At 43.8% G+C, this 288,358-nt stretch overlaps 9 protein-coding genes across 11 annotated transcripts; 6 read left to right on the top strand and 3 right to left on the bottom strand.

The window, feature by feature from the left end:
• Positions 1-15,120: 15,120 nt before the first annotated feature.
• On the top strand, positions 15,121-20,764 carry LOC308662949 (olfactory receptor 2T29-like; the record flags this gene model as incomplete). The annotated part of the gene is made up of 3 exons (XM_081319095.1): positions 15,121-15,132; positions 17,541-18,162; positions 20,721-20,764. 3 exons carry the CDS (start codon positions 15,121-15,123, stop codon positions 20,762-20,764), a joined length of 678 nt encoding a protein of 225 aa, XP_081175221.1.
• Positions 20,765-28,632: 7,868 nt separating this feature from the next.
• Positions 28,633-29,394, bottom strand: LOC308662948 (olfactory receptor 2AK2-like; the record flags this gene model as incomplete). Its single annotated transcript, XM_081319094.1, has 1 exon — positions 28,633-29,394. One exon carries the CDS (start codon positions 29,392-29,394, stop codon positions 28,633-28,635), a length of 762 nt encoding a protein of 253 aa, XP_081175220.1.
• A 12,561-nt stretch (positions 29,395-41,955) lies between these two features.
• LOC308662947 (olfactory receptor 2M4-like) lies at positions 41,956-42,720 on the top strand (the record flags this gene model as incomplete). The annotated part of the gene is made up of 1 exon (XM_081319093.1): positions 41,956-42,720. The coding sequence occupies one exon, from the start codon at positions 41,956-41,958 to the stop codon at positions 42,718-42,720; it is 765 nt and encodes a 254-aa protein (XP_081175219.1).
• Positions 42,721-78,514: 35,794 nt separating this feature from the next.
• Positions 78,515-182,389, top strand: LOC308663565 (uncharacterized protein). 3 transcript variants are annotated; one of them, XM_081320092.1, is made up of 6 exons: positions 78,515-78,600; positions 173,085-173,916; positions 174,601-174,727; positions 175,328-175,465; positions 178,093-178,218; positions 179,698-182,389. In XM_081320092.1, exons 2-6 carry the CDS (start codon positions 173,260-173,262, stop codon positions 180,756-180,758), a joined length of 2,109 nt encoding a protein of 702 aa, XP_081176218.1. In that variant the 5' UTR covers positions 78,515-78,600; positions 173,085-173,259; the 3' UTR covers positions 180,759-182,389. The 3 variants fall into 3 exon arrangements, with proteins under 3 accessions (XP_081176218.1, XP_081176219.1, XP_081176220.1); XM_081320094.1 differs by lacking the exon at positions 78,515-78,600 and adding an exon at positions 171,212-171,327 and having other exon boundaries at positions 173,427-173,916; XM_081320093.1 differs by lacking the exon at positions 178,093-178,218.
• LOC308662945 (olfactory receptor 2AK2-like) lies at positions 100,043-100,762 on the bottom strand (the record flags this gene model as incomplete). Its single annotated transcript, XM_081319091.1, has 1 exon — positions 100,043-100,762. The coding sequence occupies one exon, from the start codon at positions 100,760-100,762 to the stop codon at positions 100,043-100,045; it is 720 nt and encodes a 239-aa protein (XP_081175217.1).
• On the top strand, positions 182,079-202,514 carry LOC308663568 (uncharacterized protein). Its single transcript, XM_081320105.1, has 6 exons — positions 182,079-182,096; positions 188,562-189,051; positions 189,675-189,801; positions 195,690-195,827; positions 196,662-196,787; positions 199,956-202,514. The coding sequence occupies exons 2-6, from the start codon at positions 188,581-188,583 to the stop codon at positions 201,014-201,016; spliced, it is 1,923 nt and encodes a 640-aa protein (XP_081176231.1). The 5' UTR covers positions 182,079-182,096; positions 188,562-188,580; the 3' UTR covers positions 201,017-202,514.
• Positions 202,515-206,145: 3,631 nt separating this feature from the next.
• Positions 206,146-213,748, top strand: LOC308663643 (uncharacterized protein). Its single transcript, XM_081320225.1, has 5 exons — positions 206,146-206,960; positions 208,059-208,185; positions 210,020-210,157; positions 210,720-210,845; positions 211,321-213,748. Exons 1-5 carry the CDS (start codon positions 206,544-206,546, stop codon positions 212,871-212,873), a joined length of 2,361 nt encoding a protein of 786 aa, XP_081176351.1. The 5' UTR covers positions 206,146-206,543; the 3' UTR covers positions 212,874-213,748.
• A 31,692-nt stretch (positions 213,749-245,440) lies between these two features.
• On the top strand, positions 245,441-272,719 carry LOC308663578 (L-amino-acid oxidase-like; the record flags this gene model as incomplete). The annotated part of the gene is made up of 7 exons (XM_081320124.1): positions 245,441-245,529; positions 258,392-258,606; positions 260,729-260,841; positions 261,730-261,931; positions 269,387-269,455; positions 270,802-270,938; positions 271,918-272,719. The coding sequence occupies exons 1-7, from the start codon at positions 245,517-245,519 to the stop codon at positions 272,717-272,719; spliced, it is 1,551 nt and encodes a 516-aa protein (XP_081176250.1). The 5' UTR covers positions 245,441-245,516.
• A 2,792-nt stretch (positions 272,720-275,511) lies between these two features.
• Positions 275,512-276,341, bottom strand: LOC308661682 (uncharacterized protein; the record flags this gene model as incomplete). The annotated part of the gene is made up of 1 exon (XM_081316803.1): positions 275,512-276,341. One exon carries the CDS (start codon positions 276,339-276,341, stop codon positions 275,892-275,894), a length of 450 nt encoding a protein of 149 aa, XP_081172929.1. The 3' UTR covers positions 275,512-275,891.
• Between the last annotated feature and the right edge of the window lie 12,017 nt (positions 276,342-288,358).

Genomic DNA, 288,358 nt, shown 5'->3' with positions numbered 1-288,358 from the left:
GGAGCATTCCCTCCGCGCTCCATCACTGGAAATTTTTAAGAAGAGACTAGATATTCATCTGTCTGACATGGTATAGGTTCTCCTGCTTGGGGGGTGGGTTGGCTGGACTAGAAGACCTCCAAGGTCCCTTCCAGCTCTATTCTATTCTTCTTATTCTTAACTTTACACACACACACACACACACACACACACACACACACACACACCAACACATATAGATAACAACAGAGATATAGCATGGGCAAACCTAGGGCCTATCATTGCTGTCCATCCTGCTGTATCCTGGACCACTTGAAGTTTCCAAGTGTTCTTCAAGAGCTTCCTGGTGCAGAGTGCACTGCAGTAATCCAAACATATTCATAATCCACATAATGGTTTTAGTTGATTTCCTCTTTTCCCAGAATATCCTGTTTTGCAAAAATTGAGCTAATACAATTCTTATTGTTTTGATAAATAACAATTAAATATAATTTTTCCCAATATTCCTAAAAATAATAATCACATCAATATAATATTTCTTTTCTATCCAATCATTCTGGTGGCCTTATCATAGATCCTGTTACAGTCCTTATTTTAGTTTGTTTCTCCCACCAAATTCTAGGTATTCTTACTGGTTAAGATTTTCTCAAAAATTAATTACATTTAAAAATTTAACTCTGTTTTTCCATATGAACCATCTCACACTTTTACATTTCTTAAAGAATAGATAAAACAATGAAAAAGAAAAGAGAGCAAGAGGAAAGAAACATAAAAAATAACATACTACTTAAAATATATATCCCTCCTAAGCTAATACTGTATATATTTATTTCCTAAATTTCTTATTCTTTTTAACCATAATTAAAAATATGTTTAATCTTTAAACATTCCATTTAATACATCTAGTCATCTAGTCCTTTAACTCTTATTCAAAACATTTTTAATCCATTATAATTTTCTTAAATTCAATCACATTTAAGTATTTAAAACATTTCCTTTATCTAAGTCATTTCAACTTTTTTATATTACTCATATCAAGAAAGAGAACAAAAAAGGGAAAAAAGCATACTATATTATTCAGGGAATTCATCCCTCTTAGAATTATATATTCGGAAAAACCCGAATAACCAAAGATCCATATATATATATATATATATATATATATATATATATATATATATATATATATGTGTGTGTGTGTGTGTGTGTGTGTGTGTGTGTGTGTGTGTGTGTGTGTGTGTTTTCTGAGGTTTTCGCGGGTGTTCGTATGTGGATCTTTGGTTATTCGGGGTTTTCCCCGCGTAGAACTAAAGGTGTAGGGGCGACGTTTCGACGGAATCCCATCCGTCATCATCAGGCTGGTGGCTTCTGCTTCCTTCTTCTGGGAGAAGCATGTGGCTGTTTGTTCCTCTTTTTTAAACTGCCAGAGGGGGTGTGTTCTGTGGGTGGAGGTGTGCTCTGATTGGGTGGGGGAGTAAGTGTGTTCTGATTGGGTGGGAGTGTGTTTTGAATGGTGGGTGTGTTCTGATTGGGTGGGGGTGTGTTTTGAGTGGATGGGCTGGTCTCAGCTGCCAGCCTTAGACCTGAGCTGGTGAATTGTGCTGCTTTTGTTCGGCTTCGTGTTTGTGGTGGTGCCATGTTTTTATAGTGGGTGTCAGTTTGCTTATTGTGTGGTTTGGAGGGGTTTAAAGTGGCTGATGTTGCAGCTGTAGTTAGGTTTCTGTTTTGTGGTTGTGCCTCGTTATCATTGTGGGTTCGGATTTGCTTTTTGAATGGTTGTGTGGTGGTGATGTCATGTGGTGTTATCATGAGTTTGGGTCTGGTATCATTCTTGGTAGTTGGGACTCGTCTGTCAATCAAGGCAGGTTTCCAAATGGTTGGTAGGCGAGAGGTATCATCTCGTTTGTTCATGCTGTGGGGGCGTTTTTCTATCTCAATGGCTTCTCTGATTATTCTGTTGTTAAAATGTTCAATTTTGGCGATAGTTTTGGTTTTTTTAAAATCAATTTCATGTCCCGTGGCTTCAAAGTGTTGGACCAGGGATGAAGTTTGTTCTCCCTTTCTGAGTGAGTTTTTGTGCTCTTCAATGCGTGCACTCAGAAAGGGAGAACAAACTTCATCCCTGGTCCAACACTTTGAAGCCACGGGACATGAAATTGATTTTAAAAAAACCAAAACTATCGCCAAAATGGCCTATTCTGTATTCAAAACTTTTCATGACCTATCTATCCTTCAACAATTGTCTCAATTTCATCATCTAAATGTTATATTCACTCTTTTGCCTTCTGTAGAAATCAATAGATATCTGTTTAAACCACATATTCAAAATGGAGAGATCCTCTGACTAAGCAAATACTGACTAATTACCATTTTCTTTCATTTTGGGTGTCCAAATGTCCCAAAATGACATTCTTCCCAACCATCCCTTCATGCCAACAAACAGAATAATCTTCCCCCTGAATCAACTGTGGCAGAATGTTGCCTTCTAAACTCATGGATTAACATGGAGGTGTCACCAATCTATGGGTTCCTCCAACCAAATAATTTGTTGTGGATGATATGAGTTGGTTGTACACCATATTGGCAATTGGGCATTTTCCAAGACTTGTTTTTCACCTTTAGCAGTTTTTCCCCTAATTCTCCAATTTGGATATTTATGTGCATTGGTAAAGTTGGGGAAAGAAAGTGGAGCTAATGAAAAGTTTTGGAGACTCCACTTTTATTGATAATTGAAAATTGAAAATATATGGATAATTTATATAATAAGGTGATTCTAAATAACCAATTAGATTATGTTTTGAGGAATGTGTCTTATTAACTGAAATGCAATAGCATGGATAATTATCCTATAGTTAATATTTTCTAGCAATGCAGCCCAATTAAACGTATATATTTAAATCTTTTGGGAGTCTGCAGCTGAGACTTCAAAATATCTCAAGAGATTCCTAGACTTTTTTCAGAAAGTAACCATTTCCCAGAAGCAAAGAATCTCATTATCTGAAGTCTTTTCTCTTGAGATTACCTTATTTTAAAATAGTTCTTAAACATAAGCTATGAATTGAAACCTGTTAATAAGTACCGATGGGTCTAATTGAAGTTGATTATTTTAACTATATCATTAAAGAGCTTTTAATAAGAAAAAGTTTGGCAAGTCAACTTTTCAAAACAAACAAATGCAAACATTGTAAACAAAGAATTTGATTGCTTCATTAAGGTAGAAACTGCTCAATTTTTTTATTGAAATTGAAAGAATGGTACTATTAGTTTATTTTATTTTTATTTTTATTACATTTATATCCCGCCCTTCTCCAAAGACTCAGGGCGGCTTACCAGCTTAGCAGTAGCCTTCATTCTAAGTATATGCCTGCTTGTTATTCTTTTTATAATTAAATGTCTTCCATCGAATCATATTGGTGTAGAGGACGCTTTCATGCTTCCATGTTTCCCATTCCAAACATGGATTAACTGTGGATGGATTTTAGGAAAAATCTATGTCAGAAACAGTAAGGAAAAGTAATATTTAAGGTGCAAATTTTCAAAAAACACATAAACACATACATCAATGTATTTCAATAGGCCCGATTTTTTGTGTGTGCATAATGGCTGGAAAAATATATTTTTATGTCTGAGTCTAAATTCAGTACATTAACCAATGTTAAATGCAACAAAAGTTAAAATAATTACTTTAGAGCAGAGGTGTCAAACTGGGGCCTGCAGTCTGGATACGAGCAGGCCACACCCACCCCAGCTCCACAAAGGCAAAAAATGTCGTGATACCTCACGATACATCACTTGACGCAATCGAGTTTGACACCCATGCTTTAGAGTTAAGCAGTTCAGGGGTGTTGGGGAATGGCTCCAAATTTGCAATATGGCAAGCATAATATCCAACCCTCACCCCTCTCTGTAAGGCAATGAACCTCAGTGTAACCCAAAGAAGTGCTATAAGTTGAGGAGTACCTGTAGCAATCACGATCAATCAGTCAGGAAGCCAGAAATGGTTGCCGCTTCCACTACTTTTTTGCTTTCATTCTGTTTTTTTCTGTTTAGGTAATGAAATATTTCTGAAACAATGACATAATGTGTCATAGATTGTCTAGCTCTGTTATATAATAAAACAGTGATGTACATAGGTTTATTTGCCTACATGATGTCTTCTGTTGAATTGGTTTGATCACTACATTAATATCTGCTAAACAGAACTTTTACTTTCAAACCAATTTCAATTATCTATCTATCTATCTATCTATCTATCTATCTATCTATCTATCTATCTATCTATCTATCTATCTATCTATCTATCTATCTATCTATCTGGTACTGTTCTTCTAATTGCACAATTATTTAATTATCATTCTTGGTAAAGTTAAATTTCATTCAGTCATGTTTTCTGTCACATTTTTCAGTTCACCAAATTCCATGTGACATTTATTTACTATCTTCTCAATCAATCAGAATAGAGCTGGAAGGGACCTCGGAGGTCTTCTAGTCCAACCCCCTGCTCAAGCAGGAGACCCTATATAACTTGAGACAAATGGCTGTCCAGTTTCTTCTTAAAAACCTTCAGTGATGAAGTACCTACAACTTCTGAAGGCAAAGCTGTTCCATTGGTTAATTATTCTCACTGTAAGGAAGTTTCTCCTTAATTCCAGGTTGATTTTCTCCTAGATTAGTTTCCGTCCATTGTTCTTGGTCTTGCCTTCTGCTGCTTTAGAAAGTAAATTGACCCCCTCTTCTTTGTGGCAGCCCCTCAAATACTGGAATACTGCTGTCATGTCACCCCTAATCCTTCCTTTCCCTAGGCTGGCCATACTCAATTCCTGCAACTGTTCTTCATATGTTTTACTCTCCAGGCCTTTAATCATCCTAGCTGTTCTTCTCTGCACTTTTTCCAAAGTCTCAACATCTTTTTGTAATGTGGTGACCAAAACTGGATGGTCAAATGCTTCTAGTTCTGAATCTGCTTTTAAAGATGAAACAACATTAGTCTTTATTCAATAATAGTTCAATCTAAGAATCTCTGCTTTCAAATTTTGAACATTTGTCTGGGAATGATTTTGGAGGTGGAATAGACTGACAAAAATACGAATTTTTCACTTCTTTTGCCATCCAGTCATATTGCAGTCCCATGACCTGCTGACCTAACAAAGAGGGCTGGGCCTTGTAATTTACTTCACTGGTTGCCAGGAGCCACAGCTCTCAATGTAGGCCTTATTGATCTGGGCATTAGCCAATCCAGTATGGAATTCCAACTTTGTCTTCACACTTGTTAATGATGGCTTCTCTGTGGAGGCTTGTCTGGCTTGCTTGAAGCTTCTGGTTGGCAACTCATGGTCATTAACACCTATTTAAAAAAACAATAGATTTGGGTATTATCAGTATAAAATTCACAAGGAAAACCTTGACAATGTACCAAGAAGTCAAAGGAAAGAGTATGAAGGATAAACAAAATAAGATATAGGATTGGTCCCTAACATGAAGGTCCTTTCCACATTCTTGTAGCCTGAGCTGACCAAAGAAATAAAATAAAATGCCTAGAAAGTTTGTAATGTTACCGTTAATTGCTTGGTTCTTCATGGATTCTTTATGAATAGCAACATTTAATGAGTCAAATCTGGAAACCAAATTCTCCAAAGGGTGCAGCCCTTCAGCAGCATCTCCATACATATTGCAATGCCTGAGTAGGCTGAATGATGCAAGCACCATTCTGTGTTCAAACCAAACAGAATAAGAAACAGTATCCTTTTGGGATTTCCCCATGGAGTCAGCTAAACTTAGAAACAGTACGTATTATCTAGCCATTTCCTCTTCCCTATAGACAGGCGACTCAAATTAGAACACATGGAACTGAGTTCAAATGCAGTACTGAGAATTCATTGTTTTTAAGAGATGGATCATTCTGATAAACCAGAATGACTTATACTATATAGATCTGGATTCTGGCAATCTGATACCAGTCTTTTTCTATGAATCAACATACTCCACGGTGGAAAAGCTATGACTGATGAGTAACAACATCAATTGTTTATTAGCATAAATCTTAAAATAACTGAGATCTTAACTCACTTAAGATCCAAACAATTCTCTTCCTCTTATGTACGAAGGTACGAGGTGTGTGTATATGTGTGTTTTGTTTTTTAAGCCAAGCTTTTTGTTTTTATGAGAGATGTAAAATTTAGAAATGAAATCCTAAGTACGATGGCTAAAAATGCTAAGTATATACATCTTGTGGCAAAATAAAATAAAATAAGGCTTTCCTAAATATCTAAAGGGCTCCCAAACAGAACAGACTATTCTCAGTGCTGCAGATGGAAGAAATAGTGAGTAGAATGGCAGAGAACCAGATTTTAGCTAAAACGTGGGGGTTGGGGGAGGGGGTTATAATTGATACTGTGCTGGTTATAACTGAGGTAAAAGATGGTGTATGGGGGACCCAGGATTCAGGGGAAAAAATTAGGAGGTTAGTGATTGTTTGGGAATCTCATACTATGTTCTTGTATAACTGTGGGTTATCTCGTTGTATAATGATATAATGTATAATGTACAAATTATACATGTACAGTATGTACACTATTCATAATTCATATATTTGAAAGAATCTGGAAAAGTGGAGAGGGCAACATAGTTCTGCCTGTATTTCCCATTAGGAAGCTTTATTACTATCCTATAACGTGCTAGTTTTTAAAACAATAGTGTTTATAAAAAAAAGAATCCTATTCTGGTTCAGCCACTGAAAATTATTTTGCTAAGAGAAGTCACAATCTAGCCAACTTTCGACAGTTACAATGCTTTCTAATTCTATTGCGTTAAGCAATATTTTACTGTTAATTTTATTGAAATTAAGTATATGGGATATAGATTTAATGTTGTCCTTACTGTACTGGTTCTTATTTCTACCTTTAAATGAACAAAGCAAACCTTGATCCAGACATCTTTCATAAGCAAATTTTATCGGTTGCATTTCTATTGATGATTTCATGTATATGCTACCTATCCATTAAGATATTACATATTATGCTTTGAATAAAAATCCTGGTTGATAGTTGGGACTGAAAGTTTGAGTCTGGTCTAATATTACTCAGTGAGTCTAAAGCTGAAAAAGGTTTGAACAGAGCACTTCTAAAACAAGGAATCCGTGGTGCTCTCTGAGCTTGGTTGCTTTCTTGAAGACATTTCATCACCCAAACTAAGTAACATCATTGGGGCAAGTAAAGGACCCCTCAAGCTAGGCAAGTGTGGTAGAAAGTAGATCATCCTAGATGTTTCTAAATTATCCAATTAAGATATTTTTGCAATGGCTCATTTAAGTGAAAGTACCTTTGAACATCAGGATCCCTTCCACTGAAATGATTTTTTTTTAAAAAGATTATTATCAGAACCATTTATAGGGGTTAATATAAGAGATATACTAGAAAACACATCTCTATTAGCACAAAAGACCCTGAAATATGTGTGATATTTCTGATTATATTTTAACTTATTAATTTTTACTGGTATTTCAATGGCTTATACCCTTGTAAACTTTGTCTTTCAGTCTTGAGCACAAATCCAGCCATACAAAGGCAACATGGGAAATGGGAATGTAACTTCATGGACAGAATTTCATCTTATTGGACTTAGTCACCTGAAAGCTCCCACTGTTTTCTTTGTGGTTGTTCTGTTGATGAGTCTTATTTGCTCTGACAGGAAACTCCTGTTGTGATTCAGGGTCAGCCTGTGGGTTCGGCAGTTGGGTCGGACGACTCAGAGGAGGAGGGGGGTGTTGAAGAGCTTGCTGAGGGGGTTGGAGAGCTTGCTGAGGGGGTTGGAGAGCTTGCTGATGAGAGCTCTCAGCCAGGCCCCTCCCACCTGGTCACGACGGAGACCCAGCTGTATGAGCCTGACAGCGTGGATGAAGATGACCCACAGCTGGCCCTGTTTAAGGACGCCCGACGCAGGAGGCAGTCAATCAGGAGTAAACAGAGGAAGGCAATGGGGCACCTCGGAAGGAGGCAGAGAGAAGCCATGCCCTGAACTGTATAAAAGGGGAATGCGTGGGAGGGCTGGTTTGCTGAAGGCAACCGCTTGAATAGTTCCTGTTTCATAGCTCCTGTTTCATGGTTCGTGTCTTGTTTTGCTCTGTTTTATGTTAATAAATTTGGCAGGCTTAATTCCAGCCTCTTGCCGTTTGTAAAGGGGTTGTCCCTGCCTTTTCTGCAGGGCTGGTAGCAGGCTGGTACAGAACAACTCCCTTCTCCTTTTTCTAATCCAGATGGACTCCTCACTTCATACCCCCATGTACCTCTTCCTGAGCCAACTGTCCTGTGTGGATATGGGCCAAATCCTCATTGTGATCCCTAAAATGTCAGTCATTTTTTTAACTCAAAGAACCACTATTTCACTGGGAGGCTGCGTAGCACAGATTTTTCTAACTCTGACCATGGGAACCTCTGAATGTTTCCTTTTGACTGTCATGTCATACAACAGGTACGTGGCCATCTGCAGACCTTTGCAGTACCCAGTTCTCATGAGGAGAACCATCTGCCTGATCATGAGTGTAGGAATCTGGTCCTCTTCATCGCTTACCATTATGGTCATAGCAATTTATGTACAATCTCTACCTTACTGTAGGTCAAATGTAATTGATCATTTTGTCTGTGAATTCCCAGCTTTGTTGAAACTAACATGTGCTGATACATCTGGATTTGAAAAAGTAATATACCTTGACAATGTGTTGATAATTCTCTTGCCCATTGCAGTGATTATCTTCTCATATATAGCCAATCTTGTGCAGATTTTGCACATGCACTCAACTGAGGGAAGGCAAAAAGCATTGGGCACCTGCATGTCCCATTTATGTGTAGTGAGCATCTTCTATGGGGCATCCATCCTGACATACAGTTCTCCTGTATCTTCTTATTCAGCCCGTAAGTCCATGATTTATTCAGTCTGCATCACAGTTGTGCCTCCAATGCTGAACCCTTTTATCTATAGCTTACGAAACAGAGATGTTATAGCAGCTCTACGAAAACTCCTTGTAAGACATCCATCCTATTAATAAAAGAGCTGAGGGGAAATTTTACAGAAGTCTATTTTTGTTAATATCCTTATTTTAATTACAGCAATGAATTAAAAAGAGGTCTGTCAGTTTTATTCACAATAGTGGAAATCAAAAACTTTTTGCTAACAATGGGGGTGATTGAGAAAAAAAGGAGGTGCCTGGCATTAAAATCACAGAGTCATTTGATCACACGCCCACATATAGCACGGGATACCATGGACTCTCCTCCATTTGCCGTTACCACACCAAAATAATTCCATAACTTGATATTTTTCTCCATGGAACCTGAAATTTGCTAGTTTGCTTGCTTGCTTACTAGTTTCCTTCCTTCCTTCCTTCCTTCCTTCCTTCCTTCCTTCCTTCCTTCCTTCCTTCCTTCCTCCCTCCCTCCCTCCCTCCATCCCTCCCTTCCTAACTGATGAAGTTAATAATGTGCAGCTGAGAGAAGATTTCTTGAAATTCTGTGAGTTGGTGGACTGAAGAAGTTCCAGTTAGAGTTAGGAGAAAGTATTTTAGAAGAAACAGAGAACTGATTGGTGTGTGATAAAGAGGTGTGAAGAGTGAAACAGTTGGATAATAAGAAACAGGTCATCTACAAGAGACACTCTGGAGGCTGTTCATCTTCAACTGAAATGGTCTTGTAGAGTGAAGCTGTCTTGACACATAAGCTATGTTTAGAGTTGAAATGAAAATGGTAAAGACAGAGCAGCATAACTTCATGGCTGCCATTACTGAGAGATTGGCAGTCACAGGGGAAGGCTACACATCAGTGCTGGTGTGTAGACTGAGGTAGGGTTCTATAAAAGATCAATGGGGTTGGGAGGCCATTGGCTGAGGATGATGGAGTTGGTGCTTTCTGAGAGCATTATATTGTTGGGCTCTATGAGCCAGAAGTTATGCAGCACTCAGGGATTCTACCGTATATCTGGAGAGGAATTATGAGTTGAAGGTATACAGGAGATAATGATAACAGAAGGTAGGTATGAGAGGTTTGCTAGATTGCTAGTTTCCTGAGCCATGACTGAGTAGGAGAAGTATATGAAAGGTTGTGAGAAGAATCTGATGGATGTTCATGATGGGGAAATTGAGCCAGTCCTATAGTAGCACCTCATGTTGCTGCCTTCATCTCAACCTGCCCATGAATGAATCAGCCTTATAAAAGCCTTATTTTCTCCTGCATATGGAAGGACTCCTGCTCTTAAGCTATGCAATACATTCCCTCCCATTCTGGGGTGAAATCAACTCTTCTGATCCAGGCTCCCTTTTACATTTTATTATAGACTAAGAGCTGTTGTTATTGCTATGGCTGTACACTCTTAAAGAGCAGCCCATATAACGTGCATTGCAGTATCAAAGCATAGCAAGGTATGGCTTGATGTTTCCAACTCCAATCAATTCAGGAAAGAATGCTGCGACTATGTTCAAAATTGTGTTCTAGACCACAGTTGCTCCCTTTGGATCTAATGACAGCTGAAGATCAAGATCAACTCCAGACTACGGGGCAGCATTTTCAGGAAGACAGAGCCTCATGCAGAATAGGTTGAAATTATGTCCTTGAGTTCAGTTTGCTGCAGATTCAATAGCATTTTATTTTCTCTGGATTTAATTTCAAATTACTTTATAACTATTATCATAATAATCCAATGATAATAAACATTATCAAATCTAGGTAAAGGTAAAGGTAAAGGTTCCCCTGCACATGCGTGCTAGTCGTTTCCGACTCTAGGGGCCGGTGCTCATCTCCGTTTCAAAGCCGAAGAGCCAGCGCTTGTCCGAGGACGTCTCCGTGGTCATGTGGCCAGGATGACTAGATGCCAAAGGCACACGGAATGCTGTTACCTCCCCACCGTAGTGGTCCCTATTTTTCTACTTGCATTTTTTACGTGCTTTCAAACTGCTAGGTTGGCAGAAGCTGGGATGGGTAACAGGCGCTCACTCTGTTATGCGACACTTGGGATTCGACCTGCCAAACTGCCGACCTTCTGATCGACAAGCTCAGCATCCTAACCCACTGAGCCACTGCGTCAAATCTAAGAGATATTAAAAATATTATTGTTTCCTGGAATTTAGATGGCATTGAGCACACTGTTAAAATGGTGGGAGGTATTCAACTCCACAACTCTAAATGTGTTTTCCCAGAGATTTCATGCACATATTTGACAGCTAGAGGGACAAGATGGAATCCTGTGGGGTACTGCACATCAAAGACCAAGTTTCAAAAAATATTTTCCATCATCATCTTCTGGACCCAACATAACAGGGAAGTCTGGAATCCAATAGAAGAGAAGCATTTAAAACCACGGGGCTTGCCAAGAAAACATAGACATTCATGCCACAGACCAGAAGAACACAGAATCAGAACCAACTCAAAGAAGAGGACAGAGAGCAATGCTTAAAAATCTAAAGAAGGACCAAATGCTTATTGAAAGCTAGGTAGCAGCAGTTGGTTTTAATGTTTCTTTTGCCCTTCAGAATGTAGACTTTAGGTCACCACTTAGAATAGGGGAGCATCTAGGGTGCCCCGTGATCTCTAGAGCAGAGGTCCCCAACCTTTTGGGCACCAGGGACTGGTTCCGTGGAAAAAGGTTTTTCCATGGACCGGAGAGTGTGTGGTTTTGTGCGCTGCCTGCATCCACGGATGGGGCTTTGCTTGTTTGTACGGACCAGTTGCTGGCATGCCATGGCCCAGTACCGGTCAACGGACCGGGGGTTGGGGACCCCTGCTCTAGAGGGTCCAAATGGGCTGCCACAAAGCTGCCACAAAACTAAGTGCAGGTTTGGTGTCTCACATTCAGAGAGCTACCTGCTTCTACAGAAATACATTACACTTTCCAAACTGTACATACATACTACTGCTCATTGTGACTTTTTGCCACAGCAAGTAGAAATTGAGACTTACAAGTTTCATAAGAGGCTAATCTACAAACATTTTAGAGAAACATTCTCATTTTTCTCATGTCTCTTCTGCTTTAGTAGAATGTCCATGATCGTTCCTGAGTTCCTGTTCCATAATTGCCTTGGGATATTTAATTAAATGGACTTAAAATTTTTTAGAATTGTTTAGAATTGTAAGGTATACAAATAAGTAATGGGCATATTCGAACTACAGGTAGTCCTGGACTTATGACCACAATTGACCCCAACATTTCTGTTGCTAAGTGAGACATTTGTTTTGCCCCATTTTACGACATTTCTTACCACAATTGTTAAGTGAATCACTACAGTAGTTAAGTTAGACATGTAGTTGTTAAGTGAATCTGGCTTCCCCATTGACTTTGCTTGTCAGAAGGCCACAGAAGGGGATCATACGACCCCAGGACACACTGCAACCATCACAAATATGCACCCATTGCCAAGCGTCTGAATTTTGATCATGTGACCATGGGGATGCTGGAATGGTTGTAAATATGAAAAACGGTCATGACTCTCTTTTTTCAGTGCCACTGTAACTTTGAATGGCCACTAAATGAATTTTGTAAGTCAAGGATTACCTGTACTGTATTGCAATGCATTCTACATGGAGCTACCTTGGAAAAGTATCCGGAAGTTTCAGCTGGTACAGAATGAGGTCACACAAGCAATTTTGGGTGCCCCAAGGATGGCACATGTAACACCTCTGCTGTGCAAGCTACAGTGAGTGCTAATCTGGTTCCATTTCTCAGAGATGAGGAGGACCCCAATTCTCCTGGCCTTCCAGAAGTGTCCAGAAGACCTGGTTATGCCAATTCACTTGGGACTCACAGAGGAGAATGTAACCCTATGGCTGGTTTGCGCCCCGAAGGCTCTCCCCTTACCTTTTTAATTTGAAAACTTTACTAATCATTTGTTCTAGCTGCATACTATTGGAATATAATATGGTTTATGTTTTCATTATGAAACCACCACACACACACACACACACACACACACAAATGGCTTTACAAAGAGCCTTGGTGGAGCAGTGGGCTAATGCCTCCTTAAGTAACACCAGCTGCCTGCAATTAGTGCAGGTTCGCGTCCCACCAGGCTCAAGGTTGACTCAGCCTTCCATCCTTCTGAGGTAGGTAAAATGAGGACCCAGATTGTTGGGGGCAATAAGCTGACTTTGTAATAATGCCGCTTGGGGTGTGTGTGAAAGCCCTAATAAGCAGGCATATACATAGAATGAAGGCTACTGCTAAGCTTGTAAGCCGCCCTGAGTCTTCGGAGAAGGGCGGGATATAAATGGAATTAAAATAAATAAATAAATAAATTGCTTTGTGAGTGAGATGAGAGGTTTCCAGATTTGATATATAAATAAAAAATGAAAATGAACTGGATAAAATCCAGAAGGATCAAAAAACAGAACTGACAAAATATTATAATATTAAAAGTTAACTTAATGAAACAAGCAGGCAGCATTTTTCCCTCCCCGCTTTCTGTCTTAACCTTGAGAATAATATTTGTGTAAAATTTTCTTTGGCATCTAATGTCTAAGTGAACTACAACAATTTCTTTTTCAAAATAAAGAGAAAATATCCTTGAATTTTCTAAGTGTGTGTGTGTGTGTGTGTGTGTGTAGGAAAAGGGGAAAATGGCAGGAATTGACTGAAAGAAATTGTAGGGAACATGACAATTTGTTCAAACAAAATAATTTTCAGCTTTCCATTTCTGAAACTTCTCAATAATTGAGATTGGAAGTCTCAAAGGTAAAGTTGTACTAATTTATCCTTGGAGATTTAAAAAAGATGTTGAGACTCTAGAAAGAATGCAGAGAAGAGCAACAAAGATGATTAGCAAATTGAAGGCTAAAACATGTGAAGAAAGGTTATTGGAATTGTGTATGTCTTGTTTACTGAAAAGAAGCGTTAGGGGTGACATGATAGCAGTGTTCCAATATCTAAAGAGCTGCCACAAAGAAGAAGGGGTCAACTTATTGTCCAAAGCACCTGAAGGTAGAATAAGAAGGAATGAATGGAAACTAATCAGGGAGAGTGCCAACCTACAACTAAGGAGAAAATTCCTGACAGTTAGAACAATTAATCAGTGGAACAACTTGCCTCCAGAAGTTGTGGTTGCTCCATCTCTGCAGGTTTTTAAGAAGAAGACTGGACAGACATTTGTCTGAAATGGTACAGGGTTTCCTGCTTGAGCAGGGGGTTGGACTAGATGACCTCCAAGGTCCCTTCCAACTCTTGTTATTCTGTTAAAAACAGGAAAATCATATGTTATGAAAATGATATTTCTGGATTAGACTTATCCAAGTTGCAAGGCATTTTTTTTTAAAAAAAACTGGCAGTTAATATGTTTGGAGACTTAAATGAAGATTTTGCTGTGATTATAGCATATCTGTAGATTAGGAAATTTTTCAAGGCAAGATATGTTATTATAGCTTTTGAATTATATTTGCATCTGATCAGTGATGGTGTGTTAATACAAGTTATTGTGGACCTGTGAATATTGATTATTATATATTAAAACAGATTTCAAAATGTGTATTAAATAATTTCAAAACGCGAAGTCCTTTTTAAATGTAAAGGGACTATGCTATGCATTAGGTGAATTTATAACCTTTTTTAGATAAATCACAGTGAGGAGGGCAAGAGAGAATCCATGAAGAAAAGCTGCAAGAACGTTTCAGCATCTTCAGAATGTATATATTGGTTCCCCTTAAAATCATGTTTCTTTCCTACTTGCTTTTGCAAACATAAATGCAGTAGATACAGGTATGTGACTCTTGTACCCCCATTATATTTTCATTTTTATTGTGCGTTGATAAAAATATTAATATATTATAGCTATACAGATCTGCAAACAGTATAATCTCTCTGTCTGATTGCCAGTCTATCTACTATAATGGGGTGGGATCTTCTATCTATAGGGAAGGGGGCAGTGGTGGGATTCAAATAGGTGAACAACTGGTTCTCTGTGTGGATTCTGCTTTCGGAAGTCCATTCTGGGCCTGGGCAACAAAAAATTAGCTACCGGTTCTGCTGAAGTGGTGAGAACCTGCTGAATCCCACCACTGGAAGGGGGTCCTTCCACTTGTAAGGAACATCTGATCCAGAAGAGGAATTGTGTTAGAAGAATGGAGGTGATATCCCCTCTTCCAGAATGGAGAAGTGGATATCCCCATTTCCAGAATGGTCGAGAAGGTGAGGCTCAAAGCTACAGAGTGAGATCTCCACTTTCTAGGTATATGAATACATAGAGCAAGAGAGACACATTCACATAATCTACCTAACCCTGTGCATGACATTAATGTCCACATTTTTATCTCTTTAGGCTTATTTGTTATGTTAGATCCTTTTTGTTACATAGCATTAAGTGTTTTACAGAGATATGCAATTTTAATTTATTAAATTTCTACACTGCCCATTTCACCTAAGTGACTCTGAGTGATTTACAACAGAGATCCCCAACCTTTTGGGCACCAGGGACCAGTTTGGTGGAGAGAGGTTTTTTCCATGGACCGGAGTGTGCATGGTTTTGTGTGCTGCCTGCATCCTGTGGATGGGGCTTTGCTTGTTTGTGCAGACTGGTTGCTGGCATGCTATGGCCCGATACTGGTCCATGGACTGGGGGCTGGGGACCCCTGGTTTACAACATAAATAGGATGCATATTATTTGTAACTCAAATTTGTAACCCAAATATTTTGTTTACATACATTACAGGCTCTGAGCTAAAGCTGCCTTTAACGTTCAGTTATGAGAATCATACATTGGCTTGAATAAAAGGTGGTGTTTCCCTTTGAATGCGGATGCTGTCCTGTGAGCTTATATAGATAATTTCCCCATTAGTGACTGAGAGCATCTTTTAGGGTCTTCTGTCCATCCTTATGCTCAAATAGCAGTCTTTGTGTTACTTGAACAGTTGTTGGGTGGTATTATTAAGAGGCACATGCTTTTATGAGAGAGCTTGCAAAGTCACTTCATCTGACGCATACAGCAGCTAGATAGATATAGGATTATACATCTATAATATATAATATACATTATAATATATAACATGCACATAAACACACACTCACTCGGACATTTCATGCATTTAATGAAATGAATTGAAACTCATGAAGGCTTATGACTTTAAATGAAATTAGTCAGAAAAGATGTGATCAGAGCCCTACATATATTTTATTACCATAGATCAACATGGCTGTCCTACAATGGGTCATTGCAGTGGTGGGTATGGAGAAATGACCGAAGTGCACCCATAAAGCCTTTGAATATTGTCTCTTTTTCTTCTTCATTTGAGCTTCTTCCAATGAGCCAAGGGGAATATTGGGGTTCGTCCCTCCAGAAGGAGTGCTTAAGGTCAGAAATGCCATAAGTAATATGTAGCCTCTTCTTTTTCACTTAATGCCTGTTTCTCTCTCCCCCCCCCACTGTTTTTGCATAATTCAGAAAATCTCCAGTGTTATTAATAGGCCTGTGCTCCAAGTTATTAACTCACTGACATGTCTAAAGATAATACCTAAAAGTGTCACCAGCATATACTATATTTTCATTGCTAACCCTATTTTTTCTTCTTCAGAACATTGGCATCACCAGCCCTCATTGTTATTCTTCATCTGGAAATTTTCTGTAGGAATTATAAAAATTAACCCATGGATGTACTTAGGACCACCTTTTTATTACACACTTCTACTTAGTGGATATCTGTTTCTACTTGGGAATGTTTATCTCTGCATCCATGAAGAGATATTGAGTACTGAAAAAGAGTAAATAGGAATTACAAAAAGCATGAGTGCTGCAGCCCCAAACATCTGGAAACCTGAATTGGCAACAGTGTAGAGCAGAATAAGAGTCTGAGTGTGTGAATGAAGGTGTAGATGGTCTACCTTTCTGCAGCAGAAATTTGCAAGAGAGGAAAAAATATCCTTCTTCTGAAACTGAGTTTGTCCTTTGACTCTAATAGTCAGCTTTAACAGTTTGACCATGGTCTGCATTCATATAAACTAGGCTCCCCAAAAAGGGTGCCTTCCATAATTCCAGGTTGTTGGGAATTTTGTAAATAGAAGTCCAGAGACATGTGGAAGATGTGACTATAACAAGACATTGATGTCAAACAGTATGTTTGATGTTCTAATGCTGTGCTCAACCATACAGGGGATCCCACCACAATGGAAAAACATATTACAGCGTTACAAAAAGAAACCATTCTGAATGTTATTTTGGCATTTTATTTTTCCCATTCATAATATTGGTGAGCTAACTATATTTTCTTCTTGAGCCTTTACATAAAACCCAGACAAACAAAGGAGGAATGAAGAAGGACAACACAACCTCTTGGGTGGAATTCGTTCTTGTTGGACTTCAGCATCAAAGGTCACCCACCATTTTTCTTGGTTTCATCCTCCTCATGTTTGTAATTGCCCTTGCTGGAAATAGTCTTCTTCTGCTTGTGGTTAAAATGAGCTCCAGTCTTCAGACACCAATGTATTATTTCCTCAGTCAGTTGGCTTTTATGGACCTTTGTCAAATCCTCTCAATTGTTCCTCAAATGACAGTCCATTTTGTAAGCCAAAGATACACTATTTCACTATACCGATGTGTGTTTCAGATTTTCGTCACGCTGTTTATGGGAGGATCAGAGTGCCTGATCCTTGCAGCCATGTCCTATGATAGGTATGTGGCTGTTTGCAGGCCTTTACAGTATCCAACTCTTATGAGGAGCAAAATCTGTCACATCATATCAATAGCTGCCTGGTTTTGGTCTTCAGTGCAGGCTTTGAACTGCTCCCTTTATGTCCTGCCTCTTCCCTATTGCAAGTCCAATGTGATTAGCCATATCGCTTGTGAGTATACAGCCCTCATACAGTTGTCTTGTTCTGACAATGCTGCATTCGAAAGATCAGTATACCTCGGAACGTTCCTGGTCTTTCTTATCCCTGTCTCAGTCATCCTTGCTTCCTACCTGGCCATTCTCCTGCAAGTCCTGAGGTCACGTTCCTCTGAAAGGAGCCACAAAGCCTTAGGCACTTGCTTGTCCCACTTGTGCGTGGTGGGCCTCTTCTACGGAGCAGCCATTTTGACCTACATGACACCCATTTCATCCTATTCAGCACAGAAGGCCATGATCAATTCTCTTTTTACTACCATAATTCCTGCCACAATGAATCCTTTCATCTACAGCTTGAGGAACCGGGATGTCTTGGCAGCCCTGAGGAAACTCTTTGCATACTGTACTTCAATCCCTTTAAATAACTTTTGTAGATAAAATGTAACTCAAGATTTAAATCATAACATTTATTCAAGCCTTTGTGGACCCCCTATGATGACATCACGCCTCCCCCCCGGGGGGGTGTCAGTGGACCACAGATGGAGAACCATTGTTCCAGAGGTGTCAGACTCAATTATGTCACATGATGTATTGTGACATTTTTTGCTTTTGCAGAGCTGGGGTGGGCGTGGCCAACACATGATGAATCCAGCCCATGGGCCGCCAGTTTGACACCCCTGTTCTAGACAACCCTCTGTTAAGATGACTTTTAGAATTTAGAATAGAATAGAATAGAGTTGAAAGGGACCTTGCAGGTCTTCTAGTCCAGCCCCCCCACTGTCATTTCAGTGACAGTCTAGTCTCTTCTTAAAAACCTCCTGTGATGGAGTGCCCACGATTTCTGAAGGCAAGCTGTTCTATTGTTTAATTGTCTTCACTGTTAGGAAGTTTCTCCTTAATTCTAGGTTGCTTCTTGCTTTGATCAGTTTCCAACCATTGTTTCTTGTCCTTCCCTCTGGTGCTTTGGAGAATAATTTGATCTCTTCTTTGTGGCAGCCCCTCAAATACTGGAATACTGCTATCATGTCTCCCCTATTTCTTCTTTTCTTTAGATTAGCGAAACCCAAGTCCTGCAGCTGTTCTTTGTATGTTTTAATCTCCAGGCCTTTGATCATTTTAGTTGCTGTTCTCTGACCTTTTTCCAAACTCTCAACATCTTTTTTGTGATATGGTGACCAAAATTGGCTGCAGTATTCCAGTCTTAGTAGGGTTTTATAAAGAGGTACTAATACTCCACATGATTTTGATTCTATGCCTCTGTTTATACAACCCAGGATTGTATTAGCTTTTTTGGCTGCTGCTGCACACTGCTGGCTCATGGTCAAGTGATTGTCCACTGGGACTCCAAGGTCCCTGTCACAGTTACTGTTTTTAAGCCAGGTTTTGCCCAATCTATACTTGTACCTTTGATTTTTCCTGCCTAAATGTAAAACTTTGCTCTTGTCCACACTGAAACTCATTTTGTTGGATAGGGCCCATTGTTCAAGTTTGTCAAGCTCCTTTTGGATCCTTAGTTGGTCTTCTGGGGTGTTGACTACTCCTGCCAGTTTGGTGTCATCTGCAAATTTGTCAGACAAATCCCCTTCAATTCCCTCATCTAAGTCATTTATGAAGATGTTGAAAAGTACTGGGCCTAGGATGGAACCTTGTGGTACCCCACTGCTTACTTCTCTCCATGTGGATGTAGTGCCGTTGAGGACTACTCATTGAGTTCAGTTTGCCAGCCAGCTACTGATCCATGTGGTGGTGATGTTGTCTATTCCACCTTTTTCTAGCTTACCAAGGAGTAGGTTGTGGCCAGTGGTGGGATTCAGCTGGTTTGCACCGGTTCAGTAGAACCGGTAGCTATTTTTTTTTAGTTTGGAGAACTGGTTGAACCCATGCTGCTTCTGGAAGTCCGCTTTAGGCCTTGGAGACCTGGAGGAGGCCTCCCAGACCTAAAACGGCCAACCGGAAGTGCGTTGATGTCACTTCCAGAAGTCCGTTCTAGGCCTTGGAGGTCTGGAGGAGGCCTCCCAGGCCTAGAACAGCATGTAGGAAGTGCATGGATGTCACTTCTGGAAGTCCATTCTGGGCCTCAGAGGCCCAGGCCTGCATCCAAGCAAAGAACTGGATGTTCAAGTATTTGAATCCCACCATTGGTTATGGCTTACTTTATCAAATGTCTTACTGAAGTCTAAGTATATTACATCTACAGTATTTCGCTGGTCTACTAGTTTAGTTACTTTGTTGAAAAATGAAATAAGATTGGTTTGGCATAATTTGTTTTTAACAAACCCGTGCTGGCTACTAGTTATAACTTTGTTTGCTTCTAGTTGTTCACAGATCTGTTTTTTGATTAGCTTTTCTAGGATCTTCCCAGGTATTGATATTAAACTGGTCTGTAGTTTCCTGAGTCTGTTTTCCCCCTCTTTCTTGAAGATGGGAACCACATCAGCCCTTTTCCAATCCTCAGGTACTTCCCCTGTGCTCCAGGAGTTTTGAAAGATGTGGTGCAGTGGTTCTGAGATAACATCTGCCAGCTCCTTCAGAACTCTGAGATATAATCTGTCAGGCCCCGGTGATTTATATTCGTCAAGGTTGTATAGGTGTTCTTTTACCATTTTCTTGCTTATTTTAATTTTTGTTTTTCATTTGTCTTTTGCAGTGGGTTTTTTTGGTATGTTGGGCTACAGTTTCTTTTTGTGAGAAGACAGATGTAAAGTATGAGTTAAGCAGCTCTGCTTTCTTCCTGTTGCCTGTTATTTCCTTGCCATCTTCTCTCTTTAGTGGACCTACAATTTCCTTGACTTTTTTTCTTGTTGTTAATATGTTGGAATTTTTTTTTAATTATCCTTGATTTCTGTTGCAAGTCTTTACTTTCCTGACTTCATCTTTACATGTTCTGGCTGTCTGCTGATCATCAGCCTTAGTTATGTGCCCCTCTTTCCATTTTTTGTATTTGTCCTTTTTGTCTTTCAGACTGTCAAAGAGATCTTTGTGCGGCCATGATAATTTCTTCTTGAATTTCTTGTTTTTATTTTTCAGTGGTATTGTGTTAGTCTGGGCTTTTATGATCGCATTTTTGACAGTTTCCAGTGCTTCTTGGGTTGTTTTCTGCTTTAGTATTTTCATCCATAGGTTCTCTCTGAGTTTGTTAACGTCAGCTCTTTTGAAGTTCAAAACACTGATTGTATTCTGCTTCTAATGTTTGTGTTATATTAAATTCCAATATGACATAGTCATGAAGGGTTCTGGAACAAAGGGAAATTGTTTAGTCTAACTGTTGCTTTCTTGTATTTTTTGTAATTAGCTTTTGCACCAGGGAAATCTCATGCAGGCTTGAGAATCATGTACATGGATGGGATATACTGAAGGAGGGAATAAGGGAGTGTACATGAATGATTGATGCCTTCTTTATGATGTAATGGCTCTGTTGACTGATTTTCATTGGCTAATGAAGTGTATAAACTAATGCTGCCAACTTTCTAAGGTGTGGCACTTCTGGATGTAACTCTGCCAGCGTTCCAGTTTGTTGGCCACCAGCTGCTTAATTTGATCAAATAAAGTGCTGCTTGATCAAGAAGTCTCCACTTAGATTATCTGATTAGATTGATATGGTATCTCAAATTTAAGTAAAGGACTGGGACCTTACATTTCTGGCACCCGAACAGATGTTTTTGCTTCAAGGTTGTTGTTTTTTAATTAAAACTCCCTTTGAATGAGTTCCATTGTAACTCACAACTTTCAGGCATGACATCCAGGAAAACTGGTGTGGCCAAAAGATAAAGTCAAGAGCCCTCCCAGACCCTTTGTGTCTGGTGACTTTTAAATTGGCCAGCCCAGCAGACCTCAGTTTGTCTGAACCCTGATTGTTTAAGGAGACTTCCATCTCGTCCCAGTGAAGGTAGGAGGAGACAAGAACACAGGAGAAACTTGGTAAGTAGAAACAAACATTCTGGAATTAGAGGGAGGTGGGGAGTCCTGTTTGCATGAATGAAAGAATGAGATGGAGAAATTCCTGTTAGAGGTCTGCTCCGGAGTGACAGGGAGAGTGCTTGTTGAGTTTCAGGCTGTTATCAGGCAAGGTCTGTCTGAGATAAAAAGGGGGGCTAGCTAGTCTCGATCTTGATAAAAAGTGAGAAACCCTTTAGGGCAAGACAAGAGAAAACAGGTTAAACAATGGGGAAACAGGCAAGGCAAAGAAAGAGGAGAAGCCGTGATTCCAGTAGGCTGCACATTAGCCCATTGGAAAATTATTATAAGAAGAGAAGAATGTTACTCAGTATTTGCATAATCTGGCGCAGGTTTTATCTTCTATTCCAGTACAGGTCCAAGCTGCCCTACCACCTGTCTCTGACCATTGCTCCTGGAGAATGGGTTCAGGGGAAAAGAACTGTCACCTATAAGTACCAGTCCTGAGAGGTCCCAACCATGCCAAGTCCTCATGACCTCAACTGCAATGAGAGTGAATCAAGGCGTGAGTCCATGGAAAGTCCCATCATTCCCTTTCCAGTGACAAGCTCTGCCTGTCACAGTCTGAAAGTGAAATTTCTACCTGCCTCACCTGTTGAACTATTTCCATCTAACTAGGAGAGAAACTTCAATGAACTGGACTCCCCTGGAACTTGGGTTCGTAATATCTAGACTGGGTATTGCTACTTTTTTGTTGCTGCTGTTTTCCCCACACCTTCTTCAGACCATGGGTCCAATACTTAAAGGAACACAAGGGAGTTGTGTTTATAACAAGACTATGTATTCTATTTGCGAAGTGGGGATAGGGTCATTTGTTATGCTTCTGTCAATACAGTAAAGCCCTACCAACAACTTCAAACCTGGATATGGTAATGACCTATAAAGCCCTAAATGGCTTGGGTCCGGATTATCTAAGGGAACACTTGCTGCCGGCATCAACTTCCCATCGTCCTGTGCGCTCCCACAGGGAGGGCCTTCTCAGGGTTGTTGTTGTTAGCTGCGAAGTCGTGTCCGACCCATCGCGACCCTATGGACAACATTCCTCCAGGCCTTCCTGTCTTCTACCATCTTCTGGAGTCCATTTAAGCTCACGCCTACTGCTTCAGTGACTCCATCCAGCCACCTCATTCTCTGTCGTCCCCTTCTTCTATTGCCCTCGATCTTTAACCAGCATTAGGCTCTTCTCCAGTGAGTCCTTCCTTCTCATTAGGTGGCCAAAGTATTTGAGTTTTAGCTTCAGGATCTGGCCTTCTAAAGAGCAGTCAGGATTGATCTCCTCTAGGACTGACCGGTTTGATCGCCTTGCAGTCCAAGGGACTCGCAGGAGTCTTCTCCAGCACCATAGTTCAAAGGCCTCAATTCTTTGGCGCTCAGCCTTTCTTATGGTCCAACTTTCACTGCCATACATTGCAACTGGGAAGACCATAGCCTTGACTATAAGCACTTTTGTTGACAGGGTGATGTCTCTGCTTTTTAGTGTGCTGTCTAGATTTGCCATGGCTTTCCTTCCCAGGAGCAAGCGTCTTTTAATTTCTTGGCTACAGTCCCCATCTGCAGTGATCTTGGAGCCCAGGAAAACAAAATCTGTCACTACCTCCATTTCTTCCCCATCTATTTGCCAGGAATTGAGAGGGCCAGATGCCATGATCTTGGTTTTCTTAATGTTAAGTTTCAACCCAAGTTTTGCACTCTCCTTCTTCACCCGCAACAAGAGGCTCTTTAGTTCTTCTTCACTTTCTGCCATTAGAGTGGTATCATCTGCGTATCTTAGGTTGTTGATATTTCTTCCAGCAATCTTAATTCCAACTTTTGATTCATCTAGCCCTGCCTTTCTCATGATGTGCTCTGCATATAAGTTAAATAGGCAGGGCGACAGTATACAGCCTTGCCGGACTCCTTTCCCAATTTTGAACCAATCAGTGGTTCCGTGTCCAGTTCTCACTGTTGCTTCTTGACCCGCATATAGGTTTCTCAAGAGACAAATAAGATGGTCTGGTACTCCCATCTCTTTAAGAACTTGCCACAGTTTGTTATGATCCACACAATCAAAGGCTTTAGCATAGTCAATGAAGCAGAAGTAGATGTTTTTCTGGAACTCCCTAGCTTTCTCCATGATCCAGCGTATGTTGGCTATTTGATCTCTAGTTCCTCTGCCTCTTCGAAATCCTGCCTGTACTTCTGGTAGTTCTCGATCCACATACTGCTGAAGTCTAGCTTGTAGGATTTTAAGCATGACTTTACTAGCATGAGAAATGAGTGCAATGGTGCGATAGTTTGAACATTCTTTGGCACTGCCTTTCTTTGGAATTGGAATGTAAACTGATCTTTTCCAATCCTGTGGCCACTGTTGAGTTTTCCAAATTTGCTGGCAAATTGAGTGTAGCACTTTTACTGCACTGTCTTTTAAGATTTTGAATAGCTCAGCTGGAATACTGTCACCTCCACTAGCTTTGTTGTTGCTCAGCTTTTCTAAGGCCCACTTCACTTCACATTCTAGGATGTCTGGCTCGAGGTCAGTGACCACCTCATTGTGATTATATGGGACGTTAAGCTCATTCTTGTATAGTTCTTCTGTGTAATTTTGCCACCTCTTCTTAATCTCTTCTGCCTCTGTTAGGTCCCTGCCATTTTGGTCCTTTATCATGCCCATTTTTGCATGGAATGTTCCCTTCATCTCTCCAATTTTCTTGAAAAGATCTCTGGTCCTCCCTATTCTATTGTTTTCTTCTATTTCTTTGCACTGTTCATTTAAGAAGGCATTCTTATCTCTTCTAGCTATTCTCTGGAATTCTGCATTCAATTGGGCATATCTATGTTTTTCTCCCTTGCCTTTCGCTTCCCTCCTTTCCTCAGCTATTTGCAAAGCTTCCTCAGACAGCCATTTTGCTTTCTTGCATTTCTTTTTCTTTGGGATGGTTTTGGTTGCTACCTGTTGTACAATGTCGCGAACCTCTGTCCATAGTTCTTCAGGCACTCTGTCTATCAGATCTAATTCCTTAAATCTATTTGTCACCTCTACTGTATATTCAACAGGGATATGATTTAATTCATACCTGAGTGGCCTAGTGCTTTTCCCTACTTTCTTCAGTTTAAGCCTAAATTTTGCAAGGAGAAGCTCATGGTCTGAGCCACAGTCAGCTCCTGGTCTTGTTTTTACCGACTGTATAGAGCTTCTCCATCTTTGGCTGCAGAGCATATAGTCAATCTGATTTCTGTGTTGACCGTCTGGTGATGTCCATGTGTAGAGCCGTCTCTTGGGTTGTTGGAAAAGAGTGTTTGCTATGACCATCGTATTCTCTTGACAAAATTCTATCAGTCTGTGCCCTGCTTCATTTTGTGCTCCAAGGCCAAACTTGCCTGTTATTCCAGTTATCTTTTGGCTTCCTACTTTAGCATTCCAATCCCCCATGATGATAAGGACATCATTTTTTGGTGTTACTTCTATAAGGTGCTGTAGGGCTTCATAGAACCTGTCAATTTCATCCTCTTCAGCACTGGTGGTTGGGGCATAGACTTGGACTACTGTGATATTGAATGGTTTCCCTTGGATTCGAACTGAGATCATTCTGTCATTTTGAGGATTGTATCCCAGTATTGATTTTCCTACTCTTTTATTGACTATGAAGGCTACTCCATTTCTTCTGAGGGATTCTTGCCCGCAGTAGTATACCTGATGATCATCTGAATTAAATTCACCCATTCCTGTCCATTTTAGTTCGCTGATACCTAAGATGTCGATGTTCAGTCTTGTCATCTCTTGTTTGACCACGTCCAGCTTTCCTTGATTCATGGATCTTACATTCCAGGTTCCTATGGAGAAAAAATCTTTACAGCATCGGACTTTCCTTTCACCACCAGACACATCCACAGCTGAGCGTCCTTTCGGCTTTGGCCCAGTCGCTTCATTCTTTCTGGCGCTACTAGTACTAGCCCTCTGCTCTTCCCCAGTAGCATATTGGATGCCTTCCGACCTGAGGGGCTCATCTTCCAGCGTCATATCGTTTTGCCTTTTGGTACTGTCCATAGGGTTTTCATGGCAAAGATACTGGAGTGGGTTGCCATTTCCTTCTCCAGTGGATCACGTTTTGTCAGAACTCTCAGCTATGACCTGTCCGTCTTGGGTGGCCCTGCACGGCATAGCTCATAGCTTCATTGAATTACGCAAGCCCCTTCGCCACGACAAGGCAGTAATCCATGAAGGGGCTTCTCAGGGTACTGCCGGTTAAGGAATGCCGGCAGGTTATTCCCTCTATGGGTGCACTGTCCCAAACGAAATTTGTCAGCTTAGTCATAAAAAGATTCAGAAGGCCAAGGAGTGTTTGGAAAAGATCCTAGAAAGAAGCAGGATTCAGGGAGTGTGGTGGTTCACATGGTTAGGATGCTGGGCTGATGATCAAGATGGTTCGTGTTCAAGACTTGGTTGATGCCGTGGGATGGGGGGAGATTCCATCACATGCTCCAGCTCCTGCCAACCCACCAGTGCAAAAGCGGGTGACCATACCCATCTATCTATTTTGTGGGCAACTTAACAGGGGTATGAAAGGAGTCCCAGCTAGGCATTCCCCATGCAATGGTGATGTTACCATTCAATCCTTTCAATCCAAAAGCGCTTCAGTGGTCCCGACATGAATATAGTGGTAGGAGGATTCTAGGAAAGCAAAAGTAATCAATTCCCTAGAAAGAAACCATGTTCAAGGAATCCTATCTCTTTGCCTTTCAAATGTACACCGTGTTTGTAGTCCTGCCCATCACCCCATAGTTACACCTTAATGGCCCAAGGACCTCACTTGACACCAGAGTGGGTGGCTGCATTAAATCTAATAAATAACAACAATGGGCTATATTCAATGAAATATCTAGCTGCTATATCCAATCACATGTATATTCTATTTAGGCTGTCATGATTGCATTGTGTCTAGCATGTGATTTCTTTGAAACTGTATGCCATATGCTAAATAAATAAATGTATATTCTAATGTGTGATGAAGGATTGTAATCACATCCCTCTTTAGGCTTGTCTTTGCCTCCAGCGCTATCAATAAACCAACTGGTGCAATGAGTCTGTAAAGTGGGAAAGATCAGGGCCACATATCACATTACAATTAAACTGATTTATTGCTTATGCCTATGCACAGGAATCTAGTCAATTAATGTCAGCATTAGTTTGGCACTAATGGAATCAGTGCCAAAATCTTAATGGAATTCCAGAGGGGTTGGATTTAGACAGCTTGTGGGAACATAATGACTCCAGTGTGATTCCTCTTTTGACTCCACCCTCCAGGCTCTGACATTTCTTCTCCTATAGTGTCCTGGACATTGAACGAAACCTATTCCTTAAAAATTCTACAACAGCAGACACTGGAACCCTCAGTGTACCAGAATCTTTGATCAACCATCCTTCAGAGAGTAGTCATAGCTATTAGACATGGCAATTATTGCATTCCACATATATTGTATATCCAATTGCTGCCAACCAGATGCCCTCCAGATACTGGGACAACTCCCAGAACTTCTAGAAGGATAGAATATAATCTGGTCAATCTTTAGTATTCTAATAAATAGGGCCTTAAGTGATACCAATGAATGAGCATTAAGATGCTGTCTGGGAAGTCACTTGCTCCTCTCCATAATAATTCTGCTTGTATAGGTGGAAAGTGGAGACCCTTTTCTGGAAATGTAAGACCTTAAGAATTGTGTCAGGTATATGACTATGGCCTAACTGGTTGGGTTGGCAATATATATAAACTATGATTGTATTGTATTGTATCACTTTAAATGTGTGATGATTGGCCAACACTGTTTTTCCAACAGCCATAAGACGGAGCTAGAGTCATAGCTTCTTTCTCTCTGTTATTCTCTCTGTTATTCTCTATGTTACGTTTGCAGTTACTTGCTGATTATTGTGGTTTGTGGGTTTGCTACTGTTTGCTAAACCTGAAGAACTGTGTTTTGACTTACGGACTGGTAAGAAGACTCTGTATTGGATAATCCTTGGACTATTGTTATTTGCTATCATCTCTTTACTCATGTATGACCTGGACTGATTTTTTCTTGGACTGTGCTATTGTATTATTCCACAAGTAAACCTTTTTACACACCTCAGTGTATCTGTGTGGTTGCTGCGAAAACCTGCCTACTCTCAGTATCCTCTTTTTCTGTGCAAGCTCTTGTTAGCTCAAGAGGTACTCTGCACATCCTTATCAAATTGGATGGAATTGCTATACCTGGTCATCATTTAAACCTAGATTTGCAAACCATAAAATTTACTGATTTTTCCTTTAATAGGTTCAATAAGAGACCACAATACCCAGTGTGTTAGAAAGTTGTAAACCACACAGAACACAATCTGTTAATATTGAGTGGACTATTGATAGCTGGAAACACATAGTACCTCATTGAGATTAGTCCTCATCCCTGTACATTATTGTAAAAATATTTCTTAAGCAAAGAGAAATCACAATATTTAGATTTCATAAGGTATTTCAAAACTTTCTAAGCATTTTGCACACACAATCCTTACAGGAGCTCTGCAGGATCATATTATACTGTTTATATTTCAGATCAGATGCTGAAGACAAAAGTAATATTTCTAGGCATACAAAATACATCATAAGTAAATCGGTGGACAAAATATTCAAGATTCTAGCTGAGGAATGCAATTGTTTGATTCAGGTTTTCAATATTTACATTAATCAAATAAGACAAATGAAGAATAGATTTCTATTGTCATTAAGTATTGAAGGTTGCCATAGTGGGAAAAATAAAAGGAAAGTTTATTAGGTATGTTCACCCCTTTAAATTGAGCCCACACGTAGAGTGGGATAAAATAATAACAGCAAGAACGTCTTCACTCTTACTGGATGAAAAGCCGATATTTCAAAAAGAAAATATCCACTATTATGTTGTACCTATCAAGTCACTAAAGCAAGTTGGATTTTCCAAAGATTTTCTTCAGAGCATCCAAGACATCTCGATTCCTCAAGCTATATATGAAGGGATTTGTCACAGCAGGTATGATAGTAAAGAACAGTGTATTAATCATGGCTTCCTGAGGTGAATAAGAGGATGCAGGTTTCATGTATGTTGCAAGACAAGTTGTATAGAATATCCCAACTACACACAAGTGAGACATGCAAGTTCCCAAGGCTTTGTGGCTCCTTTCAGAAGATCGTACCCTCACAACTTGGAGGAGGATGGCAACATAGGAGGTGAGGATAACTGAGAGAGGGATGAGAAGTACCAGGAAATTTCCAGCATAAGTTGTTCTTTCAAAAGCAGAATTATCAGAGCTAGACAGCTGGATAAGAGCTGGATAATCACACATGTAATGGTTAATCTCATTGGACTTGCAGTAGGGAAGGGGCAGGACATAAAGAGAGCAAGTGAGCGCCTGGACAGTGGACCAAAACCAGGCTGCCACTGACATCATATAACAGACACTTCTCCTCATGAGGATGGGATATTGCAAAGGTCTGCAGATGGCCACATATCTGTCATAAGACATGGTTGCCAGGATGAGGCACTCTGCTCCTCCTAAGAGCAAAGTTATAGAAATCTGAACAACACACCCATAGAGTGAAATGGTATACCTCTTAGTTACGAAGCTGACCAATACTTGTGGAACGATGGAGAGAACTTGGCAGAGGTCCATGAAAGCCAACTGACTAAGAAAGAAGTACATGGGAGTCTGAAGTCCAGAGTCTGTTTTAATCAGAAAAATAAGGAGGCTGTTTCCCATCAGAGCAATCAGAAACATGAAGAGAAGCCCCCAAAGGAACAGGGTGGGTGACCACTGATGCAGAAGACCAACCAGAAGAAATTCTCTCTATGAAGTTATGTTCCCCTCTCTCATTCCTCCTTCATTGCCAAGCTTTTATCTAAAAATACAAAAATAATTTGGGAGAACTTTTGTCATAAATCTTTTGAAATCCATAACTATTGATAGATATTTTCCTCTGTCCCTCTGCAGTGGATAGACAATGGCTAAGATAATGACGATGACATTGCAAAATAATGTTTCCTTTGGAAATGTTTTGCTTCTCCAAGTAGCTTCTCCAGTTCTAACTTCAGTTAGAACTAAGGAAGCTTCTTGGGTGAGAAGTGAAACATTTCCAAAGGAAATAAATAAGAAAGTCCTGTTGTCTTTTGGAAAAGGCACCTTTGGAACAACCGTGACTGGATGGTTGAGACTCACTGTAGACCTCTTGCCTATCTATTTCACCCTGATCCAGCTCCCTTCACATTTCTGTCTCTAAAACCCTCCAAAATATTTTCCTTAATAATAAGCAGAAAAGAAAAGGTTCTTGAATACTACCATAATATGCTGCAAGAGAGCGAGAACCTGTATGAGTAGTCACAAGCCCCAGGTCAAAAATCTAAAATGCTCGGAATATACACACGTATATTCAAAGCAGGAGGCAGAATGTTCTCTCTATCCAATATAAAGGTAAAGGTAAAGGTTCCCCCGCACATGCGTGCTAGTCGTTTCCGACTCTAGGGGCCGGTGCTCATCTCCGTTTCAAAGCCAAAGAGCCAGCGCTTGTCCGAGGACGTCTCCGTGGTCATGTGGCCGGCATGACTAGACGCCAAAGGCACACGGAACGCTGTTACCTTCCCACCGTAGCGGTCCCTATTTTTCCACTTGCATTTTTACGTGCTTTCGAACTGCTAGGTTGGCAGAAGCTGGGACGAGTAACAGGCACTCACTCTGTTACGCGGCACTCGGGTTTCGACCCGCCAAACTGCCGACCTTCTGATCGACAAGCTCAGCGTCCTAACCCACTGAGCCACCGCGTTGAGACAATTAAACATTAATGACAAGCATTAATGACAAGCAGCAAAGGAAGATGAAGGTGTTGAGCATCTGGAAAATAAATACTGGTTTATCAAGATCAGGCAAACAGATGTGTTTGTTCATATCCAAGCAAAGGGTGATCTGCATTGTCAGGGCCCAGGGTACCCTTAAAATTAAATTTTGAGTTTAACCACACACAAATGGTCACTCACATGCGTGCATGCACACACGCGCACTCATGCATTTAGAGGAACACATCTTGAGTGTCATTTACTGCCTACTGAATTCCTGGATATAGCAGGGATACAATTATTACTATTATATTGTTGCTCTTTTGGTTTTTGTATACACACGCACACAACACACAAACTTAATATACTTCATCATAATTATGTCTTCAGAAATGAAGCATTACATACCTTCAGGTGTTGGTAAATAGTAAATTAGGAAAACAGGGTTTTAAAAATCAAAAAAGCTCCATTTGAGGTCCTGAATCTTTGCCCAGCTGAATTCTTTTTCATGGCTTCTTTCATGGCTTCCTCAAAGCATGCGACGTGATTCTATTCAAATACCTTGTATTTATTCTTTCAGTGCAAGATTCATTGTCCTACTCCATCCTTCATGAAACAAGCAGTTTCCATTCTGAAAATTAGTGAGACAAACTGAAACTTTTAAAAATCAAATCAGAGAGAAAAATATGTGCTAGAGATTTACAGATCAGTAAAAAGCATTGACCTGATTTTGATCAGGTATAGATCTAATTCTTAAACATATACAGTAGAGACTGTAATTCTAGGATTACCTATGCACAGCAATGGAGAGAAATAGGCTCAGTCCATTTTTCCTGTCTTAATTATCTTAACCAACATAATTAAATGTTAATTTAGTAATAACTGAAGGAAGGAAAAAAGTCTATTCATTTTGAAAAGCTCAAGTTAGAGCCAATCTCCTTTTCATTCTCCCTGCAGCCAACTAAGTCTTTTATATATCCCAGGAGATGGTCTGAGAGACTTCTACTTTAGGGAACTTGGTTCTCAGTCCATGGTTTTAATTATGATGCAGTTTCAAAAGGGAAAAGTTCACACATAATATCATACCATTTATTTCTGCAGTTTTTTTTTAAAAAAATCTGATTTTCTTAAGAGAACTTAGGCATTTAGTAAATTAAAAAGTGACATCATACTAAGCATACTAGTTCTAAAGGCAAAACTTGTTGCAATAAGTGTAGAAGAAATTTGCATCCTAAATTGGTTTTATTAATACCAAATGCTAGCAATCTTTACTTACAGAATCTCTCCCTAGTCCTTATTCACCTGGGATTCTGACTTGGTTATCATTGGTTATTTATCCAGGTAAAGTCCTGCTTAGTTCTGGCACTGTGCCTTGTCGTTTGAGCCTCAGACTGAGCTAAACCTCAAGCCTGTCTCTTCAGATCTCAGAGCTGCCCGCGTTCTGTTCCCAGGCCTTGCACACAAGGATCTCCGTATTTCTGGGCAAACCCACCTCTGCCAGCACAACATACATTTCATTTCCTATTGCTAACACCTCCTCCAGATCAAGTTCAAGTCATGGTCTCTGCATGAGTGTCTCTCTTAAATTTCTTAATCATCATCATCATCATCCCCCAGTGAGGTATTACCTTGATGTGGTTGTGGGGCTTGTGTACTCTGAGGAAGATGAGAGCTATGCCAGAGGTTCAACCACACTGGACAGGTCTCATCAGAGGAGTCAGACAAAGAGTGTCTCTCCCATAAAACATATGGTGAGATGTAAATTTCAGAAAGCTCGGATGTCGCCTGTGTTAACAAGGTCCACGCTTGGAGTTCCTGGATATCTGGTGAAAAATGGGTTACAGGACTCAGGACTGTTGGCTGAGCAACCAGGGCCAGCAGCTGCAGAAATACTGGAAGAAAAGGTACCCGTCGCCAATACACAGTGAAAACAAAGAAATAATGATCTGTTATTTATTTATTTATTTATTTATTTATTTATTTATTTATTTATTTATTTTATTGGATTTGTATACCGCCCTATTCCCGTAGGACTCAGGGCGGTTTACAGGGCAGTTAAAACCATGGATACAAAAAATTAAAAACAATTAAAACAATTAAATTAAATTTAAGCCCCAAGAGTAAATCTAAAACCCAGTTAAATTAACAACCCCACAGTCTGGACCAAACAGATCGAAGAGCCAAGTTTTCAGGTCCCAGCGAAATGAGCGAAGGTCGGGGGCAGTCCTAAGTTCTGTGGGTAGTTGGTTCCATAGGGCAGGTGCACCCACAGAGAACGCCCTTCCCCTGGGAATAACCCACCGGCATTCATTAACCGGCAGTACCCTGAGAAGGCCCTCCCTGTGGGGGCGCACAGGACGATGGGAAGATGATGCCGGCAGCAGGTGTTCCCTTAGATAGTCCGGACCCAAGCCATTTAGGGCTTTATAGGTCATCACCAGCACCTTGAATCTCACCCGGATCAAGTCCAACAAGAAGAGGATATCTAAAATGAATGCACCAGTTCTGGAAAGAACAACATCCAGAATCAGAAATAACAGAGAACAGAGACTACAAATACTTGGGTATCCTTCAAGCTGACAACATCAAGCACACTGAAGTCAAGAAAAAGATTAGAGGTGAATACATCAAGAGAGTGAAGAAGATCTTAAAGTCCAAACTCAATGGAGGAAATACCGTGAAGGCAATCAACACCTGGGCAATTCCAGTCATTAGATACACAGCTGGAATAGTGAACTGGACTCAAGCAGAACTAAAAGCAATGGATAGGAAGTCCAGAAAAATAATGACAATGAATCATGCCCTTCATCCACACAGTGACATTGACAGACTCTATCTACCAAGGCAAATAGGTGGATGTGGAATGCTGCAAGTACATCAGATGGTTGAAGAAGAAAAAATGGCTTTGGAAGAATATCTGAAGGACAATGATGAAGATGCACTGGAATTATTATATCAGGAAGGCTTACTGACTACTGGAGAGACCAAACTGGCCTACAAGAAAGACCAAATGAAGAACGGAATAGAGGCATGGGAAGACAAAGCACTACATGGCCAGTACATTAAAAAAAATAGCTGGGCAAGCAGATAATCACAAGACCTGGCAATGGCTAAGAGCAAGAAAGTTGAAGAAAGAGACCAAGGGACTAATTCTGGCTGCACAAGACCAAGCCTTAAGGACAAATGCATACAAAGTCAAAATTGAGAAGACAGCAACAGACAGTAAGTGCCGCCTATGCAAAGAAGCTGAAGAAACAGTGGACCAACCGGTAAGCTGCTGCAAGAAGATCGCACAGACTAACTACAAGCAGCGGCATGACAAAGTAGCAACAATGGTGCATTAGAAGATCTGCAAGAAATATCATTTGCCTGTAAGCAAGAACTGGTAGGATCATAAAATAGAGAAAGTCATAGAAAATGATAAAGTTAAACTGCTCTGGGACTTCAGAATTCAAACAGACAAGCACCTGGAACATAACATCCCAGATTTAACAATTGTCGATAAGAAAGACAAAAAAAGTCTGGATAGTGGATGTGGCAGTGCCTGGAGACAGCAGAATAGATGAGAAAGAACTGGAGAAGATAACAAAATACAAAGGCCTACAAATAGAAAGAGAAAGACTGTGGCAAAGGCAAGCAAGGGTAGTACCAATAGTAATAGGCTCCTTGGGTGCAATCCCAAAACAACTGGAGCACCATTTGAACATTGACATTAGTCAATTGCAAAAGGCGGGCTTACTAGGAACTGCTTCCATCCTGCGACAATACCTGTAATAGCATCAAACATCAACATCTGCCTATCCCAGATTCTTCGTAATGACTCGATAGGTAGACAAAAATGTCAAATCCAGTCTGAACATCTGGCTGACTGTGTGAATAATAATAATAATAATAATAATAATAATAATAATAATAATAATAATAATAATAATAATAATAATAATAATAATAATAATAATAATAATAATACAGTTGGAAGGGACCTTGGAGGTCATCTAGTCCATCCCCCTGCTCAGGCAGGAAACCCTATACCATTTCAGACAAATGGCTGTCCAGTCTCTTCTTAAAAACTTCCAGTGTTGGAGCATTCACAGCTTCTGGAGGCAGGTTGTTCCACTGGTTAACTGTTCTAACTGTCAGGAAATTTCTCTTTAGTTCTAGGTTGCTTCTCTGTTTGGTTACTTTCCATCCGGGGCTTCTTGTCCTGCCTTCAGGTGCTTTGGAGAATAGCTTGACTCCCTCTTCTTTGTGGCAGCCCCTGAGATATTGGAACACTGCTATCATGTCACCCCTTGTCATCCTTGTCATTAAACTAGACATACCCAATTCCAGCAACCGTTCCTTATACGTTTTAGCCTCCAGTCCCCTGATCATCTTTGTTGCTCTTCTCTGTACTCTTTCTAGAGTCTCAACACCTTTTTACATCGTTGGGACCAAAACTGGATGCAGTATTCCAAGTGTGGCCTTGGCATTGTAAAGTGGTATTAACACTTCATGTGATCTTGATTCTATCCCTCTGTTAATGCAGCCTAGCACTGTGTTGGCTTTTTTGGTAGCTGCAGCATACTGCTGGCTCATATTTAAGTGATTGTCCACTAGGACTCCAAGATCCCTCTCACAGTTATTACTGTTGAGCAAGGTAACACCTATACTATACCTGTACATTTGGTTTTTCTTGCCTAAACGTAGAACCTTACTTTTTTCACCATTAAATTTCATTTTGTTAGATAGTGCCCAATGTTCACGTCTGTCAAGATCCTGTCAATATCTTAAGCCTGTCTTCTGGAGTGTTGGCTATTCCTGCAGCTTGGTGTCATCTGCAAATAAGGGGGGTGCTTCTGCTCTGCTTAAAAGCTTCAGCAGATGAGAGCACCCAGACAACTGGAGTGGATCCAAAAGCTAAGCAAACCAAGATACATCAACTATATGCCATCATCAAGGGTCAAGTTCAGCCTAGAGTTTCATACCTGTATTCTTTTTCTAGGATGTCTCTTTGAGTTGACAGTCTTGCCTCCAGCCCTGAAATTTCCTAAAAGTCTTCCATCCAAGAAGTTACCATTCTTACTCCATTTCATGCAAAGTTGTCCGGCATCCATTAGCTAAGGGGATGATTTTATGTGCTGCTGTTCAGAAGACCTTCTTTCATTATTGTGTCTAATGAACACATGTCAATTGGGAGTAGCTACAATGATTTATCTCACACCTTCCTTAGGCATCCTATCATAACTTACAGCCCCTTCTGTTGAGGAATGGGCATACCTTTACAGGAATTTATTTATGAGATGTATGAGATGTACCTTTACAGGAATTTATTTATGAGATGGGCATACCTTTACTGGAATTTATTTATGAGGGTACATCTAAGTGGTGTTTGTTAAAAAGTAACTGTTATGTATCCAAGTGAAGAGAACACATACACACTTACATAGCAGTCACCACCAGGGGGCGTTGAACTGTAACTGTTTTGGCGGGAACCCAGTTTTGGTGGGAAACAGAGGTTCAAACCGATTGGCTGGCTGCTCACCTGGCCAGGTACAAAAGGAGGGCAGGTAACCCCTATTCCCTAGTACAGTCACTTCCACCAAATAAAGATCTGCCATGCTGTACTCATTGTCTCAGTGTCCTTCCTGCTCTCCAGAACCCACTACACAACAGTAACCATAGAAACATTAGTCCAGCAGCTTAGAATGAAACCTATGTTTGGGTCTGAGGAACTCCCTTAATACCCAGCTTTGCAGGAGGATCAGCAATCCCTTTACATTTTCCAACTTGGAGTATGTCTTCAAATATTGTGTGGAATTCTTTATGACAAATCATGAATTGCTTTTTATGTGATTTGGGTTTTTCCATCCAACGTGTTGAAAGCTAACGTCTGCATGAGTTTAGAGGTCATGCATTTCATCTTGGAAAAGAAGCTATTCTTTACTGCTCAGGCTGCTGGGCTGTTATTGTGCATAATGTCTTTATTAGTTTGCCTCCAGTGCACTCCCAGTCAGTCCCTATATCCAGGCCAAAATAAGCATTCATTCCACTCTCAATAGCTCTGCTATAAAAAAAAAGACTTGGTGAAGTTTATTTATTAAATATCAGGAGACCTCAAAGTACTAAGTGGCCAAAAAGAGATAAAAAGCAGCAAGGCAGCTGAAGGGAGAGGAACAGAGAGACATGGATGCTCGGCAATAATGTACAGTATTTAAGGTAAAGGTAAAGGTTCCCCCGCTCATGCGTGCTAGTCGTTTCCAACTCTAGGGGCTGGTGCTCATCTCCATTTCAAAGCCGAAGAGCCAGTGCTTGTCCGAGGATGTCTCCGTGGTCATGTGGCCGGCATGACTAGATGCCAAAGGCGCACGGAACGCTGTTATCTTCCCACCGTAGTGGTCCCTATTTTTCTACTTGCATTTTTACTTGCTTTTGAACTGCTAGGTTGGCAGAAGCTGGGAAGAGTAACAGGTGCTCACTCTGTCACGCGGCACTCGGGATTCGACCCGCCAAACTGCCAACCATCTGATCGACAAGCTCAGCATCTTGACCCACTGAGCCACCGCGTCCCTGTACAGTATTTACACATCTATATATCAAAAGGCACAAAAATTTCTAATGCTTCTGGAAATAATACAGAAGGTGATTATAATGAGCAGGTTTCTATAGGTTGGGAAATCTGTTACTCCTGCAAAGCTGTTTACTTAGGAAGCTCACCAGACAAAAGGTTTCATTCTGCTGGACTAATACAGTTCTGCTCTTGCTTTTTAATGAAAGCTGCCCAAAGCTGGCTCAAATCAGACAGCTTCTAAATCCAGTAAATACATTCCTGTAAATTTACCCCCATTCTCATTCCTTGACAGATGGGGATGTAAACATATTGGTGACTGGGACCAATCCTCAGATTTTAAGATAGGATGCCTAAAGAAGGTGTGAGATAAGCCATCCTAGCTAAATATATCAAAATTCTGCAAAATAAAACAATGTAAACTTATGCTTTGAACTTCTCACTTTTGAAAATGTTATCTTAATTAAAATCTTGGACTGAGAACCAAATTCCCTGAAGTAGAAGTTACTCAGAACTTCTCCCCTGCATATAAGCTTGGCTGCAGGGAGACTGTCAAGTTCTCTAACTTGATTTTTTCATAATGAATAGAGAGCTTTTTTCTCTATTCCTCAGTTATTAAGTAAACATTACATTATGTTGGTTATAGACAGATAATCTATTAGGTGCTGAGTCTATATCTTATTTTCTCTCTGTGTGTGTGTCTGTGCGCATCAGTTTATTTATTCAATTTATATACCGCCCTTCTCCTGTAGGACTCAGTGTGTGTGTGACTCTATTATTTCTAAAAATTCGATCTTTATCTGATCAAATCAAAACCACAGCAATGCCTGCACCCATCTGTATATCTGTAGCACAATTATTTTCTCCCTGATTTGATTTTAAAAAGTTGCAGATTGTCTCACTAATTTTCAGAATGGAAGTTGCTTGTTTCCTGAAGGATGTAAAACAATGAATCTTGCACTGGAAAAATAATTACAATATATTTGAATAGAATCCCAATGTATGATTTGAGGAAGCCATGAAAGAAGCAATGAAAGCAAAATCAGCTGAGCGAAGAATCAGAAATTCAAATGGAGCTTTTTGATTTTAAAAGACCCTGTTTTTCCCCATCTGCTGTTGTGAACACCTGCAGGTATGTAATTCTTGATTTCTGAAGCTTATATTTTATAAAAGCTGTTCCTGGGAAGCTTATATTTTATAAAAGTTCATACTGCAACAATTCAACTCATAAAACTGTATTTGCAAATAACTTTCAGGCAGACAGTGACATATATATATACAGGTATGAATAGAATACAATAGTATTCTTTCTATGCCTACACAGTAAATGACACTCATGTTTGCTCTCTCTCTCTCTCTCTCTCTCTCTCTCTCTCTCTCTCTCTCTCTCTCTCTCTCTCTCTCTCTCTCTCTCTCTCTCTCTCTCTGTGTGTGTGTCTGTGTGTGTGTCTGTGTGTGTGTGTCTGTGTGTGTCTGTGTGTGTCTGTGTGTGTGTGTAAATTCGAAATTTCATTTTAACAGTATGCCTGACATTGCAGATCACTCTTTGTAGGAACAAACCAATCTGTTTTCTCATCTTGAAAAACAAATCTTTATTTTTCATTGTTCAATAATGTCATCCTCCTTTGCTGCTCTTTATCAGAGGTGCAAAACTAAAGTTTCTCATTAATGCTTAATTGTTTTGACAGGACTTAGATAAAGAGAATATTCTGTCTCTTGCTTTGAGTATTAGACACAGCTTGCCTTACAGGTATATATTCCAAGCATTGCAGATTTTTGATTTAGGACTTGTGACTGCTCATACAGGCTCTCTCCTATACAGCATATTACGGTAGCCTTCAAGACTGTTTTAAGGAAAACATTTTTCTCACTTTTAAAAACTCACAAATGTGCGGGGAACTAGATCAGGATGAAAGAGATAAGCAACAGGTGCTTTAAAGGTGAGGCCAGTGAGGCTGAAGAGCAAAGGAAAAAGAAGACCCAGACTCAGGTTCCTGTTTGCTGCAGGACTTTTGAGTGGGTCAACTGACCTCACTCCACTCACTCACACTATTTTTGTTGTGGTGAAAATGAACCCTCCTGAGGTGGGGTTCAAATCTAACAAATCAACCAATTAATCACCAAAGCGTTGGTCTAAAATGCAGGTAATTCCTGACCATGACACCAACTGAGTTTCATGGATTTTATAATTCACATATTTTTGTGGGGGGTGCCCACAGTTTTCACCCTCGTTACCAAAAGATCCTAAGATGTTACTTGAACATACCTATCATCTGTCTGTCTATCTATCTATCTATCTATCTATCTATCTATCTATCTATCTATCTATCTATCTATCTATCTATCTATCTATCTATCTATCTACCATCTCTCTCTCTCTCTCATCAATTTGAACCAATTTAAAGTTTAAGATTTGAAAGGGCAAGGATTCACTGACAATTTAAGATTTGGAGGGAATACAAGAATTCAATTGGATTGTTTGGATTTAAATATAACAATCTGTGTCTGTGTGAAAAATTCCAATCCCACCTTAGACATAAAGTTAGCTGAATGAATCTTGGGCTGGTCACTGGGAAGAAGGAGGCAAGAGCAAACCACTGAAATTTGCCAGGAAATTGCACCAGGACAGCTCCCTGGTGCCTGCAGGCATTTGTCTAGGTAGTCGCCAGGGGTCAACAAGAAAACAACATTTTTTTAAAAAAAAGCATGTTCCAAAGGAATAATCTGCAAGAGTTAGTTCATTTATTACATTTTTTAATCCTGCCTTTATTATTTATAAGTAATGTTCCAAAGGAATAATCCAAAGGAATTATTTATTACATTTTTTAATCCTGCCTTTATTATTTATAAGTAATGTTCCAAAGGAATAATCTGCAAGAGTTAGTTCATTTATTACATTTTTTAATCCTGCCTTTATTATTTATAAGTAACCCAAGGCAGCGAACATGCCTAACACTCTTCTTATTTTCAGTGGAAAAAATAACCCTATGAATTGGGCTGGGCTTAGAGAATGACTTTGCCTATATTTAGTATTTTAGGCTACAAATGCTAACAACTTAGTTAGAAGAAGTGCAGAGAGGCAAGGGAAATGGTCTTAACTAGCTGCTTCTGTGTGGACATCAGACCTGTGCCTTGAATCTTTCTATCGGTAGTCAAACTGTGGAGCAAAGCAGTATTGAAGGAAAAATCTTGATCGGCCCAGTCCAAGCTGGGAATAAACAAGATGGCAACTGCTTTAGAAAGAAGGTTGCAATTTATTGAAGAAGAGAGCCAGACAGAAAGATGGATCTGGGGGAAAAAAAGTGAGCACATGTAGTAGGGAGTGGGTTTTTATACCTTCTTGGGCTTTTGTTTGGAGTTATTCCTGTGTCATGAACTTTGACCCGAGTCTGACTGTGCCTTTCTGATATTCTGATAGTGGTGGGTTAATTCTATTATGTCCTGTCTTAGAGTTTGGGTAGGGTATGTAGATTTTAAGGGTCTTTGTTTTCCTGATCTTTTCAGCTTCTAGCTAGAGGGCTCCAACTTTCCTGAATGGATTATTACATCTGCATTTCTAAAAGCTGGTTTCTGCTGAGTTGTCTGGCTGGGTGGGGTGTGTGTGTGTGGAGAGGTTTCTGCCTTTTAAAAGATCTTCTCTATTATTTCTTTGGGGAAATATATTCTGCCTTTTTAATATTCCCCAAAATATTTCTTTCTCTGGATTCTTCCCTCAGCAGCATCGCCATTCATCTGAGCTTCCCCCTTAGCTGATGTGTCTCCTTCTTGTGCATGCACTCATATAAGAGCAAATTTACTCTCTGACCATTCATGCAGTGGACTTTCTCACCCAGTATCAGACATGACAGGGTCAGACAAATGTAGAAGCTTCATAACATCAAGTTTCTTGATTTTAATTTATTTTTCAGCCGTGCATGAGGAAAATGAAAGGGAATAAACCTGGGTGGAAAGAGAAGAGATCAGACAGTTTTTGGACAGTGTATTCCAGTTTGGACCAATATATGGAGATGAAAGGAAAGATGCAGGTGGCTAGCCTATGAGGAAGTAAATCGCCATGTGAAGACAGCACAAATCAGGCAAAATTAATGACAACAAATCAGAATTGTGCAAGACCTGACATGCCAAAACACCCCTTGGAATATGAGTCCCAAGCATAATACCAGAATTAAAGTTTCCAAAACTGTGTTTGGTGGGAAATTTTTTTTTAAAGATGCTTGGAAGGGTTGCAAACTATTGATGCTTCCACACTTTTGCACATTTTAAAGTACTCTTTTAGAATCATATCTGAAGCATGGATATCCTTAGCAGAAACAATGCATAATTTGTTAATACAGTGGAAACAAATAGTGCAATCAAGTGTGATTCAACCTTCCCCAGTCTGTCAACTTCCAAATCTGTGGGGACACTAGGATACTTCAAAATTCTGGAAATCTGATCTCAACGTGAGCTGCAAGTAGTGAGTTGTGCAATGCTGACATTATCCTAAAGAAGACTTGTGCACATTCTTGTGCCTTTTCACAAAAAACACTGTACCTCCTGAACATTAGTAATAATCTTATCAGACACAGCCCATGATATACTGTTTCTTGAACTTAAAGCAAAATGGGGAAGGGGTAAGAAAAATATATATTAATATTTGTGGATTTCAACAGTTTTATAACAAAAGTTCTCCCAAATTATTTTCATATCTTTAGATAAAAGCTTGGCAACAAAGGAGGAATGAGAGAGGGGAACATAACTTCATGGAGAGAATTTCTTCTGGTTGGTCTTCTGCATCAGTGGTCACCCACCCTGTTCCTTTGGGGGCTTCTCTTCATGTTTCTGATTGCTTTGATGGGAAACAGCCTCCTTATTTTTCTGATTAAAACAGACTCTGGACTTCAGACTCCCATGTACTTCTTTCTTTGCCAGTTGGCTTTCATGGACCTCTGCCAAGTTCTCTCCATTGTTCCACAAGTATTGGTCAGCTTTGTAACTAAGAGGTATACCATTTCACTCTATGGGTGTGTTGTTCAGATTTCTGTAATTTTGATTTTGGCAGGAGCAGAATGCCTCATCCTGGCAACCATGTCTTATGACAGATATGTGGCCATCTGCAGACCTTTGCAATATCCCATCCTCATGAGGAGAAGTGTCTGTTACATGATGTCAGTGGCAGCCTGGTTTTGGTCCACTGTCCAAGCGCTCACTTGCTCTCTTTATGTCCTGCCCCTTCCCTACTGTAAGTCCAATGTGATTAACCATTACATGTGTGACTATCCAGCTCTTATCCAGCTGTCTTGCTCAGATAATTCTGCTTTTGAAAGAACAACATATTTTGGAAATTTCATGGTACTACTTATCCCCATTTCACTTATCCTGACATCCTATGTTTCCATCCTCCTCCAAGTTGTGAAGGTACGATCTTCTGAAAGGAGCCACAAAGCCTTGGGAACTTGCATGTCTCACTTATGTGTAGTTGGGATCTACTACATAACTGCTATTGTAACATACATGAAACCTGCATCCTCTTATTCCCCACAGCAAGCCATGATTAATACACTGTTCTTTACCGCTGTGCCTGCCATGACAAACCCCTTTATATACAGCCTGAGGAATCAGGATGTCTTGGAAGCTCTGAGAAAAATCTTCCAAAAACACAGCTTGCATGAGTGACTAGGTAGTAAAAATTTAATAGTGAATATTTTCTGTTCAAAATCTGGGCATCTGCTCCAATAAGAAGTACAGTTACTGATATTTGATAGCATTGGATGTCTCTTTTTAATTGCTGTTATTCAACTGATGGAAAAGTGAACCTACATCCAAAGACTGCATAATGGAATTTGAATCCAAAATATTAAATTCTCTAATCCAGAGATCCCCAACCTTTTGGGGACCAGGGGCCAGTTATGTGGAGAGAGGTTTTTCTGCAAACTGGAGGGTGTGTGGTTTTGTGTGCTGCCTGCATCCTGTGGATGGGGCTTTGCTTGTTTGTGTGGACCGGTTGCTGGCTTGCCACAGCCTGGTACCGGTCCATGGACTGGGGGATGGGGACCCATGCTCTAATCTACTTAGATTATCAGCATACCTAGTGAAAGTGACATTTACTTTAAGCAATCGGTGCTTGGTGATGTGGAGATATTGTACAGCGTTATTATTTGAGGAGGGTTTTATGAAAAATGTTTCTTTCATGGTGTAGTATAAAGGGTGAACCTCTTAGTGTTTAATTTTCCATATCTACTCTGCTGCCATTATGCATATACATTAAAAGCGTTCCACATGGAATAACCAAAGGCCATTCATTCCATTAAGGATTGCCCTTGGGATCACCCTCCATATCATTTCCAGAAGCTTTGGAAAGTTCCAAGCAAGAATGGAGTCCTAAAATTAACTGGACTTTGTGGAAAGAATTCATTATATTGATTCCCTTCATTGCAAACCTTTCCCCATTTGGAGCCACAAGCAGCTTAACGTTTAGACCTTCTGTCTCATCTCTGAGACAAATAAGTCTCCATCTTTGCTTTAATGCCTTTTTGCACTCCATCAAAGGCACAACTGTAAGCTATGAGTCACCCAGACCAAAAGTCCTATTTTGGAAAACAGGAAGGATTTGTTGCTTGAAAAGAAGGGGACTAGCCCAAAAGGACTCGACCAGGATCTGTGCCTTTTGATACATAGATTTGTAAATACTATACATTCTTGCCCAGTGTCCATATCTATCTGTCCCTCTCTCTCTCTCTCCCATTACTTTGCCTGCTTTTTTAATCTCTTTTTGGCCACTTAATAATTTTGAGGTTTCCTTATGTTTAGTAAATGAACCTCATCAAGCCAAATTTTTTTTTGTTAATGGAGCTATAGAGAGTGGCATGTGTGCTATGATAAAATATGAATATTTGCACATGAAGAAAAAAATAATAGTCAAAGATGATGCAGCACAGGTTGTACTCAACTTATTATCACAGTTGGGAATGGAACTTCAGTCACTAAGTGAAGTGGTCATTGTGTTCTGCGCCCAAATTTATGACCTTTTCTTTGCTGCAAAATGGGAGGAAAAGCTTCCCTTACTTGACTTTGCTTGATGGAAGTTCCCTGGTGTTATGTACTGGGCTTTTGGAATATCACCACGTGCTCTGCTGGAGAACCAACGGTTCTCCAGCATCTCAGACAGGATGGCACCAGTCCTGCTATTGGTCAACTTTGGGTGGCAAGGATAGCTTCAATCCGATTGGTTAATACCATAGGGCCTGGCTATATATATTGAGGCAGGGTGAATCCAATCTCTCAGTACAGTTTCTGCTTAAATAAAGTATGTGTTTGTCTGTACTCCTCTACGTGTTCTCGTTCCTGCTTATCAGAGCCCACGACATAATAGTGGCAACGAAGATGGGATCCTGCTTCTCCGCCTGAGGGCTGAAGTCATGAGGGGACGGCATTACTCGCTGGAGGGAAGAGGCATCTTTCCCACCCCCACTTTCTAGCCAGTTAGTAAACTACACTAGTGGCCGCGTGCTCAGAGGAAGCGTTCCCTGAGACTAGAAGCAGGATCCAACAGCAGAGCAGGAATTGAGGAAAAATGCCCAAAGTCAGACTTCCGGGTTGCAAGGCGTCGCCGGAGGCAGCCATTTCCAGGCTGTCAGTCCTGCGGCTCCGTAGAACCGCCGAAAACAGCGCCGATCAGCTGTTTCAGCGGCTCGGAAGCCCCCTCCTTGGGAGAAGAGGAGGGGGCGAGTACCCAGGTAGGGGTAGAGCTCTCCGGGGCCGCCAGAACTTAAAGTTTTGGCGGCTGAAGGATTGAGCCCCCCCGAAGCCTGGGTTTGCTCCGGGCTGTGAGGCGTTTCTGCTCTGGGCTTTTTGAAGCAGAACAGGGCATTCGCAACCATCCCTGCCAGCAAGAAAGAACTTTGGAGAACTAGGATGCAGGCAGAGCAATACAGGAGATTCAGGTGAAAGTGGACTTTTGATCTTTAACTCAATGGACTTTGCGGAGTTTGAAAGTGAAAGTGCGTAGCAGGCAATAGTGGGTGAAAATGGCGGCTAAATCTTCTAAAGTTCTTAGAAGCGCGGGGGCTTCTCTGGTGCAGCAGTCTTCATTGCAAGCTTTATTGCCCCCTGCACCTGCACCTACGCCAGCCCTTACAGTTAAAGACTTGCAGAATGTGATGCAAGAAGCTTTGGAAAAGCAATCGCAACAATTAGCTGAGATTATAGATGAAAAGCTGGATGAGAAGTTAACAGAAAAACTAGCTGAGGTTATGGATAAAAAGCTGGATGAGAAGCTAACAGAAATAAGGGCAGACATTTTACTTGCATTTCAAGGCATGGCTATATGTATTGAGCGTTTGGATCTCAGCCAAAGATCTCAGCCAAAATAATATCAGATTAGATGCAAAAATGTCAGAGACTGAGAATGTGGTGGATAAAATTGATAGTGACTTGGTACAGTATCATGAGATGGAGTTTGCTGTGAGGATCAGAGGCTTAAAAGAGAATCCTAAAGAAAATTTGAAGGAAATAGTCTCTGAGGCTCTGGAAGGGGTGCTGGGGCGGCCAGCAGATGTAATTATGGAAGACATAGATAAAATTTTCCGTGTCAATTCGTGGATTGCAAGACAAAGGAAATTACCCAGAGATGTGGTGGTTTATTTTACAAAGAGAGCAATTAGAAATGAGGTCATTCAAGCCTCTTACAATACTAAATTTGTAATTGCTGAGCAAGAAGTCTTGGTTTTAAAAGAGATCCCTCCAAGAATCTTAAGGAGAAGAAAGGAGTTTGCTTTTTTAGCACAAGAACTAAGGCGACGTGATATTAAGTTCAGATGGGAGATACCAGTGGGTATGGTGGTGATGCATGAAGGTACGAGACATCGCCTTATTACAGTGATGCAGGCACGTGATTTTTACACTAAAGTTTTAAAAGCAACCCCCATACCACTTTTGGAATCTACAAAGAAGAATGGTGAGGGAGACCCTCAACTACGTAGGATTTAGATCCTAAAAAATTAGCAAGTATGTATCCGAACTACCAGCCTAAATGTTGGAGGTGTGGTGGTGAAGATGCAACGTACCTTCATATATGGTGGGCCTGTAAAAAGGTTAAAGCATTTTGGATTAAAATTTGGTGGAATATGCAGAAGATATTTAAGAAAAGGATAAAGTTTTGTCTGCCATTGTTTTTTCTGGGCATTATCACTGACACTACTGTTGTGGACACTAAGTTGATGTTGAACTTAATTACGGCAGCAAGACTTTTAGTAGGGCAATACTGGAAGAAGGAAGAACTGCCGACTATAGAAGAATGGACTTTAAAAGTTTCCAACCTGCAACTAACTAAGTCTTTCATATATCCAGGGAGATGTTCTGAGAGACTTCTACTTTAGGGAATTTGGTTCTCAGTTCAAGATTTTAATTAAGATGCAATTTCAAAAGTAAAAAGTTCCTAGCTTCAGATCATACCATTTTATTACTGCAGGTTTTTTTTCATTTTCCCGTTTCCTTCAGAAACCTAGGCATTTAGTGAATTACAAAGTGATATCATCATCATAATCAACATGTCCAAAACTTTGCAAAATACATCAAGAAATTGCCGCTTCCTGCAATCACTCCAGCAAAGCTACAAAAAAACTGCGCTACTCGGAACATCTTACATTTTAAGGAGATACCTGATTGATACCCAGGATGCTGGCAGCAATCCGTGTCAACCATTAGTGCCAGTCAATTTGAATGTTCAGTTGACTGAGTTTCATGTTTAATGAATAAAAGTTAAATAATAATAATAATAATAATAATAATAATAATAATAATAATAATAATAATAATAATAAAGTTGGAAGGGACCTTGGAGGTCATCTAGTCCAACCCCCTGCTCAGGCAGGAAACCCTGTACCATTTCGGAGAAATGGCTGTCCAGTCTCTTCTTGAAAACATCCAGTGTTGGACCATTCACAGCTTCTGAAGGCAGGTTGTTCCACTGGTTAATTGTTCTAACTGTCAGAAAGTTTCTCTTTAGTTCTAGGTTGCTTCTCTCCTTGGTTAGTTTCCATCCATTGCTTCTTGTCCTGCCTTCGGGTGCTTTGGAGAATAGCCTGACTCCCTCTTCTTTGTGGCAGCCCCTGAGACATTGAAAGATTACTATCATGTCACCCCTAGTCCTTCTTTTCATTAAAGTAGACATAGCCAATTCCTGCAACCGTTCTTCACATTTTTTAGCCTCCAGTCCCCTAACCATCTTGCTAATCATGTTAGTTCCAAAGATAAGTGGTACTGCACAGAAAAGATAGATTTGCATCCTACAGTTTAACTGGGTTTACTTGACCACTCCCTAGTCAGAACTACAGAATAACAAGAGTTGGAAGGGACCTTGGAGATCTTCTAGTCGACTTCTTACTCTGGCAGGAAACCCAATACCATTTCAGAAAAATGGTTGTCCAATCTTTTCTTTAAAACTTCCATTGTAGGAGCTTTCATAATCTATTCATCTGAGTTTAGTCCTTATTCATATGAGAATTTGACTTGCTTATTATCACTGCTTATTTTGTCCAGCCAATGTCCCACTTAGTTCTGGCACCATTCATTGTTCAAAGTTACAATGGCACTGAACGAATGGTATTTATGATGGGTCTTCATAGCCCCAGCTGTCACAGCATCCCACAATCTTATGTCTGAAATCCAGATCCTTGGTGCCCAGCTTGCAATCACAATGTTGCCTGCCATGTGACCATGATTTTCCAACATTCCCTGCCAGCTTCCCACAAGCACAGTCAATGGGGAAGCCAGCAGGAAGTCGGAAGTTGTGTAGTCATGTGATCTGAGCTCCTCACATGTGAGTCCAGTGTGTTGTGCAATTAGCTCACATGGTGTAATAAGATGGAGAGTTTGTTGTCACTGTGAGTTGGGGGTGGGGGCACGAAGGGAGGCTCAGCCAATCTCAATGTATACATGGTTGTACTTTGACAATAAAGGTTCATTCATCATTCATTCATGTAATGTGAGCTCCTCACGTAACAATCCACCTAGTCCTTTTTTAACAAAGGTTGCATATATATACACACACACACACAAACACACACACACACACACACACACACACACACACACGAGTATCTCATCTCTTCTTGGAGGGATGCTGAAGATATGCAAGAGATTTAAGTCCTCATGTGAGGGCCCTGGGAAACTAGAGCAATTTTTCTGTGATCGTCTTTTGTTTTGATATTCTTTGCTGAGCCAAGCCAAGCCTTTTGCTGGAATGTAGGAGTATAGTTGTTTTTGATGATATTATGTGCCTTGCCTTTGTCTGCCTTTGTCATTTAGTAAGAACTTTTAGTGTATAAACTTGGACTGAATGTGCTTTATTGTGTGCTTCCAGCCAAGAGCAGTTTCTTTTGACTTATGTGTCAGGTTTAGTAGGTCAGAACAGGCACGTCATTATATACTCTTTATACAACAGTGTGGAGCTCTCCAGCCTATTTCGATTGATTATTGCATCCTGTTCTCAGCACTGAATTTTTGGAAGGATATTGACAAACTGGAGCGCACCCAGAAGAGAGTAACCAAGATTTCCAAGGTGTTCGGCAGAAGAAACTTCTAAGCAACTATTGGATATATTTAGAGAGAAGAGTGGGAATACATTATAACTATCTTCAGACAGTGTCATTAGGAAGATAAAGAGAATAGTTCAGCATTCTTGCAGAAGTCATAAAAAGAAAGTTCATGATCTCCAAGAACCTTTCCAGCTTTTACATTCTGTGAATTTGTATGTGAAGAATCATAACTTTCTCTCCAAAGATTTATTTGGTGTTATGTAGGGAAGGAAGGACTCACTGGAGAAGAGCCGAATGCTGGGAAAGGTTGAGGGCAAGAGAAGAAGGGGACGACAGAGAATGAGGTGGCTGGATGGAGTCACTGAAGCAGTAGGCGTGAGCTTAAATGGACTCCAGAAGATGGTAGAGGACAGGAAAGCCTGGAGGAACATTGTCCATAGGGTCGCGATGGGTCGGACACGACTTTGCAACTAACAACAACAACAACAAGGGAAGCAACCTAGAACTAAGAAGAAATTTCCTGACAGTTAAAACAATCAATCAGTGGAACAACCTGCCTCCAGAAGCTGTGAATGCTCCAACACTGGAAGTTTTTAAGAAGAGACTGGACAACCTGTCTGAAATCACATAGGGTTTCCTGCCTGAGCTGGAGGTTGGGCTAGATGACCTCCAAGGTCCCTTCCAACTCTGTTGTTCTATTCTATTCTAATTCATTCTTCCCAGATGTCTTCTGATTTTACAGCTGCAGCTAATAAGATGTATTTTGGGGGTTAAAAGTCATATGATCCAAAGGAAAAAATATACACAAATAAGTAAATAAAAACTATGGTACATGGTTTTGATCTTCCCAAAATTGGTGGTGAATATTTGCAAAGTTTTTTTAACTACCATATTTTGATCAAATCTTAACTAGTCTTCACCAACTTTGCATTGTTTCTGCTGATAATCAGGAGGAGCCATTGCATATACTAAAATGTATAGTTTTTCTACAAAATATTCTGAAAATGAATGAAATATCCAGTACAACCTTACACAGTGGAAGATTCCATATTTCTTATACCTCTGAATTCTGTAGATAAACGAAGGCTTTTATATAATCCATGCCCATAGAGTTGCAGATAGAGTAGGGCAGTGTTTTCCAACCTTAGCCTTTTTGTGGACTTCAAATCCCAGAATACCCCAGCCAGGAATGGGAGTTTAAGTCCATATGTCTTAAAATAGGTTGGAAAACAATGGAATAAGGCACTAAGAAAATTGCCACATGCTATTTGGGTGCTTACCATATGGTGTAGCTTCACACAGATCTAGCACTTTTTACCATCACTATTCCAACTGTCTATTCTTCATTCTGCATTGAGCAAACATGCAAAGTTTTTAAAGTAAGGGTTTGTTTTTATTCATGTTTGGTAACACTATAAATTATCAGCATTATTATTCCAGCAATCAGGATCATGAAATAATCTTCTCTTTCCTTGTTATTATTGTCTTGTCTCTTAAAAATGAGCTATTATCACAAACAGATCACTACTCAACAGCAAGAACCATGAAGAATTTTTTCCTTCTTTCATGTGAAAGAGAAGCTGAAATACCAGGGTAATTCCTTCAGCTCCTGGGATATAGATTGATGAGCACTAAGGTGAATGCTACTTGCTGCTCTTATAGCTGATTTCATTGCACTGTCAATCCAACCAAAAGGGTAAGTTGTATGCTCTCCTGCAAAATACACCCTACCTTCATTCTGAAACAAAGCCTTGAGAAAAAATCTATACTGGTATGGGGTAGGAAAAGCAAAGCTCCCCATGGAGAATTTGTCCAGGCCCCATTTCTGAATCACATGCCTGTTGCATACACTTTCAAGGTAATTCTTGGAGATGTTGTGGATTTTCGAAAGATCATCCATAATTACATCAAGACATTCATTGTCACTAAGAGGAGCAAAGAAGTCAGCATCATCATGCAGGGTATATGAGACCAGGAGCACCCCAAGGCCACTAGGGAGGTCATGATTGGGATAGACAACTAATCGCATTGGGCGATCTGTGATGGACTTCCCACCTCGGATTCCTTCCCTCTCCCAAAATTTGTCTGTGCAAACCAAGGCAATTTTAGTAGCACTTGTATAATGCAATGAGCGCAGAGCATAAGCCTTTAAATGGGAAAGAGGGGGCTGGAATTTGATGAGCCGTGTGGCTTTTGCTGTTGCTGTGACAAGGACATAGTCAGCAATCAGAAATGATGAGTCATCTTCATCCTCCTTGTGGAAAAACACCTTCACATCCTTGCTGGAGCAAATTATCTTTTCCACCCTGCTGTTTAAATGGATTATCCTGGACATTTCCTGATAGAAGCTGTTGGGCAGCTGGTCAAATCCACCTGTGATTTCCTCAAAACTGAAGAGGTTTGGAAGGAACAGGAATAAAGAAATGAATAAAAGAATAATCGGAATAATCAAGCAATGGAAAAGTCAGATTCACTTAACAATTATGTTGCAAACTTTATATATAATTTATATAATTTACTTGGACTTCGGCAAGGCATTTGATAAAGTAGACCACAACCAACTACTTGATAAGATAGAAAAATGTGGGTTAGACAGCATCACCACCAGATGGATTCATAGCTGGCTGACCGGCCGTACTCAGCATGTGGTCCTCAATGGAACTGCATCTACATGGAGGGAAGTGTGTGGTGGGGTGCCCCAGGGCTCTGTTCTGGGCCCAGTGCTCTTCAACAGCTTCATCAATGATTTGGATGAGGGGATAGATGGGGAACTCATCAAATTTGCAGATGACACCAAGCTGTCAGGAATAGCTATCACTCCTGAAGAAAGGTGTAAGGTACAGAAGGATATTGACAGACTTGAACATTGGGCACTATCTAACAAAATGAAATTCAATGGTGAAAAAAGTAAGGTTCTACATTTAGGCAAGAAAAACCAAATGCACAGGTACAGTATAGGTGGTACCTTGCTCAATAGCAGCAACTCTGAGAGGGATCTCGGAGGCCTAGTGGACAATCACTTGAATATGAGCCAGCAGTGTGCTGCAGCTGCCAAAAAAGCCAACACAGTGCTAGGCTGCATTATCAAGATCACGTGAAGTGTTAATACACTTTACAATGCCTTGGTAAGGCCACACTTGGAATACTGCATCCAGTTTTGGTCACCACAATGTAAAAAAGATGTTGAGACTCTAAAAAGAGTACAGAGAAGAGCAACAAAGATGATTAGGGGATTGGAGGCTAAATCATATAAGGAACAGTGGCTGGAATTGGGTATGTCTAGTTTAATGAAGAGAAGGACAAAGGGGGACGATAGCAGTGTTCCAATATCTCAGGGACTGCAACAAAGAGGAGGGAGTCAAGCTATTCTCCAAAGCACCTGAAGGCAAGACAAGAAGCAACGAATGGAAGCTAATCAAAGAGAGCAGCAACCTAGAACTAAGGAGAAATTTCCTGACAGTTAGAACAATTAACCAGTGGAACAACCTGCCTCCAGAAGTTGTGAATGCTCCAACACTGGAAGTTTTTAAGAAGAGACTGGACAGCCATTTGTCTGAAATGGTATAGTGTTTCCTGCCTAAGCAGGGGGTTGGACTAGATGACCTCCAAGGTCCCTCCTGAAAGCCATTAATTTCTGAAACAATTCTCAACAATTCTGTTCCATCTTCTACCTAACAGCCGTTCAGATATTTGAAGATTATGTCTCTTCATAGTTCTCTCTTCTCAAGGCCGAACATGCCCAACACCTCCCAGCCATTTCTCATAAGATTCCTTTCAGGCCCCTTGTTGTCATAGTTGTTTCTCCGGACATTCTCAAGTTTGTCAGGGTCCTTTCAAAACTGTAACGTCTTGATCGAGACCTGATCAGTTAGGTATCTGTGTGTGAACACTGTTTCATAACAATCAAGAAAATACAAAAATCCTACCCATTCTCATCTGAGTTGGTTATGTAGCCAAGGACAGAAGAAAAAAATGACACATAGTATCCGGCAACTTCATTCAAAAAATCTCCAATCATCTCTACTGCCCCACTGCTCAGATTTCCTTCCTTAATTAAATATTCCTGTTAAAGAAAAAATGGAATTGATGAGGGGGAAAAATACAAAAGCTTCCTTTTTTTGAATTACAGCTAATTTTGTAGGAGAAAAGCAGGCAGAGCTTGGGGGATGGAGTTAAGCATGTTGTCAGTTTAGAGTCATTGTGTTGCCACAACCAGTTTAGTGTTGAACTTCCATTGACCAGATTAATATCAGGTGCAAAGAATCAGGACCATTCATAAGGATCCAGCATAGAAGGTTTATTCAAGCCTATGCACAGGAATCTAGTCAACTAAAATTTAACAGTAATTTGGCACCAGATAAGGCTCAGGAGAATTCAGGAAAGGTTTGGATTTGGTGAATTTGTGGGAACACAATTCTAAGCTGATGACACCTTAACTCCACTCTCCAGCTCTGCCTGCTCTTTTTCTACAGATTGGTTTTTTATTTCATTTACAACCAACCCAAAGCAAATACTCGATCCAGAATCTTCCTTCAATATGTAAGGTTTGCCCTCTTCTCAAGAAACTATCATTAAACTCCCAAAGGTGCTTTTTCAAGAGGCAACTGGACTTCCTTTGTTTTTCTTGAAGACAGTTCTCTTCTCATCCAAAAAGCTTCTTCAGTTGAACTGAACTGAAGAAGCTTCTTGGATGAGGAGTGAAACATCTTCAAGGAAAAACAAAGTCCAGTTGCCTCTTGAAAAAGCAGCTTTGGGACACCCGTGACCTGGATGATTGAGAATCTCCACAGACATCATTAAACTCAGTAGATAATTTCTGACTTATCTTCAACTTCCTTTTTGTGGAAATATGTAGGGAGCCATGAAAATATTCAGAAGACATTACAAAAGCAAGCAGAATAGAAGCATACCTTGAGCCCTGGGAGAGGAGAAAATATTAGAAAGAGATTTCGCCTGCCTCTTCTCTGGCTCAGTGGGGGAAATGAGGATGAGAAGGGAAAACTTGGAAGATAACCTATCCCAGGGGTAGGCAACTTTGGCTCTTTTATGACTCATGGACTTCAACTCCCAGAATTCCTGAGCCAGCATGGCTCAGCTTGGAAACCTCTCCCTTTCCCCTCAGCATGGCTGGCTCAGGAATTCTGGGAGTTGAAGTCCACGGGTCATAAAAGAGCCAAGGTTGCCTACCCCTGACCTATCCCAATAAACCCATTACCCTAATCTTTTTGTAGCTGGCTTAGTTATCTCTCATTTGGATTACTGCAATGCACTCTTAACCAGGTTACTCTTAAGACCACTCTTACCTTGGTAGAATATGAGTCATATTTCATTTTCAGCCTCGTGCAGTTTTTTGTTGTCTGACAAGAGTCATAAACAAAGGAAGCAGATAAGAACAAAGGAATGTATAAAATTATCCAAGCTATGTTTTGTATGCTCTCTGCTCTCAGTACTCCAGAAATTATTTCCAGTCATACAATACAGGTGGTTCTCAACTTACGACAATTCATTTAGTGACCTTTCAAAGTTACAGTGGCACTGAAAAAATGGCACTGCCACACTTTATGTCCATTGCAGCCTCCCCTGTAATGATCAACCTTTGGATCAACCTTTGGATGCTTGGCTACTAGTTCATATTCATGACGGTTGCAGTGTCCTGGGGTCATGCAATCCCCTTTTGTGACCTTCTGACAAGCAAAGTCAATGGGGAAGCCAAATTCACTTAACAACGATGTTACTAACCTAACAACCACAGTGATTCGCTTAACAAACGTGGCAAGAAAGATTCTAAATTGGAGCAAAATTCACTTAACAACTGTCTCACTTAGCAACAGAAATTTTAGGCTCAATTGTGGTTGTAAGTCAAGGATTACCGGTATTATTGCAAATAATGCAACTGAGCTGTTAAAATTTATAAAGGATGTGCACCTATCTGTGTGAAGACAATCACAACAGAATATGATTATTTATTATCTATTAAAATATTATCAATTTCATTAATTTACTTATACTGATATTGCTGCACAAGCAGAATGGCTCAGTGCCAAAAAAATGTGCAACTTAGTCCATGTACATTGGAGGCGTGTCAATGTTCTGCTCTTCAAAAAGAACATCAGTCCCAGTTTTGTCAGCAGATTTTAAAATTGATTATACTAGTGAGCAATAGTTAAAAGGATGTTGCATTCATGGCCTCTTCATACAATGGCTCTGAAGATAGAAAATATATTATTTCCATTATGAGTGTTACTCACCTTTACTAGGCAAACACAGGGCAAATTGGAAAAACTTAGAAATTACAGAATACCATTCAATAAAATTAATTCACAACTTAATAGCCAAGCCTTTAAACAACTATCAACAGTTAGGATAAAATTATCATATTAACATAAGAATCGTATCCAATATATATTCCCAGTTTCTAGCCAGTTTGCAGCAGTGGTTAAAGCATTAGGTTAGAAACTGGGAAAACCATGACATCTAGTTCCCTCCCACTTCCTTAGGCACAAAGCCAGCTGGGTGATTTTGAACTGGTCTGTCTCTAGGAAGAAGGAAGCAAGGGTAAACTATTTCTGGGGGAAAAATTGCCAAATTAGCCAGTTTGGCACTACACTAGAAATCAGGAGACAAAAGTTCTAGTCCCACACGAGAGCCAGCTGGGTAACTTTGGCCCAGTCTCTCTCTCAGTCCAATCCATTACACAGGGTTGTTATTGTGAGGAAAACGGAAGGAAGAACTATTTGGTATGTTCTCTGCCCTGACTTACTTATATAGTAATAAAGGTGGGATAAAAAAAATTAATGATTTCTTTTAATGACCCTGTAATCCTTTGCATCAGGGTGTCATTGGGCTGACTGAACAGCATTTGAGCATTTACTGGCCGGATGCCCTTCCTGATGCCTATGTTGCAGTTCGCAGCAGACAAGTACTACTCATTGTGCCTGAAGAGAAAAATATATCTGCAGCTATCTAGGAGCGAATTCACAGCTTTCTGATTGTGAGGCAAGAGGTCCACCTCTAAGCCACCACACCACTCATATAAATGAATTAATAATAAATAAATACTGTAGTCACTCAACTTAAAGGATATTGTGTTTTTAAAAATATGAGCTCGCCATTTGGAGAGAGGGAGGAATCAGTATCTGAACTGAGCAAAATAGGATCTTGGCCATACCTACCCTGTCCAGTGCACTCTTGTAGAGCTCTTCAGCAGATTTTCCCAACTCAGTGGGATGCATCGGATATCCAAAAACGTTTGGCTTTTCATTCACAGTTGCCACTCTCTCTCTTCTATTTCTGAACAAGTACCAGGCATTTTTATTCGACAGAGCAAATGGGTTTAACAACAGATTGAACTTCTTAATATATTCATGACAAATTCTGGTAAAAAAATGCAAAAAAGTGAGTCACTGCAGGTTAACTCCTAGACCGTGAAAAGGGCAGTAGAAAAAAAGATTGGGATATATTTCGCTGCATCTGGCTTTGTATCCTTCTTAGGTGCTCCTTGCAGATGTTTTTCAAAAGGTAGCACACAAACTTTTGAGTTTTCTGTTTGAGTGGAGATAATGGGGGATTACCTCTAGGTCAGTGGTGGCGAACCTTTTAGAGACCAAGTGCCCAAACTGCAATCCAAAACCCACTTATTTATCGCTGGGTGCCAGGTGGGCGTGGCCCACTGGGTGGGTGTGGCCCTGGTGGTCATGGAAGATTGGGTGGGTGTGGCCAAGGTGGGTGTGGTCACCTCAATGTTGCTCATGGCGAGGGACACCTGTGGGGGGGGTGGGCAGGGTTGGGGAAGCTCCAGGAGGTCTCTGGCAGGTTGGGTGGTAGGCAGGAGACTCATCCTGTGGGGTGAGGTGAGGCAGGGTGGGGGTGCCATGGGGCAAGGGAAGGGCTGGGGCAGCTGCTGCCTGACACTATCGGCCCACAGACACAGAGGCCAGCGAGCGCATGGGGGCCAACAGTGTCCATCAGTAGCCACAGCCTGCTGGCCCCTCGACAGGCTCACTCTGGGGCTCTGCAGCCCATCGCCAGCAGTTCAAAGAAGCCACCTCTGAGATGGATGGTCGCGAACAGCTGAGGAGGTGATGCAGTGGGTCGTGCCTGAGAAAAGGAGACCATGTGAGGCCAGGAGGGACAGGATGGGGGGGAGGGAAACCAGCCATGCCAGGATGCATTCAGCCACGTGGGACTTCGGCAAATGAGCAGGCAGCTGGTTGAAGAGGGACAGTTCCCACCTCTGGGGCATGGTGTGGGTACCCACAGAGAGGGCTCTGAGTGCCGCCTCTGGCACCTGCGCCATAGGTTCGCCACCACTGCTCTAGGTAAATATGAAAAAGTATTTAAAAGAGAGAAACAAGTATTGTTAAGCAAGGCAATCACTTGGTCATGAAGCAAAGGAGTCACTAAGTGAAACCACCAGTGTGCTTATGATCTTACTTCTGTTTTCCTTTGCTTTACAGAGCTGCAAAGGTTGTAAAACCAAGGATTAGTCATAAGGTTACTTTTTTATTAATGTCATCATTGCAAATGGTCATTAAAGGAAGTAGTCACTAAATGAGGCTTATCTGTACTATATTTATAGCACTTTACCATCAATTGGACTAAATGTTGATTGAAGTAGAAGCTTATTGTGTTGTCTGAAGTTCAGTTTTGTCAATCACTAGTTTGAGAGCTAGTGTGGGGAGTCTTCTCACTAGCTAGATTTGAGCTTGTGGGGAGTCTTAAATCTCTGTTGTGTGAGATAACGTTCAATGAATTACAATTCAATGTTTAGTTGAAATCTTAGTTCTAAACAGAAAAATGGTGATGGGATAGAATCCCAGGAGCCAGGCTTTGTGCTCATTCTTGTGTATAGAGTACAGGGATCGAAAACTCAATGTTTTCAGCTAGTTTACAACAATGCCACCTTGTGATCAAAGCCCAACATTCTTTTTACTTGCATCAAACATATGCTGCATTTTAAAAAGAGATGGGCTGTCCAGTCACCAGAGCCATGTTTTTTGAAAACCCTTGTGGATGCCCCTACAATGTGACGATTGGGAAAAAAATATCTATAACTGTGGGAACCTCTTAGGGCGCTTCAAGTCCCTAAGTACTGGGCCACCAAAAGTCAGAGGTCTGCTTGGGCACGTTGGAAAATTGAATATCAAGAGGCACAAGAGGAAGACCTGGGTAAAACTGCTGAAAAAAAGAAGGACATTGTCAGGACCCACCCCAAACCACGTCTTAGGAAGACAAAACTCTTGGAGCCAAATCTAGTCCAAAAGGAATCTTTACTATGACATGCTTGGTTGTAGGAATACAAGACAGGACTTAATATTGTTCTACAAACTAAAACCTTATAAAGAGTTCCCGGTTCAACCCCCCCTTAACGCCATTTGGTCAGTCCCCCATCATTTACCTCGTATCATCCCTCTCGTGGGAAAAAGGAACTTAGGACCCTTCATGTTTATTGCTCTCTTCCTTGACACAAGCCAGATGCTACCTACCCTAGCCCTCCCTTTTGTTCCCCCAGTTCAAAGGGTTCTCTTTTCCTTTGAAATGCCTAATACAGGCTCAATACACATTCGTTCCCTCCTCCTCGGGAGATGGCAGAATCCATGGAATAATGTTTTAAACATACATTTATGAATATGATATAAATGGATTCTGACGGACATAAAGAACAGATCCAAAAAGAGGGGGGGGGGAAGAAGAGAGTTTTAGGTAGAGAGGAACAAGTGATGAGAGAAATCCTGGAAACCATTATTGAAGCCATAGCCATATTGAAGGAGGGTATTATTGGTTTCATGGCCTTTTTGTTAGCTGTGGGCCTTAGGTAGGCGCATTGCTCCCAATTCCACATACCAATCTTTCTCACGATGGGTTTTTATCCGCCCACCAACACGGTCACTGGCCTCTAAGACATGAACCTAGGAGCAAACATATTACAACAGCTTTTCTTGCTTCCTCCTGTCTCCTTCTGTTTGGAGAATTGCTATTTCCCAAATGTAAGAAACTCCAGATTTTTCTGGACAACCAATGTTTCTAATTGATAAAAGAATTCATATTCAAACATCTGTGGGAGGCTTACAAGCAGCATTTTTAACAGTTAGTTTAATCTAACAGAATGCTTCCATATGACCAAGAAACATGAAGACAAAAAATGCCATCCACAAATAAATCTCTTAATTTGTAGAGATTTTGAATCCTATCAAATACCAGATAACAGAATGTTATTTATTAAATATTTATTGAGACACAGAAAACTGTTATCTATGTCAGTTTTCAGATACCACAAATACAAAACTTGATGCTAGTTATCAAAAAATTGATTTTTTTTATAGAGAGCATGCATTAGGAAGGGTCAGTATAATCAGTGCTTTTTTTGTAAAAGAAAAAGGTGCCAGAACTCACACATGTCATATAACCCGCCTTGCCTACCCTACAAGGTTCCATCCAAAAAAGGTGCCGGAACTCCGTTCTGAGCGTTCTATGAGAAAAAAAGCCCTGAGTATAATATACTCAAGCACATTTGTTTGTCAAAGTCTGTGAGACATTGGATTCAGTTCTTTGCTGAGCCATCTTCTTCTGTATAAAGCAGTGGTTCGTAAACTGGGAGTAATTTAGGCAAAACCTGGAGGATAATAAGGGACATGGTGGCTCAGTGATTAAGACACTGGAGTTTTACACCGTTAAAGGTCTATAGTTCAGCAGTTTGAGACCCGAGTACCGTGAGATGGGGTGAGCTCCCATCATTTGTCCCATCTCCTGCCAACCTAGCAGTTTGAAAACATGCAAATGCAAGTAGACAAATAGGTACCACATACAAGCATGCAGGAAGGTAATAGCGTACTATGTTTCACCATATGCTCTGTGCTTCGGTGTGATGTCATGCTGACCACAGCAACATCTCCGGACAACAGTGGCTCTTTGGCTTAAGAAACGGAGATGAGCACCACCTCTAGTTTAATGAAGAGAAGGACGAGGGGGGACATGATATCAGTGTTCCAATATTTCAGGGGCTGACACAAAGAAGAGGGACTCAAGCTATTCTCCAGAGCGCCCAAAGGCAGGACAAGAAGCAATTTATGGAAACTAATCAAGGAGAGAAGCAATCTAGAACTAAGGAGAAACTTCCTGACAGAACAATTAACCAGTGGAACAACCTGCGTCCAGAAGTGGTGAATGCTCCAACACTGTAAGTTTTTAAGAAGAGACTGGACAGCCATTTCTCCAAAATGGTATAGGGTTTCCTGCCTGAGCAGGGGGTTGGACTAGATGACCTCCAAGGTCCCTCCCAACATTATTATTATTATTATTATTATTATTATTATTATTATTATTATTATTATTATTATTATTATCATCATCATCATCATCATCATCATCATCATCATCATCATCATCTTAAAATCAGTCACAACTAGCAAAGTAACCCCTCCAACATCCTGGAGAGCAATGGAGGAATTTGTAAATGCTTGTTTGTGAGTCAAAGATCCAATTTGGGACCACTGCTGCAAGGTGGTAGTTGTAAAATAATGCAGTCTTGTTCTATTTTGTATTTGTGAGAACAATGGCATTAGTGGAGACTGGAAAAAGGAGTAAGTTACGAACCACTGGCATATAGTTTGAATTATACTGACCTTCCTTTTCTACTTGGAGGTCATGTTGAGATATCACGCTGGAACACATTTTTAATACCTCTCCCACCATTCCCCACAGGTACCTTTCCATATTGTTAATGATTAAGATTGCAGACTGGTCTTTTTCATCAACACCATTACCTGATGTCCAGCATCTTTCAGTAATTTGGCAGCAGTGAGTCCACTTATTCCTGCCCCAACAATCACAATTCTTTTTGGCTTTGAAGTTTTTTTCAGCCCATTTCTGGCAATATTTAGCAGCTCCTCATAGTTCGGGTCCTCAAAACATTTCCACCAATCTTCCTGTTCATTGGCATGATTTTCAGAGACAGAGTTGGCCGTAAGAAGTAGTATGAGTGACAAAATTGCTAGAAAAAAAACCCCAAGCTATGATTGAAAGATGAAGTAAAGGAGACAGCAAATGAAAATATGTTTTGGCCAACTTTCTGAATCAGGAATTTAATTTGGAAGCCATGGATCTTTCCTGGAGAAATCTTCATTCAAATAAATAACCATTTGGTGTTAGCTCACCAAGTGGGAAAGCTGGTCAGTTGGGTGGACATAAAGAATGAGCAACCTCATTTCAAGTAGTTTAAAGTTTGGTGGAGCAGTGGGCTAATGCCTCCTTAAGTAACACCAGCTGCCTGCAATTAGTGCAGGTTCAAGTCCCACCAGACTCAAGGTTGACTCAGCCTTCCATCCTTCCGAGGTAGGTAAAATGAGGACCCAGATTGTTGGGGGCAATAAGCTGACTTTGTAATAATGCCGCTTTGGGGGGGCGAAAGCACTAATAAGCAGGCATATACATAGAATGAAGGCTAAGGACATTGATTTGTGCTTTAGATTGTAAGCCGCCCTGAGTCTTCGGAGAAGGGTGGGATATAAATGGGATTTAAAAAAAAGAACCAATTAAGAAAATAAACATTACAATTCTTTTTATAGTCATAACTACTAATATCTGAAATATTAAATATTTCTGAAAATATTTAACCAATCTATGAATTTTTGCAAAAATATGACGGGGGATCCTATGAAAACATCATTTTTTTTCTTATCTATTTAGCCATTCTGTCGTCCTACTTTATGAAGAAGACGAAAGGGGACTTTAAAGAAGCAGGATGGAAAGATTATTGATGCCTTTGAACTTTGATGTTGGACAAGACTCCTGAGAATACCATGGACAGCCAGGAAAACAAACCAATGGATCATCAAACAAATCAACACAGTATTCGCAGTTGACGCACAAATGACCAGCTCCAGTTGTCAAAGACATAGCTGCAAAGACATAGCTCTCTGGAGAAGGCTTGGATGCTGTGAAAGGTGGAAGAAAAGGACAACCAACCACAAGGCGGACTCAGTTACAGTGGGGATGACTGCATTATTGGGAGATTTGAAAGATAAAAGTTAGACATGGTTAGGTTAAATATTCATGGAGAATGTCTTTGTGGTCACTAGGAGTTGAAAATGACTTGATGATAGGTAGATGAATCAATCAATCAATCAATCAATCAATCAATCAATGGACTAGCTTAATCGACTATAATCTTGCCCATGAATGCAATATTTTCATTTTGTTTCCTAAAATTCGACATAGTGGGATATTAGTTTGGACCATGAACCTGGAATGAGAAGTAAAATGGCTTTAATCCTTTACTCGTTACTATAGAAAGGATAAAGAGGCAGTTTGGTGTAGTGGTTAAGACAGGCTAGAAACTGCAAGAGTGAGTTCTAGTCTTGCTTTGGGCACAAAGACAGCTGGTTTCTCTCAGCCCTAGAAAGAAGACAATGGCAAACTACTTCTGAAAAATCTTGCCAAAAAACCTGCAAAGTCTTGTCTAGAGAGCATTCAAGAATCATACATTGTTAGGCATATGGTGCTAGCCTACAATGTTGGGTTGAAAATATATTAACCATAATGTTATGACTTTAAGAAGTTAATTGGCCAATGGGTGTGTAAGTGTTCTCATGGCCATAAGAGGAAGCTAGGAATGTAACCTCTCTCTCTCTGAATTCACTGATCTCTACTATTACTGTTTTTGCTCTGCTGTTGGTTTACTACTGAACTGTGTATTGACCTCTGGACCGGTAAAAAGACTTTGTATTTGGATTACTTCTTGGACTGTTGCTATTGTGAATAACTTGGACTGTTTATTTTTTGACTGTGCATTTTTGTTCTTACACCACCTTAAAGTAAACTACTTTTTGCTTTTACAACTCAGTGTACTCTTGTGTGACTCTTACTGCTCTCAGTACCCTTCCTTGTCTGTGCAACTCTTCGGTAGCACAAGGAGACCTCTGCACAACAAATTCCTTAACATACATGACTGAAGATAAGGGGCGGGGAGCAGAAAGACCCCCCATATCTGGGCAGCTGCAATGTAGAGGATGGCAGCAAATGGATGTACATCTTTTTTGCCACCTAATGGGCTTCTGGTTATTTGCAGTTCAGATATGCTAAGCTATGCTGTGGAGAGGGGAACAAGCTGTCATTTTTCAAGAGCAGTGAACTTTGGTAGTTAAGATGTTGCGTTAAGACTTTTGCCCTGGAACCACACTGAGTGACCTTGGGTCAATCATTCTCTGGCAGCCTCAAAGGATAGCTATTGCGAGGACATAATGAAGGGGAGATTTTCATGGAAGCCCCCTTAAGCTCTTGGAAGAAAGGTGAACAAGCAGTCTAAAAATAAACAAATGATTTCAAATGCTTAACTTAACCCAGCATGAATTTTTTTCTCATCCATGTTGCTAAATCAGAGATATCAAATCCTATTTGGAGTGAGGCGTTGGGAAGGAGTGAAGGATCTTAAGGATTTCCTTGTAGTAACACACTATCTTTCCCCAGTTCTCTCTGTGAAAAAAAAATGTTGAGAAGAATATAGAAATGAATTTTATGAATTATGGAGAACTCGGTGACCCAAGTCTTTTTCTTGAGTCATGGATATACAAATAAAATAAATAAATAAATAAATATTAAGTACAGCTGTTTTTCCCAAACCTCTCTAAAAGCTTTTGAGTTTTGTTTTGGACAAATTGTTTGTTCATTAAGAAATTAACAAATAGAAGTGACTTATGATAACCTTTAACTTTAGAGTCCAAAAAAAGAAGGTGCCTCGGAGCATATAAAGATATGCTCATAGCCCTGTCGGCAATTCTTTAACCTAAACAATTTAATATATTTAATATTAAGATATTTTCCAGGTTTTCAAGAAGAGACTGGACAGCCACTTGTCCAGAATAGTATAGTGCAGGGGTCACCACCCCCCAATCCATGGACCAGTACCGGGCCATGGCATGCCAGCAACCGGTCTGCACAAATAAGCAAAGCCCCATCCACAAGATGCAGGCAGCACACAAAACCATGCCCCCTCCGGTCTGCGAAAAAACCTCTCTCCATAGAACCGGTCCCTGGAGCCCAAAAGATTGAGGACCTCTGGTATAGTGTCTCCTGCTTGAGCTGAGGGTTGAACTAGAAGACCTCCACAATCCCTTCCAGCCCTATTATTCTATTATTCTATGTTCTGTTAATACTGCATAAGGTAACCACATGATCCAGAAGATAGACCTGCCTAAGCAGCTGCCAATTGAAGCACTTCTAAAGACCTTCTTCCATTGGATTCCATGCATGGCTCAAACTATTATTCAAGATTCATCATTATACTTGATTACCCCAAGTGCATACAGTCCTAAAATAACCTCTATCCAGAAAATAGAATACTTACAGAACTTGGCCATGTTCAATGAGCAGGATAAGGATGCAAATCTGTGCTCTTATTTATACTCAGGAGCTGTCTGGCTGAGGCAAGCAGTAAATCGTAATTAGAGAAAATTGGCTTTCTCACTTGAAAACTTTTCAGTGGCAAACTTTCCATTGACTTAGATGCTCACACACCTACCTGGAGGGAGCAGAAATTCAGCAGAGCACAGCTTGTATTTAAGCATAAAACTCAATCAAGATGTCTGCTACAACTGAACTCTTGCCTTGTAATTTCTAACAGCAATAATAGAATAATTCTAATTCAAGCAGGGAGCATCTTGCTTTTTGAAACTGGAATATTTTAAAACAGAAACAAACCATTTAAAAAACTTGGCAGAAACCACTGAATTTTGGAGTGGTTGGAGCTTTTCTTCCTGCAAGTGTCAAAAGCTCTTAAGTGTGTGAAAATCTGTATTTGGTTTTCCAAAGATTTTGTTCTGCAAAAGTCCATTCTATTAAACTGGATATACAGTCAGGTAAAGGTAAAGGTAAAGGTAAAGGTAAAGGTTCCCCCGCACATGCGTGCTAGTCGTTTCTGACTCTAGGGGTCGGTGCTCATCTCCGTTTCAAAGCCGAAGAGCCAGCGCTTGTCCGAGGATGTCTCCATGGTCATGTGGCTGGCATGACTAGGCACCAAAAGTGCACGGAACACTGTTACCTTCCCACCATAGTGGTCCCTATTTTTCTACTTGCATTTTTACGTGCTTTCGAACTGCTAGGTTGGCAGAAGCTGGGACGAGTAACAGTCGCTCACTCTGCTATGCGGCACTCGGGATTCAACCGCCAAATTGCCGACCTTCTGATCGGCAAGCTCAGCGTCCTAACCCACTGAGCCACCATGTCCCTTATACAGTCAGGAGGAAACCCTAAACATAACATGGTGGCAACAACACCCAGACTGAAGAGAAATTGTATCAGTCTCAGGATAACCTAATTAATGCTATCTCGCTTTTGTACACTACGCTTGTGCAGGGAAAATGCCATTTACCTTAAACAAAATGAGTCACATATCTGGATGCAAATGAAATGGTGACGCCTAATGAATTGATGACACAATGTGCAAATGCGATGGTTGAACGGTACCTGCGATGTTATGTCTCATACCAGCAGATGAACTGGGTGGACTTATTGCTGTTTGCTGAAGTGGAGTACAATAACGCGGTCCATAGTAGCACTGGATTCACCCCTTTCTGGGTGGTTCATGGTGTAGACTTTGCATCAATTCCCGAGTGCCCTCAGAGGCCCCTCTCCCCATGCCAGCACCAAGAGTATATAGACAGGATACGGGGCGCCTGGGATAATGTGAAGATGGTGCTAACGAAAAGGAGCAGAGGTCTATAAAGCCCAAGGAGATAAAAAACGGGCACCCCACAAGCCATTCCACCTCATTCTCTGTCGTCCCCTTGTTCTCTTGCCCTCAATCTTTCCCACCATTAGGCTCTTCTCCAGTGAGTCCTTCCTTCTCATTAGGTGGCCAAAGAATTTGAGTTTTAGCTTCAGGATCTGGCCTTCTAAAGAGCAGTCAGGGTTGATCTCCTCTAGGACTGACCGGTTTGATCGCCTTGCAGTCCAAGGGACTCGCAGAAGTCTTCTCCAGCACCACAGTTCAAAGGCCTCAATTCTTTGGCACTCAGCCTTTTTTATGGTCCAACTTTCACAGCCATACATTGCAACTGGGAAGACCATAGCCTTGACTATACGCACTTTTGTTGACAGGGTGATGTCTCTGCTTTTTAGTGTGCTGTCTAGATTTGCCATGGCTTTCCTCCCGAGGAGCAAGCGTTTTTTAATTTCTTCGCTACAGTCCCCATCTGCAGTGAACCTGGAGCCCAGGAAAATAAAATCTGTCACTACCTCCATTTCTTCCCCATCTATTTGCCAGGAATTGAGAGGGCCGGATGCCATGATCTTGGTTTTCTTAATGTTAAGTTTCAACCCAAGTTTTGCACTCTCCTTCTTCAACCGCAACAAGAGGCTCTTTAGTTCTTCTTCACTTTCTGCCATTAGAGTGGTATCATCTGCATATCTTAGGTTGTTGATATTTCTTCCGGCAATCTTAATTCCAACTTTTGATTCATCTAGCCCTGCTAGGTAGGTAAGAATGACCAAATTGTAGCTGGGGGACAAAAGGGAGGGTGTATGAGTGAGTGTGGGTTTCCCCTTCTGATCCCAACTAGGATTTCACCTCCTCCGTGTTTTGTCCTAGCCACCCCCAGGTCTGCTGCTAACTTCACCAAGCCATGACCAGCAGAAACCTGGAACTCAAGGGGGTTAAAACTGGAGTGTGGAACCTTGTTTGAAAGAAAGGAGTGTGGAAACCAAGTGTGCCTTGAATGAAAATTGGGGTTGGGTTAATAGGAAATCCCATTAGAAGTCTATAGGTAGAGCCCATCTGTAGGAGGGGCTCATACTAGTGCACAAAGCATAGGTCCTCCAGACTCTGAGTCTGAAAACTGATGGCAGGTGAGGAAGAGGGAGGTGCCCGTATCTGTTGGAGCTGAAAGTGGCAGATCCTCCCAAAACCCCCTTTTTGTCTAAAAAGCAAAGTTCCCTAGGTAGAAGGAGCCCGTACTTTGTTAGGGAACCAAAGTCCTCCTGGGCACTTTTTTGTGTGTGCCCAAAAACTGACGGCGGGGCAGCAGGGATAGTGTCGCTAAGAGAGGCTGGGCAGTGCCACTAGGACCTGACTAAGCCGATTGAACCCCACATCAGAAGGGGAACATGGGTAGCTGTAGTTCAAGGGTTGGAATTAGGTCATCTATTGGAGATTTGCTCAAGGCCTGGGATGAGAGGTGAGTGCCCATCCTGGATGGTATGAAAAAGAAGCGAGCAAGAAAAAATTGTAAAAAATGGGCTGTGCTGAAAAATGAAACCGGGAGAGCAATTAGGCCAAGGGGTGGTACTTTTGATTTTGTAACCTTAAAAGCATTTAGACCCCCTAATGAGACCCAGCCAGATGCCTTATTGGTATTGCTGGGCAGAATTATCCAGGATTAAAAATCCTGCCCCAAAGAAGGAGGAAGAGAAAGGTGCCTCCCTTTCCACTGCTGATAAGTTTGAGTCAAAGATGATGCCCCCCCCCCTCTTGAGTAAATCAGTCCCAGGAAGGACGAGAGGACAATTGGAATATGTGCTGACACATATGCCGTTTTCCGCAACTGACATAGTCATCTGGAAAAGGGACATTCCCTCTTTTAGGTCTAACCCCCAGGCTGTGATTCAGATGTTAAAATCTATAATAGACAGCCATAACCCTTCGTGGGGAGACATGACTCAGCTGCTGCACATCTTCTTGATGAAAGACGAACTGCTTAAGCTGTTCAGAAAAATCGCAGAAATAGCCAGGCAACTGACAATAATTATGCCAGGGCAGGTAGCCCCAGTATGAGTCGCCTGGCCCACCAGTCATCCTGATTAGGACTATAATGATGATAACGATTGGGATGAATATAACCAGGCTAAAGACAACCTGATGGAAGCCCTTAAGGAAATAGGCAAAAAGCCTCTAAATTGGCAAGTGTTTCAAAGAATAACCCAGAGAGAAACAGAAAACCCAGATGCCTTTTGGGTCCACCTCTGGGAGGCAGCCATAGCACACACTCACTTAGACCTAAATTCACTGAAGGATCAGAGAATTCTCACCTCCACATTTGTGGACCAGTCTACCAGCGACATTAAGACTCATTTCCATTGAATTGTGTCAAACTGGTCTAGCTTGGAGCTTTTGGAGTTGTGAAGAATTGCAAACTTCATCTATGACCAGAGGGAGAGGCTGAGAGGAGAAGAAAAAGAATGGAGAGAGAGAGAGAGAGAGAGAGAGAGAGAGAGAGAGAGAGAGAGAGAGAGAGAGAGAGAGAGAGAGAGAGAGAGAGAGAGAGAGAGAGAGGGGGGGGAAAAGGGACAGGAAAAGGAGAGCTGAAAGGAAGGAGGATCTCCACGTTTTTGTGGCCATACATAACGAGACCAGGCAAACCAAAAGCTGGCCCTTTGAGAGGCGACATTGGTGCCACCAGTGTGAGGAAGAGGGAGTGACTAGGACAAGTGTCAGCACTGCCATAAGTGTGGAGAAACGAGTCACTTTAAATACGACTGCAGGAAAAACCCCAACCGACATCGCGCCCCCCCCCCACCAACCAGAGCACCTTTTCCTAGGGAAAGATCCTTTCAAAATAGGGAAAAGAGATCTCAGGGAGAGCTCCTTTGGGAACCACTTGGGGAAAATGAATCCCAACTTCAATGACAAGAACAGTGGTGGCGAACCTTTTTTGAGACGGAGTACCCAAACTGCAACCCGAAACCCACTAATGCATCGCCAAGAGCTGGGGGCGTGGCCACTGGGGGTGTGGCCACCAAGTGGGCATGGCTATAGTAGTCATGGTAGCATGGGTGGGCATGGCCTGGGTGGGTGTGGCCACCTCGATTTCGCTCCTGAGGAGGGATGCCTGTGGGGGCCGGGCAGGCAGGATTGGGGGAGATCCAGGGGTTCTCTGGCGGGTGGGGCAGTGGGTAGGATGCTCGTCTTGAAAGGTTAGGTGAGGCAAGGGAGGGGGCAGGGCAGGGGTGCCATTGCCATGGGGCAAGGCAAGGCAAGGCAGGGGCTGGGGTTGCAGACAAAGGGGTGCTCCGGTGAGGAGGAGGAGGTGGAAAAGGGTTTAAGCAAGGTTAGCAACCAGAGTGGGGATCCCCACCCCAATGTGCTTCATGGGTAACCTCAAAGCACGACAGAAGAGACCAAAACCTGCTGCAACCACCCAGCAGATGGGAGGGGAATAAAAACCAAATAGTGCTCCCGTGAAAGCCTCTGAGAGGGGGAAGAGCGCTGGCAGGTGGGCGCCTTGCTAAGCTGATGGCTTTGAGGAGAAGGGCAGCTACACCCCCTCCCAAATGCTGCCCTCTCACAAAAGCAGGATGAAAACTCCAAAAAGCGACAAGGAAAAAAAAGTTAAAACAGAAGAGTGTCTCGCGATGGTTTTCTTCCCCACTTCCTTCTAGCTGCCGATTAAATATGTAAAGACCACAAAAGAAAAAAAACTTGGCTCTCTTTTTAATTAAGAAGGAAGGAACAGGAGGATTGGGAGGCGGGGGGGTTGTTTCAAAGGAAGGTAAAGATAGGCTGGGGGAGCACAGCAGCAGAACAGCGATGGCACAAGGCTTCTGGCTATGCAGGGGGACATTGGGGTTCATTCTTTTTAAAACAGCAAAACGAGGCAAAAAGTAAAATTTCCCACTCACTCCACCTCCCAAAAACACAACAATGATACAAACAAGTTTTTATTGAAAAGTAAAAGTTTGCATTTGGCATGCTTTTAAAGAATTAATGTGATTTTTGCTGTTGTATGTCTCCTGATCATTTATCTACCCTTAGCTCATAGTTTGTAATTTTGACAGCAACACATGCAGCACTCAGGTCATCTGTTAGTCTGCTTCTGATGTCTGATTTGATATAATTCATAGCTGAAAACAGCTGCTCACAAGCGTAAGATGATCCAAACAAAGTAAGGAAAGGAATCCCAAGTGCTTTCATGCATTTAAAATTACCTGGCAGAGAATTCCACACTTTGAGGATTTCGTTCTCAGAACTAACTGTGCTGTCCTTTGTCATCCCTTCTATCTTCTCTAGTGTTTCAAGCAGGTCACAGAATTTATTTTTCCAGATAGCATTTTCTTGCAATTCCAGTAGCTCCATTTCCAGATTTCCTAAATCTAACCACTCTAAGCAGGAAAGATCAAGTTCTTCAAATTTGGCCTTATCTGGAAAAGTAAGAACACACAGGGTTGTCTCCATCTTACGGAACTGTGAAAATCTGTTACTAAAATTTACCTTTGCAGCTGCAACAATGCTAGAAAACTCCTTGTAGATTTCCTGATGGCTTGTAGGATTGTCTGCAAATGTTCTACAATTTTCTAAATGAACTTTTAGAGTAGGAAAATATTTCAGCTGCCCACTTTCAAGGTCTCTTTCAAAAACCTGCAGTTTTCTCTCAAATGTTTTGATGTCACAAAACATTCTGTCTGCTGTTTTCCCTGCACCTTGTAATCGTTTATTCAGCAGGCTGGTGTGTAAAGTCTGTGAAAAAATAAGGTTGGTAAGCCAGGCCATAACAGTGAGCTGTGGATATTCTTGCCTTTTTTCATGCATAAAAAGCCGAATTTCATCCAAGCAGGCCACAAATCTCTCCAGGACTTGTCCTCTGCTCAGCCACTGGACATTGTTGTACATAAGTAAACAATCATACTGTGCCTGAACCTCCTCAAGTAGTACTTGAAATTGCCGACAATTCAGAGCACGAGCCATGATGTAATTCACTATTTTTGTGACGTCTTTAAGGACATTGTCAAATTGTTTGTTGCTTTCCTTGGCACAGAGAGCTTCCTGGTGAATGATGCAGTGGAATTGAATTACTTTGTGTTTTGTTTCTTGAAGAAACAACTGTATGAAACCAGATGTTGCCCCCACCATACAACGTGCTCCATCACTTGTAATTGAAACCATCTTTTCTGGTCTTACGTCTTGTGATAAAAAAGCTTCCTTCACAGCATTGTAGATATCTACACCTTGTGTTCTTTCAGGCAAAGACATCAGTTTCAGCAGCAATTCTCTCATGGTGTCACCAACAGCATAACGCAAAATTACTGCCAGCCTTGCATGGTTATTGATATCTGTGCTTTCGTCCAAGCACATGGAGTAACTACCCAGCCACCGTATTGTTTCATAAATACCTGGATGTAAAATTAAAAAATAAAACTTGTATTAAAAAAAAGGAAGGCCAAAGCAAGCCCCCCCCACACCCTGCAGCCATTACCACCGCTGCTGCGATCGCATGAGGAAGGCCAAATCAAGCCACCCTGCCCCGTGGCCATTACCACCACTGCTGCAATTGCACGAGGGAGGAAGGCTGAAGCAAGCCCCACCCCACCGTGGGGCCATTACCGCCACTGCTGTGATCACATGAGGGAGGCCTAGGAAGGCCGAAGCAACCCCCCCCAGCCCCGCGGCCATTACCACTACTATTGCGATAGCACGAGGGAGGCCTAGGAAGGCTGAAGCAAGCCCCCCGCCCCGTGGCCATTACCATCACTATTGCGATAGCACGAGGGAGGCCTAGGAAGGCCGAAGCAAGCCCCCCCCAGGCCTTCAGCCATTAACGCTGCTGCTGAGATTGCACAAGGGATGCCTAGGAAGGCTGAAGCAAGCCCCCTGTCCTGTGGCCATTACCGCCGCTGCTGCAATAGCATGAGGGAGGCCTAGGAAAGCCGAAGCAAGCCCCCCATTGGCCCTGCGACCATTACCGTCGCTGCTGCAATTGCACAAGGGACGCCTAGGAAGGCCTAAGTAAGCCCCCCCACCCCATGGCCATTACCGCTGCTGCTGCAATCACATGAGGGAGGCCGAGGAAGGCCGAGGCAAGCCTCCCTGCCCCGCAGCCATTACCACTCCCACCACCGAAGGCAAGCGCCCCCTGCCACCCCTGCCACTACCGCTCTGCCCCTTGCTCGCTCACTCGCTCGTCTGCTGTCTGCTCGCTCATCCACTGTCCATTGTCTTCTCGTCCTCTCTGTCGCACTTTCTGCTGCAAATGCCACATCCTCCAAAATTTGCTTCTTTTATACTCTCGCGTATTCCAGGCTGCACATGCATGGAGAGCTGCATATGCACGGAGAGCGCAAAGTGCTGCACATGCACAAAGAGGAAGGAAGCAGCTCGGGCCAGCAATGGCTCACATGCCATCAGGGACGGCTCCGCATGCCACCTGTGGTACACGTACCATAGGTTTGCCACCTCTGGACTAGAAGGAAAAGAGGAGTTTCAAGTCACCTTTGCCAGACTGGCCATTCCTTTAAGGAGCGGTCAGGACAGGGAACCCCTTATTATAATTACAATAGGGGGAAAGGAATATGAGTGTCTGGTAGGTACCAGAGCCACCTCATCTCTCATCACGGCCCCTCCTTTTAAGGGCTCCATAATACCAGGAACCTGGATAATATAGTTGGAGTGGGGGGGAATTATCCCAGTAATTCACCGAAGAATTGAAGGGCTGCGATGCCGAGACAGTAAATGGCCGGTTTCGGCATGGCATGACCATTTGTCTCCAGCCGGAGGCAAACGGCCATGACACGCAAGGCAGCAAATGGCCGGTTTTGGCGTGACACAGACCTGCTCACATACATATGTGGATCTGAAGATTGACAGGACTCCAAATGCATATTTTTTCATGTTCATGTAAGTGTTGGGGATGGCATTCCATGTGTTGAATATAAACTTGTCCTGTTTGGGAAGGTTTTCAGTATCACTCCATTTGTGATTCTGAGCAAGATTGGCCTTCTGATGGGCAACAGCTTCAAGATTATCTGCCAAGCATTGGAACTTGGACACCCATATATCTTTGTCAGCTATGTCAGCCAGTTCCATCTCAAGATCGGGTTGACTTACACCAGCAAATGCAGTCATATTCAGTACGGATGGATCGATGGTCAGGGGAGTGACAGGGAAAGATCATGTGTTTTTTTCCTCTCTAAACTCACAGAATCACTTCCCAAACGATGTTTCCATTGCAATGATTGCAGACTGCAAATACTCTGAATTTATCATCATCATCATCATCATCATCATCATCATCATCATAATTTTATTTATATACCGCCCTTCTCCCGCCCTTCTCATACCGTGAGCTCGTTTGAACTCTCTCAAAGATGGGAAGTGAGACAATGTACCTCTCTGTAAATCTCTGGCAAACACTGTCAACTTGCGCTCAAATGCCAAAACTTCCTCCAGCATGTGTAGGGCTGTGCCTCCTTTACCCTGAAGAGTTGTGTTCAGCGTGCTCAGATGTGCTGTCATATCTACCCTGAAGTGTAGCTTTTCCAGCCACTCTGGCCATTCCAGGTCATGAAAGGTGAGCTTTTTGCTGCCCAGGTAAGTTTTCACCTGCAAAACATTTTAGCACATCCCCTCTGGACAGCCAACTGGACTTTGTTGTGCAGCAGGAGATCAGAATATGTCCTTTCCACCTCCTCTAGTAGCAAACGGAACTGACAGTGATTTAAACCTTGTGCCATTATTTTATTGACAATCTGAATGACAACATTCATTACTTCTGTGCATGTTAGCAGCGTTCTACCCAGCAACTTCTGCAGTAAAGCCACAAAGCCCTTCTGCGCTCTTGTCATAGTTGGTGCCCCATCAGTAGCCACTGATACCAGGTGGGTGATGTTTATTTCTTTGCTTCTTAAATAATCCAAGACTCACAGATGTCCTCCCCCCATGTTTGGCCTTTTAGTGGTATCAATGATTTCTTCCTGTGGCCCAGCAGAGTTCACATATCTGCAGAATAGCGCTATTTGTTCAATATCACCTTTGTCTTTGGGTGCATCACGCCACATCTGAATTGATGTCTTTAATTTGCTGTCTGGTGATATTTTCTGCCATTTTTGTTGTTCTGTCTGACAGTCTTTGCAGAGAGAGGCATATCTCTGATTTTCTGCACAATTTCACTCTTGTTTTTGAAGTCCAAAAACAGATGTTCTGAAATCTTAATGAATCTTTTATATAATCCCCATCTGTGAATGGCTTCCCGTGCCATTCTAGCATATATAGTTGAATTTGCAGACTTCACCCACTTCTTAAAATGATTTTTGTTGCTCAGATCAACCTTCTGCATCAATCCCGAACCAGCTTTTTTTCTCTCATCTCCATCCAGGTATTTTTCAGCAAAGGCTGTGTGTTTATTCTGGAAATGTCTTGCAACATTCAACTTTTTGTTGTTTGCCAATTTCTCACCACATATTAAACACACTGGTAAACCACTCTTGTCAGTAGTGAAAACAAATGAATCTGCCCATGTATCATTAAACATTCTGTTTTCTTCCGAATTTTTTCTTTTCTTGCATTTATCCATGGTTGGCCTACTGGCGGTTGAAAAGCACAATAAATCTCATGCCAGCAGGTGTCGCACATTGGCAATTGTGACCAGTACTGGGAATCAAATAATTTAACAACCAGTTCCGTGCAGAATTCCCCACCAGCATGGAGCACCCCACTGCCACTACTTCCCCCACCCGATGGAGCGCTCCACTGTCACTGCTGCTTCCCCCCCGCCAGGATGGAGTACTCCAGCGCTGCTTTATCCAGTGGCGAAGGTGGAATTTGGGAGGTGGCGGAAGGGCATAGCCCAAGCATGGCCAAGCAGCAGCAGCAAAGCCTGTCCTCCCCACTCAAGGCGCAGAAGCAGGATTGCTCTCAATAAGGCAGGCTCACACGAGCGAGCAGCACACACGGCTCTTATTGTTTGAGAGCAATCCCGCTGCTGCACCTCCGCTTTCTTCAAATATGATCCCCCCTCCCCAGCCACCCAGCTCTTCCTGAATTTAATATGGACATAAAAATGTTTCACCACCTTTATCAATATCACAAAGAAAAGTTAAAATACTTTAACTGTGCTTGATTTTTTTTTTCCACGAAAAGTTGGAATTGATTGAACTTTTTTAATCCCACTTTTTGTGTGGGATTGCAAATGGAGGAGGAGGACTGGGAGCCACTGTAGAAGGATGAAAGAGCCACATGCGGCTCCAGAGCCATGGGTTGCTGACCCATGGCCTACACCTTATCCAAGACACAGAGCTGCCCTGACCCAACCCCATCGATGTCCCCCTGTTAAACCCGCATTTTGAACTATTCACAGATGTCTCTTCGTACATGCATGAAGGGAGTAGAGTGATAGGAGCAACTGTCGTTTCTCTCCACAAAATAGTGTGGGCAATGCCCCTCCCTCATTCTTACAGCACTCAAGCTGCTGAGCTCACGGCTTTAATACAAGCCTGCAAGGAGGCGAGGGACCGGTCTACCAATGTGTATACGGATTCAAGATATGTGTTTGGGATCTGTCACGCTCCCAGAGCACTATGGAAACAACGGGGATTCCTGACTTCATCAGGAAAGCCCATAGCACATGCCGAATTGGTCTCTAAATTACTAACTACTATTCAGTTAGGTTTTAAAATAGCAATTATACATTGCAGGGGACATCAAAGGGATAATTCGGAAATAACAAAAGGTAACCACTTTGCAGATCAAGCTGCTAAATGGGCTGCTATACAGCCTCTACCAGCAAACCCTGGTCTGCCTTGAGGGTAGACACAGAAATCCCATACAAAGACTTACTGGAGGAGGGGGAGGTGGAACACTGGAAAGAAAAATTAGAGGCAGAATTCAGGGAGGGGTTTTGGAGGGTCCCTGATGGAAGACCCATAGCCTCCCTGTGTCTCCTATGACTTATCTGCCAAAGATTGCATGCCAAAGGCCATTGTGGAACTCAAGCAATGGTAGATGCAATAAGGGGAGCCTGGTATGCACCAGGAGTATATCAGGAAGCCACACGAGTAGCAGGGTTGTGTAAAATTTGCCAGGCTAATAACACCACCTCCAGGAAGGCCACCCACATTGGAGCACAATGCCCATTCGAAAAATTACAAATGGATTACATACAGTTGCCCAGAACAAATCGTTTTCAATATGTCCTTGTATTCAGGGCCCAATTAACTCACTGGATTGAGGCTTTCCCTTGCTGCCATGCTACAGCACTAGAAACAGCCAGACATCTATTAAAAGATATAGTACCATGATTTCGGGTGCCCAGCATTATAGACATGGATAGGGGGAGACATTTTATAGCTCATGTCTTCACCCACATATACCAAGTCCTTGGTATCACACAAAATTTACACACACCCTTTTCCCCAACTAGTTCTGGAGGGACAGAAAGAGCTAATTGGGAAATAAAGACTCTCCTGGGTAAACTCTGCCAGGAGATGCATTTAACATGGCCACAAGAACCTACCCATTGCCTTGTTTTACATAAGAACCAGGCCTTGGTGAGACATGAGTCTTTCACCCTTTGAACTACTTTTTGGACACCGATCAGACACACTAAAGGGACTAGACCCCCATTCCCTTAACCTAGAAAAGGGGGATATGGTTCTTTCTGCTTACTTTACAGGCCTACACCAAAGGCTATGAAGCTGTGGAGTTGATAAGCCGAGTTTTTCACCGCTCTGACAGAGATAAACGCTCCGGGAAGGGTAAAGGAGGAGGACTGTGTGTATATATACACTGTGAATGGTGTGTTAACAGCAGATTGGTATATACGTATTGCTCCCCAGATGTGGAACTGATGACTGTTATATGTAGGCCTTTCTATCTGCCTAGAGAAATTACTGTGGTAATTATTATAGCTGTTTATATTCCACCTGATGCCAATGTCAACATGGCACTTTCTAAGCTGTATGACGTCATCACCAGGCAGCAGCAAACTCACCCAGAGGGCGCTCTTGTCGTGGCTGGGGACTTCAATCAAGCTTGTCTGAAGACAGTTCTCCCTAAGTTTGTACAGTATGTGCAAGTTTCCACCAGAGGGAAGAACACTTTGGACCATGTGTATTCCAATCTGAAGCAGGCATACAGAGCTTTTCCTCTTCCCCACCTGGGTACATCTGACCATCTTTCACTCCTGTTGTGCCTAAAGTATGTTCCTCTCAGGAAAAGGACTCAGGCAGTCACAAAAAGGGTCAGAACCTGGCCAGTGGGTGCTCTCAGTCAGTTGCAGGACTGCTTTGAAACCACTGACTGGAGTGTATTTGAAGAACAAGATCTAAATTCATATACAGATGCCGTACTCTCTTATATTAGAACATGCACTGACAGTGTAACAACGGATAAGTGCATTATAGTTTATGGGAACTGTAAACCCTGGATGACTGCAGAGATACGAACACTCCTGAGAGCCCGGGATTCTGCCTTTAAGGCGGGGGACAGGGACAGATACAGAGAGGCCAGGGCAAATCTCAGAAGAGGCATTAGGTTGGCAAAACAACAATACAAACAAAAGGTGGAGAACCATTTAGCGAACAACGATCCGAGGCAAGTATGGCAGGGACTGCAGCACTTAACCAACTATAAGGGCAGCATGAGGAGCATGGCAAACACCGATGTCTCGTTGGCTGAGGAGCTGAATATCTTCTTCACCCGCTATGAGGTTAAAAGACCAGATCCCGTAGCCTCTGCTAGCCGGCCTTCTGACTCTCAGCCACTCACCCTGTGTGAACACCAAGTGAGAGCTGTATTGAAGGCTGTGAATCCCAGCAAAGCCGCAGGCCCAGATGGGGTGCTGGGGATAGTGGTCAGGAATTGTGCCGATAAATTAGCAGGGGTCCTGACAAGGATTTTTAACATCTCCTTGCAAACGGCATGTGTACCATCATGCTTGAAGGCAGCTACCATTGTCCCAGTCCCCAAGAAAACTGCAGTTGAGTGCCTGAATGACTACAGACCTATTGCATTAACGTCTGTAGTCATGAAATGCTTCGAAAGATTGGTTCTCCAACATCTTAGGACATGCCTCCCACTGGACTTTGATAAACATCAATTTGCCTACAGGGGAAATAGGTCGACAGACGATGCCATAGCTACTGCTTTACACTCTGTAGCAAGTCATCTCGAGAAACCTGGAAGTTACGTCAGGATGCTTTTTGTTGACTACAGCTCTGCTTTCAACACCATTTTGCCGAGCATTCTCATCGAGAAGCTGACTGACTTGAAATTCTCCCCCGCTATCTGCGATTGGATTCAAGACTTTCTTAGGGATCGGATACAAACAGTGAGGGTCGGGTCTGCTTTGTCCACCCCCCTGAAGCTTTGCACCGGCACGCCACAGGGCTGTGTGCTTAGCCCCTACCTGTACTCTTTATACACTTATGATTGTGTATCATTTGATCCATCCACTGCGATAATCAACTTCGCAGATGATACAACTGTGGTGGGTCTTATTACAGGTGGGGATGAGACAGCATATAAGGCGGAGGTACAAAAACTATCCATATGGTGTAGTAACAACAACTTGCACCTAAACATCAGCAAGACGAAAGAGATGGTGTTAGACTTCCGGAGAAAAAAGGAGGAACCTGCCCCACTTTACATCGGGGAGGACTGTGTAGAGAGAGTTTCCTCCTTTAAATTTCTGGGAGTCTACCTCTGTGAAGATCTGACCTGGAAAGTTAACACAACCCAGGTGGCTAGAAAGGCCCAACAGAGGCTTCACTTTCTTAGGATCTTGCAGAAGAACAGGGTAGAACAACAGCTAATGACCCTCTTTTACCGGTCTACAATAGAGAGCGTCCTCTCGTATGGTATTGTGGTTTGGTATGCTGGTCTGACAGCCGCGGATAGGAAAGTATTACAGAGGGTAGTGAACACAGCACAAGACATTGTGGGCTGCTCCCTGACACCACTGGATGACATTGCCAGGGCTCGTTGCCTTGGAAGAGTGAGGAAGATTCTCAGGGATGACTCACACCCTGGACGGTATCTCTTTACTCTCCTACCATCCGGTAGGAGATATAGGAATATAGCCAGCCATGCCAACAGGCTGAAAAATAGCTTTTATCCGTGGGCTGTTAGGCTTTTAAATGGGACATAATCTTATGCAGAATTGACTTGGGAGGCCGGTGTGTGGTGCAGTTGGTTCACATAGTGTGGTGGGATGGAGGGTTTGTTGTCACTGTGTGTTGGGGGAGAGAGCACAGGGGGAGGCTCAGCTAATCTCAATGTACACATGTTGTACTTTGACAATAAAGATTTATTATTATGAACCCTGTGGAAGTAGAGCACCCTGACAAAGACTCTCCCCTTGGAGGAGGCCCTTCCTTCCAAGTCCCATTGACGATGCAAACTGCCAGTCGCTAAAAAGGACACCTGGATTCACTGGATACATGTAAAGGCAGCTGTATTGCACCACAGCCAGGATCCAGTTCTGTTGTGGCTCCGACTGCCGAGCCTGTCCTACCCGAGGAAGTGGACTCTGAGGATGATGGGGAGGAACTGGCAAGGCCACCCTCTCCGGGACCCTCCCCTCTGGCAAGGCCTCCATCTCCATCTGAAGGCCAACAGGAGCAGCCTGTGATGAGCCAGGCTGGGAGTGAGCCAGAGCAGCTGCAGCAGATGGAGAGTAGCGGAGATGAATCATGGCTAGATCCCCAAGAATGGCACAGAGCCAAGTGTTTACAGCAGCGTAGGAAGAGTAGGAGGGTCAGGGATTAGCTGAGGCACTGAGCCACACCCCACAAGGTACAAAAGGGGGTGTGGCTGCTCTCAGGACTTTGTGACGAACAATAATTTAATCAACTTCTGGTCACATCTTCGGAATTCTGTCGGATTTACTACCTGTTTGAAACCCTGGCCTGAATTCTTGACAACGCTTCTGTACTTTTGTTTCTGGACTGTTTGCTTGTTTGCTTGGACTCATTTTGAGTAATTGTTTGGAAGTTATCTCATTCCAGCAGACGCTTGAGGTAACGAGCCTATTTCTGGCTGACTGTTTGTATTTTGCTGACAAGGCCTTCTCAGAAGGCAATTACTAAAGCCTGAGGAATTAACCCTTGATAGTCGTGCCTGCTTGTCTGTCTGTTTGTACCCCAGCAGAGGGGGGAACAGAACAAGTTCCAACTCAGAATGTGCCACCCATAAGACTCAGAAAAGACCCAGAGACAAGCGAGTGGACACTGAGAACTCTTTTCGAAGCAAGGGAAGATGGGAGGGAAGACTATGGGAAAGATGGGAATAGGGATTGCTAAAGTTTGTTTTATATTCTTGTGTATAAGTAATGTATCAGGACTCTTGGCTGGAGGTAAACAACTGCACCATGCCAAAACTGGTCCTTTGCCACCTCACGTGTCACGGCCATTTGCCACCTTGCACGTCATGGCTGTTTGCCTTAGGCCAGAGGCAAACAGCTGTGCCACGCCAAAACTGGCCATTTGCTGCTTCACACTTTGCAGCTGTTTGCCTCAGGCCAGAGGCAAATGGCTGTGCCATAGTGAAACCAGCCATTTGCCACCTTGTGTGTCACAGCTGTTTGCCTCAGGCCAGAGGCAAATGGCTATGCCATGCCAAAACCAGCCATTCACCACCTCACAGCAAAGGGCCATGATGCTGAGGTGGCAAAAGGCCAGTTTCGGCATGACACAGCTGTTTGCCGCCTCATGTATTGCATCCAATGCTGCTGCAATGCAGCTTGGCCAAAAGCGCCCATGAAACAAGTGGGGCAGGTTTTTCCCCCACCCGCCACATGGATTGTCCTGCCATTGCCATTTCCCACCTACTCACTGGTTTGATTGCCCTGCTACCACTGCCATTTCCCTCCCACCTGCCACACCGATTGCCCTATCACCACCATTTCCCTACCACCACCTCTCAGATCGCCGTGCCACTGCTACCATTTCCCCAACCTCCACACAGATTGCCGTGCCACCGCTGCCATTTCCCCCCCAACCTCCACACAGATCGCCCTGCCGCCACCTGTTGTGATTCAGGGTCAGCCTGTGGGTTCGGCAGTTGGGTCAGACGATTCAGAGGAGGAGGAGGGGGGTGTTGGAGAGGTTGCTGAGGGTGTTGGAGAGCTTGCTGATGAGAGCCCTCAGCCAGGCCCCTCCCACCTGGTTACGATGCAGACCCAGCTGTGTGAGCCTGACAGCGTGGATGAAGATGACCCACAGCTGGCCCTGTTCAAGGACGCCCGACGCAGGAGGCAGTCAATCAGGAGCAAACAGAGGAAGGCAATGGGGCACCTCGGAAGGAGGCAGAGAGAAGCCACGCCCTGAACTGTTTAAAAGGGGAATGCGTGGGAGGGCTGGTTTGCTGAAGGCAACCGTTTGAATAGCTCCTGTTTCATGGTTCGTGTCTTGTTCTGTTTGCTTTTGTGTCCATAAATTTGGCAGGCTTAGTTCCAGCCTCTTGCCTTCTTGTAAAAGGGGTTGTCCCTGCCTTTTCTGCAGGGCCGGTAGCAGGCTGGTACAGAACACCACCGCCTGAGTGCCGAAACTCACTTGCAAGTCTGGGGCACTGGAGTTTCCCGGTGTAGCCATGCCAAGCCATGCCACCAGGCTTCCCAGTGGACAGAAGGGAGATCATGGCAAGAGCAATCGTTTTCCCCATTCCCTCCCTGGCCCTTGAGCTCATCTCGACACCTCTTTCTCTGCGTCACTTCTGGCTTCTCACCTCTCCCCGCCCAGTTCTTGCAGCTGCTCCCTGACTCGTGGTGCAGAGAAAAAGTGAAAGCTGTGGCACGCATGCCATAGGTTCGCCATCACGGCCCTATAGCCTGATGGCTTTGACAGCGTGTTGTGACTCAGGGCCAGCCTGTGGGTCCGGCAGCCGGCTCGGATGTATCGGATGACTCAGATGAGGGGGAGGAGGGAGACGAACTGGCTGATGATGGCTTGGAGGCTTGGCAGAGCTCCCAGCCGGGGCCCTCTTCTCAGCTGCGTGAGCCCGATAGTGCGGAGGATGATGATCCACAGCTGGCCCTGTTCAAGGACGCCCGACGCAGGAGGCAGTCGAGCAGGACTAAGCAGAAAAAGGCTGCGGGTCTCCTCGGGAGGAGGCAGAGGGAGGCCACGCCCTGAACTCTAAATAAAAGGAGTGTTTGGGGAAGGGCTGGTTGCTGAAAGCAACCCTTCCGCTTGAGGATTCAAGTTCCTGTGTTTCTTGTTCTGTTGTTTTGCTTGTGAATTAAACTTGGCAGACGCTTTGCAGCCTCAGACGCTCTCCAGTCTCTACTGCTTGAACAGGGGTTTGCCTTATTACAAGGCCGGTAGTTGGCTGGTTCAGAACAGTTTGCTTTCAGCCTCCCACCCCTTACTACTACGATGGAGCAGCTTCTTGCCGAGAATGCTCAGCTCACCCAGCAACTCACTTTGCTGGCAGCTCAGGTGGCTCAACTGCAAGCTCAGGTACATGCTGCACCCCCACCCAGGAGGAAATGTCAGATAGCTATGCCGGATAAATTTGCTGGCAATCCAGAACTGTTTCCTGCCTTCCTGGGACAATGCCAGCTTTTTATCAGCGTGAGAGCAGCTGATTTCCCCACTGACCGGGATAAGGTGGGATTCGTATTGAGCCTTCTGTCGGGGGATGCAGCTCGTTGGGGCATGCCTCTGCTGGCACAGCCTAGCCCTTTGTTGGATAACTTTGGGGGGTTTTGTGACCATATGCGCCTCATGTACGAGGACCCGATTAAGGCGCAGACTGCCACCCGACGCCTGAAAGCTTTGAGGCAGGGTCAGCGCCCCCTACAGGCCTATATCAGCGATTTCCGGCTGCTTAGCCAGGATTCCGCCTGGAATGAGGCTGCGCTCGTGGATGCCTTCCAGGATGGCTTGTCAGAGGAGATGTTGGATGAGCTGGCCCGCGTGGACATTCCCTCAGACCTGAATGGGCTGATCCATCTTTGTCTGCGGATCGATGCCCGGCTGCAGCAGCGAAAGAGTCGCCGTGCCACCCCACAGACCCCTGCCGCTCCTGTTGAGCGTGTGCCCCCAGTCCAGAGGGAGGAGCCAATGGAGCTGGGTGCCGCCAGGTCCCGTCTATCGGTGACGGAAATGGACAGACGACGATCGGGGGGGTTGTGTTTTTACTGTGGGGACCCTGGACATTTGGCTGCTTCTTGCCCAAAGAAGCGTCAGCGGGCATCAGTGACCAAGCCGGCCCCGAGAAAGTCCCCTGCTTTGCTGTCGGGAAACGGCCCGAGCCCGATCTAGACGGTGTGATAGATCGGGCGACCCACCACGACCACGCCGAGCGACGCCATTCCGACGGTGCCTGTGAACCTCCACGGCATTTGATTTTGGAGGCACGTCTGATCCTTCCTGGCAAGCCAGAGGGGATTCCGGTCCATGCCTTAATTGACTCTGGGGCTACCACTAACTTTATGGACTCGGCCTTCGTGGCCAAATGGGCTGTTCCCCAGTGTCCGGTGGATCCGCCCATGCTAGTGGAGACTATTGATGGTCGAGTGCTCCTGTCCGGGCCTATTACGGCCGCCACGCAACCAGTGTGTATGGCCATCAGTTCCCATGTGGAGGCCATCCAGTTCTACATCACTTCGGATCTGCACTTCCCCGTGGTCTTGGGACTGGCGTGGCTCCGGGCGCATGATCCACAGATCTATTGGTCTCAGAACTTGGTCACCTTCCCAAGTTTGCAGTGCGTGGACCACACCCGCCATATCTGTGCCGGCCAGGTGGAGGGTTCCTCAGGGGTTTCCTTGCCTCCCGAACTGTCCGACTTTGCTGATGTGTTCAGCGAGTCAGAGGCGGACCAATTACCCCCACACAGGCCCTATGACTGTTCCATTGATCTAGTCCCTGATGCGCCTCTCCCAGTGGGGCGTTTGTACTCCATGTCGGAGCCCGAGTTGGCTGCATTGCGGGACTTCCTGACAAAGAATTTGGCTCGTGGTTTCATCCGGCCCTCGTCCTCGCCAGTGTCTGCGCCCGTGCTCTTCGTCAAAAAGAAGTCGGGCGAGTTACGGCTTTGCTGTGACTACCGGAAACTCAACGCCATCACGGTGCGTAACCGCTACCCGCTGCCCCTCATCCCCGAGCTCTTGGACCGACTCCGGGAGGCTAAGATCTTCACGAAACTGGACCTGCGTGGAGCTTACAACCTCGTCAGGGTTCGGCCGGGTGATGAGTGGAAGACGGCGTTTGGTACTCGCTATGGACATTTCGAGTACACGGTGATGCCGTTTGGCCTGACCAACGCCCCCGCTGTGTTTCAGCATTTTATGAACGACATCTTTCGAGATCTGTTGGACCAGTTTGTCGTGATTTACCTGGACGACATCCTGATTTACTCCCCGTCGCGTGAAGCGCATCATCAGCATCTCCGTCAGGTCCTGCAGCGCCTCCGGAAACATCGGCTGTTTGCCAAGTTGGAGAAGTGCCAGTTCTACCAGGTGACCATCGATTTCCTGGGTCACCGCATTTCTCCTGAGGGCATCGCCATGGAACCGAGTAAAGTTGAGTCGTTGCAGAGTTGGCAACCCCCGCGTCGCGTGAAGGATGTTCAGCGACTTCTTGGATTTGCCAACTACTATCGAACATTCATCCCTGGCTTTGCTGCCTTGACGGCCCCCCTCACCCGGCTCCTGCAGAAGAAGACTCGGTTCCAGTGGAACGCCCCCGAACAACAGGCGTTCCAAGCTTTGAAGGACGCCTTCATGAAGGAGCCCATCTTGAAGCATCCTGACCCGCAACGGCCGTTTGTCGTGGAGGCGGACGCCTCCGACATTGCCATTGGGGCCGTGTTACTCCAGGCAGCGACGCCCAACGGTACCCTTTTCCCTTGCGCGTATCACTCTCGGAAATTGAATCCCTCGGAGCGCAACTATACCATCTGGGAGAAGGAGCTGCTGGCCATCAAGGCGGCGTTCGAGGCTTGGAGGCATCATCTGGAGGGGGCGCGGCATCAAATCGAGGTCCGGACGGACCACAAGAATCTGGAAAGCCTGCAGACCGCTCGGAATTTGAACCAACGCCAGATCCGGTGGTCCCTCTTCTTTGCGAGGTTTGACTTCCGGGTGCGGTACATACCAAGCGGGCACAACCAGAGAGCGGATGCTCTGTCCAGGAAGCCCGAGTACACCCGAGTGGAAGACAAGCTTCCGCCCAGGACAGTGATCCCCGTCGAGTCTTTTGCTGCGGTGCGGGAGCCGGTGGATATACGGGCTCGGATCCGGGAGGCGCAGCAGCAGGAGGCGTGGGTGGCTCAGCGGAAGGAAGAGGTGGGGCCAGATTCGCCTTGGTCGGTCACGGATGGACTCCTGTATTATCGTGACCGGCTCTATGTTCCAGGAGGGCCACTCAGGGGACTCGTCCTCAGCCAGTGTCATGATAACCCGGCTGCGGGGCATTTTGGCCTGTTCAAGACTCTGAACCTGGTCTCCCGTACCTTCTGGTGGCCCCGAGTCCGACACGATGTCCAGTCTTATGTCACCTCCTGCGTCCCATGCAGGCAGGCCAAGTCAGCGACAGGGGCCCCGCCTGGTTTACTGCAGCCTTTGCCAACACCCAAGAGACCCTGGGGGGCTGTGTCCATGGACTTTCTGACGGATCTACCCCCATCCTCCGGCTTCACAACAGTGTTTGTGGTGGTGGACATGTTGAATAAGATGGCGCACTTCATCCCCTGTCGCGGCTTACCGTCAGCTCGCGCCACTAGTCGCATGTTCATCCAACAGGTGTTCCGGCTGCACGGCCTTCCCGATAGAGTCGTCTCCGATAGGGGGGCCCAGTTTACAGCCCGCTTCTGGCAGGAGTTGATGCGGGCGTTGGACATTAAGGTTTGCCTCTCGTCCGCGCATCATCCTCAGACCGACGGGGGTACCGAGAAGGTCATCGGCATCTTAGAGCAGTATCTGCGCTGCTACGTTAACCTGCAGCAGGACAATTGGGTGGACTATTTGGCCATAGCCGAGTTTGCCTTTAACAACTCGCAGCACACCTCCACGCAGATGACACCGTTCTTGGCCAACGTGGGTTATCACCCCCGGTTTTTCCCCCTTTCTCCCGTGGACTCACCGGAGCCGGCAGCGAACGAATTCATGGCGGAGTTACAGGCGATCCATCGGTTGGTGCGACGGCAGCTGGAGAAGGCCAAGGCCGACTACAAGAGGTTCGCCGATCGGTCGAGAAGGGATACGCCTCCACTATCGGTGGGGGATCGGGTCTGGCTGTCCACCAGGAACCTACCATCCACTCGGCCGGTGAGGAAGCTGGACCACCGTTACCTTGGACCGTTCCCAGTCGAGGCCGTCATCAATCCGGTCGCCTATCGTTTAACTCTGCCACGTTCCCTGCGCGTGCATCCCGTCTTCCATCGGTCCTTGTTGGTCCCCGAACAACCGGCTTGTCCACTTCGCCAAGCGGAACCTCCCCCATCAGGACCTCGTGATGGAGGCAGCACCCCCGAGTACGAGGTCGCCAGCATCCGGGATTCCCGCTGGCTGAAAGGTCGCTTTCAGTACCTGATCGAGTGGAAAGGGTACGGGCCGGAGGACTTCACATGGGAAGACGTGACCGCCGTTCATGCCCCTGCGTTGGTGACTGCGTTTCACGAACAATTCCCATCCCGACCGCATCCGGATCGGCAGCCCCGGGGGAAGGGCCCTGCGGTGCGGGATAGTGTTGTGACTCAGGGCCAGCCTGTGGGTCCGGCAGCCGGCTCGGATGTATCGGATGACTCAGATGAGGGGGAGGAGGGAGACGAACTGGCTGATGATGGCTTGGAGGCTTGGCAGAGCTCCCAGCCGGGGCCCTCTTCTCAGCTGCGTGAGCCCGATAGTGCGGAGGATGATGATCCACAGCTGGCCCTGTTCAAGGACGCCCGACGCAGGAGGCAGTCGAGCAGGACTAAGCAGAAAAAGGCTGCGGGTCTCCTCGGGAGGAGGCAGAGGGAGGCCACGCCCTGAACTCTAAATAAAAGGAGTGTTTGGGGAAGGGCTGGTTGCTGAAAGCAACCCTTCCGCTTGAGGATTCAAGTTCCTGTGTTTCTTGTTCTGTTGTTTTGCTTGTGAATTAAACTTGGCAGACGCTTTGCAGCCTCAGACGCTCTCCAGTCTCTACTGCTTGAACAGGGGTTTGCCTTATTACAAGGCCGGTAGTTGGCTGGTTCAGAACACAGCTAACCAAACTGGCTTTTTACATAAAATATTTAATACTTTAAATTCTGTAGTTTTCTGGTCTGGAAATGATTGAAAAGCTTTCCTACTGATTTAATTTATTTATTTATTTAATTAGTTTTATATACCGCCCTATTCCCAAAGGACTCAGGGCAGTTTACAGGGCAAAGTTTAAAAACAATATAAAAGTTAAAATAGAAATAGAATTAAAATAAATTAAATGAATTATTAGCCCAACAAATTAAAACAAAGTTTAAAACTTAATTCACTCTTCAAATATTATTTAGTCTCCTGCTCACAGTCATTGTTTAAATGTGTTTGAGGCATGTATTCTCATATAGAATATACTTCATGTAATGTTCATTCTAAATGAGATATTTTGGTTGATAAATCTTTTTTTTGCTAAGAGTCATTAAATGTGTCAACGTTTACAGTTGAAATGAAAGGATATATAACCTATGTTTTCTTGATTTGTTTTTCTCAAATTAAATTGAAATTAAATTAAGAATTAGAAATATTTTTCTAATTTTAAATATTTTAAAAAATTATTTCCGGCTTTTGAAGATGGCGGACGTGTCGGGCTGAGCTCCGTGAGCTCCGGTTGTTGGGCGTCCCTTGGGAGCCCCTCAGGGGTCTTTTTGGGCCCGCTGGGTAGGGGATGTGGATTGTTAAATCCATGAAGCTGAATTTATGAGGCAAATAAGGAGGTAGTTTTGCTATTTGCCTGTTCCATTTGCATGTTGCCTTTTCCATCGCCTGTTCGTCTTCCGCGGTGTTGCTGGGTTCGGCTTCTTCGGCCTGCCGGTTCCTGCTGCCCTGGTGTCTCCGGGCCTCTCCTAGGAGGCTGCGGTCGGCGGCGGGGGTGTTTCCAGCTGTTTTGGGCCGCCATGGGCCGTTGGGTCGGCGCTGCTGTCTTGGACGGTTTTCGGCCGTTTTCGGCAGTGTTCTCGGCGTCCTCGGAGTTCTCGGCGTCCTCGGAGCCCCAGCTGATCGGCGCTTACGGGAGAGGGGAGGAGAGCCTGTGCGAGATGCCTGCAGACCATTCTGGTGGCAGCGGCAGCGGCAGCGGCGGCGACGGCGGCAGCGGCGGCGGAGACATTTTGTTATTGGACCTGCCTGTGCTGTTTCTTTGGCGGCTGCGGCGTCTTCGGGCCGTTTGGCGGCGGAGAAGACGGCCGCTTGCTACTTTATTGACAAGGCTGCCCCCTGTGCTGGTTTCGAGCCGCTGCCAGCGACGGCGGCGGTTATGGCGACGGCGTCCTCGGGCTGCTCTGGGCGGTGGAGAGGACGACCATGGCGACAGCGACTCGTTTGGTTCCGGCTGCTTGAGGTGATGGCGGCGACGGTGATGGCGATGGCGGCGTCTTCGAGGCCCGCTGGCCTGTTTTACCGGCAGTGACGATGGCTGTGGCAACGGCGGCGACATAGCGGACTACCAACTTATTTATTAACTTATTTATTAATTCTCCATCTGCCTCCTTTTTTTTCCCCTTTGGACTGGGACGGACCTGGGCACAAGCCACAGTGGGAGAGTGGCTTGTTTTACATCGGCAGCCCCATAGAGGTGGGAGCTCTATGGGTGCTGCCCCACCCAGGGTGTGCATTTTGGACCATCCCCGGGAGCAGACTCACGCCCCGTTGTGAGAGGACGGGTTGTGGGCTGCCCCTGGGAGCATCCAACCGAATGGCAGTAGGTTGGTGGATGGCCCAAATGTTCCACTCCTTACCTTCGAACCTCCTGTTGGATTTTTTAACCATTGGACTGCCCTCTCTGGATTTGCTCGGACTGTATGTACCGATATTCCGATACAGACTTGCTCGCCCTCAGGGGTGCCCCCCTCTCCTGGGTGCGTCCCACCTTCTTTCCTATCCCCAGTCTCGATGAAGGGCCCAATTATTGGGACCCTGAGAGATGGCCGGGTAAGGCCAGGGGCTCTCGATATAAATTTAATAAGAGGCCCCTGGTTAATTTTTTAGTCAAAGTTTTTAGGGGGTTGGGGAGGGGGGTGGGGGGTAGTGGTTGTCTGGCTGTGGGGGGTGGCCATACAACCGTGTTGCAGGCCAGGCCTGGGTCTGACGGCGTTCGGGGGGAGCGGGTTGTGGTTACATCTGGGGCTCGGGAGCGGGTCGTGGGATTACCAATTCCCACGACACTGGGGTATGGCAGCAGCCGTATGGACAGAGGGCCGTATCGTTACCGGGAGGGCCGTCTCCGCTGTTTGCAAGCGGCGAGGCGCTCCGACCCTCTGGTTCTTCCCTGAGGTGCCGGGAGCGAGGATGTGCAGCCTCCTGAGCTCCGGCTGGTGTACCTGAATGTCAGGTCCGTGGTTAATAAGGCTCCCCTTGTGCGGGATCTGGTGGAGGGTGAGCATGTGGACCTGGCTTGTATCACCGAGACCTGTTTGGGTCCAGAGGGTGGGGTCCCTTTGGTTGACCTTTGCCCACCAGGTTTCCGAGCGTTACACTGGCCTCGGGCTCAAGGTAGGGGCGGGGGAGTGGCGGTTGTTATTAGGGAGACCTTATGTCCGCGGGAGACCACCGTTCCTCAGATAGTCGGGTGTGAGTCTCTCTTTTTGAGGTTTGGTTCGGGGGCGCAGTTGGGCTTACTGCTGGTGTACGTTTCGCCTAGTCACACAGCGGCAGCCCTGCCCGTACTACTCGATGTCCTCTCCGGTTTGGTGATTGAGTTCCCCAAACTTCTAGTTTTGGGTGACTTCAATCTACCATCCCTGGGAGGGTCATCTGAGTTAGCCCGGGAGTTCATGGCTTCCATGACGGCCATGGACCTGACGCAGGTAATTTCTGAACCAACTCATGAGGGAGGCCACACCCTTGACTTGGTTTTTTTATCTGGACGGTGGTTGGATGATCTTGGTGGGGGCTCTCCTTTTATTATGCCCCTGTCATGGACCGATCATCACCTCCTGCGGCTGGTCTTCCGTCTTGCCACCCCCCACCGTGGGGATGCGGAGCCAACTAGATGGCACCGCCCCAGACGCTTAATGGACCCTCTCGGGTTCCAGGCAGCGCTGGGATCCCCACCTGCCTCCGTCGCTCACAGCTCGGCGGATGCCTTAGTGGAAGCCTGGGAAAGGGCAGCCACTGAGGCACTGGACCGAGTTGTACCCCTGTGGCCCCTGACCCGGTGCAGATCCCATCGAGCTCCATGGTTCTCCGCGGAGCTCCGGGAGATGAAGCGTCGGAAACGGGGCCTAGAGAGCTGCTGGAGGTCCAGCCGATCCGAATCCGACCGGTTGCGGTTAAGAACCTATATTAGGTCTTATCTCGCAGCGATGAGGGCAGCGAGGTGCAATTACTTCTCTGCCCTCATCGCGTCCGCAGATAATCGTCCGGCCGCCCTGTTTAGGGTGACTCGCTCCCTCCTTAATCAGGAGGTGAGGGAGGATCCCTTGCAGGGTCGTGCCGAGGAGTTTGGTCAACATCTGTCGGATAAAATCGCTCGGATTCGGACCGGTTTGGACTCCAGCTGGGCAGAGTCTGACGATCAGGACACGGGCGGTCTTGTCAATGTTATCTGGGAGGAGTTCGATTCTGTGACCCCTGATGAAGTGGACAGGATTATGGGGAGGTTGAGCTCCACCACATGTTTATTGGATCCGTGCCCTTCCTGGCTGGTTTATGCAGCCAGGGAGAGGACACGAGGCTGGTTCCAGGCGGTGATATCTGCTTCTTTGAGTGAGGGTAATTTCCCCACCGTCTTGAAGGAGGCGGTGGTGAGACCTCTCCTCAAGAAGCCTGCCTTGGACCCAGCTGTCTTGAACAACTTTCGTCCAGTCTCCAACCTTCGCTTTCTTGCGAAGGTTGTTGAGAGTGTGGTGGCGCATCAGCTCCCTCTGGTCCTGGATGAAGCGGATTATCTGGACCCGTACCAATCGGGTTTCAGGCCCGGGTACAGCATGGAGACGGCATTGGTCGCTCTGGTGAATGATCTCTGGAGGGCCCGGGATAGGGGATATTCCTCTGTCCTGGTCCTATTAGACCTCTCGGCGGCTTTCGATACCATCGACCATGGTATCCTGCTGCGGCGTCTCAGGGGATTGGGAGTGGGAGGCACAGTTCTTCGGTGGTTCTCCTCCTATCTCCTGGGACGTTCGCAGTCGGTGTTGGCAGGGGGGCAGAGATCGGCCCCTAGGTCTCTCGTTTGTGGAGTTCCTCAGGGTTCGGTTCTCTCGCCTCTCCTGTTCAACATCTACATGAAACCGCTGGGTGAGATCATTCGTGGTTTTGGAGTTGGGTATCATCAATATGCTGATGATACCCAACTTTTCATTTCGACCCCAAACCACCCCAGTGATGCCCTCGCTGTGATGTCCCGTTGCCTGGAGGCGGTTCGGGTCTGGATGGGGAGGAACAGACTTCAACTCAACCCTGACAAGACTGAGTGGCTGTACATTCTGGCATCCCGGGACATTCAAAACGTTCCATCACTTTCTATGGGGGGTGAGTTTTTACCCCCCGTAGATAGGGCTCGCAACTTGGGAGTCCTCCTGGATGCACGGCTTACCTTAGAAGATCATGTAGTAGCCGTGACCAGGGGGGCTTTTGCACAGGTTCGCCTGGTGCGGCAGTTGCGGCCCTATCTAGACCGGGATGCCCTGTGTACGATCACTCATGCGCTCGTGACCTCTCGTCTTGACTATTGCAATGCTCTCTACATGGGGCTTCCCTTGAAGACCACTCGGAGGCTCCAACTGGTACAGAATGCGGCCGCGAGAGTTGTCTTGGGAGTTTCCCGGTACTCCCATGTTACACCTTTGCTCCGCGAGCTGCATTGGTTACCAGTTGTCTTCCGGGTGAGGTTCAAGGTCTTAGTGATGGTTTTTAAGTCCTTACATGGCATGGGTCCGGAATACCTCGGGGACCACCTGCTGCCGGCGTCGACCCCCCTCCGCCCCGTGCGTTCCCACAGAGAGGGCCTCCTCAGGGTGCCTCCAGTCAGAGAATGTCGGCTGGTGGCCCCCAGGGGGAGGGCCTTCTCTGTGGGCGCTCCGGCTTTGTGGAATCAGCTGCCGGTTGAGCTCCGGATGGCACCGGATCTCCGGTCCTTCCGGCGCGGGTTAAAGACCCATTTATTTGAACAAGCTGGCCTGGCCTGATGGGGAATTACTTAGGGTTTTAATATTTATATATATTTTTTATTGTTTTTATTGTGGGCAATAATTTAATTCTTTTTTTAACTTTTGTACTTTTGTAGTTTTAAGATATGCCCTGTTCACCGCCCTGAGTCCTTCGGGAGAAGGGCGGTATAAAAATTTAATTAAATAAATAAATAAATAAATTTTTTCTTAAATTTAATTTCTCAAATTAAAATATGTCCAAAATAAATCCTCAACAACTTAATTTTAGTGTACTTATGACTACTATACAGAAGCTTTTCTATATCAGAAATTTCTCATTTCCTATGGGGATTGTTGTGCAATCTGGGACTTTCTCCTGTGTTCCTGGCTTCTGCTGGCAGTACTTAAACTTATGTACTGCCCTATAGTGCTTTACAACATTCTCTGGACAGTTTACGGTGTCAGCATACTGCCCCCAACAACCTGGGTCCTCCTTTTATCAACCTTGGAAAGATGGAAGCCTAAGCCAGTCACAATTGAACTCCAGACTGTGGGCAGAGTTTGCCTGCAATGCTGCATTCTAACTATTGTGCCATCACTTTTCGGCCATGTTTGGTAGATCTACCAGTTCCATCCTTTTCTGGAAGAGGAGACAGTGAACACAGTAAAAGCTACCCTTTTTATCTCTCAGACCATTGCAACTCCCTTTGACTGGGATTGCCTTTGAAAAAGACTTCACATTTTGCACAGCTGTCACGCAATGTGTCAATCTCTTGCTGTCCATCATTATCCATCTTACCAGACTACAGCTGTTTCTCAACTGAATTAGCGGCCCACAAGCCTTCAGACCTACTTTTCATAACACATGAAAAAAAAAATCCTAGGAACAATTAATTGCAAGGTCCTGGCTGAAGTCCATGATATACAATTGACAGAAGAAAAAAGACTTTTAAAGAACCTGGACCTATTTTGATTAAAAAGAAAAGGAGGCTGTTTTCAAACAGAATGATGAAAACATGAAGAAAATCACACTGTGACATTTTTGATGCAGAGAGTCAAAAAGCAACCTCTCTTTCATTCCTTCTTTATCTGACTGGATTATGTCTAAGCCATGGGCTGGCAACCCACAGCTCTGGAGCCACATGCGGCTCTTTCAGCCGTCTTCTGCGGCTCCCAGTCCTCCACCGCCGCCATGTGCAGTCCAGAAAAAAAAAGTGGGACTAAAAAAGTTCAACCAATCAATTCAAACTTCTCATGGGAAAAAAAAACTTGTGAAGTTTGAATTGATTGGTTGAAGTTCTTTGGTTTGTGGGACTGCCTACAAACCTCTTTTCTTCTTCAGATTGCACCTGGCACCAGCGGAGGAAGACACGGGAGGACTGCTGGAAACGTGAGTGGGTCGGTCAGATGGGGCATGCAGGGTGTGTGTGTTTCTGAGCAGCATATGGAGTCTTGGGTGCTGCCAGACCACCTCCTTCTTTCCCCCCTTTTCTCTTTCTCTTTCTCTCTCTCTCTCTGTGAGAGAGAGTGAGAGAGAGACCAAGTCCGTTGATTTACCTGCGAGCTACCACTGCCTCATCTCCTGCCCTTGCTGCCTCTCCTGTGTCTCTCTCTGCCACTCAAAGCCATCCCGCAGCAGTTTCAATCGGCCCCAATTGCCAAGCATCGCCATGGAAGTCAATGGAGGTCCGCGGTGCCTCAAAAGGTCAGCTGTGGCACCTCCAAGTCTGTTGGTTTTACTGGCGAGCCACCACCTCCTGCAGCTCTGCACTTTCCTTCTTTCACTCTGAACCAAGGCCCGTGAGGATTCCTCTCCCCATAGCTGCCACGCCGGTTCATCCCTCACCCTGTTGGTGCTGCGAGCCATGGGGACACCTCGCCCCGGCGGTGTTGCTGGTCTGCCTCCGCTGGCTCCTCTGTGCTCCGGCTGTGCCGACAATGTCAGAACCACGCCGAGCCGCTCGTTAACTCTGGTGGCATCACGGAGCTGGCCCGGCCTTGGCCGATGGGCCGCAGTCCGCACGGTCTGCTCATCGGGCCGCTTGGCTTCCTGGCAGCACATCCCACAGGGGAGGTCTGCTAGGGAGGCAGCGGTCCGGCATTGTTTCCCCCCGTGTGTATGTGAGACCTGCAGGAGTGGCTGTTAGAGGCGGCGGCAGTCCGCCGTTGTTTCTCCCCCTCATACGTTTCTATGTGTGTCAGACCCGTGGGAACGGCTGGAAGTGGCAGCCGGCAGTCCGGTGTTGTTTCCTCCCCTCATACATTTGTATGTGTGTCAGACCCACGGGAATGGCTGGAAGAGGCAGCTGGCAGTCTGGCATTGTTTCCCCCCCCTCGTATGTTTGTATGTGTGTCAGACCCGCAGAGAATGGCTAGTAGGGAGGCGGCAGTCCGGTGTTCCCCCCCTCCTGTATGTCAGGCCCACGGGGTTCCACACACAGAGAAACGCAAACACCAGACTGCTGCCACCTCTACTAGCCATTCCCTGAGGGTCTGACACATACAGACATGCACAAGGCAAGGGGAAACAATGCCGGACTTCTGGCTGCCTCTACCAGCCATTCCCGTGGGTCTGACACACACACACACACACACACACACACACACACACACACATGCACAAGGGGGAGAAACAATGCCAGACTGCCACTGCCTCTACCAGCCATTCTCGCAGGTCTGACACACACACACACACACATACACATACACATACACGCATAAGAGGGAGAAGCAATGCTGGACTGCCGCCGCCTCTACCAGCCGTTCCCACAGGTCTCACACACACACACACACACACACACACACACACGAGGGGGGAAACAATGCCAGACAGACGCCTCCCTAGCAGACCTCCCCTGCAGGATGTGCTGCCAGGAAGCCGGGTGGCCCAATGAGCAGACCGTGCGGACCGCGGCCCATCGGCCCACGCCGGGCCAGCTCCGGGATGCTGCCAGAGTCAATGAGCGGCTCGGCATGGTTCTGACATCGTCGGCACAGCTGGAGCACAGAGGAGCCAGCAGAGGTGGGCCAGTGACGCCGCCGGGTCAAGGCGTCCCCGTGGCTCGCAGCACCAACAGGGCGAGGGATGAACCAGCATGGCAGCTGTGGGGAGAGGAATCCTCATGGGCCATGGTTCAGAGTGAATGTGGTGCGGAGCTGCAAGAGGCGGTGGCTCGCTGTTAAAATCAACAGACTTGAAGGTGCTGCGGCTGGCCTTTTGAGGTACCGCGGACCTCCATTGACTTCCATGGGGACGCTTGGCAATTGGGGCTGATTGAAACTGCTGCAGGATGGCTTTGAGTGGCAGAGAGAGACACAGAGAGATGCAAACGTGTCTCTACAGGAGAGGCAGCAAGGGCAGGAGATGAGGCAGTGGTAGCTCGCTGGTAAATCAATGGACTTGGTCTCTCTCTCTCTCTCTCTCTCACACACACACACACACACAGAGAGAGGGGGGGGGAAGGGTGAAAAGAAGGAGGGGGTCTGGCTTTAAGTGCAGGATGGTTTTAAGTGGCAGAGAGAGAGGCAGAGAGATGCAAACGTGTCTCCACAGGAGAGGCAGCAAGGGCAGGAGATGAGGAGGAGGTGGCAGTGGCTCGCTGGTAAACCAACTGACTTGGTCTCTCTTTCTCTCTCACACAAACAGAGAGAGAGAGAGAGAGAGAGAGAGAGAGAGAGAGAGAGAGAGAGAGAGAGAGAGAAGGGAAAAGGAGGAGGGGGTTTGGCTTTAAGTGCAGGATGGCTTTAAGTGGTAGAGAGAGAGGCAGAGAGACAAGAGAGGCAGCAAGGGCAGGAGACGAGGAGTCAGCCTATGTCTGTGCACACACACAGACTTAAACGGAGGCTTTCAAACCTGACAAGCATACACATGTGGATATCTGCAACTGGTCGTTGCAAAAAATAGGATGAAAAGGGGGAAAACGTGGGCATGACTATTTAAATACCCACACTTTTCCTTTCCTTCCTCCTCTTTGGCACTGTTGACTTCTGCTCCTCCAATCCTGGCTGCTCCTTGCAGTCCCTGCCTGCCAGCTGCTGCATTCAGCTTTTATTTGCTTGGTAGACTGGGGAGAGGGGCATTCCTCTGCTTCTTTCCACTCCTGTCATGGCGATTTCTGAGAGTGGGGAGCAGCTGCCTGCTGGACAAGCCCCAAAAGCTTTGTTCCTCTCCCCGATCTTGCCTTACTTGCTCGTCCTCTGATGTAGGCTTCTGCTGGGTTTCCTCAACCTCCCCTTGCCCATTTTATTTTAATCCCACCACCGCCTCCCTCTTTCGCAAAGCCTCGGATGATTCTTCTCCCCGTTGGCCACCTCCTCCGCTCCTTTGGAACCTTCACGCCAAAAGGCGGAAAGAAGAAAGTCCTAGAGAGAGAGAGCGCAAGGTGGGGGGAGAGCAGCCTTTTCTGAGGGAGGAAAAGCCAGGATGGCAGAGCCGTCCATACCAGAGGTGGACGGGGGCAGGGCTGGTGCACATCTTGCCTTAGGCTCCACTCTTCAATTAAGCCTGTTGTTCTGCACATGCGTGTGCATGCGTGCATGCGTGCACACATTTTGCAGCTCCCAGGGTTTTTTGTGCGTGACGGAACCGGTTCCAAGTGGCTCTTTTACTGTTTCAGGTTGCCGACCCCTGGTCTAACCTCATGTAGAATGTAATGGAAACATACTGTAAATCTTAGAACAGTGACAGAATGGAATCTTATTGTTATTAATCTTATTTCTGAAAAACATATGCTGCCTTAAACAAGTATTTCTTCCTGTTATTGTAAGAAGAAGGAATTATGAGCTGTTGTTGTTGTTGTTGTTAGTTGCGAAGTCGTGTCCGACCCATCGCGACCCTATGGACAATGTTCCTCCAGGCCTTCCTGTCCTCTACCATCTTCTGGAGTCCATCTAAGCTCACGCCTACTGCTTCAGTGACTCCATCCAGCCACCTCATTCTCTGTCGTCCCCTTCTTCTATTGCCCTCAATCTTTCCCAGCATTAGGCTCTTCTCCAGTGAGTCCTTCCTTCTCATTAGGTGGCCAAAGTATTTGAGTTTTAGCTTCAGGATCTGGCCTTCTAAAGAGCAGTAAGGGTTGATCTCCTCTAGGACTGACCGGTTTGATCGCATTGCAGTCCAAGGAACTCGCAGGTGTCTTCTCCAGCACCATAGTTCAAAGGCTTCAATTCTTTGGCGCTCAGCCTTTCTTATGGTCCAGCTTTCACTGCCATACATTGCAACTGGGAAGACCAATTATGAGCTAGTCTCTGTTAAATATGCAATGATACAAAGGTAATTCTGAAAGATCAGTTAATTATTTTTATTTATTAATTTTTTTATGCCATCCATATACTCTATAAGATAATTCTGGGTGATTTGTTTGGAATTCCTAATTTTGTACCCACAATTTGCATAAAATTGGAAAAATAACACAATGCTTAAATAACCTGTTTGTACCACTCCTTGTAATTTACATTTTTAAAATGTCAATTTGACTTATTATCTCTCAGTACAATCTACCTCCCTGCATGTATTTTGGGAGTGAGGTGGAATATTACATTTGAAAAAATGAGTCCCTGGAGTCCAATTTAGAGTTCTGCTATGCTCAAATGCACATAAATAATAACAGTTTTAAAAATTCTTTCTCCAAAGTCATAATCAGATAAGACAAGGGTCTTTGATAATGTGGACATTGGCAATAAGATCATATCAAGCTTCTCAGGCAAGTGCCTGGACTGGAACAGTTAAATGCAAGAACTGTTTATCTAGATATTGATTAGTCGGGGTTATTAAGGAAGTAGCTATGCAGGAATTCCGGCAATTGTTCTATTTTCAATAAGCAACCTGCGTGTAAAACATTAGGGTGGTAGGCTCTGACGCTGATTCCATTTCCCCATAGTACATTAATTACATTTATATATGCTTGTTGGAAGGAAGGAAGGAAGGAAGGAAGGAAGGAAGGAAGGAAGGAAGGAAGGAAGGAAGGAAGGAAGGAAGGAAGGAGTATATATGATTCATATTTCAATTAAATTACCGTATATACTTGAGTATAAGCCGAATTTTTCAGCCCACTTTTTGGGCTGAAAAATTCCACTTCGGCTTATACTCCAGTCAACAAAACTTACTGAGGACTTGTGCGCGGCCGAGGCTTTGGAGCTTCCGGGATCGCGCTCACCTCTCCCAAGCCACCGCCGTCCGGAGACCTGCCGAAGTTTGGGGAGGTTTGGGGAGGTGCGCGCGCACCTCCCCAAAAGTCCCCAAACGAAGCCGGGTCTCCGTTCCTCTGCGCCCTGCCTGCCTGCTTCTTTCCACAGCGGAAAGAAGCAGGCAGGCAGGGGGCGGAGGAACGGAGACCCGGCGACGTTTGGGGAGGTTTGGGCGCCTCTCCAAATATCCCCAAACGTCGCCGGGTCTCCGTTCCTCTGTGCCCTGCCTGCCTGCTTCTTTCCACAGCAGAAAGAAGCAGGGAGGCAGGGGGCGGAGGAACGGAGACCCGGCGACGTTTGGGGAGGTTTGGGCGCCTCTCCAAATATCCCCAAACGTCGCCGGGTCTCCGTTCCTCTGTGCCCTGCCTGCCTGCTTCTTTCCACAGCAGAAAGAAGCAGGGAGGCAGGGGGCGGAGGAACGGAGACCCGGCGACGTTTGGGGAGGTTTGGGCGCCTCTCCAAATATCCCCAAACGTCGCCGGGTCTCCGTTCCTCTGTGCCCTGCCTGCCTGCTTCTTTCCACAGCAGAAAGAAGCAGGGAGGCAGGGGGCGGAGGAACGGAGACCCGGCGACGTTTGGGGATATTTGGAGAGGCGCCCAAACCTCCCCAAACATCGCCGGGTCTCCGTTCCTCCGCCCCCTGCCTCCCTGCTTCTTTCTGCTGTGGAAAGAAGCAGGCAGGCAGGGCACAGAGGAACGGAGACCCGGCGACGTTTGGGGATATTTGGAGAGGCGCCCAAACCTCCCCAAACGTCGCCGGGTCTCCGTTCCTCCGCCCCCTGCCTCCCTGCTTCTTTCTGCTGTGGAAAGAAGCAGGCAGGCAGGGCACAGAGGAACGGAGACCCGGCGACGTTTGGGGATATTTGGAGAGGCGCCCAAACCTCCCCAAACGTCGCCGGGTCTCCGTTCCTCCGCCCCCTGCCTCCCTGCTTCTTTCTGCTGTGGAAAGAAGCAGGCAGGCAGGGCACAGAGGAACGGAGACCCGGCGACGTTTGGGGATATTTGGAGAGGCGCCCAAACCTCCCCAAACGTCGCCGGGTCTCCGTTCCTCCGCCCCCTGCCTCCCTGCTTCTTTCTGCTGTGGAAAGAAGCAGGCAGGCAGGGCACAGAGGAACGGAGACCCGGCGACGTTTGGGGATATTTGGAGAGGCGCCCAAACCTCCCCAAACGTCGCCGGGTCTCCGTTCCTCCGCCCCCTGCCTGCCTGCTTCTTTCCGCTGTGAAACGAAGCAGCCTGAACGAAGCAGGCTGCTTCTTTCCACTGCGGAACGAAGCAGCCTGCCTGCTTCTTTCCGCTGCGGAACGAAGCAGCCGGCGGCGGAGGCTTGCAGAACGGCGGATCGGCTTATACTCAAGTCACCAACTTTTTCCAGTTTTTGGGGGTGAAATTGGGGGTCTCGGCTTATACTCGAGTCGGCTTATACTCAAGTATATACGGTATAAATGTATATTTCATACCTAAAGGTTGAATTTCTGTTAATTTTTTCAGTTCATTATTGGCCTTATCATTCTGGTGTTTTGCAGAGTTGGAACCCAATACTTTGGATCTCAACTTTGGGTTGAGCATTCCAAAGGGCTGGTGACTGGGGAAAAGAAAAGGATCCCTCCACTTAGTGATGGGGTTGCCAGTCCCAATTGTGATCACTAAATGAGGACTACCTATATGTAAGTCCAAGCAAGTTCCATATCAAACACACCAAACAGAAGGTCAACTGCCATCTTATCCTAAAGCCTGGGATAATAGTCTGGTTTCTGAACACTTCTGGAACTCCATCAGGTTCAGAATTACACTGATCTTTTGGGGAGATACTATGTCAGACTGTAAATCAGGGGTCTTCAAACTTGGCCCTTTTATGACTTGTGGACTTCAACTTCCAGAATTCCTCAGCCACAAGTCACAAGTCATAAAAGTCCACAAGTCATAAAAGGGCCAAGTGTGAAGGCCCCTGCTGTAGATGCTATGACAGAGAAGGCACACTTCTTGAGTTTCAATACATTCAGTCACTGAGCAAGTTTATTTAACTATCAAACTATTAACTCAGCTATTCCAAAAAGGATTACAGTGATTTTCAACTCCTCTACCATCTGTTGTTTTTTTGTTTTTTGTTTATTGCTATGGGGTAGATGGTTGTTAAAAATAAATTAATAACCACAGACATCACAATAATAATATTCATCTTGTATTAATCTGGTTAATAATTTAATCGTAAAATGGACCTTTTAATTTTTCCTCTCACAGCCTATACACACAAGAATACAAGATCATAGTGGGATATAAATCCCATAGATAAATAAAATATGGTTTACCCAAGATCTATTTTGCAATGAGCTTTCGGAATGCAGCTGAAACATCCTGGTTCCTCAGGCTATATATGAAAGGGTTAATCATGGGAGGGAAAATAGTTGTAAACACAGAGTTAATAACGGCTTTTTCTGCTGAATAGGAGGATATGGGTGTCATGTAGGTCAAAATGGCCGCTCCATAGAAGAACCCCACCACACACAAGTGGGACAAGCAGGTGCGCAAGGCTTTGTGGCTCCTTTCTGTGGACTTCATCCTGAGAACTTGCAAGAGGATGGCAAGATACGAAGCAAGAATGACCGAGATAGGGATGAGAAAAAGCAGAAAACTTCCAAGATATACTGTCTTTTCAAAGGCAGAATTATCAGAACAAGACAATTGTATGAGGGCTGGATACTCACATAAATTGTGGATAATCACATTAGTCTTGCAATAAGGAAGAGGCAGGACATAGAGAGCGCAAATCAATGCTTGCACACAAGACCAAAACCAGGCACACAGTGACATAAGACAGCATATTTCACTCCTCAGGAGGACTGGATATTGCAGAGGCCTACAGATAGCCACATATCTGTCATAGGCCATGGTAGCCAGGATGAGGCATTCAGCTCCTCCGACTGCCAGGGTGACAAAAATTTGGAGAGCACACCCATAGAGTGAAATGGTGTACCTATTGATTGCAAAATTCACAGTCATCAGGGGAACAATTGCAAGAACTTGGCAGAGGTCCATGATAGACAGTTGACTCAGGAAAAAGTACATTGGGATATGAAGCCGAGGATCAACTTTAATAAGGAAAAGAAGAAGACCGTTTGCTACCAGGGCAATCACAAACATGGAATTAATCACCCCAACAAAAAGGGTGGGTGATTTTTGATGGAGAAGTCCAGCTAGCACAAACTCTGTCCACAATGTTATATTGTCTTGTCCCATCCCTCTGTCATTGCTTGAATTTAACCTATTTTTTTAAAAAAAGTGTTTGTTGGAGTTATCTACTCTATCTACTTTAGCTATCTATTTCAATTGCCAACTTTATAGCATTTAAATATGCAGTCAAAAAATAAAACAGAAGAAAAGGTTTTCAAAAGCAAAACCTAACTAGAAAAGAGATTTACAGGCATCAAATTTCAAAAAGCTAAAGTAATATTTGTTTTATATTCCACTTTTATTATTTTCAAAAATAATTCAAGGCACGGAACATAATCCACCTCCCCACTCCTATTTTCCCCACAACAACCCTGTATATTAACAATAGTTCTGTTTATCTGGAAATATTGAAAATAGCGGGGTGATTCCAAAAAAGAAAAAAATCTCAGTATTTTTTTAAAAATTGGCTTATTAAAACTTGGAGTACTTTTTGAAGTTGTTTAGCAAAGGAACATGGGTATCCATAGGGGCAGATGGCAGATCAATGTCACAACTGCAGTCCTATCCCTTCGGTATGCCTGGAGAAAATGGGTGGAGCTTCTATTGCAACCATACACCCACAATCATGTATACTTTGACACATCCACTTGGATGTTGCTGCAAAGAGGAGAAAAGGCAATTAGAAACCCTTACTCTCTAATAAACACATCCAATAATTAAACTAGCTAGTAAAACTATCTCAAAAGTTCAGTCTAATAGTTCAGGTAAAAGCAATCTGAAACAAATAAAGTTTCAAAGGCTCTTTAAAGAAGTTAGTTCTTCATACCTATCCTATTTTTCAAGATAAGCCTCAGGAAATGCAACTCAACCTTGATGCTAAATATAATTCTTTACAGTATATCTTTCCCCAGTTGCCTCTAACTATGTTCCAAATATGTTCTGGCAACATTTTTTCTGTGCTCTCTTTCTCTTAAGTTGATAGTATCAATGGCCACCTCAAAATGTCACACATTACTCCACCATGTCAGGAGTGAAGAGAGATAGTAAGATTCGGTATGTAGGATTAAAATGGAGTTTCTGGGCTGTTTCAGGCTGATGCAGGGAGGACCCTTCCCTCCGGTTCCAATCAGGCTTATCCCCGCTGTTCTGTTATTGTCTCCTAATCTAGGATTAGACACAGTAGCTTATTAATAACAGAATAAGTTGGAAGGGACCTTGGAGATCTTCTAGTCCAACCTCCTGCACAACCAGGAGACCCTATACCATCACAGACAAGTGGTTATCCAGTCTCTTCTTAAAAGCCTCCACTGACAGAGCTTCCAGGCCTCTAATCATCTTTGGAAAGAGTGCAGAAAAGAGGAACAGAGTCTCTACATCTTTTTTATAATATGGTGCCCAAAACTGAATGCAGTATTCTAAGTGTAGTCTTACTAAGGCTTTATAAAGTGGTACTAATACTTCACATGATCTTGATTCTATCCATCTGTTAATGCAACCTAAGATTGGATTGGCTTTTGGGGCAGCTGCAGCACACTGTTGGGTCATATTTAAGTGATTGTCCACTAAGACCCCAAGATCCCTCTCACAGTTACTGCTATTGAACCAGGTTTCACCTAATCTGTACCTATCAATTTGATTTTTTCCTTCCTAAGTGTAAAACCTTACTTTTCTCTACATATGAAACATGGAGTCACCCTACTCTCGTCATCACTTTCCCCAAGATTTGCAAGGCACTCCTTCTGTAGTGGTTAAAACCTGGCTGTTCCAACAGGCAGTATTGATGATCAGGTTCAGACATTGTTCCTTCTTGTAGTGGTGCTAAATCTATTATATTATGTCTTGGCATTTAAGTACAACTGATCTGATTGGTTGTTATAGTTATTGATCTTGGCAAAGCATGGTTTTAATCCTGCTTATAAAGATACTGTGTATACGTCTCATGGACTTGGTAACAATTGCAGGGTCATAAAAGTCTTGTAAACAGACAAATAGCAAAGCAAAACAATACAAAGCAATGGTACAACCATGAAATGGTGTGAGAATGAAATATCACAAAAGGCCAAAATAACATGTGTGAGAGGCACAAGAAAAGGCCTAGAGAAAATGGATAGATTCCTGCAAATAGATCTGCTCTATTCTTGCTTTACTTCAGAGATTGGCAGATGTTTTTTCCCAAAGGGAGCAGGTACTGGAGACATGATCATCGAGCAATGACACAGAAGAGATTCAATGGACTCTGGAGAGGAGTGAGAGTGGACTGGCAAATCACCTATTTTTCTGTTGACCAAGGATAGGTCATTTCAACTTGGCACCTGGGAAAATCTCTTTGCTGCAGCCTAGCTGCTGGGTAAGACCTACCCGGTACATACATAACATTGCCCACAGCTCAATAACCATAGCTCAGTCTAAACCAGGGGTCTTCAAACCTGGCCCTTTTATGACTTGTGGACTAAGTCCACAAGTCGTAAAAGAGCCAAGTTTGAAGGTGCCTGGTCTAAACTTCATAGGAAGTTTGTTTTTATTTTATTGCTGCTGAGGACCCAGATTGTTGGGGGCAATTAAGCTGACTTTGTAATAATGCCGCTGGGGTGTGTGTGAAAAGCCCTAATAAGCAGGCATATACATAGAATGAAGGCTACTGCTAAGCTTGTAAGCCGCCCTGAGTCTTCGGAGAAGGGCGGGATATAAATGGAATTAAAATAAAAAAATAAAAAAAATATATCTTCAGTTTGATTGTTCAGTGAAAAGATTCTTTCCTTGAATAATGCATTTCCACATATTTAACCTAAAGATAAATAAGATGCTGGATTCTAGACACAGTGTGATCTATATGTTATAGAAATGGTAGGGATGATGCCATATTGAATAAAAAATATGACTCCTTTGTAAATGTTTGCTGATCCACATTACATTTCAAAACGCCCACAGAACCAAATAGAGAATAAGATACATAATCATAATAGTAAAGTTGGAAGGGACCTTATCATTATCTCTTTGCTTACCATTCACTTGTTCTTTTCATTCTGTGATTCAACTAACAGTAGAGATTTTAAAAAGAAACAGCTGACTCTTTTCCTTAATGCTTATTCGCCCTTTAATAGATCCATTGTTGCAACTCCCTCTTTCTTCAGATTTCTGGTCAAAGCAGTTCAAACTTTGGAGAAGTTTGCATTTTGAAGAAAAATTCAAGATCTTATCTGCTAAAAAGCAAAGCAGCGTCTTCCCAAAGCAATGGCCATTTCACTGAATGTATGTATGTGCAAGCACAGGTGAATGCATTAACTTAGAGACAGTAGCTTCATTACTCCAAGGAATATCATTTGCACCTTGGGGAATTTTCTTTCAAGACTTTAATTAAGATGTGTATTTCCTACCATTAAAACATGTAGATACTTTCTTTGGAAAGTTTCAAGCGAGTTGTATCTCATGGCATTATTCCATGTCTGGATTTTGCACTATCCCTTGCATTATTCAATTGTCTTCTCACCTAGGAAAAATCATAAACACCTCCCAAAAAGGCCTCCTTTGACTTTTGCCCCAAATCACAAGGAATAAATCAAAAGCCGAAAGAGGGGGGGGGGAGAACTGCTAAGAATAAAAGACACTATCTCTCGAGTTTTTTTTCTGTCTTTCTTCTCTTCCCCCAGTAGAAAATAGCTGCTGGCAATCAGCCAGGCATGAACAAAAGCTGCCAAGAAAAAAATGTTTTACTCATTAACTTGAGTAACCCCAGAAAAGCTGAAACAATGACTCAAGCAGGCTGGCCCATTAAGAAAGGCATGCAGGAGGTAATAGACAGACCAAAGATAACAAGATAAAATCAATTACACATGCCTGACAGAATTAGAACCAGAGGAAACCAATCACAGGTTTTTCAGGGAAAATGTTGTTGTTGTTAGCTGCGAAGTCGTGTCTGACCCATCGCGACCCTATGGACAACGTTCCTCCAGGCCTTCCTGTCCTCTAACATCATCTGGAGTCCATTTAAGCTCACGCCTACTGCTTCAGTGACTCCATCCAGCCACCTCATTCTCTGTCGTCCCCTTCTTCTATTGCCCTCAATCTTTCCCAGCATTAGTCTCTTCTCCAGTGAGTCCTTCCTTCTCATTAGGTGGCCAAAGTTTTTGAGTTTTAGCTTCAGGATCTGGCCTTCTAAAGAGCAGTCAGGGTTGATCTCCTCTAGGACTGACCGGTTTGATCACCTTTGATCCAAGGGACTCACAGGAGTCTTCTCCAGCACCACAGTTCAAAGGCCTCAATTCTTTGGCACTCAGCCTTTCTTCTGGTCCAACTTTCACAGCCATACATTGCAACTGGAAAGACAATAGCCTTGACTCAGTGAAAATAAAACCAATCGAACAATAAAAGCACACAAATGCAAACCTCAAAATTACAAAAGACTGTAAAAGATATAAAAATCTCTGTACTCATCAAACTAATTTGACAGCTGACCCAGAACCCATTGCTGTTGTCACTGAAGAATCTCTGGCTTCTGAAAATAAACCTCCTTTCTGATAGCTTGCTTCCCAGCTTCTCATTTCATCTGTCAGCACCGATTGCATTGTCCAGCTGAAGGGAACGAATCAGAGGACTTTTCTCCCTTCACTTTGGTGACCACCAGTGCTTTTTTTGTAAAAAAAAAAAAAAAGTTGCCGGAACTCACACACGTCATACAACCCGCCTTGCCTACCCGACAAGGTTCCATCCAAAAAATGTGCCGGAACTCCATTCTGGGCGTTCTATGACAAAAAAAAGCCCTGGTGACCACTAAGGGGCTCCCAGCTAACCCAGACTCACCACCTTGCCAGCAGTCTGCGGGTGAGCTCCATGGACCCTGCCCAGAGGGCACACGGCAGTAAGGGACCTTTTGAGTCTTGGACTCCACAGCTGATTGGAAAGGAGGTGAGTACCATTAAATCTGAAATTATTGGGAAAACTCCAGGGGGGAGTTAAAGTACATGAGAATGTGCTAGCAAAAGGGCTCTCCTCCTCCCAATTGCAGCTGGATGCTGCTCTCTCTGTGCCTCTCCTAGCTGCACCCAGACCTGCTGCTAGTCCCATAGGATTGTGACCAGCAGGCTTTGGAAAGCAAAGGGTTTTGGCCAGAACATAGGACCTTCTGCCAGGACCAGGGACTGAGCAAGTGAATGAAAAAGGAGAAAGTGTGAGATATCTGCTCTAAGTCCCTGTCCGAAGTCCCTCTGAGTGAAAGTCCATTCAGTAAAAGGTTCTTGTGCTACTGCTAAGAGGAGCAGAGCTCTTGCCAGATTCTCTTGGATCTGGAAACCCCGTGACTGGTTGTGGAAGGAGGTGCCCATATGACTGAAGGGGAGCAGAGGTCCTCCCAGACTCCTTTTTGGTCTGAAAACCAGAGCTGGGTGTCCCCTTGGAAGGAGGGGCCAGTACTCTGAGAAGGGAACCAAAATCCGTCCAGAACCTTTGCCTATTTTTGGTCTGAAAAGAGCAGGCAAGGCGGAAAGCTCATAAAGAAGTTTAGCTGCAAGGGAGACCCAGTAAAGTCAACTGAATCTCTATATCAGTAATAGAAAGACATGGGAAGCTCTAACTCAAGGATCTTGCCAGGATCCCCACTAGGAGACTTGCTCAGTGCTTGGGATGAGAGGCGATTGCCCATCTTGGCTAGTGTAGTGTATGCAGTTAAAGCTGTCAGGCTGTCAGCACAGCAGGAGGCGCGGGGCTGGACAGCTCCAGGCTATAACCGCATTTGGCGGGAAAGCCTGGTTTAAATGAGTTTGACAGCCCCGGGCTATAGCCAGCCCTGGCAGGAAGCCAGGGTTTACATCTATTAGCCACCTGCACTGGCAGGAAGCCCAGGTTTGGATCCATTGGCTGGTATTCACCTGAGCAGGTATAAAGGTACGCCAGGTAACCCCCTTTCCCCAGCTTCATCTGGACCGCAATAAAGAAGTCTTCTTACCCAAGCTGAGTGTCCGTCTTTGTGTGTGACCACGCTACATTACACTGGCGACGAGGGTGGGATCCTGCCCCGGACATCACTAGTCGTGGAAGCGACCACATCTGACTACAGCAACCGAGAAGCGGTGGCACTGGAGCAGGACAACCAGAGGCACCAAGATGGCACAGCTGGGTCAGTATCCTCTCTTTAACAGCAACCATCCCAAAGAGTGGGAATCATTCGTGGGACAGCTGGAGTGCTACCTCCGGACGAACGGGGTCGAGGATGACGGCCAGAAAGCAGCGGCATTGCTGTGCAGCTGCAGGACAGACACCTACCAGCTGGCGGTCGGTCTCTGCTCACCTGACAACATCAACGCCATCGGCTACAAAGAACTCCTGGCCAAGCTAACCGAGCATTTCTGACCGGACATGTCCGAGATCGCATGGAGGTACCATTTTGAGAAGTGGGACCAATGTCCGGGTGAGTCAGCCAAGCAGTATATGGCCGCACTAAGGCAGCCCGCCTCTGTAATTTTGAGAACCTCGCGGTAAGACTGCAGGATTGCATAGTCTGCGGCCTGAGGGAGCGGAAACTGCGGCAGAAGCTGTTCGCCAAGCCGAAGCTGACCTTGAGAGACGTCCAGGAAGAGTTCCTAGCCTGGGATGTGGCAGAGGAATCAGATGCGAGAGGCAGCGGAACTGGCAGAGCCATTCACCTGGGAGCGGCTGCAGTGGTGATGAAGGACCAGTGACCTAAGTAGACGTGATACACCATGGCCCTCAACCATCCGCCACTAACCGAGAAAACCTGAGAGAAGTGAGACCATCAGCGGCAGAACAGAAGTGTCAGGAATGCAGGTGCGGATCGAACAACCCCCGTTCTACCCAGTTCCCTGGTTGTGGCGCGAGCCAGCCCCAGTCTACCCAACACTGCGGTTGCAGGTCCCGGTCTACCCAGCACTGTGGCTGTGGACAACCCCGGTCTACCCAGTGCTCCAGCTGCGGCACGAACGACTCCTGGTCTACCCGATGCGCAAGCTGCGGCGGACAACACCCCCGGTCTACCTGCTGTTTGAAACCAGCAAAATGCCGGGCGTGCAGAAAGATGGGACACATCGCGTCAGTCTGTCGAAGCAAGCAGCGAGACAACCTGCACGAAGTGGAAGCCGAGTTCCAGTCTGCCACAGGTACCGGGGAGCAGCTTCAGAGACTGACTGTCAGCCACACAGAGGGCCGGGCAGCTGTTTGTGCAATGGGGGGTTCACAGGCAATCACCCCAAAAATAAAATTGGGGGTGAAATTGCAAGGAGTCCCATGCACAATGGAGTTGGACTCGAGGTCAGCCGTCTCCATCATCTCCGCCGGAACTTTTAAAACAATTTGCAAGCGGAGCGGCCGGCAGGTTCCCTTGCAATCATCCAGACTGAACCTCACTGACTTCCAAAATACACCAAAAAACGTTCGGGTGGAGGCATCAGTGGAGGTGCAGTACAGACGGTTCAAGGGACTGTTAGATGTATTGGTTGTAGAAGGGCAGTGAACCAGTCTTGTGGGGCTGGGATGGTTCAAAGCGCTGGGCATTGGGATCACAGGGATTCACCAGGCGCAAATCTGCTGTTAGCTTGAAACCGTCTGCAAAGAGTTTGCAGATGTGTTCGATGAGAAGTTGGGGAGATACACAGGTCCCCCAATCTCCTTTAAGTTAAACCCGCAGGTTCAGCCCATTAGGATAAAGGCTAGGAGAGTTCCGTTCGCTTTAAAGCTGTGCTGGGAAGGTTCAGGGCTGCAGGATTAAAACTTAAGAGGGAAAAGTGCAGGATTGGGGTGACAGAGACTGAGTTCCTAGGTTTCAGGATAGATGCTCAAGGCATCCACCCCTCAACATCCAAGGTCAGGGCAATCAAAGAGGCCCCAATCCCTCAAAATAAAGCAGAGTTACAGGCTTTCCTGGGCCTGCTCAACTTCTACCACACCTTCCTGCCACACAAGGCAACAATAGCAGAACCCTTACATAGACTGCTAGACAAACAAACAACCTGGAACTGGTCCACCACACACACTGATGCATTCAACACACTAAAGAGACTGTTGGCAGGAAATGCAACAGTCACAGACTTCATTGAAAGCAAACCAGTCTGCATTGCATGCGATGCATCCCCTTATGGGATTGGGGCTGTGCTCAGCCATTTAGAAGAAGATGGAATGCAGGCCCCCATTGCATATTATTCCAGGACCCTGTCAGCAGCTGAAAGGAATTATGCCCAAATAGGTAAGGAGGCACTGGCAGTGGTTGCTGGAGTAAAGAAGTTCCATGATTACCTATACGGAAGGGACTTTGTAATATACACAGATCACAAACCATTATTAGGCTTATTTATCACAGACAAATAGACACCTCAGATTCTGTCACCCAGAATGCTGCGCTGGTCCATTTTCCTGTCAGCTTACTCCTGCAAATTGGTACATAGGCCAGGCAAGGAGATGGGGCACGTTGATGGCCTCAGCAGACTCCCCCTAAGGGATACTGAACCAGACCCAGCACCTGCAGCCCAAATACTGGCTATCCAAGAGCTGCCAGAATGCCCCCTCAATGCCAAGGACGTGGCCGCAGAAACCCCCAAAGACAAAATCCTGAGCCGGGTACAGTCATGGGTAAGCTCAGGGTGGCAGGACAAATCACCAGGCCAAGAGTTCATGGCTTACTTCACCAGGAGGCATGAACTATCTACCTACAAGGGGTGCCTGTTATGGGGAAGCAGGGTCATAATACCACAAAGGCTGAGAGAAAGGGTCCTACAGTCACTGCACGAGGGCCATCCAGGGATAGTGAGAATGAAGGCACTGGCTAGGAGCTACCTCTGGTGGCCAGGGTTAGACAAAGAAATATAGGGCCTAGTAGCAGGGTGCTACATGTGCCAAAGATCACACCCCAAACAGCCACACGCACCAGTGCACAAATGGGAGGAGACTCAAACCCCATGGTCCAGAGTGCACATTGACTATGCGGGACGATTCCAAGGCCATACATTCCTAGTCGTGGTAGACAGCCACTCAAAATGGCTAGAAGTGGTTTCTGTGGGCAACATGACCACAGCAGGAACCATTCAAGCACTAAGGGGCCTATTCTCAACCCATGGACTTCCTGATGTGATTGTGTCAGATAACGGAACACAATTTACCTCATCGGACTTTCAGGTGTTCCTGAGGACCTTGGGAATTAGACACGTCACCTCTGCCCCCTTCCACCCAGCCAGTAATGGGTTGGCAGAACGGTTTGTGCGCACCACAAAGGACGCCCTCAAGCGCATCATCCAAGGGGAGTGGAAGCAACGACTGGCCACCTTCCTCCTCCACCAACATTCCACGCCCTGCACCACAACAGGCAAAAGCCCAGCAGAACTCCAATGGGGTAGACGCCTAATAACAACTCTGGACAGGCTCCACCCAGACAGAGTGGCGGCAGACGTCTGGACCCCAAGCCTCAAAAGAGTGTTCAACACAGGTGATGCCATCTGGGTGAGGAACTATGGCAAAGGTCACCCATGGGTGCCAAGGGAGGTATTGGAACAAACAGGCCCTCTGTCATATAACGTAAGGGTGGACGGGGGACTCCAGTGGAGAAGACACCTGGACCAGTTAAGGCAAAGGGCTCCTGAAAGGGTTTTGGGGGACAATCTGGAGGCAAGTTCAGAGATGGGGTCTGATGAAGGGCGGCCAACAACACAACCACCCAGGATGGCCACCAGAGGGTCACAAGGGCAAGCCTGCTCCAGGCAGGGACAGGACAATGGGGACAGGGCAACACCTGACCCAAATGAAAGGAGGATGCTGCAACACCGCCAAAACAGCCCCACAGCCTCCAGGCTCACAGAAACCCCCGGAACCACCGCACACACACCTGCACACCACAGCCCACCACACCAACAAAAAATGGCAGAAGATAATAAAAAAGACTCAAACAGCAACTCACCACCAGGCGAATCAGCCCTGAGGAGATCTAGCAGGACTCACAAGGCCCCAATCGGATTACAGGACACTCGAGGGAAGCCTGAAGGGATGACCGGGTGGCGGCGGCCTGTCGAGAGAGCAAAACCGGAGGAGCGGCCTGGGCTGGCAACAGCTAAACCCCCCGTACAGCCGGCATGGCCAGCCATCCGATGTTTCCGGTGTGACCAACCAGGTCATCAGGCGGCTGAGTGCCCGCTCTCGCCGGCTCAAATGGGCCCCACTGCTTCCCCGGCGCGGGCCCTGTCTGCTAGTAGGACCATGGAGCGGTCCCAGGCTGCTTACCAGGTAGCCGAAGAAACATGCTGGACGACGAGCCCTCCCTTGGCGACCGTTCCAGCGGCCGCTCAACCCACGCCGTCCAAAGGCTTTGAAGACCAGGAGCGGGAGGAGGACCCAATGGTGAGTGCTCCAGTGTGTCCGTTCGTGTTCCTGGTGGTGCTGGTGAGCCCCCTTACAGGGCAAAGGAGGGCAGTAAGGGCCTTAATCGATTCGGGGAGTACCCGGTGCCTTATCAGCCAGGCAACCGCGGCCGCTGTGGGTATCCGGTTGCGACGCCTGGTAACCCCTCTTCGGTTTCAGCAAGTGGACGGGTCCCTCTTGGGTGGGCCTCCCATTACCCATGTCACCGAGCTGGTCAGGCTGGAGCTGGGGGCCCATTGGGAGACCTTGCGGTTCATTGTAGTGCCCTCCATGACGGAGGCCGTTATCCTGGGGTTCACTTGGCTGGACAAGTGGGGACCCACGATCTGGTGGGAGGGGGGTTGCCGTCACCTTCGACTGGGCTTGGGGCCCGAGCCCCCTCTTCATCATAACTTCCTGGGCCCGGGCGACACGGGGAAGCAGGAGAAAGCTTGCGGGGTTGGGGAGGACCTGAAGGCACACGTGCCCCGGGCCTACTCCGATCTAATGGAGGTTTTTGACGAGCGAGAGTGCGACACATTGCCGCCCCACTGGGCCACGTACTGTGCCATCGAGTTAGAACCCGGTGCCAGACTGCCCAAGCCTCGCATGTACGCCATGTCGCCGAAAGAGATGCAGGAGCTATGAAGGTATATCGACAAGAACCTACAGAGGGGGTTCATTCAGCCTGCACAGTCCTGGGTGGCGGCGCCAGTACTTTTCCGTGAGAAGGACGGGACCCTCCATTTGTGTGTGGACTACTGGGGGGTTAATGCGGTGTGCGTGGAGCACCTCTATCCCCTTCCCCTCATGAAGGACCTGCTGGCCCATTTGGCTAAGGGCCGGGTGTTCACAAAATTGGACCTGAGGGAGGCTTACTACCGAATTAGGGTCAGGGCCGGGGACGAATGGAAGACCGCGTTCAATTGTCCCCTTGGCAGTTTCCAATTCCGGGTAATGCCGTTCGGGCTGCAAGGGGCCCCGGCTGTGTTTATGCAGTTAATCAACCAGGTTCTACACGAATTCTTGTACCGTGGAGTCCTGGTGTATTTGTACGACATTCTCATCTACTCTGACACCATGGAGGAGCATTTCGTTCTCGTACGGCAGGTGTTAACGAAGCTACGGGAGGCGCAGCTTTACATAAAGTTGTCCAAGTGCGAATTCCACAGGGCCCAACTGGATTATCTAGGGTACCACATATCGGCAGCTGGAGTGGAGATGGATCCCAAGAAAGTGGACGCCATCCAACAATTGCAAGCTCCACGGCCCCGTAGACAACTGCAGAGCTTCTTAGGCTTCGCAAATTTCTACAGGCAGTTTATCCCATGTTTTGCAGCCATTGCCCTGCCCCTGACGGACCTCCTACTGACACGGCAATTGAAGGCACAACCACGGCCAGGGCTCAAGCTGGCGTGGACCACGGCGTGTCAGCGGGCCTTCAAAGAACTAAAGACCCTCTTCGCCAAGGAACCCATTCTGCTGCATCCAAACCCCGACCTGCCCTACGTGGTGCAGGCGGATGTGAGCGACGTCGCTCTTGGGGCCGCCCTCCTCCAACGGAACCATACCGGGGTGCTGCAGCCTTGCGCATATGCCTCCAAGAAGCTGACTCCCACCGAACGAGCTTGGGCGGTGTGGGAGAAGGAGGCATTCGCGGTTCGTTGGGCCCTGGAGACTTGGCGGCACCACCTGAAAGGGGCTTCCCACCCGTTTGAGGTGTGGACAGACCATAAGAACTTGGAGGCCCTGCAGACCCCTCGACGGTTGTCGCCCAAACACGTCCGGTGGGTGTTGTATTTCCGTTGCTTCCGGTTTGCTCTGAAATACGTGCCAGGGGGACAGAACTTCCTAGTGGATGCTTTGTCTCACATGCCGCAATTCAACAGCAAGAGGGAGGAGGTGGTGCAGGCGCTCGTGCCGGCAAGGACAGAGGGGGGGGTCTGGGCAGGAGGCGTCAGGCGGGTGGCAGAGGAAGGATTGTGCCAAGCACTCCAAAGGGCCCTGCAGGAGGATGATTGGCTACGGAACAACCCGGGACTTTTGACCATGCGGGAAGGCCTGGCGTGGCACGGGACACAGTTGTACGTACCCGAGTCTATGTGGGCACGAGTCCTTTACCGCTGCCACGACGCCAGGCAGGCGGGGCACTTTGGGTTCGTAAAGACCCTGCACCTAGCGCGCCGACAATTCTGGTGGCCACGTATGAAGAACAGCATCGAGGACTATGTACGGTGCTGCCACGTCTGTGCTGCCACAAAACCCCAGGTTGGGAAACCTTTGGGCTTACTGCAGCAAGTGGCTGACCCCACCCGGCCATGGCAAGACATAGCCATGGACTTTGTTGTAGATCTGCCGGAGAGCAAGGGGCACACCGTCATTTGGACGGTAGTTGATGTGTTCTCCAAGCAAGCACACTTCATCCCTTGCAAGGGATTGCCATCGGCCCAGCGACTGGCATGGTTGTTCGTCACACAAATCTACCGGTTGCACGGAGTGCTGCGCCGTGTGATCTCGGACCGGGGGGTGCAGTTCACGGCACGGTTCTGGAGGGAGTTCCTGCAATACATCGGTTCATCCCAGGGGCTGAGTACAGCCTATCACCCCAGCACCAACGGGGCAGCAGAACACGCCAACGCTGCCGTGGAGCGGTACCTTAGGAGCTACGTCTCCTATCAACAGACCGATTGGGTGGACCTGATAGCACTCGCCGAAGTGGCATACAACAACGCCGTCCACAGCAGTACTGGCTTTTCCCCCTTCCGGGTAGTGTCCGGCCACAACTTTGTTCCCATCACTGAATGCATCCAGGAGGAGGGGACCCCATGCCTGCCGCAGGAGTGGATGAAACAGATTGAGAATGCTTGGGGGGCAGTAAAAAGGGCGTTGGAATGGTCTGCTGCTGCAGCCAAAGAGCAGGCGGACAAAAAGCGAAGACCATTTGTTACTCCAAAGGTGGGGGACTTGGTATACTTGTCAACCAAGTACTTACAGCGTCAGGTTCCCTGCAGGAAACTAGGACCCAAGTTCCTTGGGCCGTTCCGGGTGGTGCAGGTGGTTAACCCGGTGACAGTGCAGTTGCGCTTACCAAAGTTCCTGGGTAAGATCCACCCAGTATTTCATAGTAGCTTGTTAAAGCCCGCTCCAGCGGCTCCAGCGGCAGCAGGGGAGGGGGGTCCCAGGCCCGTCCGTGCTGACCATTATGAGGTACAGGAAGTCCTGGATTCTAGGGTGCGGAGGAGAGCCATACAATACCTCCTCCAGTGGAAGGGGTACCCGGTGGAGGAGGCCTCGTGGGTCCTGGGAAAGGATGTCCACGCGCCTCGCCTAGTTCGGGCATTCCACCATGCCCACCCTGACAGGGCAGGGGGGCGGAGGGGTGACAGTGTGCGTGGGGTGGACGACCATTTACCTTTCTCTTCTACACCTGCAGGAGGACCCTTGGTTGGGGGGGGGAGGCATGTCGGGCCCGGCAGGCCCGACACCCGGCGAGGCCTCGGAACAACTCACCAGGCCCCATGACCAGTCACCGACGTCCACAACCAGCTCTGAAGTTCCTGGGGCTCTCCAGCGACTCGGGGAAGAGCTGCAGACGCATGCAACCGGCCCAGCAGCCACCGGGGCTTTCCGGCGGCTCGGGGAAGAGCTGCATACACGCGCAACTGGCCCTACCACCTCCAAGGTGTTTCAGCAGCCCGGGGAAGAGTGCGGCCGCCGGGACGTCCCAGCAGCCACCGGGGCCTTCTGGCAGGCCGGGGAGGAGCCGCGGATGCCTGCATCCGGCCCTCTTGCCTCCAAGGCCTACCGGCGGCCAGGGGGAAAACGCGGCCACCAGGACATCCCAGCAGCCACCAGGGCCCTCCGAAGGGCTGGTTTCAGCCCGGACGGCTTCCGGCAGCCCAGGGGAAAGCGCGCCTGCACAGCGTTCCCCCGGAAACCCTCCCCAGCTGACAGTTCACTCTGAGGCTTTGCCTGCCAAGGAGCTGCGAAGCAAGCGATGCCAGAAGACGGCCCGGACTGTGCAGGTCGTGGCGGTTTGGGGACCTGTGGGGGTTGAAGAGGGTGTAAGGACTCAGGACCGTGAGGGGGGTTGCCTGGGCTGGGGGGTGGCTTGCCGGCTGCAGTGGTGGTGGGACAGGGACGGGGAGGGTACGTACCTGGAGGGCGGGATCCAAAGGGCAGAGGCCAGGGGTGGTGGTGTTTAAGTAGGGCTGTAGGTTATTGGCTTGTTTGGGCGTTGTGATTGGTGTCGGCCTCACCGGCTATTTAGCAGAATTGGTTGTGCTGTGCAACCAACGCTGACTTCGTTTGTCTTTGGGTGGATGTTTATGGAGCGGAATAAACGTTGCTCAGGAGAACCAGCTCTCGTTCCGGTTGCATTCTTTTGCCTCGTCGGACGGGGGTTGACATCTGGCCTGGACTGAGGGGGTTTTTAGTTTTAAGTTTTAACATTGTTTTATTGTTGGGCTATTATTAATTTAATTCTTTTTAATTCTATTTGTATCTTAATTTATATTGTCTTTTAAATATTGCCCTGTAAACCGCCCTGAGTCCTTCAGGAATAGGGCGGTATAGAAACCTAATTAAATAAATAATTAAATAAATGATAACTCAAATAAGCAGGGGATCGTGGTCCAAGATGAAAAACTTGTTTTTGGTAGGGAGAAGTGAGAATCAGGTATTACACATCAGTCATGCAAGAAGAGCAAGGCATCCAAAAAGAGAAGCCACCTTCTGGTTGGTGATACAATTATAAGGGATGTAAATTTAGGAAAGGACACAGAGGTTTTGAAAGAGGTCAGGTGTCTTCCAGGTGCTACTGCAACAGGGACAAGAAGTGTATTTTTAAAATAGTTAAGAATGCCAGCAAGGATTGTGATGTGGAGGATATTGTACATCTTGGCACTAATGATGTGTCCTAAAAAGATGTACTCTCTGTGCAGAATGATTTCCAGAGCGTGGGGCAGGAACTTGGCAGGACAGGCTGTAGGCTTACTTTTTCAGAGGTTTTACCACTGTATAAGGAGCAAAATGGAAAAGGCCAGCATATAGCAGAATTCAATATGTGTCTAAAGGAGTGGTGTAAAGGGGAAGGCTTTGGTTATATTAGTCACGATATTTGTAGCTGGTCCATTGAAAAAATGTACAAAAGAGATGGTTTGCATCCATCAAAGAAAGGGACTGAGTTACTTGGCAATAAATTCCCTATAATTTTGGAAGATCTGGGGTACAACCACTGTGGGAGAGTGGTTGAGAGTTTACATCTGCTGCCCCCAGAGGTGAGAGCTCTGGGCGGTATTGCTTCCCCCCCCCCCGGTTGCATGTACCAGGCTGCTCCCCGGCCCTGACCGCTGTGAGAGGGCGGGATTCGATCTGTTCCGGGGTTTCCAGCTCTAGTGGCAGTGGAGCTGGGCTGGCACTCTGGTCATTTGCCTTCGATTTATTTTGAGATCCTCCCGTATCGATCTGGTCTGCCTTGCTGCCTTTTGTCAGACTTAATTAATAACCATCATGCGTCTGACTTATCCTAGCACGGTTTTACTCGCCCTCAGGGGGGCCCCCCCATCCTGGGAGTGACCCGCCTTACTTTTTACACCTCCTCTTGATGAAGGGCCCGATTGTTGGGACCCTGAGAGATGGCTGGGCACGGATAGGGGCCTCCGATATAAACCAATTAAGAGGCCCCTGGTTAGGTTTTTGGCTAAATTTTTTAGGAGGTTAGGGAGGGGGGTGGGAACTTCTTCTGGTTGTTTGGATATGGGGGGTAGTCCAACAACCGTTGTTCAGGCCAGGTCCGGGATTGATCGCGGGGGGGAGGAGCGGGGGTCGGTTGCCCCCGGGGCTCCAGGGCAAGTCGTGGGATTACCCATTCCCACGACGTTAGGGAATGGCAGCAGGTGCAGGAACAGAGGGCCGTACCGATCTCAGGGAAGGCCTCTCCGCTACTTGCAAGCGGTGAGGCGTTCCGACCCTCTTGTTCTGCCCCGAGGTCCCGGGAGTGAGGATGTGCAGCCTCCTGGGCTCCGGCTGGTGTGCTTGAATGCCAGGTCTGTCGTCAATAAAGCTCCTCTCGTCCTTGACTTGGTCGAGTGTGAGCAGGCGGACCTGGCTTGCATCACGGAGACTTGGTTGGGCCCAGAGGGCGGTATTCCTCTGGCTGATCTTTGCCCACCAGGTTTCTGGGTGCTACACCGGCCTCGGGCTCAGGGTAGGGGTGGGGGAGTGGCTGTTGTTATGAGGGAGACCTTAGGTCCGCGGGAGGCCACCGTTCCGCAGATAGTCGGTTGTGAGTCTCTCTTTTTGAGATGCGGCCCCGGTGCGCAGTTGGGCTTGCTGCTGGTGTACCTTTTGCCTAGTCACGCAGCAGCAGCCCTGCCTGAGCTTCTCGATGTCCTCTCTGGGCTGGTGGTTGAGTTCCCGAAACTTATAGTTTTGGGGGACTTCAATCTACCATCTCTGGGAGGATCATCTGAGTTGGCTCGGGAGTTCATGGCTTCCATGACGGCCATGGACCTGACGCAAGTAATTTCAGGACCGACTCATGAGGGAGGCCACACCCTTGACCTAGTTTTCTTATCTGGTCGGTGGTTAGATGATCTTGGTGGGGGCTCTCCAATTATTATGCCCCTGTCATGGACCGATCATCATCTCCTGCGGCTGGTCTTCCGCTTCGCTACCCCCCGCCGTGGGTGTGTGGAACCAGTTAGATGGTACCGCCCCAGACGCTTAATGGATCCCGAGAGATTCCAGGCAGCGCTGGGGTCCCCACCTGCCTCCCCCACTCACAGCTCGGCAGATGCCTTAGTGGAAGCCTGGGAAAGGGCAGCCACTGAGGCTCTTGACCGAGTTGTACCCTTGCGGCCCCTGACCCGATGCAGATCCCGTCGAGCTCCATGGTTCTCCACGGAGCTCCGGGAGATGAAGCGTCGGAGACGGGGCCTAGAGAGCGGTTGGAGGTCCAGCCGATCCGAATCCGACCGATTGCGACTAAGAACCTACATTAGGTCTTATCTCGCTGCGATAAGGGTGGCGAGGTCTAATCACTTCGCTACCCTTGTCGCGTCCGCAGATAATCGCCCGGCCGCCCTGTTTAGGGTGACTCGCTCCCTCATTAATCAAGAGGTGAGGGAGGAACCCTTGCAGGGTCGTGCCGAGGAGTTTAACAATTATCTGTCGGACAAAATCGCTCGGATTCGGACCGGTCTGGACTCTGACTGGGCAGAGTCTGGTGATCAGGACATGGGCAGTCTTGTCGATATCACCTGGGAGGAGTTTGATTCTGTGACTCCGGAGGAAGTGGACAGGATTATGGGGAGACTGAGCTCCACCACATGTTTATTGGACCCGTGCCCTTCCTGGCTGGTTTATGCAGCCCGGGAGAGGACACGCAGCTGGTTCCAAGCAGTTATATCAGCTTCTTTGAGTGAGGGTAGCTTCCCTGCCACCTTGAAAGAGGCGGTGGTGAGGCCTCTCCTCAAGAAGCCTGCCTTGGACCCAGCTGTATTGAACAACTTTCGTCCTGTCTCCAACCTTCGCTTTCTTGCGAAGGTTGTTGAGAGTGTGGTGGCACATCAGCTCCCTTTGGTCCTGGATGAAGCGGATTATCTAGACCCGTACCAATCGGGTTTCAGGCCCGGGCACAGCACGGAGACGGCATTGGTTGCGCTGGTGAATGATCTCTGGAGGGCTCGGGACAGGGGTCATTCCTCTGTTCTAGTCCTATTAGACCTCTCAGCGGCTTTCGATACCATCGACCATGGTATCCTGCTGAGGCGTCTCAGGGGATTGGGAGTGGGAGGCACGGTCTTACAGTGGTTCTCCTCCTATCTCCAGGGACGTTCGCAGTCGGTGTTGACAGGAGGGCAGAGGTCGACCGCGAGGTCTCTCGTTTGTGGAGTTCCTCAGGGGTCGGTCCTCTCGCCTCTCCTGTTCAACATCTACATGAAACCGCTGAGTGAGATCATTCGTGGCTTTGGAGTTGGGTATCATCAGTATGCTGATGATACCCAGCTTTTTCTTTCGACCCCAAACCACCCCAGTGATGCCCTCAACGTGATGTCCCGTTGCCTGGAGGCGGTTCAGGTCTGGATGGGGAGGAACAGACTTCAACTCAACCCCGACAAGACCGAGTGGCTTTGCATACCTTCATCCCGGGTCTATTCGGATATTCCATCTCTTTCTATGGGGGGTGAATTATTACCCCCCGTGGATAGGGCTCGCAACTTGGGAGTCCTCCTAGATTCACGGCTCACCTTGGAAGATCACATGGTGGCTGTGACTAGGGGGGCTTTCGCCCAGGTTCGCCTGGTGCGCCAGTTGCGGCCCTATCTAAGCCGGGATGATTTATGCACGGTCACTCACGCGCTCGTGACCTCTCGTCTAGACTACTGCAACGCTCTCTACATGGGGCTTCCCTTGAGGACCACCCAGAGGCTCCAACTGGTACAGAATGCAGCCGCGAGAGTTGTGTTGGGAGTCTCCCAATACTCCCATGTCACACCTTTGCTCCGTGAGCTGCATTGGTTACCAGTTGTCTTCCGGGTGAGATTCAAGGTGCTAGTAATGGTGTTTAAAGCCCTTCATGGCAGGGGTCCGGAGTACCTTAGGGAACACCTGCTGCCGGCGTCTACTTCCCTCCGCCCTGTGCGTTCCCACAGAGAGGGCCTCCTCAGGGTGCCACCGGTCAGAGAATGTCGACTGGTGGCCCCCAGGGGGAGATCCTTCTCTGTGGGCGCCCCGGAGCTATGGAACCAGTTACCGGTTGAGCTCCGGACGGCGCCCGATCTTCGCTCCTTTCGCCGCGATCTGAAAACATACTTGTTCGAGCAAGCCGGCCAGGCCTGAGGGGGGATTGGTGGGGTTTTTTACTATTTTTATTGGGGTTTTTTATTATGTATTACTGTATTTTTAAATGGGGCATGTATTTAATTATCTTTTATCTTTTGTAAATCTCTGTGTTTTATTCTTGCCCTGTACACCGCCCTGAGTCCTTCGGGAGAAGGGCGGTATAGAAATATTAATAAATTAAATTAAATTAAATTCACAGATTTTCTGGAGGAATATTTAAACTAAACAATGGGGACAGTGAGTTAATTGATATAGAACATCCCTGTCCCCGGCAATCTAAACATTATAGGGCTATCAGTGCATATAAAATAGGTGTGTGTGCGGACAAGAACCTTGCTGTCAAGCAAAATCAAGCTTTTAATAGTGAGTGCCACACAAAGTGCACTAACCAAACAGGTGAGTAGTAATAGTGTATACCTTTTTTAATGAAAATTATCAGCACTTTTGATCAGTGATGTCATCAAAGTAAACAAACCCACGTGGTATTGATTACGTCAGCAGATCATGGCCCTATGCGGAAGTAACCGCCCTATTTTCAGATAAGATGAGCGGAAGTGACGTGTTAGCCTAAGCCCATCAAGATAAGCAAGAGTAACCCTAGCAGCCTTATTTTCAGATAAAGCGTGTTGAACCTAACCCCCATCAATAAGTCAAGGCAGTCAAGCCTCTGGGTACATGATTAGCTTAACCCTAGACTAATTCTAGGGACATTCAAAACAAACAGATGTGTTTTTGGGAAGCAAGCCCTACTTTGAGGAGCTGTGAAATTTAAAAAAAACAAGCTTTTTATTTCTAATCATTCTAGCCTAATGATGCTTTTAATTTTTGTGGAGTTTTAAAAATCAGCACCTCAAAAGCAGGGAAAAAAGGAGCCCCTAAAAGGCAGCCAGGGCTTGCATTTAACCCCCTTGCTGGTGATGACCTATAAAGCCCTAAATGGCTTGGGTCCGGGATATCTGAGGGAACACCTGCTGCCAGCATCAAGTTCCCTTCGTCCAGTGTGCTCCCACAGGGAGGGTCTTCTCAGGGTGCCGGTGGTAAAAGATTGCCGGCGGATAACACCCAGGGGGAGGGCCTTCTCAGTGGGTGCACCTGCCCTCTGGAACCAGCTGCCCATGGAGCTTAGGACTGCTCCCGACCTTCGTTCATTTCGCCGGGACCTGAAGACCTGGCTCTTCGAGCTTTCCGGCCCAGGCTGAGAATTTTAATTGGGGTTTTTATTTTTTAGGGATTGATTTAATCTTTAATTGTTTTTAACTTTTGAATCGATCTTTGTTTTAAATACCCTGTAAACCGCCCTGAGTCCTTCGGGAAAGGGCGGTATATAAATCCAATAAAATAAAATAAATAAATAAATAAATTGCTCTTCTCACTCCCCCAGGGGCATAGAATTGCTGGACCCTGGGCTCAGGTTGGCCTATACCAATGCCAGGTCCATGGTTAATAAGGCTCCCCTCATATATGATCTTATTGAGGAGGAGAACGCGGACCTGGCTTGCATCACGGAGACCTGGTTGGGCCAAGAGGGGGGTGTCCCTCTCTTGGAATTATGACCAACAGGTTTCTGGGTGTTTCACCAGCCACAGGCCCAGGGTAGGGGCGGGAGGGTGGTGGTTATTATTAGGGAGAGTTTTTGTCTGAGAGTGGTCACTGTCCCTCAGATAGGCGGGTGTGAGTCTCTCCTTTTGAAGTGGAGTCCTGGAGTTCAGTTGGGCATATTGATCATGTACCTGTCTTCCAGCTGTGTGTCATCAGACCTGCCCAAGCTTCTCGACGTCTTGTCCGGGTTGGTGATTGAGTTCCCCAGGCTTATAGTTCTGGGGGACTTCAATCTACCTTCCGTGGGTGAGGTGTCTGAGTTGGCCCGGGAGTTCATGGCTTCCATGACGGCCGTGGACCTGACTCAAATAATTCAGGGCCCGACCCAAAACGGAGGTCACACACTCAACCTGGTTTTTATCTCTGAGCAGTGGATTAATGATCTGGGTAGGGGGGATTTAACCGTCCAACCCCTGTCATGGTCTGATCACTTCCTTCTCCAGCTAGACTTTCAGTTCACCACCCCCCACTCCTGGGAGGCGGAACCGACCAGGTGGTTCCGCCCCAGGCACCTGATGGACCCTGAAAGGTTCCAGATGGAGCTTGGGACATTTCCTGCTTCCCTTGCTCACGACTCTGCCGAGGCCCTAGTAGAAGCCTGGGAGAGGGAGGCTGCTGGGGCCTTGGATCAAGTTGTGCCTTTGCGGCCTCTGACCCAGCGCAGACCCCGGGTAGCCCACTGGTTTACCAAGGGGCTCTGAAAGATGACGCGCCGGAAAAGATGCCTAGAGAGCTGTTGGAGGTCCAGCAGATCCAAATCTGATCGAACACAGCTAAGAACTTATCTTAAGTCTTACTTAGTGGTGATGGAAGCGGCAAAGCGTGTTTACTTTTCCGCATTCATTGCATCTGCAGATAACCGCCCAGCTGCCCTGTTTAGAGTGACCTGCTCACTGTTTAACCAGGGACTGAGGGATGGCCCCTTGCAGGGTAGGTCTGAGGAATTTGTGCAGTATCTGCAGGACAAAATCGCTCAGATCCAGACTGGCTTAGACTCCGACTGGGCAAAGTCTGGCGGAGTGGAGAGGGCAGGCCTTGATTATACCATTTGGGGTGAGTTTGACCCTGTGACTCTGGATGATGTGGACAGGATCATGCGTAAACTGAGCGCTACCACTTTTTTATTGGACCCATGTCCCTCCTGGCTGGTTTCGGCCGCCCAGGTGACAGGGCTGGCTCCAGGCAGTGGTCAACGCTTCTTTGACAGAGGGTGTCTTCCCCTCTGCCTTGAAAGAGGTGGTGGTGAGGCCCCTCCTCAAGAAGCCTGCCCTGGACCCAACCTCGTTGAATAACTACTGTCCTGTCTCCAACCTTCGCTTTGTAAGATTCAAGGTGCTGGTTACGACCTATAAAGCCCTAAATGGCATGGGTCCGGGTTACTTATGGGAGCATCTGCTGCCGGCATCAACTTCCCTTCGTCCAGTGCACTCCCACAGAGAGGGCCTCCTTAGGGTGCCGTCGGTCAAAGAGTGTCGACTGGCAGCCCCCAGGGGGAGGGCGTTCTGTGTGGGCGCGCCAGACCTTTGGAACCGTTTACCGGTGGAGCTCCGGATGGCTCCCGACCTTCGCTCCTTCCGACGTGACCTAAAAACATATTTATTTGAACAAGCCGGCCTGGTCTGATGGGTTTAGGGGTATTTTAACATTTTGTATTAATTTATTTAATTGGGCTACTGTATTTAATATTTCTTTTAATTTTTATATATTGTATTTTATTGTATTGCCCTGTACACCGCCCTGAGTCCTTCAGGAGAAGGGCAGTATAAAAATTAAATTATTATTATTATTATTGTAGCGAAGGTTGTTGAGCGTGTGGTGGCGCGTCAGCTCCCACAATTCCTGGAGGAAGCAGACTATCTGGACCCATACCAGTCCGGTTTCAGACCCGGCTACAGCATGGAAACGGCATTGGTCGCACTGGTGGATGATCTCTGGCGGGCCCGGGACAGGGGCTGTTCCTCTGTCCTGGTCCTACTTGACCTCTCAGGATGGAACAGCTAGCCACCCCACTTAGATTCCAGCAGGTGGATGGGTCCCTTCTGGGAGGGGCGCCTGTTACTCATGTGACGGAGCCTATCCTGATGGAGATGGGGGAGCATTGGGAAACCTTTCGCTTCATAGTAGTACCCTCTATGAGGTGGTGATTCGGGGCTTACCTGGCTTGACAAATGGGGCCTGACGATTTGGTGGGAGGGAGACTACCATCACCTACATATCAGGATGGGACCCCAGCCCCCAGTTCATGACATCGTAAGACCAGAAGGGAAAGCTGAGGGAGAGAGAGCCTGTAAGGCAGAGTCTGGACAGGGAGTCCAGGTCCCATGGGTGTACTCTGACCTGGCCGATGTATTCAATGAACAAGAATGTGACATCCTGCCACCTCATTGACCAATGGACTGCACCATTGAACTGGAGCCAGGGGTCAAATTACCCAAAACCCGTATGTACGCTATGACACCACGGGAGATGGAGGAACTGCGATGGTATATTGATAGAAACCTGGAAAGGGGTTTCATCCAACCGGCTCGTTCCCGGATAGCGGCACCTGTCCTGTTTAAGGAGAAGGATGGCTCCCTACGTTTATGTGTCGACTTCCGAGGCATCAATGGGGTATGTGTGGAACACCTGTACCCCCTTCCCTTGATGAAAGACCTGCTAGCCCATTTAGCGAAGGGAAGGATATTTACATAGTTGGACTTGAGGTAGATGTACTACAGGGTGAGGATTAAGCGCGGCGATGAATGGAAGACAGCCTTTAACTGTCCACTCGGCAGCTACCAATTCAGGGTTATGCCATTTGGATTGCAAGGGGCTCCTGCAGTATTCATGCAGCTAATTAATCAGGTGTTGCATGAGCATCTGTATGCTCGACTGTATGTGAAGCTACCTAAGTGCGAGTTCCACAGGGCCCAGTTGGACTATTTGGAGTACAGAATATCTGAGACAGGGGTGGAGATGGACCCCAAGAAGGTTGAAGCTGTTCTGCAATGGAAGGCACCAAGGACTCATCGCCAGCTACAAAGCTTTCTGGGATTTGCCAATTTCTATTGGCAATTCATCCCGTCCTTTGCCTCAATTGCCTTACCTCTTACAGACCTTCTGCGCACATGGCAAACAGCGATAAAGCCTCGTCCCAGGCAGAAACTAGCGTGGTCTACAGCATGTCAACAGGCTTTTGAGTCTTTAAAGGCCCTGTTTGCCAGGGAACCTGTTTTGCTCCACCTGGACCCCGAACTATCATTAGTTGTGCAGGCGAACGCTAGCAATGTTGTGGTGGGAGCCGTCCTTCTACAACGGAATAGGCAAGGGTCCCTACAACCATGTGCGTACACTTCCAGGAAGCTGACAAACACCAAACGGGCTTAGGCAATCTGGGATAAAGAGGCCTTTGCAGTACGTTGGGCTCTTGAGACATGGTGACACCTCCTGGAGGGGGGCCAAAGCCCTATTTGAGGTTTGGACTGATCATAAGAATCTAGAGGTGTTACAGATGCCTAGACGCTTGTCTGCAAAACACGTCAGATGGGCCCAACATTTTCAGCATTTCCGGTTCACCCTGAAGTACATGCCAGTGGGGGGAACTTTCTGGCTGATGTGCTGTCATGACAACCACAGTATGACAGCAAAAGGGAGGAAGTAGTGCAAGCAATCATGCCCCCGTGCCAACCAGAGATGGCAGGAGCTGCAGCCCGCATAGCAACGGATGACCTGATCCATGACCTATGGAAAGCACTCCAGGGCAAGGCCATCCGAACATTTTGATGAAATGGGATGGGCTGGGCTGGCACAGGGATAAGATCTATGTACCCCAGATGCTGAGACAGAGAGTGCTGTATCAGTGTCACAATGCCAAGCAGGCAGGGCATTTTGGGTTTTTAAAGACCTTACATTTGGCCCACCGGCAATTCTGGTGGCCGCATATGAAACAGGAGATCGAAGGCCACGTACGGGGTTGTCACATCTGTGCAACTGCGAAACCTCATGCAGGGAAGCCGTTGGGGTTACTCCAAACTGTGGCAGAACCTACTAGACCCTGGCAGGGCATTGAAATGGACTTCGTAGTCGAATTGCCGGAGAGCCGTGGCTATAACATCATTTGGATGGTTATCGACTTATTCTCCAAGCAGGCGCATTTTGTGCCATGCAAGGGATTACCATCAGCTAGGCAGCTGGCATGGATGTTCATCACCCACATATACCACCTGCATGGAGTGCCCTGTCGGATCATCTCAGATTGAGGGGTGCAGTTTACAGCTCAATTCTGGAGGGAGTTTGTTCGTTTTATAGGATCCTCCCAAGGCCTCAGTTCGGCATACCATCCAAGTACCAACGGGGCAGCAGAACGTGCAAACGCCACGGTGGAGCAGTATCTACGGTGCTATGTGTCATATCAGCAATCTGATTGGGTGGACCTGTTGGCATTTGCTGAGGTGGCACATAATAATGCAGTCCATAGCAGCACAAGGTTCTCCCCATTCAGGGTGGTGTCTGGCCATGACTTCATCCCCATCCCTGAGTATGAACAGGGGGAGCCTCTCCTATGCCAACCCAAGGAATGGATGAGACAGGTGGGGGACCGAGTGTACCTATCCACTAAATATATGCGGCTTCAGGTACCTTGTTAAAAACTTGGTCCCAAGTTCCTAGGGCCTTTCCGGGTGACACAAGTAATCAACCCTGTGTTGGTGCGGCTCCAACTGCCCAGGTTTCTGGGTAAAATTCACCCGGTTTTTCACAGCAGCCTGCTAAAGCCGGCCAGGGTATCACCCCATGGACCAGGGGAGAGGGGTCCAGGGCCTGTACATGATGGCCATTTCAAGGTACAGGAGATCCTCAACTCTAGGGTGCGGAGGGGGAGGTTGAAGTATTTGATATTATGGAAGGGTTATACCATGACAAAAACCTCGTGGGTGAAGGAGATGGATGTCCATGCAACCTGCCTGATCCGAGAATTCCATCACCAGCATCCAGGGAAGCCAGGTGGGGGACGGGCAGAACCTTCTGGTCGGGTGGATGATCATTCATATGTAACCTCTTGTCTTCCAGGTGGAGCCCTGGTAGGGGGAGCCGCCTGTCAAGCCCCATGGGCCCTACACTCAATGAGGGAGAGGCAACCTCACGTGCACCTCCCTCCCCTACTTCAAGAAGCCTCCACCTGGGGCCTACCGCTGGGCAGCCGTTGCACCCACCCGTTCCTTCTGATGGCGTCGGCCTTCCTGGTTGTCTTCCTTCTTCAGCTGGACTCCAGCCGCTTCCGGAACTTGCGACAGGTGCAGCTGCACAGACGGACCATCTGGCCAGGCCTGCCGAGTGCCTGCTGCTCCCTGTGACCTAGGCCGCCTGCCAGATGCTTCCAGGAATGCTGGCAGGCGCAGCCAAACGAATGGACCTTCCTAACCAGGCCTGCCGACTGCCAGGTGATCCCTGGGTCCTCGGCTGCCTGCCTGCTGCTTTCGGGAACACGGGCAGACGTGGCTAAGCAACCGAACCCTCCTGCCAGGCCTGCCACCAAATAGGTGTTCCAGGGTGCAGGACCGGACTTCCTTGGGTTTGCGGAGGGTGGTTTGGGGCGCAGATCCCCTGGTGTGGTTGGGTGTGGTAGGGTTGGATGCCTGGGGTTAAGGGTAGGGGTTACTTGGTTTACTTACTTGGTTGGGGGTGGCATGCCAGATAGAGGGGAGGCGGGTTGATATACGCGCATGGGGATGGCGTCCAGGGATACCAGCAAACAGAACTGTAGGGGGGAGGAGGGTTTATATGGATGTGTGGGCAGATGTTGGTCTGTGGCTTGAGGGCAGAGCCCTTGTACCTGATGGCTATGTAAGCATTGGGAGGGATGTGCTACCAACGCTGACTTTATTTCCACTTTACGTGCATTGGAGCTGAATAAAGCAACCTCTGTTTTGTCACATGTTCCTGCTGGAGTTTCATGTTTGCTTCTATCTGAGGACATGTATTGACATTATATTTCACCCGGGATTCCCTTGGTAAGCTCAAGAGATTCATACAGCGTATCAAGAAGAACAGTAAACCGCTGTCATTAATGTCAAAGATTGAAGCCGAATTGCCATTGTCTCTGAAGAGGTTCATATGTCAGAATGTAACAGAAATTGATTACAAGAAACTGTTAACGCTATGAAATTTATAATAAAATGTACTTTACAAATCACATGAAAGATGTGTTATGTTTTTTTCTTTTGCTGGCCCTCTGTTTAACCTTGTTAGGTGTTAAACACAGGGATACAATTTAATCAAAGCTCATGTGATATTATTCAATCAGGGTTTCCTGATGAGGCAGGGGTGGCCAGTTTTGCAAAAGGTGAGAAGAACTCACTAACTCTGATGGGATTAATTTGTGACATCAACAGCCTGTATAAAAGCATGGCCCTTACTGGGACAGTCACGTTTGCTGGTTTCTGGCATAGCCATACCTCCAGAGCCATTTGATCTGCTAAGAAGAACCTTTTCAGAATGGAAGTTACTAATATAAGTAGTTTTATGCCTAATTTTTGAAACACTTAGATGCAAAATGGAGTTTGTAGCATTCTTGTCTGCTTGCTTGTCCGATTATTTGATTTCTTTCACTAGAATGAATTGACAGACTCAGAATGTTTAAGGATATATGAAGGTATTTGTCTTTCATACTTTCATACATTTAGATTCTTATAAACATTTCTGCAGCAATTCTGAATGTTGGGGTTTTTCTTTTCCTTCAGAATGGGAGGATGACCAGCCATTTGTGGATTTCACAATTCCCACAGTGCTCCAAGGCTCCAAGGATGACATGAGCCAAAAACCTTACACAAGCTACACAGCACGAATGCTGTTGAACCTTTTTAGAATGGATGCTACTAATGTAAGTAGTTTATGCCTAATTTTTGAAACACTTAGATGCAAAATGGAGTTTGTAACATTCTTGTCTGCTTGCTTGTTTGTCTGATTGTTTGTTTTCTTTCACTAGAATGAATTGACAGACTCAGAATGTTTGAGGGTATATGAAGGTATTTATCTTTCATACTTTCATACATTTAGATTCTTATAAACATTTCTGCAACAATTCTGAATGTAGGGGTTTTTTTCTTTTCCTTTAGAATGGGAGGATAACCAGCCATTTGTGGATTTCACAATTCCCACAGAGTGCTAAGGGGTCCAGGATGACAGCCAAAAGCCTTCCACAAGCTACGCAGCATGAATGCTGTTAGGAGGTATAATATCTAGCATTTTATCCAACTACAAAACCATTAGTACTATGTTTTAGAAACTAAAGGGGGGAGGGGGTATTACATTATTAGGAATGTTGGTGATAGCCTTTTGTTTGTTTAACCAGAGCCGGCCTGCAAAAAACCAAATATGCATGGAGGTGAACTTCCTGCATGCGCAGCAGGCAGCGATAGTTGTGAATCTATGCCTGTATCTCAACCAGAAGAGGAGATATGTCATTCTATACCCCCACTACAAGCCCCTAACTGCAAACTCTCAGAATATGAATGATGTTTATCTGGATATGGTGCAGGCATGGGAGAAGCCTACCCGAAAATTCAGGGCTGTGGAACACTATCATCGATATAGATTTGCTCATCTTGACCGAATCCAGTGTTTTGTAGATGCTATAGAGGCTATTCATAATGTGGTACAGACTCTTTTGAATAATGTTGCTAGGGACATAGGTCCAAATGATTTTGTTCAACTTCAGTTGGATGCAGAGGGGCTAAATCATCCTCTCTTTTCTCTTAGGAGGCGTGTGAATGATTTAAATGCTGATGATTTTCTGACCAGTGTTGAAAATCTGCTTCAAAGCAAGGCAGAGATATTGGGGGGGTGGGGGGGTGGGGTAATTTACTATTAGTGGTTAGCATTCTGAAGAACAAGGAGGGGGGAGGGCTTAGGAAGTTAAACACTGTGCTGCTCACCAGAGTGCTGAAGAAAAAAAAAAGACAACACCTAGTAGATTTCAATGTGGAAGGTGAATTTCTGTGTTTTGCTAGCTGTTTGCTCTGATTGGTGTGGATGATAGAAATCAAGAAATTATTACCAGGGCCAGGGAACTTCACAGCAGGCTGGGTGTTTCCACAGAAAACAGGATTGACTTTTCTCAGATACATCTCTTTGAAGATGATTTAAGGGTGACTATAAAGATCTTGTTTTATATGCAGGGCAGGTGGAGGTTTTTTGTCACAAGTAGCCCACAGCAAGAAAAAATAGTGTTTATATTGTTACACAGCAAGCATTACTACAGCATCAAAAATATCAAGGGCTTCCTGGGTGAACGCTATTTCTGTAAATCCTGCCACATACCCTACTGCCACAAATTTAGTCACGGCTGTCAATATATCTGCAGAGCATGTCTCAAGTAAGAATGTCAGGAGGTGGAGGCAGAGAAGACACACTGCTGTAGATGCAAAGTGCTTTGCCAGTCTAAGGTGTGTCTTGAAAGACACACACAACTCACTAGGGAGGGGAAGGTTGATTGTAAAAGTAAAGAATATTGTGAAACATGTGGGGTTTATGTCTTTACCCCCCACAAAAAGTGCAAGGAAATCAAGGGCAGAAAGTGCTCTGAGAAGATTGAAAGCTTGGAAGGGCATTTATGCTTTCTAAAATCATTGGTCCGACCACGAATCGGCGAAAGATACATCATTTATTATTTTGAATGCTGTCAATAGACAGGCATCCATATACCTAATTATGTCTGCACCAGGGATATGTTGAAGGATTGGTATGATAAAGACGTTGTGAGGTGGGATTGTTATGGTATTAGATGCCTGGAACAGTTTGTAAATGAATTTATAAATCTTAAGTTTAAAGGATGTACTTTTATTGCTTACAACTCCAAAGGTTATGACGGGTACCTAGTACTGAGGCAGCTGATCCGTGAAAAGGTTAGGGTTCAACTTATAAGTCAGGGGGGGAAACTGCTGTGTATTACCCTTCTGGATTATAAGATTCGGTTTATTGATAGTCTTTCATTTTTACCCCTTAAATTAAGCAAATTACCCAAAGCTATAGGGTTTCAAGGCAGCAAAGGATATTTCCCCCACGTGTTCAATACAATGGCCAATCAACACTACATGGGACCACTCCCTGAAGCCAAGTATTATAGCCCTGAAACCATGGTGCCCAGGGAGAGAGAAGAATTCATGAAATGGCACGCTGCTAATACAGGTACTGTGTTTAAATTAAAGAAGGCTCTGGCTTACTATTGCAGACAAATGTAGATATATTAAGAGAGGCCTGTATTCGATTTAGGGAACAGGTGAAGGAAATGACTGAGCATGAGTTTCTCAGGAGGAGTGGGGGGGGGGATATTGTTGAGGAGATAGAGATTTGATGCATTGACCCCTTTCAATATATCACATTGGCATCTGTTTGCATGGCACAGTATCGGTTCATGTATTTGAAGAGCAATACCATTGCATTAGCACCTTTGGACAGTTATCACAAGACACAGAAAAGGTATTCATCTCCAGCGATTCAATGGTTGATGCATATAGAGCGCACTGAGAATCTCAGTATTCAGCATGCTCTGAAGGGGGGTGAAAAGCAAGTAGGTAAATATTTTTTGGATGGTTTTGCTGTCATAAATGGAACTCCCACAGCTTTTGAATTTTACGGTTGTTTTTTTCATGGGTGCCCTGTCTGCTACTCTGAAAAAGACTTCAACAAAATGACAACCCACGCTACACCACTGCTGGGCGTTGAAGTTCCCAAGTTTTGGCCTCAAAACCTGGGATAAATTAAATGATTTCCAAAGAAGGAAACGGGAAGGTGGCCAAGCGGCTCCTCCTTTGCGGTTGTGCTCACCGAGATCCGTTGTGCGCACAAACGCCAATTTGTGCTGTGTGTGTGTGTGCGCGTGTGTGTCCTTTGAGCAACTGCTTTGCGTGCCTTGCGCCGTTGTATACGGCGGCTGTATCCAATTTGCAGGGAGTTCTCGATTTACAGCCACAATTGGGCGGCGGCGGGGGGTGGAATTCCAATTGCTAGGCAAGGAAGGCGGATGTCAGGTGAGTTGCGCCTGACTTTATGACCTCTTTGCGACTGAACTGCTGCAGTCCTGAAGTGAAGTGCACCATTGTTGAGGACAGCTTTCCCCATTGACTTTACTCCATTCTGTATGTTACTATTCTATTCCATTCTAATCTCATTCTGAATTCTATTCAAATTACTTGATTCAACATATGGTAGCCTGCACAACCATACTAGGATTGGAGGGCCTTGGTGGAGGCTGACACCTCTTTGAAGCAGTTCCTAGTTGAGAATAAGCTCCCAACTCCTTTGAATCCTTGAGATGCTTTTTTTGGTGGCAGAACAAATGCCACATGCCTGTATTACAAACCAAAACCTGGTGAACAAATCTTATACTACGATTTCACCAGTTTGTACCCTTTTGTGAATAAGACCAAGGAGTACCCAGTCGGCCATCCACAAATCATCTACCAAAACTTTGGGGACATAAAGCAATATTTTGGGTTAGCCAAAGTCAAAGTGTACCCGCCAAGGAGTCTCTATTTCCCTGTCCTATCCCACAAACCAGGGGGCAAATTAATGTTTAGTTTGTGCACAACCCACACAGAAAAACTGCAAACCATCCCCTGTAAACACAGTGATGAGGAAAGAGCTCTGACTGGGACATGGTGTACTGTTGAATTGAATGTAGCTTTAGAAAAAGGTTACAGAATTGTTGAAGTCTATGAGATCTGGCATTTTGAAAGAACATCAAATGGGCTATTTTCAGGTTATATGAACACGCATCTCAGACAGAAACAGGAAGCCAGTGGTTACCCTGACTGGTGCAAAACAGAACAAGATAAAGAGTAATATATTCAGGAGTATGAAAAGATGGAAGATGTCCATTTACGCCGTGACCACATTGAAGTAAATCCTGCTAAAAGGCAGATTGTCAAACACTTCTTAAACTTGCTGTAGGGCAAGTTTGGTCAGAGCACCAATCACCTGTCCACATCCGTGGTAACAAACCCTGAGGAACTATTCAAATATCTTTTTGTACCCTATTACGATGTTTCCTCATGCGAGTTTGTGGATACGGAGACAGCCGTCGCGATGTGGAAAACAGCCAAGAACCACCCCACCAAAACCACATGCACTAATGTATTCATTGCCAGCTTTACAACAGCTTATGCGCAGCTGGAATTATACAGGCTACTGGATGGGCTGGGCGATAGGTGCCTGTACTATGACACCGGTTCAGTCATTTTTATAAGTAGACAGGGGGTGTGGACACCTCCTTTGGGTGATTATTTAGGTCAACTGACAAGTGAAATTCCGCCAAACACTACGATAAAGAGTTTGTTGCAGCTGATCCCAAAACGTATGCTTATGCTTTGTCCACTGGTGAAGCGGTGCTAAAGGTGAAGGGAATCACACTAAACTGTGGTAATAGCAATAAGGTTAATTATGACAGCTTGAAAGATTTGGTAGATGATTATTGTCTGTCTGGTGCAGAGAGAAAAAAAGATATCAGGGTAGAACAGTTAGGGATTGTTAGGGTTAAGAAACAGTGGACCCTAGAAACGAGAGTCCTCCGTAAAGCTCTAAAAGTAGTGTATAATAAAAGATTATTAAAGAATGAAGATTACTGTATGGTGCCTTTGCAGATGATTTGGTATTCATTCTAGAGGAACCTTTAGAGATGATTCCTAAAATGTTGAAAAAGATAAAATAATTTGGAGAGATAGCAGGACTAAAGATAAATAGAAAAAACCAAAGTGATCGTTAAAAATCTTACAGATAAACAAAAAAAAGCAGCTATCAGAAAAAATAGAATTGCAAATAGTCAAAAAGGTCAAATACCTGGAAATATATCTGACAGCAAGATGTTCAACAATAAAAGATAACTATATTAAACTGTTAAATCAAATAAAGCTTGATTTGGAAAAATGGAAGAATCTGCAACTGTCAATGTTAGGAAGAATTGCTATGGTGAAAATGGATATATTACCAAAAAAACTATTTTTGTTTCAAACGATACCTATAAAACTGGAGATTTTTTTTTTGAAGTTTTAAAAGCTCTAATTCAAAAATTTATCTGGCAAGAAAAGAAAGCTAGAATTAAATTGAAAATGTTACAAGAAACTAAGGGAAATGGAGGTTTTGGCTTGCCAGAACGGGTTTTATATTATCAAGCGTCAGTCCTAACATGGATAAAAGCACGGATAACTCTTAGAATAAAAGATTGCTGTACTTGGAGGGACATGACCTACAACTTGGTCAGCATGCTTTTATATGATATGGAAAAAATAAAATACATAAATACTTCCAAAACCACTATATTAGAAAAAATAACATGGGGAAAAATAGAATGTAAGATCTATTTGAAAATTCCAGGATGGATCTCAACAATTGAAGCATTTGTACATCTAAATCTAGTCAGTCTCAATAAAATATGGATATATAAAAATATTCTAAATTCTGAAGGGAACTTATAATCTAGGCAAGAGATGGAAAATCAGGGCATCGATTTAACATGGTGGTCACATTTACAAATGCAAGTGAGATATGACAAAGATATTAAAAAGTATGGATTTTATAAAGAGAAGACTATGTTTGACCAGACATTACTAACTTCTGATGAAAAGTTAATTAAAAAAATACAATTTCTTATTAAATCTGAAAATGGAAGATGAATAGGTAAAAGAGACAATGATAGCATGGGCAAAGAATTTTGGATATAATGTGTAATGTGTTGGTCTTAATTGCTGCAATCAGTTGCACAATGGAGTGACCTTATTTACTGCACTTAAGTGTTTGACTGTGTAACAGTTCTTGTTGCTGCAACCCAGACTGCCTGTCTCCAAGCTGTTAGCTATGTTTTGGGCGGGAAGGGTTACTTCAAATCTATTGGTTGCCGCCTAGAGGTGAACCGTATATAAAGCTGTTTAGCAGCCATTATGGCTACTTCTGTTGTTACTTAATAAACATGCTTGCTGTTTCACTGCTCTGCCTCATCATTGCCTAACTGAACCAAGAATGTAACATAATATATACTTAGAGAAGTGGCAAAGTTTGTGGGAAAAACTATAAACTGACAGGGTCAGCTTCGTTTAAAACTTATGTAAAATGTTCTATAGATGGCACTTGCCACCAACAAGATTAGCAAAAATGTTTAAAAATATGTCAGAGAAATGTTGGAAATGTAAGCACAAACCAGGCACAGACCTATCTTTCCAGTACGGAAGCCACAAACCAACTCAGTGGGAAACCCCATCTACCATTTTGTCCACAATTTGTGTTTCATCAACTTTTACATCTTATCACAAGCCCAAGTTGTGCTTAATCCAGCTAAGATAATCACCACAATTCGTCATAGCCACCTACTTCACTGTAACAGACCTATGACCTGCCTTCTTCAGTATTTCAATGAACCCCGACTCACAGCCTCTCTTTGTCTTCACCTGGGAAGATCAACAGTACCTATGGACCCAATTACCCCAGGGCTATACTGAATCACCTTCGCTCTTTTCACAGATTTTGAAAATGGATTTATCAATTTCCCTGCCCTGGGAAATGACCCTCATTCAGTGTGTGGATAGCCTGCTGCTGGCCTCCCTGACAGAAGAAGACTGTTGCACAGACACCCATCACCTGCTCTCCTGCTTAGCTGAAAGGAGACACAAGGCTTCACCCATCAAACTCCAGTACTTGAAGCAAGAAGTGATTTGTCTCATCTGTCCCGGTGATGACCTATAAAGCCCTAAATGGCTTGTGAAGTGGCTTGCAATGGAAAGGATCACGCGGAGACAGCAGGCTCGGTTACATTTGTTTATTGAGGTACACCCGGCGAAAGTCAGCCGGTTTGAGTTCTTTATATAGCCAGCTGGAAGTTGGTTCCTCCAATCAGCGACCCGGCTTCTCCCGCCGGGGCCGCTGGGCCAATCGGCTGAGTCGGCTTCTTGACAGCTAGAGTCCTCGTGCCGAGCTGTCAGCCTTCGCGCTTGCGCGGTAGCCGGCGGCAATTTGACAGCTGTCAAATTGCCACGTGTTTCCCTGTCAGCCGCGTTTACCTCATGTAACCTGTTATTAACTGTTTAACCCATAACCATTTTAACATAACCAATAATAACGTTAATAGAACATTAAACATTCATATATATATCAGCTTGGGTCCAGGATATCTGAGGGAACACCTGCTGCCGGCATCAAGCTCCCTTCATCCTGTGCGCTCCCACAGGGAGGGTCTTCTCAGGGTACCGCCGGTAAAAGATTGCCGGCGGTCAATACCCAGGGGGAGGGCCTTCTCTGTGGGTGCGCCTGCCCTCTGGAATCAGCTGCCTGTAGAGCTTAGGACTGCCCCTGACCTTCGCTCATTCCACCGGGACCTGAAGACCTGGCTCTTTGAGCTCCCCAGCCTGGTCTGAGCATATTAATTGGGATTTTAACTGTTTTTAACTGGGGTTTTATTGCAAGGTCTATATAATTCTTTTAATTGATTTTAAGTTTTGTAATTGTTGTATCTGTTTTTTAAAAAACCTTGTGAATTGCCCTGAGTCCTACGGGAGAAGGGCGGTATATAAATTGAATAAATAAATAAAATAATTCACAAACTAGCTCCTGTGCACATTAAAACTATACTTGGCATGAAGCCTCCCACCATGAAGCACCAAAAGGGCACTCCTGGGAGTGTTCCGTTTTTAAAAATCTTCTGCCTGTAATTTGTCGGTCTTGCAAGAAAACTAGCAAAAAAAAGGGGAGCCAGTCCAGTGGATACTTGTGCTAATTAAGGGGAAGAAAGTGCAAAACCACAACCCAGCAGAAGCTCGTTTCCCAATCTGTAGCTGCAAAGTATATTACAAGTAATGCTAGGCCCATTCTGCCTTGGTATTTGTAAACTGGGTTATAAGAGGTAAGGGGAATGTATAGATAAGCACAACTTAAGAAATGGGAAGGTATTATATACTTGGCAGCTCAAGTAATGGACAGTCCAAGTCTTGCCCTTAGGATTATTTGCATTCACATATACCCTATCTGAGTATGGGGTGGGGGTGGGGGCTGCTTTCTGAAATGATATTTTAAGGACCTGCCCCAGCTGTCCCTCTCAGGAAAGTACAACTCTTGACCCCATGTGGTAGAAGGAAACAATGGCTCCTTGCTGAGAAACAGTGGTTGCAGTAAAGTCAAGGGGAATCAAACATTCCCACATAAAGCACCAAGCTATTCTTCCCTCTTTGAAGTCCAAAGGTTGCTTTGAGAGTGCTGAGGTATGGGACAGATAACAGGTCATCCTCAGGGTGCAGCAACCTTGGAACCAGGCTGGAACCAGGCTGGGAAGGGGTCCATCCTGTCTCTGCAGACAATCCCCTTCCCTAATTCCTGAGCGGCAATAGCAAAAGTGGAAGCATGCAAAGAGTGGTTCCCCCAAAGCATACTCCTCCCCCCTGCACCAGGGCACCCAGACAGGAAAGCTGACATATATCCTCCACATTGAAGTTCCATGCATTGGTACAATGAGGCTAAGCTAATTTGTCTTCTCTAGGGCAGTAAAAATCAACCTACATGGAGGACATGGAGTTCCAAGAAGAACTAAGTAGGTTGCCTCTCCACAGTAGGGTTAGAATCAAACGGTGTGTGGGAATCGGCAAGATATCTAAATGATCAGACCTTCCCAAAACAAAGAATAGCTTTCTTCAGAGCCAGATTTAACATTCTCCCCTCAGCACTCCTCCAGGGCAGGTATAAGAGAACACCAATAGCAGAACGGGTATGTATATGTAGTAAAGGAGAAGTTGAAAATATCTCACATGTTTTATTGTACTGTGAGTTATACCGAGGCTATAGGTCAGCATACATTCTCCCCTTATTAGAGTGATTGCCAGTGTTGTGATTCAGGGTCAGCCTGTGGGTTTGACAGTTGGGTTGGACGACTCAGAGGAGGAGGAGGGGGGTGTTGAAGACCTTGATGAGGGGGTTGAAGATCTTTCTGATGAGAGCCCTCAGCCAGGCCCCTCCCACTTGGTCACCACGGAGACCCAGCTGTGTGAGCCTGACAGCGGGGATGAAGATGACCTACAGCTGGCCCTGTTCAAGGACGCCCGACGCAGGAGGCAGTCAATTAGGAGTAAACAGAGGAAGGCAATGGGGCTCCTCGGAAGGAGGCAGGGAGAAGCCACGCCCTGAACTCTATATAAGGGGAATGTGTGGGAGGGCTGGTTTGCTGAAGGCAACCGCTTGGATAGTTCCTGTTTCTTAAAGTTCCTGTTTCTTGGTTTGTCTTGTTCCGTTTGTTTTTATAGCAATAAATTTGGCAGGCGTAATTCCAGCCTCTTGCCTTCTTGTAAAAGGGGTTGTCCCTGCCTTTTCTGCAGGGCCGGTAGCAGGCTGGTACAGAACAGCCAGGGAGGGCGGACAATTTTTATGTAGGCTTTCTCCTCCAGGACTCAAACCCTTCTACCACACATGCAGTGGCAAAATTCTGTGTTGGTGCAATGTCCACGAGAAAAAAAAATTGGCTACAGAACTATAGTTGTCAACTTGTGCCAATTTTTTGGAGATATCTCTAACAATTTTTGGAACATTATATTTACTCACAAACATATCAGCTTCCCACTCACATAAACTAGGGAGTGATGCTAACATTTTGAGAACATGTATTTTCTTAACAGGGATGTTGGGAGTCTCTCGATACTCCCATGTTACACCCCTGCTCCGTGAGCTGCATTGGTTACCAGTTGTCTTCCGGGTGAGATTCAAGGTACTAGTAATGGTGTTTAAAGCCCTACATGGCAGGGGTCCAGAGTTCCTTAGGGAACACCTGCTGCCGGCATCAACTTCCCTCCGCCCTGTGCGTTCCCACAGAGAGGGCCTCCTCAGGGTGCCACCGGTCAGAGAATGTCGATTGGTGGCCCCCAGGGGGAGATCCTTCTCTGTGGGCGCCCCGGAACTATGGAATCAGTTACCGGTTGAGCTCCGGACGGCGCCCGATCTTCGCTCCTTTCGCCGCGATCTAAAAACATACTTGTTCGAACAAGCCGGCCTGGCCTGATGGGGGATTGGTGGGGTTTTTACTGTATTTTATTGGGGTTTTACTATGTATTAATTGTTTTTTTAGTGGGCATGTATATAAATTAAATAAATAAAATAAAAATAATAAAATAATAATAATCATTTTTTAACTTTTGTAATTCTGTGTTTTTTATTCTTGCCCTGTTCACCGCCCTGAGTCCTTCGGGAGAAGGGCGGTATAGAAATATTAATAAATTAAAATTAAATTAAATTGATATTTATTAATGTCAGGACTATTTTTTAATATATTGTAAAAAGTGACATCTATTGCTGGTCTATGACTGTAATAAAGTTATATCCATTCATATTCATTCAAATCAACCTAGCAGCTTCATCTTACATTGCATGATTATGTGATTAGCCCTAACAAGGGCTGCCTTAATATTAAGTTAAGCCAGGCTACATTACATGCCTCAAGTGAAAAAACTATACTGCAGAAAGACCTCCAAATAAAATGGGTAAAATGACCTGACAAAGCTTCAGGTTTTGGCCAGTTTAAATTATTTTATTAAATCTGGAATCTTTTCCATCACTTATATTGTAAATTTATCTTTTGGAATCTGTTTGGGTTTGGGAGCCATTCACACTGCTCATTTGGATCCCATTCACACAGTCGCCATTTCCAACAAGGAAAAAGAAATATATGGAATTATGGCAAAAAAGATCAAACGTTTTAGCTACTGGAAAGCTATGGCTCACATTTCCTCCACCTGAGATTTTTTTGGACCCTGTGGCAACAAACCTGAGGTTCAAATCAGGTAAAACACAGATTATGAGGTTGCAAACAGCCCGAGCTAGTTATAGCACTGATCAATTTACTTGAAGTCTCTTTAACATCTGCACTGCATTTGTATTTGCATAGCACCAGAGATTGCTGGGAAGAACTGTGCACTGTGAGTTCAGGAAGACTGATGAAGTCTAATGGACCAAGGTAGTGGCCAGCACACCTAATGGCATGTGAATCATATAACTAAAAATCTAAAACAGCAGTCATTCGCCCTTGGTAAATGCTTCTGTGATTGCAAATTTTAGAATGCCTGGCTTAATTCAATGCAATACTTGTTTTGCAGCCGTCTTTCATAGTACTCTTTTTTTAAAAAAATGGATACTGTCCTATTTGTAAGCAAATTGCTAATCTGCACTAATGTGTGCTCTCCAGGCAGAAATTAGGGGCCCAACTCAGCCTTTCTGTTCTATTGAGCTGCTGCCCTATCAGCCCCCTCTACCACAAAGATCCTACAGGAGAAGGGGCAGTAAGGGCAACTGTGGAATCTGGCAGAGTGAGAGTTGTGAACCATAAACGCAAAGGTTTTGGTGTGACTCCATATAATAGATACGCTGCTGTTGCTGAACTTAATGGGGGATAGTAAATTGGCAGGTCAAGCTGTTTGTCACAACGACAATAACTCAACTGAGCAGGAGATTGTGGTCCAAGAGGAAGAAGTTAGTTTGGATAGGGAAAGGCATGAATCAGGTATTACACATCAGTCTATGACTCTATGAGGTGAGCAAGATATCTAAAAAGAGAAGCCCCTTCAATGGTGAGAAATGTCAATTTAGGAAAAGATGTGGTGGTTCTGAAAGGGATCAAGTGTCTGACTGGTGTCACTGCCAGCAGAGAAAACAGCCACATTGTTAGGATACCCAAGAATGCTAGTAAGGGCTGTGATGTTGATGATGTTGTACATCTTGGCACCAATGAACCCATCTGAAAAACATGTACTTTCTAAGCAGAATGATTTCTGTTGTTCTGTTCTGCTAACAGAACAATCTGTCTCCTGGCTGGCCATGGATCATTGAAGGAACGGAAGTCACTTCGAGATCAAGCCATCCTAAACTCCAATCAACAATTTGTTGACCCTCACCCAATTTATGCCAAGCAACAGAACCTTCCCCCAAAGGAGGAGGTTTGCACACCCCATGCGTGGAAAGAAGAACCTGCTTTCCTATTGGTGAAAATGCTACAGGAACAGACCTGAAAAATGCACAATGACATCAATATGGAACCGGAATGGGCACTCAAAAAGAGACTTATAGATGTATGGTGAGTGTTAATAGAACCCCGGCTCCCGGACAACAATGGCTAATGATTGTTGCCGGCGTCAACTTCCCTCCGCCCTGTGCGTTCCCACAGAGAGGGACTCCTCAGGGTGCCACCGGTCAGAGAATGTAGATTGGTGGCCCCCAGGGGGAGATCTTTCTCTGTGGGCGCCCCGGAGCTATGGAACCAGTTACCGGTTGAGCTCCGGACGGCGCCCGATCTTCGCTCCTTTCGCCGCGATCTGAAAACATACCTGTTCGAACAAGCCGGCCTGGCCTGAGGGGGGATTGGTGGGGTTTTTATTATCATTTTATTGGGGTTTTTATTAATGTACCAACTGTTTTTATGGGCATGTATTTAATTACCTTTTAATTTTTGTAACTTTGTGTTTTATTCTTGCCCTGTACACCGCCCTGAGTCCCTCGGGAGAAGGGCGGTATAGAAATATTAATAAATTAAATTAAAATTAAATTAAATTTTGATTTGGTAGACTTCAATAGGAGAAACTGCAATTCTCCAAGCTATTGAAAATTTAAACAGCATTGGAGTTGGTTAGCTTCTACCAACTAAACTGTCTACCTGAATTTCCACTGCACCTCTTCCTGATTACCACAGACACCAACCAAGAAAAGCTTACAATGCCACCACTGAATAACTGACTGAATTCCTAATAGGACTCATTCTGTGTTAGGTTAAAGGAACAGGGGGATGGTGGGGAAAAACGGTATTCATCTGTGCATTGGTAATTATTGGCATGCTTTAATATGTGCATTTATTATTGATATACCGGGTATCACATATATGTGCAAACAAGACCACAAGTGAACCCACATCAAATGAAACTCCAGGGAAAACTTGTGAAAGACTGGACATGGTAGATTGTGAGAGTTGTAACTTGTTGGGATAATTGGCCTTGTATTGAGCCTTTCAATCTTATTTTCATCCCGAAAGCATTTCTCACTTAATAGAATGTAGGCATGTTTTCTGAGTCCATCTTGAAATACACGCTCTGCAGATTCCTTTCCTACACATCAGTATTCCAATAGGGACTTCAGAGGAAGTGTACAAAGTGCGCTTGAGATAACATGCAAAAAAGAAGATCTTAAATTAGAAAGATAAGCTTATGGAATGCAGGAAACTGGATCATATATTAATCCTTGTGTTAATTGAAAGGGATAAGCAATAGATAATGAAAAACAACCAGTTTCGGGATGGCACGTGAACTGTCAATGTTTAACTGCTAAAGCTATTGTTTAAGACATACATATATGAGTGAATGTTAACCAATAAAGAACACAGCTGCTCAAGATTCGTGTGAGTCTCCTTTCATACTACACGTGGCGCCTGAACAGGGACCCAATACTTCGTCCGGTAAGGACTTGGTGCACCGTCAACCCTTTATTCGGGTTTCTGTAAGTATGGGGTCTTCGCTTTCTGAATTGCAAAGGAAGCATGTTGAGGAACTTGGGTTTTTATTAAAAAAGGACAGTCATGAGGTATCTCAGCGAAGCCTTTCCCGGCTGGTTCAGGAGGTTTCTGCTCAATGTTTATGGTACCCAGAAAAGGGATCTTTAAAATTAACAGATTGGGGAAAAATTGGAACTACTTTACATGCGGAGCCTAGGGCTGCTGTTGAAATTCTACATCTCTGGCATTTATGTCGGCATGCTATAGAAAAATTTGGCAACAATGTAGTATCATTAGTGTCACCACCTCCCCCTCTGACTTATACTTCTCCAGTTATTTGTCCACTGGCAGCCCCTGAGGCTTATATTAGTCCCACTGCTCCCACAGATACTGGTCAACCTTGTCCTGCAAGGTCTTTTCAAGAACTGGTGGAATCCTGTAAAAAGGATCCATCTTTATCTGGTGCAGAACCTGCTGAGCTTTTGGCTGTTTGCCCTGTTCAATATAGAGGGGGGAGGTGAACTATTGGGGCAGCAGATAGCAGAATGGGAAGGGTTACCTTATCAGATTCTGAGGGAACTTAAAAAGGCTATCACTGAGTATGGTTTAACTAGTAATTTCACAAAAGGTCTTCTAGAAGGAATTAAGAATGGATATATCATGATACCAGAAAATTGGAAGCAGTTATGTCGCATGATGTTAACATCAATGCAATATGTAGTCTTGGAGAGCAAGTACATTCGTCGTGCTCAGGCTGCTGCCTTGGCTGGGGGGGGGTGTATACCGCTGAGCAGTTATCAGGGGTTGCACCCTTTGTTACCATACCAACTCAGCTTGCTTTACCCCAAGCCACCTTGGCAATGGTATCAGAATGTGCCTTTCGTGCCTTTCTGAAGGTTCCCCAGACTGGAGAAAGCAAAGTAAGTTTCTCCAGCATATGGCAGGCTGCTAATGAACCATACGCAGATTTTGTAGAAAGATTGTCAAAGGCCATTAAACAGCAGTTTGATAATGCTGAAGCTGCTGGGCAATTGTTATGGCAGCTAGCTACAGAAAATGCTAACACTGATTGTAAAAGAGCTCTTCAACCATTGAAAGCTTCTGGCTATTATACTTTAGCTGATATGCTGCGTGTGTGTCAGGATATTGGTTCTCAGACTTACAAAATGCATCTCCTGGCAGCGGCTATTCAGAAGGGCCAGAAACCCACTGGTTCTTGCTTTAAATGTGGAAAACCTGGCCATTTTCAAAGGGAATTATGTGGGTAATATTGAATATTCTTTGCCCAAAGATCCCCGTATCACTATTACAGCAATGCTTAGCCCTCTGTTTGCTTCTATTTTTTCTCGGACACCTGTGGCTAACGCGCTTACTGTCTTTACTGATGGCTCTCCAATTCGAGGAGTGGTCGCATGGATTTCCTTAAATCACTGGCATACTAAATTTACTTCTCACCAAGTGTCTGCACAACGTTCAGAACTTGCAGCAGTGATTCTTGCATTGCAACATTTTTCTTCTGTCGCTATTAACCTTGTGGTAGATACTCAGTATGTTTATCTTGTGATGCAAACTTTGCCCTATGCATATTGTGCCCTTCATTTGGACATTAATTTGTTATCTTTGTTTCTTACACTTAAACATCTCTTAGAAGAGCGCTCTTGTCCTCTTTATGTTGAACACATTTGAAGCCATTCTCCTTTTGATAACGCTCTCACCCAAGGGAATGCCGTAGCTGATAACGCATTATGGAATGTTGCTTTCCTTTTTTCCAATCCAATTGATAGTCACTCCTTCTTTCATCAATCAGCAAAATCTCTTGTAAAGCAATTTCATATTCCTTTTTCGCATGCCCAGGACATTGTTCGTGCTTGTCCTGCTTGTCAGCAGTCTGCTGTTCCTTTTCCTATGAGGGTTAATCCTCGTGGCACATCAGCCAATCAGCTCTGGCAAATGGATGTTACCCAGTTTCTTCCCTTTAAACCTTATATTTATTTACATGCTTCTATTGACACGTACTCTCGTTTTTTGTGGGTTACTGCTTCACATCACGAGCATTCAGCGGATGTTATTTCTCATTGTCTGCTTTTTCTGTGATGGGTCATCCAGCTCAGTTGAAAACTGACAATGGGCCTGCATATGTCAGCAAGGATTTCTCAGTTTTGCCTTCACTGGCATGTCTCTTTAACTCATGGTATACCATAAAATTCACAGGGCCAGGCTATCATTGAGCGTGCACATCGTACCTTTAAGGGCTTACTTGAAAAACAAATGAAAGGGGAAAGTGGGCCTTACCATCTTCGAAGGATTAATGATTTCTTAGCAGTCATGCTATTTACTTGGAATTATCTAACTGTCTCAGATTCTTTTTCAGAGCCCCCTGTTCATTATCATTTTCAAGTAGAAAAGTTATTGGAGAAACCTTTGGTGCACTATCGTCAAAGCCCTGATCCGCAGTGGAAAGGCCCTGCTCGACTGATTACCTGGGGATGTGGCTACGGCGCAGTAGAAGATCCTGACACTAAATGTGCTGTGTGGGTGCCTGCTCGCTGTATTCGTCCGTATCATGGCATGGCATCAAGGTCTGTCCAATCCGATTCCGAACTTCAATCTTCAGCTGAAAACAGAGATTCTGCTTCCAAAAGTTAAAACTGAGCGGGCTGGCGCACTCACATGGGGACAGGTGAAGGCTACTACTTATCAAGCCCAACAGCAATTAGATAAGGCAGCCTTGCCTCAGACACCAGAGAATTTGGTAGCTGCTGTATTTGCCATCATAACAGCTAATTCTGTCACTATTTTATTTATTTATTTTTATTTTAATCCCATTTATATCCCGCCCTTCTCCGAAGACTCAGGGCGGCTTACAATTTAAGCACAAACCAATGTGCTTAGCAATAGCCTTCATTCTATGTATGTATATGCCTGCTTATTAGGGCTTTCGCCCCCCCCCCAAGCGGCATTATTACAAAGTCAGCTTATTGCCCCCAACAATCTGGGTCCTCATTTTACCTACCTCGGAAGGATGGAAGGCTGAGTCAACCTTGAGCCTGGTGGGATGCGAACCTGCACTAATTGCAGGCAGCTTTTATTGTTATTTTATTGTTCCTTTGCTGTTTCCTTCTGCTATAGCTACCACTGACCTTGAGGACAGCAATACCACATATGTTGCCTAGAGTCCCAATTTATGGGTGTGTCACGCTCAATACATGTTCACTGTACATGGACCAGGGGTTGTGCTATATTATGAGCTGCCTATGGCCCTTGGCCAAGTGGCATTTATACCGAATCTTATAGTGTCCACTGCATTTGTGGTCTCCCAACTACAGAATATTCAGAATTCTTGGATCTTTTCAAAACCTCCTACTCAGCTGAACAATGTTCAGTGGCGTTATTTTAAACTTACCCATTTCACAAAAGGGGTTTGTTTTTGTTGCCATGCTGGTCATACTTGGCTTAACAACTGGAAGGATATAAGTAAAGCTCGTAAAATTCTCAATAAACTTGGAAATTATACCTATTGTTCTGACTACTATTGGTTATGGGGAACCTTTAACACCTCTCTTTATGGCCCTAATATTGCCCCTGAATCATATCCGCAAGATTTTCCCTTGTTCAATGCCACTGATAGCTCTAATCCAGGCTCCATTTGTTCTGGATGGCAGCTGAAGGATCCTAATATGTGGTTCTTTTTTGATAAGTATGCCACAAATGTGTACCCTCAAAATTATCAGTGTGCTGCTATAGGTTATCCTTCTTTACCTTTTCAAGTTGCCCCTGCAGTTTCTTCCTCCCGGCATCGTCGAGATCTCATGGGTCCCATGTGTGAGGATAATGTTATCATTGACAAACAGCTTTCTGGAGGTTCTACCTTTGGCCGTGCTATTGCTGGTGCCATTACTGGCATTATCACCTTAGGTTCTTATCCTGGCATCATAGCACAAGAAAATCGCCATTCTAACTGCACAAATTATAGTTAATGGGGGATTAACAGAGACTTTTAAAATTGAAAAAGGTACAAGACAGGGTTGCCCCCTATCACCATTATTGTTTGTTTTAACATTAGAGATTTTACTAATTAAAATTCGAGAGTCCTCTTTGATAAGGGGAATTAAAATAAAACAGAATGATTATAGATTGAGAGCTTTTGCTGATGACTTGGTTGTGACAGTATCCCAACCGTTACAGTCGGTTATAGACTTGATGGAAATTATAACTCAGTATGGTAAGGTTTCTGGGTTTAAGGTGAATAGTAATAAGACTAAGATATTATCCAAGAATTTATCTATGAGTGAAAGGGATAGGTTATCTAAATTAACAGGTTTTGAAATAGTGAAGAAGGTTAAATATCTAGGAGTATATATTGCAGCCTCAAATGTAAAATTGTATAAGAATAATTATGAAACACTATGGTTGAAGGTACAAAGGGACTTAAATAATTGGAAAAAATTACAATTATCATTACTGGGAAGAATTGCAGTTGTTAAAATGAATGTTCTACCAAAGTTTCTTTTTCTGTTTCAGATGATACCTATATTGAAAAAGGATGCCAACCTTGATCAATGGCAGAAGGGTATTAACGAATTTATCTGGGCGGGGAAAAAACCAAGAGTTAAATTCAAGATTTTACAAGATGCCAGGGAAAGAGGGGGACTCAAGGCGCCGAATTTGAAATTGTACTATGATGCGGTTGCCTTGACCTGGGTTAGTGATTGGCTTAATCTAACTAACAAGAGAATACTTCATCTTGAGGGATGGGATTTGGTATATGGATGGCATGCATACTTGCTTTATGATAAGAAGGTAGACAGGGCTTTTAAATCCCATATTCTTAGAAGTGCTTTATTGCGTGTCTGGAAAAAGTATTATTATAAGTTAAATTATAAAATACCGATTTGGGGAATTCCTGGACACGCGATAGAGAGCGTATCTATGGGAGTGAGTATGGATATGGTTTCTTATAAGGAACTACTTAGATTGCAAGGGAATGATTGGCAACTTAAACCAGTAGAGGAGTTAAGACAAGAAAACATAAGTTACTCTTGGTTTCAATATACCCAATTGAAAGCTAGGTGGAAGTCAGATCAAAAGTTTGGCATCACAATTACAGATCAAAATTTAGTAAAGCAAATTAGAGATTCAAATTGTGCACATATAAAGAGGATATATAATGCTTTAATTGAATTGGATTCGGAAACGGAACTGGTTAAAGACTGCATGATAAAGTGGGCACAAAATATTCAGGAACCAATTTCGTTGGACACCTGGGAGATAATTTGGGTCAGAAATGTTAAATTTACCCAGGCTCAAAATTTAAGAGAAAATTTTTATAAAATGTTTTATAGATGGCATCTGGATCCCAAGAAGTTGTCCAGCATGTATCCTAATCTACAGTCTAAATGTTGGAGGTGTGGTAGTTTAGAAGCTACCTATTTTCACATGTGGTGGACTTGTAGAAATATAAAAGCTTTTTGGATTAAAATTTGGTGGAACATTCAAAAGATTTTTAAGAGAAAGATAAAGTTTTCCCCGCAATTGTTTTTATTGGGCATTGTTGTAGATTGTGATGTTAAAGAAACTAACTTGATGTTGAACATGATAACGGCAGCACGGTTACTGGTGGGACAATATTGGAAGAAGGATAGTTTGCCCACTGTAGAAGAATGGGTGTTTAAAGTTTCGAATCTTGCAGAAATGTCTAAGATTTCTGCTTATCTGAAGGATCATTCACAGGAAAGATATATTTCAGTTTGGAGGAGATGGATAAATTATATTCAAAACAAATATGGGACTAAAAAGTATCATTTAGCTTATGAGTAGATTTTAGTGGGATATTGTAGAGTCTTGAGGGACGACAGCGAGACAGCAGGCAGGTTCAAACAACAGCGTTTATTTGGGCAGAGGTCCCGGGCGAAACACCGCCAGGAATCTCTCGTATTTATAGTAAACAGGGACAACAACAATAACACTCAATAACCAATAAACAGGCAAGAATCTCCCGCCAGATAGGGACACCCAATAAGCAGGAGACCGGCTGCGGCTGAGGCGGCTTGTTGCCGGGGCCAGCTGGCAGTTTTGACAGCTCCGGCCGAGCTGCGCATGCGCGGTTCTATGGAGTTTGACAGCTGTCAGTGTACTGCGCATGCGCGGCAGTTTGACAGCTGTCAGAGTCGGCCGGTTTGACAGCTGTCAGTGCACTGCGCATGCGCGGCAGTTTGACAGCTGTCAGGATCGGCCGCTCGCCGCATGTGTGTGTGGGGGAATGCCGCGGCAGCCTTTTGACGGCTGTCAATGGCTGCCGGGGATCCCTTATGAGTGTGAGGGGTTGTTTTGTGTCTGAATATATAACACCCCTTCCCCCCTTGCCCCTGGAAGTTTAGGTGGGGTCAGTTCCTCTAGTCCTGCTGCCGGCCCATTCATAGTCCGCCAAGTACAAGGGAGCCTTCCGCGTTCTGGTGGAGCGACGGAGTTTAAGGCTGGGCTGACTTGTGCAGGGCTGGTCTTCCCTTTCCCCGGTGGGGGGAATTTCGGAGTCAGTAGGTTGGGGGTCGTCGGTGGCGTCAGGAACGAGCGGTAATGGGCTGGGTGGCGTTGACGGTGCTGGTGGGGAAAATAGAGTGCCCGGTTGGGCTCGGGAACTGTGGTTCTGTGGTGTGCGCTTCCTCAGTTGGTCAGCGTGTCTCCGGATGAGCCTTCCGTCACCTAGGTCGACGAGGTAGGAGACTGGGCCAGTCTGGTCGGAGATCACGCCTTGCAGCCACTTGTCGCCGACCCCGAAGTTCTTTGCCCAAATGGGCTGGCCGGGAGGGCCAGCGTAATCGACATGTATTCGGGAGGGAAGACCTTTGCGGGCGGTGCAATGGTTTGTTCGGCGGCTGCCCTGTCGGGATGTAATCGGTCCAATTTTGTGACTAGGCGGCGCCCCCAACAGAGTTCTGCCGGAGACCTGCCGGTGGTGGTGCATGGTGTGGAGTGCTGGGCCAGGAGGTATTTTGCCAGTCTGCAGTGCCAGTCGTCGGAGATGATTTTTCTTAAGGCATCTTTGGTCGCCTTTACCATGGCCTCTGCGAGACCGTTCGAGGAGGGGTGAAAAGGCGCGGAGGTGGTGTGCCTAATCAAGTTGGCCTTGATGAAAACCTGGAAGTCAGTGGAAGTGAATTGGGGGCCGTTGTCAGATACGATGGCATCAGGCAACCCGTGGGTGGCAAACACCCTCCTCAACCCCCTAATTGTGGCTGCTGAGGTCGTGCTGGTGACCGGGATGACCTCGAGCCATTTGGAAAAACTGTCTACAATTATTAGAAAATTTTGTCCCTGGAAGGGGCCGGCGTAATCGACATGTATTCGGGACCAGGGGTTTTTTGTGACCTCCCACTTATGGACAGGGGCGTGAGGGAGCGGTGGCCTGGTCTGTTGACACATGTTGCAGGTTGCGACAAAGTGTTCGATGTCTGCATCGAGCCCTGGCCACCACAAGTAGCTGCGGGCGAGGGATTTCATCTTGACCACCCCTGGGTGGCCTTCGTGAAGGGAGGCTAGAACTTGTTGCCTGTGCGGGGCGGGTACGATGACCCTGCTGCCCCAAAGGATGCAGCCGAGGTGGGCTGACAGTTCCAGGCGCCTTTGGAAAAAAGGCTGAAATTCTGGCCCCGGGGATGTGGATTGCCAGCCGCTGTGGACCCAGGTCAGAACCCTGCCTAGGATTTTGTCCTTGGAGGTTGCTGCAGCTATTTCTTTGGCTGAAATAGGGTGGTCAGGCAATTCTTGGATGGCCATGATTTGGCCGGCGGGTGCAGGGTCTGGGTCGAGGTTGGGCAGGGGCAGCCTGCTAAGGCCATCTGCGTGGCCCATTTCCTTGCCTGGCTTATGCTCAATTTTGAAGGAGTATGCTGCTAGGAATGTTGTCCAGCGGAGCATTCTGGGGGATAGGATTTGTGGGGTCAATTTGTCCCAGGTGAAGAGCCCTAGCAGGGGTTTGTGGTCAGTGAAGATTGTAAAATGGCGGCCGTATAAGTAATCATGAAATTTCTTCACGCTCGCCACCAGTGCTAGGGCTTCCTTGTCAATTTGCGCGTAATTGCGCTCGGCCTTAGACAAGGTCCTGGAATAATATGCGATGGGCGACTGAGTCCCATCGCTGTGGAGGTGGCTGAGGACAGCACCTATGCCGTAGGGGGAAGCATCGCAGGCGACACAGAGGGGCATTTTGTCTTTGTAGTGTGTGACGGTGGACTTGCTAGACAGAAGTTGTTTTAATTTATTGAAACTATCTTCGTGGGCTTGAGTCCAGAGCCACTGGGCTCCTTTGTCTAAGAGCCTGTGGAGCGGCTCTGCTATGGAGGCTTTATTGGGGAGGAAAGCATGATAGAAATTTATTAACCCCAAAAAGGCTTGTAATTCAGCCTTATTTTTGGGGGGTGGTGCTGCCCTGATGGCTTTGACCTTGGAATCCGTGGGGTGGATTCCATTAGCGTCAATTTTGTACCCCAGGAATTCCGTAGAAGGAACTCCGATGGAGCACTTTTCTTTTTTTAATTTGAGGCCGGCGGTGCGAAATCTTTGAAGCACCTCTCGCAGCCTGTCAGCTAGTATGTCTTCCGATTCCCCTGCGATGAGCACGTCATCGAAATAGGGGCAAACCCCAGGGATTCCCTTAAGAGTCCGCTCCATGGTTTCCTGGAATATTCCAGGTGTTACAGCTATTCCGAACTGCAGGCGGTTCACTTTGAACGCTCCGCGGTGGGTGACTATAGTTTGGGCAATGGCGGTATGATCTGAGACTGGCAGCTGCAAGAATGCATGGGCCAGGTCCAGTTTGGCAAATATAGTGCCTGCCTGAATGGAAGAAAGCACGTCCCTGACAGCTGGGACTGGGTATGCGTGGGGGTTTAAAGCCCTATTCAGGGTGGCTTTATAGTCCGCGCAGAGGCGGACCTCCCCGTTGGGCTTGACAGGGGTGACTATGGGGGTCTCCCAAGTGCCCCCGTCTGTTGGTTCTATGACCCCTAGCCCGATTAGTCTGTCTAGTTCTGCGTCAATCTTGGGTTTGAGGGCAAAGGGAACTTTCCTAGCCTTAATCCTAATGGGCAGGACTCCTGGATTTAATTTTAAATCAAGGGGGGGGGGCATTGAATTTCCCCAGCGACCCGTCAAAAACGTCTGCGAATTGTTGGCAGACGGCCTGTAAATGGCGAGGTTGGAAGTGGTTGATGCCCGAAATTTTTATCCCTAGAGGCTCGAACCAGTCGAGACCAATGAGGCTGGCTCGTTTCCCTGTTGCAATTTGGGCTGTTAATTCCCCCTGGAAATGTTGATAACTAATAGGGAGCCTCGTTTCCCCTTTTAATTTGATAGGGGCGCCCTGGAAATCGGCTAAGAGAATTTTTGAGGGGGTGATAGGAAAACGGCGCCTGCATTGGTGCGCGATCCCTTGGAGGGTGTCCCAGGACAAAATGGAGACTGAGGAGCCAGAGTCCACCTCCATTTCGCAGGGGATCCCTTGGATCCGGACCAGGATTTTAATTTTAGGGCGGATAAAGCTGGTAGTCAGGGTCCCCTGGGTCGTATTGGTGGTCATAACGGATGACCGGAGGGCCTTCCCTGGCAATTTGGGGGAGGTCATATTACCTTCCTGGGCCGCCTCCAGGTCGTGAAGGGTCTCGCGGCCGGTGCTGCGGCAGGCGGAGCGAATGTGGCCAGTTTTGCCGCAGCCATGGCACTTGGCGTTTCGAAATTTGCAAGATGCCCTGGCATGGTTGCCGCCGCAGCTGGCACACTTGGAGCGGTTGGTGGCCTGCCTTTGGCCTCCGGCCGGACGATCTGGCCCTTTTTCTCCCTCCCGGCGAGTTTGGAGGTTGGAGGGTCTCGGACGGATGGCGTCCACATCAGTCTTCTGCTCGGTTGTTTCTGGGTCTGTACTTCTAGGGCAGTCGTGATGGACTGACCCCGTGAAGGGATTACCAGGTGGCAGTGCGTATTCCCGATGGCTTTCTTCGTAAGCCATAATTTCTATGGTTAGTTCGGCCAGGTCCATCGTCGGCTTTGTGACGAGCTTTTTCTGGAGCTTCAGGTTCCTCAGACCGACGATGACCTGGTCCCTTATGCGGTCCTCGAGGTCCGGGAAACGACAACGTCGGGCCGCTTGTCGGAACGTGGCTATGAACGCCTTGGCCGACTCGCCTGGTCGCTGATACTGGCGGGCGAAGTACAAATGCCAGTACAGCTCGGACCGTCTCGGAGCGAAATGGCGGTTGAGGCGGTCGACCAGTTCGGCATAGGGCACAGAAGCCACCGGAGCAGGGTCGCAGAGCCCTACGGCGACATCGTAGACCGCCGGGCCGCTGAGGCAAAGGAGCGCCGCGGCTTTGGGGCGATCCTCGACAATGTTGTTGACGAGGAGGTACCCCTCCACTTGCCCGAGATGTGATTCCCAGCCCTCGGGCTGGGAGACATCAAATTCACAGACGTGCCCAAGGTTTGACATGCTGTCAGGTCCACGGGTCTGCTTAGGACGGAGTGCGTGGAGGGCTCTCCCGACCAGCAAGTGACTTCAGCGGTGTCGGCTGGTGGGACGGCTTCCCTCCTTCACTTGTGGCTTCAGCTAGTGACTTCAGCTATCAAGCAGACCCGTATCCCACCCTCGTCGCCAGGTGTAGAGTCTTGAGGGACGACAGCGAGACAGCAGGCAGGTTCAAACAACAGCGTTTATTTGGGCAGAGGTCCCGGGCGAAACACCGCCGGGAATCTCTCGTATTTATAGTAAACAGGGACAACAACAATAACACTCAATAACCAATAAACAGGCAAGAATCTCCCGCCAGATAGGGACACCCAATAAGCAGGAGACCGGCTGCGGCTGAGGCGGCTTGTTGCCGGGGCCAGCTGGCAGTTTTGACAGCTCCGGCCAAGCTGTGCATGCGCGGTTCTATGGAGTTTGACAGCTGTCAGTGTACTGCGCATGCGCGGCAGTTTGACAGCTGTCAGTCGGCCGGTTTGACAGCTGTCAGTGCACTGCGCATGCGCGGCAGTTTGACAGCTGTCAGGATCGGCCGCTCGCCGCGTGTGTGTGGGGGGGAATGCCGCGGCAGCCTTTTGACGACTGTCAATGGCTGCCGGGAATCCCTTATGAGTGTGAGGGGTTGTTTTGTGTCTGAATATATAACAGATATTGTTATTGGTACGTTGTTTGTAGTTATGTTAAAAGAGAGTTAAAGCGCATTATGAATTTGGTTAATTGTATATTATGCATAATTTTTATTTAGAATATGATTATTGTAACTATAATCCTGTATTTAGCTCTGGGAAGTGGGGGGGGAAGTGGGTGGGTTTGGGGTGGGAGGGATTTGGGGATATATTGTAAAATTTTGTTTTTGTAAAACTCTTTAATAAAAAAAAAAGAAAATCGCCATTCTATTCTAGGGCTCACTTGTCGCTTGGAGAAGACTATCAATGCCACTGCTGCCATTGTGCATGATTTGCAGGCTGAAATTGAAGAACTCAACCAAGACATGATTCAGCAGCGCTTTGCAATTGATTACTTGTTAGCACATCAGGGGGGATTTTGTAAGCTTGTGGGTAATCGTGCTTGTGCTGTGCATTACCATTCTTTAAATAAAACCATCGAGGATGAATTAGGCTAAACTCCAAACATATATTTTGGATAATACTCATACTCCCTCCGCTTTTGAATGGTTGACTAATTGGCTTCCTGATTGGACTTGGCTCCGTCAACTGTTTTTCTATGGCCTCTTGGTTATTGGATTTTGTATTGCTTGTTGCTGTTTTGCTCAATGTATACCTTCTTTTATTACCTTATTTCCAGAGGTTCCAGATGGAGCTTGGGACTTTTCCTGCTTCCCTTGCCCACGACTCTGCTGAGGCCCTAGTGGCAGCCTGGGAGAGGGCTGCAGCTGGGGCCTTGGATCGAGTTGTGCCTTTGTGGCCTCTGACCCAGCACAGATCCCGGGTAGCCCCCTGGTTTACCGAGGGACTCCAGGAGATGAAGCACCGGAAAAGACACCTAGAGAGCTGTTGGAGGTCCAGCAGATCCGAATCTGATCTAACACTGCTAAGAACTTATCTTAAGTCTTACCTAGTGGTGATGGAAGCGGCAAAGCGTGTTTACTTTTCCGCTCTCATTGCATCCGCAGATAACCGCCCAGCCATCCTGTTTAGAGTGACCCGCTCACTGCTTAACCAGGGACTGAGGGATGAACCCTTGCAGGGTAGGGCTGAGGAATTTGTACAGTATCTGCAGGACAAAATCGCTCAGATCCAGACTAGCTTGGACTCCGACTGGGCGGAACCCGGTGGAGTGGAGAGGGCAGGCCTTGATCATATCATTTCGGGTGAGTTTGACCCTGTGACTCTGGATGATGTGGACAGGATTATGCGTAAACTGAACACTACAACCTGTTTACTGGACCCATGTCCCTCCTGGCTGGTTTCAGCTGCCGGGGAGGTGACAGGGGGCTGGCTCCAGGCAGTTGTCAACGCTTTATTGATAGAGGGTATCTTCCCTTCTGCCTTAAAAGAGGCGGTGATGAGGCCCCTCCTCAAAAAGCCTGCTCTGGACCCGGCCTCATTGAATAATTATTGTCCTGTCTCCATCCTCCGCTTTGTAGCGAAGGTTGAGAGTGTTGTGGCGTGTCAGTTCCTGCAATTCCTGAATGAAGCAGACTATCTGGATCCGTACCAGTCCGGTTTCAGGCCCAGCTACAGCACGGAAACGGCATTGGTCGCACTGGTTGATGATCTCTGGCAGGCCCGGGACAGGGGCTGTTCCTCTGTCTTGGTCCTACCTGACCTCTCAGTGGCTTTTTTTATTAAATTTATTAAATATTTACAGACACATACACACTAAGTATATACATTTCAAATTAAGAAAAAAAAGGAAAAGGACAAACAAACATTTAACAAACATGCATATAAACTAACTGGGGATTAAAATCCCCTGTGCAGTTACACATAATTACGTCCCGGTAAATCTTAAATCTTATTTAACGTTGTCTATTTCGACTATTAAGTATTATCATAAAGAATACTATAAAGTGTCATATTAACTATTCTAGGTTTGTTCTATTTTTTAACCAATCATACCATCTTTCCCAGTTGGTGTAATACATAGATTCTTGTTTCTGTTTTAACATATAGGTTAGTTTATCCATTTCAGCACAATTCAGAATCTTATTAATTAACATTTGGTCCGTTGGAATATTTATATCCTTCCACTGTTGAGCGAAGGTTATTCTCGCTGCTGTTGTAACATGTACAAAGAGATACCAATCTTGTCTATTAATTAGTTTTGGCTTTATACCAAGTAGGTAAGAGTCTGGAAGCAGAGGGAAGATAACACCAGTTATTTGTTTTAACCAGTTTTGGACCTTCTCCCAATATTTCTTACTCTGAGGGCAAGTCCACCACTGGTGAAAAAAGTACCCTTGGCCAGTCTACATTTCCAGCATTTATCAGAGGTGTCTGGAAACATTTTGGCTATTCTAGCTGGTGGCAAATACCATCTATAAATCATTTTGAAATAGTTCTCTTTGAATGCCGAAGATAATGTTATTTTCATCGTTCTGGCCCATATTGTCTGCCATTCCTCTAGTTGGATCGACCTCCCTATATTTCTCCCCCAGGCTATCATTGTATCTTTCACGATCTCATCATCTATGTATCTAGCTAGGAGGAGATTGTACATTGCAGAAATAAATTTTAGTCTGGGGCCTTCCAAACTTTTATCGAGGGGTTGACTAGTTTGGGAGATGCCATATTCCTGTTTATCCTTAGAAAACCTGGTTTGGGATTTGAATATATGACCACCAGTCTATATCTATACCTTGTATCTGTAATTGTTCTCTAGATTTCAGGTTCCCTTCTTCATCCACCAGAATCTTGTAGGACCAGTTTCTTTTCAGGTTGTGAACAGTCGGCTGGGTTGTTATCTCCAATGGGACCACCCATTTGGGAATCTTGGTATACATTCGTTTTTTAACTTTTTGCCAAATTCTGATCAAAATTCTCCTGATGTAGTGGTTAGTAAAGTACTTGGATGGAGTTTTTTGATATGACCATAAAGTTGAGTGCCATCCTTGGTTAAGGTCAAAGCCTTCAATAGTTAATATACGTTTCCTCGACAGGGATACCCAATCTTTAATCCAGAGGAGTGCAGAGGCTTGATAGTATAACTCCCAGTTTGGAAGTCCCAAGCCCCCCCTTGTTTTGTGTTCCTGGAGCATTTTTTCCTTTATTCGTGGTTTTTTACCCCGCCAACCAAATTTCCCTATTGCTTGATCCAATTTCCTAAAAAATTTGTTGTCTAAATTTACGGGGGCCGTTTGAAATAAAAAAATCCAACGTGGGAGGATATGTGCCTTGATTGCGGCAATTCTGCCCAAAAAAGATAATTGAATATTTTTCCACCTGTCAAGGTCTTGTAGTGTATTGGCAAATAATTTATTATAATTAAGTTCTTTAATATTGGAACATTTATTGGTTAATTCGATTCCCAAGTACTTTACTTTTTTAGCAAATTTTAACCCCATAATTCCTTCTATTTTTTTCTTTACATCAGTTAGGTTTTTTGGTTTTTTCTCTATTTATTTTCAGTCCTGCCACCTCACCATATTGTTCAATCTTTTTTACTAAATTTGGCCCAGAGACTAGGGGTTCCTCTAACACAAACACCAAATCGTCGGCGAAAGCCTGAAGTTTATATTCTTCTCCTCTAATTTTGAGGCCCCTAATAGACTCATCTTGTCTAACTGTATCAAGAAGTGGTTCCAGAGCCAAAACAAACAATGGGGAAAGAGGACAACCTTGTCTGGTGCCCTTGAAAATTCCAAATTCTCCAGACATCGCTCCATTAAAAAGCAGCCTAGCCGACTGTTCAGAATATATTGTTTGAATTGCATTCATAAATTTAGGGTCAAATTCCATTACTTTTAATTGATGCATAATAAATGGGAACACCTGCTGTCGGCATCAAACGCCCTTCGCCCAGTGCGCTCCCACAGGGAGGGTCTGCTCAGGGTTCCGCCGGTGAGAGATTGCCGGCGGGTAACACCCAGGGATAGGGCCTTCTCAGTGGGAGCGCCTGCCCTCTGGAACCAGCTGCCGGTGGAGCTGAGGACTGCCCCCGACCTCCGATCATTCCGCCGGGGCCTGAAGACCTGGCTCTTCGAGCTCTCGGGCCCAGGCTGAGGAGAAAATTTTAACTGGGGTTTTTAAGTGTACAGGGTGAATTTAATATTTTTTAACTGGTTTTAACTTTTGTATGTTTTGATTTTTAATTCCCTGTAAACCGCCCTGAGTCCTCAGGGAAAGGGCGGTATATAAATATAAATATATATATATAAATATAAATTTCCAATTAACTCTATCAAAAGCTTTTTGTGCGTCTACAAATATCATCGCCATGGGCCTATCTGAAAGTTCCTGGTAGTACTCCAATACATTTAAAATTATTCGCACATTATCATTAAGATGTCTATAGGGTAAAAACCATTTTGGTCCTGGTGAATAAAGTGGGAAAGAAATATTTTAAGTCTTCCTGCCAATATGGTCGTAAAAATTTTGTAGTCTACATTCAATAACGAAATTGGTCTGTAATTTTGGATCAACGTCAAATCCGAATCAGGTTTAGGAATTAAGGAGATATGAGCCTCTCTCCAAGATTCGGGCATTTTTGCATCAGTTAAAATGTTATTAAATATATCCCTTAATTGAGGACCTAGCAGGTCAATGAATTCCTTATAAAGTTCACAAGGCAGGCCATCCGGGCCTGGAGTTTTCCCCCATTTGTTTTTTAATAGCTTCCTCAACTTCATCCATAGTTATTTCATTATTCAGAAGTTGTCTAAAAGAATGTCCGTTTTACTAAAAAGTCAATTCGAGATGAGATACTCCAGAAAACTAGGCTCCAAGCATTTACATACAAGGGAAAACGTATAGCAGTACTGCCACAAATACCAAAGAGAGTACGAGATATGAGAAGACAGTTTGAATTTCTTACAACTTTTTTAAGGAAATATAAGATTCGGTACCGTTGGCTACTACCAGAAGGAATATCATTCACGTGGCAGACTCAAAGGCTTAAACTGGAGTCACTTCAGGATGCACAGGACTTTTATGAAACACAAGTTACCTTATTTGATCGAGAAAGTGAAGGAGAAACAGAGAGCAAGAGTATGGAAGAAACTTCACAAGAACCCAGTATAGAGCAGCAGGATGACCAAGGAAAGAGGATGAACGGCAACAATACGACTGGAGATGCAACAGGGCTACAAGTTGAAACTAGATCACAGAGACAAAAGGCCGCAGGTAAGTAAGAGTATGGAAGAAGAATTATATTTGTTTTCCGTTAATGTTAACGGATTAAATGCCCCTGCTAAAAGGAAAAGAATTTGGCTTAACTTACAAAAACAAAATTGCGATTTGATTTGTATACAGGAAACTCATATATGTAAAAACCATCAAAAAGTATTAGAGTGCCCCCAATTGGGGAAATTATATGTATCCTTGGCCAGTCAGAAAAAACGAGGTATTGCTGTGTACGACTGCAAAGGATTAGTAACACAACAAGTGTACTCTGATGAAGAGGGAAGAATACTAGCACTGGAAACTAAAATAGGTTTAAAACTGGTATTAGTAGTTATATATGCGCCTAATACGGATCAGAAAACTTTTTTTAAAAAGTTATATAAGAAACTAACTGATCTTGATTATGAAAATATATGTATTTTGGGGGACTTTAATGCGATTAAAGATGTTAATAAAGACTACGAACCAGGGGCAGGCCCCCCAAGGTACATAAAAAGACAAAGGAAAATTCTGCCTAAAATATGGGATAAGCTAGTAACCCAAATTGGACTTTCAGACGTATGGAGAGATTTACATTCTACTCAAAAACAATTCACCTATTTCTCCCCCAGGCACCATTCATGGTCTCGAATAGATATGTTTTGGTCAACATCTGAGATTAAAGAGACCATTATAGAGGTAGAGATAAACACCAATGTATGGGCAGACCATCACCCCTTAATAGTCAAATGGGCAGGACCCCCCAAAAAAGGGCGAGGTGGTCTATGAGACCAGATTTAATGAGAGATGAGGAATTTCTCAAAAGTACAAAAAAGGAGTTAGAATTTTTTTATAGAAAACAAAAGAGAGGACACCTCTCTGCAAACTATTTGGGACACAGCTAAGGCAGTAGTGAGAGGGCTCGCTATAAAACATTCGGCCTATAGTTGGAAACAAGAAAGATTAAAAAGAGTTGAGCTATTTCCAAAATTATCAAAAATAGAGGCGCTGCAATTAGATCCCCAAAATTCCCAGCATAAAGAAAAAAAGATTTGATCAAACACGAGATTCTTTTGATTGATCAAAAAGAGCTGGCAGATAAAATTAAGAGGAGCAGGCAGAGGTACTTTGAACACGCTAATAAACCGGGGAAGTGGTTAAGTTACAGATTAAGAAAGGAACAAAGAGCAAAAAGGATAGACTATCTACAAGATCAGGATGGTAACCAGGTGATTAATAAGGAACAAAAACTAAAAATTGCACAAGAATTTTATAGACTACTTTACAGTGAGGAAGAATGTCCACAAAGTAAGTTAGAACAATATTTTCAGAATTATCGCCCCCAACCGATCTCGGATTCTTTTAGACCTCTCAGTAGCTTTTGATACCATCGACCATGGTATCTTGCTGCGACGGCTTGAGGGGTTGGGAGTGGGAGGCACTGTTTTACAGTGGTTCTCCTCCTACCTCTCGGGCCGTTCGCAGTTTGTATCGGCAGGGGGACAGAGATCTACCCCGAGGCCCCTCTCCTGTGGGGTGCCTCAGGGTTCGGTTCTTTCCCCCCTCCTGTTTAACATTTATATGAAGCCGCTGGGTGAGATCCCAACCCAGTGATGCCCTTGACGTGATGTCCCGGTGCCTGGAGGCGGTGCGGGTCTGGATGGGAAGGAACAGGCTCAGGTTTAACCCCTCCAAGACCGAGTGGCTGTAGATACCGGCATCTCGTATGTTTCAACAAGTTCCATCTCTTTTGATGGGGGGAGGCACTGCCCCCCTCAGAAAGGGCCCACAACTTGGGTGTCCTCCTGGATTCATGGCTTAATTTGGAAGATCATCTAACGGCTGTGACCAGGGGACCTTTGCACAGGTTCGCCTAGTGCGTCAGTGGCACCCCTTTCTGGACCGAGATGCCCTATACACGGTTACCCATGCCCTCATCACTTCTCGCCTGGATTACTGCAATGCTCTTTACATGGGGCTGCCCTTGAAGTGCACCCGGAGGCTTCAGCTGGTGCAAAATACGGCCGCGCGGGTGCTTATGTTACACCACTCCTCCGTGAGCTGCATTGGCTTCTGGTTACCCTCTGGGTGCTGGTAATAACCCTTAAAGCCCTACATGGCTTAGGCCCGGGGTACTTGCAAGACCACCTGCTGCCATTATCAACCTCCCATCGCCCGGTTCGCTCCCACAGAGTTGACCTCCTCAGGGTGCCATCGGCCAGGCAATGCCGTCTGGCGACCCCCAGGGGGAAAGCCTTCTCTGTGGGCGCGCCGGCCCTCTGGAATGAACTGCCTCCGGAGCTGCAGATGGCCCCTGACCTTCGGTCTTTCCGCCGTGACCTGAAGACTTGGTTATTCCAACAAGCGGGTCTGGACTGACTGTTTTTTAAATTTGGCTTTTATTGAGTTAAATTGTCATGTATCTCTTACATTTATTGTTTACGGTAATTCTTTTTTTAAATTTTGTATTCCATGTTTCTTAAATTTTTTGTTGTGAGCCGCCCTGAGTCCTTAGGGAGAAGGGCGGCATATAAATTCAATAAATCTAATCTAATCTGATCTAATCCAGGCCCCTCAAATGTCACCGTAGAACCAGCACATACACACCTCTGCACCCCTCAAGGCTCACACCAATAAAACATCCCTATAAAACAGATCAGTTGTATCTCATTTCTTTGTAGCTACCCCCACAGGCAAATCTCACAGCTGTCTGGATTTCATTTTCATTTGTTCTTGTCCAGTTTGAGTTGGAACCCGAAATAAATCTTCTGACAGTAGTTTAGGGCATTTAATTGGCAACTGTGGGAACAGGCAGACAGAAAGATATCAAATCCAGGATGACCTTACTGAGTTTGCAAAATTTTTAAATATTTTAAACATTAGGATTGTTTCCGTAAGTTTATAAACCCCAATTTTCTGCCTACAAACAGCTGGGTGAACATGTAAGAATCTTTTAATCCAGCCTCAAGAGGATTAAATTATTTTTAAAAAATCTACCTAGGCATTGCATCTTCAACATCCTGTCTCCTCAGAATTGAGCCAATATGAATGTCTCTTTGTAGGACCATTTTTAAAGAAATTTTTACTATACCATTTATTTGGCTATCTCCAGGGATGCTACAGGGACCCAGAATTCTCAACCAAACTAGCCATTGGTCCCAGTAAACTGAATTCTTGAAAGGTGTAGTTGTCAAACATCTAGAGAACCGGTCATGGTTTCTGAGTGTTGTTAATGACATTAGAAGTCAATAATATTTCAAATGCCCTAAATTTGAGGGTAGCTTTGCTTTGTGAGCTCAAGTACATTAATTAATATGGTAATATAGGTCTTCTTAGAATTGTAGCATCACTGGAATCATATTTCTTTTCTTTGAATCTGAAGTATTGTATAGACCTTATGTTTAGCAGGAACTCTCACAACTGACTGCATATTCATTTTCTTGCATACTTATTCAGAATATTTATTATTACCTGGAGAAATTTGAGGTTCTATATTAGTGAAGGACTCTAATTAGAAATGGATACACAATGTCCAATTAGACTTCTAATTAGTAATATTTAAACTTCAGTAGAAGAATTTGGCCAAGACTCAAGTCAATAAGTACAGAGTAATTGCATCAGTTGCAAGTTTCTCCTCTTTAATTCTCTGCAGTGTCTGAACTTCTCAAAATGAAGTAATTCTCCAAGGACAGAACATTGAATAAATAAAGTTAATAGTTAATCGTGTTTCTTTTAAATTAGTAGAGGGAAATCTCAGGTCCAGGACTGTGGGTATGAGTGTGCGTGCGTGCGTGCATGCATGTGCCCCGGAGGTACCATTACTACAGTTGCTGAAAATTGGTGCCATAATGTCCTACCATTCTGAGGTAGAAAATCCTCAAGTCATGCTTTTTTAGATCATTGTTTTTTAACCGCATCAACTGCAGCATCTTGGCTGGGTAATTCTGGCATTCTGGAAGTTGAAGTCCAAATATCTTAAAGTTGCTGAGGTTGAGAAACACTGCTTTAGATGCATTCTGTTGAATCCTAATCCTATTGCAACTACCTAAGTACTTCTAAAGGAGGCCTTTGAGATTCCCCAGAAGTATTTTTAATGCCTTCAAGTCAATCAACTCCTAGTAACTGTCAGTGGCTGCAATCTGTGGACTCTGCTACACACAGAGAGAACATGAATATGAAAGATCAATTGTCTAGTTTTGTTCACGTTATGGTTTTTTTTTCCCCAATCGCCTTACAGTACAATTGTATATTAACAAATAATAGCTATTAATTCCAAATGGGAAGGATAAAGGTTACCCCAAGTCTAGGGGTCAAGTAGAAATGGCAAGGGAATTTTTGGATGACTAAAGAGAAGGGAGATGTTCCAGGATCACTGCTGATGGTCTGGTAGTGGAGAAGAAACAACCATGCAATTTTCCTTCTTTCTGTTGTCTACCTTCAAGTGCTACAGTCGGGGCGGGGGGGGGGAGGGTGTTCAGATCTGAGTTCTTTCAATACTGTGGGCTTCATTTGAAAGGAGCTCTGCTTAGTCCTTGCCAATGATCATACCATGCAGGTCATAAATCATAAGGAGTTCATTGTAGCTTGTTACTTTAATCCTGCCTTTTGTGCCAGGATGAGGGGGAGAATTTTCATGGTTCTACTTCCTGCAGGCTCTGAGGTCCAATGCAACTAAGATAATCCTGTCTTTGTGATCCCTCATACAATATATAAGAAATTCTCGTGGACATTCAGCCTTGATTTGACCTATTAAACATCACTATTGGTTTCCATTCAGAAATAGACAAATCATGCCCAGGAATTTGATTTCCAGGTAAAACCAGTCTTGTTCTCTTAATCCTGTCTTAATGCATGGAAACCAACCCTTTTGCTCCATTTTCAAAGACAAAGTTTTTAACATGCTTGAATATTTTGTGCCAATGTGCGTTTGGGAATATAGACCAGACTGAATTCTAGTGCAAAGAAGGCCAACACTGTTATTTCAGATCACTGGCAGAATATTCAAGAGATTTTCTTTGTGGGCAATTTGATCTTGATTTTATTGCTTACATAATCATGGTGTTAATATTTTTCAATTAGTAAGACTAATGTTTTAGCAAAAAATATTACTGTTGGAGCTAAAGTCAATAGAAGGAAAATTAACTGTGCCATTTTGTTCTTAATCCAATAAGATGCATTAACTTTTCAGAGTTAAACAACTTTTCAATCCCAATAACCCTACTAAATGACATGAACACTTAGTTGTCATGACTTGAAATAAGGGTAGATCAGCCACCAAGTGATCCCTTTTATTGTGAGTCACCCAGAATCGCTCAAGATAGATGGCCATATAAATCTAACAAATAATTCCTTGCCTAATTCCAAAGGTTTCTTCTCTACCAGCTTAACAGCTGCCAAGGGAGGACATATTATGGTTCCTTGCAGAGATGGAATCCAATAGATAAACATGGTATCCATGATGCCAGCTGATAAGGGAATCTTTTACCTAAGCTCCAGATGCATTCTTAAGCATCCACATTCTCTAAAAACTCTCTTCCAACATCACAGATTTAGCCCTGACACAATAATAAAGTGGTCATTGCATCAGTTGCCAGTTCACCTCTGAATTCAGTTCATCCATAAATTCCTATATGGCTCAGCTGCTGGGTACTATCTATGCTACTATCACTCCTGGCAAGATCTGATTTGCCCTATTTTTTAGGGAGGGTGTATAAAATGTGCCTATCCCTTGCCTGGCTCCACACTTGGGAACTGTTGCAAAATTACCAAAATTTCCAATTTAGTTTGGTCCCAGCATATGTCCACTCAACCCCTATGTCTAGATCAGAACACATCCTCAGATCAGCTAGCAAAAGAATAGCTTGATGTTTAGCAAGCATCAACAAACATCCAGACTGTGAACTGGTGAAATAGGATAAAGGCGGGCAGAACCAAGCAAGAATTAACATTATAAAAATAGTAATAATAAAGTTGGAAGGGACTTTAGAGGTCATCTAGTCCAACCCCCTGGTCAGGCAGGAAACATTCATCAAAACGCACAAAACTTTCCAGAGCCCTAGAAACCATACTATGAATAATCAGTGGTCCCCAAGTTGGTTTTTCTAGTGTGGGAAGCCAGCCGGCCCCCCCACCACCACCACTCAGAAAAAAATATTTTTGGAAATATTTAAAAGGCAGAATATATTTCCCTAAAGGATTTTAAAAGCAGAAACCAACCCCATTCCCAAGTCTCTCTGTCCCAGACAGTAACCAAGTTTGCAAAAATGCAGATGTGATAATCTTGTTAAAAAGATTGGAGCCAGGAAGCTGGGATTAGGAAGAAAGATCCCTAGAATCAACAATTCCTCACACCAAAAATCTAAGAGTCATCAGCCACAGCCCCAGGGAAGCAGGATTGACCTTTGGGACATAATAGGATTAACCCACCACCATTAGAATACCAGAAAGGCACACTCAGACTCAGGTCAAAGTTCATGCCACAGGAACAACTCCAAACAAAAGGCTCAAGGTGGTATAAAAACCCACTTCCTACATTTGCTCTCGCTTTTTTTCTTCCAGAGCCATCTTTCTGTCTGGCTGTCCTCTTCAATAAACTGCAACCTTCCTTTCTAAAGCAGTCGCCATGTTGTTTATTCCTGTCTTGGACTGAACCATGATGAAGACTTTTCCTTCAACACTAGTGTGAGATTTAAAAACCCAAAATTTGATACTCACAACTCAAAGACAAGTCTGGTTAACAAAAACAAAGATTTATTGAAAAGAAATTGAAAATAATAAAGAAAATAATAAAGAAAGAAAGCGTTTGCAAACGCGGCCTCTTAGACCCTTCCCAAGTTGGATTGGGTTCAAAGAGCGCGCCGAGCAAGTTTCAAAGCAAGCATTTATACTTTCTTTTCTCAATACATGCCCCCCCAAGAAACTTAAGTTAGTCTTTGAAGTCATTTACATTTCTAAAAGATCTTCTTTGAACCTTTACTTGTAACAACTTCCTTACATTCGTCACTACACTATCTTGTTTTACTCACCTTCTTGAGGTGAGTATCCTTTTTAACATTTCAAAATAACTTTGTTGATTACCATGTGTGAATTCTCTGTCTAAGCAGGAAATAGATGGCCCCCACATCTTAGTGTTACATTTGATACAATTCATTGGTGTTACATTTGGTGTTACATTTGGTACCATTTATAAAAGAATAACCTTTATTTTCCTTTAATTCCACCCTTTTTCTGTTCTACCTGAATTATTTTTATACTTTTAGGAATTCATCATTTCCTATTTTTTTTTCAAATTCGTGTGGAAGCAAGTTATTGTATTCTGAATCTTCTTTCCCCAACCCTTGTTTTCCTACCTTCATTACTAACATTGTTTCTTTCTTCCCATTTTCAACTGAAGTTGTTATTAAAGTCATGTTCTTTTCATATAAGCAATCATCTGTACCTAAAGCATGAAACATTTGCTTTTATATAACTAATTTCCCAATATAAAGCACCTACAAAGTTGCTTGCACATAAACAAAGATACATATACATGATTACAAGCTTTCACATTTCTGTCAGTGACTTCTTTGACATATTCCTTATATGTAATATCGGACTGGGGTCTAATAATACAGTTTAGGGCCACAATGACAAAATAGAGAACCCATTTGGTTGGACAGTCCTTTTCTTTTTAAGTCAAATTAAAATAAGAAGTGATGTTCTCTCAAACTTCAAATTTGAAAATGAAACAATTGTTTGGGCCAGATCAGTAAAAAAATGTCTTTGATACTGAAGGAATCTCAAATGTGGTTTCCAGTTCAGGAAGATCAACTTGAACCCATATTTGTATCTGGTTCAATTGATAGCAAGTTCAAATGATACTGAAAAATCCATTGGTCTGGTTATCTTGAAGCACACTGGGTTGCAGGAATCCTTTTGATTATGCCAGGTTGAGTAGGATGTGCAAACATATTTGGCATTTAATGAGTACGCCTGTCTCCACACTTAGTCAGTCCATTTAGCTTGATTACAGTCAATAGCTTTACATGCATCAAAAAAAAAGTTTCTGGCACTTTTCCATAAGTCTGGTGTTATTCTTCCCCAAAAGGTAATGTTTGTATGTTCCTCCATATGTCCAGATTTAAAGTTGTTGTTAAAGCTGCACTGTATTGACAGGAGCATAATAAGTGACCCTGTTGCCCCTTTGCAAGTGGAATACGTAGCCTTGTTATAAACACAACCCCCTTTTGCCCATGGTCCTTCCTTCTACCAAAGAAGGTACGAGGGAAACAACAGTAGCAGAAGAAAAATATTGCAATACACAGTCCAGGTTCCAGGAACATGATTTTCAGGGTAGTCCAATCCATTGAGGTTTTTCTCATACTTGGATGGAAACAGTTCAACAGGCGAGGCAGGTTGAAATTTCATTTGCAGGCCGTCCAGCTGCAGAGCTTGTCACTGGAGAGGGAATGATGGGACTTTCCATGGACTCACACCGTGATTCCTTAAATCAGGACTTGTCATGGTTGAGACCACTCAGGACTGGTATTTCTAGGTGACATTTCTTTTCACCTGAACCCACTCTCCAGGAACAACAATGGCCAGAGACAGGTGGTAGGGCAGCCTGGGCCTGTACTGAGATAGAAGAGAAAACCTACGCCAGATTAAATATTGAGTAATTTTCTACTCTTCCTCATTGACATTCTTGAAAGTAACAAAAGTCTCCCATACATCATTTGAAAGGGACAAAGAGAGTTTTCCGATTGAGGCCTATATTGAAATGGCCTCAATGCCAAACTTTGTAAAGCTTTTTATTTACTTCTATTTATCACAGATTTGTTTAACTAAAATATAACAAAAACAAAGATTTAATAGTTGCTTCACAGTTTCTATTATAGGAATGAGAGAACTTGTGAACAAGAATGGAATGACAAACATCATACAGATATCTCCACTTTTTCAACACAATTTGAAATTAACATTCTTCATGGCAAAAATCTCAGAAGTTTCTGATAAAGCAAACCAGTCTTTCATTTATTACACATCCTATGAGGAGTGTTCATTGTGTAGTATCACCAGCATTTATCTCTTTTTTTTTGCTGCTTCTGTGTTCTAGCTAATTTTTTTCTGTCTTTTCAACTTCCATCCCCCATCATGCAACATCCACCTCTCACTTTCTTCTACTTTCCATATTTCTATAGTATATTCTTGTTCCTTCAGCATTCTAAGGCTTGTGTTAAGGCATACAATTCACACATGACCCCGTTAGTGGCAATCCCCTTGTTTCCAACAATTTTAATGCATGCAATTCACAAATTTGTGCAAACCAACTTAAAAACAACTTTTCTGTTTCTCCCTTCTCTTTTCCATTCATTCACTGCCCTTCTGGCACTCTGGCCTAACTTCTGTCTTTTCTGCTTCCACAGCTTCTATCAACTTTTGCATGAGCCAACTGTTTCCCTTAGCTATTAATCAGCCCTCTACATTTCTCTTCTCCAAAAGTATTGAAGATTCCATAATCATATTTGGAGTCAGTGTATATGTTCCCCTTTTCCTTTATTAACAATCTCAGAGCCTGTTGTAAGGCATAAAATCCACAGGTTAGTGCTGATTAAGGGAGGGAAATTCTCCCAGCTTCCACTTCCATTTTCTTTCCATTTACTATCCCACCTTCATTGTGTCTTTTTTTCCTTTTTTTTCCAACTACTTTGCTATGAGCAAGTGGATACCTCCTTTCGGCTTTCTGATTTAAAATCACCCACACTTAACAAGAAATGCTAACCACCAAGACTTCCCCAAATGTCAATTTTAGACAAAAATGCCACTGGCTGCCTCTTTCCCTAATAGTTTTGCATGCAAATCATTAGTCAAAACAACATAGCCATTCACAATCCTAAAAAAAAATCTTCCCAACTCCTTCCCTGTTCCAAACAAGGACAGAATTGCAATTCCCCCAATTCTCCCAGATATCACCTTCCATCAATGTGTCCTGCACACAGACACAAAAACATCAAAAACAAAAAAACCAAAAAAAAAACTCCACAAAAAGATTAGAGTAATTTCTAAAACTCAAAGATTTCCAAAAAAAATTGTCCAACAATTACTGTATCCTCTTTCCAAAAAAAATTACAAGCTGAAACTGCAAGAGTGGGCATTACATTTCACACCCACCCACCCTTCCTCTGACCAGAATTCTAAGCAGAAAAAATGGTTAAAATGACCAGCCCCCCTTCTCCCTCCCTCTCTCTCTCTCTCTTGTAAAGTAACTGGGGAGGGGGGAAGAGAAAGAGACAGGAGTAAAAGAAATTTTACAAAAATCTCACCACTAAATTTTTTTTGCTGTCCTTCACATGCATTTTCCATAAATTCTCTCACACATTGTCCATGAAACTTGTCTCATTGTTGTTTTTTCATTTACTTTTACAACAATAAAATCTGCAATTTACTATTCCTTTCACAGCCTGGGACTGGTGGGGGTGAGTGATGTTTGAAGGCTAACACTCACATTTACATATCAGCAAATTAACTCCTTCACTTCCATTCTGACTGCTTGCATAAACAATTTCACATACAAAAATTTCATTTCATACTTTCTCCAGACAAACCATACATTGTTAAATAAGGCCTTTTTGTTTGGTGTTATCAGAGAGGATTTTGACCCTCTTCCAAGTCTTGGAAATAACACAGAACAACACAGACATATATACACAGATACTATTAAAACATTTATTTAGACATATGGCTTATCTTACAAGACAAAACAAAACACACATATCAATTTGGGGTTTTAGGCCAAAACAGGTCTCCCCTTTTAATTAAAAAAGGGGAAAAAACATTTATGGTTACCTCCAATTTATCCCACCAACTTCAAAAGACAGTGGGGAAAGACTAAAAGGAATTTTGAACCTGGGGTCTTTTGCAAGTGTAAAGGGGGAGGGGAAAAGTAGCACCCTCCTCACCTCACCTTTGACAAAGGGAATTGAATAGTCCAAAGAGCTAGATTAAAAGAAAAAGATAGAAGAAAAACTTGCTTTTATTTCTTTGAATTTTCTTTTCTTTAGGTTTACAACAACAACTACAACAATTGCCCATCTTCTTTGAGAGTTTCCCTGATTATGGTTCCCTGAGGTTCTCGATCTTATGGCCACTCAAAATTTTCAACACCAGTTTGCTTCCCTTCAGGCTGTCCTTTCCCCTCACGGGTTAAGGAAATGCAACCTTTCAGGTCCGCACTCGCTTTGGACTTACCAGTGTTCCCAGAACACAGCCCATCACTCACACAGCCATTATCGCAGAAACCTCCCACAATCGCTCTCCTGACCACCCAGGTACAATTGCGTGCTTCCCTCCTTCGGGGCAAAAGTTTCTTACCTGGGCCAGTGCACTGGGTTACCTGGTCCTGGGCCTCAGTTGTTGACTCTCTTCCCTTTTTTTTTTCTATTCTTTGATTTTGTAGACCAGAATTGTTAATTTAGTTTGGCTCGGAGCCTGCAATGGGAAGCTAGATCTCAGACAACTCCAGGCAGTTGAAATCAACAGGCGCGCCCCTGGACTTTACTGAGAACAGCTCGCCCCAAGAGGCTCTTTCAAGCCCCACGTTTGGTCGCCAAGATTGTGAGATTTAAAAACCCAAAATTTGATACTCACAACTCAAAGACAAGTCTGGTTAACAAAAACAAAGATTTATTGAAAAGAAATTGAAAATAAAGAAAATAAGAAAGCGTTTGCAAACGCGGCCTCTTAGACCCTTCCCAAGTTGGATTGGGTTCAAAGAGCGCGCCGAGCAAGTTTCAAAGCAAGCATTTATACTTTCTTTTCTCAATACATGCCCCCCCAAGAAACTTAAGTTAGTCTTTGAAGTCATTTACATTTCTAAAAGATCTTCTTTGAACCTTTACTTCCAAAAGACTTATTGTAACAACTTCCTTACATTTGTCACTACACTATCTTGTTTTACTCACCTTCTTGAGGTGAGTATCCTTTTTAACATTTTAAAAGAACTTTGTTGATTACCATGTGTGAATTCTCTGTCTAAGCAGGAAATAGATGGCCCCCACATCTTAGTGTTACATTTGATACAATTCATTGGTGTTATATTTGGTGTTACATTTGGTACCATTTATAGAAGAATAACCTTTATTTATTTTCCTTTACTAGCTTCAGCCTATTCTGTAAATCATGGCACAATAATGGAGATAGAAAGCAGCTGCCAGGTGATCCCTCCTTTATTCCACACCTGGAAGGAGATAATTTGGTGAATGGAGATAAAGCACCCAAGGGAGCACCTTTGCTCACTAAAGTGCAGGGTGCTGCAACGCAGTGGCGCTTGCAGGATTTCATGCATTTATCTGCATAACCAAAGCAGCATCGCGTCATAAGGGCTGCTCATTTTTTAAAAAAAGATACACGTGACTCTCAACAAAGGGACAGAAGGAAACGGGGCGAAGTTCGGGTGGGATCGCTGCTGATCGTCTCCCTTAATTTGAGACGCACACACCACGGAGGCCTCCAAACCAGCGTTTCTCAATCTTAGTAAAACTCTCAGATGTGCGGACTTCAATTCCCAGAATTCTTAACGTTGCCAAGTTTGGGAAAACCCTACTCTATGCCAAGCAAAAAAAAAAAAAGCCCTCTGCCCACTGAAGGATCATGGGAGGAAAGCGGTTTATTGTAACTCAGCTGAGGCAAAACTAGGAAACGTTTCTTTCCGTTGCCCACGAGAGGGCTCTCGGCTTTTTCTTTTGCTCGTTCCGAAGTACCTGCTAGCTTTCCCCTTCGCTGCGAACAGCATGCAAGATTCCCGATTTGTTTTCCGGGTTATTGGGAAGTTGCAGTGATTGCTCCGCTTACACGGCCGTCCTATTTTGGATGCAAGGAGGTCTAGCAGAGACCTCTTTCTCCTTTTTGTCTTAACCCTAAAGTAAGAATTTTTTTCCCCCTTCTCTAGATATTCGGATAAAAAGGCTTCTTGGCACGTGGCTGAGCAAATAGAAAACTGGGGAGGGGGGGCGCGTCCCCGGGTGTCCCCATCCTTTCCTCTGTTCATCCACCCGCCTGCAGAACCACCTTTGCGTTTTCGTTCATAGCCTCGCGGAGTCTCTCCCAGCAGCAGAGAGAAATTGGCCGGGTTGCAGAGCAGTCAGAGAAGAGGGTGGGTGGGTGGAAGACGGTGGCGATGGAGGAGGGGTTGACAAGCACAACGCCCGGGGTCTCATTTGAGCCCTGGCTTTGCTGACCGGCTTCTCTCTCCAATTCGGAGAGAGTGAACTGGACGGAGATTTCTGACTGTAGATTTTTGCGATGCAAAAATCAGTTTTTTCTCTCTGGTGTTGTGGTTTGGTATGCTGGACTGCAAGGCGATCAAACCAGTCAGTCCTAGAGGAGATCAACCCTGACTGCTCTTTCGAAGGCCAGATCCTGAAGTTGAAACTCAAATACTTTGGCCACCTAATGAGAAGGAAGGACTCACTGCAGAAGAGCCTAATGCTGGGAAAGATTGAGGGCAAGAGAAGAAGGGGACGACAGAGAATGAGGTGGCTGGATGGAGTCACTGAAGCAGTAGGCGTGAGCTTAAATGGACTCCAGAAGATGGTAGAGGACAGGAAGGCCTGGAGGAACTTTGTCCATAGGGTCGCGATGGGTCAGACACGACTTCGCAACCAACAACAACAACATGCTGGTCTGACAGCCGTGGACAGGAAAGTATTACAGAGGGTAGTGAGCACAGCACAAGACATTGTGGGCTGTCCCCTGACACCACTGGATGACATCGCCAGGGCTTGGAAGAGTGAGGAAGATTCTCAGGCATGACTCACACCTTGGACGGTATCTCTTTACTCTCCTACCATCCGGTAGGAGATACAGGAGTATAGCCAGCCGTACCAACAGGCTGAAAAATAGCTTTTATCCGTGGGCTGTTAGGCTTTTAAATGGGATATAATCTCTGTGAATTTATGCAGAATTGACTTGGGAGGCCGGTGTGTGGTGTAGTTGGTTCACATGGTGTGGTAGGATGCAGGGTTTGTTGTCAGTGTGTTGGGGGGAGAGAGCAGGGGGGGGGAGGCTCAGCTAATCTCAATGTACACATGTACTTTGACAATAAAGGTTGATTGAGGAAAAGAGAGTAGATGATTTAAATGAAACACTTCTTCAGGCTAATAAGGAGTTAGAGACAACAGTCATTTTTCTGGAAGCAGAAAAGGCTGCTCATTATCTACGCTTCCAAAATGTTCAAGAAAAAAGAGGGGAAGATTTGTTGGTTATGATGGCAGAACTAATGGCAAAGGCACTCGGTGTAGGGAAGGAGGAAATGCTGGCGGAAATTGACGAAACATACAGGGTTCAAACTAATTATGCGAGAAGGCACAACCTCCCAAAAGAAGTACATGTAAGGCTAGTTAAAAAATCAATTTGGGATGAGCTTCTGCATAGATCTAGAGAGGAACGATTAGAATTTCGGGGCCAACCAATTACCATCCTTAAACAGATACCTAAAAGGATGAGGGATCTGAGACGTGGCTATCAATTCTTAACATCTAAATTAATTAGGGAAAATGTAAACTTTAGATGGCTAACTCCAGAGGGTATTCTAGTCACGTGGCAGGATAGAAGGCATAGACTGGACACGATAGAGAAGGTAGAAGATTTTTACAAACTCCACTTTCATAGACAATAAAGGTTGATTATTATTATTATTATTGGAGGGATAATCATATAGGCAAGGGGGACTCCAGGCAGCATCGGATGGCAAGCAACCGGGCCCTCTTATTTGCAGGGGAAAGGAAGCAGAATTAGGAGATTGTGGTGATATTTTTGCTTTGGACAGGGGCAGAATAGACAAAGCAGCCAGTGTATGTCTACGCTTCTCTCTGCCTACCCCACTCGGTCACTTATGAAGTGTTTTACATGCCTTGTATCTTGCTTCTGCTCATCATGGGTTCAGTTTTTCATTCCCTTTGCTATTTTTGTTTTCAGTGTGCCCAATAAGTCAGATGTGTTTTCCTTTTCTCCTAAAACTAGTTGCAAAGTTTCTTTTGAGATGGACCCACAGACGTTTCTACTTTCCCAAATCCCAGCAGAGGAAACAATTTCTTGGGCCCCAGTGAATCAGCTGGGTGGCTGGTGTAGAAGAAGATCTGCTTGGACAGCATCCATGAAAGCTCCAGAAGCCCATCGCTTTGGGAAAGAGGAACCGGTTGGCATCGCTGGGGATGTCAAGATGGACGTGAATGCCCTGCTCAAAGACATTGAGGAGTACAACAGGCAGAGGTTTCGTTCCGATGCTCTTCCTTTGGGAGAAAGTCCCTGGCAGACTCTGTTCCAGCTGGGAGAGGCCGCTCAGAGATGGCTAAGACCGCAGGACCGCACCAAAGGACAGATTGTGGACGTGGTCATCTTGGAGCAGTTTCTGCACGTGCTTCCTTTGGGAATGCAGGCTTGGGTGAGAGCCAGGAAGCCAGGTAGCAGCCAGGAGGCAGCTCAGCTGGCTGAAGCTTACCTGCAGCAACAGGTATTCTTGCTAATAAGAAAGGGACCCCCTGATTCTTGGTCTAACGCTAGGAATGTTGCTGTTCCTCTGACCACAAGCACTGGTAAAGCAAGAGGGGTTTTTTGTTGGGCTGGATTCTGAATCCACCTGAATTTGTCCTGCAATAGGGTACAAATGGAGTGGACAGTAGAAAGAAGGAAGGATAGAAACTTCATCTCCCTTGATAACAGTTCCCAACTTTCTAGGAAAGCCTGTCCTTACTTGGAGAGCTACAGATATAACATACACCCCAATATCTTGGTTCAGACCTTCCTAATTACAAATCCTGGGTTGGTATCTTAGGTTCCCATAACATCTTATAGCTGTATTATGACTTAATCCAATGGCCTGGTTAACATAAGTCAGTGCCTTGTTTTCTATGGCTTGCTGAACCACAAATCAAAACCACAAGTTAAAATAGTAAGTTGTATCCCAGTCGTAGGAATATGGTTACATTTCTAATCTGTACCCTGCTACTTGTTAGGGGAGCCTTTGCTTCAACATTACGTTTAAGTTTCAAATACCAGACAGCTTTATATAAACTTTGCTAAGGAATTAAAAATTCAAGATGCAGCAGGTTTATTACTGAGTATTTTTGCTAAATGGCATGGTTATCAGTCATCAAAGTAGTAGACATTAATTTATTCAATGTTCTTCCTCTTCTAGTGTCCTGTGGCATTCCAGGATGTGGCTGTACATTTCACCCAAGAGGAATGGGACCTTCTAAATGAGGAGCAAAGAATATTGTATTACACTGTCATGCAAGAAAATTCTGAGAACATGACCTCTTTAGGTAATGTTCCCATTCCTGTAAGATCATGGACTCCTTTCTGAAGCTGTCAGCTCCATTTTGCTTATATAACGGACCTTGCGAGTTATTATTTATTAAGCAGATGTAATAATCCAGGAGCAAATTACGTTTTACTTGGGAATCTTATGTGTTGGATTGAGCTGAGAAAGGACAGATGCAAGGTTTCCTGAGGTTTCCATGTCTTAGCGTGGACTTTAACCTGGTTCTTCCCAAATTTAGTCCAGCATTTTAACTACACTACACTAGTAGTCAATTCTACCTTGTTTGGTTCTTTGTATTCTCTGAACTTGGTTGTTTTCCCACAAAAAAATCAGAGATGACCAAGAGGTTCAGTATCATTTTGCACCGTGCAGGAAATGGTACCAGAGAAACAATTAAGGAAAACAATATTTTGATCAGGGCACTATAAAAAAAAGAAATTGGACTCTAATCTGTCACCTGAGGTGTACCTATATTAGAATTCTGAGCTAGCTAATTACCCAGCCTGTCCTTGCATGAGACATTTTATTGTGTTATATAGCTATAAAGAAAATCAATAATCTTCCTCTCTTTTGTTATGTTTCTTTCCTTTGCTTGCTCTAGAGCTTTTGATTTCCAAACCAGATCCGAGTCTCCAGCCTGACTGGGACGAAGAGTCACAGATAGCTGATCTCCAGACATTCAAGGGGAAAGACTCTATTGTTGAAGGAGTTGTGAATTGGGAGGACATAACTGTGGTTGGTGAGAAAGTCTTTCTGTAACAAAAGAATCCAGCTATTTTACGTCTTATTGGGTTACATGTTACTTTTTTTTCAAAGTCAAGTACTTTGACTCAACTGTCCCACATCCAGACCCACGGCAGTTGGAAGATACAACATTGATCAGAATGTCCACAGTGTTATTCCTTTAGTACATACAGTCTAGCTTGTCTTCTGGTGGACATTTTCCTTTCCCCCCCCCCCCATTAACCTAACTGTTGCCCTACTGATTTCATTACTTCCCACTGTCAGGGACCTGGATTGGCTGTACAAAATCAGAGACGTGTTTCAGGGCTCACAATAACCACTGAACCATTCTAGTGAATGCCCTCAGCAGAATCTGGGGGTGTCCATTCCGATTCAGCAGCCCTCTTTGCCCATTTTAATTGGCCCATTGCAGCTGCCGTAACTCTAAGTCCCAGTAAATCTAAACTCCACCCAATAAGGTAGTCTCATGTCTGCAAACCACAGAAAGTTGCACACATTTGGACCGCTAACCAAAAATGTGACAGATAATTAGACCCACTGGGTGTGGTGGTGTTAGTTGCAAAGTCTCGTGTCTGACCCATCGCGACCCCATGGACAATGTTCCTCCAGGCCTTCCTGTCCTCTACCATCTTCTGGAGTCCATTTAGGCTCACGCTTACTGCTTCAGTGACTCCATCCAGCCACCTCATTCTCTGTCATCCCCTTCTTCTCTTGCCCTCAATCTTTCCCAGCATTAGGCTCTTCTCTAGTGAGTCCTTCCTTCTCATTAGGTGGCCAAAGTATTTGAGTTTCATCTTCAGGATCTGGCCTTCTAAAGAGCAGTCAGGGTTGATCTCTAGGACTGCCCGGTTTGATTGCCTTGCAGTCCAAGGGACTCGCAGGAGTCTTCTCCAGCACCATAGTTCAAAGGCCTCAATTCTTTGGCGCTCAGCCTTTCTTATGGTCCAACTTTCACAGCCATACATTGCAACTGGGAAGACCATAGCCTTGACTATATGCACTTTTGTTGGCAAGGTGATGTCTCTGCTTTTTAGTGTGCTGTCTAGATTTGCCATGGCTTTCCTCCCCAGGAGCAAGCGTCTTTTAATTTCTTGACTGCAGTCCCCATCTGTGGTGATCTTGGAGCCCAGGAAAATAAAATCTGTCACTACCTCCATTTCTTCCTCATCTATTTGCCAAGAATTGAGAGGGCCGGATGCCATGATCTTGGTTTTCTTAATGTTTAGTTTCAACCCAACTTTTGCACTCTCCTTCTTCACTCACAAGAGGCTGTTTAGTTCCTCTTCACTTTCTGCTATTAGAGTGGTATCATCTGCATATCTTAGGTTGTTGATATTTCTCCCAGCAATCTTAATTCCAACTTTTGATTCATATAGCCCTGCCTTTCTCATGATGTGCTCTGCATATAAGTTAAACAGGCAGGGCGACAGTATACAGCCTTGCTGGACTCCTTTCCCAATTTTGAACCAATCAGTGGTTCCGTGTCCAGTTCTCACTGTTGCTTCTTGACATGCATATAGGTTTCTCAAGAGGCAAATAAGATGGTCTGGTACTCCCATCTCTTTAAGAACTTGCCACAGTTTGTTGTGATCCACACAATCAAAGGCTTTAACATAGTCAATGAAGCAGAAGTAGATGTTTTTCTGGAACTCCCTAGCTTTCTCCATGATCCAGCATATGTTGGCAATTTGATCTCTAGTTCCTCTGCCTCTTCGAAATCCTGCCTGTACGTCTGGTAGTTCTCGATCCACATACTTCTGGAGTCTAGCTTGTAGGATTTTAAGTATAATTTTACTAGCATGAGAAATGAGTGCAATGGTGCAATAGTTTGAACATTCTTTGGCACTGCCTTTCTTTGGAATTGTAATGTAATCTGATCTTTTCCAATCCTATGGCCACTGTTGAATTTTCCAAATTTGCTGGCAAATTGAGTGTAGCACTTTTACTGCATCATCTTTTAAGATTTTGAATAGCTCAGCTGGAATACTGTCACCTCCACTAGCTTTGTTATTGCTCAGCTTTCCTAAGGCCCACTTCACTTCACATTCTAGGATGTCTGGCTCGAGGTCAGTGATCACCTCATCGTGGCTATCATGGACGTTAAGCTCATTCTTGTATAGTTCTTCTGTGTAATTTTGCCACCTCTTCTTAATCTTTTCTGCCTCTGTTAGGTCCCTGCCATTTTGGTCATTTATCATGCCCATTTTTGCATGAAACGTTCCCTTCATCTCTCCAATTTTCTTGAAGAGATCTCTGGTCCTCCCTATTCTATTGTTTTCTTCTGTTTCTTTGCACTGTTCATTTTAAGAAGGCATTCTTATCTCTTCTAGCTATTCTCTGGAATTCTGCATTCAATTGGGCGTATCTTTCTTTTTCTCCCTTGCCCTTCACTATACTGAGAGTATAGTGGCCAGCAAAACATCCCAGAAGGACTTGGATGTCGCCCCTAAATCAATCCTAGCCAGCCAGCATGGTAATATGTTGAATTAAAGCCTGAGAAAAACTGGTCATCACTGAAGATAAAGCTTTAGATTTTGATGACTTTTAGACATCTAGTAATAGTCTTTTTACCTGCATGGTTTCTAATATTTCCTCTGGCTTCACTTTTTTTCCTTATTTTAGAATTGCCACCCCAATATCCATATGACTGCCTCCGTAATGGTGAATCTGACATGATCTTCCAGATTGGAAGAGATGGGATGATTCAGGAGTCTGAGAAAAGGAATCATCTGAGGGATTCTTCTCCAGGTGAGCTGTTAGGGTTAGGGGTTTTGAGTTTTTGAAGCCACCTGGGAAGATGAGTGTGGGAAGAAAGAAGACAGGTGACACTGTTAAGACAGATCTTGGTTGCTTCTCCAATTTGAATGAGCAAAACATAAGCCCTCTGGAACAGAATATTCCAAAAAATGCAGAACAGTTTTCCTGCATTTCCAGCATTCCTGGGGGGGGGGGGGCGGGGGTAGCCCAGCAGTTTTTGATTATTCTTGAAAATATTCCAGTGCCACCGCAATTCATTTTTCCCACCTATTTTCCATCCTTATTACATCTGAATCTAGAATGTCAGCTGAAGTGAGGAATTTTTGTACTGTACTGTTCATTTTTGATAGTTCCCTTCATGACTTGGGACCAGGTTATCTCAGGGACCATCTCTTGCCAGTCACATCCACCCAACCCACTCGAGCAGGGAGGCAAGGAATGTTGTGGGTCCCATCCCCTAAAGAGGTACATCTGGTGGGACCCAGAAGAAAATCCTTCTCCATGGGGCTCCCTCCCTTTGGAATATTATTCCTTCAGAAATTAGACTGGACCCCACACTCTGACACTTTTGTAAGGTCCTGAAGATGCGATTTTGCCACTGGGCTTGGAGAACCCAGAGTTGGATGGAGCCCATTAAATGGCTGATATGGGTGTGTGTTGCCTAGTGTCACTGTGAGTTGAGTAGGCAGCTATATAAATTTTCCAAAATAAATTCTACTGTATATAAAACTTTAATTGGAAAGCAAAGGAAAACTCCTGACTACATCCTCTCATCAGACAGAATACAAAGAGAAGAAAAAAAGTAAAGTGAGAAAACCTTTTGTAGACATGCGCACTTAATAGCAGTGCTAAGCATGAAACCATAACATGGCTGGACATTTGACAATCACCTTGGTTACATTGATAAGATTACTATGCAGCTGGCAGAAAAACAGTGAGACATGCGGAGCTGACACTTTAAAAAAAACGCAGTGACATAGGGATACTAAAAATAGGTGAAAGAATGGTGGTTTAACTGAATTAGCCAAGTGTTTCAAGCCAAATGTTAAGAAACCTGACTGTGGGCCTCTGCAAGCTGTTGTAAATGCAAGCCAGTTGAAAAGCAGCCAAAATACAATTATGACTGTGGAGTAGAATACCGTATGTGTGTGTGTAACAGTTGCGACTTTGAGGATGGGTTATTATTACCTTTCTTCAAGTCTGTCATGAATTTGAACTGTCATTAGGACCAGTCATAAGGTGACGACTACTGATAGTGAATTAAATAGCCTAGAAATCAAAATGTATCACATTTCAGGCCTGAATCCAAATAATGGTATTTTTCTATAATTAAGGAATGTTAAGGAATAATTCAAAGTTTGGTATTGAAACCAAGTCTACGTTGTTGTTGTTGTTTTCCTTTTCTGGCCACTCCCTTGTTACTTCTTTTGCCTCTGTCTTCAAAACAGATTATATTTGATTTCCTTGCAGAAAGTCTGCCTACCAGAAAAAAACATCAGGAAGAATTTGGAGCAGAGCAACTTCAGGAGCCAACACAGTGGGATGTGTTCTTTGAACCCAAAATTTCTGAACCAATGGAGGTCAAATCGAGAGAACGGCAGGGGTTATTCCTGGAGCTGATACAAGCTTCTCAGGCTGATGAGAAAATGCCCAGCAGTAGCTCCCAAGTATGTTCTACTGTATCAAAAAGAAACTATCCCTGTTCTGAATGTGGGAGAAGTTTTGATCGTCGTTCCAACTTAATTAAACACCAGAGGATCCACACGGGAGAAAAGCCATATCCGTGTATTGAATGCGGGAAATGCTTTGACCAGCAGTCCAATCTAAATGTCCACCTAAGAGTTCATACTGGAGAGAAACCGTATGGCTGCCCCGATTGTGGAAAAAGATTTAGTATCAAATCACATTTACATGGGCACTATAGGATACACACAGGGGAGAAGCCTTATGAATGTGAAGACTGTGGGAAGAGCTTCCGTGTCAAATCTTCCCTAAATAAGCACCAGCGAACCCATACAGCAGCTGCCAAGCTCTCCAGACCATCTGAGATCAAATCAGAGGGTCCCCCAGCAATATTGCCAGAAGGGACACACTTTTATGCAGCTCCTGAAAGAGAAAAAATAATTAAAATTATGAGTAGGAAGTCCCCTATAGAAATCACAGTGTCGAACAAGAATTTTTCCTGTTCTGAGTGCGGGAAAGGTTTTGATCGGCCTTCGCATCTTATTACGCACCAGAGGATCCACACCGGGGAAAAGCCATATCCGTGTGTTCAGTGCGGGAAACGTTTTCATCAGCAGTCTAACCTTAATGTCCATTTACGACTGCATACTGGAGAGAAGCCTTATGGCTGTCCTGAATGCGGCAAGAGATTCAACATCAAATCCCATCTACATGGACATTACAGGATCCACACCGGTGAGAAGCCATTTGAGTGTGAAGACTGTGGGAAGAGCTTCCGGGTGAAATCTTGTCTAAATAAGCATCAGCAAGTCCATACAGGAGAAAAGCCATACAAATGTCTCTCTTGAGGAAACACCTGCAGCTCTAACCTAATTACAAATCAGATCATTCACTCTGGAAAGAAATAATACAATGCTCTAAACTTGTGGAAGAGCAACTTTTCAACAGACAAGCCTATCAAGCATGAAAGAGTTCACACAGGAGTAAATCCTTCCATTTTCCTTCTGCCAGGAACAAGTGTCTGAATATCTATAGAGAAGAAAGTCTTTGTGAGTGCTTCATCTGGGATAATGGTCAGGAAGATAGCTGTAGCAGTGGTTGGAAAAGGCTAGATTTAAACACACAACTGAAGCACTGATCATAGAAGCACAAAAACGGGCACTTAGTACATGATCCATAGAAGCAGTGGTCTGCTATCTAGACAAATGCAGACTATGCAGAGGGGCCTCAGAGACAGTCAAACGCATAGTGGCTAGATAGAACACATAGTTTGTTTCTATAACACAGAGAAACAGCACACACTGAACAGCCCAGCAAGGTAATTGGCATTGTGTACAGCAACATCTGCACACTGTATGTGCCAGATCCTCCATGTCCAGACGGGAGAGTCAACAGAATGTCATGGAAAATAACACAAGATCCTGTGGGACTTCGAGATTCAGTCAGATAGGCAAGTACCAGCCAATCAATCAGGTATCAAGGTAGTGGACAAGGACAGTACGACAGTAATGGCGATATATCTATTGGTACCAAATGGACGCGGTGGCTCAGTGGGTTAGGACGCTGAGTTTGTCGATCAGAAGGTAGGCAGTTTGGTGGGTCGAATCCCGAGTGCCGCGTAACAGATTGAGCGCCTGTTACTCATCCCAGCTTCTGCCAACCTAGCAGTTCGAAAGCACATAGAAATGCAAGTAGAAAAATAGGGACCACTACGGTGGGAAGGTAACAGCGTTCTGTGCGCCTTTGGCGTCTAGTCATGCCGGCCACATGACCACGGAGACGTCCTCGGACAAGCACTGGCTCTTCGGCTTTGAAACGGAGATGAGCACCGGCCCCTAGAGTTGGAAACGAGTAGCACGCATGTGCGGGGGAACCTTTACCTTTACCTTTACCTACCAAATGGCACCACCATCTGGAAGGAGTATGAGAAATTGGAGAAGTACCAAGGCCTAAAAGAAGGAAGTAGAAGAAGTGGAAAGTGAAAATCAGAGTGGTCCCAGTGGTGGGAGGAGAGCCTGTGGCTGTAACCAAGCTGGGATAATGGCTCCAACAGATCTCAGGAACAACGCCAGAGCTCTCTTCAAAAGAGTGCAGGCTTAAGAACAGCTAAGATCCTGGGCAGAACCCTCAGACGCCCAGACCTCTGGCAGAGGACCTGAGATTGAAGACAACACATCACCCATAGGGTGAGAAGGAATTTTTTTTTAAAAAAATGTACAATCTATGTGTCAAAACAATAATTCATTCAGAATGCAACCATTGAGAAACGTTTCCATGGGATTGTTGTTTTTTTTAGGGGGGAGCCATTGTTCAGTGAATTCCCTAAGGAGCAAAAGCAAATGCTTCTATGCTATGGGGTCAGAGGGAAGCAGTATGTGTTTGGAACTTAAATGTCTTAACCTAGAACAGACATGTCAAACACAAGGCCCGGGGGCCAGATCCGGCCCGCGAAGTGGTTTCATGCGGCCCACGAAGCCATCCTGGAAACAGTGAGGGAACGGCCCCCACTGCCTTGGCCCTGGCCCAGAGACCCTCCTGCCAGAGACCCTCAGATCTGTCCCACTCCTGTCCAGGCCCCCATAGGCACCCTTGATGCAAACGATGTAGAGCTGGCCACGCCCACCCAGTAGGCCATAGGCACTTTAGCCACGCCCACCCAGTAGGCCATGCCCACCCTGGCCACACCCACCCGGCCCCTTGAGGGCAACTGCAATGCTGATGCGGCCCTCAATGAAATTGCGTTTGACACCCCTGACCTAGAACAAATTGAGAGCCAGTTTGATATAGTGGCTAAAATGCTGGTCTAGAAACCAGGAGACTTGAGTTCTAGTCCCTCCTTCTCAACCCAACCAACCTCACAGGGTTATTGTGGAGAAAACAGGCAGAGGAAGGCTCGTTGGCACAGCACAAAGTTGGGCGATTCATTTCACCTGGTGCAATTTAGCCAGTAATCGCACAGAGGTGGGTGGACACACATTAAGAGCTTTATTTCTGCACAGAAGAGTTCACACTTGGGACTAGCGTCACAAAGCAACCCCCCTCTACATTCCCTCACAACAGGTATTCATATGTGCTACAGACTGTCAGTTTTCAATTGGTTGGAGACATTTGCCTTACGATACACCTGAACTTTTGCTGGGTGCTTCCCTTTCTCTGGGCAGATAAACTCTTAATAGCCTTGTGGGAGGTGCTGATTTCCCCCCTAGAAAGTTCGTGCAGCTTCTTTTAGTGTAGTGCAATTAGCTCATGACTTTTTATTATTTTATCCATGTATAAAACACAAAGAAAAATGAAAATAGGACATTAAGAGAAGGAAAAAGGTGGGGGGAGAAAATATGAGGTACAAGGGAAGAAAAAGGCATTTTCTGACTTTTTTTTTAGCACAGCACAAGATAACATTACAGCTTCAACTTTTTACTTTCACCCGTTCGTATATAACTAGCCATTTCTATAAGAACAAATCTACCTAACTGGCAAAGCTACTTGCAGACCCCTTGCCGCACGGAGGATCTTGTGCGGTGATTCTAGGACATACTACCCCAGGAGAGTCATATAAACTAAAGGAACACCGGTTTCTTCTATTGGTAAGATGAAAAAGCTACAGTGCAGGGGAAAATCCTTCAGTGATCCTTCACTGGGCGTGTCATCATTGGCCATCTTTTCACTGGTAGTCAGTGTGGTGCAATTAGAAGTATTTGGTATGTTCATCCCCTTGAGTTATTTAAAAGTAATGAAGGGATAAAAATAACTTTTTTGTCCATGCCCTGAGCTGATGGAAATGAACCTCCACAGCCCTGAAGTCTTCTGCTGCTTAAAATGCCTTTTTATGGTTGCCTTGAAGGAACTTAGTAAACAATAGTCATTCCATGCCAGGGATGCCATGCTGGCTATCTTTAATTTTCCTAGCAACAGGTGGCATTACCTTTCAGATAGTTTCAAATTATACTGGGGTGCAGAACTACCTAGGACTAGGTAATAGTCATTAGCATTTTCTAAGAAAATCTCAGTTGGGAAGGAAAAAAAGTCTATAGGTTAATTCTGTTCATGGCTTCCCACTCGTGCCTAGCTAGGTTACTGAAGCTTATCTGAAAACATGAGATGCTACAGGGGAAAAAAATGTCATTCTGGTAGCTGTATGGCAGAAGGTTTTAAGATTTGCCTTTCAGGCACAGTGGGAGTCAAAATGGATTGGATGAAATATGCACAAGTTGGAAAAAATAAAATGGTCAAATAAGTAATGTATAGCTTTTATTTCGTGTTTCTTCAGAAACAATCAGTTTTTTAAAAAGTGTTTTTCCTCTTTCTGAGTTTTCATTTCTGTTCCATTCCATTTATACTTCTAGAGGACAGCGTTAACAGCCTGGTTTGCACAATATACCTGAGTCATGAAGACGGTGTTATGTGAACACAAAAGCTGCATTCATTGATTGACCTCACCAATTAACCCTAAGAGAATTCATCTTTAAACAATCCTACTTTTCTGGATATAAATTAGCCCATATGTGTGCACACATGCATAATCTTTAAGTTGAATTGTCTAGACAGCTGATCTGGAAGTTAAGTAATACCTCTGCCTTCAGTGGCCAAGTCTTAAGAGTCAATTTTGCCCTACAGGTAGTCTTCATATAATAACCATTAGTTCAGTGACCGACCACAGCACCGTCAGGCGCAAAAGACTGAGTCCACACATGCAGGTTCAACTAAATCAATTTATTGCTAAACAGGCTATACACAGAAATCTTTTCATTGAATGATTAGCATCTGTTGGGAGTTAAAGTCAGCAGAAATCAAAGTATGTGTGTGTGTGTGTGTGTGTACTCGTGGCTACAGTATGTAAGGGTTCAAACCTGATCCCTCTTTTAACCGTCTCCAGTCCTCCCATTCATTCTTACCATCAGTGAACAAATGGTACGTGCCTTATTTGGTACAACAACCCTTGTTTCCTGAAACCTGGGGGTTGTATCCTTGTTTCTCTCCTTTCCTCTTTCTACCCAATGTTTTAGGGTTGGGTCTTTCTTTTGCAAGAGTGCAAAAGGTGATCTTCCCATTTAGGAGTCTCTATCCCTATGGGTTCACCCCTAAAGCTTTGTCTTTCCTAGGACATTTCACTTCTATTTAATCAAGATTGTTAGGAAGAATCCCAGGTTCCTTCCCTTCCCATTTCAGCTGCATTCTCATCTTCAACTGGGCTATTGTAGTTACTACTACTATCTTAGTTTCTTTCTTAACTCAGTTTCTCCTGGTCCAACTTTCAGTAAATGGAAAGTCTGTTCTCATTATTAGGTTATGTGCCATGTTAGGGATTATTCCTACTACCTGTGCCTGTTTGGCTTTAACCAATGTGACCATCTCAGTTTGCTGAGACACTTATAAGAGGCTTTTTCTCCATAAATGCTGAGGTTGTAAAAAGGTTCCTCTACTTCCAGTAGCTAGCTACTAAGCTTCTCACAGTGGCCCCATTACTTTTTGTTGGGATCATAATTTTTCTCCCCGAGACACTTGTATTAACTGCAGTCATTCTTTTTTTTCCCCTCTGGTTTTTACAGACCTTGGATAAATGGCCACTTTTCTCAGAGGTGTAACAGCTAGACCGTCTGACTTCCCAATGTCTTCCTTTGGTTTGGGTAGGAGCTAAAGGCTTCTTTACTCCTTTCAGCTTTCTCTCTTCCATCTCCTTAAAGTTCATATTTTCTGGAACAGTCTTTCTTATTCTCCTTCCTCTGCACCTTCCTTTTTAATATCCTCCAATTTCTATGCTGCCACATATTCCTCAGCTGGTTCAACATCCCTTTGACCTGACACTGGGTTGCATTTTTGCACCGAAGACCTCAGTACCTGTAGAAACTGTTCTAAGATTACTTCCTCTACTACTTTTTCCTTGTTTCTTTCATCTGGCCTCAACCACTTTCCTGCCCAGGTTTTCCCACCTTGCCCCCAGTTCACAAATCCCTTCATATTTGTTGTAAGTGTAACTCCTAAACCTCTTGCCTATAGTTGTAGGGATAATCTGCATAAGATTATCTCTTTAATGCGAGAGTAATCCACTACTTCTCTTGCTGGAAAACTACTATAAGCTTTCAAAGCCTTTCCTATTAAACAAGAGGCCACTCATTCACTCTCAAGCCACTTGCAAGAGGTAGCCACTCTTTCAAACATTGTAAAATAGTCTGTCTTCTTCTCACAACTTGGGCATTTTGATGTCTTTGGGACCACCTCCCCCCACTATGCTTTCTGAAAGTTGAATATGCTCCTTCTGGTGACTATTCCTTTTAGTAATCAGCCCTTAAAACTCTTTTCTTACTTCCTTTTTATTCCTTCCCCTCCAGAGCAACTTTCCTTCCCTTTTAACTGCAGCTTTTCCTCTTGTTGCTGCCTTGTCAGTTACCACAGATCTAGGCTAGACTCCTGTTTTTACCAAAGTTACTAGCCTCTTCTAGAAGCTGTCCCTTCTGCTTTTTCCATGTTGGTTTGTTGTAAGCTCTAGTACTGGGTTTGCTTTCCTCAGCTAGGATGTTGGCTAATTTCTACAAGGTCTGGCCTTTGCAAGAACCAAACTCTTCTTTTTACAACCCACTTTTTAATCAAGGCTTGAGGTTTCCCCCCCCCCATAGAGTATGTACTAAACTGCTCAAATTTAAGCCACCTCCACCTGTGTGGCCACCCCCTTGTATTGGATATCCCCTTTTTTTGCTATCTTCCTTGCTTTATAGATATCCCACTTCAGATATCCTATTGCCACCACTTTGCCAAGGGTTCTCTTACATATACCCAGATCAGTGCGTTCCAAAAACCCCAGAAAGCCAACACAACCCCACCTAGATGCTCACCCACAAGCATTTGAAGGTTACTACTCAGTTTACCACCCCAATTCTACTACCACAACTCCCATTTCTCCACTACTCTTTGTTAATCTTACTTCTGGCAAAGAGTAACTCTTCTATTTCCCACAGACTGCTTTATGCTGGTTCAGATTCCCAAATGAACACAAACCACTTTCCCCCTCTCACTCCCACACCGCCAAGCCAATAAATGCTACACCCAGCTGCCTCTCTGCTCAGCTTTTATAGCCACAATTGCTCAGCAGGCTAGGGAGAGGTCTTAAAGGGACAGGACATCAGCAGCCCAGATGCTGGCTATTTTGCAAGCAGTCTGTCCCCTTAAAATCAGCAAACGCCCAAGCTGTGACCTGGTGAAATAGGATAAAGGCAGGCAAAATCAGGCAAGAATTGGGATTATACTCATCAAAACTTTCCAGAGCCCTAGAAATGATACTGAGAATAATTAGCATAAGGGGTCCCTAAGGAACTGGCCCTTGGTTATTCCAGCTTCAGCCTGTTCTGTAAATCATGGCATAACAGAGATGGAAAGCAGCTGCCAAGTGATCTTTCCTTTATTTCACACTGGAAGGAAACAATCTGGTGAATGGAGACTTCCTCCCCAAACTGTAGGGTGCTCTAAGCCAGATGCATTCATCAGAATGACCAAAGCAGCATCATGTCATAAGCTCTGCTCTTTTTTAGATATGACTCCCATAATGTAATAAAAGGAGACAGGACGATGCTTGGATGGGATGCCTTTGTGTGACACACACACACACACACACACACACACCACTCATGCCTCCTCCATGCCATGCCAGTGTTTCTCAATCTTAGCAAAACGTGTGGACTTCAACTCCCAGAATTCTTAACGTTGCCAAGGTTGAGAAAGGCTCTCTGTGCCAAGCCGATAAAGGCCTCTGCCTACTGAAGAATGACGACTGGAAAGCGGTTTACTGTATGTATAACAGAGGCAAAACCAGGACACTTTCCTTTGCCCACGAGAGGGCTCTCGGATTTTTTTTTTGCTGGTCCTGAACTGCCGGCTAGCTTTTCTCTTCGCTTGAGAGATTTTGTTTTCCGGGTTATTGGGAAGTTGCTGTGATTGTTTCGCTACATGGCCGTCCTATTTCAATGCAAGAAGGTCTAGCAGAGGAAAAATCTCTCTCTCTCCTTTTTAGCTTAACCCTAAAGTAAGAATTATTTGTCTTCTGCAGCAGCCGGATGTTCGGCTAAAAAGACTTCTTCACACAGGGATGGGCAAGTAGAAAGCAGGGGGGCTCCCCATCCTTCCGTCCGCCCATCCACCCCCCTGCAGATCCATCTTTAGTTCATAGCCTCGCAGAGTCTCTCCCAGCAGCAGAGAAATTGGTCGGGTTGCAGGGCAGGTGGCGATGGAGGGATTGACAAGCACAACACCTGGGGTCTCATTTGAGCCCTGGCTTTGCTGACCAGCTTTTTTTTCCAACCCAGAAAGAGAACGGGATGAAGATTTTTTTCTGTGTATAGTGTGTGTGTGTGGGGGGGGGGAAGTCTGCGATGCAAAATTGGTCTCTGCTCTCTGCAGAGAAAATCTTCAAAGCAGATGAACAGGCAGGACTGGATGTCAATCAATCTGGTCCTCTTATTTACAGGAAAACCGTCTTAGTAGAATTAGAAGCAGATTGTGGTGACGTTTCTCTGTGGAGAGGGGCAGAATAGCCAAAGCAGCCAGTGTCTGTCTTGTTTTTCTCTGCCCACCCTGCTCACTCACCAACGAAGTGTCACCTTTGCTATTTTTGTTTTCAGTGTGCCCAATAAGTCAGATGTATTTTCCTTTTCTCCTAAAACTAGTTGCAAAGTCTCTTTTGAGATGGACCCACAGACGTTTCTACTTTCCCAAATCCCAGCCGAGGAAACAATTTCTTGGGCCCCAGTGAATCAACTGGGTGGCTGGTGTAGAAGAAGATCTGCTTGGACAGCATCCATGAAAGCTCCAGAAGCCCATCGCTTTGGGAAAGAGGAACCGGTTGGCATCGCTGGGGATGTCAAGATGGACGTGAATGCCCTGCTCAAAGACATTGAGGAGTACAACAGGCAGAGGTTTCGTTCCGATGCTCTTCCTTTGGGAGAAAGTCCCTGGCAGACTCTGTTCCAGCTGGGAGAGGCCGCTCAGAGATGGCTAAGACCGCAGGACCGCACCAAAGGACAGATTGTGGACGTGGTCATCTTGGAGCAGTTTCTGCACATGCTTCCTTTGGGAATGCAGGCTTGGGTGAGAGCCAGGAAGCCAGGTAGTAGCCAGGAGGCAGCTCAGCTGGCTGAAGCTTACCTGCAGCAACAGGTATTCTTGCTAATAAGAAAGGGACCCCCTGATTCTTGGTCTAACGCTAGGAATGTTGCTGTTCCTCTGACCACAAGCACTGGTAAAGCAAGAGGGGGTTTCTGTTGGGCTGGATTCTGAATCCACCTGAATTTGTCCTGCAATAGGCTACAAATGGAGTGGACAGTAGAAAGAAGGAAAGCTAAAAGCTTCCTTTGATAACAGTTCCCAGCTTTGTAGGAAAGCCTGTTCTTATTTGGAGAGCACCAGGTCTAACATCTATCTGAATAAATTGGTTCACATCTTCCTAATTACAAATCCTGGGTTGGTATCCCACGTTCACATAACATCTTATAGTTCAGGGGTGTCAAAATGCCGGCTTGCAGGCAGGTTGCATCATGTGGAGGCCGCGCCCACCCCAGCTCTGGCAATGCAAAAAAAAAAAACTTACGATATGTCATGACATGTCATGTGACGTGGCAAGTTTGACACCCGTGTTATAGCTGAACCATATTATCCCTCAACCCGTGACCCGCTCATATGATCACTGATTGAGCTGCTACAGCTAAATGGCATGGTTAGTAGTCGTCAGAAAATTTGACAGATCAAATGTATTGATCTATTCAATTTTCTTCCTCTTCTAGTGGCCTGTGGCATTTGAGGAAGTGGCTGTATATTTCACCCCAGAGGAGTGGGACCTTCTGGATGAGGAACAAAGAATCTTGTATTACACAGTTATGAGACAGAATTTTGAGAACATGACCTCTTTAGGTAAGGTTCCCATTCCTGTAAGACCATGCAAACCTTTCTCAAGGTTTCAGGTTGACCTGACCAAAAGATCAGCTCCTCTTTGTCTATAAAAAAGTTATTGCATATTTATGTAAAGTCATCTTCCTTACTCTCTACCAAACGATTTTTAGACAAGCTCTGTTGAATCCATTCCATATCCCCAAAGGTTGTTCCTACCTCATGCTACATAGTCTAAATTAGGGGTGTCAAACTCAATTTCATTGAGGGCCACATCAGCATTGCGGTTGCCCTCAGGGGGCTGGGTGGGTGTGGCTTGGGTGGGCATGGCCTACTGGGTGGGCGTGGCCTACTGGGTGGGCATGGCTAGAGTGCGTATGGCCTACTGGGTGGGCATGGCCAGGTCTACATCGTTCGCATCAAAGGTGCCTATGGGGGCCTGGGCAGGAGTGGGACAGATCTGAGGGTCTCTGGTAGAAGGAGGGTCTCTGGGCCAGGGCCAAGGCAGTGGGGGCCGTTTCCTCACTGTTTCCAGGATGGCTTCGCAGGCCGCATGAAACCACTTCGCGGGCCGGATCCAGCCCCCGGGCCTTGTGTTTGACATGTCTGGTCTAAATGAAACTAATCATACTTCTGAAAATTAGGACACCATTAACTACCCAGCATTTGTTAAGGAGGCCAGCAGGTGAAGCTAGATTGCTCAGGACTAGTTCTAAGAATACTGGCTGTAAATTAGCATAGGTTGATTAGAAAGAGGTGGATGTCAGGAACACAAATACACTTACAACTGTGCTTGGAATTTTTGGTTGCAACTCATTGCACTTGTAAATTAAGGCACCACATGATTAGAAGTATTTAACTCTGTAAAGTGAGTCACTTCAGTTTGTTAAGCAAATCACATGGTCATTAAACAAATAATGATGTTAAGCAAATCTAGTATATTCAGTGGGCAGTGTTTGCCATTTTCTGCTGGAAAATGGAAAGAAAATTTGCAAACTGAGGTCACATAATCACTGGCTATTGCAACCTTTCTTAAATGTGAGCAGGTTGCCAAACAGCCAAAATGTGTGTGTGTGTGTGCAGGTACCTACAGCAGTTACAACTTTAAGAATGAGTCATGAGTACCCTTCTTGAAGTCTGTCAGTCATAAGTTGAGGACTACCTGTAATGGATTAAATATCGCAGAAATGAAAATGTCTGTTGTATCACATTTCAGGCCTGAATTCCAAATAGTGGTATTATTTTTCCATCATGAATGCTAAGGAATACGAAGATTTGAGGAAAGGAAACCTGCCTTGAGTTAGATCCTTGAAGAAGACCATAGGTTTAGTCTGTGGCATCTTCAGTTAAAAAAGTATTCAGCAGCTGAGAATAGCACAGACCTCTATTGGAGAATCTGGAATGCCTTCTAACCACTTAAAGTACTTTCTAATTAGTGGTTTCTTAGATTTCTTTTTTTAAAAGTTTTTATTATTTTTTTCCCATACATACAGTAATAATTTTTCAACCAACATGCTGTCTGAGTTTACATTTGCTAATACATATTTAATTCCTAATCCTTTATTTTTTTTCCTCTATCGATAAAATAAGCCCCAAGTTTGATAATATTCTGTTCTTTTTCTTTCATTCTCATAGTCAATCTGTCCATCTCTGCGCATTCTAGTATTTTTTTAATTATTTCTTCATCTGATGGTATTCCTTCATTTTTCCAATATTGTGCATATGTAATTCTTGTTAGTCTTTTCTGGCATTATACCTAATAAAAAAAGTTCAGGTTTAAAGTCTACATGTTCTCCCAGCATCTTTTCTAGCCAATTATGTATCTTTTTCCAATAATTCTCTACTTTGTCACATGTCCACCAAACATGATAATATGTGTCTGACTTATGTTTACATTTCCAGCATCTATCCCACATATTTTTAAACATTTTTGCTAATCTTGCTGGTGGCAAGTGCCATCTATAGAACATTTTATATAAATTTTCTTTATAAACCGTTGACATTGTCAGTTTATAATTTCTTTCCCATAAGTTTTGCCATTTTTCTAATTCTATATTATATCCAAAAATTTTCGCCCATCTTATCATTGTTTCTTAAACTTGTTCACTTTTCATTTCCAAAGTTAACAGAAAATTATACATTTTCTTAATTTCTCATCCAGTTAACAATGTCTTATCAAACAGTTTGTTCCTTATAAAAGCCATACAGTTTAACATCTTTATCATATCTAGTTTGCATTTGTAAATGTGCCCACCATGATTTTTCATTTCTTGTTTAGATTTTAAATTCCCTTCAGAATTTAGAATATCTCTATATGTCCAGATTTTTTCAAAGTCCACTAAATTTGGGTGTACAATTGCTTCCATTGTTGACAACCATCCTGGAATTTTCAAGTATATTTATTTTTCCCCATGTTGTTAATAATGCATTTCTTATATAATGATTTTGGAAATATTTATGATCTTTATTTTTCCCATATCATAAAAAGGCGTGCCACCTCAATTGTAAATCATGCCCTCCAAATATAACAGCCTTTTATTTCTAAGAGTTATCCATTTTTACCCATGTTAATACGGATGCTTAATAGTATAAAATCCTCCATTTTTCTTGGCATCTTGTAACATTTTCATCTTAATTCTACCTTTCTTTCCTTGCCAAATAAATTTCAAAATTAGTGAATGTAAATCTTCAAAGAATTTTTTGTCCAGTTTTATAGGTGTTGTTTGAAATAGAAATAAGATTTTTGGTAGTATATTCATTTTCACTGTGACAAATCTTCCTAGAATTGACAATTGCAAGTTTTTCCATTTTTCAAAATCAAGGTTTATTTGATTCAATAATTTTGTGTAATTATCTTCTTTTATCATTGAACATCTTGCTGTTAAATGTATTTCCAGATATTTAACCTTTTTAACTATCTGCAATTCTACTATTTCCAACATTTGTGTTTTTTTTGTTTATCTGTAAGGTTTTTAACTATTACTTTAGTTTTTTTCTCTGTTTATTTTCAGTCCTCCATATTGTTCTATCTTTCCCAGTAGTGTAGGAATCATCTCCAAAGGTTCTTCTAAAACAAATACCAATCATCAGCAAATGCTTGTAATTTATATATTTCACCTTCTATTTCTAGTCCTTTAATTTCTATATCTTGTCTAATGTTTCTATTTAAAACTTCCAGAGTGACAATAAGTAACAGTGGAGATAATGGACATCCTTGCCTTGTGCCTTTTCTTATTTCATAGATCTCCATATAGTTTCCATTCATGATCACTTTTGCTGTTTGTTTATTGTATATTGTTTTTATCATATTTATAAAGTTCTGTCCAAAGTCCATTATTTGTAATTGCTGAATTATAAATGATGCATGATAAAGTTTCCCAATTTTAGGGTATTCCAACAGCTTATTGTTTTGTTATATGTGTCTCTTGCAAGCAAATTATATCTATATTTAATTTCTGTACTTTCCTAAAAATGTTGTTTCTTTTTAATGGGGAGTTTAGTCCATTTATATTCACTGAAAAAAATCAGTTTTCTTTCTCCATTTCAGTTATTTATATTTAGGTCTAGTCGCTCTCGTGCTCCTCTGTTCTCTGGCAATTCCTTCACTCTCTTGCTCAAATTTCTCTTTCTGTTCTCCTGTTTGTTTAGTTGCTTCTTCCTTTCTCTCCTCTTGTCTATGTTGCATTCCTTCATCTAAGAATCCTCAATTTCTTTCATCAAAATCATCTGCTTTCCAAACTGAATCCAATCGATATCTTGTATTAGTCCAGTTGATTAAAATCCCATCTAAAATGTATGCCTTTCACAATCAGCTTTGTAGTTAAGAAATTATATTGTCTTCAATTATCTCTTACTCTCTTAGGTATCTGCTTTAAGACCACAATTTCTTTATTTTTATATTGTAATGGCTCATCTCTAACTTTTCTCAGTATTTCATCTCTCGTTGTTTCCTATATGAATCTCACATGCATTGCCCTGGGTAGTTTATATTTCCTTGCGTAGCTTGAATTCATTCGAAATATTTAATCTATCTCCATTTGCATCTCTGCTCTGTCTGCATTCAAAGCCTCTGCCAGGAGCTTAATGATCACAACTGCTATATTTTCTTCTCTATCTTCAGGGATATTTTGAAATCTTAAGTAGTGTTCCACTTTCTCCATTTCTAGGTTCGCCACTGATCCTTCTAGATTTGGTCTGCTTGTTTTAATTTTTCATTTTCTTACAATAGTATTTCCATTTTTTTATCAATATCATCTGATTTATTTTCCATTTTCTGAATTTTTTGTTCATTTTTGACAATCATTTGATTGTGAACTTCAAATTGTGTCTATATCTGAAATGTCTTCACTTAGTTTATCAGAATTACTTTTTGTCTCTTCATGATTTTTTTGCATTGATTATTGAATCAATTTTAATGTAATTTGTATCTCATTTTGAGTGGTGCTTATTTTCTCACACTGCAACATTGTTTCAATGGATCCCCGGGTTGTTGGGCTAGGTGTTCCAACAGAGGGTGCAGAGGACGTCTTTTTCATAAGTCTGGTGATGTTTGATGTACTCATTTTTCCAGCCAACTATCTTAGGCTTAAATCCAAACTGTAAAAGGAGCCAACTACTTTAGGCTAAACCCAATATCTCAAGGAGAAAAAACAAAAACAAAGCCAACAAAAAGAAAAAAAGCCAACTATCGTAGGCTAAAATCCAACTGAAAAGAACGAGCCAACTACTTTAGGCCAAATCCAACTCTTCCAGTCAGGTCTCAGATGTAAAACGTTCGCTGTCTCCAAATAATTCCTGTTTTTGTTATGTCCAAAATCAACAAATATAGTTATGGAGAGTCTTTTCACTTGTAAACTCACACAAAGGCACTTTGTTTATACCAGGTGTTGTCTCAAGGTCAAACAGTTTCCGATTCTTTTATTATTCAGTAATACTGTAATATTTTCTTTCACCACTATTTTATCAATATCTGATTACCCTTAGAATTATGCCAAAAAAAATTCCCACCTCTTATAGATTAAGTAGTCTTTCTTTAAATCAATCTGAGTTCAGATTTTTTTAAAAATTCTTTTGTATTCCTTGAAAATCTTCCCCCTTTGTAGTTGTTTGCCACCTTTTCGGTTTCTTAGATTTCTATCGGTTTCTTAGATTTCTATTTCTATGGAACTAAAGAAAGGTTGCTTGGGAACCTGTTTTGTCCCTACAACAAAAATAACCCTGTGTGTAGGTTCAGCTGAGAAAGAAGGACAAATGCAAAGTTTCCTGATGTTTCCATGTCTCAGGATGGACTTTAACCTGATTCTTCCCAAATCTAGTCCAGCACTTCAACCCTACTACACCAGTAGATATGTCTAAGCTATTTGGTTCTTGGTGTTCTCTGAGCTTGGTTGTTCTCCCACAAACATCTTTAAGACAATCAACAGGCTCAGTAACATTGTTGTGCAGTATAGGAAATGGTACCAGAGAAATAATGAAGAAAGGAACAATACTCTGATCAAGGCATAATCAAAAAAGAAAGTGAACTCCAACTAATCATCTATGAATAACCAGCAGACTTCCCACTCTCATGCACTGATGATGTTATTTTGCCTGGTAAATGGAGAAAAACATCTTAGTTAACAAAACACCTGCATGTTACAAAGTGCCAGATGTTAGTCACAGACCCCAGGAATATTGTGATAGTTCTAAATGCAAGCACTCTTTGTGAAGTTATTTTTTTTAGTGCCATTGTAAATTTGAATAGTCACTGACAGTGAACTAGGCAATTGTTAAGTGAGGTCTTTCTGCATTGGCCTTCTGAGCTAACTAGTTACTCAGCCTATCCTTGGATAATAGACTTTATTGTGTTAGATATCTATAAAGAAAATCAATAATCTTCTTCTCTTTTGCCGTGTTCCTTTTCCTTGTTCTAGAACTCTTTATTTCCAAACCAGATCCGAGTCTCCAGCCTGAGTGGGAAGAAGGTTTACAAATGGCTGATCTCCAGATATTCAAGGGGAAAGACTCTATTGTCAAAGGAGTTGTGAATTGGGAAGACATAACTGTAGTTGGTGAGAAGGTCTTTCTTTCTTTAACAAAAGAACCTTTTTGTTATATTTTATTGGGTTATATAATTTACTTTTTTTTAATTCAAGCACTTTTAAATCTCCTGTCTGCCACTCAAGGCAGTTCAAATATACAACATCTAATTAATCAGAATGTCTACAATGTTAGTTTGTATTCCTTTAGTACATAGATTTTAGCTCATATACAGGATGACATATTCCTTTTCTTTCCTTAACATAGTTGTAACTGTTGCCCTGCCAATTTCATTACCTCTCACTGCCATGCAGCTGGTTCAGCTGTAGGATATCAGAGATGTGTTTCTGAGGGCTCATGTTAATCACTCAGCCATTCTAGTGGATGCCCTCTGCAGAATGGGGGACATTCAGTAAGACCATTTCAATCCATCAGCCCTCCTGCCATCAAAGTCTGTTTTAATTGGCCCACTGCCACTGCAATAGCTGTAAATCCCAGTAAGCCCCATCCAATAATGTTGTTTCTTTGTGTCTACAAAGCCTCAGAAAGTTCCACACATTTGGATCACTCACCAAAAATGTTATTGAGGTGTGCCTGGTAATCAGTGGGAAAAGATCTTAAGTGGAGACACCCATTGAGAGTATGATGGATAGCACAACAACCAAGGAGAACTTGGGTGTTGTTCCTAAATCAACCGTAGGTAGTTCTAGCATGGTAATATGAATTATAGCCTGCCAAAAACCTTCTGAGTGGTTACCATTCAAGGTAAAGCTTAAGGTCTTGATGGCTTTGAGACAGTTAAAAAAATCTGTTTTCCTGCTTTAATTTTGATATTTCCTCTGGTTTCACTTCTTTCCTTAATTCAGAATTGCAAACCCAATATCCATATGAGACTTTCCATAATGGTAAATCTGACATGGCCTTCCACATGAGAGGAGATGGAACAATTCATGAGTTTGAGGAAAGGAGTAATCAAAAGCATTCTTGTCCAGGTGAGATGTTAGAGCAACTCTTTTTGAAACAAACTTGTGAAGATGCAGGTAGGAACACAATTCAAAAAAGAAAAAAAAGAGAAAAGATGGTTCCATCTTCCTTCTACATTATGAATGAGCAAAACATAAACCTCATGGGAACAGAACATTATCAAAATTCCTGAAAGGAAGTCAGGAAGAAGGAATGTTTCTCTATTAGACAGTTGTTGGGACTCTTACCCCAATAGCTGCTTATCAGATCCTTGTCCCGCTTTACTGGTTAAAGCCACCTGGGAGGTGACATACATTTAGGTCCATGCAGTGCTTTACTTAAGGGAGGAGGTAGTGCATATCATTCCAAAGATGTCATCTCTGGACTGAACTCTTCTGGATCATTTTCATCCAATCTCCCCTTTTTTGAGAAAGTTGTTGGTTACCACTGAGCCACTGAGGCTCTTGACCGAGTTGTACCCCTGCGGCCCCTGACCCGGTGCAGATCCTGTCGAGCTCCATGGTTCTCTGCGGAGCTCCGGGAGATGAAGCGTCGGAGACGGGGCCTAGAGAGCGGTTGGAGATCCAGCCGATCCGAATCCGACCGATTGCGACTAAGAGCCTACATTAGGTCTTATCTCGCTGCGATAAGGGAGGCGAGGTCTAACCACTTCGCCACCCTTATCGCGTCCGCAGATAATCGCCCGGCCGCCCTGTTTAGGGTGACTCGCTCCATCCTAAATCAGGAGGTGAGGGAGGATCCCTTGCAGGGTCGTGCCGAGGAGTTTAACCAACATCTGTCGGACAAAATCGCTCGGATTCGGACCGGTCTGGACTCTGACTGGGCAGAGTCTGACGATCAGGACACGGGCGGTCTTGTCGATATCACCTGGGAGGAGTTTGATTCTGTGACTCCGGAGGAAGTGGACAGGATCATGGGGAGGCTGAGCACCACCACGTTTATTGGACTCGTGCCCTTCCTGGCTGGTCTATGCAGCCTGGGAGAGGACACGCAGCTGGTTCCAGGCAGTTATATCGGCTTCTTTGAACGAGGGTAGCTTCCCCGCCGTCTTGAAAGAGGCGGTGGTGAGGCCCCTCCTCAAGAAGCCTGCCTTGGACCCAGCTGTATTGAACAACTTCCGTCCTGTCTCCAACCTTCGCTTTCTTGCGAAGGTTGTTGAGAGTGTGGTGGCACATCAGCTCCCTCTGGTCCTGGATGAAGCGGATTATCTAGACCCGTACCAATCGGGTTTCAGGCCCGGGCACAGCACGGAGACGGCATTGGTCGCGCTGGTGAATGATCTCTGGAGGGCTCGGGACAGGGGACATTCCTCTGTTCTAGTCCTATTAGACCTCTCAGCGGCTTTCGATACCATCGACCATGGTATCTTGCTGCGGCGTCTCAGGGGATTGGGAGTGGGAGGCACGGTTTTACAGTGGTTCTCCTCCTATCTCCAGGGACGTTCGCAGTCGGTGTTGGCAGGAGGGCAGAGGTCGACCGCGAGGTCTCTCGTTTGTGGAGTTCCTCAGGGGTCGGTCCTCTCGCCTCTCCTGTTCAACATCTATATGAAACCGCTGGGTGAGATCATTCGTGGTTTTGGAGTTGGGTATCATCAGTATGCTGATGATACCCAGCTTTTCTTTTTGACCCCAAACCACCCCAGTGATGCCCTCAACGTGATGTCCCGTTGCCTGGAGGCGGTTCGGGTCTGGATGGGGAGGAACAGACTTCAACTCAACCCCGACAAGACTGAGTGTCTTTGCATACCTTCATCCCGGGTTTATTCGGACATTCCACCTCTTGCTATGGGGGGGTGAACTATTACCCCCCATAGATAGGGCTCGCAACTTGGGAGTCCTCCTAGATTCACGGCTCACCTTGGAAGACCATATAGGAGCTGTGACTAGGGGGGCTTTCGCCCAGGTTTGCCTGGTGCGCCAGTTGCGGCCCTATCTAAGCCGGGATGATTTATGCATGGTCACTCATGCGCTCGTGACCTCTCGTCTGGACTACTGCAACACTCTCTACATGGGGGTGCCCTTGAGGACCACCCGGAAGCTCCAACTGGTACAGAATGCAGCCGCGAGAGTTGTGTTGGGAGTCTCCCGATACTCCCACGTTACACCTTTGCTCCGTGAGCTGCATTGGTTACCAGTTGCCTTCCGGGTGAGATTCAAGGTACTAGTAATGGTGTTCAAAGCCCTACATGGCAGGGGGCCGGAGTACCTCAGGGAACACCTGCTGCCAGCATCAATCTCCCTGCGCCCTGTGCGTTCCCACAGAGAGGGTCTCCTCAGGGTGCCACCGATCAGAGAATGTCGATTGGTGGCCCCCAGGGGGAGATCCTTCTCTGTGGGCACTCCGGAACTATGGAATCAGTTACCGGTAGAGCTCCGGATGGCGCCCGATCTTCGCTCCTTTCGTCGCGATCTCAAGACGTTTTTGTTTGTACAAGCCGGCCTAGCCTGATGGGGGATTGGTGGGGTTTTTTATTCTTGTATTCTTAATATTATCTTTGGGGTTTTATAATTGTAATATATTAATTGTTTTAAAATCGGGCAATTATTTAATTTTCTTTTAATATTTGTAACTTTGTATTTTATTCTTGCCCTGTGAACCGCCCTGAGTCCTCAGGGAGAAGGGCGGTATAGAAATATTATTAAATTAAATTAAATTAAATTAAATTATGCTACCCTGGTAAAGGCTAATCAGGCTTTAATGGAGAGAAACTGTTTTAAACTCAGCCTTAGCAAAACCGAGTGGCTGTGAATTTTTCAACCACCTGTAGTTCTGCCTTTGTCACTACATGTCATTTCACAAATGAATGAACATGTCCTCCCATTCTTTTCTTGGGAGATCCTTTCAACCATTAGTGGTCATCCTTTCCCATTCTTGTATCTTAGATATTTTTGAACTGTAGTTACCAACCTCTCATGCACCCAAGGCCACTGGTCTGGAGTGAGCTGGAAAGTCAAGTTAAGAAAAGTTATTTCCGTTTATATGTTGGCAGCTCCTGCAGATCTTACTTGTTTTTTTAATGATTGCCAAAAAAATAATGTCTGTGCCAATATCATTTTTTGTCATTATGTTGCTGGCAAGGATAATTTAGACAGATTAACTACCAAGATCTTCCTATTGAAACCAAGACTGTACTTCTTTTGTCTCTGTCTTCAAAACTTTGTTTGTTGTTCTTGCAGAAAGTCTGCCTACCAGAAAAAAATTTCATCAGGAAGAATTTGGAGCAGAGCAACTTCAGGAGCCAACACAGTGGGATATGTTCTTTGATCCCAAAATTTCTGAACCAATGGAGGTCAAATCGAGAAAACGGCAGGGGTTATTCCTGGAGCTGATACAAGCTTCTCAGGCTGATGAGAAAATGCCCAGCAATAGCTCCCAAGTATGTTCTACTGTATCAAAAAGAAACTATCCCTGTTCTGAATGTGGGAGAAGTTTTGATCGTCGTTCCAACTTAATTAAACACCAGAGGATCCACACGGGAGAAAAGCCATATCCGTGTATTGAATGTGGGAAATGCTTTGACCAGCAGTCCAATCTAAATGTCCACCTAAGAGTTCATACTGGAGAGAAACCGTATGGCTGCCCCGATTGCGGAAAAAGATTTAGTATCAAATCACATTTACATGGGCACTATAGGATACACACAGGGGAGAAGCCTTATGAATGTGAAGACTGTGGGAAGAGCTTCCGTGTCAAATCTTCCCTAAATAAGCACCAGCGAACCCATACAGCAGCTGCCAAGCTCTCCAGACCATCTGAGATCAAATCAGAGGGTCCCCCCGCAATATTGCCAGAAGGGACACACTTTTATGCAGCTCCTGAAAGAGAAAAAATAATTAAAATTATGAGTAGGAAGCCTATAGAAATCACAGTGTCGAACAAGAATTTTTCCTGTTCTGAGTGCGGGAAAGGTTTTGATCGGCCTTCGCATCTTATTACGCACCAGAGGATCCACACCGGGGAAAAGCCATATCCGTGTGTTCAGTGCGGGAAACGTTTTCATCAGCAGTCTAACCTTAATGTCCATTTACGACTCCATACTGGAGAGAAGCCTTATGGCTGTCCTGAATGCGGCAAGAGATTCAACATCAAATCCCATCTACATGGACATTACAGGATCCACACAGGTGAGAAGCCATTTGAGTGTGAAGACTGTGGGAAGAGCTTCCGGGTGAAATCTTGTCTAAATAAGCATCAGCAAGTCCATACAGGAGAAAAGCCATACAAATGTCTCTCCTGAGAAGAAAATTTGACCTAATTAAACACAGGTCTCTCACTCTGGAGAGAAAAATTGCCTATGTGCTGAACTTGGAAAAATAACTTTTGCAACAGATAAAATCTTATTAAGCATGATAGAATTCACACAGGAGAAAGTCTTTGCCTGTGTTCCTTTTGGCCGAAATAAGCATCCATAAATTCATACAAAAGACGGGGATTATGGGGGGCCCATCTGTGGGATAATGTTCAGGAATGATTAACAGCAGAACACACACAAACAGAGACACATACACCATATATTTAGTTATATGGTTATTTTTCAGTGAATTCCCTTAGGGACTCAATTCTTGCCAATGCTTTTATTGGATCAGAAGGAAGCAGTGTACATTTGAGACTTAAATTTTGTGCCCTGAGACCATGACCATCCTCTGCTGTCCTGTAGTACCCTGTTATTTAAAATGCCTTCTTTAAGATTGGCCCAGAGGAAGTTAGTAAACAGTAGATATTCCATATAAAGTGGTTTAAGCCATGCTGGCTGGCTTCCAATTTACTAGAAACAAGTGCCATTATCTCATTGTAACCTGAAACTTAGTAATTGTTCTTAATGTTCTCTAAGAAAACTTCAATTTGAACTATTAGAAAACCTTTAGGTTAATTATATATTTTGTTTCCCACACGTGTGGCTATTTTACTGAAGTTTGTCTGGAAATGACATGAGATGCTTCAGAAAAATATGTCCTCAGTCCGGTAACTATAAGGCAGAAGCATTTAAAACTTGCCTTTCAAGCCCAGTGGGACTCAAAACAGGATGGATGAAATGTGCACAGGTTGGAAAAACTGAACATTGACATATAAGGTATGCACCTTCCATGTCATGATACTGCTTTCTTGAGAAATATCAGTTGGAAAAAGAAAGTGTTTTTCCTCAATTTCCTGAGTTTTCATTTCTGTTCCAGTCCATTTATGCAACCTAATGACTGTAAGAGCCTGGTTTATACATGAATCATGAGGGGTGGTGTGTTATGTGAACAGACAAAGTTGATTTGACCCCACTAATTAGCCTTACGAGACTTCATTTTCAAACCAAATTGCCCTAGTTTTTTGGACATAAAGTAGCCTGTGCACAAGAGTGCACACACATATACACACGACATCTAAGCTGTATTGCCTCAATAGCTGGCCTGGAGATTAAGTAATGTCTCTGCCTTCCATGGCAAAGTCTTAGAGTTGACTTTCAAGAAATAGATATTCTAGGAATCCCATCTTTGTGGCTTTTCGCTTTCACCATGAGAGCCTCATAGAAGCTGTGAAAGGGGGAGAACTTAATAGCTAAATGGTCCAAACTCCTAATGTCGCCCATAGTGGATTGGGGATGGTAATGCCAGGGCAGGATTTCCCCTCCAACAAAACAAGCCCAGAAAGTCTTGGCCTCTCTGCCTTTTTGGCAGCAGTTGGGAGGATTGTTGGTATAATTGCTAGTAGCTAGACAGTTGGTGCGCCCCCAGTGGTACCTGAAATGGTGGTAATTGGGTGAGACGCCAATCAGCAAGGTTGTATGAAAATGGTCATAAGGTCCTACCAATCCTTGCCCTGTTGAGGCTTGCTTGTCTTTGTAGTAATCCAGTGGGGAGCATTCACTATTATTTCCATTTTCTTGATCTACAGCAGAGGTCCCCAACCTTTTGGGCACCAGGGATTGGTTCCATGGAGAAAGGTTTTTCCTGGGCCAGAGTGGGTGTTTTTGTGTTCTACCTGCATCCCACACATGGGGCTTTGCTTCTTTGTGCGGACTGGTTGCTGGCATGCCACGGACTGGTACTGGTCCACGGACAGGGGGTTGGGGACCCTTGTCCTACAGCATTTGTCAGTGTAACTATGCATTCTCATTCTGATTTTTTTGAATGCCAACTTTTCAAAATCAGGTAAAGTTGTAAGAAACGTCTTGCCCAAGAATAATCAACTGACATTTTTTAAATGCACAACAAAGCCAGTTAAATCTGGGTTTCCCACTTGTCACCTTTAATACTGTAGGTCTCTGATGTGGAATAAAGACCCGTCAAGATATCTCTTGTCCTGAAAGAGGATCTTTTTGCCTTAAGGGTAGTCCTCATTTAACTTATCTTTCATTCAGTGACCATTCAAAGTTACACTGGCCCTGAATGAATGGTACTTGAACCCAGTCCCCAAAGTTATGTCTTCTGCACAGCCCCATGATCACATGATGAAAATTTGGGCACTTGGCAGCCCACCTCCAGTTAGAACTGTAAGAGCACTTCAATTCCCCCTCACCTACCTATACCCCCTCTCCCCCCCCCCTTTCTATCCTTTTGATGGCTTCTTCCTGCTGCTGTTGCTGAAGAGCAGCCAACCTAGTAATATGCAAGGCACCTGCTGTCATGCCTGGCCTTGTTCCTGAGGCCAAATGCACCATTCTCCAAAAACCTGAGAACTTGTTTTCATTTGGAAAACAGCACATTTTCCTTTGGAAAACAGCCTCAGGAAAAAGACCTACCCTGGGCAGCAGGTGCCTTATGTAGGAAGGAGGTCAGATGCGTGTGGCAGGTCTGGTACAAGGCATGTTAGCTGGGGTTCTGCGGTGGGGTGGGTGGCTGCAGCATGGACTCGAGGTGGCAATCCTTGGGGCCAGTGGTGGCACCTGCAGTGCTGAGGTAGAGGCCAGGGGCAGCTGAGACTACTGAAAGAGCAACAAAGATGATTGGGGGACTGGAGGCCAAAACATATAGGGAACGGTTGCTGGAGTTGGGTGTTCCAATATCTCAGGGGCTACCACAAAGAAGAGGGAGTCAAGCTATTCTCCAAAGCACCTGAAAGCAGGACAAGAAGCAACAGATGGAAACTAGTCAAGGAGAGAAGCAACCTAGAACTAAGGAGAAACTTCCTGACAGTTAGAACAACTAACCAGTGGAACAACCTGCCTCCAGAAGCGGTGAATGCTCCAACACTGGAAGTTTTTAAAAAGAGACTGGACAGCCATTTGTCTGAAATGGTATAGGGTTTCCTGCCTTAGCAGGGGGTTGGACTAGATGACCTCCAAGGTCCCTTCCAACTTCTTCTTCTTCTTCTTCTTCTTCTTCTTCTTCTTCTTCTTCTTCTTCTTCTTCTTCTTCTTCTTCTTCTTCTTCTTATTATTATTATTATTATTATTATTATTATTATTATTATTATTATTATTATTATTATTATTATTATTATTATTATTATTATTATTATTATTATTGTCCTAGGCTTCTATGTCAGCCAGTATCCCAATGAAATCAGAGACACTGACACGAACTTGTAGCTTTATATAAATAGATTTTACATCTATGTATAAACCAAAGATCATCAGGCAAACGGGAACATCATGAGGTAAATCACAGGGCACACACACACACAAAAAGGGGGGGGAGGGAAACTCCCCCTCCACACCCATAGCAACCAATCACAGTGCAGATTGCCTCATGCAGGAACCAGCACTCAACCTATCAGCTATAACTTCTGGCTCACTGCACAGCCCCACTGCTCCAGCTACTACATTTAAATATCTTAACACTCTACTTCAGCCCCAGCACTGCCATCATTCAAGAGGAGGCAGCCCCTTACCTTAGTGAGGATTCAGACTGGAAAGGACCAAGCCAGGAATGGCTTGGATTGGGGTGGATCCTTACCTAATGACATTTGGACTGCCAGGATTTCCATTGCTAAGCAATGTGGTCATATGATATTGTGCTTTGCAACTCCATAGTTTTATCCTTGGAAATTGTAGTCCCGATTATCATTGTTAACCAAGGACAACCTGTACACCTGTTCTGTGGAATTCCAATTTGTTGCCATGATTGTTTTTCAGATGCTTTACTAATTGGTTAGAGTTTGTTTTTGTCCAGGAGATTGTACTAAACTCTAGAATGCTCATAAAAAAAGCAAAGAACAATAAATTAAAACTTTTCTAACAGATTTAGTCCTGGGACAACAATCAACTTACTGATTACACCCAAACTGTTAACTGGCAAAACCAAAGAACAATTAACATTACATTCATCAAAAGGCACAACATTTTCCAGAGCCCCAGAAACCAAACTGAATAATTAGACAAACAGTCCCCAAGAAAATGGCCATTGGTTATTTCAGCTTCAGCCTGAAATAACAATAGGGATGGAAAGCAGCTGCCAAGTGATCCCACCTTTATTTCACATCACGAAGGAAACAATTCGGTGACTGGAGATTTCCTCCCTGAAATATAGGGTGCTCAAAGCCAGTGGTATCTGCAGGATTTGATTCATTTATCCGAATGATCAAAGCAGCACTTGCACTTTTAGGTGCACGTACGACTTCCAATAAAAAGACAGAAGGAGACGGGACAAAGCTTGGATGGGATCACTGCTGTTCATCTGCCTTGGTTTGACACGCACACACCACTAATGCCTCGATGCCGGTGTTTCTCAATCTTAGCAAAACTCTCAAATGTTGTGAACTTCAATTCCCGGATTTTTTTAAAGTTGCCAGGTTGGGTATTCGCTGCTGTGTGCCAAGCCCCTAAAAAACCCTCTGTTCCCTGAAGGATGACGGGGGCAAAGGGGTTTATTGTAACTCAGCAGAGGCAAAACTAGGAAACGTTTCTTTCCATTGCCCACGAGAGGGCTCTCGGCATTTTCTTTGCTAGACCCGAAATGCCTGCTGCTAGCTTTCCTCTTCGCTGCCAACGGAGTGCAAGAGTCCTGTTTTGTTTTCCGGGTTATTAGGAAGTTGCTGTTGCTACATGGCCGTCCTATTTTAATGCAAGAAGGTCTAGCAGAGAAAAATATCTCTCTCTCTCCTTTTTGGCTTAACCCTAAAGTAAGAATTATTTTCCTTCTCCAGCAGCCGGATATTCGGCTAAAAAGGCTTCTTGACACACGGCTGAGCTGGGCAGGTAGAAAGCAGTGTGTGTGTGTGGGGGGGTCCCCATCCTTTCGTCTGCCCATCCACTCGCCTGCAGGTCCATCTTTGTGTTAGACGTTCATAGCCTCGCGGAGTCTCTCCCAGCAGCAGAGAAAATGGCCGGGTTGCAGGGCAGTCAGAGAAGAGGGGGGCAATGGAGGGATTGACAAGCACAAAGCCCGGGGTCTCATTTGAGCCCCGGCTTTGCTGACCAGCTTTTTTCTCCAACCCGGAAAGAGAGAACTGGACGGAGATGTATTTCTGTGTATGGGGGAAAAAAAGATTTTCTGCGATGTAAAATCTTTCTTTCTCTCTTATAGACAGGGGAACTCCAGGCAGAATTGGTCAGCAGACAACTGGGGCTTCTTGTTGGCAGGGGAAACAATCTAGCAGAATTAGAAGGAGATTGTTGGTGACATTTCTCTTTAGAGAGGGCCAAAACAGGCAAAGCAGCCAGCGTGTGTCTGTTATTCTTTGCCCATAGCACTCTATCCCTTATGAAACTGCTGTTATTAGATGCAGGGGTTTTTTTGTTCATTTTGCTATTTTTTTTTTCTTTTCAGTGTGTCTCATTGCCCAATAAGTGAGATGTATTTTCCTTTTCTCCTAAAAGCTGCAAGGTTTCCTTTGAGATGGACCCTCAGATTTTTCTGCTTTCCCAAGTCCCAGCAGAAGAACCAGCTGGTTTGGCCCCGGTGGATGGGCTCAGTTCCTTCTCTAGGAGAAGATGCATTTGGTCAGCCTCCAGGAAAGTTTCAGAAGAAGTGAATGCCCTGTTCAAAGACATTGAGGAATACAACAGGCAGAGGTTTCGTTCCGATGCTCTTCCTTTGGGAGAAAGTCCCTGGCAGACTCTGTTCCAGCTGGGAGAGGCCGCTCAGAGATGGCTAAGACCGCAGGACCGCACCAAAGGACAGATTGTGGACGTGGTCATCTTGGAGCAGTTTCTGCACGTGCTTCCTTTGGGAATGCAGGCTTGGGTGAGAGCCAGGAAGCCAGGTAGCAGCCAGGAGGCAGCTCAGCTGGCTGAAGCTTACCTGCAGCAACAGGTATTCTTGCTAATAAGAAAGGGACCTAACGCTCGTCTAACGCTAGGAATGTTGCTGTTCCTCTGACCACAAGCACTGACCAAGAAAGAAGGGGTCACTGTTGGGCTGGATTCTGAATCCACCTGAATTTGCCCTGCAATAGGTTATAAATGGGAGTGGGCAGTAGAAAGAGGGAAGGATACAAACTTTTGTCTCCCTTGAGATAGTTCCCAATTTTCTAGGAAAGCCTGATGTTACTTGGTGAGCCACAGATTTAACATGAAGTCATAAACGTAAGACATTAACATAAATTCCAGTAGCTAGGTTCACACAAGTTGTAATGACAAACCCTAGGTAAGAATCCCAGGAATATTATTATTAAGCTATAGTAAGACTAGGGACGCGGTGACTCAGTGGGTTGGGACACTTGAGCTTGTCGATCAGAAGGTCGGCAGTTTGGCGGGTCGAATCCCGAGTGCCGCGTAGCAGAGTGAGCGCCTGTTACTCATCCCAGCTTCTGCCAACCTAGCAGTTCGAAAGCACGTAAAAATGCAAGTAGAAAAATAGGGACCACTACGGTGGGAAGGTAACAGCGTTCCGTGCGCCTTTGGCGTCTAGTCATGCTGGCCACATGACCACGGAGACGTCCTCGGACAAGCGCTGGCTCTTTGGCTTTGAAACGGAGATGAGCACCGGCCCCTAGAGTTGGAAACGACTAGCACGCGTGTGCGGGGGAACCTTTACCTTTTTATATTAAGACTTAATTACCTAGTTCACCTAAAAAAAGCAGTGGCTGTATTTCTACATTGCTGAACTACAATCACAACCAAAAGTCCAAACAGTGAGTTGTGTTTCAATTGTAGGAGTACAGTTAAACCTCCAATCTCCCTCCTCCTGCCTTCATGTGAATTAGGCAGGCCCTTCTTCAACATTGTGTTTAGAATTTGAGCTCCTGGGAGCTTAATATAAACTTTATATAAGTGTGAATAAGGAATTACAAATTCAAGATGAAACAGGCATAATTACTGAATATTTTTGCTATATAACTTGGACATAGTTAGCAGTCATCAGAATAATAGATCAAATGCATTACTTTGTACAATTTTCTTTCTTTTGTAGTACCCTGTGGCTTTCCAGGATGTGGCTGTATATTTCACCCCAGAGGAGTGGGACCTTCTGGATAAGGAACAAAGAACCTTGTATTACACAGTCATGCAAGAGAATTCTGAGAACATGACTTCCTTGGGTAAGGTTCCCATTCCTGCAAACCTTTCTGAAGAGTTCAGGTTGACCCAGCCAAAAGATAGACTCCTCTTTGCCTATGTAATAGGCAAATTGCATTTTTTTTGTAAATCATCTTCCTTACTTCTAGGGCCGTGGTGGCGAATCTATGGCACGCGTGCCACAGGTGGCATGCAGAGCCCTCTCTGTGGGCATGAGCACTGTAGCCCCAGTCCTAGGCGTTCAGCTGGGTTTTATAAAACCTTTTTGCTTCAGGCCTTCGCTGCAGTGTGCAAAAAAAAAAAAGTTCAATCAATCAATTTCAACTTCTCGCGGGAAAAAAAAAGATCTCGCAAAGTTGGAATTGATTGATTGAACTTTTTAGTCCCACCCAGTCTGCCATTATCACCACAGCCACGTCCACCCAATGGGCCACGCCCACCTGGCACCTGACGATACATAAGTGGGTTTGGGGTTGCAGTTTGGGCACTCGGTCTCTAAAAGGTTCGCCATTACTGTTCTAGGGCTTTTAGACAAGCTCTGTTGAACTTTCTCCATATCCCCACGGACTGTTGATGATTAGAAAAAACAGTGATACCAAAATTAGAAGTAATGCTGTATGTAGTGAGAGAATAAGAGGTTAAATTACAAATGCTGTAAAAGAAAATGTGAAATCATGTTTTAATATATTTTTTCCTTCACTTCTGGCTTTGTCTTTTTCTTATCTCTCTCCTTCTTTCCTTCTATTTTATTCGAAAAATTAGTTTTTTGTTAATTCTTCTTTAAAACTTTAATAAATATATTTTTAAAAAAAGAAAACTAGAATGATCTGGACTACCTCAGCCAACGGGCTGGAAATTAGCATAGACATTGAAAAGGGGAAGAGGTCAGAACACTAATAATGAATTAAATAGCCTTAAAAAAAGAAAATGTCTATTGGATTTCTACCCTGGGGCTAAAGACAGCTTACTTGGGCGTCTCCATTTTAGCAACAACCCTATATGGTTGGCTGAGATCAGAGAGAAGGATGGATGTTAGGTCCCTGGGAGTTTCCATGGCATAAATGGATTTTAACTGGTTTTCCCCAAGTCTAATCCATTACTTTTACTACACTACACTAATAGACAATTCTAAACTATTCAGTTCTTGGTGTTGTCTGAGCTTGGATGTTTTCCTACAAACATCCCTGAGACAACTGGTTTGATATCATTGTTGCTTATTGCAGGAAGAGAAACAATTAAGAAAGAAAAAATACTGTGATCAAGGCACAATCAAGAGAGCAGCTGAATCACAATCAATCATCTATAAAGAACCAGCATACTTCACACACTCATGCACTGATGATATTATCTTGCCTGGTAAATGAAATGTCTGCTGAAAAACAACCAGGTTAAGAGAAGTCCAAGAAATCAATGGTTCAATCTTAAGCTACACATCTTCTTTACTGTGTTGTTGCTTAGTGACAATAATTGGGACCAGCAAGCCCATCACTAAGCAGCATAGTCACTAAGCATAACACATGACCATGATGAATTTAGGACTTCAGTTCTCATTGGGTCATTAAGCAAGTAACCATGAGTTGTAAAGTAACTTCATGTGGCCACGACTAGCAGTTTTACTACCAGCTTCTCCATTGATTCTGCTTGTTGGAACCTGGTTGTGCAATGGCCATAAATGTCAGGACTGGTCATTAAATTGTTTTTTCAGTGCCCTGGTCATTTTGAACAGTTGCTGAACCTATGTTGAAATTCTGCTAACTAAATAACCAGCCTGACCCAGGATATTTTATTCTATTAAATGGCTATTTAAAAAATCAATGATTCTCTTCTCTTTTATTGTGTTTCTTTCTCTTGCTCTAGAGCTCTTAATTTCCAAATCAGATTCAGGTCTCCAGCTTGAGTGGGAAGAAGTGTCACTGATGGCTGATCTCCAAGAGTTGAAAGGAAAAGACACTATTGATCAAGGGATTGTAAATTGTGAGGACGTAACTATGGTTGGTAAGAATTATTATTATTATTTTACAAAAGAATCCTTTGGTTACATTTTATTGGGCTATATAATTTACTTTTTTTTAAATTCAAACATTTTTAATCTGTGTACCGCCCAGATCCAGGCAGTTGGAAAATACATCTAATTGATCTGAATGTCTCCAAGTCCATAGGTTTTAGCTCATGTGCAGGATGATATATTCCTTTTCTTTCCTTAACATAGTTGTAACTGTTGCCCTGCTAATTTCATTACCTCCCACTTTCAAGCAGCTGGCTTGGCTGTACTAAATGAGAGACTGTTTCTGAGGGTTTACATTAACCACTCCCCCATTCTAATGGACACCTTGAATAGCCATTCCAATTCATCAGCCCTCTGGTAAAGCCTATACTCTGGCTTCAGTAACTCTTAAGTCCCAGTAAGTCTAAATTCCACCCAATAAGGTAGTCTCTTCCGGGTGGTCATCAGATAAGGTACATCTTCAGATCTTAGTGCTTTTAGACTTACAGAAGAAATATATTTTCCTGCAATGTTTCCAGTATTTTCTCTGCTTCTCTTCTTTCCTTAATTTAGAATTGCCACCCCAATACCCATATGACAGTTTCCATAAAAGGGAATGTGATATGATCTTTCAGAAAGGAGCAGAGGGAAGGATTCTGCAATCTGAGGAAACGGGGAATCTGAGGCACTCTTGTCCAGGTGAGGTTTTAGGTCAATTCGTTTTGAAGCAAACCTGTGAAGGTACAGTTGGCAAGACCGTTCCAAGAAAAATGAGGAAAGGTAATCCAACTTCCTTCTTCATTATGAATGAGCAAACTATCACCCTTCTGGGAACAGAACATTCCAAACAATACAGAACATTTTGTTTTCTATGAGACTTTGCCAATTTGGCATTCATGGGGGTAGTTTTCCAGCGTTCTTCAGTATGTTTTTCCTCTTCTAATACGTCACTTCTGCTTTGGTATGGTTTTGCCTCTAATTTACTGAGCTGAGGAGCAAGCGATGTAATGCCACTAGGATGACCTAGGGCAATTTAGCTCTTCCAGATATTCCCACAAAGAACTTTCCTATTGAAACTGAGGCCATGTTTTTTCCCCCTCCTTTTTCTTGCTTCGCTGGCCACCACCTTGTTACTTCTTTTGACTCTGTCTTCAACACTTTGTTGTTCTTGCAGAAAATCTGGATACAAGAAAGAATCCTCATCAAGAGAAGCCTGGAGCAGAGCAATTCCCTGAGCCATTGCGGTGGGCTGTGTGCTTTGATCCCAAACATTCTGAAAAAATGGAGACCAAATCCAGAAGGTGGCAGGAGTTGTTACCGGAGTTGACACAAGTTTCTAAGGCCAACAAGAAAATGCCAAGGAGTAGATCCCGATTAGCTACTACTGCAGCAAGAAAAAAATATGCGTGTAATGAGTGTGGAAAAAGGTTTGATCAGCCGTCACAAGTTATTAAACACCAGAGGATCCACACAGGAGAAAAGCCATATCTGTGTACTGAATGTGGGAAGCGTTTTAACAAACAGTCCAATCTTAATGTCCATTTACGTCTCCATCGTGGGGAGAAACCTTATAGCTGCCCTGACTGTGGCAAAAGATTCAATGCCAAGTATCATTTACGTGGACACTACAGGATACACACAGGGGAGAAGCCTTATGTATGTGAAGACTGTGGGAAGAGATTCCCTGTTAAATCATCTCTAAATAAGCACCAACGAATCCACACAGGAGACCCCAACCTGCCCAAACTCTCTGAGATCAAATCAAAAGGCGATACCCAGGCAGTATTACCAGAAGTGATACAGGTGTGTGCAGCTCCTGAAACAGAAAAAATAGTTAAAACTACCACTAGCAATTCCCCAATAGGAATGACTCTGTCAAACAGGAATTATGTCTGTTCTGAATGTGGGAAAAAATTTGATCGGCCTTCACATCTTACTAAACACCAGAGGATTCACAAAGGAGAAAGGCCATATCCATGTACTGAATGCGGGAAATGTTTTAATAAGCAGTCTAACCTTACTGTCCATTTACGTCTCCATACTGGAGAGAAACCTTACGGCTGTCCTGATTGTGACAAAAGATTTTGTACAAAATCTCATTTACTTGGACACTATAGGATGCACACAGGGGAGAAGCCTTATGGATGTGAAACATGTGGGAAGAGATTCCCTGTGAAATCTTCCCTAAATAAGCACTGCCGGATCCATACAGGAGACCCCAAGCTGTCCAAGCCAACGGAGATCACGTCAGAAGGAAATACTCAGGCAATATTACCAGAGGTGACCCGGGTGTATGCAATTCCTAAACCAGAAAAAATCATCAAAATTATAAGTAAGAAGCCCCCAATAGGAATTATAGTGTCAAACGGGAATTTGGTCTGCCGTGAGTGTGGGAAAAGTTTTGATCAGCCTTCACACCTTATTACACACCAGAGGATCCACACAGGAGAAAGGCCATATCCATGTACTGAATGCGGGAAACGTTTTCATCAGCAGTCTCACCTTAATGTCCATTTGCGTCTCCATACTGGAGAGAAGCCTTATGGCTGTCCTGAATGCGGCAAAAGATTCAACATGAAATCCCATCTACAAGGACATTACAGGATCCACACCGGTGAGAAGCCATTTGAGTGTGAAGACTGTGGGAAGAGCTTCCGGGTGAAATCTTGTCTAACTAAGCATCAGCAAATCCATACAGGAGAAAAGCCAAATAAATTTCTCTCCTGAGAAGAAAATTCACCTAAACACCAGCTCTCTCTCCCTCTTGGGGGAAAAAACTGCATATGCTTTGAACGTCACAAAACTTTTTGCAACAGATCAGATTTTATTAAGCATGAAAGAATTCACACAGGGGGAAAAAAAACCCTTGTCTGTGTTGCTGTAAGCACTGGAAATGCCTCACTGATCAATATTTCCATGTAATTTTATATGTTTATTTTCCAGGAATTCACTAATAACTCTCTTGCAAATGTTTTTATGGGGTCAGGGGGAAGCAGTGTGTGTTTGGAATTTAAATTTTGTGTCCATCTTCTACAAGCACTGAAGTCCTCTGTAGCTTAAAATGCCTGTTTTAGGATTGGCCCCAAAGAGCTTAGTAAACAGTAGAGATTCCGTGTGAAGGGACTGATGCCATGCTGGCTGGCTTCGATTTTCCTAGGAACAAGTGGCACTACCTTCTAGATAGGTAGGTCTGCACTCCAGGGTAACCTGAAACTTAAGTAACAGTTATTGCTGTTCTCCAAGGAAGCTTCATTTGGGAGTATGGGAAAACCTTAGATTAATTTTGCATTTGGTTCCCACTCATGCATCGGAATTTTATTGAAGCTTGTCTTGAAATGACATGAGATGCTTCAGAAAAAAAAATGTTTTCAATCCGGTAGCAGTAAGGTAGAAGAAGCATGCTTTTTGAAGAAGAAACTTCCCTTTTGTGCTCAACAGGATTCAAATGAGATGTATGAAATGCACACAGGTTGAGGGGAAAAAATCAAAGACATAGGAATGTAGCTTCCGCTTCAAGATGCTGCTTCAGAAACATCAGTCAAAAAAGAAAGTTCCCCCTCCTGAGTTTTGATTTCTGCTCCAATCTATTTATTCAGCCAGATGACTGCATAACAGCCAGGTTCACCCATCATGCTTAACTGAGTCATGAGGGGTAACTGGTACGATTGGCTCCCACCAATTAGCCCTAAGAAAGTTTATTTTTAAATCCAACAGCCCTAGTTTTTTGGAAATCAAGTAGCATGTGTGTGAATGTACACAACAGTTAAGTTGTATTGTCTTACGTTGTAGCTGTCCTGCAGGTTAAGTGATACTTCCCCTTTCCATGGCCGAGTTTTAGAGTCAACTTACAAGACATGAACATTCTTAGGCATTCTATCTTTGTGGTTCTTTTGGCTTTCACCATCAGAGTCACATAGAAACAGTCTAGTGCAGTGATTTGCCTCAAGAGAGACTGCACCTTGAAGTGGGCATTGTAAAAAGAGAGACTAAGTTATATTGTTGTTAGCTGCGAAGTCGTGTCCGACCCATCGCGACCCTATGGACAACATTCCTCCAGGCCTTCCTGTCCTCTAACATCATCTGGAGGTAGAGGACAGGAAGGCCTTGCAGTCCAAGGGACTCACAGGAGTCTTCTCCAGCACCATAGTTCAAACACCTAAATTCTTTGGTGCTCAGCCTTTCTTATGGTCCAACTTTCACAGCCATACATTACAACTGGGAAGACCATAGCCTTGACTATACGCACTTGTTGGCAGGGTGATGTCTCTGCTTTTTAGTGTGCTGTCTAGATTTGCCATTGCTTTCCTCCCCAGGAGCAAGCATCTTTTAATTTCTTGGCTACAGTCCCCATCTGCAGTGATCTTGGAGCCCAGGAAAATAAAATCTGTCACTACCTCCATTTCTTGCCCATCTATTTGCCAGGAATTGAGAGGGCCGGATGCCATGATCTTGGTTTTCTTAATGTTTAGTTTCAACCCAACTTTTGCACTCTCGTTCTTTACCAGCAACAAGAGGCTCTTTAGTTCCTCTTCACTTTCTGCTATTAGAGTGGTATCATCTGCATATCTTAGGTTGTTGATATTTCTCCCAGGAATCTTAATTCCAACTTTTGATTCATCTAGCCCTGCCATTCTCATGATGTGCTCTGCATATAAGTTAAATAGGCAGGGTGACAGTATACAGCCTTGCCGGACTCCTTTCCCAATTTTGAACCAATCAGTGGTTCCATGTCCAGTTCTCACTGTTGCTTCTTGACCCGCATATAGGTTTCTCAAGAGACAAATAAGATGGTCTGGTATTCCCACCTCTTTAAGAATTTGCCACAGTTTGTTGTGATCCACACAATCAAAGGCTTTAGCATAGTCAATGAAGCAGAAGTAGATGTTTTTCTGGAACTCCCTAGCTTTCTCCATGATCCAGTGTATGTTGTCAATTTGATCTCTAGTTCCTCTGCCTCTTTGAAATCCTGCCTGTACTTCTGGTAGTTCTCGATCCACATAGTGCTGAAGCCTAGCTTGTAGGATTTTAAGCATAATTTTACTAGCATGAGAAATGAGTGCAATGGTGTGATAGTTTGAACATTCTTTGGCACTGCCTTTCTTTGGAATTGGAATGTAAACTGATCTTTTCTAATCCTGTGGCCACTGTTGAATTTTCCAAATTTGCTGACAAATTGAGTGTAGCACTTTTACTGCATCGTCTTTAAGATTTTGAATAGCTCAGCTGGAATACTGTCACCTCCACTAGCTTTGTTGTTGCTCAGCTTTTCTAAGGCCCACTTCACTTCACATTCTAGGATGTCTGGCTCAAGGTCAGTGACCACCTCATTGTGGTTATCATGGACCTTAAGCTCATTCTTGTATAGTTCTTCTGTGTAATTTTGCCACCTCTTCTTAATCTCTTCTACCTCTGTTAGGTCCCTGCCATTTTGATCCTTTATCATGCCCATTTTTGCATTAAACGTTCCCTTCATCTCTCCAATTTTCTTGAAGAGATCTCTGGTCCTCCCTATTCTATTGTTTTCTTCTATTTCTTTGCACTGTTCATTTAAGAAGGCATTCTTATCTCTTCTAGCTACAGGTGAAACTCGAAAAATTAGAATATCATGCAAAAGTTCATTTATTTCAGTAATGCAACTTAAAAGGGGAAACTAATATATGAGACTCACTACATGCAAAGCAAAATAGTTCAAGCCGTGATTTGTCATAATTGTGATGATTATGGCGTACAGCTCATGAAAACCCCAAATCCACAATCTCAGAAAATTAATTTAATTTAATTTAATTTAATTTAATAATATTTGTATACCGCCCTTCTCCCTGAGGACTCAGGGCGGTTCACAGGGCAGAATAAAATACTAAATACAAACGTTAAAAAGAGATTAAATAGTTGCCCATATTAAAACAGTTAAAATAGAATTCTAAAACACCAAGTTAAAAACTAAACCACCAAAAATAAAAAACCCCACCAATCCCCATCAGGCTAGGCCGGCTTGTACAAACAGAAAGGTCTTGAGATCGCGACGAAAGGAGCGAAGATCGGGCGCCATCCGGAGCTCTACCGGTAGCTGGTTCCACAGCTCCGGAGCGCCCACAGAGAAGGATCTCCCCCTGGGGGCCACCAATCGACATTCTCTGATCGGTGGCACCCTGAGGAGGCCCTCTCTGTGGGAACGCACAGGGCGCAGGGAGCTTGATGCCGGCAGCAGATGTTCCCTAAGGTACTCCGGCCCCATGCCATGGAGTGCTTTGAACACCGTTACCAGTACCTTGAATCTCACCCGGAAGACAACTGGCAACCAATGCAGCTCACGGAGCAGCGGTGTAACGTGGGAGTATCGGGAGACTCCCAACACAACTCTCGCGGCTGCATTCTGTACCAGTTGGAGCTTCCGGGTGGTCCTCAAGGGCAGCCCCATGTAGAGAGCGTTGCAGTAGTCCAGACGAGAGGACACGAGCGCATGCAATCAATAAAACAAGGAGTGTACATAGAACAATATCGGACCTCTGAAAAGTATAAGCATGCATATGTACTCAGTACTTGGTTTGGGCCCCTTTTGCAGCAATTACTGCCTCAATGCGGCGTGGCATGGAAGCTATCAGCCTGTGGCAATGCTGAGGTGTTATGGAAGACCAGGATGATTCAATAGCGGCCTTCAGCTCTTCTGCATTGTTCGGTCTCATGTCTCTCATCTTTCTCTTGGCAATGCCCCATAGATTCTCTATGGGGTTCAGGTCAGGTGAGTTTGCTGGCCAATCAAGCACAGTAATCCCACGGTCATTGAACCAGGTTTTGGTGCTTTGGGCAGTGTGGGCAGGTACCAAGTCCTGCTGGAAAATGAAGTCAGCATCCCCATAAAGCTCGTCTGCGGAAGGAAGCATGAAGTTCTCCAAAATCTCCTGGTAGACGGCTGCGTTGACCCTGGACTTAATGAAGCACGGTGGACCAACACCACCAGATGACATGGCTCCCCAAATCAACACAGACTGTGGAAACTTCACACTGGACTTCAAGCATCTTGCAGTGTGTGCCTCTCCATTCTTCCTCCAGACTCTGGGTCCTTGGTTTCCAAATGAGATGCAAAAGTTGCTCTCATCAGAAAAGAGGACTTTGGACCACTGAGCAACAGACCAGGTCTGTTTTTCTTTAGCCCAGGTGCTTCTGACGTTTGTTGTTCAGGAGCGGCTTGACAAGAGGAATATGACATTTGAAGCCCATGTCCAGGATCCGTCTGTGTGTGGTGGCTCTTGATGCACTGACTCCAGCCTCAGTCCACTCCTTGTGAAAGTCCCCAACACTTTTGAATGGCCTTTTCCTGACAATCCTCTCCAGGCTGCGGTCATCCCTGCTGCTTGTGCACCTTTTTCTTCCACACTTTTCCCTTCTACATAACTTTCTATTAATGTGCTTTGATACAGCACTTTGGGAACATCCAACTTCTTTTGCAATTACCTTTTGAGGCTTTCCCTCCTTATGGAGGGTGTCAATGATGGTTTTCTGCACAACTGTCAGGTCAGCAGTCTTCCCCATGATTGTGATTCCTACTGAGAGACCATTTAAAGGCTCAGGAACCCTTTGCAGGTGTTATGGCTTATTTATTTATTTTATTTATTTATTTTAATTCCATTTATATCCCGCCCTTCTCCGAAGACTCAGGGCGGCTTACAAGCTTAGCAGTAGCCTTCATTCTATGTATATGCCTGCTTATTAGGGCTTTCACACACACCCCAAGCGGCATTATTACAAAGTCAGCTTAATTAGCTGATTAGAGTGGGACACTTTGAGCCTAGAATATTGCACCTTTTCACAATATTCTAATTTTCTGAGATTGTGGATTTGGGGTTTTCATGAGCTGTACGCCATAATCATCACAATTATGACAAATCACGGCTTGAACTATTTTGCTTTGCATGTAATGAGTCTATATTAGTTTATATATTAGTTTCCCCTTTTAAGTTGCATTACTGAAATAAATGAACTTTTGCACGATATTCTAATTTTTCGAGTTTCACCTGTATTCTCTGGAATTCTGCATTCAATTGGATGTATCTTTCTTTTTCTGCCTTGCCTTTCACTTCCCTCCTTTCCTCAGCTATTTGCAAAGCTTCCTCAGACAGCCATTTTGCTTTCTTGCATTTCTTTTTCTTTGGGATGGTTTTAGTTGCTACCTCTTGTACAATGTTGCAAACCTCTGTCCATAGTTCTTCAGGCACTCTGTATATCAGATCTAATTCCTTAAATCTATTTGTCACCTCTACTGTATATTCAACAGGGATATGATTTAATTCATAACTGAGTGGCCTAGTGCTTTTCCCTACTTTCTTCAGTTTAAGCCTAAACTTTGCAATGAGAAGCTCATGGTCTGAGCCACAGTCAGCTCCTGGTCTTGTTTTTACTGACTGTATAGTTTCTCCATCTTTGGCTGCAGAGCACATAGTCAATCTGATTTCTGTGTTGACCGTCTGGTGATGTCCATGTGTAGAGCCGTCTCTTGGGTTGTTGGAAAAGAGTGTTTGCTATGACCATCGTATTCTCTTGACAAAATTCTATCAGCCTGTGCCCTGCTTCATTTTGTACTCCAAGGCCAAACTTGCCTGTTATTCCGGTTATCTTTTGGCTTCCTACTTTAGCATTCCAATCCCCCATGATGATAAGGACATCATTTTTGGGTGTTAGTTCTATAAGGTGCTGTAGGGCTTCATAGAACCGGTCAATTTCATCCTCTTCAGCATCGGTGGTTGGGGCATAGACTTGGACAACTGTGATATTGAATGGTTTGCCTTGGATTCGAACTGAGATTGTTCTGTCATTTTGGGGATTATATCCCATTATTGCTTTTCCTACTCTTTTATTGACTATGAAGGCTACTCCATTTCTTCTGAGGGATTCTTGCCCGCAGTAGTATACCTGATGGTCATCTGAATTAAATTCACCTATTCCTGTCCATTTTAGTTTGCTGATTCCTAAGACGTTGATGTTCAGTCTTGTCATCTCTTGTTTGACCACGTCCAGCTTTCCTTGATTCATGGATCTTACATTCCAGGTTCCTATGGAGAAAGAATCTTTGCAGCATTGTACTTTCCTTTCACCACCAGATGCATCCACAGCTGAGCGTCCTTTTGGCTTTGGCCCAGTCGCTTCATTCTTTCTGGCGCTACTAGTACTAGCCCTCTGCTCTTCCCCAGTAGCATATTGGACGCCTTCCGACCTGAGGGGCTCATCTTCCAGTGTCATATCTCTTTGCCTTTTGGTACTGTCCATAGGGTTTTCATGGCAAAGATACTGGAGTGGGTTGCCATTTCCTTCTCCAGTGGATCACGTTTTGTCAGAACTCTCTGCTATGACCTTTCCATCTTGGGTGGCCTTGCATGGCATAGCTCATAGCTTCATTGAATTACGCAAACCCCGTTCACCACGACAAGGCAGTAATCCATGAAGGGGGACTAAGTTATAGACAGCTATAAACACTGGCTAGAGTTGTCTTGCTGTCTTGTGGGGCTAGTCCCTATAACCTTGTTCTGAAATGTCCTGTTTTCACCTTCAGAAAGCCTTTCAAAACCTGGATTTTCTCTAGGCTTTAGGGCCTGGATATTGTCATATATTCTTGCCCTGGGATGATGTAGCTTATTCTTTGTCTGGCATCTAGTATTGTTTTTTTTCTATTGTTTTTTAATGTATGTTTCAGACGTTTTGTTGGTTAGTCACCCAGAGCTATTTGGTAAGATAAATCTATATAATAAACTAATAAATGAGCAAACTCTTGGAGTGTTCTGTACCAGCCTGCTACCGGCCTTGCAGAAAGGCAACCCCTGTACAAACGGCAGAGGCTGGAAAACGTCTGAGGCTGGAAAACGTCTGCCAAGTTTAATTCACAAACAAACAACAGAACATGAAACAAGATATCGGAACTTTGATCCTCAAACGGAGCGGTTGCTTTCAGCAACCAGCCCTTCCCCAAACACTCCCTTTATTAGAGTTCAGGGCGTGGCCTCCCTGTGCCTCCTTCCGAGGAGTCCCACAGCCTTTCTCTGCTTGCTCCTGCTTGACTGCCTCCTGCGTCGGGCGTCCTTGAACAGGGCCAGCTGTGGGTCATCATCATCCGCACTGTCGGGCTCGCGCAGCTGAGAAGAGGGGCCTGGCTGGGGGCTCTGCGAAGCCTCCAAGCCATCATCAGCAAGTTCGTCTTCAACACCCTCCTCCTCCCCCTCGTCTGAGTCATCCGAGTCATCCGACCCGGCTGCCGGACCCACAGGCTGACCCTGAATCACAACATGGAGGTGATTTTCAATTGATTGCTGAACTTTGACTAACTCATAACCTTAGAGATATAAAGAGTCTTGGACGCACTTTGCATCAGATTTTAGACATGGAGCAACAGTCCTGTCTTTTAGGTTACCTAATCTACCACGGTGGAGAATCGTAGGCACAAAATAGTACTATGGAATGGAATGTGGGAAACACCTTGGGAGATGGGACAAAGAGAGGCTGCCTAGAGAATGTCAGATAAGAGGAGGCATAGACCACAGCTGGATAGTGCATAAAGCAAGAGACCCAGAAGGGACCCTCCCTAGTTTCTCAGGCTATAAAGGAAATGGTGGGAGAATTGTACTTTCATACTTGTAAGCTTCCGTTAATGTAGCTTTACTGGCTGTGTTTCCTGTGTGTTTGCCTGTTAAGGCTGACATCATGCTCCAACCACTATCCAGCTGCAGGCTGTGTTCTCTCTTATCCGACTATTCCCTAGGTAGCATTTATTTGCTCCACCTTCCAAGTTCTTCTCTGTATACCATTGCATACCAACAGAACGTCTCATGAAATTATAAAGTCCCAAAACAGAGAAGGACTTGTACTTTAATACAACGGTCCCAAACATTTCTGGCTTCACAGACCCGCAGCAACAGCAGTGGTGGCGGGTGGAGGGGATGGTTTCACATGCACAGCCTAGCTCCCACACAGGCATAAATGAAGCTTTAGACACTCGCCCACCACTTGTGTAGCCCGGTTCCCAATAAGCTGCAGACTGAGGTTTGGGGACCCCTGAATTAATGCACCTGAATGCCTTCCCTTCTGTTTCAAAAGGGAGGCATAAGAAGATCCTGCATATGAAATTCCTTGGAACATCATCCCCCCCCTCCCCTGACGTTAGATTGGCCTGGGGCCCTGGATGTTGAATAGACCCCATTTTTTGACTGAATAATGTCTGGCTGCTATGTATCTTCTTTGTATTTTTGATATTGGGTATTTTATGTATTTTATTTATTTTATTGTTAACCCCTAGGATCACATAAAAGTGAGGTGGGTGGCTATATACAATGAATGAATGAATGAATGAATGAATGAATGAATGAATGAATGAATGAATGAATGAATGAATGAATGAATGAATGAAACCAGCAGGGCATGCTGATCAGGTACATTTGCAAATTGAACTGCTTGACTTTATTTCTTCAGTAACATCCAAAATGCTTTGTGTGTGTGTGTGTGATTTTGTTTTGTGTTTATAAAACCCATTCAAAATGAATTAGGAAAAAAAGACTTAGCAATTTTGGTAAATCTTCAGGTACTATTATATAAACTTTTATTTATTGCAATCTATCCCTAAAATATAGGGACATGGTGGTTCAGTGGGTTAGGACGCTGAGCTTGTCGATCAGAAGGTCGGCAGTTTGGCGGGTCGAATCCCGAGTGCCGCGTAACAGAGTGAGCACCTGTTACTCATCCCAGCTTCTGCCAACCTAGCAGTTCGAAAGCACATAAAATGCAAGTAGAAAAATAGGGACCACTACAGTGGGAAGGTAACAGCGTTCCATGCGCCTTTGGCGTCTAGTCATGCTGGCCACATGACCACGGAGATGTCCTCGGACAAGCGCTGGCTCTTCGGCTTTGAAACAGAGATGAGCACCGGCCCCTAGAGTTGGAAACAACTAGCACGCATGTGCGGGGGAACCTTTACCTTTACCTTTATCCCTAAAATTATAATCTCTTATTTTAGATGTATAGTTTATTTCTACAAAAATTATTTTATATCATTGTTCCATAGCATTTATATTTTCTCGCATACAGTTTATGTTAGTATTATTCATAGGAGTTGGAGCTGTAATATTTTACAATATTAAGCTACAATATTAAACTTCAGTTATTGTTGAGATAAGGGACGCGGTGGCTCAGTGGGTTAGGATGCTGAGCTTGTCGATCAGAAGGTCGGCAGTTTGCCGGGTCGAATCCTGAGTGCTGCGTAATAGAGTGAGCACCTGTTACTCGTCCCAGCTTCTGCCAACCTAGCAGTTCAAAAGCATGTAGAAAAATAGGGACCACTATGGTGGGAAGGTAACAGCGTTCCGTGCGCCTTTGGCATCTAGTCATGCCGGCCACATGACCACGGAGACGTCATCGGACAAGCACTGGCTCTTCGGCTTTGAAATGGAGATGAGCACCGGCCCCTAGAGTTGGAAACGACTAGCACGCATATGCGGAGGAACCTTTACCTTTACCTTATTGTTCACATGGCTGTAATTTTTTTATCATGATTTTATGTTATGCTGGCCTGTGACTAAATTAAAGACTCTCGTTATTGACTAATTAAAAATCATTCTAGTACAGCCTTCCTGATGATCTGTATTGGTCTAGATCATTAAGAGTTTGGTTAAACCTGATTAAGGAAATAGATTTAGTTCATGTTAATTTAAAGGAGCAAAGTAGCCAGTTCTGTTCATAGCAAAAGGATAGCCAGTAGCCATTAATGGCATTTCTTTTTCAAAACTTACTAAATCAGATTTCCCCATGTGATGTCCTTTCAGATGTCCCCCATTTGATGTCTTCCACATGTCTACACAATTCCCATCTGTCTTTCTGGGAAGAAATTGTAATGCAACAGGGACAGCAAATATGGGCAGTGGTTGCTAGTCCTCAGCATTTATTTTTTCCCATGGAACTCAATAGGTCTCGTTTTGCATGTCTGCTTTTATCTGCACAAAATGTTATACACATTGTGCTTCTTGCTTATGACAGGAAAAGAAATAAGAGTTAGGAACATCCATATATATTTGTTTACTGCTACTAAATTAATTCATGTTATATTTTAGTAAGTTTTAATTAGGAGTAGAGCTACTAGATAAACCCTATTTTTTTTCAAAATCTTCTTAACCTAACTGTCCTATCCTATGGACATATGTGATGTTACAGCCCTCTTTATTAATAATAATAAGTTGGAAGGAACCTTGGAGGTCATCTAGTCCAACCCCATCCTAAGGCAGGAAACCCTATACCATTTCAGACAAGTGGCTGGCCAGTCTCTTCTTAAAAACTTCCAGTGTTGGAGCATTCACCACTTCTGGAGGCAGGTTGTTCCGCTGGTTAATTGTTCTAACTGTCAGGAAGTTTCTCCTTAGTTCTAGGTTGCTTCTCTCCTTGACTAGTTTCCACCCGGCTTCTTGTCCTGCTTTCAGGTGCTTTGGAGAATAGCTTGACTCCTGCTTCTCTGTGGCAGCCCCTGAGATATTGGAACACTGCTATCATGTCACCCCTCACCCTTCTCTTCATTAAACTACACATACCCAATTCCAGCAACCGTTCCCTATATGTTTTAGCCTCCAGTCCCCCAATCATCTTTGTTGCTCTTCTCTGTACTCTTTCTAGAGTCTCGACATCATTTTTACATCGTGGTGACCAAAATTGGATGCAGTATTCCAGGTGTGGCCTTACCAAGGCACTGTAAAGTGGTATTAGTACTTCATGTGATCTTGATTCTATCCTTCTGTTAATGCAGCCTAGCACTGTGTTGGCTTTTTTGGCAGCTGCAGCACACTGCTGGCTCATATTGAAGTGATTGTCCACTAGGACTCTGAGATCTCTCTCACAGTTGCTACTATTGAGCAAGGTACCACCTATACTATACCTGTGCATTTGACTTTTCCTGCCTAAATGTAGAACCTTACTTTTTTCACAATTGAATTTCATTTTGTTATATAGTGCCCAGTGTTCGAGTCTGTCCAGATCCTCCTGTATCTTAAGCCTATCTTCTGGAGTATTGGCTATTCCTGCCAGCTTGGTGTCGTCTGCAAATTTGATGAGTTCCCCATCTATCCCCTCATCCAAATCGTTGATGAAGATGTTGAAGAGCACTGGGCCCAGAACAGAGCCCTGGGGCACCCCACTACACACTCCCTTCCATGTAGATGCAGTTTGATTGAGAACCACACGCTGAGTACGGCCTGTCAGCCAGCTATGAATCCATCTGGTGGTGATGCTATCTAACCCACATTTTTCTATCTTATCGAGTAGTAGGTTGTGATCTACTTTATCAAATGCCTTACTGAAGTCCAAGTAAATTATATCTACAGCATTCCTCTGGTCCACTAGTTTTGTCACTTGGTCAAAGAATGCAATAAGATTTGTCTGGCACGATTTGTTTTTGACAAACCAATGTTGACCTTTAGTGATAACTTTGTTCGCATCAAGGTGTTCGCTGATTTGTTTGATTATCTTTTCCAGAATCTTCCCAGGTATTGAGGTCAGGCTAATAGGTCTGTAGTTTCCTGGATCTATTTTTTTCCCTTTTTTGAAGATGGGAACTACATCAGCTCTCTTCCAGACTACATCAGCTCTCTTCTCTTCTATGGGGGACAGGGAGAGCTCACAATACTTACTATGAAGTGTTGGTCTCTTCGGGTACTAAGTTAGCTCTCAAGGTAAAGCATTGTTCTAATTGACCAATCAAAGGGTAAAGAGTTGGTCCCTCATTTGAATACAAGTCAGTATGTGACAGCAAAGGGAGAGACATTACTGAGGAATTTACCACTACAAACGTCAGGTGAGCATAAGCACGGAAGATTGAAACTATGGCTATTGTCCAAGCTCAGAAGAAGTTACAGTCTCAGAAGAAGCTGAGACAGAAGAGGAAACAAGGAAGGAATCTGCAACGAAGGAATTTGGCAATCAGTCAAAGGAGGAAGTGTGGCCATCCATCTGACAGTTTTGAGGCTAAGATTTTGCCACCTCTTTTCCTTTCCAAACGAAAGATGCCTCTATCGATGAAGGGGAATAAAAAGGCAGTCTTGGCACAGCAATGTCTCCTGGCAACACAAGACAGGGAGCAACAGTGCTACCTGAGCAACTACGTGTCCTCCCAAGCCACGATGGGCATCAGTGAGGTGTATCCAGCAACTGTGTGGCAACGTAAGCCCCCTGTGGTGATATGGCCAGGGACAGTGAGACATCAGCCACAAAGTGCCCTCGCCACCCACTTGTGCCAGGATGGCCCAGAACGATATGTCTTCAGCAGTGCCATACTCTTGCCAGTTATCTGTGACAAGACGGGGAGCAAAGTCTGCACTCTCACGAAAGATGTTCAGTATGAAGTGAATGAAATGATATCCAGGCAATTCATACCATGTTTGTTTGCCAGGGGCCCCAGCATCTCTCCTTATTAGCAGAATCATCACATCCTTCCTCCTTGGCTGGCCCAAACTAGTCTCTGAAGGGGAGAGGGAAGAGCACAAGTGGCCAGCCTGAGAAAAAATCCCGTCTTCCAGCTGATGAAAGACCATCTAAGGTACCTCCCAAACCCAACCATCTTAAGATGATGACCTTGACGCCTACAATAATCAAAGAACATAGCAGAGCTTCACAGAAAATGGCCTTGAGAAGGAAAATCAGCCAAGCAAAGGACCCAGTTTTCATTAGAAAAAGATCTTGGTCCTCAGGATGTTGTACTTCCAAGCATTCAGATTGTGAGTGAAGAATTTCCCTTCAGAAACACCAAAAGCATCTAGTTATTGACATACAAATAAAATGGGATTTAGAATGAGTGACACCTTTTTAACAGTGTTATGTATCATAACCATGTTTATTGCAAAATTTGGGGGTTGCATATATTGTTTATGGTTCTAGCACCTTTTCCCAAATTCACATCTCAAGCATGCTAGATGACTGACACATGTGGGTGTTGTCCCTTAAATTTAGAAACATACATACAGCATACGTACAGTACATTCTACCAGGAATTAATTTCTTGCTAGTGGTGATTTGTTCCAATTACAATTAATAAAAGTGAGAAGGGATAATATTCTGTCTTTTTGATACTAGCAGGTGTAACAAGCCAAGGGGAAAAATCCATTATTCCAAGATGATAGACAGAAATATTGAAGAAAGGAAGTGTGTTTTACTGCATATAAGAATTAGCCATAATTTCCCCTCCCAATGACAGGATTTTGACTCAATTTCCTAATGAATTTTTATGCAAAGATTTCCTGGTGAACAAGTTCTCTCTTTACATTCAGGCAAAAAAAATTAATCCCAAACGATGTAATCATTTCCAAGTGAACTTTTAATCACAATGACATAAGACCGCTAGGTGATTTTTGCATGATAATGTCTTGTGGAAAATTACCTCAAATACATTCCATACCTCGATCTACACTAGCATGGAATATAAGATATAGATTGTAGCAGAGAGGCACCACAATTATACAGAAAAAGTAACATATAGTAAGTATAAAAATTACAGTTAAGATACATAACAATGATAATGAGTCCGGAAATCAATGGAAAAACTGTCCTGGATCCCAGAGTGCCATAGAAAACTTAGAAGTACAGAGGAGAGGAGCCTGGGGTTCTCCTGAGGAAAAGAACCAGTAGTACTTCACGTGAAGTACTAATACCACTTTACAATGCCTTGGTAAGGCCACACCTGGAATACTGCATCCAGTTTTGGTCACCACGATGTAAAAATGATGTCGAGACTCTAGAAAGAGTACAGAGAAGAACAACAAAGATGATTGGGGGACTGGAGGCTAAAACATATAGGGAACGGTTGCTGGAATTGGGTATGTGTAGTTTAATGAAGAGAAGGGTGAGGGGTGACATGATAGCAGTGTTCCAATATCTCAGGGGCTGCCACAAAGAAGAGGGAGTCAAGCTATTCTCCAAAGCACCTGAAAGCAGGACAAGAAGCAATGGATGGAAACTAGTCAAGGAGAGAAGCAACCTAGAACTAAGGAGAAATTTCCTGACAGTTAGAACAATTAACCAGTGGAACAACCTGCCTCCAGAAGTGGTGAATGCTCCAACACTGGAAGTTTTTAAGAAGAGACTGGACAGCCATTTGTCTGAAATGGTATAGGGTTTCCTGCCTTAGCAGGGGGTTGGACTAGATGACCTCCAAGGTCCCTTCCAACTTCTTCTTCTTCTTCTTCTTCCTCCTCCTCCTCCTCCTCATTATTATTATTATTATTATTATTATTATTATTATTATTATTATTATTATTATTATTTGCAACAATCATCGGGTTACTACTGTATAAGAGAGGGGATCCTGAACAAAAGGAAAGCAAAGTGAATTTCTTTGTGAATTGCTTGCAGCTTACTTCTCAAATCAGCAGTTAGAGAAGACCTGGAGCCCAATTACAAAGAGGCATGCCATTTTCCCAGCCATTATCTGCATATCTACTCTCTTTTTCCTAGTCATAGATTCTTTAAGTCTTTAGTTTCTCCTCCAACTTCAGCCTTGGGATCAGAGCATCCGACCAGCGCAGACACAGGCAATCATATTCCAGATATTGACCATCCAAATAAAGACCCGCTGCAATGCTGAGAACTGTCTTCACGGTGCCTGTTGTTACAAGCTAGGGAAAGGGGAAATCCTTCTAGTGAGTTTGGATTGTTCTGATTGTTGTCAGTTGTTCAGTCTTGTATTCTTAATAGGCGGTCATGCAAATCTTTTAAGCCAACAAACTGGTCCCAAGATATTGGATATACTTAAATAATAATAAGAAAAAAGTGGACTGTATTCCAAATAAAATCAATATGCCTTTTGTTTGGCAAGAAAACTCAGAGTATTTAATTTAATTTAATTTAATTTAATAATTTGATTTCTATACCGCCCTTCTCCCGAAGGACTCAGGGCGGTGAACAGGGCAATACACAATAAAAATCAGATACAAAAATTAAAAAACCATTAAAAACCAATTAAACATCATGCCCATAAAATCAATACATATTAAGTTAAAAACTAATTTTAAAAAACCCAACCCCACCCCGTCAGACCAGGCCAGCTTGTTCGAAAAAGAATGTTTTAAGATCGCGCCGGAAGGAGCGAAGGTCGGGGGCCGTCCGGAGCTCAACCGGTAAGCTGTTCCAAAGGTCTGGCGCGCCCACAGAGAACGCTTTCCCCCTGGGGGTCGCCAATCGGCATTCTTTGATCGGCGGCACCCTGAGGAGGTGCCGCCGATTTGCCGATTTGCTAAAAAGGGTACTGTACAGGCATGAGGTTAAACTCTGGAGCACATGGCTAAGTCTCATTTCCCCAAACATTTGATTAGGACTTTGTAGCTTACACATACTAAGATTATAGGACCCTCACATCATGCTTCTTATAGTCACTAATTACAAGACAAGACTGCCATCTTACCATGTAAAATCTGTCATTATTTGTGCCAGTATTTGAATATGTTGCTTCCAAGCCCCCCACCCCCACCCCAGAATCCAATAAAGGGGATTAAATGACCAAGTGAGTTTTTAACTCTAAATGACGCTATCTTTTTATGACACTGTCTTCTGGAAAATTCCCTCAGTGCTACAGCAGGAAAGTTGAGTAATAATTGTTTGCAGAGAGCAAGGAAGGTGACCTTGATGGAAATATGCAGGAAATATTACCTGGGCAAAAGGAACATATTTCAAATCCAAAGCAACAAGATAACATTTGGCAATGGCTCAGGCAGACACCTCCTTAATTCACTGTAATATACTGTAAGGAAGTACAGCACAATCAGACTTGAAAAATTCTATTATAGCCAATCTCCATTAAAACATTTCCTGGTCTGGTCTACCTAATGGAGCTGACAGTGCTTCTTCAAGCTGTTGCTGTTCTCCAAATAAGTAACTCATCACATTTTATGATCTGAGTAAAAGTGTCTATTCAATGAACAAAGAAGGGTCCACTCCATTTTCTCAAACCCCATAGAAATTAGATTTAGTAAAGGGAAACTGACTTTCACTGGGATCAACTATGCCATGCAAAGACTGGGATCTGCTTTCTTCCAATGAATGCAAGACAAGAGAAAAAAGCCACCCAATTTTTGATGCAGAAACATCATGGTTTAATAGCAGTTAGATTCTGAAATGACATCCTATCAGCCTCAAATTTATTTATTTTTCCTGTTTAATCCAAATTTGATGTCATCACTTCACCCGCTTTTGCAGGTAGGAAAGAGAAATGGCTCACAGAGGCACATTATGAGGAGATATCTGTTCAGGTACTATGGTTACCTCTCAAAACAGAGTATTGTTCTAGCCAGCCAATCAGGAGGCCAAGAGCTAGTCCCTCATTTGAATGCAAGCCAGTATATCATAACAAATGTAAAGGAGATACAGAGGCATTCATCACCAAGACACAGGAGTGAACACAGACAATTGAAACCATGGCTGCTACTCAGAACCAGAAGAAGAAAAAGCTTCAGCAAAGAAAAAAACGGCAGCAAAGGAAGCCACAAAAAAAGCAACGTCAGAGCAACTTGAACACGAAGCAAGTGAAACATCCTTCCAAAACCTTTGTGCCAAACATGCTGCAAAACCTGTCCCAAAGAAAAGCATCCCATCTGGACAAAGCCAATGAGAATGCAATCTTTACCCAACGCTGTATCCTCACAACCCAAGATGGGCAGAAGCAATGTTACCTCAGCAACTATATGTCCTCAACCGTGGGCCCCAGGGCTGGGTCCCCGGCACTGATCTGGCCTGGCAAGGCATCCATGACAAGTTGGCCAGCAACAATGTGTACTCCACAACCCAATTCCCTCAACAACCATTTGTGGCAAGCTAGGCAGCAATGCATCCTCAACAACACAGTGCCTTCTCCAGCTCTCTGTGGCAAGATGGGTAGCAATATCTGCACACTCAGCTCCAAGGATCTCCAGTACGAAGGAAACGAGGTGGTGCCCCGTCAGTTGATACAATGTGTGTTTGCCAATGATCCCAATGCCTCTCCTTTTTAACCGCATGTGGCTCCCTGGCTGGTCTAAATAAGAGAAGAATTGGCCAGTCTGATCTTCCCATCTTCCACCCTGCATCTAAGGAACCAAGAAGTCTAGCATCTGGGAAAAAATGACTTTGCCCACTTCTTAAAGAGTTAAACAACATAGCCAGCCTTTAAGATTTTACAAACTGCTCAGTCACCAGAGGAATCCTAGTTTTCACTAGAAGAAAAATCCTATTGTCTCAAAGGATGTTGGATTTTCCATCTTACCCAGCATGTAAGAAAGTTTCCATCAAGAGAAGATAAAACAATTAAATAATTAAACTAAACTAATAAAGTGGGATTTAAAACCAATACTTTCAGTATCTTAGCAATTTCTTCTGCTATTCGGTACGCAATGGAAAAGCTTTGTATGAGTTAGAATTTTGTTACCTTTATTTCCCACCTGCCCAAGCATGAAGCTTATAGGATAGCTAACAATTATAAAGAGCCAAAGTTTATAAATATAATTAACACTGCTTTTATATTCTCTAAAATTTGAAAAGGCTTTTTTTTCAGTCCTCCATCTCAGCTAAAGCACTTTCTGCTAAATACAGTATATCTAAAAGTTGGATCTAAAGTTCTAAGAAGCGAATGATTCTTACTGATAGGGTAATATCTTTTAGCAAGTTCTAGTCCTGTTTTCCTTGTAGATGCTGATAACTAAAGGGTTTATAATTCATTCCTTAAACTATTGTTCTTGGGTAATTGTTCTGCATATTATCTGTGCGCATCAATAATTACAGGAAAAGATAATTGTGTAACTACATCATACATTTTTCCATATTTGTCACAGCTGAGATCCAGCATAAATTTCCTTGCAATGAAAAAAGCTGCTTCCCTTTGCAGAATGCATCTAATCCAGTAGAGCAGAGGTCACCAACCTTTTGGGCACCAGAGAACAGTTCCACGGGGAAAGGTTTTTCCGCGGACCAGAGAATGTGTGGTTTTGTGTGCTGCCTGCATCCCATGGACGGGGCATTGCTTGTTTGCGCGGACCAGATGCTGTCATGCTGCGGCCTGGTACCGGTCCACGAACTGGGGGTTGGGGACCCCTGCAGTAGAGGCGGCCAAGACACGAAAAGGAGGAGACAGGAATTCTGTAACTGCATTTCCTTAGCCAGACTTCTTCCCCATATATTCTGGAGAACCAGGGCAGCAGTGAAGGTAGCGCTGGAGTTTGCAGTGAAAAGAATAAAAAAATTAGTCATTTAGAAAGGGACTATCACAACAGGTGCCAACATTTAGCTAAATATGACTGATCCCCCAAAGCTGAGCAGGCCAGAACTTAATTTTACAAGTAGTCCACAACTTACGGCCACCGTTGAGCCCACAATTTCAGTCATAAGTCATGACAGTCGTAAAGTGGGTCTTCATGTAACTGTACCTGATTTTATGACCCTATTTTGCAGCGGTCTTTAAGTAAATGCCATAGTTGTTAACTCATTACTCACTATAGAGCAGGTTTTGCCAGACACCAGTAGTAAACACCGGTTTCTGGCAAAAGCATTATAAATTGTGATCATCTGACCACAAGGCACTGCAAATGACTGTAAACGCAGGCCAGTTGTTCAACACACAAAATGTAGTGATATGATTGCAGGGCAGATTGGTATGTGAACGATGGAACTTCAAATCCAAGATGTAACAATCTTTTTTGGGGTTATACTAAGCAACTAATGAGGACTAGGCTATAGTACTTGAATGGACGATTGTCAGAAAAAGCTAAGAGCAAAAAAGAAAAGATTCTTGAAAGAAGACAGTGACAAAGGCCATTTTGCTACCAGGTAAACAATATAGGAATGTCCAATAATTGAGCTGAATTGATGAAGTCTCTAACTCAGACATGTCAAACACAAGGCCCGGAGCCCAGATCCGGCCCGCGAAGTAGTTTCATGCGGCCCGCGAAGCCATCCTGGAAACAGTGAGGGAACGGCCCCCACTGCCTTGGCCCTGGCCCAGAGACCCTCCTTCTGCCAGAGACCCTCAGATCTGTCCCACTCCTGCCCAGGCCCCCCTAGGCACCCTTGATGTGAACGATGTAGAACTGGCCATGCCCACCCAGTAGGCCATACTCACTCTAGCCATGCCCACCCAGTAGGCCACGCCCACCCAGGCCATACCTACCCAGTCCCCTGAGGGCAACTGCAATGCTGATGTGGCCCTCAATGAAATTGAGTTCGACACCCCTGCTCTAACTTTATCTTGTAAAGAGACTGGGCAAATCCATACATTCTTTAAAGAGATTTTTATCAATCATACTAGACCTACTGGCCATTTACTGTATTACATGTCAAACTCACAACATCATGTAATGTCACGCGACGTATCGGGACAGTTTTGCCATTGCCGGCAATGGGATGGGTGCAGCTTCTGCATGATGCGTCCGGCCCGTGGGCCGGCAGTTTGACACCCCTGCTCAAGAAGATAGGAAAAAGCTTAAATTAATTATCAGCAATTAGGGAGCAACAGCTATTCATTTTTGCCTAACCTTGTGTGCTTCCTGATTGCATCTGGTTGCCCACTCTATGCTGCAGTTTGCTGAACTAAATGAGTCATTAGTGTTCTCCAACATGGGCTTTCTTACTCCCAATGCTACATTCAATACCATTCAGGAAAAGAAGCAAAGTCCTGAACTTTCTGCATTTTCCTCACTGTTGCAGCAGATGTTATGGTAGTTCTTGAAAGCATATGCTAAAAATATATGCTTTTATGTCTTTAATTTACTTCCAGAGTCTTCTTGGTTGTTTTTACTAAGCATTTTGAAAGAAAACCACTGTTGGACCGATATAACCATAGCCACAACTTTTTAAAATTTCATACAAAATATATATTAATATATATATATTAATTCTGGACATGATATTCTAAAATATTGTGGCACATCTAATTTAATCAGTAGGTCCAGTGTCCAGTTCTGGAGTTTGATTGAGAAAAGGATTGGTCTTACTCATGACCCTACTTGTACTTAACTCATACACAACTTTCCCTGTCAACCTTTTTTTCCCTGCTAAGTCTCCATGTGGGGTCCTTGGTGGTCTCTGAGCTTGATTGTTTACTTGCAGACGTTTCATTACCCAAATAGGTAACATCATCAGTGTTAGTACAAGTGGAGGATGATGTTACCTAGTTGGATAATGGAACATTTGCAAGGAAACAACCAAACTCAAAGGGCACCAAGGATCCCACAACTGAACCCCGAGCTACAAATATTCTCTTCTATATGTCCCCATGACCTGACCTTCCTCTATCTAACAGCCTCAGGTCATCCATACCTGTACTAAAATTGACATAGCCTTTTCCTCTTATCCCACATCTCAAGAAAGATGGAAAACAGTGCTAAGCTTCCTCACCCATTTCCTTGCAAAACAGATTGCCATCACCTTTTTAAAAAAGGACTCTTATCAGGAAAAAGATTGGCAATGACCACAGTTCATAGGAGCTTCTCCACCCATTCAAGGGTGTGTGGCTATAATTTCAGCTCCAAGGAAGAATGGCATCACAAGTATTTATGTAGAGCTTTCTTTCTTTCTTTCTTTCTTTCTTTCTTTCTTTCTTTCTTTCTTTCTTTCTTTCTTTCTTTCTTTCTTTCTTTCTTTCTTTCTTTCTTTTTCTTTCTTTCTCTCTCTCTCTCTCTCTCTCTCTCTTTCTTTCTTTCTTTTTCAGGAACCCTTCCCACTTTTAAAAATTATGGAGGACCCCAAAAGAACCTCTGTGTGCATGGGTTATATTTATCGATATGGGTTATATTTATCGATATTTACCATATTAAAAATTAATCAGAGAAATTTGCATTGTGTAAAACCAATAACATTAAATCATAAGTTATTAACATAAATAAAACCATACACCCTGTATTTTTAAACAAATAAGTCTAAGAAGAAGAAGACTGGCTTTGTTTTAAATTTTTGCAAGTATCTTCAATATCTAGCAAATAATTTTGATTTCGCAAATATATATATAAAATGGAGTAAGAGGAAAGAGCAGTTAGCCAGGCCGCACTTTTTCCCCCTTTTGCTCACAAGGAAGCGACTGGATTTGTTTGTGCAACATAGACGCCGATTTATTTATTTTTCCCGTAATATCCCAAAGGCGACGCCTTGGAACATGAAAGGGGAGCGCCTCCAAATTACATGAAATCCGGAACACGCACACGAATGAATTAGCAAGGGAACAATTAGAAGCAGGTTTCGGAAGCTCATTCTCCCAGATGTCAGGATGGCCGAGTGGTCTAAGGCGCCAGACTCAAGGCTTCGCTCCTTCCCTGCGCTGGGTGTTCTGGTCTCCGAATGGAGGCGTGGGTTCAAATCCCACTTCTGACATAATTCTTTTTTTTCCTTTTTTTGGTAAATCTCCCTTTCAGGGTTTGTTATAAACCTCCGCAGCAAACGCGAGTAACCATCCGACCCATTTCCCCTCTTCCGAACGGAAAGGTTTAACGCTAAAAGGTCAAATCTCTCGCCCCAGACTCAACTTCCTCACAAACGCCATTGCAAAGGCTGGAATAGAGCAGCCTCTCCGTTTCCAAAGAAAGCGACGGTATTTCTATTTCCCGATCATACCTGCCGACTCTTACTCTCTTTTACCGGTATTTAGCAAAAAGCTCGAACGGAAAAGCGACTCTCGACTTAGGAATGGCCGAGCCAAAAAAAAGCCAGCAGCCCCAGCAGATGCCGGAGCCGGAGCTCTCGTTCCGACGGGGGTTCATTTAACAAGCTGTAAATTCGCTCCTGTCTCGAGTGATCCCAGCGACGCCTTTCGGGAGGGGGGAAGGGGCAGGTGATCCGGAGGCATTGGATCTCTGAACGTGGATGGATGGTTGAGTGAGCTTCATTACCTTCTTTTCCAAAGAGAGAGAAAAAGTGGGTTCAGGATTTAGGATCTTTTTGAAACAAAATAAGGTAACGAATCCAATGCATTCATTCATTCATTCATTTTATTTTATTTTATTTTATTTTATTTTATTTTATTTTATTTTATTTTATTTTATTTTATTTTATTTTATTTATTTTATTTTATTTTATTTTATTTTATTATTTTATTTTATTTTATTTTATTTTATTTTATTTTATTTATTTTATTTTATTTTATTTTATTTTATTTATTATTTTTTATTTAATTTATATGTCACCCTTCTCCCTAAGGACTCAGGGCGGCTCACAACAATAAAATTGTTTAAAAAAAACATAGAATACAAAGATTAAAAAAGAATTAAACAAAATAGAGAAATAAAGGACAATTTAAGCCGATAAAAACCAAATTTAAAAACCATGTCGCCCACGCTACAACAGTCTAGGCCCGCTTGTTGGAACAGCCATGTCTTCAGGTCACGGCGGAAGGATCAAAGGTCAGGGGTCATCCGCAGCTCCAGAGGCAGTTCATTCCAGAGGGTCGGCGCGCCCACAGAGAAGGCTCTCCCCCTGGGGGTCACCAGCCGGCATTGCCTGGCCGACAGAATCCTGAGGCCGACTCTGTGGGAGCGAACCGGGCGATGGGAGGTTGACAGGCAGCAGGTGGTCTCGCAAGTACCCTGGGCCTAAGCCATGTAGGGCTTGAAAGGTAATTACCAGCACCTTGAATCGCACCCGGAGGGCAACCGGAAGCCAATGCAGCTTGCGCAGGAGTGGTGTAACATGGGAGTATCGAGATACTCCCATAAGCACCCACGCGGCCGCATTTTGCACCAGTTGAAGCCTCCGGGTGCACTTCAAGGGCAGCCCCATGTAGAGAGCATTGCAGTAATCAATGGCTTTCTACCCCAGGGGTCTGCAACCTTGACAACTTTAAGACTTGTGGACTTCAGCTCCCAGAATTCCCCAGCCAGCTTAAAGTTGTCTGAAAGTCTTAAAGTTGTCAAGTTTGCAGACCCCTGCTCTAGCCTCTCCAGGAACGCACCGAGCCCACTCCCAATTCATTCCAACAATGGTTGGAAACTGACCAAAGAGGGAAACAACCTGGAACTGAGGAGAAACTTCCTAACAGTGAGGACAGTTAACCAGTGGAACAGCTTGCCTCCAGAAATCGTGGGCGCTCCATCGCTGGAGAATTTTAAGATGAGTCTAGACCAGACATATCAAACACAAGGCCCGGGGGCCGGATCCGGCCCGCAACGTGGTTTCATGCGGCCCGCGAAGCCATCCTGGAAACAGTGAGGGAACGGCCCCCACTGCCTTGGCCCTGGCCCAGAGACCCTCCTTCCGCCAGAGACCCTCAGATCTGTCCCACTCCTGCCCAGGCCCCCATAGGCACCCTTGATGCGAACGATGTAGAGCTGGCCACGCCCACCCAGTAGGCCATACGCACTCTAGCCATGCCCACCCAGTAGGCCACGCCCACCATGGCCACGCCCACCCGGCCCCCTGAGGGCAACCGCAATGCTGATGCGGCCCTCAATGAAATTGAGTTTGACACCCCTGGTCTAGACAGTCACTTGTCTGAGACAGTATAGGTTCTCCTGCTCGAGCAGGGGGCAGGACTAGAAGACCTCCAAGGTCCCTTCCAGCTCTATTCTATTCATTCCTCCAGGAAAATGATTTTACTGCTAGGGCGTTTGGTTCCCCACCCCGCACCCCCACTTAATTTGCCTCCTTTCCTAAAGAAAATCAACCCTGACAGTCCTTTGGAAGGACAGATGCTGAAGCTCAACTACTTTGGCCACCAAAAGAGGAGAGGGGACTCACTGGAAAAGACCCTGATCCTGGGAAAGATTGAAGGCAAAAGGAAAAGGAGACGGCAGAGGATGAGATGGTTAGATAGTGTCATTGATGCAATGAATATGAGTTTAGGCTAGCTTCAGGAGACAGAGAAGGATAGAGGGGCCTGGTGTGCAATGGGCCATGGGGTTGGGAAGAGTTGGACACAATGTAGAGACTGAACAACAACAAAATTTGCCTCCTTGCATTTCAAATCCATCATTCCATAATGTGAACTCTCGGAAAACGAAAGCAGCTCTCCATCTGCTGTGGCCATCATTGCAGAGATTAGTGAAATGTTATAAGTGTGTATTTACATTTACATTACATTACACTTTACATCGGAGAGAACTGTGTAGAGAGAGTTTCCTCCTTTAAATTTCTGGGAGTCTACCTCTGTGAAGATCTGACCTGGAAAGTTAACACAACTCATGTGGCTAGAAAGGCCCAACAGAGGCTTCACTTTCTTAGGGTCTTGCGGAAGAACAGGGTAGAACAACAGCTAATGACCCTCTTTTACCGGTCTACTATAGAGAGCGTCCTCTCGTATGGTATCGTGGTTTGGTATGCTGGTCTGACAGCCGCGGATAGGAAAGTATTACAGAGGGTAGTGAGCACAGCACAAGACATTGTGGGCTGTTCCCTGACACCACTGGATGACATCGCCAGGGCTTGTTGCCTTGGAAGGGTGAGGAAGATTCTCAGGGATGACTCACACCCTGGACGGTATCTCTTTACTCTCCTACCATCCGGTAGGAGATATAGGAATATAGCCAGCCGTACCAACAGGCTGAAAAATAGCTTTTATCCGTGGGCTGTTAGGCTTTTGAATGGGACATAATCTTATGCAGAATTGACTTGGGAGGCCGGTGTGTGGTGTAGTTGGTTCACATAGTGTGGTGGGATGGAGGGTTTGTTGTCACTGTGTGTTGGGGGGAGAGAGCACGGGGGGGGAGGCTCAGCTAATCTCAATGTACACATGTTGTACTTTGACAATAAAGGTTTATTATTATTATTATTATTATTATTATTATTATTATTATTATTATTATTATTATTATTATTATTATTATTATTGCAGTTCTGCCCATCTCTCTTCCCAGGATTTAGTTATTGTTGTGTATGTAGAAATGCCAGGCTAGTAGTATCGCCACCACAACACCAGGTGGCATTGGTCGGGCATCCTGATTGGTCAACCTGTCCGGCGGGAAATATACAACACCGGGTTGGGTGTTACCTGGCCGGTGAGAAAATGGAGCAGCTGGATTGGCTGGGTTCATGGGCATCAGTAGGCTATAAGAGGACACTGGGGGTTTGGGGACTCAGTTCCATCTTGTAATCAATAAAGGTATCTTGTATTATGTTGTCTCGTTCCTGTGTCCACGCGGTCGCCCACGCTACAACAGTTATTGTAGTTTGGGATGCTTCAGACTGGAAGGAAAACAATGCTCTGGATTACAGGTAGCCCTTGATTTATAACCATACATTTATTAACCGTTTAAAGTTACAGTGGCACTGAAAGAAGGGACTAACGATCGTTTTTCACACTTACAACCACTTCCGCATCCCCGTAGCCATGTGATCAAAATTCAGATGCTTGGCAACTGAGATGTATTTAACCCCTGCGGCAAGACAGGTTGTAAAATAGGGCAAAACTCACTTAACAACTGTCTTGCTTAGCAACTGAAATGTTGGGCGTGATTATGGTCATGAGTCGAGTTCACACAGCACTTCTCAGCCCTCTTTGAAGCAGCCACCACCAATCTTCTCAGGATGTATATTTTTACGGTAAAGAGTTCCCAACTTATCCTTCCAAAGAACCTTTTTATTTTTTTAATCCCACACTTGCCAGGTGTAGTCAAAATGTCAAGATGATGTCCTCAACGGGGCGACTGAAGCTCTGCAAATAAAATCATAGTTTTGCTAGCCACCAACTTGACTTTTCTTTTTTTGACCGCACCTTGCGGCCCCCTCTGAGATCTACTTTCTAGCCCCCTGATTGTCCTTGGTGCCCTTTTTGTACTGTTTTCCAATCATCTGGATCCTTCTTAAAGAGAGATGCCAAACTGATCACAGTACTTGAGATTTTATTTATTTATTTATTAATTAAATTTTTATACCGCCCTTCTCCCGAAGGACTCAGGGCGGTGTACAGGGCAATAAATATCAAAATGTAAATACAAAAGTTAAAAAAGAGTTTAAAAGAATTAAATACGGTAATTATGCCCAATATAATACAATAATAAAAGTGTGTTAAAACTAAATCCAACCCCAAACCCATCAGACCAGGCCAGATTGTTCAAATAAATAAGTTGGACTATTAAAGTGAAGGAAGTTATTATCCATTGGGGGAAGCAGGAGAGAGGGAGAGGTATCAAGTCAGCCTGTACCTGTAGCTTCAGCTTCAAAGTTTCCTTGGCTCAGTAAGATTTGGAACGCAATGGTGGGAAGGCCTTTTACAAAAGAAACGGATGATGTTTTCTAGTTGGGAAATGCATACTTGGTCAACAACCAAGAATTCCCAAGGCCAAGTAGTCTATTTCCCCAGGTAGGGGCAATAATAATTTATTAAATCTATATGCTGCTTGATCCCCAGTTACTCTGGGAGTTATTTGAAACCTGCAATTACGGTCATAAGTTATGAAAGTCATTAAGTGGGTCACCACGTGACTGGACCTGATTTTACAACTATTTTTGTAGCAGTTCTGAACACAATCATTAAGCAAACAGTGGTTACGTGAACACCGTGGTTGTTAGGCGAATCCATTGTGCACTATGGGCTGCTATTTGCCAGAAGTAAATGGTGGTTCCTGGCAGAAACAGTATAAATTGTGGTCAGATGACCAGAGGGTGCTGCAAATGCTGATAAATGACTGATCATAAGCAATTAGTCATGAGATGAGGACTACTGGTATAATAAGGATACACAAAGGACTAGAGACTGTCATTACAATAATTGCCACAAAACAATCTTTTGCAAATGATCACAGTGTTACGCACTGAGAGATGTATGATTTAGATAAAGTTCACTGAGTTGATCTTGGCTTTACTTCAAACAGCTAAGCAGCGTTAGGCCTGATGACTATTTGATGAGAAATTTCCAGGCATTCCTAGGAGGTAGCATCTGTAATGATGCTATGGTGATAAGTAAATACCCATAGGGAAAAAATACACAGTAGAATTATTCTGATCTGATGAATTGGCATTCTTTAATTGTCATACTTCACTTTATAATATTGAATCAAAGGTTATTGGAGAAGGCAATCATTTGCAAATAATTTTCTTTAAGAATTATAGCTGACCATTTTCTATCTATTAAGGCAGACACCACTCTTAGCCTGATTTTGATTGCTGACCTCTTAATTGCCATAAATCAAATAGTGAAGTTTTGTTCCAATATTGTTGGAATTTTATAATGGTGCTCCTTTGCATGAAAGTTTTCTAGTTTCCTTTGTGTGCACGCACACACACACGTGCGGGCACCTTCAAATCAGTTTCTGATTTTTAATGACTATCTGGGCTAGTCCCTGCATTATTTGGCAAGGTTTTTCAGAAGTGGTTTGCCATTGCCTTCTTCCTAGGGCTGAAATAGTGTCTTGCTCAAAAATCATCCAGCTGGCTTTGTGCCTAAGGTGGGACTGGGACTCCCACTCTCCCACTTTCCAGCCTAATGCCTTGTGAACTAAGCCAAACTACATGCATGTTCTTTACATGCATGAAAATCTGATTTGGGAAAATCATGCTGTAGTTTTAGCTGCCTGGACAACTTTATCTCCTGATTTTCTTCTAAACGCCAACATTTTGGCAAAGCTTTCTTTGTCCAAAATGTGCAGTCTAGTTTTAAAAAGTGAAACCAGCTTTCAGTAATGATAGAATACAAACTGATAATTTTGAGACTTTCAGAAAAAAAAATGAATTTATCAGTGGCCTTCTTAAATACGGTGAAAATTTCTGGAACATGTTTCTAAACCAAATATAGAAAGCTTTGTATTTTTGTTAATTGGATTAAAACATATGATTGTAATCCTTCAACCAAGTTAATTTACTCACCAATTAAGTTGTCTCATGGAACTTTTCAAGGAGATCCTTAATCTCCTCTTACATTTAATATGTTAGCGAGCCAGTTTGGCCTAGGAGTTAAGATTGGAGTACTAGTTCTTCCTTAGGCATGAAAGCCAGCTGGGTGACTGTCACTCTCTCTATCAGTGCAACCCACCTCACAGGGTTTTTGTTATGGGGAAAATAGGGCAGAAAAAAAGTATTAGGTATGTTCTCTGACTTGAGTTATTTATAAAAATATTAAAGGCAGAATATGTATAAACAAATAAAGGTTCAATATAGCAGTGTTTATCAACATTAAATTATGTTTAATTTAGTATTGACTAGTTTTGTCTGATCATACTATCAAAGCCCCCTTGAGCATAAACAAGGTTGAGCTGATCATACTTTGTTACTGTATGCCAGGGGTCGGCAACCTTAAACACTGAAAGAGCCACTTGGACCCATTTCTCACACAAAAGAAAGCACTGGGAACCACAAAACTCTTTTGACATCTAAAATGGAGATAACACTGCATATATAGAGAGCCTTGGTGGAGCAGTGGGCTAATGCCTCCTTAAGTAACACCAGCTGCCTGCAATTAGTGCAGGTTCGCATCCCACCAGGCTCAAGGTTGACTCAGCCTTCCATCCTTCCGAGGTAGGTAAAATGAGGACCCAGATTGTTGGGGGCAATAAGCTGACTTTGTAATAATGCCGCTTGGGGGCCAAAGCCCTAATAAGCAGGCATATACATAGAATGAAGGCTATTGCTAAGCACATTGATTTGTGCTTAGAGTGTAAGCCGCCCTGAGTCTTCGGAGAAGGGCGGGATATAAATGGGATTTAAAATATATATATATATATCCTTTTTTACCTTTATGCTATATATAGACTTCAACTCCCAGAATTCCTGAGCCAACCTTATCCAGGGCTTTTTTTTTTGTTCTACACCTTTTTAGAATTTGTGGAACTAAAAAAAATTCAGTCAGACCTTCCAACTTCTTGCGGGGAAAAAAAAGATCTCACAAGGAGTTGGAAGGTCTGAGTGACTTTTTTTTAGTCCCAGAAACTTTGTTTCCCTGCAGCAGAAGAGAAACACGCCAGAGCTGGAAAGCAGGTTAGCAAAGAAATGCTTTCTGGAAGAGGGAGGAGCTGCGCCGGGAGGAGAAGTGGCAGAAAACGTGGCTGCCGTTTCCAGAAGGGAGACGTGGGGCAATGCAGGGCAGCAAGCAAGTGCTGTTCTGTGCTCTGCATCCCTGCACAGAGCCACTGCGTTCTCCATTCTCCATGAGACAGGCAACAAAGGACTGGATGGAGGGAAGCGGGGAAGGCTTGTGCCGCCTGGTCACAGCGCAAGCCATGGGAGAGTTGGCGGAGGAAAGGAGGCGGCAGCTGTACCCGGGCAGGTGATCTGCAGGGAGAAGCTTAAAGAAAGCCCCTTCAGCAGCATGTTCTGTTCCAGCCTATGACCGGCCCTGTTTGTGTGTCAGGGACAACCCCTTTTTCCTTTTTACAGTCAATAGGCTGGAAAAAACCAACCCAAATTTATTTACAGTTCAAACAAAAAAAGCAACAGAATATTTCCTTCAAGAAATGAATCAAAATATCAAACAAGAGTCAACAAACAAGAGTTAAACAGAAGTAGCAAGAACAGACCAGGATTCTCTTAGAATGTCTCCAAATGGTTGCCTTCAGCAACCAGCCCCGCCCACACCTTCCCCTTTTATTATCAGTCCCAAGGTGTGGCTTTTCACTGCCTTCTCCTCCTCTCAGTGAGTTGCCTCATTGATTTTCTCTGCTCTGCTCTGCTCTGCTGGATTGCCTTCTGCTTCTAGCGTCTCTGAACAGATTCAGTTGTGAATCCTCAGAGTCTGATACATCGTACTCACACAGCTGAGCCTCATGAGGAACATGACTAGAGGGGCCAGGCTGAGAGTCCTGCAGTGCATCAGAGCCTCCCTCTGACACCAAAGGCTCTCCAAACCCCTCCTCCTCCTCCTCCTCCTCCTCCGATTCATTGGACTCAGCTGCTGGGAGCACAGGCTGACACTGAATCACAACACAGCGCACAGCGGCAGTGGAGCTGTTCACTGTCACTCCCCCCTGGCTCCGAAACGGTGGAGGGGCACCAGGCCTACCCCACCCATCCTATCCACCTTAGCATGGCAGTCCAGCTCAGGAGGGGAGTGAAAGGTTGCTGATCAAGACATGGCCTGGCCAGGAGGGGGGTCTGAGTTCCGGCACCTTTTTTCTTACAAAAAAAGCACTGGCCTTATCAAGTGGGAAGGCACCTCTGCCGCTGCTTCTGGCCGCCTTCCTCACGCTCCAGGGCGTGAATGAGGCAGGCGCCTCGTGCATAAAAGGCGCCTGGGGTGAGAACACTTGGCAGCTATAAACAGCTGACCTTTCCTTCAGGCCCCGGCTTTGAGGCTGGAGAGAAAAGTGTAAAGCAGCCTTGGCTGAAGCTCTTCCAGCTGCAGAGCTTCAGGCGGTTCCTGAGGAAACGCTCTTGTTCTCCATACTCAAATCGGCTGCTAGCGGCTTGGGTGGCTCTGCTCCATCCAAGTTGAAAGCAGAGGCCAGCAGAAAGCAGCTTTCTTCAACTCAGATGGAGTAGAGCCACCCAAGCCGCTAGCAGCCGATTTGAGTGAAGAAGACGAGGAGAAGAAGAGTGTGAGGCCAGGTCAGAATATAGGTGATGGTGGCTGGGTGGCTGGGGAGGGGGAATCATGGCAGTGGCATTGGCAGCTCCCACCACCCAGCCCGTTTCCCCAACCAGCTCCATACTATGCTTGGCAGAACCCACCCCCCACAGGCCCCATCTGACCCAGGCACCTTCTTTCCAGTAGTTCTCCATCTCTTCCTCTGCTGCCTCCATGTCAAGTCCCAAGAAGAAAAGAAGTTTGTGGGCAGTCCCACAAACAAAAGCTTGTGGGCAGTCCCACAAACAAAAGAAGTTCAATCACTCAATTCCAACTTCTCAAGATCTTTTTGTGTGTGTGTGACAATTTGGAATTGATTGATTGAACTTTTTTAGTCCCACTTTTTTTTGTGGGACAGCAAATGGTAGAGGAGGACTGGGAGCCGCAGAAGAAGGCTGAAAGAGCTGCATACGGCTCCAAAGCCGTGGGTTGCCAACCCGTGCTCTATGCCAATAATACATTAAGTCTTATTCACTATTCTAAGTGCTCCATATTTATTTAATTGTTTCTTGGCATATTATTAGGTACCTAAATTTTTTCTAGTATCTAACATATCTATGCAAATCTAAAAACTGGGGCTTTACATGGTGTTTTAAATTGCTTTTATTTCAAATTCTCTCAGATTCATTTAAATGTAAATAAAGGGTTAAAATCTAGTGAGATTTTGGAAAAAGCTAAAAGTTGTAAAATAAATCTTTTATATGGAGAGATGTATAATTTGGAGGAACCCCCATATTGATTTATTGATTATGTACCATCAATTTAATAGAAGGACAAACCATTAAATTTTCTCTATCTTAATTATAGCTAGAATACACTAACAGGATTTTTTTTTATCTTTACAGCTTTTATTTTTTCTGACTCTATTTCTCTGAAGAATCCAAGCAATTAAATCCAATATCCAGTAATGGACACGATTAGAAATATATTGTATGACGTCTCTTGAATAACAGAATTTAATCAAAATTGTTCTGTATTTCCTATATTAAAGTTTGCAAAGAATATTTGGAGGACATTGGAACAGATGTACAATTTTGACAATTATCAATTTATCAATATACTAAATTTCTTTTCAGATAATCCCATTCTGAAAATTGAAGGAGGAGTTTGGAAGGAATTCATAGGGTATTAATACTTCAGCCTTTTTCATCTGGGATTCTTCAGACCTAGAGATTCTGCAATAGATTGTGACAGAAAAAATACTGTAAATCTGATTTTTTAAAAACTTTGTACATTGTACTATGCTATTGCTCACCCTGATGGACATTTTTAAGTGTTCTGACTTAGGTGCTAGCCTGTTGCTATGCTGAAGTTGTAAATCTTGTAAAACATGTATTATCTAGGTTAGAAATTAACTCTATTGTGATATTTTTTATATTTTTGTGATCATTATGCAAGGGTTCCTCAAGACTTGAAATTTATTATAAGGGTTCCTCCAGAATAAAATGGTTGAGAAAGGTTCCTGTAGATCACGGTTTTTCAACCTTGGTAACTTTAAAATATGCAGACTTTAACTCCCAGAATTCCCCAGCCAGCTTGCTCAATCAAGTTTTTTAAACTATTTAGATTATTGCAAGAGGAATTTGGATGTGAAATGACAGGATAGTTGACTGAAACATCTTTTCATTTTACAATTAGATCCAGATGCATAAGCAGCATCTAAAATTCTTGGATAATTCTCAGAACTGATGTGTTCCTTTCATGTGGATTCCTCATGGGTGTAAATTCAAAAGAGTTGATTTCCTTGTTCCTTGTTTTATGTATAATTAAAATGTTAGGAGAGGATAAAAGTGTAGGTGAGAAGGTTAGGGTATAAAAGCATTCTCCAATGCATTTGCTCGACCCGTGAATCAGTGTTTTGAGCACTTTGCTTAGCATCAGTAACTTTTCTTCCAAGCATTGCCATCCACAGTCTTCAAGCCAATAAAATGAATGTCTTCTGTAAGCAGGGCTTTTTTTGGCATAGAACGCCCAGAACGGAGTTCTGGCACCTTTTTTGGATGGAGCCCTGTAGGGTAGGCAAGGTGGGTTGTATGACATGTGTGAGTTCCAGCACCTTTTTCTTTTACAAAAAAAGCACTGTCTGTAAGTACCTTTTTGCCTAAGACACACTAACTGAACTATGACTTGAAGGAAATGTATTATTTAATATATTATGGCTCGAAGAACAGTTGGGCAAATGTTTAGACTGGATTAGACATTTTTTATTAATGGTTTATCGCATAGTCAGATGTTCAGACTGGATTTGGCATTTTTGTCCACTTATCAAGTCCTTCCCAAGGACCTGGGATAGGCAGATGTGAATGTTTTATGATGTTAGATGTATTGTCACAGTGTCAACGCTGCTAACATTGGATGTTTTTGCTTTGAGAATAGATGGTGATGCAACCATTTTCTTCTTATGTTTTACTCTTAGAATTAGAGTTGGAATTAGATGATGCTGGGAGAAGGAGGAATGTGCACAGGAGTTTAGCTAGACATAACAATACTGAACCTAGTGGGTGAACCAAGGTTGAAATAAGAGATGATAAGAATTGGCAGGCTGGAGAACTGGAGGGGAAGCCTGCATTTCAAACTAATTGGAGAATGTGATTTATGACTGTTAATTGGAGGAGGGAATTTCATACTATGTGCTCATGGCAGGGGAACTCAGATTTTGGCTTCAACCATGTACGTGCCGATGCTATGCTTCTCAAATAAAGATTCTTTAAGGTAAACAATGCTGTAAAGTTCTTTGAAGAGCTTCATCTGTCGGAACCATGGATGTAAGCCAGTGATGGCGAACCTTTTAGATACCGAGTGCCCAAAGTGCAACCCAAAACCCACTTATGTATCATCAGGTGCAGGCTGGGCATGGCCCTTTGGGTGGGTGTGGCCAATTGGGTGGGCATGGCTGCAGTGGTAACAGCAGACTGGGTGGGACTAAAAAGTTCAATCAATCAATTCCAACTTTGCGAGATCTTTTTTTTCCCCCGCAAGAAGTTGAAATTGATTGATTGAACTTTTTTTTGTACATGGCAGTGGAGGCCTAAAGTGAAAAGGTTTTATAAAGCCCAGCTGAAGGCCTAGGACTGGGGCGACGGCATGCATGCCCACAGAGAGGCTCTGCGTGCCAACTGTGGCACCCATGCCATAGGTTTGCCACCACAGATGTAAGCTGTTCCCTGTAAAGCTGCCTTTTGCAATTGACTGATGGTGAATTTGTCTATTATTATTATTATTATTATTATTATTATTATTATTATTATTATTATTATTATTATTTGTTCACCACAATGTGAAGTCACAGATGTATTATTATTATTCCATGATTAGATCTCAAGATTTCATAACCTTTTATCATTTTAAAATAGTTGCCATTTGGGGAATTATTATCAATCATTGTTGTAATATAAATGACTGCTTGTATTTGTGGTGAAGATAGGGAAGAAGAGAAACTGCGTAGTCCAATATAATTAAATCTTGATGAAATTAATTACTGAAAGCCAATTTTGATCAAGTGTTCAAATTCAAATTAATGAGATAGGTGATAGCCAATTTGCCTTGATACATTTCTAATATTTGTAGTAAATGAGAAGAGCATACTAAAAATTAGTAGGTTAAATTTGTCACAAAGCAAGTTCATAAAAGGTACATACGACCTGACTTAACCACCATTTGCTCAGCAGGTGATGGATAAAGGGAGTTATGACCCATGCTACCTAGAAATATGTAGAACTAAGGAGAAATTTCCTGAGAGAACACTTAATCAGTGGAACAACTTGCCCCTAGAGGTTGTGGGTGCTCCAACACTGAAGGTTTCTAAGAAGAGGTTAAGCAACCATTTGACTGAAATGTTACAGGGCTTCCCACTTGAACAGAGAGTTGGACTAGAAGATCTCGAAGGTCCCTTCGCACTCTGTTATTCTGCCCAGAATTACAGTCTTGTAGCAACCCTGCAATCATATGATAAAAATTCGGGCCCTTGAAGGTAGGCAGCGTAGAGCGGAGGCAATTATGCCATACTCCATAAGCCTTTGAAAACTATGTGATTGCCCCCACTGCCCAGTACTCCCCAAGATCTGCTGGGCATTGCTTACCTCCAGGCAGTTTTCTCCTGCTCTTGAGATGCCCATGCAGTCTATCTGATGCTTTAGAAGACTTTCAAAGTCCTGCTGGAATTGGCTCCAAGGCGGGTTTGGGAAAGAAGGCTTGGTGGAACCAGGAGCTGCATTGGATGGGCCATGTGGGCCTCTCAACAGCAGGAGAAAAACACCGGAAGGTAAACTATGCGTGGCAGATTCTTAGGAGTGATGGGTGATGGGGCCAATCACACTATTCCTCAAGGGTCAGATGCCTTGGAGAACAATGTGAGCTGGCATTTCTGAGTGGCAATGGCGATGCTAGTACTAGTGTTGGGGCCTGGCTAGTGGCAGCAGGCTGAGACTGTAGCAGGCCATAAAGCCAAGGACTTTTCCGCTTGGTGGCCTAGATAGGAGAAACATAGGCAGATATGTGGAATGGGGCAGCGCTCCTTAGAGGCAATGGCAGTGCTAGTGCTGAAACTGAGGCCTGGGTGATGGCAGCTGAGTGAGACAGCTGAAGACCCCAGGCCCCTACTTCAGGCCTAGGCCCAGTGCTTCCACCAACAACAACCGCACTGCAGAGCCAGGCTGGGGCAGCTGAAGCTTTGTACCACACGGCAGCACTTCTCCAGTTCATGAATGGTGTGCACTGGGCGTCCCAGAGACTGGCCCACCCTCTGAGGCACCCTGCGCAACCACTTGCATGCTCACTTACAAATGCTAGGAATGTGATTATTGAGCAAAGCAGTCACCTGGGTGTCTCACTTAATGACCACAACAACTCACAACTGCAGTTCCAATCTCAGTTCTGGTTGTAAATTGAGGACTACCAGTAAACAATTAGAAAGCCAATGACCAATTAAGCAAGCATTCTTTGATGAGCATCAACTGAACAAGGGTGTCTTTAAAAATAAAATGGCTTAGCAACCTGTTCACAAATTACATTTCAGACAATTAAATCAAATTTTTAGAGTACTGCTTCAAGCTGAGCTAGAAAAACAATCAACAGAGAAAACATTTAAGCATCTGCACAACATTGTACCAGCTGTTTTCGGATTCTTTTTCCCACATTTCCACTTTTATGCTGAAAATCAAACCAGTCTTGCAGGAACTCTTTTAATGCCCCCATAGCGTTATAGTTCTGTTTGTAGGGTAAATACTGCTTAAAGGATGTTATTTATTTATTTTTATTCATTCATAGTAGTTTGACATCACTCATAGCCATTGGCATATCCATATCCAGTTTGGCCATGTATCTATTCCAGGATTTCTCAAGCTTGGCAACTTTAAGAAGTGTGGAGTTCAAGTTCCCAGAATTCCCCAGACAGCATGGAGTTCATCTTAAAGTTGCTCAGGTTAAGAAACTGGTTTATTCTGTTAAGTAGATTATTCAGTGAAAGACAGCATGGCCTAAAACAGGGGTGTCAAACTGCCAGCCCACGGGCAGGATGTGTCATGCCAAAACCGTGCCCACCCCATTGCCAGCAATGGGGAAAAAATCATGATACGTCATGACGCTGTTGTGATTCAGGGTCAGCCTGTGGGTTCGGCAGTTGGGTCGGACGACGACTCAGAGGAGGAGGGGGGTGTTGAAGATCTTGCTGATGATAGCCCTCAGGCAGGCCCCTCCCACTTGGTCACCATGGAGACCCAGCTGTGTGAGCCTGACAGTGTGGATGAAGATGACCCACAGCTGGCCCTGTTCAAGGACGCCCGACGCAGGAGGTAGTCAAGTAGGAGCAAGCAGAGGAAGGCTGTGGGACTTCTCGGAAGGAGGCAAAGAGAGGCCACGCCCTGAACTCTTTATAAAGGGAATGTTTGGGGAGGGCTGGTTTGCTGAAAGCAACCGCTCCGATAGTGTTTCAAAGCTCCTGTATCTTGGTATGTGTTTTGTTTGTTTTTGTAATAAATTTGGCAGACGTATTCCAGCCTCTTGCCGTTTATAAAGGGGTTGCCTTTTCTGCAAGGCCAGTAGCAGGCTGGTACAGAACAGACGTGTCACGTATCATTGCAAGTTTGACACCCCTGGCCTAAACCATCCACTAAACTTCATGAGTGGATGACTATTAACCTCTAAGGGACAGCCACTTAAGTGTGAATTCTGCTTTTTTATTTCTGAAAGGAATAAAGTATTATTCAGAAATTGCTAATGAGTCTAAAGGTTGAAGCAGAAGCCAACTGAAGATCAGAAATAATATATATCTTATCTAAGTATTGACAGGTACAAATGTGAAAAGGAGAAGTTATAAATTGCAAGAGGAAATATTGAAATAACTATAGGAGATGAACTGTGCTAACAGAAAATTAGATGGTGAAAGATAGGATATGGACAAAGGGGCTTCCTGGAACATGGGAAAGACAGTGGTTTTAGGCGGTCCGGAAAGTTTATCGGATGATTAGGGAAGGGGCGTTGAGTGTGATAGGGGAGGGGGGCTAGGATATAAAAATGTGTCAAACAGCTCTATAAGGTGTAGCTGAACTCCTGTGTGTGTTTCAGTCCACCAAGCCTTTGCAAACACTTCATTTTGAATAAAACTTTGTTGCTGGAGTTCCAAGGAAATTTGTTTTGGGATCTTGAGCTACGTTCCAAACAACCTGGGGGCTCATCCTGGGATATCCAAACTGTCCCTGGATCACTGGGAGTGGCCACCCCTAAGGGGACAGGCACCACATCGATTTTGATGGTTTCCTGAAAGGTGACCACTCCTGGCCCGGTACCCGTGAAGAACCAGATGTTAAATAGTGGATTCCAGGAACAAAGGAAATCAGGTCAATTTTTTTTGGATGCCACAAGGGTCCTGGAAGACTGGTAAGACATGCATACACTAGGTGTGAATGTCCCTAGGGTCTGAAGGACTGGCAAGGCAAAAGAGGTGGGTCAAGTACCAACTGCCAGGAAACTCTGTGCACAGACCCAGGTAAGAAAATCCAGGCATTTTTAGTTACCTGGGCGGCTGGGTGGGTAGCCTGGTGTGAATCTAAGGCCTGTGAGAGTATGACTGAGACGCCCCGAGAGCCATAAAGGCTGGCAAGGCAAAATGAGTGTGGACTCTTGAGTACCTGATTTCCATACCTCCGTGAGGAGATTGTTGGGGAAAAAGAAGAAGTGACTTGGTGATCTATAAGGTGATCTCACTAGGTTCGTAAGGATAAGAGAACCAGACGGTAACCACTGATGGGGAATAGACTTTCCAAGAAGCCACAGAAGGATCAAACAGGGAACTCCCTAGACCAGGGAAAAGGAGATTCATCCCTCCTCACAGTCCCCTGGGGAAGATCCTGGCTGGATGGAATCATCCTCCTTACAGTAGAATGATAAAAGATTTAGATAAAGACCTGATGATTCAATACTGTTATTTTATTTGGGGACAAAAACAAATAGATGAGGGAACTCAGTGGCCACAGGTAGTTTTAATTACTTCATTTGAGGACAAGGTTGGCAGAATAAACTATATACTTGAGGTAAAAGTAAAAGTATTATGATAAAGTATTGCTCTTTTAAATGCTAGCAGGATGGGATGGATTCATCTGGGATAAGAGTAAAGGTACCATGACTCAATATTGTTATTTTGATTGGCCAAGAAATCCTATTAAAAGCACTAGTGCATTTTGCTCAAAATATGGAAGTTTTAAAAATTGGCTATGTCAACCACTAAACATATAGGTTGATAAAAGAAGTTTATATGCCTGTTGGATCCCAGGCAATATATAGTCCATTTTTGTTAGAGGAGTGTGGAGGTAGTGTCTGTGTGTCTGTGTTGTGTCTAATAATAATAATTAATAAAAAGGCCTTATTTACAAAGAAAGAAAGATTTTTTTTTAAAAAAAAGGAGCTCATTGGCTTGTGAACAGCTCCTTGAAATTATAATAATAGTTACTGATTTGTCAGGAGAAAGTATGAAATTAAATATCTGTATGTGAAATTGTTTACGCAAGCAGTTTGAATGGGAGTATGCTGATCCTCTGTCTGTGTGTGAGAGAGTTTTTCCCCCACCCCAGACTGTGAAAGAAACAGTAAACTGCAGAATTTTTTTGTTTGTTTGTTGTTGCTGTAAAAGTGAAATGGAAAGGCAATAGTAAGCGTTTGCATGAGAAGAGTCCCATGCAGGATGTGTGAGACAATTCATGGAAATAGGTTTTACCCAGAAGTGGAGGAAAAGAGGCAGCCAGTGGCATATTTGTCTAAAATTGACATTTGGGGAAGTCTTGGTGGTTAGTATTTCTTATCAAGTGTGGGTAAACACTTGTTCATAGCAAAGTAGTTGGGGGGGGGGAGGAAAGCAATAATAGGACACAGAAGCAGCCACTGAAGGGAGGGATGGTTGATACTTTTCTATGGTTAATATATAGTTGGTTATATGATAAATATGATATGAAAACAAATACATAAAATGCTCTATAATATCTAGTGGTGAGGCTATTTCAATGCATTCAAGTTGATTTTAAATTACCTCAGGTGGGAAATTCCACAATATGAAACTAATGACATGTTTACCAACTCTGGAGTGGACACTTCAATAACAGGAGTATTAGAATCATGGTTTGGGAAATGGAGGAATATAGTGGTGCCACTTATCACTTCTTTTATTGCAGTTTTTGGAGTTTTAGTAGCCTTGGGCTGCTGCATAATCCCCTGTGTAAGAGGACTGGTATAGAGATTAATAGAAACTGCCATTACTAAAATAATGCCTTTAAGAGAACCCCCACCATATAAAAATGAGGAAATGATATGTTTGAGGGATAATGAGGAGGAAGAACAACGTCCCAGAGAGGTAGAACAAGAACTATCAGAATGGATGTGAACCCCTTTTATAACTGGGATCATTACAGCTTAAGCTTGCTTGCCAACATACAAGTATATAATGTATGAGCCTTGGTGGAGCAGTGGGCTAATGCCTCCTTAAGTAACACCAGCTGCCTGCAATTAGTGCAGGTTCGCATCCCACCAGGCTCAAGGTTGACTCAGCCTTCCATCCTTCCGAGGTAGGTAAAATGAGGACCCAGATTGTTGGGGGCAATTAAGCTGACTTTGTAATAATGCCGCTTGGGGGGTGTATGAAAGCCCTAATAAGCAGGCATATACATAGAATGAAGGCTAGTGCTAAGCTTGTAAGCCGCCCTGAGTCTTCGGAGAAGGGCGGGATATAAATGAAATTAAAATTTTAAAAAAAATTGTAGCTCATATATGCAAAGTGTATTTTTTGTTTGTTTGTCTATAAATTTCTGAAAGGATAAAGAAAAGAGAGGGTGTATTGAAAGGAGTAAAGTGATATAAATAATAAAGGGATATAATTGGAATTAAAAAAAGTATTATTCAAAAATTTCTAATGAGTCTAAAGGTTGAAGCAGAAGCCAACTGAAGATCAGAAATAATATATATCTTATCTAAGTATTGACAGGTACAAATGTGAAAAGGAGAAGTTACAAATTGCAAGAAAATATCGAAATAATTATAGAAGACAACTGTGCTAACAGAAAATTAGATGGTGAAAGATAGGATATGGACAAAGTGGCTTTCTGGAAATGGGAAGGACGGTGGTTTTAGGCGGTCTGGAAAGTTTATCGGATGATTAGGGAAGGGGTGTTGAGTGCGATAGGGGAGGGGGGAATCTGCGTTGGGGCTAGGATATCAAAATGTGTCAAACAGCTCTATAAGGTGTAGCTGAACTCCTGTGTGTGTTTCAGTCCACCAAGCCTTTGCAAACACTTCATTTTGAATAAAACTTTGTTGCTGGAATTCCAAGTGAGTTTGTTTGTTTTGGGATCTTGAGTCACTTTCCAAACATTTCTTTTCTCTTTCCTTTTCTTTTTTCCTCATCCTCATCCTCATCTTCATCCTTTTGCCTATTCTTTGTGGCCAAAATCTGGAACCAAGCTATTCCTGCAGATCACTTTCAAACACTGAATTGAAGTAAGATCTTATTTTAAATGGGATTTTAAAGGGTTTTTTTAATCCAATTTGCCTTCCTGTAGGTTGAAGCTCCAATTCTATTAATTAACTTTTATTTATGAATGTAGAAACTGGTTCAGTAAGGCAATTCTAATTCTTATACAAAAGCAACTCTTGCAGTCAATGCAACAAAAGGGCAATAAGCTATTAATAAATATGACATAGAATTACAATTAAGCATTACTTAGTTAATATAATCCCAGAAGCTGAAGAGAGTTGAAATTCTAAAGACCTTTATCTTTTAGTTACGTTCTGAAAATGTTTCTGTGGTTTGTTGAGGGACACTTTATCCAGACATGGGTGCTTTCCATGGGTGCCCACTGCCCTTGGCTTTAGCATGTGTATGAGTTAATTTGATCGTTGGAGTCGATCAAGGAAAGAATTTAGACAGCAGAACATGAGGAAACAGGGTGGGGAATGCAGTTTTGGAATTACAGACTATAAAAATTTTAAGATAAAAAAAAACAGAAGTCATAAATATTCTTTAAAGAAATACCTTCCTCGGGGCTTCTGAAGTAACTTCCCCAGGTCTGGCATATTCCAGGTGCCTCTAATGAAATACTTTTAAGAAAGCAGTTGGGTTAATTGGCATCAGCAGCAAGACAGAATAGTCATCATTTCAGTTCACAATCAGGTCACAAGTGGGAGCCTGCAGCGATTTTCTGGCAAAGTTCAAAAAGTTCTTTACGTTTGTAGTCAAATGCCATCTAACCTTGCTTATAAAGGGAGTATATGACTGAAGAAGCTACCTGGATAAGCAGTGAAATGTTTCAAACCAAAAAGAAAAGAAATCCAGTTGTCGTGACTCAACTTCCAAACTTAAAAAGTGAGATTTTTCTTTTAAAAAATGCAGAAAGCATTCATCTCATGGAGGAGAAGAGATGGGATAATTCCCAGAACAACCATGGAAAAGAAATATAGTTATTTTTTAACTTGGAAAATTTTGATAGAATTGCCATGAACATAGAAAGAAACATTTCCAAGGAAACAGTGTGCATTCCACATTGGGATGCTTTGGGAAAACATTTGGAGCCATCAACAGGCCTAGAAAGCTGCACCTCTATTTGTGATCTCAAGCTGCATGTAGCAGACCTTTAAGAATCACATTAAGAGTGTGCTGCTTTAATGATGCAATTTATTAAAGCAGAGCCTTCTTCTTTACACCCATCAATAGGCTGAGAAAGTAAAGTATGATTTAAGCAACAGCCGAGCATATTTTAAGCCCGGAACTAGACAGAGGAGCCCTTTGGGATGCATGTATGTATATATGAAATGAATAATCTCATCCAGATAAAGGTCAGCTTTCCAACTATAGCATGTTGACCAAAGGCACTAAAGATCCTCATATCCAATGCTCGGTGCCCTGAGCAATTCTCCGGGTAGAAAATGACCCTGTCTCCAATCCTTTAGGGGGAGGGGTACTCAGGAACTCTGAGGGGTTTATCGTTGCTACATCCCAGCATCCCAAATCAATGCCCCTCATTCAGCAATATTTGAAAGGCCATTGGTTCTCTTCTTCTATTTTAGATACTGAGTCAGCAGCTTCTAATGGCATTCTTATTGCATTGCCTCACCTTTCCATACCAGGCCAAGCCTAGCAGTACATTTGTCCCTGTGTTTGTGTATTATGTCATAGCAGGAATAAGGATATCACCAGGTACTCATCATAATGGATAGATATTATCAGCCTCTGTGAAGCTTCAAAAAAAGGATTTGCTTTCACCCCTTGGAATGGAGACTCCAGTAGGCCATAATCCTATAATAGGCTTTCAAAAAGGCAGACAAAACCTGGCTCTTTCCCCAGACTTTTGGGTCAGGATGAGCATAATTTCCAATTTACAAGAGTTATATAACTGGTCCTCAACTTACAAATGAAACTGAGCTAGCAAATTTGGTCATAAGTCATGTAAAATAGGTCACCACATGACCGCACCTAATTTTTGAGTTTTTTTGCCAGAGCCATTAAGCAAATGCCATGGTCATTAAGCAAACCCATTGTTTGCTATCAGGGTTTGTTTTTTTCCCCCCAGAAACTGGAAATGCCAGTTTCCAGAAAAAAATGTAAAGCAGAGTCATATGACCACGTGACAGTACAAATGATCCTAAATGCAGGCTAGTTGCCAAATGCCCAAAATGTGGGCATCTGGTTGTTAGAACGTTGAATCCAAGTCATAAATCCCTTTTTCAGGGTCTATCATAACTTTGACAAGGACTATCTGTAATATATTTCAATTCTAATCAACATATAATTGCTTCATTAGCTTTTGATATTGTGTGTTGTTTCTTTTTTGTTTGCTGCTTGATGCTTTTTGTACATCTCCCAGAGTCTCAGCTCTGTCTGATATGACAGCCATGCATTTCAGTGCTGTAAATAAATGTGGTCTGAAGTGTTATGTATTGGGCTTGTGGTGTACACCACGTGCATTGCTGGAAGGGCTAATGGCTCTCCAGCAACCCAGACAGGCCATCTCCAGTCCTGCAATTGGTCAGCCCCAGGCGGCAAGCAGGGGTTCAAAGCTATTGGCTGCCACCTAGGGACTAGGCTATATATTGTGGCTGGTTGCGGCCCAAGCCCCAGTACGGTTCCATCAAGAATAAATGAATGAGTTGTTCTGTACTCAGCCTCGTGTCTTCCTTCCTGCATCTAAGAGCCCACGACATAACATGAGGAATCACATCAAATCCAGATGGCTTTGAATCTTTTCTGAGAGATGTCAGCAAGTGTTCAGGGTAAGGGAAATTGTGGTGAACGGCTCAATGAAAATATCAGCCCAGGTGAACTGCATGTATGGGATTTGTTAGGAAAGGAATTGAAAATACATCTGCCTGTATAATAATGCCTTTGGCTAGATCTATGAAGAAAAAAATGGCATATCATGTACAGGTTTGGCTACCAATCCTTCCAAAGGGTAGCATAGAGGTAGAAAATTGTGTACAAAATCAATTAATGTCAGTGCATGGGAAGTTTGAATGACAGTGTTGGAAGAGCATCAGACTAGCCAAATATCCACTTGGTGAGAAATATTTGAGTAGAAGGATACTTTGAATGTTGTAATCTTTGCAGAAATCTGGGAATCAGGATTCTCCTACCAATCAACATTCAAGTATTATACACTGGATGGCACAACACCGTGAGACCTAGCCAATCAGAAAATCTCCAGATATAACAGAATAATAGAGTTGGAAGGGACCTTAGAGGTCTTCTAATCCAATCCCCAGTTTAAGCAGGAAATCCTATGACATTTCAAGACAAATGATTGTCCAATCTCTTCTTAAGAACCTCCAGTGTTGGGATCACACACAACTTTTGGAGGTAAGTTGTTCTGGAGGCAAGTTGTTAATTGTTCTGTCAGGAAATTTCTCCTTAGTTCTAGGTTGGCTCTCTTCTTGATTAGCTTCTTGTTCTACGGTCAGATGCTTTGGAGAATATGTTGACCCCCTCTTCTTTGTGACAGCTCTTTAGACATTGGAACACTGCTATCATGTCACCCTTATTCCTTCTTTTCATTAAACTAGACATATCTAATTTCTGCAACCGTTCATCATATATTTTGGCCTCCAGTCCCCTAATCATCTTTGCTGCTCTTTTCTGCACTCTTTCTAGAGTCTCAACATCTTTTTATATCATAGCAACCAAAACTGGATGAAATATTCAGGCATTATAAAGTGATATTAACATTTCACATGATCTTGATTCTACCCCATCCAACCCATCCTGAAGGTATTAGGTGGCAGAAACCTGACATGGATCTATATACTTGGAGTTGTACTTTTTCTCTGCATTATTCCTTAACACTGCTGTAACATCCATACCAACCTCCCTTAACCTGGTTCCTTCCTCCATAAGGATGATCGGAGTCTATCAGAGGAAAATGCCTGGTCCTACAGCGTCTCAATGGATTTTGTTTCTGTAACACAATTATTAACAAAATATTGTGTCTGAACACAAAGGGAAATAATTTGGAAGCATGTTTTTCCTTACTGTTTCTTCTGTGTGCCAGTAAAAGCCCAAAAAAATGACAGTTCACATATGAAAGCATATTCTGTGAAGCACTAACATTTACCTGAGTATAATTTTCAGGCCACATTAATTTCATTATAGGTATTGTTAAGTCATGGGCTCTGGTGAGCAGGAATGATGACACGAGGCTGAGTACAGGAAAACTCATTCTTTTATTCCTGCTGGAACTGTACTGAAGCTTGGGCTGCAATAGCCACAATATATAGCCTAGCCCCTAGGTGGAAGCCAATAGGTTTGAACCCATGCTTGCCTGTCTGGATTGCTGGAGAGCCATTAGCTCCTACAGCAACGCACGTGGTGTAACACCACGAGCCCAATACATAACAGTTATTATAACAGCTAGTTGGAAGAATAATCTCAAAAACCTAAGCAAGTAAGAATTTGAATAAGAGTCCACCAAGAAAATGCTTGGGATTAGGAAGCAAAACCCCTTCCAAGTAGCAACCCCTTTCACACTGCTGCCGAGAAAAGAAGATGGATGTTGAAATCAAAAGGAGTTAAGCTTGGGTTGAAGAGGACTTATTTGTGATGAAGTCCTTTGTGTCACCAGAGAAGCAGAAGGAATGATTCTGTGTCCATTTTTGCTCATTTTATAGCAGTTTAGATGTAGCGTAGGAGACCTCAGGAACTCTGGTTAGAAGGTGGTTCAATGACACATATAAAAGAATGGAACAAATGAACAGAACCAGAGGCAAAAAATCCAGAATAAGAAAAAACAGGAAAATACCATCCTTATGCATATTCCATTTTTGTATGTGTTTTATCCAGTTATGTTCTTACTGCTGTTCTTGGCTGTCTTGGGAAGCTGTGCAGATGACAGAAGCCCCCTAGAGGAATGCTTCCGAGAAAGTGACTATGAAGAATTTCCAGAGATCGCCAGAAATGGTCTGAAAGAGTCATCAAACCCACAACATGTTGTGGTTGTAGGTGCAGGAATGGCTGGGCTTAGTGCAGCCTATGTTCTTACAGGGGCTGGACATAAGGTAAGCCACTGATTTTTGTCTATCAACAATTTGCTTCGACAACAACAGCACCATTTAGCAAAAACTCAAGTTAGCACCTACATTCATGCAGTTGAAGCCCCATCCTTTTTATGTCCATCAGGATGCAAATAGAAAAGGACAGATTTTCACTGCACAGTCATAGATGCCATCTTGAGTCTCATTGATGAGCGTCTCAGTGGAGAGAATATGTAGATGACAGCACCCACCCATTAAAAAATGCATTCTGGATGGAGATACTAATCTAATTTGAAAAGCAGATCCTCACTTGTGTAGTATCTATTAGGTGAATGTCCCAGCAGAAGTGATAGAGGACATAGATACAGACTATGTCTGTCATGCTCTTCCTCAGAATTTCAAAATGCAGAAAAACAGTATGAAATAGTAAACCAAGGAAATCAAGATATCAAAAAGGAAAAAGTAATTTAGGTAAATCTAGTTTGTTCCAATCTGGTTCACTATATCTCTCCCTGCCTTATTTCCTAATGCTTTTATTTTCATCCTGTCCATGTGCTGCTTCCTATGTACTTTCTGTTATCTGAACCTTTCAAGTTCTCCTTTTGAGGACCTTTCCAACTCCACTTAACCATAATTTTCCCACACTTGCCTTCCTTTTCAACCCTTTCACTCTTCATTCAAATACTGGTTTTGAGAGTTAGTCCTCATTCATTCTTTCTACATGATGAAACCATCTCAAAAGACCTCTTCCATTCCAGTCATTCCCTTTTGAATACAATCCATATGCTTCCATCAGTCATTTGTCTTGACCCAATCTCTCTCTCTTTCCTGCTTCATTTAACTTTTGTATCTCTCCTGACATAGCCTGCTCTCATTTTTATAGAACAAAATGGGCAGAAGCACACTCCTCTACAGAGTCATTGTCCTTTCTCCTCATCCAACCTCCAAACATTAGCTAATTATTTTCACAGCATCTTCAGCTTAGCCTACTTTTATTTTTGTGCTATTTATGCTCTAAGTGTCTTCAGTTGCTTCATCTGGGAAACCAAAGTGTTGCTTGGCCTTAGAAACTAGAGAGCGATTGGAGGGGCAATCCTCTCCATTGCCCTGCAATCTCCAGGAATTCACAAGGTGCAAGATTGTCAGGAAAATTTCCAAGCATCCTCTGGAAACCCTGTGGATCTGTTGGACACTGAAAAGGACATAGACCAGGGGTCTTCAAACTTGGCCCTTTTATGACTTGTGGACTTCAACTCCCAGAATTCCTCAGCTAGCATGCCTGGCTGAGGAATTCTGGGATTTGAAGTCCACATAAAACGGCCAAGTTTGAAGATCCCTGACATAGACCATTTGAATAGGACATGCCACCTAGCAGAGATCCAGAATACCAAGGATAATACATTTTGACCAGAAAGTGATCTGAGCATAGCTAAAGTGTAGAATCTGATGGCTGATTCTGAGGTGTTAGCATAGAACTTTTTTTGTGGCTGCAGTGGTCCATCTTGATGTGGCCTATGAACTTCACAGGAGGGAGAAACTCAGTTTGTATTGCACAGTGACTGCAATGGTCATCTTGCTGTTTAGAATACTTTTCAATAAATAAAGAAAATGTTACTAAACCAAGTTTAAATTGATTAAAACAAAGAAGACAAAGCAAAGAAAAAGTCCTGATTGCAAAGAATAGATCTCCTTAGATTCTAAGACATATTCAGGTGGGACATCTGAAGTTCAAATGCTATTTCACACAAAATATTCACTGCACCAAAAAAAATGGTGGGAAGCAAATAAATGGGATAGAACTTCCAATAATTGTCAAGCATAACAAATTTCAACATTGCAGTTCCGCTATTTGAACTGTTGGGACTCTATTGGGGGAAGGTGCCTCAAGGAAGACTAATGAGAAAGGTCTCTTGAGCGTCAGAAGGGAAAGATGACAAATGTTGAAAAGAGCAGTTACCATAGAAAGATGCCAACTTGTGGTAAGGAACCTTAGGGAAAGGAAGAGTGCACATAACCATAAAATACTGACATCTCAAAGCCAATGCTATGAAGTCTCCCCAAAATAAGTCACAAAGCAGCCAAGCAGAGAAATTTTAATAAGAAACCATTGTCAAAATGAGGCAGTGGCTTTCCTATTTGCCTTCAGGTGACAGTTCTTGAAGCCAGTGAATGTGTGGGAGGACGAGTGCAGACTTATCGAAATTACAAAGAAGACTGGTATGCCAATCTCGGGCCCATGCGTTTACCTGAGAAACACAGGTGAGATGTGAGATGATCATGTTTACTTATCTCTTCTCCTTGCATACTAAGACTGGAGGGTCGTGGAGGTATGTCCCGTAACAACATTGCTATTTTAGACTCTGGGAATGTCAGCCAACATTAAATTCCACATATTTGTAAGGGTGGTTCAGGAGCTATTTAAAACTTGGCAGCAGAGCTCACACCAATTTATACTAAATGAACAGGACAAACGTGATAAGGCATGGAATGGAATATTGCTCCTGGAGCATTCACAGGGTTGGTTAAGCTAATTTTCTTTAGAGGTAAGAGGACAAATTAGGTGGAAACATCTAGCTTGGCTTTCAAAAAAGCTAAGCAGGCCCAAACTGATATTGCTTAGTACTTGGATGGGAGACTACTAGGAAATCCCAAGACTGTAGGCGCCACTGAGAAGTAAAGAAAAGTGGCCTAGAAGCCAGGGCAAATAATTGGGAATAAAATAAGTTTAATTTGGATTGAAATCATTCTCTTTGATCTTATCTTTCTTCCAAGTATCTATTCATGTGAGAAAAATAAGCCCGAATCATTTTGGTAAGACAATGGTTTGTAAGAGTTTATCAAGCAATTTGAGAATTGTTGCTGTTTTTCTGTGCTGGTTTTTTCTCTCTTCTCAATTGGTAGCTCTTTTTTTTATGGAGGGGAAAAGCTGTGTTGAAACTGGAAGTTCTGGCTAAATGTGTGCAGTTTCTCTTTCTATATATAAAGCAAAGTGATATAGTGATGCTCCAGAAATGATGACAGAATAATTATTTGACCTTCACATTTGCACCTTAATTCTCTTGATAATCAGATTCAATCTTCTGCACAGAACTATACATCATTCTATTTTTTTCTTTCGTTCACTGTTTTCTCCTTTCTTCTCCCCAGGATTGTCCGGGAATATATCAGAAAGTTTGGTCTGAAGTTGAATGAATTTGTTCAGGAAAGTGAGAATGCCTGGTATTTTATCAAAAACATCAGGAAGAGAGTAGGGGAAGTCAAGAAAGACCCTGGCCTCTTGAAATATCCCGTGAAGCCTTCAGAAGAAGGCAAAAGCGCTGGACAGCTATATCAAGAGTCCCTCAGAAAGGTTCAGATAAGTCCTAAAATTTATTTTTAATCAGGAAATTTACGCTATGGCTTGTTTCAAGCAGTGAATCATATAGACAGAAGGTTCCAAAAACACTCTCCAAAACTAGTTTATAATCAAGAGCTGTCCTCAGGGTATGGTCAAAAAAGTCAAGCTGGAGGCCATAATAGGGTGATTGAGGTTCTGCCTGTCCAGGGAGGGTTCCCATCTTGACAAAATGGTAATTGTTGAATTCTTGATTGCTTTCCTGTGAATGCTTTGTTGTCAGCTTGGGTAGCCTGATCACTGCAAGGGGAGGGTGGAGTTTGTTCGCTCATTATAGATGGTAGTTAGTGTTATATACTGGGTTCGTTGCTTGATTGACGAGACGAGGCAAGTGAGTTCAGCAAGAATCATTCTTTATTTGGTTACAGGAACTGAACTGAGAAACAGGGCTGCGAATGCAGCAATTTATACCCTGGCCTCTAGGTGGTGGCCAATAGGTTTAAAGTAACCTATTGCCACCCAAGAAGCAGCCAATGGTGGCACGGGAGATGGGTTGTCTGAGAAGCTGGGAGCCATTAGCCAGCTTCCCTGCTTAAGCAACCTTTCAGCAATTAACCCCACATGATATTCTTAAGTAAGACAAAGGCAAATACATTACACCCCTCCACCCTAGAATGTACACACATTATATCAACAAAGGAATGGTTACAGCAATTACAAGTTTTACAGAGATACAGAAGTAGAATGCAAACATACATATTTTTCCGTACTTTCTAATACAGAGGCTCTCCTGGCTAGCAGCAATTCAATGACACATACAATATTATAGCTCAGTTATTTTGGAACAAAATCTTGTAAGTACGCAGGAGACTTACGGACCCTCGTAGAATGCCTGAGAGAGCCAGGCACTCCCCGGTCTACCAGCTTGCCCACCGAGCTGGGTAGACCAGGGTCCATACGTTCAAGCGAGTCTGGCTGACTTGGAATTCTCTGGTTGGCCATTCCTGGTCGGCCCACCCCAGAGTCTAATCCTTCTGCAGAGTTAGCACAGCGGCTGTAGTGTTCTGGTTGACTATCTCCATCAGGGGCCCCATGTTGCACTCCTGGGCTTTGCCCTCCTATGACCACCTCCCAGTTGCTCTGACTGCATGGGACCTCAGAGCATAAGGACTGATTGGCCTGGCTGCTGGTTTGCAGCCTGTGGATGGGACCTGGAATGAAGTCCTCACTTTGTGGCCGTTCTGGAAAACGCTTTCTAAGCTGATCGATATGGTGACAAATGACTCGCCCGCCTTCTAGGGCCACTTCGTATGAGAGAGGGCCCAACATTTTAGTGATTTTGCCTGACACCCACAAGTTCCCATGCCCCTGTCACCCACTTGCAACCCCCTTGGGGGTCTTGGGCGAGAGGCCTCTGCTGCCACCCGGTCTGGGTGCAACCTGTCCAGTTTCATGATTAGTCACCTCCTCCAGCACAACATGGCTGGGCTTTTGCCCGTTGCCATGCACAGTGTGGAATATTGGCAGAACAAAAAGTCGGCCAGTCTGTGGTGCCAGTCCCCAGTCACCATACGCTTCAATAATTCTTTCGTGGTGTGCACCATTCATTTGGCTTGACCATTACTCAATGGGTGAAATGGAGCCGATGTCGCATGCCTAATGAGGTTTGCCCTCAGGAAAGCCTGAAATTCTGTCTCAGTGAATTGGGCCCCATTATCGGACACTATGAAGTCCAGTCGCCCATGCATTGCAAAGAGTTTCCTAAGCACCTGGATGGTCCTAGCAGTAGTCATGTTTGCAATTGGTATAACTTCAGGCCATTTAGAGTGGCTGTTGACCACTATAAGAAAGAGCTGTCCCTGAATGGGTCCAGCTAAGTCTATATGAATCCTCGACCAGGGGGTGTGTGTCTCCGCCTACCTATGGACAGGAGCATACGGCATTTCAGGCCTAGACTGCTGACACGTGTAACACCCGTGTACTTGAGCTTCAATGGCTTTATCTAATCCCGGCCACCATAAATAACTTCATGCCAAAGCTTTCATACGAACAATACCTGGATGACATTCATGAAGCGATTGCAATACCCTGTCCCTTAACGAGGTGGGAACAATGACTCTGTTCCCCTATAGAATACAACCCTTATGAGCTGAGAGCTCATGTCTCCTTGTGAAGTAGCTCTGGAACTCAGGGCCAGGGCTTTGTTCTAGCCACCCCGTGTGGACCCAAGACAGCACTCTGCTTAGAGTTTTGTCTGCTGCCGTTTCTGCAGCTATGTGCCCCGCATGGAGGGGGAACTCCGGTAAATCCTGAATGGACAAAACGTGGGCTGCTGGGGCCAGATCTGGCTCAATTTGAGGCAGTGGAAGCCTGCTCAGGCCATCTACATGGCCCATATCCTTGCCGGGTTTGTGAATTAGCTTAAAGCTGTAAGCCGATAAAAAATGGACCATCTTAACATTCTAGGGGATAAGATGTGGGGTGTCTGTCTGTCTGTAGTGAATAACCCCAATAGCGGTTTATGGTCTGTGAAGACCGTGAAGTCCCTGCCATATAAGTAGTCGTGGAATTTTTTTACTCCAGCTACTATGGCCACTGCCTCCTTATCAATTTGTGCGTAATTACGCTCAGCGGAGGACAGTGTCCTGGAATAAAAAGCAATCGGGACTTGAATCCCATCGCTCTCCAAGTGACTCAGGACAACCCTCACCCGGTATGGGGTTGCGTCACATACAAGGCATACCAGCATTGATTCCTTAAAGTGAGTGATCGTGGAATTGACAGACAGTAGAGCCTTCAATTCCTGAAAGCTTCTTTCGTGAACACTAGTCCACTTCCATGCAGTATTTTTGTCCAAGAGCCAATGTAACAGCTCTGCCACTGTGGCCTTGTTAGGAAGGAACGCATGCCTGAAGCTCTCCTTTCATTTTGGGGCTGGGTGCCATCTCAACGGCTTTTAATTTTGACTCAGCAGGGTGGATGCTGTTGGCATCGATACGGAAACCCAAGAACTCAGTTGAAGGGATTCCAATACTACACTTATTCTTCTTAAGCTTAAGGCCTGCTTCGCGCAGCCTTCGGAGGACAGCTCTAAGCCTCCTTGCCAGCACCTCAGTGGACTCACTGGCGATGAGCACATCATCGAAATAGGGGCAAACCCCTGGAATGCCCTTGAAGCGTATAGTGACTGGGGACTGGCACCACAGACTGGCCGACTTTTTGCTCTGCCAACATTCCACACCGTGCATGGCAACAGGCAAAAGCCCAGTAGAGCTGCACTGGAGGAGGTGACTAATCATGAAACTGGACAGGTTGCACCCAGACCGGGTGGCAGCAGAGGTCTCTCGCCCAAGACCCCTGGCTGGTTTATGCAGCCCGGGATGGGACACGAGGCTGGCTCCAGGCAGTGATAACTGCTTCTCTGAGGGAGGGTAGTTTTCCCGCCGCCTTGAAGGAGGCGGTGGTGAGACCCCTCCTCAAGAAGCCTGCCCTGGACCCAGCTGTATTAAATAACTTTCGTCCGGTCTCCAACCTTCGCTTTCTTGCGAAGGTTGTTGAGAGCGTGGTGGCGCATCAGCTCCCTCTGTTCTTGGAGGAAGCTGATTACCTAGACCCGTACCAATCGGGCTTCAGGCCCGGGTACAGCACGGAGACGGCATTGGTCGCGCTGGTGAATGATCTCTGGTGGGCTCGGGACAGGGGCTGTTCCTCTGTCCTAGTCCTTTTAGACCTCTCAGCGGCCTTCGATACCATCGACCATGGTATCCTGCTGCGGTGCCTCAGGGGGTTGGGAGTGGGAGGCACAGTTCTTCAGTGGTTCTCCTCCTACCTTCTGGGGCGTTCGCAGTCGGTGTTGGCAGGAGGGCAGAGGTCGACCTTGAGGCCCCTTGTTTGTGGAGTTCCTCAGGGATCGGTCCTCTCGCCTCTCCTGTTCAACATCTACATGAAGCCTCTGGGTGAGATCATTCGTGGTTTTGGAGTTGGTTATCATCAGTACGCTGATGATACCCAGCTTTTTATTTCAACCCCAAACCACCCCAGTGATGCCCTCGACGTGATGTCCCGTTGCCTGGAGGCGGTTCGGGTCTGGATGGGGAGGAACAGGCTTTGACTCAACCCTGACAAGACTGAGTGGCTGTACGTGCCGGCATCTCAGGATATTCAGAATATTCCATCTCTTTCTATGGGGGGTGAGCTATTACCCCCCGTAGATAGGGCTCGCAACTTGGGGGTCCTTCTAGATTCTCAGCTCTCCTTAGAAGATCATATAGGAGCTGTGACTAGGGGGGCCTTCGCCCAGGTTTGCCTGGTGCGCCAGTTGCGGCCCTATCTAGGCCGGGATGCCTTGCGTACAGTCACTCATGCGCTCGTGACCTCTCGTTTGGACTACTGCAATGCTCTCTACATGGGGCTCCCCTTGAGGACCACCCGGAGGCTTCAACTGGTGCAGAATGCAGCCGCGCAAGTTGTGTTGGGGGTCTCCCGATACTCCCATGTTACACCTCTGCTCCGCGAGCTGCATTGGCTGCCAGTTGCCCTCCGTGTGAGATTCAAGGTGCTGGTTATGACCTACAAAGCCCTACATGGCATGGGTCCGGATTACCTACGGCAGCACCTGCTGCCGGCATCAACTTCCCTCCATCCAGTGCGCTCCCACAGAGTGGGCCTCCTCAGGGTGCCTCCGATCAGAGAATGTCGATTGGTGGCCCCCAGGGGGAGGGCGTTCTCTGTGGGTGCGCCAGACCTGTGGAACCGCTTGCCGGTTGAGCTCCGGATGGCTCCCGACCTTCGCTCCTTCCAGCGCGATTTAAAAACGTATTTATTTGAACAATCTGGCCTGGTCTGATGGGTTTGGGGTTGGATTTAGTTTTAACACAGTTTTATTATTGTATTATATTGGGCATAATTATTTAATTCTTTTTAACTCTTTTTAAACTTTTGTATTTACATTTTGATATTTATTGCCCTGTACACCGCCCTGAGTCCTTCGGGAGAAGGGCGGTATAAAAATTTAATAAATAAATAAATAAATACTCCGCGAGCTGCATTGGCTTCCGGTTGCCCTCCGGGTGAGATTCAAGGTGCTGGTGATGACCTATAAAGCCCTTAATGGCTTGGGTCCGGGATATTTGAGGGAACACCTGCTGCCGGCATCAAGTTCCCTTCGTCCAGTGCGCTCTCACAGGGAGGACCTTCTCAGGGTGCCGCCGATTAAAGATTGCTAGTAATGGTGTTCAAAGCCCTCCATGGCATGGGGCCGGAGTACCTCAGGGAACATCTGCTGCCGGCATCAAGCTCCCTGCGCCCTGTGCGTTCCCACAGAGAGGGCCTCCTCAGGGTGCCACCGGTCAGAGAATGCCGACTGGTGGCCCCCAGGGGGAGATCCTTCTCTGTGGGCGCCCCGGAGCTATGGAACCAGTTACCGGTTGAGCTCCGGACGGCGCCCGATCTGCGCTCCTTTCGCCGCGATCTGAAAACATACTTGTTCGAGCAAGCCGGCCTGGCCTGAGGGGGGATTGGTGGGGTTTTTATCATTTTTATTGGGGTTTTTACTATGTATCAATTGTATTTTAATCGGGCATGCATTTAATTATCTTTTAGTTTTTGTAAATTTCGGTGTTTTATTCTTGCCCTGTACACCGCCCTGAGTCCTCCGGGAGAAGGGCGGTATAGAAATATTAATAAATTAAATTAAATTAAATTGCCGGCAGAGAACACCCAGGGGCAGGGCCTTCTCTGTGGGTGCGCCTGCCCTCTGGAACCAGCTGCCCGCGGAGCTTAGGACCGCCCCCGACCTTCGTTCATTTTGCTGGGACCTGAAGACCTGGCTCTTCGAGCTCCCCGGCCCAGGCTGAAAGTTTTTAATTGGGGTTTTTATATTTTTTCAGGGATTAAATTTAATTCTTTTAAATTGTTTTGAATTTTTTGTATCAGTGTTTTAAGTACCCTGTAAACCGCCCTGAGTCCTTCGGGAAAGGGCGGTATATAAATCCAATAAAATAAATAAATAAATAAATGAAGTGATTTCAATACCCTGTCCCTTAATGAGTTGGGAACAATGACCCTGTTCCCCCATAGAATACAACCCTTATGAGCTGAGAGCTCATGTCTCCTTGTGAAGTAGCTCTGGAACTCAGGGCCAGGGCTTTGTTCTAGCCGCTGGGACATGCATGGATTCCGGGGGTGGTGGTTGACATGACTGTCCCCCTGTCCTACATTGTAGGCGTGGAGGGGGATCGTCAGATCAGACGACATATAGATCAAATCAGGAAGTGAGTTCCTGAAAGGTCACAGATCGATCAACCCCAACAACTGGACAGGAGGAGAACCGGTCCTTACAACAACAGGCTGTTGTGTCTTCTGACTGCTAGTTGGTATTCATGCATGCACTCTACTAGTCTCCTGACTATATGTCCTACACTTTGGCTGTAATAGTCCTTACAATATAAGTTGTAGATGACTCCTGTCTTTTGTTCTTGGATTACTGGGTGTTTTGCTTCATTTAGGATGTTTTGGAGGCTTTAGTTGGCTTATGGCAATGTCATGTGGTTGCAATGGTCTTTTGGTTATTTCTGGGATATTATTGGGGTATGGTAGTGTTATCCGTTTCACATCCTTTTCACCGGTTATGTCGGTTGTGCTGTAGTGGGTTGAGTGGTCAGGAACTTTCTGATAAAATTGCACAAGTATCCATTTCATTTTCCTGATGTTCAAGGTTGTTGCAGTGTGTTTCTGCTAATCTAAATAGCGTTCTTACACAGCTTGTCTACTAGAAATCACTTGTTTATTGTAATAATGGGCCACTTGTTTAGTGTAGGTTGTTCTTCAATAGACCTGCCTTTCTAATTTGTCATCATTTCCTGTGCAGTTGAGGATATCTGGGAAGGGTAGCATGTTGGTTTTTTTCCCTATTCCCCATTTCCTTGGAATATGTTGTTGATTGTTTCGTGTGCATTCTCTAGTTGTTCCTTTTTTATTATGACAAAGCCATTATCTTCATATTGGATCCATACTTTTGGCTGTATGTGTGGGAGTGCCATAGTTTCAATATAGTGTTATAATTTTATTATATTTATATTTATATATTTATATTTATTATATTTGTATACCGCCCTTCTCCCGAAGGACTCAGGGCGGTGAACAGGGCACATATAAAAATACAGAGTACAAAAATTAAAAAAGAATTAAATAGGAGCCCGAGCTAAAACAATAGATAGTAATATAAAAATCCACAATAAAAACCCCATACTGACTTTAATAACTTTATGCCATACTGACTTTAATAACTTTTCCCATTTGTCATAAACCTAGTTCTAATCTATACAGTATAATACTCTATAAATATTGATTCTGCATTTGTCCTCTTTATGTGTGTCTTTTTTCTTTTGTTTGATGTAATATCTTTTTAATGACAAATACTTGCTTTTCCTTTCCCCTGTGTCTCCTTTATCTTTTCTAAATCATTCTCAGGTTGTAGAAGAATTAAAAAGGACTAACTGCAGCTACATACTAAATAAATACGACACCTACTCAACGAAGGTATTTGGATTGTGCCTTGAAACCATGTCTCCAAACAGTACAGTTTGTGGCGGGGTGGGGTGGAGTAATCTTTAAGGTATATTATCGTGTTCTTCTTAGGGTATTATTAGAATATGAGACAAATTACTTACTGAACCATCTGAGAGTTTCACATACTAAAATGAACTGTGATCCAAAGAGCAAGATGGGAGTCAGTGACAGTGGTGTTATTGAAGATCCACCTGCTTTTATGAGGTTTTTATTTGCACATGCAACACAGTAAAACACAAATTGGAGGGGCCTCCTTGTCATGCAGGATTCATGGCAATTGACTGTGTCCCCCCTAAAGCCATGCAATGGCCTTTCTTCTCAGGACATACAGATTGCACTACATGCTTAACTTGGTCCTATTTTGTGCTCATGATGATTTAACTCTAAGCTGGCTAACAAGCATTCTGTCTGGACTGAGACACTTGGACTGCAGCTTGTAAAGGATTTGGTCTAATAGAGAGGGTGGCCATATTATATTTAATAAACGAGATGGAATGCAATTAGTTCAAACAGCAAGCTACCATGTTGTCTGACTGGACAACTCCCCTTCTGCTTTGCCCTCCCAAATTCTGGGTCAGAATTTCCAATCGCTTTCTTTCCTGTGGTCAGATCTTAATAAGCATGTACACTTTTATAAGTTTATCATTAAATTAAATGTATTTGTGCAAAGTTAAAGCACTGAAATGCAGGCATATTCATGGATGCACAATGACAAACTTTAAAATATAGAATCCCTTCCTATTGTAACCTTGCTTGAGATTTCCCCACACATTGCTAGTATCATTTCAAGCTTTATCCCTTATATTGAACATCATGTACAAATAGTCCTCAACTTACAACTGTTCGTTTAGTGACCGTTCAAAGTTACAAAAGTGATTTATGACTGTTTTTCACATGTACGACCATAGCATCTCTGTGGTCATGTGGTGAAAATTAAGGTACATGGTAACTGACTCATATTTATGACCTTTGCAGGTCGTAAAATGGGGCAAAACTCACTTAACAATGGACTAGCTTAGCAACAGAAAATTTGGATTCAGTTGTGGTTGTCAGTTGAGGACTACCTGTATATTGCTTTCAACAAAATGGAAGTTATTTAAAAGACAGATTATTCCCCTGGAGGTCATTAAGTGGAACAATAACAGAAGGATTCTGCTTTGTGCTTAAACCCCTAACTCAACACTTCCTCAGAATTAGAAGAATTTGTCCTATTTGCAGCCCACCAGTTACAATCTGAAATCAAACTCCTTGCTTTGAAAGGATGTTCTTGGACAATATATTGGAGACAAATTTCAGAATTTCTCTTCCCAAAACAGGAGTATCTAATTAAAGAAGGAAATCTGAGTCGTGGAGCTGTAGATATGATTGGAGACTTACTGAATGAAGATTCTGGCTATTATGTGTCTTTTATTGAGAGCCTGAAAAATGATGATATTTTCGCTTATGAAAAAAGGTAAGCAAACCTGTATCGCTTGGATTAAATGATTTCCTCATCATTGTCCCATTTTAAAAATGAAATCCCTTGTTTATCCATTGAAGGATCCATGGGAATCTGCAAGGGTCTGGAGATAAAAATCTGAAAGAGGACAGGCTCATGAAACAGTCAAACAGATTGCTATTTGTGCGGACTTGTTCTCTATGTAACATCTCCTCTGCTTTAATTAAACCATTAGATTAACAGTTGGTAGATATTCTTTCTGAAGCATCCTGTAAAAAAAAAAACCTTGGAACGAACATTCTGGACTATAAAGATAGCATTTCATGTTAAACCATTCTACAAGAGACAAAGCACATTACCCTTTGTATTTCACAGTTAATTCTAAAAAAAGTATCAGAATTCACACAGTCAGTTTCTGTATCAAGGCTTGTATAGCGTTTGCTTACCCAAGCTATGCACAAGTAAATAGGAACTAAGTTGTTCATTTCAGCTCAGGTATAAATGTCCCTTTTTATATTCTCCCTCATCTCAGATTTACGTAGTCCTATTTGACAGATCTTTCTGAGTAGACAGCTTGAGATAATGCCATCTTCTCTTTCAAACGTAAAATATTTTTACATAAAATATATTAGAAATGTAATCTAAGTATTAAACAAAAGCATTATGGTAGTAATATCTTTTGTTTAATGGCCCTTCCTGATGAGATCCCTGATATGGTATCACTAGATATTGTAACATTGTAAGCCGCCCAGAGGCACCTCATGGTGAAATGGGCGGCAAAAAAACTTGATAAGCAAACACAATAAATAATAGAGAGCGAAGTCAAAATAAGAATAAAGAATGTTGTTTGCTTTCTATCAAATCTGCTGCCAACTACTTCCAGAACTGTTTTCATTTCATCGTCTTGTGACAAAATGTCTTTTTATTCACTAATATCATTATCCAATTTTAGCAGAGCAGGTTTTTACTTCCTCTGTCCCATTTGGTCTTCCAGATTTGATGAAATCATTGGTGGAATGGATCAGTTGCCTATATCCATGTATCGAGCCATTGAGGAAAGTGTGCATTTCAATGCCCGAGTAATCAAGATACAGCAGAATGCCGAGAAAGTCATAGTGACATATCAAACTGCAGCAAAGACCTTGTCATATGTGACAGCTGATTATGTCATCGTGTGCTCTACGTCAAGGGCCACCCGTCGCATCAGGTTTGAACCACCCCTTCCGCCAAAGAAAGCGCATGCTTTGCGGTCTGTCCACTACAAAAGTGGCACCAAGATCTTCCTCACTTGCACTAAGAAATTTTGGGAGGATGATGGCATTCAGGGTGGGAAGTCCACAACTGATCTTCCATCTCGATTCATCTACTACCCTAACCATAACTTTACTAGTGGAGTTGGGGTTATTATAGCCTACGTCCTTGCTGATGATGCCAATTTCTTTCAAGCTCTTGATTTCAAGGACTGTGGTGATATTGTCATTAATGACCTTTCATTCATCCATCAGCTGCCCAAGAAAGAGATCCAGGCCTTCTGTTATCCCTCAATGATTAAAAAATGGAGCCTGGATAAGTATGCTATGGGTGCTATAACCTCCTTCACTCCCTACCAATTTCAACATTTTAGTAAAGCGCTCATTACACCTGTAGGCAGAATTTTCTTTGCAGGGGAGCATATAGCCAAAGTTCATGGTTGGATAGATGGCGCAATTAAGTCAGGGCTATCAGCAGCAAGAGATGTGAATCGTGCTTCTGAGAATCCATCAGGAATCCACCTGATCAATGACAATGAACTTTAAGAAAGAGGTCAGCAATGTTTCAGACTAAAATTCCCAGAATACCAATTGGTAATTCTAGGAGCTCTAGTCCCAGGAGGTTGGAGCCAGGAGGAAGTGGGGGAAGTAAGCAGATTTGGCCTGGCTAAATTATATCAGCCAAAACATGTCAAAATATATAAAAGCATTTTAGAAGAAACAAAAATAAACCACAGAATGAAAAGGTTTATTGGGATGCCAGCCCAATTTGGAAAGGAAGTCCTCTCAAGACAATCTATATATATATACTACTAAAACTTTCATTTCTGTAACATTTTACTGGGCAAAACAGTGCATCACAGGGCAGGACCTTTTGAACCAAAATACCTCTAATGGGCTAACTTACAAAATACATCCACAATCTAGAACCCATGGCTTTCCTGGAATTAAAATTTAGCAAATGTTATGAAAGATTTTATGATACTTGCCTGAAATACATTAGAGTTGTAACAGGTATAGAGCAGGGGTGTCAAACTCAATTTCATTGAGGGCCGCATCAACATTGCAGTTGCCCTCAGGGGGCCGGGTGGGTATGGCCAGGGTGGGCGTGGCCTACTGGGCAGGCGTGGCTAGAGTGCATATGGCCTACTGGGTGGGCGTGGCCAGCTCTACATCGTTGGCATCAAGGGTGCCTATGGGGGCCTGGGCAGGAGTGGGACAGATCTGAGGGTCTCTGGCAGAAGGAGGGTCTCTGGGCCAGGGCCAAGGCAGTGGGGGCCGTTCCCTCACTGTTTCCAGGATGGCTTCGCGGGCCGCATGAAACCACTTCACGGGCCGCATCCGGCCCCCGGGCCTTGTGTTTGACATGTCTGGTATAGTTTCCTTCTTGAGCAGGAGGTTAGATTAGAAGACCTCCAAGGTCCCTTCCATCTCTGTTATTCTGACAAAAAAAATATCATAAGACAGTTTATGTTATAATACAAGTTACCATAAAACATTTCCTGGGCTGATGTTTTACTGTGCTATACAGCTCACCATGGGCTATTTTCAAGGCAGATAACGTCTGTGAATGTATCCCAACTTTTCCGTGAAAGTAATGCATTGTTTTTGCTCTACCATTGTTCAGGTGATTGAGGAATCTGGTAAAGAGTTATCTCTGAAGGGATGACCAGAAAGTCATGGATTGTCTAGTGTTGCAATAAAGATAGGACCCTTCTGTTGCCCTTTCCAAAAAGTAATGGAAAAGAAACGTGCAATTGTTGTTAAAGTGGATTTGTGAGTTTATTTTAAAGAGTCTCATATATATGACCCTATTTCTTTGGGATGTCAAGCGTCTAGTGGTCCTAAGCTATGATTCTATATTTCCTGCAACCATCAAAAATTGTCAGTGCTACAGTGTCACTGATGGAGAAGAAAACTCATTATGGCATCAAGCAGGCCTGTAGACAACCTTAATTTGTAATTTCTCCACTTTGCAACCCTCCTCTGACTAGCGTTCTGAAAAACCGGGAATACAAACAATTATAATAAAAGCACATATTATAATTTTCCCTGTCTCTTCCATTTTTTTGTTCGTTTGTTTTTGCTTTAGCTTGGGCCTGGAGATGGAGAAATCCCTGGGACTCTAAACTAGCTGAATCAGTTTAAATTAATCTGGTTTTAAATTAAATGATTAAAATTATTTTTTAAATTAAAACCACTATAACAAAAATGCAACATGTTTTGCATTTAGAACTGCTCATGAATAGTTTATGGGTGGGAAGAAATCTTAAATGAATGAAGACTACACTCTCAAAAAGATAAGTAGCAGTGCATTTTGTCAACTTTCACAATCTAATTGTGCAGACCAACTGTCAGAATTCCCAGTTGTGGACAGAAGTGAACAGACAAAATAGAAGAAGCTACTGTCTCCTTGAAGTTTCTCCATACAATCTTCTTGTTAACTTTCAACCACAGAATCATGATGGGTGAATGGAACAATTGTTTTTATTGGCACGTAAACTTTAGTATATGAACAACTGAGAAATAATTTTGTAGAATTAACCTAACAGTACAGAGACATGAAGAGCTGCTTCAAAACAAAGGAACTGCTTTATGAAGTTGCCATTCTTCATATGGAAGATCATACAAAATATCTATGAAAAGCACAAAGGTAGCCATACAAAATTCTAATGCAATATTGCCATTTTTAAAAACTGTCTTTCAATAAATAGTATCCCTTTTTATAGCAATATGCTCCTAAAATTCACCATCCCCTAAAACAGTTTTTTATAGTATAAGTACGTAACAAAATAAATCTCTAACCAAGGCATTGCCAGTTTAATAATTTCACCAGATTAACTACTAATACTGTATCTTTCGTTCTGGGAATATTATGTTAACCTACAAGTTAATAGAAAAAGACGCTTTTTTAAAACCATCCAGGAGATTCTTGCTTATTTTTTCGAAGGTGGCTACATCTATGGATCGACTGGAAAAAAAATTGATCAGGAAAGTTGTGGGCCATATGGAGATGGCGATTATCTTTGCCAAATAATATAACAGGTTGAGGGTATTTTAAGACTTGCATTTGTGATTCCCATTTCAAACCTCTCCTATATTTCCTATTCATTTCCTTTTTTAAAATTATACGTTCATGCCTCAATATGAGAACACCAAAGAGGCTGCCAGAAAGACCACCTGAACGAGTCCATGCCGTCTCTAGGAGTTTAGGATCCCCTGAAACAGGCTTTTATTTGTAATTAAATTTCAGTCGTCTTGCTCCTATTTATGATCAATCAGCAGTCACCTTTATCTTTCTGCATGAAGTATAGATTTCCAGTAATTAAGGAAGAAAAACCAAACACAATGAATTAAAGCTGCTAAAAGCCCGATTTATTTGGAAGACACGAATAAAGTCACTCGAATCCTGTTGACCAGAAAAACCATACGGCAACTCTTTTCTCTCTTGAAGCCCCGTCTTCTACGCTGGTTTGTCCAGAGCAGTGGTGTCTCTCTGCTCAGCTGATTCCATTCAACAATAGGGAGAATTTGCTGGCATCACCTTAAATGTGGCGTTTGTATTGTCTGTGAAGATGATTGAAGATGGGCATCTGAGGCAGTGATGGGTTACAGGATTCAGTGGATTTCCTAAGGCAGCAAAATATTTTAAAGTCTCTAGGATATTTTTTAAGATCTTTGGTCTTCTCCCTTTGGCTCCCTGCAGGAGGATGCTTCTCTAAGCACATTCAGTGCTGGTGGGCTCGGGCGAGTGCTTGGCCAGCTCCTTTGTCATGGCTTCCTTCAAGGCAGCTTGCACATCTGTGCCACTGATGTCGGACAGCTCGTTCTTCTGGCTCAAATTCTCCACCTCTGTGGCCACATGGTCGTAGACATCGGTCAGCAAGGTCTTCATCAGGCTCCTGGCCTTGGCCTCCATCCTCACCTTGGGCATCTGCCGAAGGACCTTGGAGGCAAACCGCGTTGGGGAGCAGATCTTCTCTGGACCACTGTCCGCTGACGTGGGGGCAGAGGCCTGCTTGACCCGACGCTTAGGATGAGCCTGGTGCTTCTTTTGTTTCCTAGGCTGCTGTTTCTTCTGCTTCCGCTTAGCTGGCTGATGCTTCTTCTGGATTTTCTTTCTCTTTGCATCTCTGACTTTCCTTTTGCCTTGCTGTCTGGCGGCCATTGTTCTGTTCTCTTGAAGTGCCTGCCTGAAATGTCGCCAGGCTTTTGCCAGACAAAGTTACTCCTAGACAATAACATGCAAATGAGAGATCTGCATGGAGTATGCTGATTGGGTAGCCCTACCTTCCTTGTATCCGTGATACCCTTGTTACACAGGACAAGATTGTGACCTAATTTTTGTAATCTTCAAGAAATGAAGTTTAACTCTGCCACCATTTTCTGGTTCAAGGATTTCCTGACCATACAGTATTTAAATTTTGCAATGAAAATTTATTTTTATCTTCTTCACTGATCATTATCCTCACCCTCAAATCTTGCTCTTATTCCCCAAATCCTTTTGATTATCTTTAAATGCAAAATAATATTTAGAGTTTATGGGGGGTCTTTATAATTTGTGTACCATTTTCTTGGCTCGCTGGAAATGGAGTCTGCAGTAGCCTAATTTTGGGGTGAATGCTATTTTACCAAGTATCTCTGCTATATTTCAGTAGCTCTTCAACAGACAAAGCATCTTCTTAAAAATAAATTAGAGATAAAATCCACAGAAAACAATTTTTTATATGGGAAAATTCCAAGAAAGGAATTTATTCTTCCTTGATGAGGAACTGAAAATGAGAGACAGGAGCTGACCCCAGTGTTTATCCTAGATAGCATTGCTTGTGTATGAATGTTCCTTTACATTTCATGACCAAGGCAAAAGAACTACAAGAGTTCACATACCTTTAATTCCATTTCTGAAGATAATTTTGTTCTTTTGATAGCAATATCATGAATGTGTGACATAATTAGATTTGCCTGTCCACAATTACTTAGATCCTATTGTTTTAATTGAATATTTTAATTTCTAGTGATCACGTCAAGATTTTAAAACTAGAAATGGTACATAGGATTTTAAACTAGAAATATCATAAGAGATGTTAAATAAAATGCAATATACACATGAGAGTAATTAAAGCTGCTAAAATCCTTATTTATTGGAAAAACAAGATACATAGTATACGATGTTCCTTTTCTGATCAGAAGCCACTTCACAAATAATTGAAGTCAGGTTGAGTGTTCTGATTCTTCTTTGTAGTATGGGATAGCTGTAGTGCAGGCAGCACAGTCCAACCTTTGCTTCATCCCCAGGTAGTTCACTTACGTTTGAATATGCACAGTGGTGTTTACCACATCCCACAAACTGCGTTTTCTAAGCTACTGTTGGAAGTGAAGCTGGAAGTTTAGTAAATCACAGGATTTCTTGGATATAATAAGACAGCAAAGATTTTAATGTTTCTTAGGTCTTTCTTGAAACGATTCTCTTCCTTTTAGCCCCTACGTGGGGCCTTTCCAAGGAGACGAGAATGCTGTTTCTTCTGTCAATGTTAGGAAGAATTGCTACAGTGAAAATGAATATATTACCAAAAATATTATTTTTATTTCAAAGGATACCTATAAAACTGGAGAAAAATTCTTTGAAGATTTAAACTCTCTAATTCAAAAATTCATCTGGCAAGGAAAGAAAGCTAGAATTAAATTGAAAATGTTACAAGAAGCCAAGGGAAATGGAGGCTTTGGCTTGCCAGATTGGCTTTATATTATCAAGCATCAGTGTTAACATGGATAAAAGAATGGATAACTCTTAAAAATAAAAGATCTCTGTATCTGGAGGGACATGACCTGCAACTTGGTTGGCATGTTTTTCTATGGTACGGAAAAAACAAAATACATAAATACTTCCAAAACCACTGTATTAGAAATGCATTATTTTTAACTTGGGAAAAAATAAAATGTAAAATTTATTTGAAAATTCCAGGATGCCTTTCAACAATGGGAACCTGCATACATCCAAATCTAGTCAGTCTTGATAAAATATGGGCATGCAAAAATATTCTAAATAAAGACTATGTTTGATCAACTTCTGATGAAAACTTAATCAAAAAATGTACAATTTCTTATTAAATTTCAAAATGGAAGATGAACAAGTAAAAGAGACAATGATAGTATGGGCAAAGAATTTTGGATATAATATAGACGTAGAAAAGTGGCAATATTTGTGGGAAAGAAACTATAAATTGACAATGTCAGCTTCATACAAAGAAAACTTATATAAAATGTTTTAGAGATGGCATTTGCCACCAACAAGTTTAGCAAAAATGTTTAAAAACATGTCAGAGGAATGTTGGAAATTTAAACACAAACCAGGTACTGTATTTTCCGGCGTATAAGACGACTGGGCGTATAAGACGACCCCCGACTTTTGAGAAGATTTTCAAGATTTTTCGTCTTATACGCCGGAAAATACTTACATGCCAGTTGCCAAGTGTCTGACACAAGCCCGATTCAGCCCCGTCTGATGCAGATGGTGCAAAGCCTCCCTTTTGAAGCCCAAAGGGGCTTTTCCTTCCACCCACCCTTTGGAATACACACAAGAGCTGCGTTCACACGACGCACTCCCTTCCAACTCTGACTTAACCACCATTTGCTCAGTAACTGTTTGAAATGATGAAGGTGATGGATAAAGAGAGGTATGACCCATGCTGCCTAGAACTACGTAGAACTAAGGAGAAATTTCCTGACAGAACAATTAATCAGTGGAACAACTTGCCCTTAGAAGTTGTGGGTGCTAAAACACTGAAGGTTTTTAAGAAGAGGCTAAGCAACCATTTTAAGAAGAGGCTAAGCAACCATTTGTCTGAAATGTTATAGGGTTTCCCGCTTGAACAGAAAGTTGGACTAGAGACAATCTCCAAGGTCTCTTCCAACTCTGTTATTCTGTAGCAACCCTGCAACCATGTGATAAACATTCGGGCCATTGAAGGTAGACAGCGTAGAGCGGAGGCAATTATGTTTTCATAAGCCTTTGAAAACTATGTGATTGCCCCAACTGCCCAGTACTCCCCAAGATCTGCTAGGCATTGCTTACCTCCAGGCAGTTTTCTCCTGCTCTTGAGATGCCCATGCAGTCTATCTGATGCTTTAGAAGACTTTCAAAGTCCTGGTGGAATTGGCTCCAAGGTGGATTTGGGGAAGGCTTGGTGGAACCAGGAGCTGCATTGGATGGGCCATGTGGGCCTCTCAACAGCAGGAGAAAAACACCGGAAGGTAAACTATGCGTGGTAGATTCTTAGGAGTGATGGGTGATGGGGCCAATCACACTATTCCCCAAGGGTCAGATGCCTTGGAGAACAATGTGAGCTGGCATTTCTGAGTGGCAATGGTGATGCTAGGACTAGTGTTGGGGCCTGGCTAGTGGCAGCAGCCTAAGACTGCAGCAGGCCCTAAAGCCAAGGACTTTTCCGCTTGGTGGCCTAGATAGGAGAAGCATAGGCAGATATGTAAAATTGGGCAGCGCTCCTTAGAGGTCATGGCAGTGCTAGGGCTGAAATCGAGGCCTGGGTGATGACAGCTGAGTGAGACAGCTGAAGACCCCAGGCCCCTACTTCAGGCCTAGGCCCAGTGCTTCCACCAACAAGAACTGCACTGCAGAGCCAGGCTGGGGCAGCTGAAGCTTTGTACCACACTGCAGCACCTCTCCAGTTCATGAATGGTGTGCGCTGGGCCTCCCAGGGACTGGCCCACCCAATGAGGCACCCTGCGCAACCACTTGCATGCTCACTTACAAATGCTAGGAATGTGATTATTGAGCAAAGCAGTCATCTGGGTGTCTCACTTAATGACCACAACAACTCACAACTGCAGTTCCAATCTCAGTTCTGGTTGTAAATTGAGGACTATCAGTAAACAATTAGAAAGCCAATGACCAATTAAGGAAGCATTCTTTGATGAGCATCAACTGAACAAGGGTGTTTTTAAAAATAAAATGGCTTAGCAACCTGTTCACAAATTACATTTCAGACAATTAAATCAAATTTTTAGAGTACTGCTTCAAGCTGAGCTAGAAAAACAATCAACAGAGAAAACATTTAAGCATCTGTACAACATTGTACCAGCTGTTTTCGGATTCTTTTTCCCACATTTCCACTTTTATGCTGAAAATCAAACCAGTCTTGCAGGAAGTCTTTTAATGCCCCCATAGCGTTATAGTTCTGTTTGTGGGGTAAATACTGCTTAAAGGATGTTATTTATTTATTTTTATTCATTCATAGTTGTTTGAGGTCACTCATAGCCATTGGCATATCCATATCCAGTTTGGCCATGTATCTATTCCAGGATTTCTCAAGCTTGGCAACTTTAAGAAGTGTGGAGTTCAAGTTCCCAGAATTCCCCAGACAGCATGGAGTTCATCTTAAAATTGCTCAGGTTAAGAAACTGGTTTATTCTGTTAAGTAGATTATTCAGTGAAAGACAGCATGGCCTAAAATAGGGGTGTCAAACTGCCAGCCCACGGGCAGGATGTGTCATGCCGAAACCGTGCCCACCCCATTGCCAGCAATGGGGAAAAAATCATGATACGTCATGACGCGTCACGTATCATTGCAAGTTTGACACCCCTGGCCTAAACCATCCACTAAACTTCATGAGTGGATGGCTATTAACCTCTAAGGGACAGCCACTTAAGTGTGAATTCTGCTTTTTATTTCTGAAAGGAATAAAGTATTATTCAGAAATTGCTAATGAGTCTAAAGGTTGAAGCAGAAGCCAACTGAAGATCAGAAATAATATATATCTTATCTAAGTATTGACAGGTACAAATGTGAAAAGGAGAAGTTATAAATTGCAAGAGGAAATATTGAAATAACTATAGGAGATGAACTGTGCTAACAGAAAATTAGATGGTGAAAGATAGGATATGGACAAAGGGGCTTCCTGGAACATGGGAAAGACAGTGGTTTTAGGCGGTCCGGAAAGTTTATCGGATGATTAGGGAAGGGGCGTTGAGTGTGATAGGGGAGGGGGGCTAGGATATAAAAATGTGTCAAACAGCTCTATAAGGGGTAGGTGAACTCCTGTGTGTGTTTCAGTCCACCAAGCCTTTACAAACACTTCATTTTGAATAAAACTTTGTTGCTGGAGTTCCAAGGAAATTTGTTTTGGGATCTTGAGCCACGTTCCAAACAACTTGGGGGCTCATCCTGGGATATCCAAACTGTCCCTGGATCACCGGGAGTGGCCACCCCTAAGGGGACAGGCACCACATCGATTTTGACGGTTTCCTGAAAGGTGACCACTCCTGGCCCGGTACCCGTGAAGAACCGGACGTTAAATAGTGGATTCCAGGAACAAAGGAAATCAGGTCAATTTTTTTTGGATGCCACAAGGGTCCTGGAAGACTGGTAAGACATGCATACACTAGGTGTGAATGTCCCTAGGGTCTGAAGGACTGGCAAGGCAAAAGAGGTGGGTCAAGTACCAACTGCCAGGAAACTCTGTGCACAGACCCAGGTAAGAAAATCCGGGCATTTTTAGTTACGTGGGCGGCTGGGTGGGTAGCCTGGTGTGAATCTAAGGCCTGTGAGAGTATGACTGAGATGCCCCGAGAGCCATAAAGGCTGGCAAGGCAAAATGAGTGTGGACTCTTGAGTACCTGATTTCCATACCTCCGTGAGGAGATTGTTGGGGAAAAAGAAGAAGTGACTTGGTGATCTATAAGGTGATCTCACTAGGTTCGTAAGGATAAGAGAACCAGACGGTAACCACTGATGGGGAATAGACTTTCCAAGAAGCCACAGAAGGATCAAACAGGGAACTCCCTAGACCAGGGAAAAGGAGATTCATCCCTCCTCACAGTCCCCTGGGGAAGATCCTGGCTGGATGGAATCATCCTCCTTACAGTAGAATGATAAAAGATTTAGATAAAGACCTGATGATTCAATACTGTTATTTTATTTGGGGACAAAAACAAATAGATGAGGGAACTCAGTGGCCACAGGTAGTTTTAATTACTTCATTTGAGGACAAGGTTGGCAGAATAAACTATATACTTGAGGTAAAAGTACTAGTATTATGATAAAGTATTGCTCTTTTAAATGCTAGCAGGATGGGATGGATTCATCTGGGATAAGAGTAAAGGTACCATGACTCAATATTGTTATTTTGATTGGCCAAGAAATCCTATTAAATGCACTAGTGCATTTTGCTCAAAATATGGAAGTTTTAAAAATTGGCTATGTCAAGCACTAAACATGTAGGTTGATAAAAGAAGTTTATATGCCTGTTGGATCCCAGGCAATATATAGTCCATTTTTGTTAGAGGAGTGTGGAGGTAGTGTCTGTGTGTCTGTGTTGTGTCTAATAATAATAATTAATAAAAAGGCCTTATTTACAAAGAAAGATTTTTTTTTAAAAAAAAGGAGCTCATTGGCTTGTGAACAGCTCCTTGAAATTATAATAATAGTTACTGATTTGTCAGGAGAAAGTATGAAATTAAATATCTGTATGTGAAATTGTTTATGCAAGCAGTTTGAATGGGAGTATGCTGATCCTCTGTCTGTGTGTGAGAGAGTTTTTCCCCCACCCCAGACTGTGAAAGAAACAGTAAACTGCAGAATTTTTTTTGTTTGTTTGTTGTTGCTGTAAAAGTGAAATGGAAAGGCAATAGTAAGAGTCCCATGCAGGATGTGTGAGACAATTCATGGAAATGCATGTGAAGAAGAGAAAACTATTTTGTTAAGGGCCTTTTTGTGCAATTTCTTCTTATTTTCCTGTCTCTCTCCCCCCCCCCCCATTGTGTTGCTTTAAGAGAGAGAGAGAGAGAAAGAAAGGAAAAGGTGTGTGTGATCTTTTTAACTGTTTTTTTTTCTGCTTAGAATTCTGGTTTGAGGAAGGTGAGGTGGATGTGAAATTTAATACCCACTTTTAGAGTAAGAAATAAGGTTATTTTTTAAGAAAATAAATGAGAAGAATTTGAATACACCTATATATCCATCAACCAAAACAAATGACTCTGAATTGTTTTGCTTGAATCTGTAAATGTTTTAACCTACTTAATGAAAATTTGTTTCCATCTGAATGGAATCTGATTAAATTGGAATTTGACTAAATTTATATTAAAAGCAAAGAGTTGATACTAGAGTTTGGTACAAAACTATTTCAGTAACTCAAAATATCTTATTAAGCTTGTTTATTTATTTATTTATTTTTGTGGAGTTGCTTTTTGTTGTTTTATTTTTATTTATTTATTATGTTTTTATGTCTGTGTGCAGGACACACTGATAGAAAATAATACCTAAGACAATTGAAGGAATTGTAATTCAACCCTTGTTTAAAACAAAAGGGTCGAGAAAAATTTTGGGATTATAAATGAGCTATGTTGTTTCGAGTAAAGATTTGTGTGCAAGCAAACTCAAGCAGAGTTTGGTGAGCTCTCCGATGTTGGCTCTTTACTAAGAAATTTGTTTGTAAATACGGACAAAGTAATGTCTAGGGAAAAGGGGGGGTTTACCCAGAAGTGGAGGAAAAGAGGCAGCCAGTGGCATTTTTGTCTAAAATTGACATTTGGGGAAGTCTTGGTGGTTAGCATTTCTTATAAAGTGTGGGCAAACGTTTATACCAAAGTAGTTGGGGGAATAAAGCAATAATTAGGACACAGAAGCAGCCACTGAAGGGAGGGATGGTTGATACTTTTCTATGGTTAATATATAGTTGGTTAGATGATAAATATGATATGAAAACAAATACATAAAATGCTCTATAATATCTAGTGGTGAGGCTATTTCAATGCATTCAAGTTGATTTTAAATTACCTCAGGTGGGAAATTCCACAATATGAAACTAATGACATGTTTACCAACTCTGGAGTGGACACTTCAATAACAGGAGTATTAGAATCATGGTTTGGGAAATGGAAGAATATACTGGTGCCACTTATCACTTCTTTTATTGCAGTTTTTGGAGTTTTAGTAGCCTTGGGCTGCTGCATAATTCCCTGTGTAAGAGGACTGGTATAGAGATTAATAGAAACTGCCATTACTAAAAGAATGCCTTAAGGAGAACCCCCACCATATAAAAATGAGCAAATGATGTGTTTGAGGGATAACGAGGAGGAAGAACAACGTCCCAGAGAGGTAGAACAAGAACTATCAGAATGGATGTGAACCCCTTTTATAACTGGGATCATTACAGCTTAAGCTTGCTTGCCAACATACAAGTATATAATGTAGCTCATATATGCAAAGTGTATTTTTTGTTTGTTTGTTTGTTTGTTTGTCTATAAATTTCTGAAAGGATAAAGAAAAGAGAAGGTGTATTGAAAGGAATAAAGTGTTATTCAGAAATTGCTAATGAGTCTAAAGGTTGAAGCAGAAGCCAACTGAAGATCAGAAATAATATATATCTTATCTAAGTATTGACAGGTACAAATGTGAAAAGGAGAAGTTACAAATTGCAAGAGGAAATATCGAAATAATTATAGAAGACAACTGTGCTAACAGAAAATTAGATGGTGAAAGATAGGATATGGACAAAGGGGCTTTCTGGAAATGGGAAGGACGGTGGTTTTAGGCGGTCTGGAAAGTTTATCGGATGATTAGGGAAGGGGTGTTGAGTGCGATAGGGGAGGGGGGAATCTGCGTTGGGGCTAGGATATCAAAATGTGTCAAACAGCTCTATAAGGGGTAGGTGAACTCCTGTGTGTGTTTCAGTCCACCAAGCCTTTGCAAATGCTTCATTTTGAATAAAACTTTGTTGCTGGAATTCCAAGTGAGTTTGTTTGTTTTGGGATCTTGAGTCACGTTCCAAACATTTCTTTTCTCTTTCCTTTTCTTTTTTCCTCATCCTCATCTTCATCCTCATCCTTTTGCCTATTCTTTGTGGCCAAAATCTGGAACCAAGCTATCCCTGCAGATCACTTTCAAACACTGAATTGAAGTAAGATCTTATTTTAAATGGGATTTTTAAAGGGTTTTTTTTTAATCCAATTTGCCTTCCTGTAGGTTGAATCTCCAATTCTATTAATTAACTTTTATTTATGAATGTAGAAACTGGTTCAGTAAGGCAATTCTAATTGTTATACAAAAGCAACTCGTGCAGTCAATGCAACAAAAGGGCAATAAGCTATTAATAAATATGACATAGAATTACAATTAAGCATTACTTAGTTAATATAATCCCAGAAGCTGAACAGAGTTCAAATTCTAAAGACCTTTTAGTTACGTTCTGAGAATGTTTCTGTGCTTTGTTGAGGGACACTTTAACCAGACATGGGTGCTTTCCATGGGTGCCCACTGCCCTTGGCTTTAGCATGTGTATGAGTTAATTTGATCATTGGAGTCAATCAAGAAAAGAATTTAGACAGCAGAACATAAGGAAACAGGGTGGGGAATGCAGTTTTGGAATTACAGACTATAAAAATTATAAAATGGAAAAAAAAACAGAAGTCATAAATATTCTTTAAAGAATATTTGAAGTAACTTCCCCAGGTCTGGCATATTCCAGGTGCCTCTAATGAAACTTTTTTAAAGAAAGCAGTTGGGTTAATTGGCATCAGCAGCAAGACAGAATAGTCATCATTTCAGTTCACAGTCAGATCACAAGTGGGAACCTGCAGCGATTTTCCGGCAAAGTTCAAAATGTTCTTTACGTTTGAAGTCAAATGCCATCTAACTTTGCTTATAAAGCGAGTATATGACTGAAGAAGCTGCTTGGATAAGCAGTGAAATGTTTCAAACCAAAAAAAAAAAAAGAAGTCCAGTTGTTGTGACTCAACTTCCAAACTTAAAAAGTGAGATTTTTTTAAAAAACAACAACAACGCAGAAAGCATTCATCTCATGGAGGGGAAGAGATGGGATACTGGGGGGTTAGGGTGTACATGCATTCTTATATACCTTCATACAACCAATCAGATTGAACCCACTATTCCCGCTATTTTGGTTCCCGCCTGAACTGTTAGAGCTCAGTACATGTGCTGGAGAACTGTTAGTTCTCAGTATTATTATTATTTATTATATTTTTATACCGCCCTTCTCCCGAAGGACTCAGGGCGGTGTACAGGGCGATAAATATAAAAACGAAATACAAAAGTTAAAAAACAATTAAATATTATGCCCAGATATAAAACAGTAATTAAAAGACATATTAAAACCCCAACCCTAACCCATCAAACCAGGTCAGATTGCTCGAATAGATAAGTTTTTAAATCGCGCCGGAAGGAGCGAAGGTCGGGGGCCATCCGGACCTCAACCGGCAAGCGGTTCCATAGGTCTGGCGCGCCCACAGAGAACGCTCTCCCCCTGGGGGCCACCAATCGGCATTCTTTGATCGGAGGCACCCTGAGGAGGCCCTCTCTGTGGGAGCGCACTGGACGGAGGGAAGTTGACGCCGGCCGCAGGTGTTGCCATAGGTAATCCGGACCCATGCCATGTAGGGCTTTGTAAGACATTACCAACACCTTGAATCTCACCCGGAGGGCAACCGGCAGCCAATGCAGCTCGCGGAGCAAAGGTGTAACATGGGAGTATTGGGAGACTCCCAGCAAGTGCAATGGTGTTAACCAAACCTCAATACATAACAAATCCTATAATAGGCTTTCAAAAAGGCAGACAAAACCTGGCTCTTTCCCCAGACTTTTGGGTCAGGATGAGCATAATTTCCAATTTACAGGAGCTATATAGGTGGTCCTCAACTTACAAATGAAACTGAGCTAGCAAATTTGGTCATAAGTCATGTAAAATAGGTCAACACATGACCGCACCTAATTTTTGAGGGTTTTTTGCCGGAGCCATTAAGCAAATGCCATGGTCATGAAGCAAACCCATTGTTTGCTATCAGGTTTTTTTCCCCCAGAAACTGGAAATGCCAGTTTCCGGAAAAAAATGTAAAGCAGAGTCATGTGACCACGTGACAGTACAAATGATCCTAAATGCAGGCTGGTTGCCGAATGCCCAAAATGTGGGCATCTGGATGTTAGAACTTTGAATCCAAGTCATAAATCCCTTTTTCAGGGTCTATCATAACTTTGACAAGGACTATCTGTAATATATTTCAATTCTAATCAACATGTAATTGCTTCATTAGCTTTTAATGTGTGTTGTTTCTTTTTTGTTTGCTGCTTGAGCTTTTTGTACATCTCCCAGAGTTTCAGCTCTGTCTGATATGACAGCCATGCATTTCAGTGCTGTAAATAAATGTGGTCTGAAGTGTTATGTATTGGGCTTGTGGTGTACACCACGTGCATTGCTGGAAGGGCTAATGGCTCTCCAGCAACCCAGACAGGCCGTCTCCAGTCCTGCAATTGGTCAGCCCCAGGCGGCAAGCAGGGGTTCAAAGCTATTGGCTGCCGCCTAGGGACTAGGCTATATATTGTGGCTGGTTGCGGCCCAAGCCCCAGTACGGTTCCATCAAGAATAAAAGAATGAGTTGTTCTGTACTCAGCCTCGTGTCTTCCTTCCTGCATCTAAGAGCCCACGACATAACATGAGGAATCACATCAAATCCAGATGGCTTTGAATCTTTTCTGAGAGATGTCAGCAAGTGTTCAGGGTAAGGGAAATTTTGGTGAATGGCTCAATGAAAATACCAGCCCAGGTGAACTGCATGTATGGGATTTGTTAGGAAAGGAATTGAAAATACATCTGCCTGTATAATAATGTCTTTGGCTAGATCTATGAAGAAAAAAATGGCATATCATGTACAGGTTTGGCTACCAACCCTTTCAAAGGGTAGCATAGAGGTAGAAAATTGTGTACAAAATCAATTAATGTCAGTGCATGGGAACTTTGAATGACAGTGTTGGAAGAGCATCAGACTAGCCAAATATCCACTTGGTGAGAAATATTTGAGTAGAAGGATACTTTGAATGTTGTAATCTTTGCAGAAATCTGGGAATCAGGATTCTCCTACCAATCAACATTCAAGTATTATACACTGGATGGCACAACACCGTGAGACCTAGCCAATCAGAAAATCTCCAGATATAACAGAATAATAGAGTTGGAAGGGACCTTAGAGGTCTTCTAATCCAATCCCCAGTTTAAGCAGGAAATCCTATGACATTTCAAGACAAATGATTGTCCAATCTCTTCTTAAAAACCTCCAGTGTTGGGAGCACACACAACTTTTGGAGGCAAGTTGTTCTGGAGGCAAGTTGTTAATTGTTCTGTCAGGAAATTTCTCCTTAGTTCTAGGTTGGTTCTCTTCTT

The sequence above is a fragment of the Vipera berus genome, assembly GCF_964194415.1.
Source record: "Vipera berus genome assembly, chromosome: 2".
NCBI lineage: Eukaryota > Metazoa > Chordata > Lepidosauria > Squamata > Viperidae > Vipera > Vipera berus.
Note: the sequence above shows the minus strand (reverse complement) of the source record. Positions and strands in the feature narration are given on the sequence as shown.

Excerpts from the sequence above, each read along its gene's own strand:
- LOC308663565 (XM_081320092.1), top strand. The coding sequence starts at position 173,260 with ATGTCTACGCTTCTCTCTGCCTACCCCACTCGGTCACTTATGAAGTGT. Across the intron at positions 173,917-174,600 it reads AAGCTTACCTGCAGCAACAG|TGTCCTGTGGCATTCCAGGA; the intron begins GTATTCTTGCTA and ends TTCCTCTTCTAG. Across the intron at positions 175,466-178,092 it reads GGAGGACATAACTGTGGTTG|AATTGCCACCCCAATATCCA; the intron begins GTGAGAAAGTCT and ends TCCTTATTTTAG.
- LOC308663568 (XM_081320105.1), top strand. The coding sequence starts at position 188,581 with ATGGACCCACAGACGTTTCTACTTTCCCAAATCCCAGCCGAGGAAACA. Across the intron at positions 189,802-195,689 it reads TGAGAACATGACCTCTTTAG|AACTCTTTATTTCCAAACCA; the intron begins GTAAGGTTCCCA and ends TCCTTGTTCTAG. Across the intron at positions 195,828-196,661 it reads GGAAGACATAACTGTAGTTG|AATTGCAAACCCAATATCCA; the intron begins GTGAGAAGGTCT and ends TCCTTAATTCAG.
- LOC308663643 (XM_081320225.1), top strand. The coding sequence starts at position 206,544 with ATGGACCCTCAGATTTTTCTGCTTTCCCAAGTCCCAGCAGAAGAACCA. Across the intron at positions 206,961-208,058 it reads AAGCTTACCTGCAGCAACAG|TACCCTGTGGCTTTCCAGGA; the intron begins GTATTCTTGCTA and ends TTTCTTTTGTAG. Across the intron at positions 208,186-210,019 it reads TGAGAACATGACTTCCTTGG|AGCTCTTAATTTCCAAATCA; the intron begins GTAAGGTTCCCA and ends CTCTTGCTCTAG.